General features: G+C 45.0%; 1 protein-coding gene across 6 annotated transcripts; it reads right to left on the reverse strand.

The window, feature by feature from the left end:
- Positions 1 to 1,273: 1,273 nt before the first annotated feature.
- On the reverse strand, positions 1,274 to 239,229 carry sdk2b (sidekick cell adhesion molecule 2b). 6 transcript variants are annotated; one of them, XM_035144858.2, is made up of 46 exons: positions 238,308 to 239,229; positions 76,706 to 76,865; positions 64,712 to 64,818; positions 62,146 to 62,293; positions 52,747 to 52,880; positions 49,789 to 49,900; positions 48,990 to 49,180; positions 47,757 to 47,840; positions 47,466 to 47,660; positions 45,744 to 45,860; positions 45,243 to 45,410; positions 44,741 to 44,843; positions 41,514 to 41,690; positions 40,365 to 40,501; positions 39,536 to 39,683; positions 37,997 to 38,137; positions 37,062 to 37,243; positions 36,193 to 36,308; positions 34,875 to 35,070; positions 34,339 to 34,437; positions 32,516 to 32,707; positions 30,467 to 30,588; positions 30,210 to 30,319; positions 28,887 to 29,037; positions 28,539 to 28,776; positions 27,415 to 27,530; positions 27,089 to 27,278; positions 26,528 to 26,626; positions 25,785 to 25,979; positions 25,086 to 25,287; positions 24,655 to 24,758; positions 23,744 to 23,814; positions 22,179 to 22,311; positions 21,672 to 21,728; positions 20,691 to 20,792; positions 20,342 to 20,457; positions 19,746 to 19,932; positions 18,208 to 18,345; positions 17,625 to 17,786; positions 17,419 to 17,544; positions 15,977 to 16,141; positions 15,730 to 15,870; positions 14,063 to 14,222; positions 9,139 to 9,268; positions 4,032 to 4,088; positions 1,274 to 3,504 (listed from the first exon to the last, which is right to left on the reverse strand). In XM_035144858.2, the coding sequence occupies exons 1-46, from the start codon at positions 238,393 to 238,395 to the stop codon at positions 3,022 to 3,024; spliced, it is 6,750 nt and encodes a 2,249-aa protein (XP_035000749.2). In that variant the 5' UTR covers positions 238,396 to 239,229; the 3' UTR covers positions 1,274 to 3,021. The 6 variants fall into 6 exon arrangements, with proteins under 6 accessions (XP_035000749.2, XP_035000748.2, XP_035000747.2 ...); XM_035144857.2 differs by having other exon boundaries at positions 14,063 to 14,201; positions 17,625 to 17,834; XM_035144856.2 differs by having other exon boundaries at positions 17,625 to 17,834.
- Between the last annotated feature and the right edge of the window lie 49,129 nt (positions 239,230 to 288,358).

Here is a 288,358-nt window from a genome sequence, read left to right on the forward strand (position 1 = left end):
AACAGTACATTAGGACACCGCTCAGGGAACACCCCCCCCCCTCTCAAATTAGTATCCTTTCTCCAACTGCCTGTATATCCTCTTCAAATCCCCAAACCTCCCTCAGTGAAGCCCACAAATGAGGCAATTAAATTCAGGGTTTCAGATTCCTTTGAACTACACCTTCTGTCTGAATCCTTTAATATTCCAACTGAGGGTCCTCAAAGCTCAGGGCTATTTAGTACCTCGGCCTCCCCTTTTAACCGGGACCACCAGCTCGCTCTTTTCTCTGTCATTCATTTTCCAGGGGGGGAGACAGAAAGGAGGACGTGGGGAAATGAACATTTCAGCAAATGAAACACCTCCTGTCAGTGAGTCTTCTGTCGAAGGGAGATTTCCCATGTGTTTTCACGAAAAAGGGGATTAGCGCTCTGGACACGCTCGTTCCAATTCCCTGTTCCATCCTATCCCTTCTAATCTCTTCTTCTTCTTATGCATATGTGTTTAGTGCCTTAGCCCTGGATCGAGTTGACTGTGATCCAATTAGCATCTAACACCATCTGACATTGTGCATGTGCTCCCGTCGAGCAATTATGTGTCTGTCAGCGCAGCTAAGTTTTTTACAAATATATTTCCGACATATTACCTATGCCCCAAATACACACAGGCATCACTTAATGCGCAGTCCGCGGGGCTTAAAGAGCCGACGAAGGCCGTTCAGCCAAATGAAGAGCGACTGATTTAATGAGTTGTGGTTATCTGAGAGCGAAGAGGAAGAGGAGGAAGTCAGGAGGGGGCATTTGTAGCCAGATAACAGGATTGCCACAGCATCTGATCCAATTTATCGCAGCCCTGAGAATCACTTGGTTAGGTGGAATTTCATCAAGTAATTAGGCGTCAGTAGATCTTCGCTCTATGCTCACACGAAACATTTTATACACAGGACGCTGCTGGTTGTGAGGTCTCACATTTGTGCATGTTTTCCTTTGATATTTGTGTCACCATGTTAATAATAAAGTGCTTTTTTTCTGCCATTTGATTGATTCATTTCAGGTTCGGCCTTCGTGGACCCAGCTCTCAGGATCGGGACTGAAAATGAGAAGACTATGGTTTAAGGTGGAGGCCATGTCGAGCTGGGCTGTGGAATAAAAGTAGCAATAGGATCTTCTGTATTTCTGAATGACTAGGATATAAATAAATACACAGACTGTATTTTCAGACTTGCGTCAACAGTATGATGATTTGAATTCCCCCCCCACCCTCGCACAGTTTGCCATTGAGCGTCAGAAAGAGCTAACATTGAAAAATAATTTATTTTCAGAAATGTACTGTGATCATATATTCATTCAGATTCTGCATGATAAGCGTTTGTTGCGTACAATGAAATCACCCCACAGAGAGAAAAATAAAAAATAAGCAGATGAATTTTTACTTCCTTTTTTTTTTTTAAACAATGGAAACTAGGAACACACACCACTGAGTCTTCACTATAGCGGTACGAGCACGCGTGGCAGGCGGCTGGACGGTGCCAAGCCTCCGTGGCGTCACTCCAGGCAGGTTTACAGTTGCTGCAGGACAAAGTCTTTACAACCAGACACGGTGAATGATCTGTCATCACACACACTCACACACACACACACGCACACACACTCATTAGCATTTGGGACGGCACAGCCACACCTGAATAGTACAGAGCAGTTGATTACACAAAAAGGGGAAAGAGGTGACATCATCTCTCGGTAGTGATCCGTGACAGACGAGAGTTCGACCAGCCGGGGGGTGGGGGGGGACAGGAAACAGGAAACATCCTCTTTGTTTCTCGTCAGAATCCCTCTGCTAACAGTTGAGCAGGACCAGCAACAGCGCCCACATGTAACAGTCCCATTCTGCTGCAGATAGTTTTGGACATTTCAAAGCATTCTCAGTAGACGTGTGCAGAATGAGACAGACTGTGTGTGTTTATACGAGAGCCAGCAAAGGGTGCAGAAAAACAAACCTATGGGTTGTGTATGCAAACGAATTTCACGGCCCACATCTGTCCGGATTAAAAGATGGCTCTCGTGGCGCGAGGCCAGCCATCACGATGCCACAGTCCGGGGCACCGTGAGCATTTTCAGGTGCCAGATATCATAAATAAGTATTTCTCTATCAAGGCATCTTTGATTCACTGTAATACACTCACAAAAAAAAGACTTAAAAAGACTAAATCACTTCAACAGATATACACTCATTTCATATATCCGCAGGACCTTTCAGGCACAGCAGTCACATTCGACCCGCCACGGCCGAATGGTGTCCTACTTTTCTACGTATGTGTGCTAAAGGCCAGAGAGCCGTTTCCATGGAGATTGCGTCTCCGATGTCCACTTTAAACTCTTCCAGCCAACACGTTAAAATATGTTTGATTTGGCATTAATCCCACATCCACGTCCGCCCTTTCTTTCTTCTTCTTTATTTTTTGTTTTTACATCCAGGCCTTCCAAACAAACGTTTGTCCTTTCGTTTCACGAACATGGCTCCTCCTTCATCATCAGTCTCCATCAATGCATACTCAGCATCGGCATGATTTTGTCTTCTAGGTACATTTACTATATATATGTATATTTATATGCATGTGTGTTCAGAGATTCTTGTGGCTTTGTACATAATCAGACACATGACCATTTGAATGTGCTCCAACAAAAGTAACAAAAGAGTAGGAAATAAATGTAAGAAAAAGTCATGCAAATAGTTCAACTAGCCAAATAAAAGTGAATTAGTCGTCGCAGAGAGTATTTTTATCAACCGGTGAAAGAAATCGAAGTCTACATTAGCACACGAACACTCATCAGACAGAAGAAGTGCTAAAGGTCAAGGTCTCATAGTGTTGATCCAGGCTGAGTAAGAAAACGTAACATATGAAAAAGAGAAGCAATGAAAACAAGGAAAGACAGAAGACTTGATCGGGTTGACTGCGCATTAGGCAATGCAATGTTCTCCTTCAACACAAGTTGGGTAGATATTTCCAGAAATTTTCTTGTCCCTTTCAGCATTTTTTTTTTTTTACACAAAGGAGGAGAAGCCGGCAATTGGGGCCCGCGATCCCGGTGCTAGACTGCTCGGGGGCCTGTAGAGGGTGCTTTGCTGGCTGGGGGGGTTGGAGCTCTGCTGGGAGGGGGTGGGAGTCCGGCTACCTTTGGGCCTAAACAGGCTGCCTTGGCCCTGGGGCTGGCACTGGGGCTGGCCCTGGGGCTGACCTTGGGGCTGACCCTGGGGCTGACCCTGGGGCTGGCCCTGGGCCTGCTGGGGCTGGGGGCTGGGTGAACTGAGCTGGGGCGGCAGCGGCGGTAGAGGAGGCAGCGGGGGCGGGGCGCAGTGGTCCGGGTCGCCCGACTCAGACTCGGTGTAGCTGTAGGCCTGCGCCCGGGATATGCCCTTCTGCTGGCGGCGCCAAGAGTTGTAGTAGGTGGGGTCGCTGATGTAGTGGTTGACGAAGGAGTGGGTCTTCTGTCGGTTGGGGTCCACCTCGTACTCGCTGTCGCTGCCCTGTGAGAGACAGCAGAAGAGGAAACATTGATTTGTGGACTTGGAGCAGGGAAGATGCTGCAGTGTTTCCATGGAGAGCAGTTAGAAATGCTGAGGCTCTAAATGTAAATGAACATGAAGTTATTGAATTATTGTGAGCAAATTCATTAAGTCACACAATCGTCCCTGTCTGAGCAACACACACACATGCACACGCACATTTACAACACGGCACAAAAACATCACATGAGAACATGACATGGACGTCAAGAATGGTCAAAGCATGATTACGGAAGGAATGACTTGTTACTGAAGCGTGCACTGAAAACCATTGACACAGGATGACACAGGTCAGTTTTATCTTTCAGTCGCCGGACTTAACACACGTTCATCTCTGAATCTCACCACGTGTTGTACAGCACAGTGCACCACAGAAAAATAAACCTATCATGGGAATCTCAGGGAGAGGGTTGAATAGGGACCAGCGGTAGGAACCGGTCGCCTATCAGGCTACAGACATTCAAAGCAGGCAGCCACAGGAACCTCACCAAATGCAGTGGAAGTGTATGTAGGCCAACTGTCCCATATGAAAACACCAGCGCCTCCTATGGGTGAACAAAACAATGGGTTTTACAGTACATCACCATAACAGAGTGGTTAAAATGGCCCAGTCATGATGATGATGATAAAAAAAACATAAATATGTATACAGATATGTGTTTAGATCCTTTTTTGGCATTCCACGTGGATACTGCGCTAATAATAGATTTAGGAAACACAGAATTGATTTGGATGAACTCACTGAGTAGGAAGAGGATCTATTTCCTAGGTTTTAAGTCATGTGCAAAAGAGATGATAATAATTCTCAGCACATTCCCGTCACTGACCCTGCACCTCGCTGCAGGCTGAGTGAGAAACACTGAAGTAAACCTGTTCCTTTTACATTGCTGAGATGACACTGATGATTGGGTTCTTTGTTCCTCATATGTTCCATCTTCTCATAAAGCAACTTGGCCGCTGCTGCTGCTGCTGGAGTGAAGAATGCGCTCCAGTACTCAGAGCTTTTGCTGCATGGCACATATGTGACACATATGGCGGGAGTCTCCGATTTCCCTCTGACTCAACATGGTTCTCGTCTCCAGATGACAAACCCCTACACAAAGGCTTTTCTTTATTTTTGTAACATGTCAGCCGGGTTTATAAAGGTCCAAACTGAAAATGCTTGGGTTGAATTAGAAGGGGGAACGGTCGTGCTTTTTGATCCTCTCCTGATTCTAAACAAAGGAAAGTGACCCCCCCCCCCACCACACACACACACACACACACACACTCACATGCACATCCCACCCCCTTCATTCCCTAAAATTATCAAAGGCAGACATCGTGCACAGCAATATTTACCCTCAACATCCTGAAATCAATTCGGAAGAACGTATTTTCTTTTGAGATTTGTTTATACACTGTTGTTCGACTCAATAAGGAAATCGGAGTTTGAGACGCATCACCGGTTGTGTGTGTGCTTGTGTCCGTTTGTAATATTGTTTCCCGGTTGTAAACACCTGAGGCCAACTAGTGTTGAAAAGCATTCCAATCATGCCGGTGTGTTTAGCAACACAACAACAGCACAACAAGATCCATTCACATCGGACCGACAAGACACACTGAGCCACTTCAAGTGGTATTACCTCACTCAGGAAGAATTAACACTGCATTGAGAGATGAAACACCACTCTAATTGTGAGTGTGTGTGAGTGTGAGTGTGTGTGTGTATGTGTGTGTGTGAGGTGTGGTAGTGGCACAGATGAAGTGTTGACACAATGGATTGCGTCCTACTCCTGTGCTGTCGCTGCTTGGCCGTGAAGTGTGAGCAACAGATGTTCTGAGGCTTCAAATGTTCCAGATACAAGTGCACACCACTCTGCAATCTGCCCTCCTTTTGCTTTGGTTTCATCATCAGACTTAAACAGAAATATCTCAAGGATGCAACTGAGGAACCCTGAGTGGAGATGCTCAAAGATCTGCCTCCAGGGGGACATGGCAGGTGAAGTGGCTCCTTACTTAAACTCATTACAAGCTAATTACTGGAGCAGCATTCTGTAAGAGAACCAGGCTTCGGGCATGAAATGCAGCTTCGCACCTCGGCCTCCAGGGAGCCACCATGTTGTTTATGTGAGACAGACATATGCCAGCCTGCCAGTGTCAATTATTAAACATTTTTCCATCATTATGATGTTAAATTAAGCAGAGAAATCCATCTAATTAACTGGTGAAACCTCTTGACAGTCATTTATTTTGTCATTAGCATAATGCAGTTGCCCCCGTGCTCCTGTTTACAGTCGCACACATCACAAGATAAAGAAACAATGTGAGTGACAATAAAAACAGGAGGAGAATGGAGGCGTATCAAAATGACTATTCAGAGATGAATTGGTCATTATGAGGCAAATCGGCAGATGTTCAGACAATCTATCTCGAGGAACTTTGACCTTTGACCTCGACATCTGCTGTCATCGTAGATGGCGTTGAAGATTGTTTTTTCTTCTTTTCCAATTATGCTCGAATTAGTTTGATTAAGCTCCTTTAAAATTCACCGACTGTTCAAACGCCTTGTGAATAAATTAGAATTTCCCTTTCCCGTGGTTTATATAACAGCACAAGACTGACACAACAATCTCCTCGCTCGCAGCGCTCCCATCCCCCTCCCTCCCCCCCCAAAACACTGATGCATAACCCAATACCACAGAGTGGGTCAGTCCTTTGTCCTATAGTTATGGATTATTTCAACGTGGAGGGGGTTGTCTATGTCACTCTCATTGATGAAGTGAACACAGCAGGGGTTCCCGGGGGAGAGAGACAATAACAGTGTATGTGGGGTTGGACGGTCGGGGGGTGGGGGTGGGGGAGATTAAAAAGTCCAGACATTCTCAGTAAACACACATTTGTTTGTTTTTAGATTTATTTCCCTGCGGATGAGAAATAGGAATGGGGGCGGTGTGTGTTTGGCTGCGTCGAGGCGGCGCTACAGACCTCCTTAGCAACTCCAATCCCCTACTGCAACCATAATGTACACATGTTGATCCATCAGAGCAGTTGTAATCAAAGGGATTTGGGCTTTTGATCGTCTCAGGCTGGATGACTCACTTTTAAAAGAGACGGAAGCATATGTATATTTTCTGGGTTTTCTCCTTTAATGTGTCATCTGTCTGTAGTTTGAGTTTGAGTCTAGTTTTCATCTTTCCTTTTTTCGCCGCCACCCTGAAGTCTACACAAGTCATTAAACTAGGATGAATAAAATCTAATTTACTTGGCTTCATGATGCTCCTTTATTTTTGGATTATGACATCAGCCTGTCACGAGAGACAATCCGAACATCACAGACAATACTCTGAGTTGAACCCCGGCCAAAAAAAGCAACGGCAGCCCAGACAGAAACAGAAAGAGAGAGAGAGAGAGAGAGAGAGAGAGAGAGAGAGAGAGAGAGAGAGAGAGATGGTGGAAGAAAGAAAAAAAGAAAGCGTGTGAGGGAGAGCATTTTCATTTCTCTCCCACGGAATCAGAGCAGAGAAAACCATAATCTACAATCCATCTCTGACACAGATCACACATGATGTGATCATCTGTCTTCGGCCCTAAATGAAACAAAGACATCGTCACGGAGACAACCTTAGGAAATTAGAAAGCCTTCACACTAAAGGGGAAAAATACACGTCAATAGGCCTCGACCTGCAGGGGAGTGGAGCAGTAATGGTGCTGCCGAAGTCAATGTTAGTTTCCTCCAAATCCCCTCTTGAGGAGCACAATAGTCAACTTATACCTGCTGGTGGAGGCCCCGGGGATTAAAGAGGACAGACGGCACAATGTCATACTGATAGCTCCGAGTTATCCGCTCAATAAAACTTCAAAGAACATTCCAGGATTTTTCCAAAGCACCATTGGGTGCTGATACGGTGGCCTGTCAGGGGCACGGCAGCGGAGCCCTGGCATAACAGGCAGCACTTTGTGTTATTTTTTTCATCCCATCAAAGCTAACGTCAGGCCCTTGGATGTGCGGCGTGGCAGCGAGGCAGGCGTCGTCAGGGGGCGGTCACTGCATTAGGGCCGTGTTTGACAATGCACAAGTGCGAATGGTAGATACGCCAGGCAGCCGATGACATGTCGAAATGCTTCATTTGAGGGGGTTGTTATCGCGCCGCGAAAGGTCCTGTCCGTAGCGATTCATTGTAGAGAGATTTTCATTTGATCTGGAAATGGGATTTAGGTCTTCGATAAGTTCAGGTGGGGAGAGATGTCTGGCTGCGTGCGGCGTTCACACCAGGGACGTATTTGATGTTCCCCGAGAAAATGTGGGAACTTCCCAGAGGTAAGGATTCCTACATGAAAGGAAACACTGAAGGAAGAGAATTCAGGACAACTTCCCGCCCCCCCGATGCTTTTCATGTGACACGGGGGCCGCAAGATGGTTTCACCTCAAACAGCAGAGAGCCGGGGGGGGCGGGAGGCGACGTAAACAAAAAACAGAAACAACATCGAGGGAAGAAACATTTCAGATCACAGCACAAGGGGGGTAAAAAGGAAAAAACCCACAGAAACAAAAACATAAAAGTTAAATCAGACTTCATGGTGGGTGGCACGCAGACTGATCGATGGAGGAAAACAAGAGAGACACACAATTGATCAATTACACTCACTCAGAGGGCAAAAGTAGTTTGACTCAGCACATAACAAACACAAGTTAGGCCTTTCTAGTAATGGCTGTTATTTATCTTTCAGGCCTGATCATAAATTTATTTAATTATATAAAGATGGAACGACATGGCAGCTCACCAAAAAGTGAAGCCAAATCATCTCGACCGCCCCCTGGTGGCTGGCTGCAGTATGGGTCACACTGATGTATGTTCCAGAACAAATTTTTCCTGGAAGTTTAGTTTGAATCAGTTATTCAGAATTGATAACCGTGACTGACTTGTGAAAAGATGGCAGCGTCCATATTCGGCATATTTTGGCTTCATTTTTATACAACAGAAGGAAGTGGAGATGCATCGCCCATCTTTACACAGTCTATGACAGCGTCCTCTCATAACTACAATATATATTTGTTGCTAGTCGCGATGCTAATGAGGGTAAAAAGCCAATAAAGTGTCCTAGTGGAACTGAGTCTGACCTTACTTACTGACGATCCAGGAGGAAAGCTGGATAAGCTGCCTGGACGGAGCGGCGACTTCCCTGAGCTCTAAAGTAAATTCTGCACGGTTTGCCTGCCCTCAGCCTCTTACATAACAAGTGCTGTGGCTGAGCGCAGTGGCCGGGAGCTCAGGTGGATGTTTGCAGAGCAACATGGTCTAGAAACTGCTTTGCCACCAGTGAGTCATTAATCTCTCATCTCTCCGCGTGCAGCACTGTGGCCGTACCGCACGACCTCTGCGGGTCGAATGCATTCAGGTGGATGACAAAGGGGAAACCACGTGGACAGTATGGACGGGCACAAAACACCGCACAGCTGACAATGCAAAGCTGAATTCCTGAGGAATTCAAGGTGATGGCTGTGTGCACACAGAGACGGTACAAACACTTACAACAGACACACACAACGCAGACACACCGTGGACAGTTTAACACACAGAGGCCAGGTACAGGAGAGTGTTGTCACTACTGCACCTGTGAGTCAGAGATTTCAGAGGGTTTTTCAGTCAGGCTGCTGCTCTCTGCAGGGATCAGGTCATTGTACTTTGTGCTGACGTCTTCGTCCGAGTAGTGAAGACTGCCTGGACTGGGCCTGGGAGGAGACCTGGGGAAAGGACAGAGGAGGTGAGAATAATTCTGTTGGTTGTTGTTGTTCTTCACCAAAGACGTTCGCACACCCGCCTAATGTTTTGGCATTTCATGGAAGCCATAGAAGATGAGGTAATTTAAAGGAAAATTACAGTTTATTAGAACTTATTTTCATAGTTTTTGACATAATTCCTATTGGTGATAATAACAGGGAGCTGGTCAGGCGTGTGTCATGGCAGCACCCGAGTATTTAAGCTTAAAAATATCATGGATATCCTGTGACACCAAAACACATCATTCCAATCTTCAAATGATTCTTTTATATCACTATGATAAACAAAGTGCATACTGTGCAGACACATAAGTGAAACTACTGTCGTGCAAACCTCCAACATCCCAGTCAGACTATGCACATCCAAGTCTTCAACCAAATCTGTAAAATTATGAAGACTCTGGCACAAAGCTTGTGGAGTGATCATAGAATTTAAGGCAGCTCCCACAAACATGTCGTTGCTGTGGACGAACGCTATCAGATGTTGTTCCTGCCACATCAGACTGAGCTGTATTGATGTTGTCTTTCTCCTGAATCTCAGTAATTACCTCGCTGAGTACAATTCTATCACAACAAACAGGATCGATGGCCAAAATTACCTCAATTGTCATGATTCTCTTTTTAAAAACCCCTCGGGCCGTCTTTCATCGAATTCAGATACTACAATGAAGCAGATTGTGATTAAAATAAACAGGTAACTATGCAACAACTCTGCTTCTGTAACGCGCGGGAGACTGAACAGCGAGCGCTTCCTCTCAGGTTCACATGTATCACTGTCTGTGCGTGTGGGAGTGCAGCTTGATGAGAATCATGGGACACTCATGAGATGGCTGCCTGCTCTCAGTCTCCGCTGGAACGAATAATTCCCCCGATTCACTCCTCACTGTGGGCTGTGGAATGTCAAACCACTGGGCCCTTGTGACTAAATTATAAATTGAACTGTTGCAGTGCTCAAGGGGTCATTACACAAATGTGCAGCCTGCAGGCTTTTCCCCCCCGGCAAATGTTATCCGAGCCAACGTGAGCGATGGCGAGGATTTAAACTGTCAGTGGCGTGCTGCGACGACCAAATGTGTCATCCAGGTGTAGGTTTGAAGAGTGCAAGCGGTGGGACTGAGCGGGAGGGAGGATGTTGGGCAGCAGCGGGCGGTGAGGATGGGGTCGAGGAGAGGTGTTGAGTGGAAGTGAAAGCTGAGAGGAAGAAGGAATGAGGAAAAAGCGAGGGCAGACTATAATAGGAATTACCAGGGAAAAAAACAATTCCTAAAATGGCGCGTTCTGGTGCGGGGTTTTCTCTGAGTAAATACGAGAGTGGGAAAAAAACAAAAAATCTCTCGCAGCCTAAGCTCCTTCGTACTTTCCAGTGTCCCCGCTCCTGCTAAACAAACACCCATCTGTTTCTGCTGATTGGTGCTGGTTTGGCCGAGACTACTGGGACATGCTGACTCCTGTTGACTTTCCAGGCCGCGGTGTCGGGCCGACAGCCCGTGCCAGCGCAGCGGCTGCTGCAGAGCACACACAGCCGCTGTGCACATCGAAACCACATTTGCATAAGTATTTTTTCCGAATAAACATATTGTGAAAGCATTTCAGAAATGTTGCGGGTAAATCCGAGCAATGTTCACGAGGGGCGATGCTTTGGTGGACAAAATGGAAAACTCCGCAGGGAAATCACAAACCAAGCTGTAATTCAATTACCCCCGATGAGTTATATTAAACCAGATTAGAGTTAATTAATTTGAGTGGTACGTGCACAACAGAGAGACACTTAAATGCAAGCGACACATGTTCCTACTACAGCTCATTTGAGTGATATCTCTCGAGTGTGTGCGAGCTCTGTGCAATGATCCGAGTTTTGTTGTCAGGTTTCAAGTCTTTTCTGGTAAAGAATGGACGACTGAAGAAGACTTAAAATTCCTCTGTGCAGAAATTCCCAGGAGTTCTTTCCACCGCAGCCTTTAAATGACATGAATTTGTCAGCGGTTCTCCTGGCGAGTCCCCCTCATGACACTGGCAAACAAAGAGCACACGAGAGGAGACGGCGCTGTGAATTGTTATAAACTGAATTGTTCAGAAACATGGAGGAAGCTCGGCCCACTTTCAGACGTTCTCCTTGACCCTCGTGCGCCGTCAAAATATCGAGTGAGGTGTAAATTATTTATCAGCTCTCGCACTCGCATCGAGAAGAGTCCTCTTAATCCTCTCGCAGCAAAACTCAGTCAGCAGCATGTCGGGTAAGAAATGAGAGCCACGGGGTGAAATCAAATCTGCCCCCGTTCTTTACTCATTATCAAGCTCTCCTCTCGCTGCCGTTTGCCTGTAGGGACTCATTAACATGTCTGAAGTGTTCAAGAGCTTTGTCACTCAAGAGTGTTTAAAACCATGTTAATCTACGCCGAGTTACTTCACCGAGACCCTTTTAAAATGCAAACTGGTGTGTCAAAGTAGGTTTTGAAAACATCTGAAAGAGAAAGATACAAAGCCACACAGGAGCGATGCTGTTAATCCTGCCCTCTGTATCATACCAGCGTTTTAAACATTGATCTCCAGCAGGAGCCTCAGGCCCCAAACACATTTGCACTCATGTGATTGATTCCAAGAAGAAGTGTATGTGTTCTCAGAGGCCAAGTTCAGGCCTGGTTTTAGAATCTATCCCGAGGACAGTTCTAAATTCGTAATTAGAATGCATCCAGCATGCATCTCCAGTAACTGCTCGGGATCGGATCTCACTTCCTCGCTCGATATGCAAATATATGAGAGAATTCCCCAGGATCCTGTAAAGTTTTTACTCATTTGGATTAAAAAGTTAATCAACATATGGCAGTTTATATTGTGTATGGATAATTTAATGTCTGGGGGCTGAGAAGTGTAAAAAAAAAACTGTAGCAGGTCCTTCAGTGTGGCCCAGGACACAGTTACGTTCACACAAATGGGACCACATGCGTCCCAGACCACCTCCCAATGTGGTCTGCGTGACGTGAGTGATGTAGGTGGGTGTGCAGTATCCTCCAGCTCTCAGTCAGGCTCCACCCCCCCGCTCCTCCAAATATGGTTACTTCTGGTTTTGAAAACCAAGATGGCGCTGGACAAAATGCCAAACAGGAGGCTTCAAAACATGAACTGCCACGTGTGCTAGTTTCAGGATCTGTTCATCAGAGGCGTATGTGAAGCGTTACCATTGCACTTCTTTGGGCCATTTGCTTTACTGGGCTACAAAAGGCATATTGACAGTTTAAATAGTCACTGATTAAGTTGTCACTCACAGAAAGTGAACTGCACCGACGACCCTGCGATGTCGATCGGATTCCCTCCCGTGCACGTCGGCCCTCGTGTTAAACTCTGAGCAAACGATCTCCACATGGAGGAAATCTCCATCCAAAATCAACCCGTAAACTGCATTAGCTGTCTGACACAGCTCTGAATTACAATGACTACAGTGGGATTAAGAGACTGTTTGATTTCTGATCCCGGTACCAGGCAGAGGACTCCATCCTGTCTTTGGTGTTCTGAGACCGGAGATCAAGATGCGGCATTAATCTATAATCGGCGGCTCAGGTGTTGGGATCTGAGCTCCGGCGCTGCGGGCTGAGTTGAAAGAGCGGATTCCGAAAGTACATCTGTACATTCTTTCACTCCCACCACCTTCTCCCCCTCCCCCTTCAAGCTGGAGACATAATGGGAAGCTGCCCTGGAAGCTCCTCAAAGACCCCGGACCTGCTTTGATCTGTCCTCAAGGTCACACTCACATGCACGAATGCAGACACACAAACAAACGGATCATATCCTCGCACACAAACCCCGAATGAACTCAGTAGAGCACACACCTCAACAACAGTCCCCTTATGAAACAACGATTAAAATCGAGATTTAGTCCCGTAAACATCCCTGACTTGTTTCATCAAGATCCAGGAATTCTTCCCTGAGAAATAAACAAACAAAAAAACGCCCTATCTCCTAATGCTAAAGACAGCGATGAAAGATTCCTGGATCCGCAGCAAAATTCAAAGGCTTCTTCCTTAACCCACATCTCATCTTTCCACCAAGTTTCATGGTGATCCGTCAAGCAGTTTTTGCGCAATCCTGCAAACAGACAAGCAAACACAAGAAAACACAACCTCCTCGGTGGAGGTAACACTGTTCTTTTCATAATACGGACACGCAGACTCGTGCACGTACACCCACACAGAGAGGAGGATCATTCCTTTCAGAGAGACATCAGAGTGCACCTGTCACACATCCAACCGCAGAACGATATGATATCCATATGAAATATAGTCGCTGCTGACAAACCTTTCAACTGTCTTCAACAACATGACCGCAGCTGTCCCCGAATCCACATCTCAGCCATAAAAACAGCTTCTAAAAAAGCAAAGTGTCGAGTCTGATCCAAAATTGGATGTGTCCCTGCAGCGCCCCGAGCACAGGTGTCGGTAAACCAGGCCGCGGTCTCAGCGTGTCCTACGGCTACGGATTCACTGAAATGCAGACGCTCATTAAAAGAAAATCTGCCGTGAGTCTGTTTATAAGCTGCTTTTTTTAAATAGCAGGAAGAGTGGACTCGATTCCTTTTTGTCTGCAGGAGGAGGATGTTTTCTTTCTTTTTCTAGATAGCTGAAAATATTTTCAGGCAAGAGGAAGAGTTTCCATGGATAATTCAACTCTTTCACCACATGGTTATTTAATTTAGACTTGTAAAATCAAGCCTCTACTTTAAAAGCCGTCTGCACTTTCTGTGCAGTCAGTGGGCGGACCGCTGACCTGGTGTAGACGCCGTTCTTCCGGCAGAAGGAGTTTTTCACGGAGAGCCGCCGGTTGTTGAGCTCCAGAGCCGGGAACCGTCCCTCGTCCAGGCTGACCATGTCTCCGTGGGTCAGGGCGTTGCAGTTGGAGTTGTTTCCTGGACAAACGTAGAGAGACACTGTGTGACCACAGGTCGGACGGACACAGTGCGGTTAGTGCGTGGATGAATGGAAGTGATCGGTGACACAGCCAGTGAGCGAGTTAGTCAACAAAAAGGGATGGAAAATAGACAAATTAATAAATTGTAATGTTTTCCTTTAAATAATAATAATTATTAGACTTTTAAAAAGGTCAAACAAGTCCAGATTATCCTGCAAGAACTTTATGGTTTAAAGCAATTGTTCATTATTTTGGGAAATATGCTTCTTTTCTCACAAAATATGTAGCTTAGCTTAGCATAACCACTGGAAACGGGGTGTTAATTATTGAGTCTTAAGCTGGTTTTAAGTCGTGAACTCCATTCATAATCTTCGTCGGCATCTTAGCACCTCTTCTTCCTCATGAGATATCGTATTCTTTTGTTATGAGTCATCAAAACGCCCACTTGCTCGCTGTGCTTTTTCCAGACATTTTCCTTCTGTTTTCTCACATGAGCTCACTGGGACATTTTACTTTACTGGAAAATGACAGGAGCACCTGATATTCTCACACACGCCCCCCCCTTCCCAGTCTTTGTTAGCAGAGTAAACCAGGTGCTGCCTGTAGCTTTATTTCAACACGCAGATGAGAGAATGGTATCGACTTGGCAAGAAAGCAAATAATCTCATTTCTCAAAACGTTGAACTGCTGCGTTTAAGTCTGACTCAAGTCTCCAGCCTTACAGCTTTGTTTAGATTATTGGTAAAAATGACTTCAATGTATGCAAACTCATAGAAAAGCATGTACAAAATGATAAACAAGTATAAACACTGTCTGTGGATCACACATGTAAATGGTGCAGAGCTTTCCATGCAGCAGGAGAACAGTGTGTGCCATGTTACAGGTTAGAAAATCCTTCAGTGATCCTGAGAGTTTCTGGGGTCCAGGACCTCCGTGGTTGCTGCAGGGCTACTTGAGGTCAATGGGTGGTTATGCAAATACCCAGAAAAGTAAAAACCACTGGGTAGGTCCAGTGGCCCTGGCCAGATTCCTGGAGGGGGATATGGAGGCTTTGAGAGCGTCTTTGTGTTGGAGTGAGAAGGAACCTCTTGTTTTTTCTGTCAGTCAGAAAGATGGGCAGTGACCCGCAGGGACCCCCCTGCCTGGCAGCTGAACAGCTATTACAGAAGTGCTGAGCAAAGGGAAATACCCACTGATGTCAGAGCTGCACTGAATGGACAAGTATGCCCCCTGCTCCCGCTTCCCTACGTCGCTCCCGCTCTGACTCGTTCTTCTCCTGCCACTCGGCCAATAATTAGTTTTATTCAGAATCAGAACATACCCCTTCTCAAAAAACAGCTCAAGTTCACTTCTCCTGTATTTAATAACTGCAAATAACCAAAGTGTAATTTAAAAGTGTTTCTGTTTTCTAAGAAAAAGTAAACTTTTCAGATTCTTGGCCCCGTCTGGCATCAGTTTAAAAGTAAGGCAGAATCCTTCTGTGATTGTTAATCGCTCCATTTAATCGTGAAATTGTGTGCACTCACCGGATTCAGACTTTTTGGCGTACTTCTTGCTCTGGCCCCTGATAATGAGGATGAAGACCAGCAGCAGGATGAAGATGAGCCCCACCAGCGCCACCACCACCAGGAACCACCACTCCTCGTAGAACGGCGCCACTTTCTGGGCTGGGTAAAACAAACAAGGGGAGGTTTTTCAATTTGCTGTTTTATTGAAAACATCTGCTTGTGTTTCTGTGATGTCTGAATCGACAGAATATTCACAAAAGCTCACCGGATATGGAAGGAGAGGGCAGACTTGGAGATCCATAGCCATAGTCGTTCACTCCGATTACCCGGAAGTCATAACTGACCCCTTGCTTTAGGATGTCCATGTTGAACGTGTGCAACGTCGCCTCCTTGGGGATGTCCTTGATTAAGATATCCCACAATCCCTCATCTGTGAATCGTAATTCAGGGTCAGAGGAGACTACGGAAGTCGCAAAAACATTTAAACAATGCCATTATATCTTTATTAACAGGTTGTTTGTTTGATGCAAGGCTCCGGTCTGCTTGGCAGCTCCCAGGGGTAATTCATAATTCCCACAAATATAACACAATCCATCAATTTCACTGCTCCCGTAAAATTTACAGCCACCAAATCTACATCATAAATAGTGGTGTGGCCATATTTCAAACTAAGCAATGTTAGATGGCTTCCTGCTCGCTTTGGAAATCCTGTCTGAGACCATTTATTACACATCGCTGCTTGTAAACATCAATGTGAGTTTGACTCTTTTAATGGGGCGCGCAAACATAAACAAGCGGCAGAGTTCATCAGTCATGTTGTTGAACTCTGGCAAAAGTTAGAAAAGCTGATGTAATTTGATCCGAGGACAAAAACAAGTCATCAATTTATACGAGACTGCAGAGAGTTACGACGCTTGGCATATGCATCGGAGGAGATGAGGGGGAATGGGTGTGTGGGGCTGGTTTAACCATATTCACTGTCACCTGGACTTCAATATCACCAAACAATCCTGACTAACGCTCCTTAAATATAGAATTAAGTACCCCCCTTTCAGTTTTCACCCAAAAGTCCTGGAACACATCCTCCCCTGTGAGCCGCCTACCCATCCATCTCCCCCTTAACCCTGCCCAAGGGTGTCAATCACAATTGAAACCGGATGCCAATTTGCTCAACTGCAACACCTCGATCGATAACCCGTTAAAAAACCAGGGACGTAGACACCGAGGCAGCAGATGTTGACACCGAAGCATCGAAAGGCTTATTTATGCTCGTGGTTATTCGGAAACGGAAAGGAGCCTTCTGTCACTGCTCTTTGTTTGCTTCCTCGGTATATGTGCAGAAACTGGGCATTACCATAGGAAGTCGTGGGGGGGCAGGTTAGCCAATAGTTCAAGCGAGACAATCATAAGACACAAGGAAAAATTTCAACAAACATTCATGTATTTAATGGCTTCACAGACCACAACGCGTTAAGGAAATGGCTGCTTTTGCTTTTCTTTCACGAGGTACGTGATCACAAACTTCTCCACAAAACTCTAGACTCTATGCTGCCCTCTAGTGGATGTATTGCTTACAAACCTTTCCAACCATGCCAACAACCATGACGGTAGCATTGTTTGAATCGGATGTATCTACAAATGTATGCTTGTGACAATAAACTCTTGAATCGTGATGGCCTGATGTCCTTACGCAGACGAGGCACATACCTGAAGGTCTGGCCTCGATGACGTAGCGTGAGATGGGAGTACGTCCCGGGTCCCCGCTGGTCCAGTGGATGGTCAGGGCTGAACCATAGCGTGTGATGAAGGGCTCTCCAGGCGGCCCAGGGGCTCCTGAGGAAGAATAATCAAGCGTTTGAGTAAAGCATTTAAAACCAGTAATTACAAATATTTCAAGTTTCTAGTGCCGCTACCTTCTCCGGGGCCTGTGGTGATGTTGGCCTCCACCTCTGGCCCGTAGATGAAGGTCTTGGCCCGGATGCGGAAGTTGTACGTGATGCCATCGGCCAGGTCCCTGAGCTTCAACCAGAGGGGCCCGCTCCCCTTCACATCCACCGTCACTGTCTTACTGACGCCTGGGGGGGAGGGGGAGTGAAGACAGTCGGCACAGGCCACTGAAGACTCTAGACAAACACAGCACATTTAGAGCAGGTCTTACACGGGCCGGGGCAATGTGGGAACACACTCGAGAGACACACAGACACACACAGACACACAGTAATGGAATTAGTAGAGGGAAACATGTTTGCATTTTGTAGACACGTATTATTTTTGATGATAGTAGAAGACGTGTAAGTTTGCGATGACATATGAGCCGTTTAGGTCAAGGTGATAAATGCACACCACAAGATTTCAAATTGATCTAAACAAGTCAAATCCTGCACTAACATTAATTTATAATCTTTATAGATCTTGTAGTGTGCATGTAGCTTTTTTTTTTTAATAGAAGCAAGCAGCCACTTTAAGCAGAGTTGTTATGGTTGAGAGGGAGCTTACCATCTACAGGTGTGCAGGGTTCGTAGATCAGGCGGTAGCCCTCGATGATGCCGTTAGGGAAGGTCGGATCGCCCCAGGAGACGTTGACCGAGGTGGTGGTCAGCTCACTGAAGTGAATGAAGCTGGGAGCACTGGGAGCTGGAAGACACAGAGGTCAAAGGTCAATAAAGTAGGTTAAGGGGAGTTGGAGGTTTTCCAGGATCTTCATTGGAGGCCATCGGAGAGCCTGTAGAGAGCCTGGAATAAAGATTAGCCACGATTCAAGGATTTGACAAAGAGTTCGGATCACAGGCGCATATTTGTGAGTTAGCGTCCTACTACAATAGACAGACATTCGGGATCCGAGCTGAGAAAATCAGTCCAAACATCTGTACCACACATCTGTGCTGCTGCTCTTATTTCCTATTTTTACAGCAGATGTTTATTTTTGTGTTTAGCAAACTTGAAAGGAGTTTTACTTTCCCCTCAGCAGAGTCTGTATCGGCACTTTGAAACGGCTCCTGCTGTCACTTTGCTGGCGCGGCAGCGTTCTAACTCAGGGATATTGGCTGAGATCGGTTGAGAGCAGTGAGTGTCCTCGTTCACCGGTTGAACCGCCTTGATTAGGTCAACGCCACAATTTTTCTACACTGCATATACAGGTTAAAAGGCTAAACGGCACATAAAAATACTATCTGACCCAGGTCATTCTAATTCACAATCACAATGGCCATTCTCAGCCTCCGGGGCCCATTACACTTGACTGAGCTTGTGACACCGCTGTGCTCAGAACACTGTTTGCCCTGTTGTGTTTAAACTTGTCGAGCAGGAGTTGAGACGCTCGCAAAAGACAATGTCTCTTTGTTTCCTCAAAAGATGGGATAGCTGTTTCCATAGCCCCCCCCCTCCCCCTTCCTGCTTGTCATCTGCCTCCTCCTCTCACGACCCTAACCCTCGAGGGGAAACCGAGACTCTGCAAACACCTTCCTTGTCTTGCTTTCTACTCGTCTGAGATGAAGAGCAAACTTGCACCAGAAAGAAGGAAAGAGAGAAAGAAAGATCAATGCATAAGGGAAACGTTGGATTGGTGGTGTGTGTAGACGGAGCACGTCTCGAGACAGAGCGCTTGCTCACTGAATTTTGATGCCGTCTACTTTTCAGACAAAACAGGAGATTCAGCGAACGGGTTCAGAGTGGGTTGGCTGATTAGGAACTTATGCTCAGTGTGTGGTTGCGCTAACAGCGTTTGGCACGCTGACAGCAACGATTAGCATCATCCAAAGTCTTTCCTCATGGTTGACTCATCCACTTTGAGAAAAAAAACTCTCCAAACTAACATCAGCACAGAAATATGACAAATGAACGAACACGGCTGTTTGTGCTCTGATTTATCTGCTTTAGTCGTGTCGTGCTGTCGCCTCATTTGTTTTTAGCTTGTCTCAATCTTCTCAGTGCCTCTCCATCATATGTACATTCACAACTATCTGCCTCTGCCGTTGAACTCATTCACGGTGAGCAAATATGGTGCATGCTTGTCGGGATCCAGCGGTTTGATCTACCTGCTTGCTGAGTGCGTCCCCTGGTTGGCGCGCTGCGGGGTCCGTCCCCAGCTGCATTGAAGGGGGCTACGCTCATCATGTAGGTGGTGTAACCCGTCAGGTTCTTCAGTTTCACTCCTCCCTCCGGCATGAACAGAGTCCGCAGCCGCTCCGTCTCATTCTTGCGCTGGAACTCCCAAAAGTAAACCTACGTGGGATAACAGAGGCATAACTAAACATCAACGTATGCCCACAGACGCTGCTTCTGCTTTTATAAAAACCCAGTCCCGTTTCAAACTCCCTCAAGGGGGGGAGCGCAATTTCATTTTATTCCCTATAAATGTTTTCGTGAGCAGCGGAGGAAAGATTTCATTGAGAGCCCCTGTGGAAAACAGCGTTAGCTAAAGCAGCAGAAATGTGCATTTAATGGTGATTACCATCAAATGCACGCGCTCTCTTGTGAACCACAAACACATTAAAATATTTATATAATGATAAAAGCAGAGCACAATATTCTTGCTTATTAAGAAGCGAGTGTATAAAATGTGTTTCTCCCGGGCCCAATAAGACATTTGGAAATGTTTGCTGGAGATTTAAATGAAAACTGTTGACGGGACCTTGTAGCCCTGGATGTCTCCGTTCTGTGCGTCCACAGGTGGAGGGTCCCACGTCACGTCCAGCTGGGTGGCTGTCGCGGACTGAATGGCCACATTCTGGGGCGGGGCTGTAGGCACTGTCAACACACACGCACACGGATAGCGTCACGACATGAAGCAAAAATAAAACCTGGACTCAGTCACAGAAAAAGCTCTGGGATCTAAGAAAGACAAATTGCTTCTGAAATCTTAGCCTGAGATAATATAAACCCCGCAGGTTGCCAATAGCAACAGCTGTATGGAAACGTCTCATCCACTTGTGTCGAGGGGGGGGTCAAACAGTTTTTGTGTTGACAGGAAGTGTACATACCTGCTTCTCCCACAAACACCTCCTGCGGTGGGCTGGTTGGCCCCTCGCCCACAGCGTTGTATACACTCATGCGTATCTCATAGCGCTTGTGTTTACTCAACTCTGCAGAGGGAAACAAAAAGGGATGCAAAGTTAGAAATTAGGTTTTTACAGCAACTTATGGATTGTGCTTTTTAAACGTTTAATTTCACAACCAATGGGGAGGTCGGTCACCTTCCTCCAGGAAGCACAAACATTCAGAGAAGCTGTTTTCAGACTGAAACTGAAAGATAGACGGGTCTGGACATTTTCTGGAGTTTGCTTTTCACATCTCAGGAGGTCAGATGTGTTCACAGCAACAGGAACATGTTTTTGTTTAAAGCACTTTGGCCTCGATTTTCCAGTTTTGCTTCGTTCACATTTTAGAAACACCATCAACGTGCCTAATTGCTCCATTTTGCTAAGGGCCTGTCAGGAACAACTCTGGAGAACATCCGGAGCAACCCCTCCTGATTTCTGGACTTTCAGGAAAATGTCACAAACAAGGACGTGGACACTGCTGCAGGAGAGTGAACACTGAGTTTCTCGTGTTGGGAAAAAGCTTTGGGGGATTTCTACTCCAAATATGCAGGGACATCGCAATTATGTGGCTGTAGACAAAGTTAGGTATGTGCAGCCATCTGCTTTTGTAGTGCTCATCCAAATAAGCAGATTTGTGCGAACCAAGGAGTGCGCTGGGCTCGGAAGGCTCGTTAAGTCAGTGTCCAAGAATGTCTGTGTACAAAGTGCCTCCATTGGCCTCGGGAGAAGTGTTTGTACCGAGGAAATATGAATATATGCAGCCAAATGTTCCGTGCTCCGTACGCTGCCTTTCCCCGCATCATTATCCAAAGCTGCAGAGCGCTTGAGACATATGGTGAAATTCAAAGAAAGAAAGATTTTCTTAAAAGCTAATGAGTGTGTGGGAGTGTGAGAGAGAGAGAGAGAGATAACAACACTCACTGTCCAACTCGTACTGGATCAGGGTTGAATCACTCAGATTCCGGATACTGTAGGGGGCTGCGGTGGAGAGGTAGAGATAGAAAGCAATGAAAATAAAAAAAAGTAGTGGACACAGTGTTCTAATATTCTCATTGTCGAGACGGGCATCGCTACTGTCGACAAAACCCACATAATCTCAGTGATGGCAGCTCTGAGCGAGCCCCTGAATGACTCCGTGATTGTGAAATTACAGGCTAAGTTGCACAGCGCTGTACAAACAGAGAGACTCCTGAGTAAACGTAATAATAGCCTGCTGCTGATAGCCGCTGATCACACACTGGGAAGTATCAGATCCAGCGGGGGAGATGTCTGGACACAGAATAAAGGCCTTTTGTGAAAGTTTATCCTCTGACGGGAATAAAGTCATATACCGCACATTTAGAAATTAAGTCAAGGTACCGACAGTCGTTCCTGAATGTAAATGTTAAAGCAGACATTAACAGTGCGAGCGGTGGAGTTGTTCCTCACCGGTGAGCTCCGCCCAGCTGGACATGCTGCTGATGGCGTGGACTGAGTAACTCCGCAGGCGGTCGTACAGCAGCTCACGATAGCGAATCCGAAAGCCCAGTAGGATCCCGTTGATCTTCTCCTCAGAGGGGCGCTGTGACGGGGGAAAGAGTCACAGGAAGTAGTTATGTTGTGTTTCCACCTCTTCTCTCCGTTTGTTTGTACGACAGAAGTTTAAACCACTGGATCGATTACGGCGAAACTTGGTGGAAGGATGCAGTACGAGATTTATCACAGATTATAATAATAATTCATGGGTCCCGATGATAGAAATCAGGCACATTTAGGGAACTGATACGAGTGTTCAATTTGATATCGCCTCTACTGAGTGACAATGCAGTTCAGTCTTGCTTCTATCAGATGAGATCTATTATCTTTCCTCTGATTTGGAGAATGTCATCCATCCTTTATCTCATCTCCCTTTTTCACTATTGCAAGTCCTTGTATTCAGGCTTGAGGCCAAAAAAGCCCTTTCACGCCTTCTGCTCGTACAGACATTCAGCTGCTCCGCTTCTGACGAACACAAGGAGACCAGATTACATCAGCCTGGTCTCAGCCTCACTTCACTGGTCACCATTTATTTTAAGAATTGATTTTACTGATTACTTTTAAAGCACTTCATGGCTTATCTCCGTGCTACGTTGCTGAATGGATCCTCCCCTTACGGAGGCAGCCTCGTTCAGATCCTCGACCACAGATCTGCTGGTTATCCCAGGGTCGCGCTTCAAGAACAAAAGGTGAACGAGCTCAGGAACTCACCGCCTGAGAATCGGAGGCTTAGAGAATCAGTGACTTTTAAAATCACTTCTTAAAACACATATTTTTATTAAAGGTTATCATTTGGCGTCTATCTTCACGATGGGATTCCAATTTTATGGAGTTTATTGTTTTCATCCTGTTTCACACTTTTCAAAACAAAGTTACAAAGAGCTTTACAAATTAATCGTATTAATATTATTATCATTATTATAATGTAGATCCCTGTAGAACTGATCTCCAGCAATAGCCTCTTAACACAGCGTGTGACCCTTAACGAGGTCTTAAGCTGTAAATTTTCACCTTAACAGACATTTTACTGTTTGTGTGTCTTCGTTGTAAAGCTCCACTTCATTACCCTGCGTCTCCTAATGTGTCATCACTGAAGAGACTTACTGTAATTGAAACAAAAATAAAATAAAGCTCCAGCGAGAGTGAGCTCATCCTCAGGTGAGTAGCACAGAGAAATCCCCCCCCGGTGGAACATGAGAGAGCAGGCCCCGGGGGAGAAGAGAGAGAGAGAGAGAGAGAGAGAGAGAGAGAGAGAGCAAGCGCCTCTCTATCCTTATAAACTCTACAAGTGTTCTCAAAGTAAAACTGTGGCTGGGAGCCTCCTGTTTTCCTCTTTACGACCTGTTAATTCAGGTGAGCGTGTGGGAGAGGGTGTTTTTTATTAGAGAGAGTAGTCAGGCACAGCCCTCTGCACGGCCACGCTCTCTCATTAGCGGCCCCCTTTCTGGGACCAAGAACCCCCCACTGTCTGCACTCACCTGCCAGCGGATCAGCACTGACGTCGTCGTGTGCGGCGTCACGGAGAGGATGGCCGGCGGTTCGTCGGGCGCTGAAGCGACAAAGAGGAAGAGGAATGAGCCAAGTTGACCCGAAAAAACGTGCACAATTCAAGATGCTTTGTCCGTGGGTGTGCAGTGGCCTTCACGGGGCGTCAACACACAACGCCACGCTCACGTGACGAGTCACAAAACAGCAGCTGGAAAGATCAGTGGAGCGAAAGTTTCTTTAGTCGGTGAGAGCGACTCTGGTGCAAACATTGCCAAGGTTTTACCGCTGCCCTCTTGTCTTGCGGTGACTGCAGATGGTGCGTGGCTCTGCCAGCAGTGTCTGTAGCTCAACAGGGGGTAAGTCATGCAGACAACACACTGTTCCCTTCACAACACAGAACAAAGACAAACCTTTGGCTCTTTCTTTTTTTTTACATGAGTGTTGATATTGAAGCTATTAATAAAGATTTAATATAAACATAACTGTGTCCTGTATATTTGAGAGACATATTTAATTTGTTTAAGTCATAGTTTGACATTTTGGGTTCGACAGTGAAACAAATCACTTCCTATAAAACCAGAACCATAACTTTTACACTTGGCAGATTAAACAATGATAAGTGAGTTTTAAAGGCGCTGGTAGGTGGATGTTTTTCTTCGTATGGAGCCAAGTTTAAATCTTTATCCTGAGCTAAGGCTGTGATATTCTGGCTTTTAACTTTGTAGAACTTTTAAAAACACAAAAATGACATAACATGAAAAAGCATCGTATGTTTTCTTCCTTCAGATCTAATTCTGATCAATTAATCTAATAAGCAAATCTCCTAAAATGTCAATATAGTCATATATGATCAGACATTTACATTATGAATAAAGACGTCCTCTCATGATGTCACTCTTACCGTCCTGCAGAGTCGTGATGGCTTCACTCTCCTCGCTGTACTCGCTGTCTCCAATGTCATTGGTGGCTTTCACTCTGAACTGGTAGGACGTAAAGGGCTTCAGCCTTCGGGTCGGAGACACAGGACAAGGACATTAATTGTGATCGACCATCAAAAGAGAAAGTATTTGGCAAATTCAAACTGAAACCTGACTAATTGTTTATTTTCTAAACGGAACCAAATACACATTTTTAAAGTAAGGATATTGTTGGCCGAGCGATTACAGTATTAAAGTGAATGCATGTGTCCTGTGAGAAGAGAGATTGTTGTTTTTATTTATTATCCACCTCCTCATCTCAAGAGAACAAACACAAATCCATTCAGTGTAATGAGTGGGATGGGAATGAACCCGAGGCTGTGACTGGGAGCCGTTGGCTGATCGCCGTCTCTACCTGGACACGATGTAGGAGGAGGCCTCGTGGTTGACGGAGGCAGAGTGGACGGTCCAGTTGCTCTCAGGAAGCTCTCGAAGCTGCACTGTGTAGTAACGCACGGGGGACAGGCCGTCGCTGCCTGGCTCCCACGACAACAACACCTGACGGGCCTGGACGTCCTTCTGGGGAACCATGGGAAGGCTGGTGGGCTGCGGTCGGGCTGGGAGGGACGGACAGACAGACAGAGGCACGCAAAGAGACGTTGGACGAGAGACGTGGCAAGTTCATGCTGCAAGGATGGAAAAGAATGAGAGAAACAGCTGTGGCTCCCGTGGAACGGTTGCTGAAAGATATGCACTTTTTGCTTATTGCCCTCCGCTCGCATTTGCATTTGCTATGTCGCACAGACGAGGACATAAATAAGTGCAAATCTGACGAATGAAAAGTAGCCGAGGAACGATAGCTGCAGAGTAAACAATCGCCAGCGCGCCTGGAGGGAAGCAGATGGACTGATTTGCGTCCCACAAACACCCAAAGGGCAGAAAACACATCTGCGCACTGGACTGTTAACTGGAAATGAACTAAGCACAATGGAGACGTGGCACATTACAGTGATCACACACCTGTATCTGCTCTGAGAAGCTTTATTTTGATGTATAATCAATCCAAGTCTTAAATCTTTTATTCAAATGCTAATTTAATTGGAGTTGTGTTTACCTCTCTTCTCCGTGGTGACCACCAGCGCCTCGGCCGCCTCGCCCCAGCCCTTCCTCGTCTGCGCCGTGATGCGGAACACGTAGATGGACTCCGGCTTGAGGTTGGTCACCGTGTACTGGCGAGCGCTCGGGCTCAGCACGTCCACTGTGGCCGTGTTGGTGTTGGTGGAGTTGAGGTGGTACGTGATCTGGTACGCTGGAGAGAAGAATCAAACAAATCTCATCGGAGGAAGTCGCTCGGCGGTTAATTAAATCTCGGGCTGAAAAATTTATTTTAGGAATTTGAAGCGTTCATTGTTTGTGCAGGGGTTTTTTTTCTCCTAACAATTAGATGAAGCGCAAACTGAGCAACAAGCAGCTTTGTCTTTCAGCATCTGTTCCTTTGTGCCTCTGTCATATTATGCAATTTAAAATACATGATCTGACGGATGAATAATTAATCAAACGCTCACACGGAAATCCCCTATTAGCTAACAACAGAATCCAACTCCCTTTACAGCAGCGGTGGAAAATAACAAGATTTGATTTCCCTCAACTAATAATGTCAAGTCCATCAAGTTGGAGGCGAAAAAACACACATAACAAAAAAGTATTTAGCAGTTGAGAGTCATCAGGAGTGACAGCTGTGGGCCTGATGAGCCATTAAGTCTAAATAAAGTAAAACTACGTGTGCAGTGTTTCAAAGGAACCGCAGAATTTGAGACTTGATCCGAGAAATGTAGGAGGATTTTCTGTTTTACTAACCCAGTATGATGCCGTTGGGCTGCGAGGGGGACTGCCAGATGAGCCGGACTGAGGTGGTCCGCACTTCAGGGAACAGGATACCCACCGGAGGTCCTGGGACTGCAGGGAAGCAGAAAAACAACATATTCAATACGACTCAAGATTTCATGATTCCAATGTAGTGAGAAGAAGATTCCCAAAGATCACCACGAAAACAAATATGTACTTTTCCTAAGAGCCATGACTTTGTTAAAGGAAACATTCTGCTCATATTCAGGTTCATAATTTTAATTTGTGTTTAAAGATTTACAAGCTTTTCTGTTCAGAAAACACATTTCCTCAAACTGTCCAATGCTGCAGCTCCTCAATAATTCACTGCCGACTTTGGGCTTTGCAGCTTTGCAAACTTTTTATATTCACAAAGAAAAGAAAGAACTGACTAAGTATCACGTCTCCTCTAATGTTTTCAGACAAGAAAAACTAACCACATTTCATATCACAGGAGAAATTACTTCAACACCCCCGCTGTCAAGTGTATTCACGTTTCAATAACAATCGTAGCGATAATATTGTTTCACCCACCGTCGTCCAAAGTCCTCTCCAGGATGGGCGGCGAGCTGGGCCGTCCGTCTCCGATCCGCGTGAAGGCCTGGACCTGGATCTCATAGAGCACGTACTTCCCCAGACCGGTGAGCTGGACGCTGTGCGTGGCGTTCCCCTCCACGGTCCAGAAGTGGACGGCACTGTCAGAGTCCTTCTCCTTGTACACCACCTGATCCGGGGGAGATACAGAGAATTAAAACGTGACCCTGCAGCTTTGTATACGGCCTGAAATAGCTCACATCTCTAAAAAACAACTAACTGCTTAGTAAATAAATAATAAGTGATGATAAAAGGCACAAACCGACCTTGTAGCCCAGGATGAGGCCGTTCCTGTCCGGTTCAGGGACCTCGAACCAGCGCACCAGGATGCTGCTGGAGGTGGTGGCGAAGGCCGACACGTTGGTGGGTCCACAGGACGGGACTGCGAGACAAAGACAGCGGAGAGGAACATTACGCCTGAATGGTCCATTGTTTGCCATACATTCTAGAAAAATTAATTTGCCACGCTCCCTCTGTGTGCGTGTGTGTGTTCACTGTGTGCACGTGGGTGTGCGACAGAAAAGGCTGGTTTGAGCGATCTGCTACGCTTGTATCACTTGTGTGTGCACGTATATAGCCTTTGATTTCCTGGTCTACCCCTCCAGGGCTGCAGAGGGAAAACAGAAAAGGGCCTTTTCTCCAGCTTGGCACTCATCCCTGGACATAATGCGCTGATTCCTAAGAATTTGCCTGAGCGAGTGGAAAAAAGAAAGGAGAGAGCGCAGGAATTCCACATTCAAGTCCATGTGTTCTCAATTTCCTCAGACGGCTTCCATTCCTCGCTCTACCCAGAGTCTGGTGCGGACGGAGGCTGAGACAGAAGCGGGCGGCGAGGAGGAAGACTTCAGGAGGACATGTGAGTGGGAAACAGTCTGCGCACAAACAAACTCAGCATACGGCAAAGTGTAAACCGTGAATCTGCTCGTTACTACTCTCATCCACAGAGACTAATAATGTATATACTCCACACAGACTTGGCATAAACGTAGAGTTAGAAAAGTATTCAAGGTTTTCATTTATATTTAATCCAGTTTTAGAGCAACGCTGTGCCTCTTATAGCAGCTTCAGAATGAGTTTGTGTTTGAGTTTCATTCCCACTTCCTCAGTCTGAACGTCTGTTCTGTGTCACTTTGGTGAGTGGGTTGAAGAGTAAAGCTGAAGTGTAGATCAGTTAAAAAAGACTTAAAAACCAGAGTTTATCTTCAATATTCAGCAGGAAACATTTAAAATATGAAGAATTCTAAATAGAGTTTGGTGGATCAGAACTTTTCTGTGCATAAAAAACACTTAAGTGCTCAAACACGTGGGAGCTATGTCTTATTCGTGAACTTATAGTGTTGCTATTTTTCATTTGATCGATTATCTGATCAGAAAAAACAGACTGACTCACCAGACTCTCTGGTTCTGCCTTTGACCGGCTGGCTCCAGGGTCCCATCCCGATGCCGTTGACGACCTGGACCCTGACCTCGTACTCCGTCCACTCCTCCAGGTCCTCGATGGTGAACTCTCTCTCCAGGCGATCGGCGATGATGTGGATCAGCGCTCGGCCCAGTGAGCCCGCCCGCGAGTACTGAACTCTGTAGCCCACCTGCTCCGCGTTCCCGTTGTATTCCCATTCAGGTAAAGGCTGCGCAGACGAACAGGGACAGGAGATGAGGATTCAAGTGTTTTTATGATGCGACGATTCAGAGATGCGACGGATGATGAATACGTGAGAAGAATCAAAGTGGTATTTACCATCCATCGCAGCCAGAGGCTGGTCTCGCTCGCGGTGCGCAGGGTGACGTTGGCAGGGGCCATGTCAGGAGGAGCCGGCAGCGTCTGGATCCTTCTGGAGGGCTGACTGGGAGGACTGGTTCCCACTATGTTCACCTGACGCATTCGGAACCTGGTGTTTGGAGTTTAACATTATTAAAATGCACCTTCTGGAAAAAGGATAGTTTACTGTGAACTGAAATCACGGCTCAGAATGACCCAGCGGCTTCGAGTGGGCATCCTCGTACGTGAGGCTTATTGCATATGAAGCGAGATCACAGCACTGAATATCAATATGAATATGCTGAGTAGAGAGCTTGTTATTCAAAAAAGAAAAATCATCCGGTGTGAATGTTTACCTCCGCCTTAATGTAAAGTGGCAGCGCTGGTGCGCGAATGATGAGAACTATAGCGGTTGAGGGTCTTTGGGGATCGACTCTGTGAAATGTTAATTGGTTACGTTGATTGCGATCATGGAAAACTGGCAGGCTGCACGGAGATAAAGATCTCGCGCACACTGGGAAATTATTTAAAAATCACACTAACCCCCGACAAGCTGGTATCCAGAAATCCAGAAAACAGAAAATAGGATAAGCTCCTGGGATGTGCAGAAATTAGCAGAGGCAGTGGAGTGTGTATCCACCTTCTACCTGTTGTTTGTCACAATGTGCACGTGTTTCATTTTCAGGTTTTCCAGTAGTGGAAAAGAATTTACTGTAAAATCACGTCTGACAAGATTATTCTTAACAATAATAATGTTCTGTGAAAGCAGAACTAAGCTGCATGTGTCTTTTTTCTGTTTTTGTGTGAACTATCTGTTGCTGTGGTACTTATTGACTTGATTTCACTTCATTTGGAGGGTGACTGCTGTGAAAACTGACGAAATCTAGCTTCACACTAATGTTTTCATTTTAAAATAGTGTTTTAAACAAAAACTGAAATTCAGGTGAGCGTTTTTAACTCCGTCCATTTATGTACAGACAGGAGGCAGGTTGTCTACTCTGCAGCTTAGTTGCAGAAAATGCTCAGAAAGTAAAATACTAAGATCAGGGATTTCTTCTCTTGGAGCAACAACGAAGTGAAACTGTTGAAATAAAGTGTTGTAATTTGTTATCCGTGTTGCGTTTACTGCTGGAAGTTGAGTCGTGATGGATCAGACCCAGTCAGGAAGTGAATGTGTCTCCGTTTATCCCGTCGAGACTAAAGTGCAACCACAGAGTTTTAAAACTAAAACTATCAGCATTTTAAAAGCCAGACGGTTTTAAACCATTAGTGTGGACGTGGCCCCGGTTCCCAGTCGTCTACCTGTAGAAGGTGTACGGGTTGAGTCCCGGCACTTCTAAGGAGCGGGCCTCGGGTTCGTTGGACACCTGGTGGACCATCACCCAGTCCTCGTTCTCCCCGACCACACCGACCTGAGACAACACAGGAAACATGACGGATTGGATTCAGCAGCGAGCAGAAGAAACACTCATCTAAAACGGAATCAATCAAATCCATAAATCATATTTGTCTCGATGTTTTGAATCCAAAAACATGATGATGGATTGAATCCGTCTCACCTGAGCCTCCACCTGCCACCGGGAAATGGAAGTCTTGCCGTCATACCCAGGCTTGAACTGCAGGGTGACGGAGCGTGGGCCGATGTTGGAAATTGCCATGTTGGTGGGAGGGCCAGGAAGCTCTGAGAGGAACAAGTTCAACAAAGAGAGAGAAAGAGAAATGACGGAAGGAACAAAACAAATCATACTTCTATAAGCCTCTTTCTGTTTTGCTGCCTTGGGGAAGGGCTTTGCTTGATGGAAAAAAATCCATCTACAGCAGCACCCCCTTGTGGCGGCACAGATACTGCAAACAGACTTAATTCCCCTCCCTGGTGTGACTCCCAACTTCAGCCGAGACGGCAAAAAAAAAAAGAAGCAGATTAGATTTGCAAAATGTGCTTACACTCAGTACACAGGCGGAGACAATGTCATGAATGTCAATTACACTGCAGTTATCTGGAGATACGATTCAATCTGATATCCTACTGTTTACACTTGAGCTGAGTAAACAATAAGAGAAACGCATCGCTCCCCCCCCCCCTGCAAAACCCTGGAGGAGGAACAAATCTGAAAATGGGGGATTCAAAGAACAGCAGGAGGGCGATTTTGTGTCGTTGTCTGTTTGTGTGTGTGTGTGTGTTTGTTGTGTTGTTTTTTTGTGCGTCAAGGCAGGTAAGTGCCACCGCAATGAATAATTAATTCTTCATCTTTTCCCCCCCCTCGTAATGCTTCCCTTGAGATAAACACTACACCAACCACAACACCAAACCCCCCCCCTTGTTCCAAAGCCCAATAGAGTTCACATTAATCCTGGTTGAAGACATTAACGTCAGAAAAACCGTGACCTATTGGAGAGTGGACAGAGGCCTAATATTAAAAAGATACAATCGCTCCTGAGGGGGACGCTAAGCAATTTTTTTCCCAAGACTGCTTAACGTGGATTTTGACGCTAATGAAATGCAGATCGTACACATTGTGGTGAAATTAACCGCCTCTAAATCATTTGCGTGACCGATCGTCGAGGTGGCTTTCAGCCGCGTCGTTACGGTACAGACGCGGGCACATCAGCGTTTGGCCAACACGTGCACACGCGGTGGGATTAATCACTGTTGTGGGGGGGGGGACTGTAAGTGCCGCTCTCAGATTAACAGCCTGTCATTTCACAGCTTTTCACAGAGATCCGGGCTCTGGTAATTGACGTGGGCATTGTATTTCTCGTTTTTGCAAATATGAAATCATTAAACACTGTAATTGTACCGTAATGCTCTCCTGGGACCTCTCATTCTGTGGATGTACGTATTAGATGGGGGTGTTCCTTTTGTCCCTGTCCCAGATGAAAGGGAGCGGGGTCTGATTTCATTGTGTCTGGCGCCAGACGACACAGAGCGTTCACCAGGTTCAGTGTGAAACAGTAAATACGCCGGAAGGGGGAGGTTCAGCAGACGTTCCCCCGGCTATTAAACATGAAAAAAAAAAAGCTCACATAACAAATTAGAGATGTGAAGTTTAAAAAGAGTGAATTTATGAGGCAGAAGTTTGGGAAACGGAGGATCCAGTACTTCTGGAGCTTCGCCCTGCGAGGAATTAAAAAGGCAGCAGAGCTTGATGCTCTTTTGATTTGATGTTTAGGAATTCAAATATTGATTTCAACTCTATGGAGGTGCAACACTTTATCTGTGTATGAAAAATACAGACAGGAATCAAAACGGTTGTTTCTCCCATGCAAAGTGCTGTGAGCGTCACAGAACTCCTTTTTCATTTCAAGGTGGAGGCAAATGTCTCTTAATCTGGACAAGGGACTGCGTGGCGTTACATTTCTAAGGGCTCAGTGAGAAAATGATTATATGTTAAATATAATATATTTGGGTGGAATTTGGTCGTTAAGTTATTGGAAACATTTCGGATAATACAAATAAACAAGTCAACACAATATATAACGTAGAACTGGTCGTTTTTAAACATTTTAGTGAAGAATTGCTTCTATAAAAAGTGTGTTTTTTGTATCGTCTGTTGCTTTTACAATGTTACGATGCCTTTTCACTTCATGTTTGCTGTGGGGTCACTGACCTGGCGGGACGCCGGAGGAGATGGTGGAGGACGACAGCTGACCCTGGCCCTTGGACGTCATGCCGGCCACCTCGATGGTGTAGGTGGTGAGCGCGGTGAGTCCGGTCACCCTGTACTCCAAGGTGACATTGGGCAGGTAGTGGGTGACCCTGGTGTTGGTTCGGTTGAACTCCTCCCACGATATGCGGTAACCTGCGAGGAGAGAGAGAGACGGAGGAAACAAACAATTCAACAGCGGTTTTTACCAGCGTAGCGTCTCTCGCTCTCACATGCTACAGGGCGAGCTAACAGAAATATTAAATAAACTTCATCAAAAATTGAATATAGCAAATTAAATCAGCCTGTGATTATACCTCCCTGCACACACATCCTCCCGCCCACTCCCTTCCCCACACACACACACACACACACACACACAAACACACACACACAAACACACACACACACACACACAGACACACACATCCTCACCCTCTCAAAGTTAATGCAATTTGCTCCTTGGCCAGCAGCTCTTTTCATGTGATTGCATAAGGCATTAGGCCGCACTTCTTGCCAAATCAATAATTTCACATGGCATGCCAGTGTTTGTCTCCTGGGAATTAGCGGCACATTAAAATGTTTTTTTTTTTTTTTTACAATATGCTGCTAAATCCCAGCCTCGGTAAACACTTGAATATTAATGTCACTACTGAGCATTTTCTTTTCTCCCTTAACTCTTTAAGTTTGTGCCGAACGAAGTAAAAGACGTAACGCCGGCTCAGGAGAAAGATCATTAACGAGGACGTTTTGCATTTACATCCCCGGACTGCATGGTGAGAGAAAATATTTATGTGTGTGATTTTACAAATGTTCTTGCTTTAGTTTATTTCACCGAACAGGAATCACAGATATAATCTATGCAGAGATTTGATCCTTAAGTAAAAAGAAAGCTGATTTATGGCCCAAACTCAAAATTGAGACCAAAAACTACAAGCGAAGGGTTTTTATAAGAAGCAGAATCAAAACGTCTCTTTGGTTAATCGTCTCCCTGAGGAGGTTCGGATGGGACAACCATACAATGGTTTAAGGGTCGTCTACTCCGCCCCTCACTCTACTTACCTCAGCTAAGACTTGTTATGTTTTAAGAAAAGGAGATTTTTTTGTGGCGGATCTATCGTGCAGAGCTCGGGGGAAAAGGACACGGCCGCACAGCTGCGACTGTAGATCTGCTGCTTTCGAAGCTCATGTGGTCTCTGTGTCTGCAGCTACATGACCCAAATAAACAACAAATAATAAAGAGCAACTGTCCCACGTGAACCCACCTGTGGGGATATTGTGGGGAAGGGGGAATCACTGAATGGGGTCAAGCAGCTGCTCAAAAAGCTAATTACAACAAATTTTTGTGATTGGTCTCTTTGTGAACCAGCACCACTGGGCACCAACTGCTTTTCCTCACCGTCCCTGCGTTCAACCGTTTGGAACGGGCTGTTTTTGCTCGGTCCGTGGTGATGACGGCTGCTGCCTTCTTTTACAGACACCGTCAAAAGTGACCCTGAGCTGCAGCAGGAACTCGAACCCTGACGCCTCGCCACCGCTGCTGCACAAGGAGCTGTTCGCCTGTTTATTCAAAGTTCTGTAAAGCTTGACGCAGAACTGGAGAATCAGTTGTCGTTGTGATGTGGTCTACTTAGTTTGTTCAAAGTTTATTAATAGTGAACGTGTCCCAATTCGACGCTGCACTTCCTCGGGGCCCTTAACTAACTCACACATGTCAGGTTTCAATAGGATGAACAGTTCTCAAGATGTCCCAGCAGAGATTTCTAGAATCAAAAAGAGGGATTTACCTGTGAGGACGCCATTCTTCTCCACGGGCACGCTCCAGCTGACTTTGAGCGACGTGTCCAGGATCTCAGTGAAACTCAGGTGACCCACGGCGCCGGGAGCTGGATGAGGGGGGGGGGGGCAAATAAGAATAATGAGAGAGGCCAACGGGCAAACTGATCCACTTAACATGGAGCCGGAGCCCGTTGCTGATCAGCGGGGATATTGGACTTGGCTCCAAACCCGGCGACAGAATTTGCATTTCAAATGTGTTTACGGACGAAATCGGCAAAACAAAGTAATTGCTAAAAAACTGCCAAGTGATGACAAGTTCAGGAAAATTAAGAGTTTTTAAAGCCTAACTAATAAAGTCTAAGGGACCTAATTCCCAATTACAACGATCCTGTCTGGATGCAGAAGAGACTCATTCATTAGCACTTCTCTATAATTTTGTTCTGCATGAATAATAAATCTTGCCCGAAGGATGTGTTTCTGGGAGACGCTCGTGTCCCCTCGCCGCCACGGGACAGGGAACACAGCGGAAGGAGAAGTCACTCACTGTCCTCGTGTGTCCTCGCGGCTTTGGGCGGGCTGCGGGGGCCGTCGCCGGGCGTGGTGAAGCACAGCGCCGACGTGAAATACTCTGTGAACTTCTTCAGACCCGTCATGTACCCCACGTGGACGCTGTCCTGGAAGTTCGGTCGCACTGTTACCATGGAAACGTGCTCGTCTCTGCCGGGCTCCCATGCCAGCAACTAAACCAGACAAACAAAAGAAAAAAAAAAGAAAATTACCCAGACAGTCAGAAATAGAGCAGCTAATCGTTTTATTTTTTTTCCTGTAATGATTCTCACACATTTGTTCTCGCAGTGCTAATAGTTGTGTCTCCCTCCGGTCGGCCCGAGTCACTCGGAGGAGTTATTTGGCGTCGCGGTTCTCTCAGATTTATTGAGGAGGGCGCCCCGAAGAGGTTTTGACTTGGAGGAAATGGATGCGAGAGGAAGCGAGCGTCACGGCTCGAGAGAGGAATGATGGCGTCCTATTATGCATGTTGATTGCGGCGCGTACAGCACATACAAATGGGACCTGGATCGACCAATTAGGTGCTTAGGTAATTAGTCCCCGTGGCATTTTTTTTCTTCTATTGGGTTCGTTTCCAGGTTCCAGAGAAGCGAGGGAGCTTCCAGGGAAGCAAAGAGCTGCTGAGAGGATGTCAGAGAGATGGATGTTTGACTCTCTGCCGCTCTCTCGCTCTCTTTCACTCTTTTTTCTCCATTAAATTCTTCCTTGTGCCGTAGTTTCGATCACCTTTCACTTTCTTTTTCCTCACAGCCGCTTAATTCTCTCCCTGGAGGAAAAGCTGGTATTTAAGATTCAGATTCGGTTTGCACAGTGACTCCCGCCCCGGACCCACCCTCTGCTGAGTAAGGCCTGTGGAGCGCCATTGAACACACAGACAAAAAGAGAGAGGGGGGGAAAAAACCTCGATGATATAAGTACGTCTCACTAGAGGCGGTGGGAGAATAGAACCACCCTATGGATGTGGCTTTATGATTCCCCTGCAGGCTACATTTGTTTCGGGGGGGAAGTGTACACAAGAGACAGCGAGATGGACTACGTTCAAGAGCCCGTGACAAAATAATGAAGACATTCATCATTACTCGCACACGACTTCACAATAAAACATGTGAAAAATGGCTGCGACGATAAAGAGAATGACCTCCGACTGACAAATGGAAGAACGGAGTCCATCGTTCACAATGGCACCAAATATCTTTCGCCCCCTCGGCTCTCCGCCGCCTCGCGCTACAACACGCCGTGTGATTCGACAAGTTCGCCTCTGACAGTTCCGTCAATGGCGGGTGATGGCTACTGACCTTGTAGCCCTGGTTGATGCCGTTGATGAACTGGGGGTTGGGGGCCATCCACGTGAAGCGGATGGTCGTGGAGTTGACCGGCTCGGCCTGCACGTTACCGGGGGCGATGGTGGGCACTGGGATGGACAGAAGAAAAACAAAACCCCAGAGGTGTGAGAGGCTGGTAGAAGTCTGCGGGCGTCTGTTTTGATGTCAGTATTGATCGCTGCTGCACAGGTCAGAGCAGAGGCTGCCATCGCTCTCTTTCTGATGACACCTGATGCCAGCGACACCGTGCAGGACTGTGTGAGCGGCGTATTGGATCTGAGGAGGGTGTCACACCTTTGTGTGGCCCTTTACAAAGACAGGTTAAAAGGTAAATGGCTCTTAGCAGAAGATTTCAGCTAAAGACGCATGAAGCTGGAGGCTCACGAGCAGGTTTTTGTTGCTGCAGGGTATCGTATTTCAGTCATATCACCTCCACCTAGATTGTTTCCACCCCTGTTTGTTTGTTGGTTGGCTTGTCTGTTTGATTACACCCAAAAATTACCATAAAACTTATACTTTTTATGTGGTACGGGTCAGGAAAGATCCCACAGAATTCTAACTTTCTTTAACATTGCAAGCTTGACATTTTCACTGATTTCCCAGGGAATAATAAATGAATTTAGGGAACTCGTATCTATAAGTGTGTGCAAGTTGGTGCAGCTTGATTGAACTTAAGTGGGATATAGGGCCTTGGGGGGGTTATGTGCTTTAGCTGGAGCCGTTCTAGCTGAGTGTTTTCCTCTTTAAAGACAGGCGTATAACTTCAACACATATAAACGCAGAGTTATCAAGAAAACAGTCTGAAGATCAGCTGATATTTGATCAACAACACTGACACTCACCTCCCTGCAGGGTCCACTCTGTGACCTTGTGGCTGAAAATGCCCAAACCTGCCCCGTTGTAGGCGGCCACCTCGATCTCGTAGTTGGTCCAGATGATGAGGTCCTCCAGCAGCAGGTTGGTCACGTCCGGGCTGGTGATGTTTTTGATCTGGTAGTCCACGGGCAGCCCAGTGAGACGGTACCTGACACACACACCAGCACACAAAGCAGAGTTTCAGACAGAGAGAGAGAGAGAGAGAGAGACCTGCAGTACCCTGCATCTCCTGCTGGGGGGAGACAAAGCATCAGCAAAAGAGGAAAGCAATTAAAAGCCCCTGACAGCAGCGACTGTTGTCTGGAGAACACCTGCTGTTTCATTTGGTTGGAATAAATAAAGGACTCACAGAAAAACCAAACTAATTACGTGTTTACATGATTTACAGTCAGTCTGGCATATTGCTGACTCCCTCCATCGGAGTCAATAAAGTTTTTGAAGTCAAACCAGTCATTACAAATTTTAGTTTTCTGTCAAACTAAATGATTTTTAATTGCAGCGGTGTTAAGTGACACTGTCGGGGGTTCTGCAGCGAAACATACTGTGTTTGATTTAAAGATAATTAACTAGGACTTGGGTGTATTGTGTGTGTGTGTGTGTGTGTGTGTGTGTGTGTGTGTGTGTTGTGTGTTGTGTGTGTGTGTGTGTGTGTGTGTGTGTGTCTGTGTTGTGTTGTGTAGATGTTAATGTTGTCTTTAATGTCCGTTCATGTGTGAAGTGCAAATACAAGTTTTCAAGGTCAAAAGCAACAACCCATCAATCAAGAATTAACAGATTTTCTCTAATATATTTACATTTTTCTACTTGTAAAGACCAGAGCGCCTCCTTTTGATTCATGATGAGCAAAACTGAATGTGTAAATATGTGACTTGAAGGTAAACAGTAGGAACTGGGATCTCACCGGACGGTGTATCCCCTGAGGATGCCGTTCTGGTGGCTCTCTGGCGGAGGCTGCCACTGGATCATGATGGACTGGTTGGTCCGACCACTGGCGATGACATTCTGAGGGGGAGCACTGGGGGACTCCTCTGGCAGAGCCACACTGCAACACACACACACAGAGACACACACGCATGCACACACAGAACATTTACTTTCAGCTCAATTAAAGGTAAACATCTGGATCATTTCAGTTGAAGGACAAATCCTTTTTCTATCTCAAATGTTTCTAACTCTGATGTCTGGACATTTTTCCATGAAATTTTTTCCGGAGGGGCTTTGTGTGAGAAATCACAGCAAGCGAGCGGACGTGTTGATGACATTTCTAACACATGACGGACACAAAACTCTAAGAATACAAATATCTCGGGATGAAGAAGAGGAGCCACACACGCAGAGGAAGACGTCAACTTGGAAAGACTAATTCACACCTCGCCTCGTGGCCCCCTGCTGCTCTACGCAGACGCCACCCGTCGCCTGAACGTATCTGACATCATTCTGTTGTTGTGAGCGCGTCTGACCCACACAATCCCCTGCTGTGTTCTTCCTACGTGAAAAGCAAACCTCCAGAAAAGGTCCTGACCCAATTATCCAGATGTTTTCCACAGTTCACATGTGAAAACAGCCTTAGTGTTTAATTTCCTTTCATTAAAAGCCTCCGACTGTTCCTTGTTCACCAGTTTGCTCCTTAGAACATGTGAAACGCTCACATACACCAGTCAGCCATTGCTGGTATTACCGTTATGGCTCATCAGTGTATATTTAACCTCATGTAACACCCCGAGTGTCTTGGGAGAAGATGCATGGTGATGGGAGTGACATCACCACCACCGCTCTGCCCCCCCCCCTCACAACCCACAGACAGACGACGTTTCCAAGGCGGGAACGTCTCTCCTCACTTTTCTGTCTAAAAACGAGACACTGACACCGAACGCCATCGTCGCGCCGCAGATTCCAGATTAACGGCACGACGTTATCTAAAATCACCGGGGCTGGTTCGATCCGGTATGAAGAAGCAGAGGCGGCTCAATGATATGTTTCTCTTCTCAACAGCAATATCACAGGATCGCGGTGTAAGAGGGGGCTCGAGCTGGTGGAGGAGGGTGTGAGGCCAAACCTGATCTCACCTCCAACCTAAATCCCCCCTGCGGCTCTCAGAATGTGTCAGCCAACGGGTGTGTGTGTGTGTGTGTGTGAAAGTGTGTTTACATGCGACTGCGCGTGTTTGTGTGTGTGTGTATCCGCTTTGGCAGGCTTACATGCACATCCCTCTTCACTGACTCTTGACTGAAGGGATCAGTCAAAGCGGCTGTCTAGGAAACGGATTTCACCAACACAATGAGCGACTGCGAGGTTGTTTTTCAGGTGATTCTATTTTTCACCGTCGGCTTTCTCCCGGCAAACAACGAGCTTGTGAATCGAGGGGGTTGGTGACTGGATGAGAAGCTGCTGCCCTCGGGTGAACGCAGAGGGTGAATTCTCTATCTGTCTTTTAGCTCACCGCTCTGTCTCCTTGCTGAACTGCCCCTTCCCCACGTCATTAACGGCGCAGAGGCGGAACTGATAGGAGCGTGCGGGGATCAAACCATTGACCGTCACCACCACGGACTCTGGCTCGATATTGGCCAGCAGGATGGCCCAGGGAGCATCTGGGAGGGGGGGAAAGAAAACAGAAAATGTAATTTTACACCTTGCTCTACACGTGGACAGATATTGTTCATCGCTATGCTAACTATTCACCTCCTCGCCACTGAGAATATTTTTAATAAAAGAGAGGAGTCAAACATTTCGAGTAATTTCACAAATATTCAGGAGGGATTTTCACTTTCATGCCTGCAATCGTTTTGTCATGGAAGGTCACATTTTAAAATTCAGATTCATTAAAAAAAGACTCTTAAGAATAAATTGAAGTATGAGAACAAAGTGCTGCATTTATTCTGCAGAGCATGTTGAACAAACCTGTTACATGTGGAGCCGTCCAAACTATTACTAATTATTATTATTATTAATTATTATTATTATTAATTATTATTATTATTAATTATTATTATTACCTACAACTACGAGGTTTGAACCAATCTCTCTGTTTCTTGAGAAACTACGAAACCTCTTTTAACATCAGGCGCTACCCGCACACTTTTCAACGTCGTCATACTTATGATCACGTGGTGCTGATGATCCAAGCGACTCTGGAAATATCACAACTTTGTTCTCGAAATCTCTGCTTTATTTTTCCTTTAAACAGCCGAGCTCCCTGTTTTATTCTAAATATCTTGAAGGCGTGTCAACAGGACGCACCGCACGGATGGATGAGTAGAAGAAAGACTTACTGTTCTCAGAAACCTCCAGGATGTAGCGTATGAGGGGACTGTTGCCGTCAAAAGGTTTGGCCCAATCCAGGTCGATGGCTCTTTTCTCCGACTTGCTCAGCCGAGCTGTGGGGTTCTCCGGGGCATGGGGCAGCTGCCTGCAGAGGAACAGCATGACAACCCCGAATAAATAAAACAATCTCCTCTTCCCCGGCGAATCCTCCGCTGGGCCGCAGAGTTCCAGGGCGTTTTGTTCCTCTGTCCTGAACATCTCATGCATGAATCCGAAGTCAAGCTTAATGTTTCATAACGTCAGAGAGATCGGTTGGATAGGTGACGAAAATGTGGCGAGACAGGACGGCAGAGACGGACACGCGGGCAAACAAAACGAGCCGCACGTCACCACAGGGAGGGAACGGGCCGAACGGCACAAGGAGACGGACAGGAGGAAAATGCACGGTGACGTGAACGGATGAGGCCGAAGCCGGGGATGGTTAATTCATTCAGCCATAAATTCAGATAAGCACGGACAGATTGATAGATATCAGTCAGTCCAACAGAAAGTTAGTCTCATTCATATTAGATTCACCCTCTGCCGCAGTGAGTCACTGTGTGCACAAGAACAACAGTCGCAGGGAAAGTTTCGGAGAAAGAGAGGATTTGAGATGACAAAAAAAACAAAAACACAGTGTTTGTATGAGCACAAGAGTGTGTGTGTGTGTGTGTGTGTGTGTGTGTGTGTGTGTGTGTGTGTGTGTGTGTGTGTGTGTGTGTGTGTGTGTGTAGCGTCACTGGAAGACCGAGGAGATGGTCCCTCGGGGGTTGGGAGTGTGTCGGGTGAGAATGAGGACAGCGGAGGTGATGAGGAACAGGCATCATTTAAGTGGAAATGAGTCAGAGGTGTCAATAAGAGCAGAGAAAGGCTGGTGGTGGTGGTGGCAGCGCATCCGTGTCTGACTCCTCGTGTGTGTGTGTGTGTGTGTGTGTGTGTGTGCGCCCGAGTGTGTACACGTGTCTGTGTGTCTGCGTACACACTGTCAAGCTCCAGGGAACATGTTGCTGCTTGTGTCTTTGCACTGGAGAATATTGGGGAAACAAGAGTGTGAGGAGAGGGCGATGAGGGCGAGCTGGCAGGGAGAGAGGGGGAGAGAGGGGAGAGAGGGGGGTTACCTGACGCGGAGGTGAGCGCTCCGGGAGTCGTTGCCGCCGACGGAGGTGACTCTGCACGTGTACGTGCCGATGTCACCGGACCAGGTCTGGGAGATGTGCAGGGTGCCGTCTGCCTCCAGGCGCATGCGAGGGATGGACTGGACGTTGATGACCACGCCCTCTTTGTCCCAGATGTGCCTGGAACACAAAGTTATCAGTCAGCTGAGATGACGGTATCATCATCATCATCCTCATCATCATCATCATCATCATCATCCTTATCCTACGTACACCTGTGACCAGCACCCATTGGACAGTACTGGCTGTCAATCAAAAGAAATCCACATAAACTAGAGAGTGAGACTCCTGGAGTCGCCCTCTGCTGGTCGGTCAAGAGAATACAGCTATCAGGCATTTCCACATTGGCTTCACTTTTCGGACCCGGTGTCTACGTCCATCTGGATCTACAGTCTATTACTCACTATACAACACTACTCACCATTTCCACCCGACAGATTTTGAAAAGGACAAAACCAAAACACTTTCAAAACTCCCACAGTTTTCCAAAAGCCTTTAACGGAAATGATCTGAAAACTTCGTCCCTAGAAGAATCCCGATCAATATCATTTCTTGCCATAATTTCCATTTCCCTCGCTTCGACGCGAGAGGTGGTGAGAAGTGTCGTCATGGTCGATTGTTATAATGAACAGAAACGTGAAAATATAACCCAGGAGGATAAATAGAGATTTCTTGTCAGTATAAAAAAACAACAGAAGAGGCTTTCGATGCTGCCGGACCAAAAAGTCAACTGAAAAAACACAAAGCAACACAAACACACAGAGATTTGCTCCAGGCAGCATGAAATGAGGATTTGCACAAACGCTGCGAGATGAAAACTTGTCCTGAAGCCTGAGAGTAACTTTAACCTTTTTTTTTTAAACAGATAGGATAAGTACCCCGATCTTTTTTTGGGTCAGTGAATGCGAACGTCTTAAGTAATTGATAATAACGTCATGGCTCAAAAACACATTCTGAAATATTAATTCAGTCTCCTGCTGGAGCCGTGACACGCACACGTGCATGTGCGGCTTTTCGACGGGCGAGGTTAACTGTTGTCGACAGCACAGACACGAATAAACGTCGTCTGTGCTCAGGTTTGCGTCGTCCTTTTGTTCCGCCGCAGTCTGAGAGGAATGTTATTAATGAGGTATTTCATCTCTCTCCTTCTCCGTGTCTTCAGACTCGCCACCAGAGCCGCCACCACGCGCATATCATAGCGGCAGACGGCTGCATATCAAACGCCGGATTCACACTCATCAAAACTTCACAGCCCCCCCGAACGTAGCTTCAGATGTAGCCTTTCTCTTTTGAGTAGAAAGTGACAGAACGGTCTATTGATCGCTAGTGATGTCGAATCCGAGCTCGGGAGCTCAGTGAGACGTCGGGTTGTGGTGGTTGTGTGTCGCTCTGCTCTGGGCGCCAGCTGGAAGGCGGAGCTTGAAGGAAACTGTTAAGTTTTCAGAACGAACACGTGTTTGAGTTTCGCACAAAACCGCATTTCTGTCCATGTTTGCGTGCATTTGGTGGAAATCTTAACTTTCCCATTCGGGGGAACTAGAGCATAGCAACATGGAATATGACACAAACAGGGAAATAATAAAAACTTAGTGGTAGCAAATGACCAGTCAACAAACAAAGATGGATATTCTTGCATTTACAGAAATCTGTGTTTGTCTGTATGTGACTCATATGTCTCATTAAATGTTCGTCTTATCGGCTTCACACTTGGCATGTGGGTAACCCTAAGAAGTGCAGGGTTGAATTTGGTGATTGAACAGTCGACCAGCGTTCTGCAGCAGAGGCGGCTGAGACTCATCAATGCAAATGACCTCACGACAACTGATTCTCCAGTTCGGGGGGGCGAAGCTTCAAGGTTGTGGACTCACAGCTGGGCCTAATTTGCCGCCGCTCAATTACCACTTTTACAGTTTCAGAAGGAAAAGTGCCACCAGCATCACCACAGGCCAAACAAACAGCTCGTTACAAACAGGCAGGTTTACTGCGCTGGTGGACAACAACACTTCTAACACAATCAACAATGGATGGAGCCTCACGATGACGGATTCATGAGCCGAGTGCAGCCTCCATCAAAGTTCATCTCATAGTTTCCTTCCCGTCCCAACTTGTATGTGTTATTTCACATTCAATCATTTATTTCTTAACATTGATGTCCAACCAAATCCAGACGTGTCCATGTCTGCAGGGTCAGGCTCCCACACACGTGAGTGAACCTCAGGTCTTTTTGATCAGGGCTGAATCTACTACATCTGCCTCCCCCTGACTTTTACATCTTTTTGATCTGTGGACATCGCGGTTATCTTTTAAGGGAAAACGCTGGCAAAGATTCTGGATTTTTTCTATTACCCACAAAAATCCTATGAATAGATCAAAACAGCGCATGAATGTATCCTAGAAACACGTTTTTGTCTGCGTAGCCAAAGCCAGAGATAGCTTATTCCCCTGGTGCCACGGAGCTTCATTGTTATTCAAAAGAACATAATTTACACACACTGTCCTGCTGCCCTAAATAGTCAATAGTCCCTAATAAGTGCACTATTTATACTATCCTGGGTAACATCTGCTAAAAACTACAGCGCCCAGCTATTTTAAGGATGAATTTTAGAATAAAATATGCTGAGAGATGGATCACATGCTGTCAGTTTGGGTCTTTTTACACTACAATAACACTTTACTTTGAAAAGCAGCTAAATTCTTACTTGGACTTTCCTTTGTTTCCTCTTTTCTTACGACTAGACTCGATGAATTGTTTTCATTTTGTCTGTCCACTGGACAGAGGAGGCGGTGGGTGAGAGGAGAGAACTCATTAAACCTGGTGTGGATCTGAATAAATGGGCAAATCCCCGAATGCAGCGTGTTCCCCGTAGAAGTCATTAAACGTATGGCGCTAGCGGGGGTGCACAGATTCTGAGTGACAGATAAACTCAGACTCAAGAGTGAAAGACAAGTTCTCGCCTGAAAGAGAGAAGTGCAAACGGAGCAAAACAACAAGTTACGAGATCTCTTACGTTTTATGAGAAGTGTAAAAAAGTTATTGTGGTTCATCATGAAACTGTAGAAACAGATTCAGAATATTGCAGGCAGCCACAACTTGTCTTTTATTGTGAAGCACTTGCAATAAATACCTATGTTTTACAACTTGTTTATTTGATTCTTGTGTGTTTCTTTACCTGACAGTTACACTGGGGTCATGTGTCACTCCACACGTCATGACGGCTTTAGTTCCTTTGATGACACTCTGGTCCTGTGGGGGGGTGGTAATTCGGGTGCGAGCTGTGGAGAAAAAAAAAAAATAAAGAGAGTGAGAGACGAGCAGAGAGAAATACAAAAATATTGTCCCTGAGAAGAACAATACCAGGGAGGAAGGAAAAGAAAGTATTTCAGAAAAACTCATTTCAGTTGAAATGACATGCTGCTGTTTTGTATTTTGTTCCTCGATGGCTCCTCGCAGAGAAACAGCCCGATGAAGAAGCTGCACAGACGAGTGCCTCTGTATCTTAAGGAATTGAGTGCAGCTTTATTATTATACAGCACAGCCTTGTTTCTCAACCCTTCGCTAAACAGACTCTCAATAAAAAAAAAACCTCCACTGTTTAACTCTCTGCGTTTGACAGGATGTGAAGGATTGTTTGGGCATTTGCGGCACATCCGTCTGATTCCCTGCACGCTCACCCCAGACCACGAGGTCCGCGGACGCCTCGTCGATGCCCCTGGAGTTGCTCGCCATGCAGGTGTAGGTCCCGGCGTCTGAGATGTGCGAGGGGGAGATGAGGAGGCTGCCCGACTCCAGCAGGGTGAACCGGGGCAGCTGCACCGAGCCGCTGGCCAACACGCGCTCACCTTTAAGAGCGTGAATAGGCAGAGGAAGAAAGAGAGACGGATGAGAAAAGGAGATAAGTTAACGGAGGGAGACAGAAGGGAGGGAGGAGGAGAATAAAATCAGGCATTCAGGGACAGAAAGAGAGCGGAAGGCGGATTGTGAGGAAAAACAAGGACAGTGTTTCCTTGATCTGCTATTGGGATGCAAACATGAAAAGCCTGGCGCTGAGTAAATCCTGGTAAAGGAATCCAATCAGGCTTTATTTGTTAAGCCACGGCAAACTATAGCCCCATGTGTAATAGATAACAGACATCATAATCCCCGTGGCGTGTGTGCATGTGTGGAGCTGGGACCTTTCTGCCAGGTGATAGCCGGCCTCGGAGCGCCTGAGGTCTCGCAGTGCAGGATGACTGACATGCCGTCGATCACCGTGCTGTCGGAGGGTCCGGCTGTGATATTCGGGGCGATGCCTGGGGGGGGGGAACAAACACACGTGGAAGAAAAGAGCTCAGCACAGTAACCGGGAGAAGGTAAGAGGGTTATAGAGATGAGAGAATAACTGTCTCTGGCAAAACACCACTTCAAACGCGGTTGTTGTAAGCGGCAGCCTCCTGCACCCCAGCGTTTAGTCGATGCTTTGTCCCGCTAATTCTTTACGGATTGACACAGCCTTCACCTCGGTGCCAATAACTGTCGGCTACCGCTCTATTTTTTTTCTATTTCTGCACCCACAGCGATAGTGGGTGTGGGGAGCGGTGGAGGGAAACCGTCTGAGGGGAGGAGCGCAGGCAGACAGAGAGGAGGCAATATGTAGATAAGTAAAATCCCTATCTGTGATATGCAATAAATCAAAGCTTTTATAGGATGACAGAAAACTGCATCGCGTCACCCCGGAGGAGAAGAGTGAGGAGGAGGGAGTTTGTCACAGGAGCAGTTGTTGATCTCAGGACAGAGGGAGGAGGACAGAGGGAGAAGTGGGGATGTTAATGTTTGCAGGGAAAAGGGAGATGATAAGATTAGATGGGGGAGAAGGGGAGAAGGGGGGGGGGACGGTGTCAGGGAGAGACGGAGAGAGAGGTAGACGTGGGAAGGCGGGTGAGTAAGCGGGAGAGAATATCATGAATTCTGATAACGTGGCGCGGTGCGGAGAGAAGGCAACTGAGACAAAGTGAAGAAAATTAGATGTCAGGACGTCGTCAAACAGACGAACAGCCAGAGTTAAATCACCGGTGATTGTAACACCGGGACACGTGATCAGAGAGAATCCAGTCGTTTAGGTGAGAGGCTGAAACGTGGCTTTAATGCTTTGGTATTAAAAGTCTTTTCTGAGCTAATGTAAACTGGCTCTGGCCTAAATGTCAGTTTATATAAAGATTATTCTTCTAATAGCTAAAACATATTATAAATGTATTTGTATTACTCAAGACATAACAGGAAATATGTTCCACAAAAAACCTTTGACCTTTCCTATTAGACATTTGTGATAAAATCTGATTTTGGCGCACAAATTGTGTTTTGTAGTGAGGTCACTGTGACCTTGACCCTTGACCTCTGACCACCACATTCATGTCAGGTCATCCTCGAGTCTACGAGAGAGGTTACGCCAAACGTGACGTCACATGCGACCTTGCTTTGTGACATTTGACCACGAATCCGTTCACCCTTGATTCCGAGTCAAAGTTTTCTGCCAAATTTTAAAGAAATTCCCTTATCTTAAGAAAATCAGGTTTTGTAACAATGACCTTGACCTTTGACGACTGGAATCTAATCAAATTTGAAATGGTTGCTTTATGATTTTCCTGAAATATCATATTTTTAAGGTCAAAAACATGTTTTGTGAGGTCGCAGTGACCTTGACCTTGAATCCAGCTGAACCTTTGCACCACATAAATGGAAATTTCCTCACAGCGTTCCTGAGATATCACATAATCATGAGAATGAGACTAAACTAAAAACACTTTTTACACTTTTCTGTTTAAAAAAAAAAAAAGGTGTAAAAACCAAACAACACATTGCTCTTTGATATGATCGTCTGTGGGGAATCGTTTAACAACGAGCTCCTGTTGAAGACTCACTGGTAACAGCCAGGTACGTGTTGGTCTGAACTTCTCCTGCCATATTCCTGGCGAAGCACTGGAACATCCCCGTGTCGTCGGGCAGGAGGCCGTTGACCTGCAGGCTGCCTCCCACCAGCACCCGGTACCGGGGCGTCTTCACCGGGTCGATGGGCAGAGCATCCTTGTACCACACGATGTCCGGCTGCGGCACTCCTGCAGAGAGAGGGTTGATTCAGGATTAAATCACTTAACATTCATTTTCTTTAATTAAAATGCTCCGACAAGCACAAGTAGAGACACGACACGCACCCCGCGCCTGGCAGGGAATGTCCACCACCTTCTCCATCTCGGCCGTAATGTGCTTCTCTGGCTCTTTGATAAACTGCGGTGGCTCTGAGGGACGAAAAGGGAAAGTAAGAGGAATAAAGTGATGGAATAAGAAACAAACATCACAAATATGCAGTTTAAATCAAGTTCATTAAAAAAGTGACAGATCTTAAAACAATCACTGACAAAAAGGCTCACAGTTTAAATAGAAAAGCTGCAGATTCATCATATATATATATATATATATATATATATATATACGCGACAGAGAGAATGTGATTATACAGTCTGATTAAAGAAATGAGTCAGCGGTGATGTGTAATGGTTTTAACTTTGCTCGCGGTGAGAGGAGAAGCCGGAGCCGCGGCGAGGGAAAAGTTCACCGCACCTCGTGCTTTCAATCACATCACCACCTTGAAAACATCAAAGTGTTTCAGGGGGAAGGAATGAAAGTGACTCAAGCGATGCTATTAAACAGTTTCTTGAGGCCGGCCGCGAGCTCGCTCCCTTTTAAATCACTTACGCCCCGCACACACTCACCTCTGCCAGATTCATACAGTGAAGACGGGTAATTTGTTTATGTCAATTTCACATCAGCTCTTTTGTTTGAACTGAAAAACGCCTAAATGCCACGTTTGCTCCGGCACGTGCGCTGAAAGTTGAAGGTGTTTATTTTCCTTGACGTTTTCACATTTTGCCGATATGAAAGCACATATTTCCTCTCTGCTCTGAGAGAAAGAGAGAAAACTAAAAAAAACGTGTGAACCTTTCAAGGTGAAATGCGGCGAAGGAAAACAAGCATTGAGGAATTGTGCTCCAAATTTCAAGAACTAGCAAAAGACTGTACAACACTTCAGAAAAGGCACAAAACACTGAGGGTGGAAACATCACAACAACAAAGAATGTGAAAAGAATAACGACTCTTAGCTTCAAGCATCAAGGCTCAATTTGATTTCTAAGCACATTTATCACAGTTTTCAAAAATAATAGAGAAACAACTTAAAGAGCACCTGCGACGTATTGTCTGAATAAATACGCATTTAATTACGACGCGGACACGAATGCCTGTAAATGCTGCTTTTGTCCTCCGAGAAAAGAAGAAGCGATTCGTACCCAAAGTGGTTACAAGTGTAACAAGAAGATATTGTCATTTTACACAATGTGCGAGTCCTGCTGAGGAAGAAAAAAGGCACGTTTAAAAGTTACACTTCTCACCTTGTACATGCAGATAAGCCCCAGCGCTGACTGACGGCACGCTGCTGCTGCGGAGGACGGCCTCGCACTCGTAGAAGCCGGAGTCGCTCACCACGGGGCTGAGGACGGTCAGCCTGCGGTTGAAGTCGCTCAAGCCGGCGCTCACCAGCACGCCGTTCTTACGCCAAGAGATACTCATCTTGATAAGAGGCCTAGGGAGGGAGGGGGCGGGGATAAAAAGTAGAGCATCAGATCTGTTCTCATCACGCTGCACCCGTGAGAATCTGCTTTTTTCCCCCGATTGCTTGATGATAAAAACGATTCTGGTTCCGCAACGCTGGTCCAAATTTGATTTCTCTCGCAACGTGAAACATTTCCATCAATTTGTTTCATCTGCTGGAGCGGCGGGCGCGGGAATACTTGGGGGGGAAAAAAATCTCTGTCTACTGGGCTGAGATGCTGTTTCCAGTTCAAACTGACTCCTTCATGAATCAAGGGATGATTGTTGGAAGAGTCGCTTTTGTTGCTGCATGTTTTCCGAGATAGAGAAATAACTTCGAAAATAAGAGAAAGTTTAATGGAACCAGCCGCAATTATCTTTCAATACTGGAGGAACGTTTTAGTTATCGTGCAAAAGGAAAAGATTTGAGTTTTTAATTCTGACAGCATTTGTGATGTCTTTTATTTTCCACAAATTTTGAAATGTACTCGTTTTAAAGGGTCAAACACACAAACAGCACACACGGCACATGTTCTCTCACTCGTGGTATCGAGCCGTGACCCTTCAACAAACTGGAGAATGCAGCTCCTGGGTGTTTACCTGGCGTTGGCCACGCACTCCATCGTGACCTCCGAGGTGCCTGTGACCACACTCGTGTTCCTGGGTGGGATGATGATGGTGGGGGCGATGGGGTCGGCTGGACCTCCCACATCTAGACAAAGAGACAGACACACACACACACACACACACGGAGAGGGTAAGCAAAGAGCAATGATCCTGATCGACAGACGGAGCTTTTCACCTCCTTTTGGACAGAGGTGTCTTATATATATATTCTCTTCCAGCCAGTGCACCGTGTGGGTGTTCATCGACGTGAAATATTGAAACTGACCAGTGCACACCACGGTCTCCGAGTTCTGACAGAGAGACGGACTGGATGAGACGAGCCGGTGCACTGACTGTGTGTAACAAGATGTCCACTGGAGAACCACAGACGGACAAAGTAAAACACAGTCTGACCAACACAGAGCTGAAGGGGGAGTGCGTGCACAGACACACACACGTTAAATGTGTAAAGAAACCTCTGCAAACTAGTTTATGTCTGTGTGTGTGTGTGTGTGTGTTGTGAGCATCAGGGACGGATGTCACCCAATGTTAGTGTGAGCACAGTGTGTGTGTGTGTGTGTGTGTGTGTGTGTGTGTGTGTGTGTGTGCATGTTTGATGCTGCTCGAGATGTGTCATGTCTGCGATAAACTCACACTGATCCGTCAATCCCATCACGCCCTGGGAGTGCGCTCGTGGCTGCACATGTCAGATGTAGCTACAGGGGCTGTCATGGCTCAATCTTACCAATCTTGAGTCATTAGATTCCGTGTACACAGCTGCCACGTTTGCAGCCACACACACACACAAACACACAAACACACACACACACAGACACACACATGATTCAAGGTTTGACGGTTCGTCGTGGGGATAGAACTGACTGAGTATATACTCGACTGAGCCGCTGTGCAGTTAAAGGAACAGTTCAGTGGTTTTGTGTGTCATGTCATGAGAATAACAATGTCACTCTCGTGGGTGGGTGTGTGTTTGTATGTGTGTATGTGTGTGTGTGTGTGTGCATATGCATGGGATGTACGGAAAACCATAGACCGTGTATAAAGATGGACGACATGACAGCTCCCAAAAAGGGTCTAGATCACCCCCTGGTGGCCGGCTGCAGTCAAAAACCCAGCCTCCTCAAGTGTTAATTTCCCCTGTACTTTGATGATATTAAAATGGGATGAAACGGGCGGGACCTTGACTCCAGGGCTACATCCCCCCCGATCGCTACTGTGCAGACTTTAGCATCATCGGCACAAGATGGCTGCGTATACGTCCAGAATATTTGGCTTATTTTCTTGATAGTAAGAGGAAGGTTTTAAATACGGTACAGAAAAACAGTGAGACAAGACGTCGGGGAGCAAACTGTTCCTGCCAGGCGTCCTGATGTTCCACCGTTAAATGGTACCAGCCATTCCTTTAAATCAAGTTAGGATCGGAGGCTCAAACACTCAGTCAGTCACAAAACAGACAAATCTCGATCCTTACTGAAGTTCATATATCTGAGATCCTAAACTTTTCTTTTCCCCGAGTTTGGAAAGTGTAACAGGAAACACCGCTCTCGTTAGACTTCTCCCTGTCCGTCGCTCTTGCCAAGTCTTGAGCAAGTGCTGCCGGAGCCAGGGGAGCTCATGGGAAATGCAGTGTCAGAGGCGTCACTGAAGGAACAGCTGCTGTAGCAGATACTGACAGATACACGCGCGCACGCAGTAAAAAGCAGGCGCTCGTCAGTCGAACCCACACACACACACACACACGCGCGCACACAGGCTATGTGGCTGTGTTTATGTGTGAATATGTGGACCATGTGTGGAATGTTCATGTAAATGCATGGCATGATTCCATGAGCCGAGAGACCTCCCACCGGGCTCTCTATATAACCTGAACCTGTGAGAGTGTGTGTGTGTGTGTGTGTGTGTGTGTGTGTGTGTGTGTGTGTGTGTGTTCCCGCACTAGTATAATCAACTCTGCCACTCTTCTCCATATGTGCCACAGGCTATTTCTGCTCCCTTGTGTTGTCAACTGTAATATCTTACCCTCACCCTCCTTATTCACTCCCATACTGAACTCCGGTCTACCATGTCATAAGATGCTGTCTGTCAGGTTTCCTCTTATATTTCACTCCGCTGAGCTGAAGCCAACCGAATTGGTTTTGATTTGTGTATCTTGTGTTTTTTTTGTTGTTGTTGTTGGGAGCCGCGGCTGCTGGTGAATATTAAGAACTACTTGGCAGCAGTACAGTCTGTCTGAGCCCCTGTCCCTGCAGCTTCTCCTTCCTCTGTTTGTGTGTGTGTGTGTGTGTGTGTCTCTGTGGGTGTGTGTGTGTGTGTGTGCCTGCAACACAACAGTGTGTGAATATGGCTGCAGACACAATTCAGTGGTGCAATGAAATTAAATTACTGATCATAAAGACTCGGCTTCTGAGACGTCCCACAGTGGGAGAAGAAGCACTGCATTCAAAATGTTACTTTTGTGAAGTACGAAAAGTAAAATGATCCCAAGTTGCATATTATGTAATGTATCTTTAACTACTGCTCTACTGTAATAGAGTACTTCAATACATGAGGTGCAATTTGATAGTAATATTTCTATACTTCGACTTAAGTAACAGTGTGAGTGCAGAATTTCACTCGGAGTATTTTTGCAGCGTGGTATTGATACTTTCACGTAAAACACTTCTGTGGAGAAAAGCTTAATAGCCAAGATTAATCCACTTGTAATTTGAAGTTATAATTTTTAATTTAGGTAATTTTAACTATTGTAAAAACTGATGGGATTCTACAAAATGTGAATTTTGGATGTGAATTCTGAATCAGCCAAATAACTTGTATATAGGGAGCTGATGATCAATGAAATGGTTGTCAAATTTAACGTAAGAAGTAATGATTCAAGGCTGCATAACCATAATCGGTAGTTTGCAGTATATATTAATACAGTACTTGGTTACTCACTCTCTACGGACAAGGTGATGGGCTGGCTGGTCTTGTTCTCTCCGTTCTTGTCGTTCACGGCCTGGACGTAGTAGCGCCCGGCGTCCGGGGCAACCGTGGACAGGATGACCAGCGTGTTGTCCAGAGTAATGGCGCTGCGGAGGAGACAAGCACAAGACGAGGAGAGAGAGTTAAAAGAAAGGTTTTAACACATGGAGACGATAAGGAACAGGAGGAGTAAAATAGGTGAAGACATTTTCTTTGGCACTTTCCAGGATGAAGAAGTTCAGGGAAAGCTCGTCAGGTATTTCCAATCTCCAGTTGTGTTACCTAATTAGTGCTAAATCCAGTCGGTGTCACACTTGATCCAACGGCTGAAAAGGGCATCAAACATTTTAATTACACTGTTCAAGCAGCATTAGGTATATCGATTTACAATGTGTGTAAACAATTTGTTGCTGCTGACTGAGCAAGGCCGAAATATTGACAATCTCCGAGGTTCATACTTGTCCTCGTGGTCCAAATCTGAAATATGACCGCACTCGCATTATAACGCGGAGCTTTTAATTGGCTGTTTGTAGCGCCGCGCTTCCCGTGGCCGGCGCTCTGGCAGACGACCGCTTCTGGCAGGAAACAATGGCGTCTTCCTTGTTGGCTGCTGCAGCGACGCCTGAATGAATAAACACCGATCAATGTTTCAGCAGGTGTCCTATAGGGGCTGATACCCTCCTCCCCCCCCACCCCCCACCCCCGGCACCTGATGTTAAGGCCCCCCCCCCGACTTTGTTTACAATCAATATTTTATTATGATCTGTTCCTGTTCAACAATCTGGACGTGGATAGTGCATTCGAACTGTGTGCCTCCCTCCACGTATATCTTTTCCTCGGGCTCTATCCGTCCATCTCACCCCCCCCCCTTCATCCTCTCTCCCTCCGTCCCAGCAGCTGCTCAATGTGCTCATGTGCCGGAGTAAATATTTTGTCATCCCCGTGAAAAAGCATCATGCATTTTTTGTTTTTGGCTCATCACATTTATGAAGACACTCGTAAAACTGAAGATAGGGCAACAAAACGATATCAATAATTACTGGAATATAGTTTTTTACGAATAATAGTAACAAACAGCCAATTCTGTATATATAGCGATAGTGAGAAGGGTGAAGTCAAAACTGATTGACCTCAGATTGATAAAAATGTTTTCTGCTGTTTATCAAGTGAAGTGAAGCAAAACCTTCACTCTGGAGAAACCTCTTTAAACCTAACAGAAATTTTAATAATGACATTTACTGAGATAAACACTATATACACTGATATGAAAGGTTTTATCTTGATATAATTATTGTCCGCGTCATAAACCGATGCATATTTCTGATATTTGTGACACGGCTGATGTCACAGAACCACGGGGGGGAAGCTTCATCTTTGAGAAAAAACGGTTCAAACGGCTCCGGCTCCCCGTGCACGCCGTGACATTTCAGCTTGATTTTCTCTGACATTCTCTGTGAAAGTTCCCGGAGCTATTGGCGGCGCGCAAACCTAAAATAACAGCAATTTTACTAATCAATAGCAAACACAAAACCTCCATCCCCTGCACAGCATATTCAGGCCTGGTGAAATTAATGGGCTCTTCAATAGCTGCACCGACTGTGACCCATCATACACATTTAAACCTTGTCCTTGATACGTGGCTGATGATCTCATCTCTTTCTTCTCCTCCTCCTCCTCCTCCTCCTCCGATCTGACCCACTCCACTACTCCATCCTGACCTTCATCTCATCAGTGGGAGGTTTAATACCTGCTGTGCCTTATCAAGAGAGCAGGAGAGCCGACGAGGAAGTGAGAAGACGGGATCCAAATAGGGAAAGAAACAGGATTGCTCACCAGCTTATATATAGAAAATAATAATGCACACGTCTAAAATAAACCTTCTCACCTCTAATTGTCGCCGCGGAGAGACGTGTGGAAAAATGATTCAACACAGAGTGCTGTGTATACTGCGCATAGCTACCTGTGCCGTTAGCACTCACAGTACGATGACTTATGAGAATCCTTCCTGGGAATGATTGATTTTCAAATATCTGAAAGCGGCCCCAGTCACTCGGCTCATTTGGGATTCCCTTGTGGGAGCTGGGACTGAGAACAGTCTTCCTAAAGGGGCTGGCAGGCCTCAATGGCTGCAGCTTATGATCTGCGGTAAATATTTAATGCTAGCTCGCTGGAGCGGTGACATCTGGGACGCACGGCCATGAATTATGGATCCCTTCAGGGACGTGGGCACAACGGAAGTGTCCAAAGTGCAGAGTGAATCCCAGGTGATGTCCCGGGACCTTTTTTGCGAAAAACGGGGACACAATCCAGAACTTCTTTTACCTGCTTTGTCGGCTTCAGTCTGGTGCTGCTAAACTCCAGGAAATTAGAGGAAGGACTTGACAGTGACCTTTTGGGAGACGACCCACTCTCTGTGGTTAAGCCAAGCACCGAATGAGGTAATTTAACAGGTTATTCTTTTTCTGTATCCTTCTTGTGTAACACCCGCTCTCAGTAAACCCCGACCAAACACATGCAGAACTAAGTTTTGCCGAATTTTTCACCAGCATCCACAGAAAGTCCTGATTTCATCAATGTTTCTGAGAGTAAGAGGTTTTTTTTTTTTCGCTGCAAGTTGATTTTAATGTGGCTCCCCGCCGAGCATTCTCTCCCCCTCAGCTTGTAATCAGGGCTGCTACAGTGGGGGTCACAAAAAAAAAAACGTTGTTACGCAGCGTGTTCAGCAGATCTAACACCTCCCCGCGCTCGCCAGGCCTCAGGGATCAAAGACCACATGATGAAGGAAGAAATTAAAAAGTAAGCCAATTACCCAGAATGGCTCTGCCTGTACACCGAGGGAGCGGGGAATCAGGAGAGAGGAGAATTCGGTTAGGAGAAGAAATGGAATTGTTCGGTTTACCTTGCTCAAGTAATTTCTTGTTTTTCGGCGTGTCGCGTGTTCTTATCTGTCTCATTCTGTGTGAACGCACCTCGGTCATCCTCAATCAACTCGCCGCTCTCTCTGAGGCTCTGTGAGCAGCTGTCGGCGGCGCGCTCGTGACGACGGGATTCATCAAACCACAGGAGTGAGGGAATCCGCAGGAATCAGATATGTGTGAACATGCCCCTGTCTGGTGTTTTATGTTTATTCCCGTGTCTTTGAACACATCCTCTTTTTATTCCAACTCAATTTCCTTTTCCATTATGATCCCCCCCCCCCCTGCGGTCCACAGGAGAGCCCGACAGGCTGGACAGCTGCTCAGAAACATCTCGGGCCAACTGTGCAGCTTTAACTCGCAACCCCAGATTTTCCGCTCGCAGCAAAGAATCAGCGTTCGGTCTCACACGGAATCATGTTTAACACCGAGAGCGTGTTTCCAAAGACCGGCAGCCTCCTAACGATCCAGTAGCACTTTCATCACTAATGAAGATGAGGGTTTACGTTTGATTGAAACCGAGACATCGACGTTTAAATGTTTCATTTGCCACAGGATGCTTCCTCTTCTCTGGTTTTCATTATTGCTAATAAATTACATGACAGTAAAAATTAGAAAACCAATAATCTAGGGTCGCTCTCTTTAATTAGACTCACATCGTCCCTGGACTCTTCGCTCAACACGAGAGGAAGCATATGTTTGTGTCTCGTATAACCGCAGTGTGTACGTTATCGTGTCAATCCAGTTCTGACTCAAGTGCACAGGCCTGTTCTAACTAGCACACTCGGGAGTACTTTGGCATCTGTAGTGGCTGTCCCCCTCTGCCGGGCCGTGAGGGGCCTAACCTCGCTCCACAGCCTCAGACCTCCATTACCTGCAGACAAATGGCGCTGGTTCGGCTGATGGTCTCCCCCCGGGAGGAAGAGAGAGGGGTCTGTGGGATCAAGCGGCTCACATGGCTGGCTAAGGTATGAGGCAAGGCACCGGCCGGCAGACAGATGACGGCGAAAAAGAAAGCCGGAGAGAGAAAAGACGAGTGAGAACAAGCGGCGGGCTGCATGCCTTACTGCTCAATAGACCTGTGATGAAAACGCCACAGCTCCTGGGGATGGAGAGATGGAGGAGTGAGAGAGATGAGGAGAGGTGAGGCAGTGTTGCTCCTGAAAACAGCCACTTGTTTTCTCACCGGGGGCATGAACTAGAGGTTCGTGGCTCGCTGTTCGTTTTCTGCCTCCCCCCCGTTGCTCTTGGTCAGTTGGAGTGTTCAGAAAAACCAACCTCGGTTAAGAAAAATAAATAAATAAAGAAAAGATTATTCCAAGTACGAGGTGAAACGCTGACTTCTAAATGAACTCGAGGCCGTTTCAGGATCAGCCGTGATCTACATTTACGTGTGTTCACCACATCAAACATTAAAGGCCAGTGAATCATCTGGCTCAACGAAATCCTCAAAAACAATTAAACATTATCAGTCAATGACATTTTAATTGCCCCATTTTGTGTGCAACTGTGTGCTGGATTTGATTCCTCTGTTTGTAACAGTGATGCCAGACAGCAGACGGTCCTGTCTGCTTTCTGTTTTGTTTCCTGTTTATCACATTGTATAAAAACCTTAATAAACCTAATAATTAAAACTCTAAGGCAACTCCGGTCTGAGAAACTCATTATTTCAAATCTCATGATAAATTTCCACGACAGGCAAAGTAAACATTAAAAGCCATTAGTCATTAAAGACCACTGCGTCGTTAGAGCTGCCTCTCTTTTCGCTTTTGACCTGCACATTGTCCGATTCCTGACTAATGGCGGCGGCAGTTGGACGCAGGGAAATGCAGACGAAGGGCTTGGGCTATTCGCTGGCGCTTGTGACTAATGGGGAATCCATAGCAGACTGACAGAGCCCGCGAATCACAGGCAGGGGCCATTAATTGATCAGTAGCTACAGCAGATTACTCAAGGCAATTACAATGGGTGTGTGTCAGGGACTGTCCTCCCACCGACTCCGGCAGGTCAGGCCCCTCTGTGTTCTGTCTTAAAAGACACCTCGACAAGGTTGTTTTCTGTGTAAAGCAGATAAATCCATGCCCCACTTGTCAATGGCAAGTTTCCGGGGGGAGAAAAGCAGGTAGTGGGCGGCCGGTTGTGGTCAGAGGTGAAATAGTGAGAGGGCCGCCCTATGAATTCCCGTTTAATGTGTTTACTGCAGGGCCTCTGATTATACACCACATTAAGTCTCCGAAAATAACACAACAAATCACGCCAGTCGAGCCAAAAGCATTCCCATTCAATAAAGGCAGAATAATGACTTTTAGAGTTAAATAAGTAGGTTTGTCCTCCTGTTGTCCGCCTCTGTATCCCAACGCAGCCCAGGTTGAACAGATCCGTCGTCAGGGAGCTACACCGACGCCTCGCTAAACATTTTAGCCGCTCAGCCACAATTTCTTGAACCTAGACAGAGAACAGGAGGAGCACCATCACAGAGGAGCACGGCAACAAGTGAATCCGCAAGTTTATGGGTGAGAGAGAGCGCCAGAGTCTTTGCCGGCGCCAAGAGCAGCAGCTGCCGAGGTCCACATGGCAAAGAGAAAGAACGTGAGACGCTGCCTTGCCAAAGGGCGGCAGGGAAGCAAAAATAATATTACAGCTTTTACCAGCATCCAGGGTCCTGGTGGTGTGTTGTGTTCACACTCTCCTTTACACATTTCACTGACCCTGAGAGAAAAGTTCCCCTTGGAAAAATAAATAAATTCCAGAACTTTGCAAGTTGATGAAATTCTGGATTTGTTAACGCCAGAGTTTATCAAATCGTTTCTTTATTTTTTTCAAAGAATTCAGCCAAAATGCGGCTTCAGTTTTTCAAATGGGACAATTTAAAGACAAATACTTGAAGTTTTATATAAGAGTCTGTTTCCAGGTGTATTTAAAGGCTTTGATTGAAATGCAGATGTCGGCATATCCTCACTCTGACAGAACCAACGTGCTGATGTTCAGCAGTTTTAACATTTTGTGTGTTTGCAAACTAACATCTGCTCATTTGCGCTGAAACAAACTACTGATGCTGACATCAGTAGTTTTGCAGGTGTTTGGTCATAAACAAAGTGAAAGATTCAAATTGCGACTTGTCGAATGTGCGGATCAGTAATAACGGATCAGTCCATTTCTATTTAAACGATTTTCCTTTGGTAAATGGATCCGATTTGGATTTGAATGAATTCTATCTAACCCTTATAAACCCCAGGGTTTTTGGTAAATGTATACGTTGGGATGTATTTGCAGAGAGAGTCAAAACAATCAGTTGCATCCTGCTGTGATTGACCGTTCTACTGCAAAAATATCAAACAACGCCACCCACTCCCCCCGCACTACAGCATGATGCAATTTAGAGAAGCAACCCCCGTGATTTTGACAATCGAATGTAATCACAATGCACCAAAAGCGATGCAGTTGAAGTACAACATCCTGCAGAGCAAGTGTGAACTTTACAAGTGATTACCACAGTTATTCTGGGTCTGGCTGGGGTTTTTTTTCCCTCCTCTTCTCTGTTGCCAAGCTGCGATAAAGCTGCTCACGGAGAAGCAGCCAGACGAACCCCCGGAGAGCCAGAAAATTAAAGTTATGACACCTGAGACGGGATCAGGAGAGCAGATGACGAGTGGAGGCCGAGGGGGGGGGGAGGAAAGGAAGTGAAGAGCCCAGAAGGTAAGAGAGATCATTCCTTCCTCCTCCTCATTCCACTTTGTGACTTGGTCCACGGTGGAGCACTGTCGACACACACACACACACACACACCTTCCAGATGGGATTAACAGTCCTTCAGTGACTATAACCGTTATGCACAGAGGCCTGGGCGATGATGTTTAGAGAGACGACACAGCTGGAGCTGACTCTGGAGAGCACTAGTCCTTGGAAAGAGGCTTCATCAAGGTAAAAAATAAACTTTGTGTGGTTCGGCAACCACCTCCCCCACCCCACCCCCCCCCACACCCCCACCCCACCCCACCCCCACCAGTGAGACTTTGATGCCCCAACAGAGTCAACGCTAGTGGCACGAATCAAATTCAATTAAATGATTTTCAATGAAAAAAAAGAAAGAGGAGAAAAGAAAAAAGGCCGTCTGTTATCAACGGCGCTCATTTGCACAGAGTGACCTTGGTTGTGAGAACAGAAAATTTGCATGTTCGGAGCTGGAGGGGTGGGAAGCAAGGAGGGAAAGACACAACGCACACCGCAGTGGGTGAACGACAACAGACACAAAGAGGAGAGAGAGAGAGAGAGAGAGAGAGAGAGAGAGAGATGAAATGAATGAGAAGACGAACGAGAGGAGGCTGAATGTGAGGTTGAAAGAGTTTTTGACGGGAAAAAAACCATCAACAAACTGGAACCATTCGTCAAAATTTTCACAACGGTAACCTCAGCTCGTGTGCGAGTTTCGAGACGTCGCCCTTTGTGTTAAACGACTTCTCAAACTTAATCCACGTAAAAAAAATAAATAAAATCGAAGTGACCCCGGCCGACTCGCGGCCATCAGCTCCTCAGCGTCTCAGCCGGTCTCGTCTCATTGTCATTCTAGGTCAGGGTGTGATTACTGATGATGAGGAGCTGATAAGGAAGATTCACTCTGACCGAGGGCGAGGTCACCAAATGCAGATGTGGTGAGATAGGGGGGGGGGGCGAAGCCTTTTTAACACACCTACAGGCAGATACACACACAAGACGTGTTTCCAACACAAAGACGGAAAAGAATCGTGTGATTAAAAACCCCCAAAAAACCCTGCGCACCTGCTCAATGAAGGACATGAATGGAAGAAGCATTATCAGCCTGAATGCAGAAATACTGTCACATAATATTAGTTACAAAATGAAAAATTTATACTTTTTTTTGGGGGGGCTACATTAGCTGCTGCCGGCATTACACACTTCCAAATGGGCCATCAGTGGCAGATTTGCATTGTGGGTAATTTAGGCAGGAGGCACCACGTTTAGACGAAGAGGAGGAATGTGTAGAATAAAAAAAAAAAAGATATCTCTGTTTTATTAAAACCTTTTAACACAAATAAGTTCTGATATCTTGGATAACGTCAACCTCGAAATAAGCAGTAATCCAGTTAAGATACGAGGAATCCTTCGACCTTAGTTGCATCATTATTCTATCTATCGGATCTAAGCTGCTGTGTTCAGGGTAAGAATAAGTTAAAGTTTAAAAGGATATTTCATAATTCAATGCCATTTGATGAATGAGCTAAGACGATAGAATAATTAAGAAGATGTTAAAGTGGTTCTGAGAATAAATGTGTTCACAGCTCAGGTACGATATGTGTTCGTAGGTTTTGATAGCGTTGCTTGGTGGGTTTCTCTCCTCATGCTTCTCCCTTTACTATTCCTCTTCTGTGAAGGGCACCACACGTGTAAACAACCAATTAATCACAAGATAACGTCCTATTGGAGTTTTCACATCATGCCGCGACATTGACATACGTCGGTTATCTACTGCTTGATGATACGTGCCCACGTTGACTGGAGTCCTAATCAGACTAGCTGCTCTGACATGTTCTTCTATTGGCCACTCGTGAAAACATCAATTGAAATAATATCTTATTCAGAAAAAGGTCAAGAGTCGGGACGATGCCGTGCGTGGAAACATGGTCAGAGTTAAAGGAGTGCGATGCTAAATCGATGTGGTATTCGTTTAACAATATACAAGCCTGAATATATCGATGAAATGTTTCCTTGTTTCTACAACTGGAGCAAATCAGAAGGAGCAGCTCTCTGTTTACACCAATCCCATTTCAGGACGTATGCAGCTGCAGTGGTCACTGGCCTTATCGGTGCTCTGATGGCGTTGTGCAAACACCAATCGCTGCCGGCTGGCGAATACTGATAGCTGACCTCAGAAAACACTGCCTTTAGCTTTTTTTGGGGGCCGTTTCTGTGTCTTTATTTGATAGGGAGAGTGACGACACTGTAGGAGAATGACATGCGGTAAATTGTTCAAACAGCCGGGAGTCGGACCGGGAGCAAGAAGTTGAACTGCTGCTCGGGACGTTTGTGTCCATGTGGTATTTGCCCGAAGCTACCGGCTAACGTTTGATGCCAAAATGAAGACAGACAGCGAGAAGGGAACATTGAAGAAAGAGACAGAGACACAGATGAGCTGAGGTGAAATGACTCGCTTTTGGTTTTTCTCTTGAAATGAAAATGAGGAACAGAGGTGGCGATTCCATTTCACACAATGTCAAAGCTGCTTTGGTCTCGGAACCTTGATCTGCAGAAGAAAAACCCAAACTCCTTTACCTCAAAACGCGGCGAGATGAATGACGCACGACAGGTAGGATCAGACGCTCTCCAACCAAAGCGTTTTCGATGTCCTCAGAGAGCAAACCACCATCAAGTGTTTGCCAGAATCAAACACGAGTAAATTCTCCAAAAGGACAAAACACAAAAGTAAGGAAAAGCGACTTACATGCGGCTGCTGGGTGGGATCTTGCGCCCGTCTCTGAACCAGGTGACTTGTGGCTGGGGGAAGCTGCGGATGCGTGGTGCCATGACGACGGCGCCCTCTCCCTGAGACACCGACTGGGCGCGTTCACCTTCCTCAAAGCTGCCCATGACTGCAGGAAGACAAACAAACAGCACACACACACACACATGAACAGAAAACCAGAGAGTAGGAAAAAAGGAAAAGGCTGCAAAGAAGAGTCACAGTCACAATGCCCCTGTCGTTCTGTCAGGAGTCTGACTTCAGGTGCCCAGCCGAGCTTTTGCCATCTGCTTTTTCGTCTGCCATCTTACATGGAGCTGCTTTGATGGACAGCACGGTGTTGTTGCCATGGTTTCCACAGTACATCAAGAAAAGGCAAGAGGGAACTAAGACGTAATGACTCACAGAGGGACACAGGCGGGACACAGGATTGACTCATATTCATACTCTGGATCCTCTCGTGTGGACGTATCGAGGGCAATCAATCTCGATCACGCTCTAAATGTGTGCATCGCTCGCCACAGTGGACGACCAGTGCTGCTGCTATTCCATCTTTTCCCATTACAATGTGTAACAGAGGGTTTTTATTCCTCGCCTGCTTCATTATATCTTGAAAGCTGAGAAAACTGCTGCGGTGATATCCCCCCCAACTCTCTTCTCTCTGCCTGTTTGTAAAATAAATGTAAGTTTTTTGCTTCCCTTCACGTCGATTCCGGCTTCAGATCTCAGCCGTGCAGTTCTCAGATTCACTCGTACAGGGCTGACGCTGACTGTGAACCGTTTGGAGACGGCGGTAACGAGGAGACTTTAGTTTTTTTTTTTCATCGAACGCCGTCGCAAAAAAAAGGGAAAGCGCAGACACGGAGGCTGAGACACCTTGAGATTGTGTTTTTAGCTCCTTGAGAGAGCGATTTTCAATTCAGCGGGAACAACGAAGCAAAAAAAAAAAGTGCTGAAATCATTTCACCATTACATGAAACACTCAATTAGGTTTCTAACGCAGTTAAGAAATAATATCTTTGAAACACGCAGAGATCAAGGTATGGGGCTTTGACCGAGAGTTGGTGGAGTGGTTGTGCATCGATAGCAATCTTCTCTCTCTACCTCATCCTCTCCCTCTCTCTCTCTCTTTCAAAGAGAATAAAAAAAAGGTAATCTGGCTTTGCGGTGCGGCTGTGGTGCTTAGCTCAAATGAAAATCTGGGAGGTGTGCAAATCCCCTGACTTTGATCTGCAGTTTCGGCGATGTGATGTCCTCCTCCCCTTCCCTAATCTCTAATGCCTCGGCATGTTTCCCTTTCTCCGAGGTGTGTCCTCCGCAAACCTAATTGTGATGCCTCAATGGCGCGGCTCCCGAAAGAGAACTGCCCATCTTTCCCTTTCTATCTTCCATCCTCCCCCCGTCTGTCTCGTCCGGTTCTTCTGCAGGTGTCCTTAGTTCTCCTTCCTCAGCCGTCCGCATCCCTTCACGAGCGACCGATGAGGGGGACGAAGAGGAGTATGGAAATGGGAAGAGGTGGGAATACAGAGAGACAGATTACCAGTGGGGTGGGAGCCACGAAGTTAATGGAAAAACAGTGGTGGCCAGACTGCAAACAACGGCACACAGAACAGAAAGTGTGATGGAAGCAACAAAGAGACGGAGGAGAGAGAGAACAAGCAGAGGGAAGAAGTTTGGCCTCCACGACAGTGTGTTTGCCCAAATACTAAAGAAGTGGAGCAGGGGGGGGACTGTTTAAATCCTCCCTGTCTCCCTCCCATCACTTTCTCTCTCACGCCTGGTTGGCTGCATTGTTCAGTCAGGTACAGCCGCGTGTCACATCCACTCACATGTCGTTGGAACAAGGGGGTAACCAATGAACCTGGCACACCCAGGGAAAGCAGGATAATGGGCGTAGGATGGTTGGGGGGGGTGGGGGGGTAGGTACGTGGTGGCGGCGGCGGATTCGATGTGACAACACTCCAGACACCTCTGCGGCGCATCTGTAATAGCTCGTTAACAAGACGGGGGAGCTAAACGGCCTGAAACCGGCACTGGAAATTTTCCCGAACACGCGGCGCATCTGAGCTCCACTTTCGGCCCGAAACGACAGATGTTGTTGACAAAAGAGAGGAGAAGAGAGAGAGAAAGAGAGAGAGAGAGAGAGAGGGGATGGAATAAGCGACGGCCCAGCAAAGTTAGAAACAACCACGGCAACAATATCAATCTAATGAGAATGCTGAGTGGAACAGCTGTCCACGTTGATAACACCTCGAATGAGATGCAGGTAGATCTTTCACCCCGGCAGCATCTGTCCCTCCCTTGTCAGTCCTTGATACAAAGGCAACCAAACAGAGTGTGGGCATACTGAGTACTCTGCACACACACACACACACACACACACACACACACACACACACACACACACACACACAACACACACACACACACACACACACACACACACACACACACACACACACACACACACTCTCTCTTTACCCATCCATTCATTCCTCCAGTCGGTCCATTCGTCTGCGCTTCACCTGCCTCCCGTGTGGATACTTACAGGCCACCTGTACTTCTGTGCGCCGCTGCAGAAGGGCCCCGACCCGGTTCCTGACGATGCAGCGGTAGAAGCCGGCGTGCGAGCGGTCCAGTGAGGGGATGAGGTACCTTTAATAAGCACACACACACACACACAGATGAGAATCATGTTCAATCACAACAAACAGGCAAACTAATTGAGGGGGCACTTATGCGAGCAGCACTTGCAGATGTGTGTGTGCGCGCACTTCGACGTCTGAGCACACGCACAAACTTAAGAACATCTAATAGAGGAACAAGGGCACAGAGGACGTCGGAGCTTAGCTGTTGTTTATTCCACTGATAATGATGCTCGAGAGGCTAACCCAGCTACTACAGCGAAGCTCTCCCCCAAGACACACACACACCGACAGACACACACAAACTTATGTAGACACGCACAGACAACAAACATGTTTAAAATGTCCTCTATGCAAACACACACACAAACACACACAGTCCCCTGGGACAAAGGTCGAAGCCGTTCGTCTCCAGCAGTTCACACTCTCCCCGTGACCTTGATTCCAGTGGCCAGCTGTGGACGGCAGTACCGCCTCCCTGCCATTTGGAGGCAGCGTTACATATAGTTTATGAGGCTGCTGTGCGTCAGGACCGACTTGATGTATGCAGCATCTTCAGCCACATCTGGTGACAACAGCTGATGCCAAGAAGATAAGTGGCAAGAGAGAATGGTACAAATGCTCATTTATTTAGCGAATGCTCCAATAACCCCTGTAATTAAAACTTGTCTTGCAACTGAGAAATTCCATTAAAAACAATACTTGTTTTAAAGAGATTTGAACATGTAATTAAAAATGTACTTAGGCAGAGTTTGAAGGAAACAGCCTAATAGATAAATAACCATCAAACGCAGTTATCATTGGTCTTGTTAACATCTATATCATTGAGAAATAACTACATCACACATAGACTTCACAAAATATACATGCCGCCCATAAAAACTCTTTTACAACACAACAGGAGTTGTGACCCAGCCGAAACCTTGTTAAAATGATATTCTGTCTTTTTAATGTGCAAACATTTAAAAGACTCATATTAGTAAATCTTAAAACTGTGACATTGAAATTCTTTTAGATGTGGTTCAAATTTCCTTTTCTCAAAGTGTAAAACTAGGAATATCTTCGAGGAGGATCCTTCAACAGGTGTTTTTTGCCGCCTTGTGTGTCACATTGAGATCACAAAGACACACAAAAGACACAGTCGGCTGCTACAGGAGAGAGACGCAGGTGCCGTGATGATTTTAAGAGGACATTCAAAACGACACATCACACAAACTAGTTTCTCTCGAAGGATCTGAACCTGTGTGTGACAGCTTGTGGATTCCACTGATAGACGGCTACGAACAACCAGTCGGTTAAACTCAAAGGAGACTCCTATAGATGCTGTTGTTAGGGCTCGGTGTTTGTTGGAGTGTGTGCTTCAGTATCTCTTATACACCAGGGCGCCACTGTAAAACACGACCTCATTGCACCAGGACACGTCGTTGATTCTGTGTCATTCATTCCAGCGAGTCCCGGCTGCACGCCAGCCACCGACAGCGCTCCAATAACCAATAAATGGCGGCGCAGGGGGAAATACACGGAGCCGCCAATTATTACAGCGGCTGCACAAGCGGCCTCTAATGACATGTTAGACGGCAACATGCACAAGTTGTGAATCAGCCTACGCCGAGAGTTGTTTAATTCAAGCCACTAGCACGACTCGTTCTCTTGTCACAATACATACTTCTTGTGGGAGGTGAAACAGTTGCCACGAGGAGTGTGCTTCGCCATCTTCGCTGTCACATTACGGGCACGTTATGTGCTGAGGAGCGTTTAGCGCTCTGCCAGGCACGATGTCTGAGTGTAACCCTCAGCGCTGGGATGCACTGGTTTCTACAGTAACCGCAGCTTGTTTGAAAAAGTTGTTTTGTGACACGACCTTTGGTTTAAAGAGGGTTTTTTTTATGTGTGTGTGTGTGTGTGTGCAGAGGAATGAAAGAGAGGGGAAAAAAAGAGAGCAATTGCAGGATTCAGAGGAGCTTTCAACGTGCTGTTTGAGAGAACGGGCAAAAAATAAAGCAAAAATTGAGAACTAGGCAGCCTCATAACAAATGTTCCCTCTGAAATACGCAGTGATAGTAGTATATGATGCTGTGTAAAACACTGCTCCCCTTGACAGCTCTGCAGTTCACTACAAATGTATGAAAACAGGTTTAAAAAGGAGCCGGCACACACACTTTCGCACACCGCCGAAGGGTAAAGAGAAGAAGAAGCAAAAGGGGAAATGATATTTTTCTATGACTGAGTAAAATTAGCTAACCAAACACATATTTTACAGAGTGAAACCTAATACGAAAATCTAAATATTTTAACAAACCTGTCCACAGAGAAGCAGGAGTCCCTTTGAAGTGCTCGTGATTTTGATGAAGTTAACAGAAATCCTGCTTTTAAGTAGGAGCAGTCATCTACATGCCCTCGGGGAAGTGCAGAGTAATGCTACGCCAGTTTTTATATATTTTATACGCATACAAATACATGGATATTCTGTGATTTGGTGTTTTTGAAGGTGGTATTACACAGTGTCACCACTCAATACCCATTAATAATCATTAAACCATTCACTTACCCCCCGTGCTCTGTAGGGAAACATTCACATTTGTTGTTTGACTCAGTTTAGGTTTTTCTTGCCACATTTCCACATGGGAGACTATTCACTCCCCCTTTGGTTTGCTTTGCCACTCACATCAAAAGGAGACATCAATCTGTACCTTGCTGGTTGTCTGGCTCCAGACCTCTGAGGCACCAAATAAATCCTGCCCCCTAATGACCAAAGAGATTTCTTGTCCCTACAGGAGTGTGACAGCAGCCAGTGTGCTAAGGTTTCCTCATTATAACACATGGTTAAGAGCTCCTAGTGTGGACTTTGTCTCTCTCTCTCGATACAACATCACGTAACTTCCTGCTTCTTTTACTAAAACTAGCTAGTAAACGGTTTGGAATATCCCACATGCACATGACGTATTCGCTCATTCTTTTACAGGGAAGTCTCGAAAACAGAGATTTAAGTCATTGGATGCGTCTGGTGTACTCGTTACCTTATAGGTACAGTGAACTCTTAGAGTCCTGTCTGCCTGCTGAGGATGGTAAAAACTTGTTGGATGCTTTACCAGGTGTTCCCGAGGGTCAGCCCGACTTCGACAAATGAGTCAAATCGACACAAGAAGCATTTCGAATAATAGCAAAACTGTTATTTAGAGATCGTTTATGTTTTGTGCAAAAAACATTTTCACGTCATTATGAAACTTTGATGGGAAAAACAATTACACCACAGCGTTCTGAAGAAGTGATTTTAAATTGGCATTTACAGAATAAATAAGGTGGCATTGCCTCGTATATAGTGCCCCTCCGATGCTTTTGATTGATGTCTGCTTCCTTCCACTCTCCAATCAGAGATATAAATATGTGTGAGGTTAGGAATAAGGATTTGAACCATCTACTGTCAATAACCAAATTTGTGTGAGTCAAGTCCTGGGCAGCTGATTAACAGAGATAGGAGCTCTTGAGCGAGTATATTTCTGATACTCGTTGAGAAAAGGAAATTGCTTCTACTTACTGGGCAAGATATGTTTCTTGTAACTGACTGGTTGATGCAAAGCAGAGCAAAATAAGCCTCTGTCCTGCTCAGAACATGGGTTTGAATGTAACATCAGGCTCCACGATTTAAGTAAAACGAAACAGGGACTCAGTCTGATTATAGCATCAGTGTAAAAGACCTGTATTTTGTCTTTAAAGTTGCTTCTTCGAAAGCAGCTAACTAATGGTGCCACAATAACAAACGGCCGGGTGCGTCAGATGACTGCTAATATCTATAACAAAAAAAAATGAAGCGGTATCAAACCTCATTAGCAGCAACTTGGACCCCAAAGGACTTAATGAGTTTTAGCCCAAAGTCTGTTAAGGCTTAATCAACTAATCAGGAGGCTCCATTAATGATGTGTGACTCCTTTCATATGTTTCCATCAAGTAAATTAATACAATTACGTATATGTGTTATGCAGAGATGGAAAGGAGACGAGGTGAAGACACGATGAGGCGAGGGAAGGGAGTGGCGGCGACGTAGGAATGCTGGTCACATCGGAGCCCGGGTGACTCGGACTTTAATCGAGACGTAGGCGCCAGGTGGAGTCGGTGCTTAAAGTTTAACCTGGCTGAGGCCTGGGGAGAATTCACCCCGAGCCAGAATCTTCAGGGTGACTTTGGACACTATCCTCTCTCTCTCGCTGTCTCCCTCTTTTGCTCTGTCCCTTATATAATGAATACAATTAACCTTTGCGGAGCTGCACGTCGGCAGCAGGTTGGGGGGAGTCAGCAGGGGGCTCGCCGTGTTGGACAGAGATTGATTGATGTTCCTGTGGTCAGCGCACTCCGTCAGATCCCCTTTAATTAGCCCCACTCAGGAGAAATGATTAGATGGAGGAGTGGCAGGGAGATGGATAGGGGGACGTGAAGGAAGACGGACCGGGTATGAAGTGGGTTGGAGAGGGATCAAAGCACAGGGAGTGGAAATGATGGAAGGGACGGAGGAAAGAGGGAGGGAACGATGATAGGGGCGGACGGGGATGATCGGCAAAACTATAATCCTTGATTGAAGACGGCAGCGGTGCACTTTATCGTGAGTGTCTCTATAATAACATCATACCTGTGGCCAAGGTTGGCTCCAATAACATCTTACTTAAATTGCCTGTTATACAGCGGAAATCACGTCGTAATTCTACCCTGACTGCATGGTCGTAAATCATGAAGCATTATAAAGCATCGTAAAACTGACACACGAGATGCGTTTACTTTCAATTTTAAGGATTTTTCCCGCGGCAAATAGTTTGAAACCTGATCTCAAAGCTCACCTCGCCACGCAACACAAATTTTAAGGCTCCTAACGAAGGCAGACACGTACCACGGCGTGTCACGGCTCACTTGTAATGACGCCGTTGTTCCCCCGTGTTATTGTTTGGGCGTTTGTGAAAAGGTCATCGCCCTCTTTTAACGGTTTGATGTCCCTTTACTTTTGTTAATGAGTACACCCGTGGCATTGTGCTACACTTGTAATACATCCGGCGCCGGATAAACAAAAGCAACAGCGGTGGCAAATGATTACGTCCGACAGCCCAATTACTTTTTTTTTTTTATTTTATGGATGGTGATGGATTGATGTGTGTAATTACTGTAATAGGACGATGTGTATTATCGCGACTTGGAATATCCATCACGCAAAGCAACGAGCCAAGTGAAACGCCACAGTGTGACAAATACATCGACGGGGGGAAAGAATAAATCCAACGTACACGTTTCCAGATTCTTCACTGGACTAAAGGCGACGTCTGTGAAAGCCTCTCTTCATTTGTCAGGGAGAATCAATAATGCGCTATTTAATTTGACAAGGGCGTCATTTGAAAGTGTATTGAATCCCATGTTGTGATGTCGTCTGAGCTCTGCAAGATGGGAGTCTTCACTCCGATCTTGTTCTGTCTTGCTCTTAATACCCACCACATACAACACATGACAGGTAATGGGGACTTCTGGCTTTAGCTACTGGAAATCAATAGTGAGAAATTCGTCCACAGGCCAACAGGGACGGCCCCCGCATTTGTTTTGTGAGGATGAAAACAGACGGACAGACAATTTACACCAACCGCTGCCAACTGTATGTTGTCAATCCGTTTCATATATATATCGATTGGTCTGCTTTGTTATTGTGTTCTCTCTGCACTTTGCCAGCTACGACTCCTGCAGAAAGACATTGGCCCCGGAGCTGCACAGACAGAAGTGACGAGTCTCCGATGGCCACTAGTTGTTCAGTGATGCATGTTCACACACGGCTTTATACAAGCTGACCGAAGACACAGTCACAGACGTCTGTTGTATCAATACGTGCCAAACAAAAGTCTGTGCATCTGCATTGGATAAAAGCCCTGAGCAGTTGATACAGCACTTTGCCACTGCAGCCACTTACTGCACAGCTGGGTATCGAACATCTACACGCTGCCTGCTCACGCATTCTAAGTTAAAGATAAAGTTAGTTTGTTTTTAGATTTTTTTGCCCCACAGCCATTGTTGTACAGAAATCTATAAACTGTCTCTATAGACACTCCCCTGAAGACGGTTCTTCTTCCTTTAAAACTTCACAATACATGGTGGCATTATTTTTGACGCATGACAAAATGCGATTTCTGTTGGACTGTTGGAAAACGAGCACTTTGTTTCTCAAGCTTCACGTCACAAATTACAAGGTTTAACCAAGAACATCTTTCCCAAACCTTTATAACCTTTAAACGTTTAGACCCAGTCTGTATTGTTTGGATTACTAGAAGACAGGACACTGTGTTGTGTTGTTGCCACCGATTAAAACAAATGGAAATGATGTATGTGTGTTGTGCTTTATTTGCTATGCACGACTATGTTTAAAGAATCAGAAAGGTGATGTTTTTAGTGATTCAATATCAATCGTAATGAATTAATTAATACATTTCTGGGCGTTGCAGATATTGTATTGGCTCCCGAACAGAATTTCTTTAGAACAAGAGGCAGCAAAAGCAGTTTGATGTTGGAAACCAGGCACCAACTGTGTTTTGTGAGCGTTTTCTTTATTGAATCAGCCGATGATCAGCCAGATTCGGGTCTGAATGACTTCATTGAACTCTATTTCGTGCTCTAATTCCACGTCCCAGATGATCACTAATCAGAGGCCTGCGAAGACTTAAGAATTCACTACAGCACTGCTCCATCCATCCTGCAACCCAGGTGATGTATTAAATTCATTGCATGACGCAACACCAGCAGCCTTTCCTTTCCTTTTTGGAGCACTGTGCGGGGGTCTGTGTGAATCAGGGAGAATCCTGCAGACGCTAACACTCCTGCAAGAACCCTGTGAATGTAGGTCAGCGCTAAACGTTTGGGAACCTGAGCAGCACGTTTCTATCGTATCGTGACTCCAGACAAAACTGTAAACAAAAAGTCACGAGCATCATAGTTCAAGGAAACGTAATGTGCCCTTTTAAACGTGACATCTTCAAGTATTAATGGTGTTGTAGGGAAAGTGTTTTAATGACATCAAACGACCTTGTGACTCAACAGAAGTTGTTCACGACGCTGGTTGTGGATCGTTAGAAAAGCAGCCGTACGTGGAAGAGACTCATCCATGCAAACACGTGAACACACACATGTGCATAATAAACCGTCTCTTTCTCTCTCGCTTGCGCTTTCTGACTCACTCACTCACTCCACTCCACCGTAGAAAACAAGAAGTGAACGATGGCAGAGAGTGTGTGTGTGTGGGGGGGGGGGTAGAGAGAAGGTTAAAAAAATCTATTGTATCTGGGGGCTGCGGAGGAGAATGCCAGAAAGATAGAGAATGGACATTTTTAGTTACAGATAGGAATCCATTAAGGTCATCCAGAGAAAGAGAGAGAGAGAGAGCTAGCGAGAGGGAGTGAGAGAAAGAGAGAGAGCGAGAGAGAGAGAGAGAGAGAGAGAGAGAGAGAGAGAGAGAGAGAGAGAGAGAGAGAGAGAGGTGCTGCCTGGCTGCCTCTGTCCGATAGACCCAAGTGCAAGAGAGTTGTCTGCCTGTAATCGTACGTCAGCGCTACTCTTTCGAATATTGCTAATCTCTTTAGAGCTAATGCGGTGACTACATGGCGAGCAACTAATAATCAGCTCATCCTCTGTTGCCTGCAGATCATAAACTCTGTTATCTTTAAATCTACAAATCTCTTCTTTTTTCCTAGCACGTTATTGAGCATGAATATATAACCTGGTAGGTTTTTCAAGGACACGCTCATTTCATCCAGTAGAAGGACTCTAGGTTTAGAGTGGTTTATTTTTTAATTTAATACTTTTATTCACAGCCTCCTCGCGGGTCCTTGAACAGTAGAAATTACATGCGCTATAGATTAATTAGACGAGGGGTGTCACAAACAGAATATAATGTCTGGATTTAACTAAACAATGTGTGAGAGAAAGTGAGCAGCAGCAGCAGCAGGAAGAGCAATGCGTGGATTTGTGAGGTTGAACAGGATGATGCCAATCTGAATCTACAGGGAGGATTGAACATGGGAAATCTGGATTAAAGTAAGTGAATGAGAATTTGAAGATCAAAATCTTATGCAATGCTTAAATCCTCATCCCATTTCTTTCCCATGCATTCAACTTGACCCTGTTGATATCCCCACACACAGACAGGACAACTTCCTTACTCCCTTGTGGGTACGCACATCACTGTGGATGGTAAAAACTTTACGGATTATAAGCAAGCATGCTGCAAAAAAGGAATTTATGAGAGATTATGGCCGTCACAGTATTTAATGGGAAACACTGCATTGACGTGGCTCGGAGCTTCCTCCTAGTTTGTCGTTCAGGATTGTTTATGACAGATTAGTGTTCATGACGGCTGACTGACAATAAAGTTTTTGTTTTCGACGTAATTTGGTTTCTACTCTTGCCGAGATTATGTGGCAATAGTTGGAAGCGATTAACAGAACACCAGAATACCACACACACACACACACACACACACACACACACACACACACACACACACACACACACACACACACACACACACACACACACACACACATCTACAGCTACTCTCCCGTGTTCCTCCTTCATCTCCATCTAGTTAGAACGCCGAGCTCGCCATCTCCTCCCTCCGGACTTGCAGTAATATCGTACTGAACTCGTGTTAATTTGTTCAGAGCCACCATGAAATTATATCTGTTGAAAAAAAACAACCTACATGGATGCTCGGCGGTGCTTCACGTACGACCGGATTAAACCAGACAGGATGAACAAAGAGGAGAGTGTGAAGAAACACGCACCTGTCGATTGCATGTTTTTTCTCTGCACAACTGTCACACTTCACAGAGAGCAGTCATTACTGGAGGGAGCCCTGTGACACTCCATTATGCCAGCTGTCAAAATGTATATCTCATTTTCTCTTTCTTTTTCTGTCCTGATTGTCAGACGCAGAGACGACCACGAGAGCTCTTCTTTTTCATTCTGATTGCCCCGTAGAGGGAAACTAATTTTCACTCCTCAAAATAATTTGACAACAACAAGGGACGGAGATGATAAGTCAATCAGAATGAGCTCGTGACGCCGGCGCTGTCACGTCGTCTCCATGACGTTCGGGGAGTGACTGCTGATTAGATCACGTCCACTTTGGTGTTTTTTTTTATTTTCCTGCCTTTGTGAAGTCCTCTTTTGACTTTTGGGGAAAAAAGTTTGTCCCCCACAGGTAAAAAAAGAAACCGAGGCTGCACTCCAGCTTCCCCCGGCCAAGAAGTTGACAAACAAAAATAACTCTTGAGGTTTGATTAATAATTAACTCGGCTAATGTGCAGCAGCATAAAGTCTGGGAGCGTGCCATGTAATTGCCCCTGAGTTTTTGTTCTCGTCATGTGACTGGAAGCTGCGGTGCTGCGTTGTGTATTTATAGCTCCACCGATCTCCACATTGTCTGCAGGATAATGCTGCGGCCGAGGGGCTCGACAATCCTCAATTGTGTCAGATGCAATCTTCCATCTTAATGAAGTTGAATTTTAATTTGCAGATAAATCTTTTTTAAATTATTATTTGTGAACAAAGAGAGCAGGAGGCCGGGGTCGAACGGTGTGTGACGGCGTGTGTGACGGCGTGTGTGTGCGAGGCCGCTCGGCGCCCAGATGGTTCGTACAGGAGGTGATGTTGCTTTAATCTGACAGCAGTCAATGCTGAGCCTGTTCTCTCCCTAGAGTGGCAGAACCCACAGCCCATCACTGAGACTGGGCCGCTGCCTTACCTCCACTGAGAGAGAGAGAGAGAGAGAGAGAGAGAGAGAGAGAGAGAGAATAGAGTTGAATAGTGATGCCTGCTCATGCACATACCTTGAAGTATTGATCGGTTGCCAGAGGACACAAGGTCAAGTCGCATGGTGTCAATATTTAAAACAGCGCTCAGCACTGGGGACCTCTACCATAACCTCATTAATATGAGGGGCTGCTCTGCGCAAATCTCTGCTGGCACCGAGAAAGGCAGAGTGCAAGAGTGAGGGAGACTGTAGACTCACACAAACAACACACACACACACACACACACACACACACACACACACACACACACACAGACACACACAGACACACACAGGGAAAGTCTGATCTGATGTTAATTGGGATTTGAGCGGTACTGTTATCGTCCTTGTTTGTTTATGTCTCTGTTTGCAGGAGGGGTTTCACGACTAAGGATTCCCTGACTTCACTTCATTCCGGCCAATGTGAAAATAATTCTTTAAGAAAACTACTGTCTCAATCCGGGTGAGGTCACGGTGGGTTGACACTCGGTTATTGACGGAGCACAAAGTCAGGATTAAAAAATCTATATGTTGCACCATGCATGGGTTGAGACAAGCTAACCTGTCAACAGCCAAAGCAAAACAAATGCGCTGCACTGACTTTACACAACATGAACCAAAATAGCTTTAAAGTTGAACAATAGTCAAAGATCAATATACTGTTAAAGTTGCTCATAAAAGACTGTTGTTAAACACTCCAGCTGCTGCATGATCAATACTGCCTGAATAAATGTGTTGTATTATACACACATTGTCTGTTGTGCACCGTGGGAATCCTTGTCACTTTAATAATTTTTGGGGAAACTATCCTGCACAGACTACACGCAGAGAAAGAGAGAATACTAGGTAGCCTGGTGCCTGACTACTTGTTTAATCACCCGTTCTATCACTCACCCTGTAATAAAGTCAAAGGGGCCCCGAGGCTATAACACACACTGTTATTCTCAAGTACAGTCCGTTCTGATCAATTGTTCCAGCATCTGTGTGTCACTTCTGCCCTTCCTCACTTGGCTCTGATCTTATCTGCCTCCAGAGATTGTCAGAAGAAAGGCTGCGCTCCATCAACGAGGCCGATATTGCTCGTACGATGGCCCTCTGTTGTTTTCACACACACACACACACACACACACACACTCTTCCTCACACATGAACACAAACAGTTCAGCTAAGATCAGCAAAGTGTGCGTCGAGGAACTTTCTCTCGATCCTCCAGAGCTTCATTTACACCTCTGTCTACACACACACACGCACAGAAACACTCGGTGCAGACTTCGCTGCTCCCCGAGATAACGGCAATGTTTGCCACTTGATTAGGATCTTCCAGTTACCATTAAAGACGGTTTATCTCCTGCTCTAACCCGCATTCACGGCTTTCGCCCGCTCGCTGCCTCCCCAGAGAGAATGATGGAGGTCACAGAGCCACCAGGGGAAAGGTGGAGGCAGAGAAAAAGCAAAACAGCAGGAGCCATTTCTTTATTTCATAAGCTGCTACATAATGGCACTGCTGTGGTGCTAAATAAAATACACGGATAAAATACTACCGAGAGCAGGAACTACAGAATTGGCAAAGGTGAAAAACGGATTTGTGCTTTAATTTTACACGTCTCGGATTTTATCAAAACACATCATCATCCAATATGATGCAAGGAAATCTGGTTACAAATGCTCGATCTGTCCCTGAGTCATGGTGTGAGGGTAAAACTGACCTTTGAGCTTTTAGATATAAAATATTATCACTTTATCTAATTAGAGGTTTGTTGGAAAATCAGTTTTTGGTGCGGTTGCAGATTTGGTGCCGATTTAATCTTTGTTGACACTGCAACAAATCACATTTCTCCAGATATTTCATTAATTTATAAGAATAAAATGCACAGATCCTATTTTTAGGACAATATTTTATGACAAATCATCTCGGATATCACACCACCTTCTTTTCTCTTCCATAAGAACCTGTCATGTGTTGGACTGTTCCGGCCTTGGCAAACACGCGCTCTACTTTTGGTTTAGTTATCGATCAGTCTTTCATTCAGCAACACATCACATCCCTCTCTTTCTTTGCCGCCCTGCACACAGTCATTCAGCTTGAATTCACCTGTACTCCAGTGAGAAGCGAGTTAACTCCGTGCTGTTGTGGATCCATTTGAACTCCAGTGGCCAGCTGCCCTCGGCCATGCAGGTCAGCACCAGCCTGTTGCGTTCCAGATGGAGCTGACTACGCACCGGCTCCGTCTTGAAGTAGGGAGGCACGTCATCTGTGAAGAACAAACAACAGGGTTTGAAATTGAGGATTTATGCAGTTTCCCCCCCCCCCATAAGACTTTGCTGTTGAACCAACGACAAATACCTCAAAAGCACACCTACTCCTAAATCCCACACACATCCGTTAACCCGCAGGCAAGAAGAAGAGCAAATGAAAACACAGACAAAAGAATGACGGGGGGAAATAAAGTGTGAGATTTTGGGATAAGAGAGAAAAAAAGCAAATTTACTTCATGTGAACCCAAACTTTAACGAGCAAACGTTGAACTCCTGAAAAGCTTTGTGACGGGAGGCGACCGTGGTTAATGGTTACATCTCTCTGATGGCAGCAGAGCAGATTGGTCAGATGCTGCGATCGTATCTGAGACAGAGCAAACTCCGGTGTATTTGTTTACCGCCGACGTGTAAACACCAAGCAGCCACACTCCAGATGGAAAACCCCATCTGAACGTGTCCCGGTCGGAGCTACCGAATCTCACGAGTGCCGGGTGATCTCGTCTGGGAGTGTCAGGGAATGTCTGGCTGACAGAGGAAGAGGAAGCAGAGGCGTCAAGTCATGAAGGATGAGTCCTGCATCCCCCTGCTCTGTGTATTTATGTGTCAGTAACTCACTGGCACGGCGTGGCACTCTCCTCCCAGCCAGACAGAGCTGACAGGGGAGAGGCGAAGACGACGAGGAGGAGGAGGAGGAGGAGGAGGAGGAGGAGGCATGAAATCCTTTCATCATTCGTTCGCCTCCACGCCGTCGTTCGCTCGCTTAGTGTTTCTGGAACACGCTCCGCAGAGTGTGAAGTAACGGATTGAAGACCAGGGACAACGTCTCCACAGGGTAACGCACACGGCGAACGTGCCACCAGACCCGCTTTGAGCTTTATATCTCAATCAAGGCGCCTGGAACGCAAAACTGTCAAGGTCCCTCACGCTTCCAATATCTCAGCCTTGATAAATGATGCAAAGATGGAGAGCTTACTTGATGATCATTGTAAATATAGAACACATTAATTGGATGGTTGGACAATATAATTATCAAATTGACTGATAATCAGGCATTGAAATTAAACTGTCAAAATGATCTATAGTGCTGATATTTAGTTCTTCCATTTCGGCTCAACAAATCCACTGGAGGTAGACAGAGAGGAGGAGGGAAGAAGGGGGGATGAGAGTAGAACAGAGAGCAAGAGAACAAATATGATATTTAAGGATTGAAGGTAAAGTATAATGGGCCCACATTACTGTCTTGTAGCTATATCCAGGAACTAGTTTTTAAAATTTGTAAGAAGAAATATTTTTGCATTTACAAATTCCAAGGTGACAAATCGCAGAGAGACGATACGATGAAGATTTTTTAAGAGACAAAGACACTCACAGTTTGCAAAAACAGTTGTTCACAGTTCAAAAGTGAATGACACATCTCAACAAGTCGAGAATAAATATTCATAAGTTCCAGCACCTCCGTGATGCATATTTATGAACTTGGCTGGCTTCTGACTTTTGTTAACCTGAGCCCAGCGTCAGGCTGGGCCGCACGGATAAATATTTATAACCAAATATAAAAAGACAGAGGAGACTCAGCGAAGCGCCAAAGCACCAGCGAAGTATTGATCCGTCAGATTCAAGTATCTCGTGTCTTCAAGTTCAAACTCGTGCTGCTTGTGATCCTGACTGTTCTGTCTTAACCAGTCTGACATGAAAGCTGCTTTCAGACGAGCACAAGAGTCCGGACATTTTACCAAATCTTTCCGGAGGGACTGTTTTGGAGAATGCAAATGTCCGAGTCAGCTGCTCCGGACATTTTCTGGAACTTTTCCCTGCCAGCCCCCCCGAGTAAAATGTCCGGGAAAATGTCAGAGTGAGAATACGGCAGGAAAATGCACGTGTGAATTCACAAGTGGGCGTATTGATGAGGTCTCTGACACATGACAGATGCAAAAATAGACAAATACAAATATCTTAGGGTGAAAACAAGGAGCCGTACGACTTAGAAGATGCCGACAAAGATGTTTTCTTGGAAAGACGGTGAGATTTAATAGATTTTGGTGAAAAGGACCGATATCGAAACTCTCAAAACAAGTTACAGAGTCCAGAAGAGACTCGGTCTTAACTCATACATCGTATGCTGCCTCCTTCATCTTCTACCCAGACACCAACACTTGGCTGAAAAATTTGGAAAATGACTCTGTTGTCATGAATGTGTCTGACCCAGATAATCTCCTGCTGTTTTCTTCATAAAAAGGCAAAATGTCTGAACCCAATTTTTCGGGCCATTTTCTCAAGTTTATGCCTGAAAACAACTGAAGAAAGCCTCCAACAGCAAAAGCACAAACAGACATATAATAGAATAGAAATTCACACTGAAGTGAAGTCTGTTCAGCGCCAAACAACAAATACACAATGATACAGAAGGAGAAGCACAAGTTCGGTGAAGTGAAATAAGAGGAGAACAGGGGGAAAGTGATATATGAGAGAGCGGCATGGCGGATACGGAGCTTAACAGATGCAAACGGGAGATAAAATGTAAAATAGATACTGAGCTGCCTTAAAGAGTTGGAGTTCCTGGACGTCTCCCAAAGCAATGTGGGTTAATGCGTTGCCTGGAAATAGATAGGCTGCAAAATGGAGGGAGATTGAGATGTTCAATAGTGATTCGAGATGGCCGGGACTAATTGTTCCCTGGCGATGTGCGCTTTGCTTTTATCTGCGATGGGGAGATAAAAGAGAATGAGGTGGGAAGCAGAAGACGAGGGAGGCACAGGGGGAAGAAGAGGAAGGAGACAGGCGGCGATGGGAGGGGAAGAGGGGATGTGCCAAATAATAAAAAAATAAAAAAATGCAAGCGTGCATATGGTCTCACCCCCACACAGGCGCTCGTTCACCCGCAGGAAGGTGCGAGGCCAAAGACAACATTGATCACTGATGAGTATCTGCAGCAGTGCCTCTCATTAGGAAGTCCATGAGAGCTCATCAGTGGTATCTAGCCGTGGAATCAGCACACGCAGTGGGAAACAAACACCATCGGCACATGTGCTGACTTAAGGGCTCAGGGCCGCGGCTTCTAATTAATTTCACGGGCGACCCGTATGTCAATTATCCCACCGTTAATCAATTAATCATACGGTCAGAAAATAAGGGCCCTGCGAAAATAATGCAACTGATAAACAAGTTCAGATGGAGCTAGGAGCTACGTGCTGAAGAGTTATTCCTACATTTGCATTTTCCTTTGACAGATTTCTTTAAAGTTGGTTGAAAATATATTTATTCTTTGCTCTTACATGACACAACACAACACAACGGGGCCGAGACACAGATAATCCTTTCTGTGAAATGAGATTCTGAAACTTTATTTCAGTCACAGAGGAAGGAGGTTATGTTTTTACACCTTTTTGGTTGTTTGTCAGGAGGATTTCACAAAATATACGGAATCTGAACAAAGTTTCCCTCGAAGAATTGATGGATCTTGACGAAAAACATCGGGAACATGCAACTCGTCGTGGATCCCAATAAATACGGGGGGGCTGGGCTTTTATTCAGCTGCTGCGCGGTGACAAATGGGACTAGAAACCTGAGATAATGTGAATTCAGCGGAGAATCGACAGTTTATACGAATCTTTATTAGTTTCAGAACTGCATCCAAACAAACATGACGTATTTAGTGCAGGATTTAAGTGGCCTGCTTGGCCTTGGCAGAGGAATACGCTGCTGATACCACTCTCTTACTTTCACAGTTTATATCTGTCCCAATCATAAAAAAAGTAGTAGTTGAAACTTTGCTGAGGCCAAAGTGCTTTTAGATATAAATTCAATTGAGTGTTAACTTAACTACGGGAGCTCAAATGCACCCACAGACCCAAACCGACTTCAGCCTCATCGGAAATGCAGACGTCTTCTTCTTCCCGTGCAACACGGTGCAATTATTATGTGATAGAGGCTCCTCATTTGCATACAGCACAGCTCACGACAGCGGACGCTCCCCGAAGACGCAGCCCAGGTTGACTCAAAGCTGGGACACATGTGTGTGTGTCTGTGTGTGTGTGTACATGCGGGTTAGTGTGTCAGACGGACTCTCACAGCCCAGTCTGCAGCACACAGTCAATTAAATCAGCTTCCTCATTAATGAGAACAGTGCCAGGTACAATTTCCTGCCCCGAGGTGGGAATGTATAATTGAGAAGAACTTGAAGAGATTCATTTTGAAAATAACAAGAGCTATAGCATGCGAGACAATTCTCTTTATTTCCCCCCACAAACCATAAGCTCAATATAAGAACAACCCTTTTTAATTCTCCTTACCAGAATCGGTCTGTAGGCTTCTCTGGGCTAACGTTTGAAAAAGTACACAAAACAAGATTAATACTAAAAGAACACAAGTCGAAAATAGAGGCTCGATTTCCACTTGGCCTTTCGCTGCGTGTCTTCCTTCATTGTCTCGACCACTTTTCATGCTCTTACTTTCCAATCAATAAAGGTAACCCCCAGACAATATCTAAAAGGAAAACGGCTAAACTGAAACATTAACAATCATCTCTACATTATATTATGTTGTTGTTTTCCAAGTTCAGGTTTCACTTCACGTCATTTCACGACAATCTGTCCACAATCTCGTCGAAAGCTGGTTTTCTGCTGCACTCACACTGAATAAAAACCACTTTGAGCTCAGGGTGATATGCGTTGGACGTGTTGAATTAATCTTGTTTGTTCGATCCCTTCCACATCTCGTCCACTGTCTGTGAAATGTCCTCTTGCAATTTCCAGAAAAAAGGGCCTGTTTATACTGAACCTTCTCCGTGTCTGGGAGAGTTCGCTCGGCTCAGCGGCGTCGACACCTTTCAGGAGCTTCAGAGACTCGGGTTCGGAACACACCGCCGAGCTCTCACAGAGAAGTCGGGCTGTCGCTGCACACGGGGGCTACTTCTGTTCCCAGAAGGCCGCGGTGCTGCAGCGGCAGCCATGAGTAGCAACCTCCCTTCCTACCTCAATCCTCAGGGGCCCGGTGCTCCCGGACACGGCATACATATTTCAGCTGCTGCCTGGGGGCCCCAACACACACACACACACACACACACACACACACACACACACACACACACACACACACACACACACCAACGTACTCGCTGCTGTTGATAGTCACAGCCAACTCACGATTAATTACTAATGTGTAATGAACGTGTGTGAGGGTGCAGATGAGTGTTTATGTGTGTGTGCCGACGCCTGCATGTGTGCGGATGGTCCATTCGTGTGTGTGTCACTCTTTGATGGCAGGTGTGCGGATGTGTGTGTGTTTGTGATGCTGATGAGGATTGAGGTTTGCTGGTGGTCTAACCGAGCTGCTAATGGTCCCGCTGGGTGTGAAAATCTGCTCTGCTGTCTGTCTTTATTTAGCACACACTGTGGTGTGGCCCTCCCTGTGTGTGTGTGTGTGTGTGTGTGTGTGTCAAGATTTACCAGTGTATGAATGTCAGCACAGAACTGCAGATTTGTGTGTATATGTCTTGTGGGTGAGAAAGTTGTTTGAGAGTGTGTGTGTGTGTGTGAATGATATTTTACTCATCCCTTGGAGACACTCAAACCAAGGCCAGCTGCTGATTTCTACTTGCCTCTGTCCATACACACACACACTCACACACTCGCAGACACACACAGTTGTCTCTATATAGTTGTGAGGACACTCATTGGCATAATGCATTCCCTTGTAACCATCATAACTAACCCAAACCTAACCTATCCTTAATTCTAACCCTAAAACAAGTCTTAACCCTCAAACACCACTTTGAATTTGTGAGGACCATCCAAAATGTCCTCACAATGATGGTATTGAACCATAGTTAGCCCTCACACACACACACACAGTATATGGCAGATGGATTATACCGAAGCAATCAGTTCTTCACTCCACTGTTCACTCACACACACACAAACACACACACTTCCATACATACATGTGCACAAACACACAAATTTCGCCCGGGCTCACAGCTGTTAGCACGTCTGCAGAATATTACTGTCGGCTCTTTTTGTTCCATTCGTGGCTCAGAGACGCCTTCCTCCTCCTCCTCCTCCTCCTCCTCCTCCTGCTCGCCTGTAGCACTGCATTTCCCATGAGACCACGCTGCCGGCCACTAATCTCCACTCTCGCTGCTCTGCTCTCCTCTCACGGCATCACTTCGGCTGGCAGTCCTCCAGCACTGCGGGTCCAGAGACCCCTGCACTGTCCGGGAGACCCGGCCAAGGACAAGTTCATCATCAGCCGTGTTTATTTACCCATTTGTCATGTTCTATTTATTCATCTTACAAAATTGAGGTCGGCAATCTGGACACATCTAGCATACATTAGATTTTATGTTGCCGTGGCGTTAATTCTTCATTCATTCTAGTCGTTCCAGGAGGGAGGTTCTCGAACCTGGCAGCCGGGACCCTAGAGTGGTCACAAGATAAATCAGAGGGATTGAATACCGCTTCAAATGTGATTTGATTCCCCCACCTACACTTCTTTAATCTTTACTTTTCCCTTTTTTAAAACATGAGATGTGTTTATGTCAACACTGTCTGAAGAATAAGAGGAGGAGAAATTACCCCTGAGAAATCTGCAGAGCGATGAGGTGTTGGAAGTACTTTGCTTTGAAGCGATGACAAGCTGGAAAGTTGGGGGGGGGAACCACAGAGGAATATCGAATGACTCGTCAGTAAAACAATACACCATGAATCAACGGGAACAGCGGAGAGAGCTAAACTAATTTGGCACAGGATGCAAAATCTGATTTCATATAGAATCAGAAGTTTGAAATCTCAACAATCACGCACACGCCTCTGCTCTCCACTGTTCCCATCGCTCGACTGTGGGGATAAGATATCGGTGTCTGGTCGCGATCAATCAGCTACCGGTGAAACATTAAAAGTGTCTACCTCTTTAAACAGCCCGGGCAAAGAGGGACGGCAGCCGTAAATCTATGAGCTAACCTTTAGCCGCGAAAGGCTAAGCTCTCAGCTTGCATGCTTGCTTTTATCACTTAGCCCACAGCGATCCGCCAATAATGACTTGCAAAGCCAGACTAAGCAGCTAACGCATTGAAACAGATCGCCGCGAAGAGAAGAGGAAAAGTTTGAGCACACAGGTGCAGGGAAGGAAAAACGACAAATTAAAGAAAAATACACAGGCCACTACTCTCTTGATACTTTTATGTGCAACTGCTTGTTTCCTTCACGTGCACATTGTGGGTGTTTACGTGCGTGTTTGCTTTGCTCGGATAGCAGCCGGCTTTAATTTCCCTCAAGATCCAGAGAGAAAAATCTCCTCAGTGGTCGAGCGTTGAGCACAGCGCACTGAGCGTATTATGCTATTATGTTTATGGAGGCAAATCAATTCCTGTATTATGGGACACCATAAAGCAGAGGAGCTTCTTGTGTGTCAGGATCATATGGCGGAGAACGCTGCGTGAAACGTCCCGGCAGATAACCTTGGCCACGCTCCACCGACGTCCTTGTGCACTAAAAACAGGCAGGGTTTAAATCCACTCCTTTCTAAACTCAATGTACTGGAGGATTTTATATGAATTTCTGTCGGGAGGTTTTTGTTACATGGGTAAAGTAAAGAGTTATCGAGTCATTTTTTTAAAAACGGTAATAGCAAAAAGATGGATTCAAGGGGTTACTGTGCGAGTTTTTTTTCCCAGACAGAGCACGAGCTGTGTGTGAGGAAATAAGTGCAGTCAGAAGAAATAAATGACCACACACACACACACACACACACACACACACACACACACACACACACACACACACACACACACACAGACACACACACACACGACAGTACTGTATGCATCAGTGACCCGACGAACCCGAGGCTTAGGGATGGGTTGTGTCTGCAGTCCACCCCTGGCCTGTTGAAAAATTAACACCGTGGAACAATGTTCTTCAGCGCTCAATAATGTATGGGCGGGTTACAGCAGGGGAATCATAGACAGGAAGAGAAAAGAGGAGTCGGCTCTATCGCATCGCTCACTTCCTCTGTCGACTGCAACGGGTGGAAAGATGGGACATGCACGCAGTTACACACTCAGGCCGATTCCACGCGCACACACACATACATGGGAGGTGTTAGTTGAACTTCACAATGTGTGCACTCCTGATTATCAAGCCACGGAAACCAGGGGTAACCATATATGGAGGAGCAGGGGGTGGGGCCTGACGGACACCGCACGCCCACCTACACCTGTGACCTGCACCCATTGGACGGCACATTCGCATAATTTACTAAATGAACACTCGAAGACTTCCGTAAAATGTCTGAATTTCAACCTCTCCAGGAAGTTCCCCCGCCTCTCGCTCCAGTATCACCTGGAATTGTCTCCGTCTCCCCCAAACGACCTCCAAAGAATAAGCAGAAGTTAAAGTCTGAAAGCAGCTTGAGTCCTTTAAAAAAAAAAGTTCAGTTTGTCTTTTGTGTTTCTTATACCGTACGTTTCCTTTTCCTATATTTAAGTTCCATTGAAATAAACAGACAGCTCAAGACTGTGCTATTTGAAGGACAAACAAAACACAACACCACAACGCAAACGAGGAAACGACAAGACGGGCGTTGGCGGCTGCAGGTCCAGCTAATGTGTGACTCACAGCACTGGGGATCTGCCAGTTTTTTTCTTCTGTGTTGAGACTGAAACTAACATTTAGACGCCACAACACAACACAAACAGCAGGTGTATGGAGTAAATAATCATGAAACAATGTTCCCTCCGACGTAACATTGACCGAAAACCACCTCGAACTTTTGTCCGTCGTTATCACAGGAAGCTTCAATGGAGTGAACTGCAGCTGTTTGACGATAATATTGTGTTGTCCTTGAATGTTGTGAACACAACGCAGACTGTGCTCGCTATGCAAATGAGTTAGTAAAACCGCGTGTGAAGACTTTTGTTTTTGTCAAACTGTTTCCAAGGTCAAGGATGAACTTTCACATCCGAGCGTTTTTCAAGCAATCTCACGGGCACGGACGCGTAAACACACGTTTTTTTTTAAATTCCATTTATTATCAGCAGAGAGAAAAAAGAAGTTACAGAGCGGAACTCGACGCCGTTTAAAAATCTCCTCGAGCTCATTGATCTGGACAACATGACTTCATTTAAAAGAGTCATTCGCTTTAAAAGAGAAATTTGGGGGATAATTTTCTAAATTGCCACTTAGCGGAGATGATTAGTGGAGGTCAATGCGCGGAGAGCGTTTGATAGCTGAGGTAGCTCGAAGGAGAGGACATTATCCTGCACCGCTCCCCATTCAACACTCGCTCTCTGTGGAGTACGGCAGGAACAATTCCACTTCATGGCCTTGTTAGGAGGCTTTTAATGCACCGGAATGAGCTTTTTAGTCCGTCTTTGTTATTTCCACACACAAGCTGCTGGTTGGATGGAAAGCACAAAGCAGATGACTCAGTTATCGGCATTTTAAAATGAATTTCTTGTGGAGAATGTATTTTTTTCTTTGTCTGTTCTTTACCTTCAGTGGAATATTTCCTCTTTAGGGTCTAATATGACATTGCTATTAAATTCACCCTTGATGGTAAATTTCATTAATCAATGTGTGTGTGTGTGTGTGTTTTGCGTGCATAAATGTGTATTTGCACATATCCATCCTTGTACAGTAATGCATGTTTGAGTGCAGAAACTAGTGAATGTTTTTTTCCTGCACACACACACACACACACACACACACACACACACACACACACACACAGTATGCCGCTGAGATCTTGACAAAGTCTCCAACAAACAGAGCTGCATGCACACACACGTCGCCGACCTCATCCATCTCATCCCTGTCTCTGTTCGCGGATCATCGCCTGACGTTCGCACTGAGACAGAGACATATAAAAACAAGGAGACCCCCGGATCCCTTAGTGACAAACATGCACACACACACAGACTGTAAGTGCACCCCCCCCCACACACACACACACACCTCCCTGGGATAAATGTGATCATTGCTCTGTCCCCTTTGTACTCACCTAATGAAGGGCATGTCTAAATAAAGCCAGGGGAATGGATGGGGCTGGTTTCCCTGCTCAGCAAGCCAATTAGCTCCTTCCTACCTTCTGTCATACATTTTTATTTGACCTCCTGCCGTGTTCTCTCACAGTAATCACGGTTGGTTTACCCCCTGCGTTCCTTCCCCCCTCTGATTTGCCTCCCCTCAAAACCTATATATGAGCGTTAGGGGAGGCAGCAGCAGTATAAGGGGACAAGTGTACAAAGTCACGTTTAGCTTTCTGTTATTTTCATCTTATAGAGGCTGTTTGTTTTTCCATTAATAGCAGAGGGGGGTCAGAACCTCGGATCAACGGCATGCGCTTAGATGTTGGCACAAAAGCTCTGCTGTGGTCTTTCATCCTCCTGCAGAGGTCAATGTTTGTTCCCTTTGTGCCGGCGTCTTTGCACCATAAGTCCACACAGAAGAAAAAGCCGGCTGCATGCCACTATTCACTGGGACCATAATCTGTCATTAATGAGCTTTCAATTTAGGTTTTATTTGTGATCAGGCCACAGTTTATTGTGCTGGTGCGCCGAGGTCACGGGAAGCAATGAGGAAAAAAGTGGATGAAGCATGAAAGAGGCGGATGAGAAGAACAAAGTGGGATGGAGGAGTCGGGCGATTATGAGGCTGGGGGTACAAAAACATTCTCTCAACGCTAAACTGCATAATAAAGTCCAAGGATTAGGTTATGGGGCAAAACAAGGGTTTTATTTACATCACTGCACACAGAGACTCTTAAGCCACCAGCCTCATCGGATGAGTATTAGAACTGGGATGTGTTGTTGTGCAGAGGCGAACGCGGTTTCTATGCTGTTTCCAGTGCCAACGACAAAAAGTCAAATTACTCAACTTCTTCTTCTTTGTTGTTTTGACACAATATTCTCGAGATCCCCCCACTTTCCAGGAATGAAGCCATAATATCCCACAGTTTCAGCTGCCAATCATGATGTGATACCTCGTTGTTACCGCTTCAAATTAAACCCAAACTTACTGGGAAACAACGGTGATACCAACTACCTGAAGGGAAGGAAACCATCTTTGAGAAAAATGTACTTGAGGTGTTCTTTGACTGTTAATCCGATCCATGTCCCATCCACTAGCATGGAGGAGGCAGGATTTATAACCTCGTCGGCAGCCAGCCAGATTTATGCTCCACCATTCCAAACGAAGGCACGCACGTGCTAGTTTGCAGGTTTTATATTTTAATCTTTGAGATTTCCCTCTGTTGAAATAAGCCGTATGGCAAAACTGTTTTCAAGTGTTTATCCAGACGGAGGCCGCTATCAGAAACAACAAGAAGATCTCTACAATGCACAGTGACAAAATTGGCATACATGACAAAGCTGGTTGGAAATCTGTCAGTTTGCAAACAAGGACGATCTGTACTCCTGGGTTTTTAGCTGCGGTTAGATTTTCACTTTTCAATGCCCCGGAGAGCACAGGGTCAATCGAGTGGAGACGGATGGTGCATGACAAACATCTGAACAAAGTCAGAACGCTTTACTGTACCCGAAACTTAGATTTACGAGGTCCACAAGAGGTTGTCGGCTGATAACGTTTATTCACTCGCAGCCTTGAGAGATTTGTTTAAGGTGAAAAGTTTAAACTTTATTTACTTCCCGTAGAAATTGGATTGAAAAGGGTCGCAAGTTTTCTCCAGACTTAATTGCTGTTTGTGGAAACTAATCTGATACGAGCTGTTTCTGGGTTAAAAAAAGATTAATATTCTGAACAGTAAATATAAAGCTACCAAGTTGTGTCTCGTTGTTTAACAACTTCATAGTAACAACAAAGTTCCAGGAAATCGTTGTTCCCTTCCAACAAATCCAACTCCCCTTGAAACAAAGTTATTTATGTCTTGTTAATTAGTGGGAGACATATTGGAAGACATATTGCAATACTTCTGAACAGTGCCAGGCTGCCCCCCCCCCCCGCCGCCATTTGCAGCCTTTGTGCTAAAATAAGCTAGCTTCATATTTAACTTATAGGAAGTCATGCATATTTATCCAAAACATATAATTAGCAGTTAGCATGTCTATTCAATACCAATCCCTGGAGCCACATAGAATAAAGATGGATTTGGAGCCAGGGTCTCGGGGGGCGGGGCTTCCGATACACCCGCTTGACCAATCACAAGTCATTCTCAGCTGTCAATCATGATGCTTCTCTCAGTCGTTATAGCATCAAATAACTAATTAAAAGCAAACGTCAGAAACATTAACGTTTGAACAAACATCAGTGTAACAAGAACTACCTAAAAGGACAGACACCGACATTTAATCTGATCCATGTCCCCTCCAATAACATGGAGGATGTGGGATTTATGACCCATAATGCATTCAGCCGCCAGGTGTCAATCTAAATGCTCTAGTTTCACTTTTGTTCTCACGATTTGAGAAACAGCCACAGAGAAGTGGCTCCTCTTCAGTTTACCAAATCATTTTCTCTCCCTGCATTTGCTCCGGCCCCCCCTGCCAAATCTCTGCGGTGCCATTACTGCACCTCTCAGGTGACGGACAGCTTCTTCAAATGGAAGTGTATTGGCTGCGTCGTGACTGACAGGTTTTCCCTCCCACCTCTGTAAGCTTGTCATCCATTGTGTGATGAGCATCTGTCCAAAAGTGGACACTCAAATCTCACACTCGGCCTCTCCACCCGCTCTCCGCGAGCTGCTCTCCTCCACCGCTTTAAAGGATGGAAAAAAACAAAACTTTTTTTCCATTCAATTTATGTAAGAACCACTCCAGTTTACGGCGCCTGTTTTCCATCACTCGGTGTGATGTCCCGGCAGAGCAGGCCTGCCAATCATATGCTGGCCTGAGCCCAAATGTTATATTGGCTGCTTCTCCATCTATATGATTTCTTCCTTGCATTCTTCAAACCATTAATCTCGTTTAAATCACAAAATCAATTGAGCTTTTCCTTTTAAAATTCATGCCTTTATATTCAAATACTTTCGAGTGCACATTTGTCTGCAGGCAATAAACTCGGCCCTGAAAGAAAAAACTAAAAACAATGTACGATTTATCAGGATCCTAATCTGCCTTAAGCTTATAAAGCCGCAGAATTCTCCCCCGTCGTCCTTTGAGGGTTAATGCCCATCAGTGAGAGAAATGAGAAAAAGATTTCATATCATCTGGAGCACATGTGTGCGTTTACGGTCGGGTGTAAAGCTGTTGCTGCACCAGTTTAGCTGCGCGGCACGGAGAAAATGAGTTTGCCCTTTTGCTCTGTATCTGTGCCATATAGTGGTATCCAATTCATACAGGAGTAAAAGAGCTGAAGATAAAGTCAATGCTGGAGGCCATTTTGGGCACCACAGCGCGGCTTGAACAGACCGACTGAGTGGGAACCGCTGAATCATAATGTCTGGATATCTGTGGAAAAGCCTTGAGTTGGAATTCTAACTCGCACATAGGCCGATTCGTTCCCCAGCCCCTATATTACGACTACAATTGACGGAAAAGTCTGCGTAAGGACAGATGCCACGGTGAAATTAATTGCGGTTGTTGCAGGAGGTTATGAGTTACAGACGGCACGTGTCAAAATCCTCACTTCCCCCCCCGAAGCTGCAGCGTGCGCACACACCAGTGGAACTTTTTATTCCTGATGGCCTCAGCAGACGCAGCAGCAGCAGCAGCAGCCCGGTGATGAATGGGCGGTGGAACTGCACGCCGCATTCAGACAAGTCCTGCAAACCTCTCTGCCTAATGACACTGCAGGGAAGGCTGAGGTTGGACCATCCATCACGGCGCTCGCGCTCATCACTGTCGATGGGAAGCTCACACCCTCGCCACGCTGCCTCACCTGTCCTTTACCCATTCTAAACCCATTCTCCATTTTCTTTTGTCGGTGACCCGCCGCCCTCGCTCTTACGTCGTCCCTCCATTTGTTAGCTTTTTTCTTCTCCGCCCCTTCTCGACAGCTATCCTTCATTTTAGCGCCACATTCAACTCACCTTTCGCTCTCATTCCCTTTATGCTCCTTCAATCTAGACATAGAGTTAGTCCTTCTGGATGTGAAGCACCTAATGTCTGCAAATTCCATTTTTCTTACAGCTTGGTTTTTATTTTTGAAGCTATGACCATTGGTTGTGTTGGTTGTGACAGATGTTTTCTTATGTTCATCGCTATTAATGCAGAATGTGAGAAGCATCAGCAGTCAGATGATCATAGAGGTTATAACAACTTTATATTAAGATGATAAGATAAAACAGCTCCCCCCAGAAGATATGCCCCCTGGTGGCTGACTGCAGTGTAGTTAAAAAAACACGCCTCCTCCGTGTTTGTGGATGGGACATGGGCCAAAAAAAACAGACAAAGAACTAGTCAAATAAATTTATCTCAAAGATTTCTATTATTTGAGGTATTTGTTAAGACACTGATGTAAGTCCAAGTGCTCAATTTTCATTATTTGATGTTATAAAAATGGGGTTTAATGTCATTATTGCCTTAATCTCTGGATAGTAGGAGGAGGTGGAGACGTGTCGTCCATCTTATCTGTCACTTATTAGAGGTAAAAGTGAAAATGACAGCACCTGTAGTCTCAGTAATAATCCCTCATTGCCCAGGAAATATATTTATACAAGTAAGTTGGCTAAAGCCGTCCTGAGAAGTTGACCTATAAACTTTCAGATATGTTTAGAACGGACAGTTTGCTTAGTAATTTTACGCTCGACCTTCATAATTCTATCCAAACAAATCTGACTGGAAAGGAGGATTGATGACAACCTCTTCGCTGTTTTTTCCTTCTGTGTTTGTTATCCATCTTTCTCTCAATTGCTTTGTCGTTAACCTTTTCAACTCCTCCTCTGTAGCTGCAGTTGGGGGTTGGTGTCCTGCACCGTTATGTGTCCGGTGCCGTCTTCAGTTTAAAAAACGTGGCACGACGCGTTTCAGGTGACACATGGGCGCTGAGAGATGGAGGGTGTGGCCTGACGTCGACGACACGCAGGAGGAAGGTAACGAAGGAAGAAGAGGAGAGATGCAGAAGTGCAGTTTAATTGTGCTCCCTCGCTTCCTTGTCACCGCTGAAGGTCAAAGTCGTCCCTCACCTTGTCACCAGCAGCGCCGCCATGACAGATGAAGCACCTGTGATTGACAACCTATCAGCTGTCTTTTTACGACCTCATGCGTGCCAGATCTCACAGGTGCACATGCACGGACGTACACTGTATACAACATGTTGCACAAAAGGCATATACGCATGTGCATACACAATCTGCACAACATTCAATCTATTTATACCGTGACCTCTTTACAATGAAATCCAACAAGGTGAAGATTCACAATCATTCACGTGATCAGATACATGAAAACGACTTTGAGTGCGACAAGTATAAATCCTGCACCGCTGGTTGTATCACGTGAAATTTGTTTGGAACCTCTAGGATTGTATGACTACTCGACTTTCTCGCCCCAGAACTTTAAACTGATGCTGAGGACCAAAACTCCCATGATCCCACGCTGCTTCACGACATCTCCAAAAAGCCTTTTTGTTATTGTTTAGATTGAGAGACCCCCTGGCTATTGTAAACTATTAGCATATTTCTGATGTGTATTTGGCCTTCAAGGTTCCGAGGCCAATTAAAAAAAAGACCAAGTCGTTCCCCTCTAATTCAAAACGCTCTTACAGACGAGCTCTCTCTTCCTGCCTGCGCGCTGCCACAATTAGCCTTAGCCTGTCCTATTTTTACCTGCTCCATCAGGATTCTTTTATAATGCAGATCAGAGCCAACAAACAACGTCCTGTGATGCATTGTCCCGGGAAGACGAGCGTTGTCATTGTAAGAAGAAGGGGCAGAATGGCCTGTGCCAAGCTGGGCTGAGATGAAGGGGCTGAGGTCCTTCAAAAGCAAGACACAAGAAGCCGCTTCGCCGTTTTCCATTCATGTCCCAAACGGAGGTCACACAATGCAGCCACCTCGGCTCTGCTCCTTTGCTCCTCTCCTCTCCTCTCCTCTCGCCGCCTCTTTCACGCCGTCACTTTGTTCTTTTTTATTTTTTATTTTGCAGCCAACTCCCCGCATCCATCTTCATGTTTTTTCAAACTCACTTAGAGCCGGAGAGCAGGAGTGTCTCCGCCTAAGAGGATGTTTAATACATGTAGCATCATTGCCAAAAAAGATGGGGAATTAAGTGGGTTTTTGAAGTGTTACAGTTTTTTGGAGAAGAAGGGATGGAAACAGAGTGGAATAAAACATCAGCCGTGAGAGTGTGTGTGGCGTTTCAGCGAGGGCTCGTCCTCCTCTCTTTGAATTTATCTCTCGGAGGAGAACAATGTCACAGCCGTGTTTTGATTGGAGGGTTTCGGATGTGGGAGAACGAGTGTGTGCGTGTGTGTGTGTGTGTGTTGTGACAGCACATCTTCCGCAGGTGTGACGAGGAATGTGAAATTGTATATTTACACTGATACAAATGAGAGGAGGCACTTTTGGAGTCAATGTGAATGAATGTCTGCAGCTGCAGGGAGGCGCAGGCACAAGCGGGGAGGAAGTGTCCATTACTCATCGCAGGTCTACGAGGAGGAGGAGGAGGAACCGTGGAATCCTCATAAAACTAAATTACTACACAAGAGGTGATCCTCAACTTTTCTATATCACACTTTATTCTTTCCTTTTCCTTCTGCTGTTTTTGCGAGGATCAAAAATAATGAATCAATTCAAATTCAAATATAAAACAAAACTGCAAATGCACATCATGGGATATTGAGGGATGTTTTTTTGTTGTTGGTTATTGTGGAGAAAGCCGTGTCTATGACTAGTTTGCATTCAAGCAGAGCATTTCTAAGTATCAGTAGCATTTCTGTTCTTTTAATTGCATGTTTGCTCTTTGGCTCAAGCTCATATCTCATTCCAGTCACTCATCCTCATGCTATACACTCTGCCTCTTGGGCAATCGCGTGGAGGGTTCAGCATATTGAGGGGCTACCGCGAGCCAGTAAATAGGGAGCGGAGGCTCATTATAAAAACCGTGCACAAGGGGAGATGTACGCACATCCAGTCATACATCCAGGCCAGAGGAAAGACAGAAAAATGCAGATTGGGCTCAATGGGAAGATAAATAAATACATGAATGCATGAATCGAGCAGAGAAAACACTGGAACAATCTCACAGTAGCTTTGTAATGAATATTTATTGATTCTTTTCGTATTTGTAACATCTTAATTCTTGTATTTGTGCTCTATCGCTGTGTGATCTTCATGCAGCGGTTAATTGTCGCCTACTCTTCATTTCTTTTTCATTTTGAACTTGCAAAGCACCTTGTGCGGGTGTTTTGAACGGTGCCACAATAATACAGTTTATTTTAATTAATATTATCTTTAGCATTATGAGAATGTTTTTGAAAATGTCTTTTTCAGATCTAGTGAATATGGCATAATAAATTCCAGTAAGAGATTAAAGTTTGTCTTTAGGTGCACCAGACTGTGTGAAGTACCAGCAGGGGGCGCTCACTATCAGTTCACTGTTAGCTTGACCTATCTACCTACTTTACGTTGTTGTAATGTGATGTGACTTTTCCATACGCAGCAACAACAGCGTGTGCAATGAGGTAATGTCAGACGGATATCAGCCTGAGCAGATGTATTGATTTGATGGCAGTGATTTACTAGTCCAGCTCTTGTTGGAAACAGTTTTATCTTCTATCAGAAATGACCTGACCCCTCGATGATCCATGGCCACCGCCTGACTGAGCAGATTAAGAAACCAGATACACTTTGCCGGCAAAATATACCACAGATGGGACATTATGCTGTTTTAACATAATAGACAGACCTTTGTTTTGGGACGTGGATCATAAATCCAGACCATATGTGGATTGGATCTTCTCTTTGCACAATGAGATTGAAAACAGAGCTCGTACATAAGCATGAGTGGGTTAAGAGTGGCACACGTGCACACTCTGGTAAACTCTCAACAATGTACTTTACTTATTTCATCCACTCCAGGTCCCGGTACTCTGCGACATCAGCAAGTCAAATCAGCAGGCAACCAGGACCGAGAAGCTGCACATGCAAGCAAAGCCACATTTGCAGCTACACTTGTGAGAACAACACATCAACACTTATTGTTTCAGTGACTCTAAAAAAGCAATTTTTCAAATTACCGTTGAGCAAATAATGTAAAACACAATACAACAAAAACAATAAATGCAGCAATACGATGACAGCTTTAACGGTAACCTTGATTTGCGGTGTGTGTGTTCAGTTGTGTGTGTGTGCATGTGTGTGGCATTTAATGATAATGCAGCCGATCATAACGAGAGAGGCAGCTCCTGAATGGAAGCCCCCGGTCTCACACTGCTCAAGGTCATTAGAGCTAATGCCACGGTTTTTGCCATCTGCTGAGATTGTTTACACTTGCCTAGATAATTAGCTTCTAATTAGCGGTGGATGGTGGGGACTGTATGCTGTTTCTGCTCGTGTGCAAGCACGTTTGCATGTGTGTGCGCGTGTGTGTTTAAAAGATGGTGTGTAGCCTCTGTGTGTTTGTTTCTGCTAAATGCATGACTTCTATTAAGAGAGGCAGGTCGAGCAATTAAGGATCTGCCAGCAAGATGGAGAGACAGGCGTTTGAACGATAGGGCATTAAGCTGCAGTGTTACAGTGTTATACTGACCAACATTTGACACTAACCATTTGTGTGTCCGATGTACAAATACACGTGTAAAAAACAAGCGTTGCCTGATCAGGGAAGCTTTTTCACTTTCTTTAACATTCTGAGATTTGTACATTTTTGACATTTTCATTGATTTCTCAGATTAGAGAAATCAGAGTGTGTGCAATTAGGTGTAGATCCAAATAAACATCTGGATCTAGTGAATTTAAATGCTGTTTTGTAACAGGACGTAGGTAAGCGCTCTACTAGCTGACAGTCTAGTTTCGCTTGTAATGCAAACTTCTATTAAGTTGTTTTACTCAATTACTTAATAAGTAGATGTCAAAACTTATTTCAGGGGCAGATTCTGCTCATTAAAAAACGCACCATGAGTTCATCTCCATTGTACAACTATCTGTGTTATGCTCAATGCCACAAAAGAGTAAGTTGTGTGTTTGTGATTTGGGGGTGATGATCTAATGGTTTTTCCGCCTCACCATCTGTGAACGTGTCCCCTGTGGAAGCACAATATTTTGCAGCAAGACCACAAACATATTGCTCGTTGTACTTAGTGAAGCTGTGATGCGGCGGCTTTGAGGAAAAAAAACACAGTCCAGCCCCCGAGAGACGCAATTTACACACTGTGAGATCTCAGCAATTTCTGTTCAATAACTTGCCCTCCTTCTTCCGCCTCTTTGTTCTTCTCTTTCAGTCGGTACCGAGAGAGAACACAGATTCTAATCACTTGATGAGATTACATCTCGTCCCCATGTGTTTGTAACAGAGCATGTGGTTTCTCCTATAATCTCTGCGAGCCTCTATAGTAAAGCAGATGTTGTGGAGGGACATGGCCCTAATCCAGTGATATACAATAATCCACGACTCCTCTGAATGGTATCACAAAGGATATTATGTTTCCTGGTTCAGCAGCTGTGACGTGATGAGAGAGTGGTGAAGGGGACGGATAACGGCTGCAGACAATGACAACAATTTCAGTGTAGACGCAAATCAAGATTGTACTTTTTAAAAAAAACGAATTCAGATTTATAGGAAACACTTTGAGAGGAGGTCAGAGGTCATTTTTGCGTAGTAGACTCAACCAGCTGTGCACTGAGCCAACAAACCTCAAAACCAATCGGTGAGAAGCTTTAATTTTACAAACGGAGGAACGAGGAGGGGAATCAGACCCCGGAAGCTTCCTCGCTGTTTGCCGTTGCATCTGAAGTGAGGAAAGGAGCCGTATGAAAAGTGGAGGACGGGTGGTGTTTGCTTCCTTTTCTATCAGATCCAGAAACAAAAAAAGCTTGTTCTGCTCTGTTAAGCAACTTGAGTCGAGACCATTGTGAGTCTGTTGTGTAGCATGTTGTCATCTCCACTTCAGTGAGAGCGCTCGTCCATCCTTCCTCCCGATGTTGGGGAGATTGATCTCGACAGTGTCAGATTTGCTTCAATCGACCAAACTGGAGATGTAAACTTGCGGGCGAAAAAAGTGCGAGTGAAGACCAAATCAAATGTTTGTCTTTGTCTCCATCTCCATGACAAACTGCCCACTTCCCTTCATCCCCACAGCTGCCTCCTGTCTGCTGGTGTTTACTGTACCAACATGATGCAAACCTATTCCTAGCAGCTCGATAAAAACCCAGCAGAACACAGCACCACGTGGCGCCGGTACGCCGCGGAAGAGGGAGTCGATTCCACTGTAATCACTCATCGTGGGTAATGGTGTTTATCATCCGCCAAGTATGAATCTCTGGCAGATGGCAGACGATAATTTACCCTCTCTATTGTTGGTAAGAGGCTTAAAAACACTGAACAATGCAACAATACAACAAATCTTTCTTCCTTCCAATTCATCTGCTGAGAGGAAGGAAAAAAAAAAAAGGAGAAGTGCATGATTATTTTAAGAATATGGAGACATGTCTTACAAAGATAATATTCTTATTCAAAAACATAATAGTCCAAGGCAGAGTGCGTCGCTTCACTCAAATGTTTTCACGAGGAGTTGAGAGTGAAATCTTGCCCGGGGTCCAGTGGAGGCCCGGAGCAGCGCTGGGCACGATACAAAGACGGCGCTGGCCTCCTGTGGACGAGGACTTTGGAGCAGATCAATACTTCTGTTCAAAAGATTATTGTTCGAAAATAAACCGTCCAGCGGTTCGCTGGCTTCCCTCCTCCATCGCTCTCCACCTCGGCCTCATCTACTTGTTCACCTCAGAAAAAATCCTTGTTTTTTTCGCGGCTCGGCATCGCTACGACTACGTTGCAACGAGGAATGTCTCTGCTCTCGTCGGGGCCAGTCGGCGCTCGAGTGGAGTTATTGTATTGAGATGTGATGAAGGTCGAACTCCTCTGATGCTCACCGGGATTCATTAGCACACCCACGGCTCGGGGGCATCTACTCTCGACTAGACATTCTCCTCAGACCTTCTCTCACTCCACGCCTCCTTATCTGTTCTTTTAACTTTGGTCTTTGTGTTTCACATGTCCAAGAAACACTTTTTTTTTTCGGAGGAAAGATTGTAAAGACGAGGAGCAAAGTTGTGTAAGTGTCTTTTTACTGTTTGGGCAACGAGCAGAATACAAGAGCCTCGGTTACGTAAAGCTGAAATGATTTTACAATGTTAACTTCTAGTCATTATTATTTGAAATGCCAAAGGAATTAGAGGCGAAAAAAGTTTCACTTTGAAGAAACTTTTGTAGTTTGGAATCTGTGTTCTCTCAGTTTTCAGACTAAAAACATGGTTAGTGTCACATCTAAGTGTTTTACAAATGAAAACCTCTGAGTGGTGGTTGACATGGCAGAGACACAGGGACACGATGTAAATGAACGTTTGGAAATACTTTCTTTTTCACTCTTCCACCTGCCGGAGCTGATTCTGTCAGTTGAAGCTGTCAGTTCTTCTCACGGGGAGATCGAACCCACGCACCAGACGTTCAGGGTGAGGAGTGGGAACGAAGGAGGAAACATTCTCCATATTCACACTCACTCAACCATCAAAACCCATTTTAATGCTGCTGTTTTAAGGTTAAAAAGAGTCTCAACCAGACACATCACAACATGTTCAACTATTCCTTTTAAAAAACAAGATCCAACTTGAAGAACATTGGGTAAAAAGCCAGTTTATGACTCAAAGTTGTTTCAGTTTTTGCATTAATCAGTATCAGCCAGTAATAGAATAGAGATTTTACTGAGTCATATTTATAAATTAAAATATTCTGACTCCTGACTCCGGGCCACCGAACTGCACGGTTTTAACTCCGCTGGTTTCACTGTGAGAAAAGTTCTCATCAGTCTCACTAAATGAAACATCAGGGTGACACAGCAGAACTAATCCCCCTGTGTTTAAAAGTCCACAATTACACCAAACTCACTATCCAATTATGCTGAGACAGGACACTTAGGCACCAGCACCAAGACACAGGGAGAAGAGTAAAGGAAGAGAAAAGGCTTTAACTGTGCTTTTAGATAACTCCGTGCATTTCAAGGTGCAGGGACACAAAGCGGAAGAGGAAGAAAGAGGAGAATGGCTAAATGAGAGAGAAAGAGAGAGGGGGGGGGAGTAATTATGAATGCCAGGGACAAAACGGTAATTTAATAAGACCCCGCGTCACGGAAAATGTGCTGCCTTTGTGGAACATGCTCAGAACGTGTAGATCAATAGTTTCCCCAAGCCAAAATAATAACAATGATAATCATTTTAATGGGCCCAGTTACACTGACGCCCAATGGGAAGCTTCTAATGGTCGTTAACCCTTTTTAACAGAATTAATCAGGCAGAGACTCTAAAAATAGAGCATGTGTTATTAGTATGTGTTGAGAAGCATTGTCTCTTCTCATCCGTCACCCGCAGATAAGTGAAAGGAGGAAGTGAGGAATAAACGTATGAATTATGTGTCTCATCTCCAAGTTGGGGCGGGGGGGGGGGGCAGAGGGAGAGGTCAGGGTCTTTGACGCGGAGCAGAACCAAGTCGGCGAGGAAGAAATGCTAATGGCCTAGGTGATGCTTGTAGGAGGAAAAGTAGCATTAATACCCATTTAATGGACTGTGGCAGAGCTCGGGCTGACGAACTGCGAGAGGATACCAGGAGTGTGTGTGTGTGTGTGTGTGTGTGTGTGTGTGTGTGAGTGTGTGTGTGTGTCTGTGTGTGCTTTGTGTAAGACGTCGGAGGCTTAAGGTTTAGGGGTTCTGTGGAGAGCCATTGTGTGTTAGTTTAAGCCTCAGATTTAACCTCGCTGTACAGGGAGCAAGATCAGCTATTACTGTCAGCAAAGTTATTACAGCTACATGCCAGTTGTGGGATTACTCTCCTTGTGATTCTGTGTGTGTGTGTCTGTGTGTGTCTGTGTGTGTGAGAGAACGTGCGTGAAGGATATCGGTGAGTTTACATTGTGCAAAAGCAGATGTGGCAGTATATTATGCACTGTTTGTGTGCAAGTGCCAGTTTGTTACGTGTGTATACATTCTGGTCCGCGTGTCGGAACACACACGCCTTGCACGCGGCGTCTGGCTGACCTGTCGCCGCGCAGCCGTTTGCAGACGCGCGGCGACGTTGTGATGGATGAAGGGGTGAGAAAGTTGAAGTTTAAAAAACAAACAATCTGAGATTAGCTATGAGAAAATGTGTAGTTTAAATCCACCTCCACAGAAATGGACGTTAATGTACTGTAATATATGCAGCATTAGCCAGAAATTAGCTTTCAGCCACCGGGTTCAGACGGAGCGTGAGGATTTCATGGAGGTGAAATGGAATCCATGTATTTACGGAGCATATAAGCTCGAGGATTCGGATTCAGACTTGACACTTTGCCACGTGTATTAACCAACTCTGGGTTTTTACATGAGGAAACACGACGGAGCTGCGTTTTTTAGATTTCTACAGCTTCCGTGCAGTTATTGTTTTAAAGGAAGGGGTTTCCTTTCCTTTGTTGATCTTGGAATGGACAACGCAGACGCAGGAATCAAACCAGCGACCGTCTGGTTAGCGGATGGACCTGTCTACTTCTTTAGCCACAGGAACCCAATGGAAATTACTATGTTTTAATATTTTAGGTGCAGTTAAATCATGAAATCCTTAAATAGCCTGCACCAATGCCACACGTGCGGTAGCAGTGGCTTGGAGCCTACACAAATAAATATGAGAAACTGAATTCCACCACGTCCATATGTCCTTTACTTCGTCTCCTGTGCACGTGTGTTCATGTGGATGTGTTCAGCTTGTGCTTCAAAACTTTACTGTAAAGTAAAAGTTTGACAAAGTTGTTCTTACGCTCCGGCGGTATTCTGCATCATTAATTTTTCATTAGTATTGAATCTGTGCATCCCTGCTGGAAACTAGACATGTACGTGGTTGTTAATTTCTTTCGCCAAGTAAGTTTATACTCATGTTTTATTAAAAATTCAATTCATAGCATTGTGGTTTTTGTGATTGTGTCGTTAGCCGCATCACAACCCGAAACGCAGATCCACGGTGGTGAGTGTTATTTACAGGTTAGAAAAGTGGCCTCTGTGTTCGCTGCCCTGTCCCTGAATAGATGAGCCGTATTACTGACACACCTACTGACCCAGACTACTTCCTTCACAGACTCACGGACACAGATCACCCGCCCACTCGCTTCCCTCAAATACTCTGCTTCTCCTCGGAAGAAAAACACAACAGATCTGCCCCACCTGCTTCTCGCTGGCATCTCTCTCTGCCTCTGTCCCTGTCTCTTATCTGCGGATGTCTCGTCTCCGGCGGCCCGCCTGACTCTTTTCAAGGCTCTTATTGTCTGAGCTGCTCCGTTAGCTCACGCTGTCCGTCTGGGGGTTCTCCAGATGACACAGGGAAACAAAATATGTCCGTGTATAGTGTGTCTGTGTGTGTTATGTGAATATTTAGACAACCTACACATCCCCAGTTAAAACAGCCGACCAAAACAGAGTGTTTCCAGATGGAGACTCTGTAAACCACGGTGGCCCATCCCTTCAACCACAACCTCTAGCACACACACACACACACACACACACACACACACACACACACACACACACACACGGCCCTGCTGGGGCATACCATATCTCACTCTCCCGCTATGTTTATCTCCTGTGACAACTTTCTAGGCCAGAGTATTGTTTCACTGTTTATCTGAACCCCAGGCTCCGAAAAAAACCAGCAGCACTATGATTCAGACTTTCTGCTCCCTTTTATAGACTGCGGGTATGAATTCAGAGGGAAGGCGGTTTGGAGAGGAATGAAGAGAGAGAGGGAGAGGGAGGGAGGCAGCACGCTAAGATACCAGTGTCTTGTTCAAGGTCTGTCCAAGGGCTCATCACTCACAACTCATCAGAGCCTGGCAGGCATTGATCACACCGGATAAAGTGGTTCCGCAAATGTTTATCAGGCTCCCGAAAAAATCCTCTATAGAGGCAATTTTAACGGTCAGATCGTCCTTTAATTGCAGCTAAATCGCCGAAATCAAGAAACTTACTTTGAGGAATCATTCACGTCTCCTTCACAAACTTGCTGAGAGTTTTATAGAAGGACGTTTATACCACTTTCATTTCAGTTTTATCAATATGAAGCTGATACCAGTATTTAGCAGCAAGGACAGTAAATAAAGATGGACGACAGGATAGCTTTAAAAAGGACAATATGGTTTTTCATTTAAAACGATAAAAACAGAGTGAAGCTTCGTGATTGACAGCTGAGACATTTATCGGCGGGACCTGGATTCCACCGCCTCACTCACCACATCGCGGCTCCACAGACTCCGGCTCCTAATGATGTCAAAAGCTCGTGTTAACACGGGACATTGTAGCTTTTGCTCGATTTTTGTGCAGCTGAGTAAATGAAGACACGTCACCCATCTTTAGATACAGTCTATTTTTTAGCACACAGACATGAGAGGGCTATAAATCTTGTCAATTAAATCTTTTACTTTTTTAGAAAGTTTGCCCAGAACACAACACTGAGCTGTTCCTTTAACCCCGGGAGCATCTAGTTGTGCAGATAGTCTCAGTTTCATGTGCTAATGTTTTGAGATCTTTGAACTGCTAAAATATTGAAAATGTATAAAATATATATATATATATCTGAGAAACAGCCGTTTGTCTTTGCTGTGGTTTGTCCACTGAGCTTTCGCACACAATATTTCTCATAAGAAAAAAAATGTCCACTGTGCTGGTCGGGGACATTGCTTGAGTTTTTCAATGGTAATATTTCAAATAAACGTTCCTTCACCTCCACTGCATTGTGATAGAGGCAATAAAAAAAACCGAGACATGAGGAAAATAAAACTACCTTAATGGCCGATGCCACTAGAGGGCTACAGCAAACTTCTTAACTTTAGAAATGTCTTTTTTTTATATTCTCCACTCCCACTATATGTTTATTTGTTCCTTTTCTTTCTCTCCTTCTCCTCTATCCCGTGTCATTTTCTCTTCTTTCTTGACCTCCTTCTCTCTTCCCCTCTCTCCCACATGGCCTCATTGTGGTCGGTAGATTCTATGGTGCAGCCCCTTTGGAATCTCGGTGCTGTGCCAAGGACAACCCATCGAGAGAAACCCCCGTAAACAAGGACAAACCGCTGCACACAGGCCACTGGAAATAAGCATGTCACCCAACACGCCAGCACTTCTCGTCCCCACAGCCTTTTTTTTTTTTTAAAGAACGACAATGACGTGTATTAAATTGTGCTGTGACAACTTAAGTCGCACACATGGTGAAAGAAATGTGAATAATTAAACAAGAACGACGCGAAAATCTGAAGATGAGAGACAACAGAGAACCACTTACTGTTCTTGGGGAGCTCTGATAGGCTTAGAGCCCATTTCACTCTGTTTCCCTTCGACAAAGCGGATGTCCTGAAAATCCGCCCCCACCCTCCACTCACTCCACACCGTCCACGGACCCGAGCTCAAAGCCCTGGCGCTGACTTAGAACCCATCAGAAACACCACACATTCTTTTTAATCCCCTTCTCCTTCGGCTTTGCTGCTCCTTTGTGCAACTCAGAACATGCGAGTGCATTAACTTCTGGCTCAGGCTGCCCGAGTTTTGGCTATTTACTCCGTCCAATAGGCCAACACATAACAGAGATGGCTTCCATTTGTAAAACCGTTTCTCTTTTTTTTTTTTTATAGTAAAGCCAATTTTGTTACAAGTTTCTGTTTCCGTTCCTTCGCAGACACAGATTCTGCTCGGGGAGATAACACTGAACCAATAGGCTCAGCGAGCTTAGAGAAAATTCAATACACGGGCGATGCCTTACAGATCTGCCACCAGTTCTGGCTGGAAAACGGCGCCGTGCCGGGGTGGACTTCTATCATTCTGTTCACTCATCCTGCGGGGCATTGTGATTCATTTCCCACGTTAAAACCTCCGACAGCTATCTCGGTATATACATCACCAAATGAGAAAGGATTCATAAAGCTGCCGTTTCCCTTTGGCTGGAGGCGAAGAGTTTTTTGGCAGGTGAAGCAGCAGGTACTTTGATCGATAGGAGGCGAAACACACGGGGGAACAAAACAAGATGTGAGGGCGCCCTGCTGGGTATTTAGGAAACATTTGGAGAATTTTAACTGAAACTAGAACGACTCAGGTCTCTGACCTGGACAGGGATGGCTGGTGGAAGCTAAACTGTAAATGCACTGCACTTAAATAGCGCTTTTCCACTGTTAATGACCACTTAAAGGGCCTTAAACCACCGGTCACATCCGTCCATTCACACACACATTTGCACATCACTACTGTACTTCTATTTTTAGCACTCTCCCTATCACTCATTCGCACAGGGACGGCCATCAGAGCCAATCTGGGGCTCAGTGTCTTTCCCAAGGACAACTTGACATGTAGCCTGGCGGAGCGAGAGATCAAACACCGACCTTCCGAATTAGTGGACGGCCCGCTCCATCTCCTGAGCCCACACCTTCTCAAGGAGCTCAAGGCTTTGAGTGTGGAAAAGGGCATGCAGATACATTATGGATACGAGTGTAAAGAGGTCAACAACCTTGAGGAAGTTTGATTTTTAAAACAATATTTATAACCCCTGTGGTCAGTTCACGCAGTTCGTCTCTGCCTGTGTGTCTGATCGTCGGCCTTCAAAGGCTTTTACATGCAAAACATCACCCTGCCCCTTTTAAAGACCAACACAAAGGGAGGATTTGAGTTCGGACTGTAAAACGAGTTTAAATCCTTTGACACTTGGGAATGTGTGCAGACACTCTGAGTGAGAGAATCAGAGAGGGAGAGGGGAAATGTAAAAATTGCAAAAACATATAAATTTAAAAAAGCTGACCTCTCCTCTGATAGCGTGGGCCAGCGTCCTCACAGTTCAACGCCGCTGAAGCTTCGGCAAAGCCCGAAATAAAAAGGTTGGAAATGCAGCCACAGCTCAAGAACCCGTGTCCTCGCTCCTCTTCCCATTTGGCCCCATGAATATGCATGTGAATAATCTTTGCTGTAATATCACAGGCCTTTGCACCTTCTCCAAACACCGGGGAGTGCCTGAGGTGTTACTGTCAAATTAACACACTAGGATAAGAGGCTAAATGAAAATACAGGAAAAATGCCTGAGGGAGATTTGCCCGGCTTAGTGTTGTGTCTAATCGACGCTGTTAGAACTCCGCTCTCTAAACTCTGGAGGAGTTGTCGTTGTGGGTTCTTGTGCCGGATCAAACTTTCCTTTTTTTTCCCGGATGAACACTCCAGCTGAATCCCAATAATGAGGTTTTTATCAGGTGATTTACTTGCAATCCAATGGCATGACCACACGTTAGACGCAACCTTGATATGTGACGAATCCACTTGTCTCGCAGACGTTGGTGTTGTTTTCACGCTGCCGCGTAGCTGATAAATGTGCAGGAGATCACACAGTGTCAAATAAATGGGATGGGACGGATTTACCTGTGAGGTACGTCGGCTTCCACCTGTTTAATCACATCTCGTCATCTGCAAGAGGTAAATAATTCTGCTCCAGGCTGATATTTACATTTCACAAATCCGCGCGTCTCTAATCCTGCCTCTGGTTTCGACGGGGGTCAGATTCACGTTATCTCACACCGAATCGTTTCCATACGCAGGATGAGGCCGAGGCAGAGGGGTATCCTGAGCGGGGTTTTTTGCAGCAGCAGCAGCAGCAAATGGCCTCTGAGCTTCAGGCTTGCCCAAAACACTTAAGACCTTTATTACAGGCACTTAACCATAGGGCCCCGTCAGTGTTGGCGATAGGCTCTAAGTCACAGATAATGGGCAGACATAGACACACAAGAAAGCACACACACACACACACACACACACACACACACACACACACACACACACACACACACACACACATTATGGTATCATCATCTGTTCTCAGTCAGCAGTGTAAAGCTACCACAGTGTTTGACCCAGAAAGACTGTAGTGTCTATCAAATGGGCTTCTGTGTCTGAATACAGAAGAGTGTGGGTTTGTGTTGACTGTGTGTGTCTGTTTGTGTCTTGCCCGACTCCTTAACAAGCGGTGCATCGCTGCTATAGTTTCCGCGTCACTGTGCACAGTAACTAAACGTATGTAAAGTATTAGCGCACGCATTAATAGCTCCAAAGAGGAAGCAAGTGTGTTTGTGTGTTGCGGGCCGCATGCATGCATGTGTGTGTGTGTTTGTGTGCATGTCTGCGGGCTGATTTAATTTCGTATTGCTATTTTCCAGCGGTTGCACGGGACAATTAGCATTCCAGTCTGTTCCCCTGGTCTCCTATGAGATGTCTCCTCATTTGAAGATGAAACATCCCCTTAAGCTTGTGTGAGTGTCAGGGAGACAGTGAGAGAGAGAGAGAGGGTGGAGAGACACTCGGTCTAAGCAGGAAGGACGAGCTAGGCGAGCTGGATGTGCAGTATTCCTCCACAGTCGAGGCTTTGAAGCGCAACGTTAACCTCAGCCCTGACCTCCATGTAAAAATGCGGCTTTTGATTCTCAATCTACAGCGAGGGACAGGAGATAGTAAAGGTACGAGGCAGCGACAGGTTTTGTCTGTATAAAAATATATATATAAATATATATATGACACTGAGACAATGGTGGAGAACACCACGCAGGTACAAGAAATGCAAATGTGTTCCGAATGCAAATTGCACACACTTCAATACATAAGGGTACACACTCAAGGTTCATAGAAACACACAGACACTTGCACCGCACACCCGCATCGACCCTTTCTCCCATGAGTCATCCACTGCACTCTCATTCATCAATATTAGCACTCCGAGCACACACACACACACACACTACACACACACACACACAGGTTTGAGCAGCTATCCTTATAAGGACTTCGCATTGACTTCCATTCATTGGGGACAGTCGATAACCGAAACCTCATCCCTAACCTCAACCATGACCAATTCATTCCTAACCCTAACCTCAACCAAACCACAGCTCACATCTTAACCAGGACCTCAGAAATTAAGTTTAGCCTCATCAGGATCGAGTGTCGGTCCCCATGAGGTCTGCTGGTCCTGGCAAGGTCATGTGGAAAGGGTCCTTAAAAGATAATAAGAACATGTACAGACACACACACAGAGGCTCGCTCTACTGTCCCTGTGGGGACACTTATTGACCTAATACATTCGCCAGCCACTTACCCTTAACTGCTCAACCTTAACCATAGCAACTAAAGATTAAACCTAATTGTAATCTGAGCCCTAAACTGTCTGCGGGAACCTTGAATTGTGTCCCCACAGTGATACGAGAACACCTGAGGGAGGCTTCCATTCAGGTCCAGGTGCTCACAGGCATATAAAACAAGCCTTTTCCAAGCGAAAGGTGCAACATGCGCTCACGTGCACACTCACACACACACACTTGCTGTAGCGTCACCTCACGATTACTCTGCAGATTCCTCTACGTCAGCCCAGTGCGGGCTGAAGGAGGATATTAGAGGAGCAAAGGACACGGAGCTGCTCGGCTCTTTCTTACCAAACAGTTGACTTTCTAAGCATCTGGCACAAGCGTCTCGAGCTGTTTTGTTTTTTTTTTCCCGATGCAGCTGAACTGATGTGCAAGAGTTTGATTATTTTTCTCCAAGACGATCTCATTTGCTCATTTAATTTTCTCCTTTTCGTCAGCAACTTGTTATTTATTTCCTCCGCTCCATTATCCCCTTCCTTTTCACTTACATCAGTCTGTCTCACTTGATCCCCTCTCCCTCTTTTTACTACCCCCACCACTCCCATCTTCATATCTTCCTTTTCTCTCAGTGCCGCTCTTTCCGTTTCTCTATATTCTACGAGCTTATCCTCCAGTTTCTGATAAAAAAGTAATAAGGGTTCTAATGGCTTCAATTTCCTTCCCTCTCGTCTCCTGGCAATCCACTGTGTATTGAATTCTTGAAGATAGCCATTGTTGTTTCTAAAACAAAGGGGCGAATGTGTGTGTGTGTGCTTCACAGGACGGTCGTGACCATATTCCAGATATAAATGTGTGTGTGTGCAGCAGCCTGTGTTTGGAAAGCGAGGCCCAGCCTTTGCTTTCCCCCGTCGTGTGTATGTGTGCATGCTTTCAGCGATTGTATATTTATGTGTGCAACTTCTCCCCTGTGATTCCACCCCACCACTTAAAGCCAGGGGTTTAATTGAACAGTGGAAGAGGTTGGCTGCTCCTGGCTTCAGTGGTAGTACACTACCCCCCACTCCCCTCGGTCCACGCTAGGGGCCTGCCTGGGGCTATAAAACTTTCACTAAAGCAATCCCATGCACACTCTGGCCCTCGCGAACACAATGCAAGTCTTGATATGTGTGCATCTGCGCGTGAGGGAAGACGAGAGAAAGGAAATCACTGAAGGTCAGAGTCCTTCTCCTCATCTCCTCTTTCCCTCCTTCCAAGCACCATAGATCCACTTTTAATCTCCCTCTGATCTCAGACCCCCGTGTAAAGAGACCCAATTTAGGCCGGGGCTTTGGTTCTATTGTACTCCATTACTCAGACAATGGCTTGTGCCACCGCACAGGATGAATGGCTCTCATAAATACTGCATCTGAAAAGGGATGCATTCACAAGCACCTACATATATGGTCGGAATATATTGTGCAAACACAGCCTCATAAAATGCATGTCTGCTCATCCAAAATTAGTTTTTTAACAGCCTTGTTCTAGGTTGACAACATACTTCTTCTAATGTTCTATGCGTTATTTCAGATGATTGCTTATATTTTTAATGAAGGATTGTTGTCATATTATGTATGAATGATATGATTCCTTCCTTAGGGTTGATGGACAACTACTGAGAATCAAAGAATGTGCGTAAAAGAAAAGTGAGTGAGACCGAAACAGACAAATTCAGTGTTAGATAGAAGGTCACTCCGAGTGCGTCTCTCCGCCAAGGCTAATGTCCTCTCTCGCCACGTCAAAGCAGTTTCACATTAATTATCTGGACAGCGGTGGCTGTTTTATAATGAACCTTTTATTTTTGCTGCATTGCATAGCTGTGTGCGGTGTTATTGCAGCGTGGCCACTCGTGCTATCGTCCATCAAGATTTTACCGTCCACGCAGACACTCACAACTCATAGTTTCAGCTGCCGTTGTGCGCTCTCTCTCTCTCTCTCTCTCTCTCTCATGCGGGAACTTATATTTCACTCTTGTGCGAACCCGTCAGTCAGAATCTGTTGCACATTAAAGTGATGCTACTTTGCGTGAACCTCCGACGCCGCCATTGGCTGAATGAATTCTATGGGAATCGCTGTAGAAAAAATTTAATGGGTTCCTTTCTAAGCCATACTGCATGTTTCTCTGTTGTCGTGGCGACCTGTAATTGTGAGCAGCAACATATTAATGTTTCTACAGTTGACGATACCTCAATGTCAAGCCTGTTATCGGCCTTCTTTCTTATTTCTGGTATTTCTAATGAGAAATAAAGTGCATACAAAACAAGTGGACAGATTCCTGCCTCTATTCATCATGGAGTGCATCTTCGATGTGCCCGCACATGGTTCAATGTCGTGTTTACTCAAATTAGATTTTTCCTGAGAAAATAAATTGGGAGTCAAATGTTTCTTATCTGGATATTTCAGAAAAATAACGCCGTCAAAATGAGTGTGAGATGGATGTCACCTGCTCAGAACACTGAGCGACCCCTGTCCTCGTTTCTTTTTTAATACCCATCTGAGCACACTCCCAGGTGAGATAGCCCTCGAACAAATCATCTTCCCTCGCCTCTCCGCCTCCCTCCCTCCCTCCCTCTCCATTCTGTCAACTATATTCTGAAAATGAGCTGAGAGTGAGTGGGAAGACAGGAAAGGGGGACTGCGAGTCGGAGAAAGGGAGAGAGAGAGAGAGAGATGGGCAGAGGTGAGACATTAATAGTGACAGGGCAGAGCTATTGAGAGCCTCGCGCCGAATCCCTCTGCCGCTCTCAGAAGGTGCAGGGACCAGGTAATGAGTTGATGGTGACATCTCGGCATGGAGGTACTGTAAAGAGGTAGATAAAGGGCTAAAGCTTATAGAATGTGACTTTTGGGGGGGTGAGACGCATTATTCTGATGGGGTTGGGTCGAGAGGCCTCTAAAAGCCTCAGGTTCCAGCTCAGATCTCACTACCATCAGTCCCTTGACTAAGCTAGTAGGGGTTTGTCTGGATAAGTGGACCTGACAACCCCCAACAATGAGGTTCTCCCCACAGACACACCACTCCGCCATTTACTTCAGCCGAGGCTACGTCTGCGGGGATTTGTCTTTTTCCATTTGCTTCCTATAGGTTCTCGTGTCTATGTGTGTCACCATTAGGGCAGCAGAGAACCTGGCTTTTTACCAGAGGATCATGCCATTTGTTTTGTATTCCAGTATTTCAACCCAAAAAATAGGCGAAGAACAAAATGATCCCCCTGCATCGCTGCTCACATGAACACATGGCGATCCGACAGGTAGAGACATTGGAAATAACAGCACATCCTCCCATATGTCACCTGGCAGCGGAAAATGATACAACTATCAGCAAAGCAGACATTTGATCCACCAGGAGCTTATGTGCATCAGGATATACAGCATCTCCTCAGCACATCTGAGGCAGCTCTTACTTTCATGTGGTATACATCAGATTGCTGGGATGCTCCCCCCCCCCACGTGAAAGCCCAGGGTAGAGCATTAGTGGCAATGATAAGATACAGTTCGCTGTATTGTACACATGTCAGCCTGCAAGTACAATCCCAACATATCACATATCTAAAAGTTGCATTGCAGGTGAGATGCAGGAGACAGTATGTGTTATGGATTTCACAGGAGAACCTACACACACGTTTCTTTTGAACCAGGAAACAATAAGACAAACCAGTTGACAAAACAATTGCAAGGTGCATTTAGTTGCTGTTGTGCGGCTGTCAGGTGGATCACAGAGATGATGGATTTTGCCAAGTTGTGCTGAAACTGTTGATGTCTTTTTTTCTTTTCTTTTCATTACTTTCTGTCGAGAACTTTTCATCCATTGTGGCTCAAAAGTTGAGGATGTTCTGTCAACGGCGGTTTCCGAGGTGGAGACTGAATCTGAGGCTCTGTGTTAAAGCATTTAATGAATACACTTGTTTATTTATGTATTTACTTTTTTAAAAGAGGACAGTTTAAAAGGGATTAATGAACACAAATATATGTAAATCTACCCAAATCAGATAAAAGGCTCCTTTTCATCAGCCGTCACTTTTCCTGCTAATTAGACTAGTGCAGGGAAATTGGGTGAAGCCGAGGAATTAACATCCCGTCCACACTAATATTTTGAAAAACAAACTTCTCCCTGTGCTTTTGGGCCTCGTCCACACGCAGACCACATTTCAAATCAATAAAACTTTAATGAAGGCCTTCCAGTAAGACCTATGACATCACAGCTCGCTTCCCGCATTGGCTATTGTGTAACGAGCATGTGCCACAAACAACAACTATGGCGGCTATAAACTGGTTTCTCTACATCTGGTTAGCACAGATTTGGTTTGCAGCTAAATTTATCCCCACTGCACCACATTACCGACATTCACAGGCGCCACTATTACTGGAAACACTGTGCACTTCTCTGGTATTTGCTGGGTTGTTGTTGTAGAGTGTATCGCCACCTACTGGCCGGACATGCTTGTGTGAGCGGTTTGAGTTGTTTGAGAAGGTCGTGTGGACGATATCATGTATATGGAGCATGTATGGAATATAGACCAACCCCCTCCCCGGCTTCCTCCATGCAAACTGCCTGCAGGATTCTAATCAGCTCATGAAATAAACAGCATTTGAGCAAAAAAAAAAACTGGAATTGAAGAGAAGCCAAAACTTGACTTTGACATTTCTTCAATTCTCAAAAAACGCAGTTCTATTTGGCATTTGTGCTTTTAGGCCGTTGAAAATACAGCAGAATTGTAAATGTCACATCTGATAAATGATGAAATCTATCTGCGAGGTTGACGACAGCCCCTGGTCGGGCGACTCTCCTCGCCGCTGAACATAAATAAGCTTTATATGCAATGTCTCAACATAACAGAGACGTATGTTTGAAGGCCAGAAAGCCATCGCTGTAACAGATAGATGAACCCCCATTACACTAAAAGGGCCCGAGTACACGTCGCATCCGTATTACAGTGAATGCAGCTGAAGAAATAAACAGCAGCAGTGTGTTTAATGGAAGAGGCCCACAGTTGTCACGGCATCGCAGTTTAAGGAGGCGTTCGAGAAAACCACACGTGGAATATAGAGCTCCTAATGTGAGACGCGCAGACAGTTGGTAATTTATTTATGCACCCCCGATCGTATGGTGATGGAGAGACTCACAGAGGCCCAGACTTCTTCCTTTTGTTCGCCGCAGCAACTGTGCCTTTAAAGACCTGCCAGCTTTTAATGCTGCTGCTGTCAACGCCGTTGCTTGCCGGGTGTGATAACGTGCACAAAAGGGGGAGAGGAATGTTTTCCCTTCTCCCAACGTTCGCTTATTTTTTTTTTTGAGTTTATTACCCAATGATGCTTATGGAAGCCACTCAGAATCACTTTCAGAAACGGAGTCACACAGCGGAGCAATTATGCAGATATGTGGTCGAGGACTCAGCTCGGTCCAGAGGAAATGCAGCTGGGGTAAATCAGCTTTTTATCTAATCTGCAACCCTGCTGGGGAGCCAGGTTTCTCATTCACGTGACATCTAAGAAACAGGGTTACGACTGTAAGCCGACAGTAACCAGATTACTGACGATAAGCACATGTAAATGGGCCTTCACTGATACCCTGAAATCAATTTCACCTCAATCTGCTGTTCTGTGTGTTCGCTCTGAGTTTCACAGTGGATGGCCTCTCACGATCAAACAGCACCAAAGGCTCCACAACATTACAGCCCAGTGGTTGCATGCTGCCGCCGACCAGTGCTGATTCCATCTCTAAAATCAAATCAGTTTATCAACAGGTCAAACTCTGGACAAATTCCAGAGAGACAGACTTGAGATATCATTTTCCAGAGGTCAAAAACATGTTTGTGACCTTGACCTCTGACTACCAAAATCGTATCCATTGATCTGTGAGTATAAATTAATATTTGTGCCAAATTTGAAAGGATTGTCTCCAGGCGTTTTTTAAGATAACGCAATCACAAGGCCCAAAAAATGAAAAAAAGGTTTGTGAGGTCGCAGTGACCTTGACCTTCGACCTCCAAAATCTGATGAGTTCATCTGTGAGTCCAAGTGAACGTTTAAAGTAAAGTTGAATAGATTCCCTGAAGGTGTTATTGAGATATTGTTTTCAGGAGAACGGGACGGACGGATGGATGGACAACATGAAAACATAACGCCTCTGGCTGTAATGAAATGATAAAAAAAGAAGGGGAGAAAAGATTCGGCCAACACCCCCTCTCTCTTTCCCTCCTTTCCTGGTTGCCAGGCGGCGTGCTGAGCTGGCGAAGCTACAGAGCGAGCAGTGCAGCAACAGGGAGAGACAATGAAAAGACAGGTGGAGTTCGGCGGGCCCCAAATGGCGCGTTGGCCTCAGGCGATGGATCGGCAAATGTTTTTCACCACGTGTATTATTTATCATCTACCTTTATGAATGTGAGCTCTTATCCAGAGATGGCGAAGAAGAGGAGAATAACGAAGACCAAATGCCTCCACACTGAATATCATATAAACTCAATCTTCTGGATTTTTTTATCAGTGGACAAGAGGCAACATACTGTCAAAAGTACGTATTGCTCGTGTGTGTGTGTGAAACTTTTATTGATTTATTCTGACAGAGGAGTGTTTTTCCTATTTCCCCCAAAAATATATTCAGCAGTGCAGATGCAGTGTGGTGAACCTGGAGGAGATGGAAGGTTCGGTAACTGAATAAATGTGGTGCAGCGTTCTGTCAAAGGTGCAGGAACATCCGAGGGAAAACATATTCGTCTGGCTGCTAATTTCTGAGGTGATATAAACAAAAGTTGGGTTTTTGAGAAGTTTCCGGATGTTGTCGTGCCGCCACAAAACCAGCGTTCCGACATAAAAACACATTACAATAAATACTTTCTTCTCCATCCTCCGTGCTGTAAACACCACGGACTTATGCAGCTGCTGCAGAATGCAGCGTTGCCTGAATTGCAGCGCTGCTTGAATTGCAAGTGAGGGACCCAAAATAGGTCACAGCCAGCCTCTTTATGTGGGATCCAGGATAACAAGAGCCAGCATTTTCTCCAGTTATTGTGTCCACAGAATGTGAATGAAAAAAATCCTGCACACGTTTATTTTTGCCAGCCGTCAATGAACAATTCATGCAAAAAATTGAATGCGGTAAATCCGCCAGACTCGGGCTTTGGCAGGGAATTCCCATTGAATTTCCAAACAAAAATGCTATATTGTCATGTCATGGAAGGGATTGGGGAGAATGTGGCGACTCTGCGTACAAGATGGGTCCCGTATGGAGACAAGCAGGGATGAATGATTGAATAAAGTTGCTAATAATGCACAGAAAAACCCTGCATTGGCTCGACAATGGGAAGTGCAGGCTCGTACATGGCTTTGTTTGTACCCCGCACCTTGAACTGAACTGTTTCCTCTTCACACTTGCTGTAATACAGAAATTACATGAGCCGGCACGCTTCACCGATGCCCTCTTCCTTCCCGACTCTGTGCCTGAGAAGACAAGTTCACACTTCCTCCATCTGTCTCCAACTGTCTTGCCCATTGTTGCTGTGAGGGTAAAGGTGAACAATGGGCATCGCAGGAACACAGGACGCCTCCTCTAACTTATGTCCTCCCCTCTCGCCTCCTTCCTCTCTACCTATAGGCCGATCGATGCGCCACAGTGGGGAGAGCCGTGGAAGTTTGGATCGATCTCCCTGCTGCTGGGTGACGGAAATGATGGAGGGAGAGCCGGAGACACGACGTGCGGCGAGAAAGAGACGGAGAGAGTCGGGGAAAGTAAAAGTGAGATTGAGTCAGGCTGCAAAGTGAATGTAAAGAAGACGAAGAGGAGATGATTCAGAAGTCAATATTTCAAATGATGGTCGGCAAAATATAGTTTAATTAATACTGGATGACACCCAAATGTAGGTGAGTGAGGATATAAATATAAAATAATAATCGGTGCAGATTGTGATCGTACTGTTGAAACAGCCGCCGTCCGAGAGGCTGCACCTGAAAACACATCGACCGTAACAAGTCGTTTTTATCCCATAATCAGCCTTAAAGACGTGTTTATCCTCAAATTGCTCCATTTGCCATTTAGCCCATTGGCAGATTTGTTGGTGCTTGTTGAAAAGTATAAAAATGTTACGACTCAATAAAAGACGAAATGATTATGTGAAGACAAGATGGAGAATAGAGATAAATGCCGATTTTATTGCAGTGAATCTAAGCCTAATATGACAGTGGCACAGGGGAAAGCTTTTGATTCGGCTCTACAGTACAGTCGTATTAGGCCACATCTCTTTACATATCTCACTTTACATATTGTACATTAATGTTTCTTCAGTGAAGGATTTACTTTCATTTTCCGTTGGACAAAGGAAACACAGAGGACAGACTGTGTTTTATTGGAATCGGTATACAATCTGTATACTCCCTGTCTTGTTAGGGCCTTTAACAAGGCTAATTATGAGTTTATATCTTCTAAATGTTGTTTAATAACAAGCTCAGAATGTGTATTTCTTTCTCCTCGAAACAACCCATGACAGCCACTGGTCTGTGGATATGTCTCGGCCATTGTTCAGGTCAGACTCGTTCACAACTACAGGAAACTGCTGGAACATGGGATTAGGATGCAAGAGGCAGGACCTTTTGTTGAAATGTCCAGGACTTCACTCTAACCTCATAACAAGGCAGGGGAAGAACTGCTGAAACTGAATTTTTTTCCTCCGACCATCATTTTGAAGTCTATAATAAAAACATTAGGTATTAAATTGTAATGTTCTGCTTCTCCACCGACTAAACCACCTCCAGCTCTGACTGAAACAGGACTAATGCTCGTCTCTGCAGGTCAGGTCCGCTGGTTCAGTCTACTTGACTCCCGAGTTCCACAGAAAACCTTATCGATCTGCTTGGCTGAGTCAGCTGCACAGCAAAATTACATTGCACTAGTTTGTCCGAACCCGCCCTCTAAAGTTTGCTAACAGCCTGGATGAAGTAACTTCCCTCACAGCAGAGACGCCAGAGAAGAAAGAAAACTGAAAAAAAAAAGGCAAGTGGGGGAGATTGTGTTTTTTTTGCCTGCTGCGACTGATCTTCAAATCCGCTCCTCCTCGATTTCCTCCGCCTTTGGTTTTACTCATTTTATTGGCATTAGGACTAAAAGCATACACAGTCAAGGATAACGGAATCAAACACAGAATCAACATCAGAAACCTGACGGAAAAGAAAAGAGTGAATCGCGGCTGCTTCTCGAGGCAAGCCTCCGGAGACACATGAGCCCGGCAGCTGCAGAACGGATCTGTGCGAGAATTAAAACAAAAATTAATCAAAAGGGACATGAAAGTGTCCTCTTCTAACCCGCTCTCTCTGTCACTCGGTGCCTTTCTCTCTTCCAACAACAGAGGGAGAGTCTGGCTTTCAGAGCCCTGATTCAAGTCAGGAGTAGGAACCAGAAAGAGATTGCCATGATCGGGGCCCACAATGAAACCACATGAGGGCTGCTAACGCTGAGGAGAATAGACTGGCTGCTCAGAAAGGAGAACCATTAGTTGCCCTTCTTGTCCGAACCAGCAGCTTTGAGGAGACAGCTTGACGACAGACGGAAAAAAAGTTATGTTCAGTGCTGCTTCTCAAATTCGAATCCGGTACCCAGAGCGACAAATGGCACTCGAGCCAACAAGTAAAATGTCAGAAAGATGCTCGTGTTTACCTCTGCGCCCGTGGAAATTGGCTGCATCTTAAATTTATGTCGTCCCAGGCCATCAAGAAGCAAATCTAATGTTCCTGCTGGCTTTCTTGCTGATGTGATTTTGCTCTCGGAGCAGGGGTACTTCCTGGCATGTTCAAAATGGAATAGAAATTGATAAATGCCATTTAGAGCCTCGCTGTTTTCTGCGGGCTGCGTCTCTGTCTCTCAGATGGTTTGATAAGTCGGGATACAGCCGGTAATCAGATACAAACAGTGTGTTGCAACACGATATGCTGACTGGATCAGATTAAATCAATGAGTCTGACACATCCGGGGGAATTAAACGTTCGGCCACACAAACAGTCTGAAAACGGTAAGTTTAACTAGTAGAGTTGACGGTTCGTATTGATTTAGCTCCATCTGTTATCTGTATATAACGATTGACAACACGCAATCTTCCCAAAAGTGAAGCCAAGTGTTAATTTTTCAAGTAAGTTTGGTTTTAATTAATTATTTGATGCTATAAAAACAGGGTGAAATGTCATGATTGCATGTTTCGCCTACGGTGCAGATTTAACTCTCATCCTTGGCACAAGATGGCAGCAATCAAATCTTAATTTCTGTTTGGTAGGAAGAAGCGGAGACACAGACACAGAATACTAGTCTGTTTCTATTAGCATTAGCTAGATATGCATGTTAAAACACCCATGCATAGAAAGCAACAACAAAAAAGTATTTTCCCCATTTTTACACCTCGTCTTGCGGCAGCTTAAAGTGAACTTTTATTTCTTTTCGACTCGAGTACAATGAAAATGAATGGACCTTTGTGTGTGGCGTGCACAGGACTTAAAAACCAAATGTCAGAACGATGTTTTCCTGCTCTGCCTTCCCCTCTTTCATCTTCCTCCTCTTTTCCCATCTTTATATGCACAGTTTCTCCATTCCTGTGGGTGTGTGTGTGTCCCTGTGTCTCCATGCCTCTTCCTGTCTCGTTCTCAGGACACGCAGATGACACGGGGCTTGGACAGACAAAGTGATTCCACAGCGCCGAGGTCTGCCGGGGAGAGATAGCTTAGACACGGCGTCAGTGCTGTTTGCAAGATGCCGGCTGCAGAGGGAAGGGAAAGACCTGAGCCGGAGCGAGTGAGGAAAGAAAGAGACACAGGTGAGGGGGAGAGGCAGGTGGAAGAAGAACTGGCAGGAGGAACCATGTGATGGAACCAATGTTTAAATGCACGCTGAGTTCTCGTATAGAGCACTTGCTTAATGAGACTCGGAGGAGAAGATAGTTTTTTTAATGTACTTTGTTTTATCCCTTTTTTCCGTGAACACCTCCATTAAATCCTTGAGGAAGTTTGCTGGCTCCGGCTGAATGAGACGCACCCCTTGAAGAAAATCTGTGCTGACCCACTTCCCTCAGTGTGTCAGTTATCACACATGCACGTATACTTGTCACACACACACACACACACACACACACACACACACTCTACACTATAGCACCTTCAAGCCCTACACTTCAGCTAAAAATAGGTATACACACCGAGGCTCGGTTCCCTGAGACTTTCCAGCTCTCAGATAACAACGTGCAGGATATAGGTTGGCCCATATTGATCCAGGACGACGCCTCCGCCTCAGGTTTCATCCGTTTACACACTCATCCGTTCATTCAGCATCTCTCCAGCGTGGAGCAGGAACGTTTCTGACGTGCGCTGCAGATACAGTCGATGAGACGAGGAGGACAGACCTCCGTCCAGCTGTCACACATGTCATCTTTCTGTCTCTGTGGTGGTATGTGTGTTATGTGTCCGCGAGTGTCAGTGACTGACTGACAACTACTGACAATCCTCCTCGGGTTACGGCCCACTGGGATCCCCCACGTTCGCAAAGCAAGTGTGATGGAAAAGTTTGACATGCATTATTTATGGCAGTGTGTGGTTTAACAGATGTTTAGTGTGATCAAATCATCAGCGACGTCTTTTCAATCACTTTGTAAAACTCATCTTTATAGACTTGCTTTCATGGGATGTTTTTTAATTTGTTTTTATCATTTTTCTTTTCACCTTTTATTTAATTTATTGTCATATTATTGCCTTTATGTGTTTCACGTGACATAGCTCAATATTTATTCTGTTAATTTGAACGCTACCTTGTTTCCGACCACCTAAACGTGGTTGTCTGCCCCCTTATATTTTATTATTATTATTATTTGTGTATTTAGGACACTGAGGATTTGATGGGGACATGTGTAAAAAAATTAAACTAATTATTTCAAAAAAAACAGTTGTAGCCCTACAAAGAAAAATGTAAAAAAAGGAGGAGATGACATAACTCTCATAATATTAAAGCAAGCATGGAATCAAAAGACAAACACTGAAAAAATAAATAAAAAAGACATCACACCAGCAGCAGTAGCTCGCAAAAAATAGAGGAATAGAAATCACTGAAAGCAGAACAAAGGGCTCCCGCTCCTCTGTTGTACCTCTGGACGTGGGTGGCTTTCGTTCTGGACGGCCGTGGTGTACTTGAGAGAGTCTGCCGCTATCCCTTCAGATGGAGGGGGATGCATCAGTAACAGGCATCAGAAGGGCCGTCTATGGATTTTACTACACCACCACACAGCTGTTACTGTCCGTGTGTGTGTGTGTGTGTTTGTTTGGGTGTTTGGGTGAGACAGAAAGAGAGAGAGAGACAAAGGGGGGGGGAGAGAGTCGGCGCAAAAGAGTCGACACGGGGACTTGGACATGGCACCGTCGCCCGATGCCAACTGGCCCCGTCATCTCCAAGTCATTACCAGATGGATTCACACACGCACGGACCTCACACACACGTGGGTTGACACAGTGGAAGCACCGGTGCCATACCTAAAAGGCATCCAGCGCCACAAACAGACACACACTCGTGCACGCGCACCTTGAAACATCCGACGCACATTGACAGATCGGCGCAGTGGTACAACCAGCACTATCCCTGTAATTCAACCAGCTCAGCAGACACATGCATGCCATCACACAATGCTGCGGCTGCGTCTGGCCCCGGGTGTGAAGCGGCGTGGTTTTGGGTGTCACCTGACCGGCAAATCAAAGTCGGACACACACACCAGCGCGGCACGTCTGGGCCACTGATGGAATGGAGCTCTAATCTACCAGGACGGCGGGAGCGCGGTTGCCCACTGTTAAATCCCTCTACTTCTACCACCGCCTGCCTGCTGCTGTGGCACAGTGACCCCTGGCCCAGTTGTTCCGGCACTATTGATGAATGAGGGGGCTGCAGTACATGAGTCACATAAGACAAGAGGAACGTGCTGGTGTGTGTTGCGCACGTGTGTGGGAGGAAGCTGAAACAACTGAAAACATGTGCATGTCGGAGTGTCTTTGTCTGTACCAATACATCCAGACTGTATTAACAAGAGCATAACGCCTATAGAGACGCACATGTTTTATTATAGAGCAGAATGAAAAGGTAAACTCTGTGGATTTGTGGCAACAGCCTAAATATTTGTGATTTCTAGACGACAACATTCAATCACTTTCTTGTCGTTGTACTGATTTTATTTTCTGCAGCTGTGCTAAAAAATTGGATGAGAAGTTTCTCATTTCTGAATTTAGGAGGTTTTCTTGTTTTCGATATCTTTTATTTAAAAAGACAAACGCAAATGTTTGTGGGTGAATTTTTCCTTGAATATTTTTCAATAAATGCCGTCCACTTAGCTCCGCCGGCAGCCAGGTTTCTTGGAAGTAAACAACATTATATTCACCTTTCTGAATTCAGAGTTCGACGAATGTGGAAACAACAGATCAAGTGCAACAGGTGGAGAAACACGAGCAGTCTGACAGGGTTTACTTCATTTTTTGATTTGTACCTGATTTTCTATGCAACGGAAGATTTCACAAATATTTCAGATGTTCTCACTTTAATGTCAAAGGCATTTCGATTTAAAATAAAGTGGTGACTCAGTAATCTGACTGTCAGACTGTACATATTTCTTCCCCCCTTGCACTGGTTTTAGTGATGATGCGTGATTTACATGATTTACTATGATTTAAATCACTGCACCTCATTCCTGTCTCTCTTCGAAGCCAGGGAGGAAGCGCTTCACTGACACTGTGTCTTTTATTTCAGAGAACAAACTTGAGAAAGGGTGCAGATCTGTTTGCAGCAGCTCGTCGTTAAACGTCACATCATCTGCACATGGAACCGCTCTTTCACGGTCATGTTTGAAAAGCAGAGGGCAAAGCAAACGGACGCGATTATTGACTATTGCTGTTTTCCAACTGCGGACAACAAACACAGTTTGTGGAAGCAGCAGAGTTTACATATTGACACACACGCGGTTGTTTGTGTGTCACTTGACCTTGTGGTCAAGCTGAGCTCAAAGGCCAACTGGAACTTCAAAGATCGAACACAGCTCAAGCTCCGGAAAGACTCATTTGGGGCCGTGTCAATAAGCGCAGATGCTAAATACATCCACAGTTCGTGAAGGGCCACGGCACAGGGCACATTATCACTGGTTGTGTTACACGAGGCAGAGGCATCAATTCTTTTCTTGCTCAGGCTTCACACTTCACGGCGCTTCTTGAATGTGCATCAAACACCAACACCTCGTTTTAATCTACAATCTGGGCCTCAAAGCTAATATTCCCAATGCATGCATTTTATCTGGGGCCTTTGAACCCACACTGATGGAAGGAACAGCCGTCATCATCGGATTCTTAAATTTCCTCGTCTGTAGCTGCAGTTTACACTGAGTGGGATAAAAGCACAAATCTGTTTCAACCCCTTTAGTCTACTCTGACATATCGCGCAAAAATCCCCATGGCTGACGAGCACACGTATCCCCGTGGTTACAAAATGATCTTAATTATGTAGGGAGGTTTCTTCTCTGACAGTTACCATGTGCAGCAGATAGATTGTGTAAACGTAGCAGCGGTTCAAAGTGTCACCAATCACCGTAGTCGGAGCACGTTGCGTTTGCTTTGCATCACGAATGAACGTTCCCTGGTTTTTTGGAGAAAAGCCGAGCGAGATCCTCTTTGTTTTGTTTTTTTGTTTCAAACGCACAAAAAACAGGAGAGGTGTGGAAACCCGCTTAGCGAGGCCGGGGCCCGGATTGGGAGCAGTTGCTGTGGTGCATCTGTAAAGCCCTTTGAGACTCTGACTGTGATACTGTGCTATACGAATAAACCCAAAACAAGCATATACACCATATATACACCATCTGTGTGTGGTATGTATGTCCGGTGAAGTCTGCTTGAGCCTGGCCTGGTGTATATTCAAAGCCAGTGGCCCGGGTCTGGCAGCACACGGCTTCAGGACTTGTCTGAATGTCTGATGACACAGGCAGCTGGTCCCTGCAGACCCGCGGGCACTGGGCAGCCCTGTGTATTATGTGTCGGTGTGTCTGCAAATGCCAGCAGCTGTTCTCCTCCCCCTCACAGACACACCTGTACAGAAATATGAAGTCCAGGTTGGAGCTGGCATCTGGCACATTAATACCTTTTTTTGACCCCCCACACACTCTCTGTACCCCAGTCAGCACACGACTGCAGCCCGAGAAACATTTGTCTTCAAAGCGTCTTCGAACGACCACCGGGCTAAACTTAATCAAAGACATCGCGGACAATAAAGGAACAATAAACCAGCAGTCGGTTCGGCTTTCAACCGGCGCGTAGATCCCACTTTGCCCACAGGTTTACAGCACGCCGCTTCACAACTCAGCGATTTTTCAAAGTAATATCTCTGCTTTGCGTCGCACCTCCTCCTCCTCCTCCTCCAGTGAAGCAGATGATGCTGCGACTGTGGACCAATCCATCCAACTCTGGAATATCTTCGGCTATTGACGTCTGTGTTTAAGTTGAAACACGGGCTGCGCTTGCTGGCTGCAAGTTAATTAGTGGGTTAAGTGGAAGCACGGGGTCCCTGAGCAGCTACTCCGTTGAAAAGGTCCCTTGTCTTTGCATGTGTCTACTGTTTAAAGATACAAAAAAAGGCCACCTCGCACTTTGGATACATGCTTCAATGTGTGGCTTCAGTTTGCTTTAATTATCCTTGAGATGTGTCTAGAACTTGACTGTAGTCCAACCAGGGTTCCCTGGATTGACTGGACATAGTTTAGAAAGGTACACACTGCACGTCAGGACAAAAACCAAGCCATTAAATCCAAGGAACTCTCTGAAGACCTCTGTGATACAATTCTGACAAGGCACCGATCAGGGCAAGGTTATAACACAATTTCTAAAGCTGTGGGTGTTCCCAGAAACACGGTGGCCGTAATATTTGTAGAATGAAATAAGTTTGGAACCACCAGAACTTTTTCTAGAGGTGGTAGCCCAGCCAAACTTGGACAAGAAGGGCCTTCATGGTGCAGAGAGATGACTAAGAAACCCACGGTCACGATACTGGAGTTTGAGAAGTCCTCTGCGGAGACGGAGGAACCAGGAGCAGCCTTTTTTCAGCAGTACTCCATCAATCAGGTCTGTGAGGTAGAGAGGCTAAACGGAAGTCACTAGAGCTTACTCGCAGTCTGCCAAACAGCATTTAAAGGATCCTGGGAGCATGATGTTCTGGTCCGATAAGATAAAACTGAGCTCTTTGGGCAGAACTCCAAACACTGTGTATCTGGTGAACACTGGGTACTGCGAAAGAGACGAGTCAGAACGGAGGAAAGAAGGAAAACAGACAAACACTGAGGGGTCCTTGAAGGAAACTCTTTTTCATTTAGCCATTTTACTAATGATTGGCACTAAGTACACTTTGTAATTTGTTAACGCTCTACTGAGCTGTTTCCAATCTTTTGATTTTCTTCATTCACAAACAACTACAGATTTAATCTCGTGTTTTTATCCACATGATGAACATGGCTCTACGGAGAGAAATTGTATTGGTCTCACGCTTTGGTCTCCACACATTTATCTCAACAAATATCATGTATGTTTTGATCAAATTTGGTATATTTGGATATTTGTGTTCCCCACATGATGACTTTGCTGGTCCCACGACTCTGAATCTAACTCCATCTCACAATTCCCAGTACCTTGGTTTATGACCAACAACCTGCAAAACCAATTACAGTTTTATAGTTTTAGCTGTAGTTTGTATTTAGTGCTAAATAGCAAATGTTGACATGCTAAGGATTTGTGCTATGTTGGTTGATTGAACTCTGTAAATGCCAAAGACCGAGAAGTTGAGTGACACAGTAAAGGAGAGAGAGCAAAACCTGAGAAGCATAATGAAGCCATTTTAAAGCATCACTCTGCACTTCTCTCAAAGTTGAAACAAAGGAGGGGAACTGGACTTCAGAATGAAAACAGGGATTTCAGTGACAGTATCTTCTCGGTGCTGGAGCTCGCCCAGACTGATCCATCTTTTACAATGGTGTTGATAACAGCTAAGATGAAGTGTAAGAAAGTGGGAGCGCAGAGGGACCGTGGGAGGGAGGACACAGGAGGCTGCAGGAGGAGGAGGAGGAGGAGGACGTAGAGTGCGAGGAAATGAAGGTTTGAGTGGATGAGAAAAAGAGAGAGCCCCGCTTATTCCTTCCACTCGGTACTTTGCCGAGCTCGGACAGAGTCCAAGGTTGTAGTGAACCTTAAGTGCATTCGAAAAGTGTGTCCCTGCAGGGAGACCTGTAGGTGTCCAAACCAAAAGTGGCCATACATTAGGGGCTCTCTTTGTTATCCCTTCTCTTTCCCACTCCCTCCCTCTCTCGCTTTCTCTCCAACACACACATACACACAGGAACACACACACACACACCCGCGCCCCCCCATCGCGGCTGCTGCCAGTAAGACTTTTGCTTCGTCAGTAAACAGTTGACCGTCCTTGTCAGTGAAATGTTTATGTAGCTGGCCGTAGTCCTGGTGAAGCTGGCAGAGGGAGCTGGCTCCGCAGATAAGACTACAGATGAAAGAGGAACGCGATGATAAATAATGACACGAATCCACCAAAGAATAATTACAGGGAGAGAAACAAGAGAGAACGTGGGATATTTAAAGTCACCACAGGGGAGATTAGCAAAGTGTGTGTGTTTTTTTAAGACTCGTGGCCGCTCGCCATCGGACGAGACTGATACGCATCTGGGTCTAACTGCTGCTCAGACTGCATCTCGCCGGGACAAAACAGCCGAATGAGCCAGTGCACATGCTGCAAGGTCAACGCACTGTGGAGGCATTTTCGGATGACACTGCAGAAAAACAGGAATATATTTTTCCCACCAACACGTCCGCACGTAAACAATCAGAGCAGTTATTCTTATCTTCAGAGGGTGTCTCGCTCATGCTCCGATGTCCCTGTTATTGGTTTTTGTGACTTTGCATTGAAATCCATCAATTAGACACCTTCCTTCCCCTTTTTTCTCTGTTTGTTGCTCTGTCGGGCAGATTAGACCCGTCCTGGTATTATCTGAGATGATGAGGTGACGACAGGGACAAATGTCCCCCCCAATGTCACTAATCACTCCACCTACTCTGGCCTTGTCCACGATCATGTGGATATTTTGTGTTTGAGAAGCAACAAAAATGGTGGCTATATACCGATTTCTCTATATCTGTTTAATTACTTCTGCAGGTAAATTTAGAATTACTGCACCACATTATTACCTTGACCACAGCACTCTTTGGTATTTAATGGATCTTCGATGTGGACTGTATCGCCCCCTACTGGCCCCGGCGTGTCCTTTTTTTCAGTGTTTGTATGTTATGTGTTCTCGTCTGGATGGAAATAAAAGGTCGTGTGGATGAAGATTCCTCTACAATCGATGGCTTATTCTTTAGTTCTTGTGCATCTTAGATTTTACAGACAAAACAACATGTTGAGGAGAAGGAGGGAGAACATCCAAGTGGAGTGTCCAAATAAATGAAAGCTTAAATCTCTCATTTTTATTGCAGTCCGTACTTGTGGAGGTTCATTGAAAAGTTACCAGAGAGAAACACGTCTGTCGTGATATTGCCCAGAGAGAGTAATCCAGAAGTTCCCCAAATCTCCTTATTATTACGACTGCAGCCCGGATTTCATTTCCCACTCAGCAGCTTGTATTTATGGTCTCTACAATAAATTAAAAAAAGAGACTTGCTCCATCCTTTATCTCCCGTATCTTCCTTCTTGGCTTTCCAACACCTGTAATACTTCCTCGCTCCCTCCCACACGTTTCTCAGACTCGGCCTGCTTCCCGCTGGAAAGCCGATCTGTCTGAGTCTTTGCTCCAGGTTGTGAGTGTTGCAAATCCATTACATCAGATAAAAGAGGGGACAGAAATCTGATGCTGCTTTAGATCCCTGTGGGGTTGACAGAGACGAACAGATGAGAAGTGGGGGGATTACGCCACTCTCTCCTTATTAAGTCCCCACAGAAGGAGGTCCGGTGCAGCCATATGTCTTGTCATCAACTCTTATTGTAATCTGATTGAAAACTGGTGGGATAAGGGATAGTGTGGTGGTGGGGGGTGCTCTACTATCCCAATCCCATAGAACAACAAGTCCAAATACAAAATAGCACTAGAGAGGTGGCAGGGAGCCAGGTTGGTGGTAAGCCTTACATTTGTCAGGCTCCACAGTGAGCAAAAGGCCAGTCAGCCAACTAATAATCCCCCCATTTGAATAATGGCTGTTATTCTATTTCACTCCCAGCTTCTCTCCATTTATACCGGCTATAATTTCCTCTCTTATCTATGGCTGAGCTCCCACAACTTATGAGAGTTCATTCTGCATCTCTCCGCAGACCCATTGAATGCTGAGTGAGAGCAATCGTACATGATTTCCTCGCTTTCGCTTCCAACACCTTCCAGCCATTCCTCTACTGTCTCTCTCTCTGTGGCTGCTTCCAGACACGTGTGCTCATCTGGACATTTTCCTGAAATTAACCAGAACTTTTCCCGGCAAGCTCCGTAGTAAAATGTCCAGAGAATGAAATATCCAAGTGAACCCGTGGATGAATCTTCTAACGTGACACGAAGAAGACGCCAACAAAGATTTCAACTTTAAGCTTTGGCTAAATAAAAATGCTCTTATGCGTCATGTCCTGCTTCCTGCAAGCTCTTTTCCTGTTGTTATGAATGGATCTGACCCAGACAATCTCCTACTGTGTTCTTCATATCTGACGGGCAAACTCCCAGGAAATACCCAGACCTCAATTTTCCGCACATTTTCCAGAGTCCATGTATGAAGATGTCTTTTCTCTCTTCGTCCCAGTCCCTCCCTCCTCTTCTGCAGGGTGTCCTCCTGAACGCTGAGCCGTGTACCCTCCCGACAGAAGCCACCTTCACACATCTATACTCCTTGTGACAGCAGACATTTAAGGTGGTGGGCACCGAGACGAAACGATGCAAGTAGTCAGGCAACATTACCCTTTTCTCCATTTCCTTTTCGCTTGCACAACAGAATCCCCGATGTAAAGTGCTTGGACAGACAGAGGAGGAGGATGAGGAGGAGGAGAAGTAGCGAGGGGGAGAAAATAAATAGTACACAGCAGAAGATACAGTATCTCCTGTTGTAAAAGTGTAAACCATGGCATGGTGGATGCAAACAGAAGCCTGCCACCGGAGGATAAAACGCAAAGTTCATCTGCTGCAATTATGATAACGACAACTGCACAGACCCCGAGCATGTGACAGGGGCTCTCAGAAACACTTCCAAGACATGCTGTGGTAATGGGATTTGAGCGGCTCTGCACTGGAGCTATGCTTACAACTTGGAACAGGGTGTAACTCTCTTCACAGGTTTTGGAGAGGAGCACGAGTAATCTGCCTTTATTTTCCCTCCTGGGAAGTAACAAGCCAAACAAAGTCGTACTCGGTAGCTCGCTGGAGTCACGGCTTCGTCCTCTCTACCTACTTGACGACAAAGGGTTGGGGGGAATAAGAAAAGTTTCCAGTGGTCCTATACTTGCCTCATCCAGCACAGTTTCTTTCCTTGCCCCAATGTTTAACCCCAATTCTACCAACTGCACATTGCTAATGAGGCTACTGGTCCATTAACAGATGAAGTAAAACAGCAAAAACCTCTTTAAAAAACTGTTATAGCACATAACTGACCATAAAAACGACAACTTGTAATTTGTAAATTCCCTTTCGTGCATGAATTAAATAAACAAGATGTTAATTATTGAGATTTTGACGGCGGCATATCAAGCTTTTTTTCTATGTTTCTTGCCTCTAGCGTCTTTTATTGTTTTTTTACGTGAATTTAAAAGTTACACAAAGTTAAAAAAGCCCAAAGAAAGCTCCCGATCATCCTGAGGCCCCTCGTCTATAGTCTGGCCCAGACTTCTGCACCATTGTGAGGTGGCTGGCAGCTTGTCGGGCCCTAACAAATTGAGGTAAAGCAAAAGCAGAGGCGAACATTTCCTAGAAGCACTGGAGGTGGTTGGCCAATCTCAACAGAGTGCCCCAGCTGGCCAATCAGAGCAGACTGGGCTTTACTGGGAGGGAGGCCTTTAATAGACAGGAGCGAAAACCAAGTGTTTCAGACAGAGGCTGAAAAGAGGAGCTGCAGCAATGGACAATATGAGGAAAGTAAATAACCTCAATTAAAATGATCAACTTAAATATGAGTAAGTCTCCTTTAAAGGCCTCGAAGGGTTTGATCACAGTCTATCTGACTTTTGATTCCATTTTTTTTCTCTTCTGCGAATGTTGAACCCGTCTTTGAATAATCTCGTATTTTTCATTTACAATATATTTTATTACAGCCCTGTGTGGCGGCTACACCACCACGACTCCCTGACAGCGAGGCAAAGCACTCATTACAAGGACTATAATTTAAGAGTGTTTGATCTAAATATTTTTAGTACAGGCAGTATCACCTCTACTTCGGTGTATACTCTGGCTCCTAATAGTCTCTAATCTTGGCTTCCATTCCTGAGTGCGTTCGACTCTGCTGGAAGTCTCACACATCACTGTCAAATGTGGCCGCTGCCTTCCATATATAGCTCCCTGGGTCAGAGGAGGACACATCACGGTGACGCGCTTCTCCTCGCCAGCCCTGTTGTTTGCCAAAGCTGTGTCTCAACAGTTAGAGAGGAAGTTACAGAAAAATCTAATTGTCTGACCGGCCGACTATTCTTAGACGGGGGGGTTAATTGAGACAAAAGCTGAAGTGCGATTGAGTTCATTAAACTAAACTTTCTTCTCCCCTGTCTCTTCTTGTCAGAGATAAAATGATATCTGCCTTCCCGTTCTCCCCTTTATCCGTCTGAATCACTCGCTTCTCCCTCCTAACAATTATTCGTCGGAGCTGACACAAAGGTTACCGAGACATTAGGAAAGCGGAGCCAGCATTGATGTTCATTAACTTGCTGCAGACAAATGATGCTGCTCGGGGAACCACAGAGCGAAGTCACCGTGGGAGCAGCGGGGTTTGTTAACATTTTGTGACTGCCGCTGAACGCATCCCGCTGGCCTGCGTCCCAGTCGACGAGACCTTCAGCGGAGCAAAAACTCAGGATCCCAAAAAAAAGCATGTGGGTACATCAGACAGATTGAGATCAAGCCTAAGTGTTATTGTCTTTGGTGGCCAAGCAGCGCGGCAACTGAACCTCTAATTCCGGCGATGTCACACTCCGCCTGTTCCAGTGGATGCACACGACAGCTTCTCTCCTCCTTCCACATTTCATTTATCTATAAAGCTTTTATTTGTTGATTTTAACCGTATTCATTAGTTTGATTGTTCTATATTCAGCATAGATCACATTTCTAGGTGTAATAGGCCTGTGAAAATGGCTGCTTGCAGTGAGCTAACAGAAATGTATTGTTTTTTTTTATTTTACAACCCACAACTGCAGAGAGGCAGCCAAAAACTGGAAATTTGTTGTTTACCAGACAGCAAAAGCTACAGCAACGACTCTATAAAGCACTAGAGACCAAAACAGAGGATGAAAGCACCAGAATCCAAATGAAGTTGTTGCTCCTTCCAATTTGGACGTGCAAAAAGGCAACATGGTCGTGTGAAAAGAGCCGAGGAGACGGTTTTCATGTGAACAAAAGGCTTCTGATCCGCACTAAGAGGGAGCGCACTAGAGAATGTTGTTTGACATATGCGTGTCCTGCCGGCATCACCTACGTGGGCTGTGACGACCCGTACTTCACATGGATCGCTGTGTACAGACGAGACCCTGACGTCGCTCTGTTGACAATTTGGCAAGGAGCAGTGTTTTGTTGCTACTGCAATATCATTGTGGTATAACCACCAGCATCACCAGCTCTCAGGCGCAGTACCCACTAGTGGAAATGCACCAAATGAACGTCCTTGTATTTCAAATGTTATATCATCGAAGGTGAGGACTCAAAGAAATCCTGCAGCTGCTTCCTCTTCTTTCTCGTCTTGTGTTGTTTAAATCCGTCTCAACTACATGAAATTGGTCTAAATTAGGGTGTGTTGGTCCGGACCCTGGTCTGAGGCCCCTCTTATACCTGCTGACTGCATCAAAATGTAAACTTTATGAAAAAAATATACATTTTGGAAAGTATTGAACATCAAGATTGGAAGTGCACTACATAATAAAGTGAGAGAGGAGTATCGGCGTGCTCGTCTCCTCTCAGGTGTAAAGGTACCGTTATGGCACTGTGAGGTTCTTGGGATAAATGTGCAGTAAAAGACCTGTCACTTCCCAGTATTTGCATTTGTGCTGAAGTTTGCAGACTCCTGGGCCTGGTATTTCATCAGCATCATGCACTGGCTGCTTTTTATGTGAATTATTGAATTTATTTTTTCTCCCCTACATGTGAATAAGAGTCATGCGAGCTGACTCAGCAAATGAACCTGAAGGATGTGGACCCCGGTTTGATTGAGGTCTTTCAGGAGGGGAAAGGAGAAAAAGTAAAAATAAAAGCGTATTTGTCTGTAGTGAGTGAGATGCAAACTGAGACCGGACGAGGCAGAGGTCAAACGCTCCGATAACACTTTACTATTTAGGTGCTGGAATGCCGCTGGTTCTATTTGCAAAGCAGCAACTCGTTATCATTCCAGTCATTCGTCAGCCGGTGTGTGTGTGGGTGTGTGTGTGTATTCTTGCAGATGTGAGAAGTATCAACAATACAGGCAGGAACAAACTGGAATCTGACATTACCTATATAAAAATATAGATGTTGCAACAAGTACCAACGGTTTAAGTGAATCAGTCCAGCAATTAAAGAAATCAGAGAAATAACCAAATGTGTTTATTACCTGTGTGTGTCCATCAACGAGGAGCAGCAGCAGGAAGAGAGAGAAAGAAAAAAACACATTAGAATAATCAGATTTCAGATTATATTACTTTTGATATCAAGGGTGGAAATCGTCTTAATTTTTGCACATCTTATTTCCCTGGCTCCTCTCATTTCAAGGTGGTGAGTCCCTCTCAAAACTAGTTAATTTCTTTCTTACAAGGACTTCAAACAGCGATGAATGCTCCCTTTAAAGAACTGTCTATTCATCAGGCACGGGGACATCAGGGTTCACCTCACTTCCACTTTAATACCTGCAATTATTCACTTAGAGGAGGTATCATGAATATCTAATTGACGAAAACATCTTCCGTTCCAAAACAAAGTAAAAACAAAACACAGCAGCAAAACAGAAATCTGATTCCATCAAGCGTTTCATCTCAGTGTGAGTCCAGTGTGGGTTTTCCCCGTGTGACACTGGGAGACTGGCAAGAAAACAACGTTTGTTTGAAACTTCGCAGTCAGCTCGATTGAGAATCGTCATTTTAAAGTTAGAAAAATTAAAAAATAAACAGTCTGCAAAGTCTCCGGAGCTGGAAACGATCCGGGGCTGCAGGGACGAGCTCAACTGGCTTCAACTTCGCCAGGATTTGGCACCGAGACACGGAGCCTGACAACATGGCTGCGGATGTGATGAAAATAAAGTATGAAGATCACACGCTTCATTATATCGTCCCTGCAGCTTTGAGCTAAAAACAAAAAAAACAAAATTAAACTGTAGATGATTTACCTCTGATATATATATATATAAATATTGGTTACCCCTGACAACCTGTGTGCTCTTAGATGTATGAATGTGAACGTGTGATTGGCAATAACCTGTCATGTAAAGCTTGAGTGGCCCTCAAGACTGGAAAAGCTCTATATAAATACAGACTATTTATGTTAGCGTGGCATTAATAATAATAATAATATTAATAATGTGAGTGCCACAGCACCGTGTACTCTGTTGAAAATCTCTCGACACATTCCGTGCCTAGTAACGAAGCACACTTGGTTCCATTGAAGAGGAAGAGCTGTGCTTTGTCTGCAGGTTTCACAGCTTAGCAGACCTTGAAATGGAAGACGCTAATATTCCAACAGCCGCCCACTGAGGTTTAACCATCATGTGGCAAGTGCAACAGTTCGGAGAAACCACACACTGAGGCGACATCCTACTCCCTTTCTGTGAAAATGACATTTTCAAGCTGAAAAGTTCTCCGTCCGTGCAGGTGTTTGGGCTCCAGATGTGTTTTATTCCCTGTCCATACTAACACATCTGGAAATGAAGGTGTTAATGCATGTCCCCCTGGATACGGAAAATTATTGCAGATTGCTCAAATAAATAGCTAATTTCCTACACATGGAAGCTGTTGCAATGCTGTAAAATGCAGAATTGAACTAATCCATGTTGCGTTCTACTCTGGCAGCCGAGGCTTATGCAGATTGTTTTCTTCCAGATGTGGGTCATGTGCACGTCTGTTTCTGGAGTCGCGTGGACACTATTTGTATCTGAAGCATGGACGTAGCGTATGACTACTCGAGATCTTTCCAATCATTGTTCCCTGCAACAAAATAAATCACTGAGGTAGAAAATCTCGGTCGGCGATTCTTCTCTCCCTCTGCATTTATCTCCGTCTCCTCGTGACCCTTTCCCTCCCCGTCCCTCCTCATCTCGCTCCATCGCGGTGTCGCAGATTAGCCAGATAATCACCGATCTCTTCACATCCCCACAAAAAAGTTCATCTAACTCCTTTACAGGGCGTCACTCCGCCGCCACATTTGTCTCGCGGCCCCGCATTGTGGAAAATGGCTGAAAATTGGCTTCCCCGGGTCGAGCTGTCCCCTCCATAGATCACGGAGATGTCCTCCAGATAGCCGGCCCACATCCACTGCCAAGGCAGCGAGCTTAAATCACTTTCCCTGATAGCTCTCTTTCTCTCCCGGGGCTATCAGATCAAACTCCTTGTACGCTGGCAACACCCCCGACTATCTGAGCACGCAGGAGTACATTCTTCAGGCGTGAATATCCTAAACCCCATCAACAGAAACTTTACCAACATTGTGTTAGGATTACTTAAATTGGTTTCAGCCTCTCGGATGTAAAAAAGCTCATATTTTTCTTTTTAAAAAATGGACATGTTGCCGTGGGCAACCTGGGGAAATGATGTTGACTACTTTTCACTCTTTTCTTTGTGGACGTTGGAATAAAAGAGGAATAATAGCAACCTTGGGGTCGTCTGCTGGGGGGGGACTGCGATGTTCTGTCTTGTCTTTCTTATCTGCCCTTGCTACTTCTGTTTCCTGTCCTGTACACTGACTTTTACACACACACACACACACACACACACACACACACACACACACACACACACACACACTTTTTCCAGTCATCATTATCTTCCCAGCCCTCCAACTTGCAGGTGCTGTGAATTATCTCTGGAGCAGCTCTAGATGAGGTGGTCGCCTCTCTCTCTCTCTCTCTCTCTCTCTCTCTCTCTCTCTCTCTGCTGTCCTGACTCTTTTCACCGACCAACTTGTGTGTGTGTATTTGTGCAAGCATCTGTATTTGTAGGTGTGTGTGTGTCTGTGTGTCTGTCCAGCCTGTGCAGCCGCGAGGGACTGATGTAGCAGCTCTCCACCGACTGATAACAAGCCAATCTAGCACAACGCACAGAAAGACAGAGGAAAAGAGAGAGGGTGGGGGAAACAGAGGACATGAAAGGAGACTGACAAGAATAGAAGGACAGGAAAGAGATAACTGTAAGGGGAACAATTGACATCAGTCACATGGCGTCTCTTCTGACTTCTCTTTTCCCTCTCCGCTCCCTGAGAGTCTAACAGTGTGACAGGACGGAGGACTGACCCTTGTCTATTCCGCTTGTCTGATTCCTCCCTGCGACTGTTAAGCTCCATCAATGTCCAATTTTATTTTTGCCTCTCTCCTTTTCTCCCTTTGAATTCTCTCTCCCCCCCAGCTTCCCTCTGAAGGACAATTGGTCTCATTCAATACGAGGTACTGGAGGCAAATCAAACTTTCCCTGCATAAGAGGTTGAGGGGGAATTGAAATCGACTGGCACTCGATGTCAGAATGCCAATCGGGGATCGGTGTCATACTGTACGGGAAATGAAAGCCGCTTCACCGAGGGGAACAACTTCGCTCGACTCTCAGGACGGATACGCTCGTGTTCGCTGAGATTGAAAAACACGCTTGCGAGAACAAACGCTCGCATGGATGCGTGAAAAAAACAGGCACACAAACGTATCCGGTGCAGCAACAACCGCGGGGTTAAACACAACGTGACTTCGGGAGCGTGGCCCTTCAGATGACACACCACGTGAACTGTGACTGTGTTTGCTGACGTGCAGAACGGAGTGGTGGGCGCTGGTGTAATTGACCGGTTAGAGCCACTGAGGGAAGTTAATTGAGGCGTTCCCTCTTGTGAAGGTGGGGGAGTTTCAATTAATGCTGTGAAGGTTGCCGCCAGAGACACAGCCACGGGAACACCGAGTCCATGAAAGGTGTAATTAACGCCGGCATTCAGGTGCAACTCATGGGCTGCAGCTTCTAACAGACTCCATTACACCGAATGGCCACAAAGACAAGGTGAGACAAGGTCTATATGTTGTAGATATGTGGTAAATGTTTGTGAGACCATCAGGACAAAGCCACAGGATGTAGATGCTTTCAGAGCTTTACTTTGATAATGACCTGAGCTGAACACTCGTCAAAGAACGGATTTGTCGTCTTGTTAAATCCAGAACCCAGTAAATGTTGGTGTGGATCCAGATCAGGTGGCGAATGCTTTTTCCATTTTCCTTAATTTCTCAAAGAATTATTCACGGCATCCAGTGTTGAGGGGACTGATTTCTCTAAATCTACAAGTGCGTACAACTGGATTCTTTTTAAGGGACTTTGGGGTTTTCCTGTACTTGGTGTATATTACTTTGTTTTATGGATTTCAGCTATTGTGGCATCAGTGGAGGACATTTCCTGCAAAGATAAATTGGTAGACAGAGGTCAATCCCCACAATATCTGTTTTCTACTCAAGCTCAGTCTATTTCTTGCAGCCAGTGCTCGCGCAGCAGTGCACAACAAACCTGCAACAAGTGGCGGCGTGAGTAAAGATTCTCCCTGTGGCCGGCTATAAAGGAGCCAAAGGTTTCCCTCCACCAAGAAATAACTACATTTCACACATTAAGTGACTTGTCCCCTATAAAGAGTTATGTATTTACAATTCCCTTTTTATGGGCCAGGGTTCGGTGGGAAATGTGGCCTCAAAGACGAGGGGGGGGGTCATTGGCACCTCAGACTTCTATTGCTAGTGGATGACGAGACAGAGCCGCTGCTGTCTGATGTCTGTCCGGAGCAAAATGGCTCCCTGAAGGTAAAAGCACTTACGGGGGGGGGAGGACAATTAGGCTGTGTTTTATAGCGCCATCCCATGGTGAGGCTGCGCGGCCCTGGACCAGATTTACGCTGCCGAGGGAGTCAAAGCAAAGCTGAATCTATACGACGGCTGAGGGAGGTAATGAAACGGCGGCTCCATGAGAGACACAAATCCACACGGTGTAGGTATTCCCAAGTGTTCCAGTCTGAATCAAAGGCTGCTGTCTGGCAGCCGCGGCTCACAACACTGACAGCCCCACTAAAGATTCTCACAAGCTGTAGCTGCTGGAAAATCTGAAAACATCTGACAGAAAAAGCTGAAGGGGAACAGGGAGAAGTATTCAACACGGAGATGGATGGACTCATTTTGTGGGAGACTTGATAGAAGATACGAAATATAAAATTAGACGTTGCGCTTAACTGTGTGGGCTTGGAAATAGCAATTAAACACGGTGAGGGGAAAAAGGAAACCCACACGAGGAAGGACTGTGTACTTCAATTCTGTCAGTTCTCGAGGGAACAAATGAACATCTGTCTGTGTTTGTGTGTGTCTGTCTGTGTGTGTGTGTGGTTGTTTGTCTCAAAAGCAGAGACTATGATAATATTCCAATATTTCCTCCCGTTACACATATAACTGCAGTTAAACGCCCCAAGTAACAACCTTCAGTGTAATAATTACTACATATAGTGGAGAGGCTGAGATACTGATTGCATTCATGCACTGAAAAATTCTAATTTGTTTACCAGATTAACTTTATTCAAAATAAAGTAAACAACTTATTTTCACACACTTCATCGGAATCATTTGAAAAACTCTGCGTGTACCACAAGATGAGAGAAATCCAGGTAGCTTCAGGTTCTTAAACACCCGGAATAAAAGCCTCAAGACTCTTACAGTCATTCCTGAGCTACTTCTGATGGAGAGTAGAGGCGGTGGCATGGTTAGAAGGAGAAATGGGGAAGAAAGGGAAGAGGAGTTGAAGGAGAGTGAAGCCGTGAAGAAGACGAGAAGCCGAACCGCTCTGCTTTTGAAATCCTTCCTTTCAGGTTGCAGCAGAGGATGTTTGAGCACATTAAAATGTTTGAGCTCCTGGAGAAAAACATGGTCTTTTTTTTTTTTTTTTTTAGGACTTGTTATGATGCTCTTGAATTCCTGCCAAGCCACAGAAATGTGAGGGAACCGGGGGAAAGCGGGGGGTGGGCCGGAGTCAGGACGATGGCCGATAAGCTTTTTGACAAGATCACTGACTGGAAAAGAAAAGGAAGCACAGACGGGGAGGAGAAAGTCATGGGAATTTTTCTGAAGCCAAAAATACGATAACTGTCAAATCCGAAAATGTCATCGGTGACATGAAAGCGGGGCGAGTCATCTTAGGATAAAGACGGTAAGAAGAGCCTGACGTATAGATACAGACTAAAGAATCACTTATAAAATAAAGAACCAGGGCCCAACAGTTCCCTTATGAAAACACATTTAAATTCACAAGATATTTATTTGGAATCTGCACCAAATTGTACAAACTCATAAATATCCGTCCGTTAAACATCTTTTTCATCACGTCCCATTTATTAATCTCTGAGAAATAAATTAAATGTTGAAAAGCTTTTTAAAAATATCCTGGATCCGTACCCTGATCCTGATCCCCACCGAAGTTTAACAGGTTCTTTCCTGATTCCGCATTCTTCCACCTAATTTCGTGGTAATTCATCAAGTAGATTTTGCATCTTCCTGGTAACAAACAAACAAAAAACTAATAATCTGGATTTGTATTCAGATAATTCGTACAGTTTTACAGTCACAGGGATACAAATAATCAGGAACATAATTTTTTTTAAACAAACAGAGTTAAATCAACGCTAATAGTCTTTGCAACTTAACGCAGGACACGTCGCCCACCACCCTGTGACGGAGTGACACACTTAACCAGTAAAGGGAGTGGCCCTGGAAGCTGTGCTCTATATTCCCAGTCCCTCATCGATTTTCTAACTCTAATACGCCATTTGGTTGAACAGGCTGCAGTAACGTGAGCCAGGGACACGCTCCACCAGCCAGTCCCCCATCCACCACCAGTAATGACTGCAATTTTGCAGTTTTCAAATACTGGCCCCGGGTGAACGGGTGGGGGGGGGGGATAGGAATGGATCCCGGTATTGATGGACCGGGCTAATGACTGTGTCAGTGTGTCACAGTCATCCCTCGTGAAAGTTTTGACAACACGGAACCCTAGAAATGAAGTTTGAGAGCCTCTCCTCCAGGGACCAGATATCAGGGCTTCAGAGGCAGCCTGTGATGCTATAATAGGTCAATAGTAATCTGATAGAGGAGGCGGGGGTGGGGGGTGGGGGGGTAGGGAGATGCTGTTGTAGTTCAAAGATGCACACATCACTGGATACAGACAGACACTCTGCGTCTGTCACTCATCTGTGCAGATGGAGCCGCGGCCGGGATGAGTATCTACAATAAGCGATGACTGCTCTGTCCTCGGAGAGAAGGAAGGAGATTTTAAAAAAAGAAGTGGAGGCAGGAAAACGTTTAGATAGATGTCGAACTTATATTCCGACAACTTCCGAGTGTCGCACGATAAAAAGAACAACACGCGGTCGACCAAACGCAGTCGGGAGGTGGAGACACAATTAATTCTCGGTTCAAGTGCGCTTGAATTTTTTCCCGGGATTCATTCATTGTGAATTTAATTATATTTCACAAGAGATAAAAATCCTCTGTTCACTCCTGTCGTTCCCCCACACTTCGCCATGTGTACCCAATTCTGTGTGCACGGACTGCATCTAATATTTGAAGTTATTATGAATAATTTCATATACTTTTTGAGCGGTGGAGGGTTGCCTGGTCTGGAAGGGCCAGCGGAACTGATTGGAAATTTGTATTATCATCTTCATCACTGGCCAGCGGACGGAGCTGGACAGTGGAGGCTCTCAGACGGGAAGTTACAAATGAGAATGACCACCAAAAAACGAATAAAAAGAGAGATAATGCCCGATACAGAGACAGCATGAAGATAAAGAAGAAGGTAAAATGGGCTTAACTTGTGTCAACTTTGCGCTGGAATTCAAATCAAATGAATTTGAATTATTAAACTTGGGATATTAAAAAAGCCTTTTTAATTAAACATACCCTCAAGCGCTCTTCTTCTCAGGAGGGGATGGGGGAGGCAACGATACCAAGGCTACATCAATGCTACTACGTTTTAATATTAAAACACCAACCGTTCACACTACTCAGGAGTTCTCTAGCACCCCAAACTGAGAAGTTATGAAACTTTGTTGGCCTCTAAGCTCAAACTAAGGTGGATTGTTTTAGTTTCCAAACCCCATTTTAAAATTTAAATATATTCCTATGGATGTAACTTAACACCTGCCTGGTGAAACCTGCAGGCTCTGCTCGTCTTCCAGCCACTCGTCCCTATTTATTCCTGAAAGATGTGACCTCCCTCTTCGCCCTTTGCCCTCGTAGGTGTCAGTGTGGACATCAGTCAGTGTAGGCAGCCCTACACCGACAGATCCCGACCTCAGGGTGCATCTAATAACTAATAATCCCTCAATAACCGCAGGCTTAACATTGATTTCCACTCAGTATTCAAATGCATGTTTCATCTGACCGGTGACCCTCCGTGTCCCAAGTCATAGCCTGGTCCCGGAGCTGGGAATTTCATGAATTGTGAGCGAGGGCTGTGGGTTTATTTATTGTAAATCCCCCTCCGGTCTGAAAGCTGACCTTTGCTGGTGTTGGATGCCTGAGGCAGAATATGGAGTCGTTAGGGCTCCACGAGATGGGGAGGACAGCTAGATAGGGTTTTTTTTTTTTTAAATGCTGTTTTCACTCTGGGTTTGAACCAGAGTTCTTCTTCTAACGCTGATCGAACATTTGCACCGTTGTTCCAAATCTTAGTCCACTCGCATTATACTTTCATTAACTAAGTGCAGCCTTTTTAATACCAGTGCGAGGAAACTGGATGTGACATAAGCTGGGGGAAAAAAACCGGAGAACGCTGTGCAGCTCAGCAGAGCTATACGTGAACAGCTCTGGCTGGAAAGATGTAAGAGGAAGTGCTCCTTAGAGAAAACAGAGAAAAAACCGGTTCGCTCGAATGCAAGTCGCACAACCTTCATGCTCAGTTTGTCAAACAATGCTCTGTTGTCTCAGTAGAACGTTAGGAGCATTCTGTTCTGCTTTTACATTGTCTTATCCTGGACTTGCTTGTGTTTCATTTCATGGGATTGCATCAATTAATATTCTGTTATTTTGTACAGCATTGTGTTTCGGGCCGTTGCAGTGCGTTGCGTGCCGACCGTGTCCCCGTGTTGTGTAGTGCTGCTGCTGCTAGGCCTTCAACGGTATTCTGCATTGTCTGGCTCTTTTTGTTTTCGGTCATGTTTTTGTGTCGCACAGCAGAGAGTTTCATTACATATTGTCGCATTGTGTTGTCGCCGAGCAGGTGTGTGAAGGCCTGAAGGATTACACTCATCCTCAGAGGAGGTGCCAGAAGTGGGCCTCCAGGACACAGGGCTTTGTGCTAATCTGGTTACACAACAACTCTATTGTTTGTCACCAAGTCGTTCGGCCGGCGAGCTTGAAGAGGTATTAGTGACATCATCGGCAAGCTGTCCACTGTCCACAGGATCGTGGAAAGTAAATTCTAATTTAGTCATAACGAGGCAATGATGGATGGATGGACAGTTACGAGATGGAGGGATGAACTGAGGGGACGGATGGATAGACAGACACACTAACACACACACACATGCACACACGTCATACCCCTTGGACGAACACATACAGCTCCATCCACCAGTCACTAATTAATTGGATGAAAAAGCAAGGCATATTGATTTTCCAATGACACGGACACAGGGTTTCAAGATCACAGCGCTGTGTGAGTGTGTGTACTCAGCTTGTGTGTGTGTGTGTGTGTGCATGTGTGTGTGTGTGTGTTTGTTTGTGTATGCAGAGTGGTGTGTACAGTAGACGTCATGTGTGTTATCTGGGACAACCACCCTACTTGCCCATGTTTGGACTCTTGGAAAGCAGGCCTCTCGGGTGCAGCGTGTGTCATGTCCATAAATTGACACACACACTCAAACACACACACACACACACATGCTGCCTGTCGTACAAAGCAGACTGTTCCACTTTGAACGCTGAAGTGGTGGGGAGGTCTAGCCGTTGAGGTATTTTAATGAGGTTCCATGACGTCTGTTTTAAAACTGGCTCCCTCTTATCACTCTTTGTCAAAGACGTGATGTGGGACCAAATAAAAGTCCATCACGCTAATCAGAGTCATGCGTGCCACTCAAACATCCCTACGCAAACAGTCTGGCTCTAATCATATTTGTACGCTACAGTTTGTAATTGAAGAAAAAACAAGCCTGTCTCATTTTGGGAAATGGAGGATGATCTCATTGTGACTGAAACCGTCCTCAGCAGAGGGTTGGGACTAGTAATGATTGTCCACTGCATGTGTAACTGTAAAGATGGACGACATGGCGGCTTCCCAAAAGTTGTTGGACACCACTAGTGGCTGGCGACAGTTATAGGTAATAAACCCCGCCTCCTCCTAGTTGATGATGGGACAAGGACCACAAATGTGTGCACCCCCACCAAATTGGGCTGTGCTGGAAGTTTTGTGATGCAGTGGCTACATCTGGCCACATGACGAAGCGGATAAAAGTTTCCCGACTTCCCGTCTTGAAAGGTTTAGCAGAGTCATGAGTCACCGACCAACAACCTATGTTGTAATGGGCTTGAGGACATGTGTCCAGGTTCCAGGAAACAGCTCATTAAAATCCTATGTTGGTAAAAAAAAACCTTTCTGCTTTGAAGAAGCATGTGATAAATGGAACAGATCCGATACAGACAGAACCAGTGTGGCTGTAAATACACGATTTCTTTTCACAATGGAAGCTTTGCTGCAAACCAGACTGGGTCACACGTGTCTTTATTCTTTCTAAATACCCCTTTGTGAGTTTAAACTCCCTGGGTGAAGGCATCATCACACTGCCTCTGCACTGTACGTGAACGATAAAGAAATGTATATCACTGGCTGGCTGTGTGGCGGTGTTCGGTGTTTGCCAGTGGGCTTTTGAACAAGTCTCCGGAGAAGTGGTGCGAGGTTAAGCAGGGAGAAAAGCAACAGAGGACACGGAGATAGTGAGAGAGAGAGAGAGAGAGAGAGAGGGAAAGCGGACTTGTGGCTGGCTGTGAGACACAAAGCCCTTAATTACACTGTGCAGGCATCACAGGAATAGCAGTGCGCCCGGCTGTAATGGGATCCAGATGAGGGAATTATACAATTTCCTGACAAAATGGCTTCAAGATGGGGGGGCAGCGCTACCGTCCTGACGTCTAATAGAGCCAATGGGAATCAAAGCACTTCTGATTGCAGGGGGGCCTGGGTGGGGGAGTAGTGTGTTAATGTGTGTGTGTGTGTGTGTCTGTGCACTACAGTATCCATGTTGAAGTGCTCAGGGTGAGACTGAGCAACTTGAGAAATATATGTAATTGCATTTTTTATGACTAATATCACACTTACAATTTGAAATTGTTGTTTTCTTTTAAAATAACTTCCGGCCTGTATCCGTGCAGAACAGTGTCTTAGTATGTGTTCACCTCTCAGGGCTATTTTTTCAAACTAGAGTGGAAAACTTGTTTATAACTCATATTACCACATACCACAGAATGACTTGACATAGAACAACGACATTTAAAAGTGTTGTTTGTGGTTTTGGGGATTTTTTGCCAACGCCTACACATACGACCAATTACCAGTAATACTGACAAACTACTTAAAAATGCCGTCTAACAACTCACTTAAATTTCTCCCTGCGGAAATATCATGCTACTGTTGACAGCCGTGCACTGCAGATTAAACTAGCATTACCTTCACATGAGCTGCTCGAAATAATCACAAGTATGATGGGCTTTAGAGTTTAACTTGGGGGGTTGGGATTCTGACAACTGCTCTCTATTAACCACCGATCTGTCATTTACGCTTCCTCACTAACAAGCTAGCTGTGCACAGTCTGTATCTTTTACACATTAAGACGATACAGAGCTTCTGCTTCTCTCTAAAGAGTATTCAGTGAGCCTGAGTATTAAAGAACCAGTGTGTAGGATTTAGCGCCATCTAGGGGTAAAGGTGCAGATTGCAACCAATGCGAATTGTTGCTTATTTCACCCTCCGTTTCCAATCGTGGGCGAATCCACGGTGGATTTCATGTAACATCAAAATGCTAAAGGTCCTCGTGGAGGATTTTGTGTGAATTCCTACAGACTGAACCTTTTAATACTTTTTCGTTTAATTTGATTAAACAAGGACAATTCAAAAAAACATTAATTTTAAAAATGAGAAAAGGTGATTTATGCCAGATTGAGCTATCAGCTAATTTCCATCCGAAGTCCTTGGGCAGGTACACACAGTAACTCTAAAAACACACCAAACACAAAAAGCATTAATTTTCACACAACACCATCGAAGTGATGTAACGACAGATAAAATAGATTTTCTATGGATATTGGACTTTGATCCGAGGAAATGAGGCAGGTGAGCTGACACGAGTGAACCGCAAACGAGAGGAAAGAGAAGGAGCAATAACCTGGTAGGTGTTAGAGTGGCAACGACAGCCTCACACGGCTCCATTGTTTTCTCCACCGCTGCCATCTCTCACCACCTCCGTCAATCTTTCATTGAATCAAATTCCCGAACCAGCTTTCTCTCTTTTCACTCGTACCCATATTGTTCCTCCTACTCTCGCCTCCCCTCCCTGCTTTTGTATTGTCCGTAACATGTTTTGTCAGGTGACATTTACAGTGAGAAACACGGAGGCCACTGAACCACAGTTCCCGTCTGAAATCAAGCCGATTTTTTGGTAAATGAATCACACTTTTAAAAGAAGGACATCTTTTTCATGTGCAGCACTCGCACTCTCTTCCATCCCTCCCCGGTTCTGTGTGAGTGATGAGAATAAACAGTGGGACTGAAGGGAGAGGAGAAACACACACGAGGGACTATTTTCTCTACAAAGTTTCACTCTTTCAAACTCCTTTTTCTGTTTCTCCTTCCCCCGTACGGGTACACACCTTCTCCCTCGACATTTTGTTCTAGCTTTTGTTCTCCACCAATCTTTCCAGAAACGGTCTCTTGATGGTGTTGAAAGAAGTACTGTGGCATCTTTTCTTTTTAGATGACGGACAAGGAATAAACGTGAATGGTTTCAAGATACTGTATTTGGACGCACACGTGTTTAAGTACATGCGTGAATGGGGTTCAAGTACAGAAGGTGTCGGAGGTAGAAACAGAACAAAAACACGAAAACGCAAAAACAAAGACCGAAAGGTGTGTGTAAGAAGAAAAGAGAGAAAGAAAGAGAGAGAGGGTGTGAGTGGGGGGGGGGGCTGACTGGTATTAAATAAGTGATAAATATTCAACAGGAGGCACTCAGGCGCTCAGGAGACACCTTGACAGCCCAAACAAATACTTAGTGAGCGCACTCTAGCAACATGTACCAGAATACACAGCAGTCCCCAGTCGGTTTTACTGACAGCAGACAACAGGCAGAATGAGGCTGGGGGGGGACGTAGGTGATGAAAAATAAGGATGTGGTGGTCGACGGGGGCCGAGATGGGAGGAGGAGGTGGAGACTGCAGCTGCTACACTGGGAATGAATTGTTTTGTACAGGTTGACAATCCTCTGTATTCTCTTCCGGTCGTCCTCTGCCCCCTAGCATGTCTTTTTTCCTTCATTTCTCTTCCCCCCCCCCCATCAAATCTGTGGCAATCATGCCTCAATTCATCTCTCGCCATCTCGGCCCTGTAGCACAGAAAAGTTCCCAAAAGCAAAAAAAAAATCCTGACCCTCCGGCAACCCTTTCCTGAGGGGCCATCCATCAGCTGGCCGGCCCCAGACGGATTGAGGGTGGGGACGGGGGCGGATAACAAACTGGAAGGAGGGATGGAGGACTTTTTTTCGCGGGTTAGGTCTGGAGGTCAGCGCGGTGAGGCCAGTTGGGAGAGGAGAAATGAGGTAATATGTTGGAGTTGGGTTGAAAAATGGCCGTGTCACTCCACTGGAATGGCCTCTGCGCCTCACTGGTGACCAGTGGGTTATTCACGTTGCATAACAACCACGTGCAAAATGCTGCAGACATTTTTACAGATATACGTAAATAAGTCCATAAAGTGAAGGAACCGTTTTGCACATCGACAGTGTCAAGATTACAACACGTCATTCTTAAAATCCGGACTTATTCAAGCCTTCGATCACAGTTGGTTTCCCAGACAGTGCGAGACGAGGACACAGAGGAAGACGGACACCGGGAAGGAAACGTGTCTACGTGTCACCGCTGATGTGTCGACACAAGACCTGAATGGAAACTCGCCTGCAAAACACTACACAAGCGCAAAAGGTTTTTGTGTCTCGACTACATGTCCGAGCTGCGCTGTAGCATAACAACAACGTGATTGAGATTCTGAGCGACAGATATCCTCAAGGTGGAACAGTTAACAGGATGTATTGGTATAAATCATTTCGGGGGAAATTGAGAAAGCATCTCAGTGTGCAGCACGCACAATGAAATCCGTCCAAGGATCCTTCTGAATGGAGGAGCCGCTGCAGGAAACTCTTTTTGGGTAGAAAATTCAAATTGTATTGACGACAAATCTGCTTCCAATTCCTCATAATGTGAAAAGAGTGTTTATGAGTGACAGGAAGTCAAAGCTCCCTGCTTTAAGTCTGAGTTATGTCGGCCCACATGTCCACACACCCCGAGTCTGACCACCGAAAACTACCCCGCTCTCCTTTTCCATTCACAGACCTCGTCTTTGGTCCTAAAATGGTACATTAACATTTGGAACACATCCACACATCATCCATTAACCAATCCCCCCCCACTCCCCCCCCCGCCTCCCGCGCCCCTCCCAGCACGCTCGTCCCCTTTCCAAATCATTAATAGTATGTAAATCCCATCATCGCCGTCCCTCGCCGTGTCTTTCAACAGATGTTGACAGGCTCCACATTTTATAGGTCAGCAGCCGAACACCAGCGCTGGTTAAAAAGGGTGAGCTCAAAGGCCGCTGGGAAGAAGGGAGTGACAGGGGGAGAGATGAGACGACAAACAGAGGAGCGGGGAGGGGTGACTGGTTTCCTCTGATGTCACCGGAGCCCCACAGAGTCCGCACTCTTTTCCACAAACCTTTCAAACTGTACGTCAGTGACAGCGACAGCGGCGGCGAGCAACACATTCGTCATACTGTTCGCAGACTGCTTTTAGAAGTCCTCTGAGACTACCTCTGCTGGCTACATGTTGAGAGAGAGGGAGCGGGGAACTGGCACTTCTGGCTGCCCAGCAACTAACGCAGGAGACGGGGCGGGAGAGAGGGAGCCAGAGAGAGAGAGAGAGAGAGAGTGGACGGATGGAAATTCAGGCATCTCGCCATGCAGACAGAGAAATGGGGACAGGATGGAACAATCAGAATGAAAGAGGACGGCGCTAATTAATTTTTGAAGAGTCTTCGTGGGAGAAACCTGCCCGGAACCGTAGTTTAGCAGCAACTCCCCAAATCCCCTGGTTTTGGGGCAGAAGTCTAATATCTTGGAAATGGTGCAGCCTTTCAAGTGAAGCTCCTCTGAGTGCAGGGCCCAGAGCTCTGTTACTCTCACTGAGTAAATCCTGCAGCAGTCTCAGGTCCTCGGGAACACTGTGCACTTGTGAGGTCTGCTGACGAGAGACAATGTGCTCAGGAGTACCTCCACACTGCACTTAATAAACCTCTTTATTCTACTTTAATAAGCCTTTGCACATGAACTCTGTCAACTTTGCAGAAATGAATAGGTGATTGAAAAGGAAATTGTTTCGCTGAGATACATTGTTAACTGGATGTTTTACTGCTCTCCACGTTGGAAAGGTACGACGGAGGGCTGAAGGGGAAATAAATGGGAGATTTTGAGAATTAAGTTGCAATCTCGCAAGAAGAAAGTAATGAGAAAAAAGTCTACGAGGATAAGTTGTAACTTTATTAGAATAATATAGAAGGGGAAAATTGTAATTTTACAAAAACACTTCATAAATTTGCTGAATATCTCCTGATATTTGGTCCTTTTCTGATAATAATGTGACTTTGTTCCCATTGAATTGCAATTATATTCTTGAATGATATATTTTCTTGTTAAAATTACTACTTATTCTCACAATGTCCTTATTCCTTTTTCTTCAATATGGCCCGAATACAGCGGTGAACAAATATAAATGTGAATTAGAAAAAGGAAAATCTTGCAGGGGCAACAAATGAAACTGGGTCAGCTGTGGATAGCCCAATTACTTATTATATATTTTCCGTGTCTGATTATTTTTGTGTTTTAATATTTGACATCATTCATATTGTAATCCTGAGCCTTTATCTGGCAACACAATACATCAAGGGCGACGGACTGGATGAGAACAGTCATAGGAAAGTGTGCGTTTCAGCAGTAACTGATGGCTGCAATTAATGTCGGAGCGCGAGCATAGATCAGAGACAAAACTACCTGACTAATGGTGCAGAGTTTCATTCTGACCCATCCGTGACTCACTTCTGCTCAACCGAATGCAGCCATTAGCTGTTGGTTAATTTCTTCCTGTAATAACACGCTTCTTGATAAGTTGAGGTGTACAGGGCCCCGCTCATCATATCGTGTTATTATCTTTTTTTGTTTCCACTACAACACGCGTGCACAAGGGGCGGGCGAGATGGAGAGACAGGGACAGGAGCCAGAGAGGAGGGGGGGGGGGGGGGTGTCGCCATTAAGCGTAAATCAATCACACACAGGAAGCAATTCAGCCTGGCACAGGTAGGGAGGAAATTGGAGGAAGGCTGGCAAACCACGCACTCAGACACACACACACACACACACACACATAAATGCACAGGAACACAAGCGTGCGCGTACGAGTCTCGGTGAGGCTGACAGGAAATTGGACAGTCAGGAAGTAGCCGTGAGTACTGGGCGGAGATTGTTGTGACACGGGAGTTTTCCTCCATTATGTCTGTCACTTTAAATAGCCACGAGAAATTGGTTTCTTCTCACAAAGTAGCGTTATCGGTTGGAACGAGGCCTGAGCAGCGTCTGTACTTCAGAGTAATTCTCTCTGATCTCCGCCTGACAGCTGACGCCGTCGGGCTGAAGCCACTCGTGTTGCTTCGAGTTCAGCAGTTGTTCTTGTTGTTGTTTTTTTAGGGGGAAGCTTTTAATCAGGGATTGTGCGGAGCGGCGATGAGGAGCAGCTGCTCCCAGAAGCACTTTTTTACTCTTGTAAAAAACCCACTACTTCTTCATTATTCCTCTGCATGTTCTGAATGTTCCCTCTGACGGAATCAGTTAAGTGTCCTGGAAAATTTCAGCGACACAATGGATTTCTGTTGCTCAGCTGCTGTTGCTATGTAAAGACGTCAACAAGAGGTGCGAGACTGAGGTGTGACAGAGTCATCAACACTTCACCGCTGCGGCCGGGAATAAAACAACACTGTTACTAAATTTATAGATGCAGCATCCACGAGAAACTGCAAGGTAACTGCTGTCGAGTTCCAACACTGTCATCTTTAAGTAGCTCAAACTCAGAGCTCAGAACCGCCTGTGAACTCTGGATCGTTCTGTTACATCTCGTCAGTCTCTGATTTCTTATCTATTTACAGTCAAGTAGAAGATTCATACATTTCCAGAATATTAGTAAATATTTTGCAGCGCAGACGAGCGGAGCAACATCAAATCGGTTCATTTCCAATGCAGAAATGTTGGAAAAACATTCAAACTAATTGCGTGTTTTAGAAATTTGTTAGAGCGTGATCTTTGGAAAGATCAAACAGTCTGACTCGCATGGGGAAAAGTAAATTATAATTAAACTCTTCAGCACCTTTCACAAAAAGCTTCATCAGTCTGGTTGTATTTGTCAATTTAACTGCGCTGCAAGTCACACTCACTGGAAGGGGAGTTGTGTGTGCAGTGTGTGCATCTTTATTCAGTTACGAGTTGTGATGATGACCCCAACTTCCAGGGAGTCGACCTTCTTTCCAATAACCTCCACCTCTCACCTCCTCAGGAAATGCTGACCAATCACAGCGCAGACTGACACCCTGCTGACAAATCACTGACACACACTCACAGACACACACACACACACACACACACTTATGCAAATGCAGACGAACCCCGTGTGTGGCTTGATGCGGTTAGGTTGTCAGGTGTCTGTAACTCCGGCGAGGTCACCGGCATTAACTGTTACGAGTGGCGGGCTCGTCCGTGTGCATTAAACCCGCAAGCCGTGTTGCTTTTATGTGCATCTGAGGTCAGGTCCATTTCCGTGCTTGTTAACTGCCGGGTTGCGGTTTCGGAGGCATAAATATTTCAGCGTCTGGTGGTGAGATAATCACTCTGATTAAATGGCTGACATGGCACAAGGCTGCGTGGACCGGGAGACGATAACTGGAAGTGAGGTGGAAACGGGAAAGGGGAGAGGAGAGGAAGTGAAGACGGGGCAAATAAAAACACAAAGATGAGTAATTCAATTCAAATTTTTTGATTCTCAATGTCAACTGGAAGATTTATTCCAATAAAAATACACAGGCAAAGTTAGGAGATCGGTTCAATGACCTCTCAGGCAGACACTGCACTGATGAATGCAAATCTACAGTACGGAGCCGGATGTGGCAGAGAGTAAAAAGCTCTAACCTTCACTTATTGAGAGCATAATGAAATGAAAGCGTAAGCAACCACTGGAGTATTATCATTAACCGACCAGAGTTTGGTTTGACATGGATGTTAAAGTGCAGTGTGGGTGTGCGGTCTGACGTCGACATCTGGGCGTTGGTGTAAAATGTCAAAAACGGAGTCGACTACCTTGTTATTCCTGTGTCAGAAAGTGACGCTGGACAAGCTGGTTGATCTTCAGACGCCTTTTTAACCTTTTCCAAGAGAAGGTTTACTCGCAGGTGCGTCATGAAACACTTCCATACATGGCTGAAAATGCCAGCTGTCCATTTAAAAAGAGAGAAAAAGGGCAGAAACTGTACAGATATTTGCATTTTCTTGAGACGCAGGATTAGACAGTGGGCAAGAAATCTGCGGTTTTCACATTTTTATTTCTGGGAGGAAGAAAAGCTTTGGGCTTCTGTCTTTAGTCTGTGGCAGTGACAGGAAGCTTCAGTCCGGCCGCGGCTGCTCGGGGGCCGTGCTGGTAAATACTCTCTTCAGCGAGATGATGAATTTCAAACTGCCCCAGGGACGTTGCACTACACTGGGTGTGGGCTTGACCTTAGGTGTATCTGGGAAGAATATGTGGGGGTGATACATAATAATTACAACTCAAAATTAGCCTCTGAATTAATCAACTTTATCTTCATCTGTCCGGCGTGCGTCTGCCGCCGTGTCGTGACGCGAGAGCCTTCTGAGGAGACCATCTATCATCAGAACCCTGCAAGAATAATTTCCCCTCAGCCCGAGCGAGCGAGTCCCACAGGTCTGTACTAACAGGAAAACCACAAGAGACCATTCTCATTACACCCATTCTTATTTTCTCATTTTCTGCCTCACATTAATCGACTTGATTAAAAGATAAGAGAAGGTTGATTAATTATTAATAGGCTCCCATCTCTTCCTTCAGGTTCCATCGTACTATAATGATTTTTTTTTTTTTTTTCCACTCTCCTTGCTCCTCTCATCTTTGATTTAGTGCATCGTTGGCCGCCATATGCAAATACACGGACACACACTCGCACACATGCACAATTTAATAAGAAGCCAATTACAGAAACACTTTCAAGCTGCTCTTTTTTAACATCCACGTCCTCCGTCTACGGTGCGAAACCCAGAAAACAAGAAAAACAAAGCCGGTTAAATTGATTGTCTGTCTCGTCTGGCAGCACTCAGTCAGAGAAGCTAATAATTCTGTGTTCAACATGAACCTGCTCCTGGCCTGGTTCTACTGGGAACATGATTCATGAATTCTTACTGATCCCCTGGGAAAATTGGGTTTTGTTTCACTTGCTTCAGTCAATAACAGAAATACATGCAGACCAAGATACTTAGAATAAATAGGGATATAAAACATAGGTAGGAGGTTGTAAAAACGTGTGCATTAGAATACAATATAGTTGTATTATTAAAGTAAGAGTAGGATATTCAACACAGGTGCATGGATTCATGAACCCTCTGGCTTTTAAATTGCTTAGGTGACTTACATGAGACATATTCTGCTCATATTCAAGTTCATAATTGTAATGAATGTTCTTATTTACAGAAATATCTCGGACTCTGTGTTTAGGAGCCGTAGACTTTGGGCTAGTGAACTTTGCAGACTTTTTTGCAATCACAAAAAAACCTAAACAACACCCCAGTGGAAAGAAAAACTAAAAAACCAAGATATGTCTCCTTCAATATAAACATTAACATGCACTGTGCACACAAAACAATACACACTGAAGGCCAGTTTTCCAATCGTATTTTACAGCAGTACTGAAAACCAGCATAAGACCCTTGCAGAATCCCCACAGGACCACAGCATGATACAGTGCCGTTCTTCTCTTCCCACACACCACCTGCCATTACTCTCCCACCTGCTGCCACCACCCCGGGAACAAGAAATCCATTCGGTTTCCACGTATCACTCTCCAACCTCTCACAAGCCGTACACGACAATCTGAGTGTGCACTGCATTCAAGTGAAATGGAGAGTAAGAATAAAAAAAGCTCCCTGGCATCCACAGAGTAAATAGACATATAATTAGCAAAACATAGCTTGTAAGGAGAAAAAGAAAAGCACAGATTATGCATTTCTCACACCGAGACAAAGCAACTGGCTTTCTCTCACATGACAAGCCCCACTGGTGTGAGGCTGAGTTTGCAGCGTAATTGGAGAAAAAAGGCGAAGCTCGACAATAAGAGGCTACCACTGGAATCTTAAGCTTCTCATGTTGTGCAGAAACGGGAACCACGGCACCTTTGTTCTTGTATCACACGCCGAGGTGATGACAGGAATTGTGCGTTCCCCGGAGTTCAACAGGCCGACAGTCGTGGCGAGGGTGAAGCGCGCCGGCGTCGAAGGGTTTACCAAAACGTGATGGTTCCCAGCCGCTTCTCTCTAGCTGGAGCCTCAGACTAATCACCCATCAATATCAGCCTGACAGCAAAACATGTAAGATAACATAACCCTGTGGCTCTTACTGCATAAAAAAGTCAATATCCTTGGGTGAAATGTTTCAGGTGGAGTTATTCTGAACACAAAGTTTACATTACCTCACTGATGCAATAATGTTGAGGAGAAAGCCAACAAGGGCAGGGGACAGAGGAATTGTAATGCAGTCCCGTGAAGGCAGCGCATCTCGCTGAAACGTCAGAAAAAGGCCTCCTCCACCTCCTCTCTGCAAATATGCACACTCCACAATCCATCTCTGCTCACTCTGCCCCCCCCCCCAAAGGACATAATCTCTGCTATATGGGAAAGAACCCATACATAATAAACATTCACAGGAGCTTCTTTGTTTGCAGCCGGGGCCTTTGGACTTTCTGACAGAATGCTTGAGGAAGTGAGCGCACGCTGGGCGTACTGCGTACACTCGTCTTTGTTGCAGCAGCGGTAGAGAGAAATGGAAGAGGAGGATGGGGGATAAAGGTGTGATGTAGCAATTCATCTTTGCATGAATCAATCATCGAACGACTACCACGGTGCGGGTGTCGACTAATTGTGTGCACGGTGTACAGTGGTTTGAAATTGCTGCGGCGCCCCCTTTAAATGCAACCGCCACAATAGCCCGGCGCTTTAAAAGTTAATTCAGAGCAAATCACAAAGGCATATAAAAGAAAAAAAAGACGCAACATATATAGAAATCGTTGAATTATAAAACTTGAATCAGTTCATCCTATGCAGCAGCCTGGAAAATTAGAACGCTCTGTATTATGTGCACCTCGAAACCTAAAGTGGCAAATCGGGTGTTGCCACATGCTGCTGGGTTTTCACCATATATCACCGTGCATGTCATTGAAAGTGAAGGCAGGGCCCTCGGCATGAAGGGATGAATTACTGCGCCGTGCCTTTAATAGACTCTGCTGGTGACTATGCTAACAGTTACACCTCTATGCGGCCCTACCACTGAGACAGCGGATATGAGAGGCATGAAATGTCACCGCTGGGACAAACAGAGCCAGAAAGACAAAGTGCCGTGTTTTAATAAATCCGAGCGCACGGCCTGCAGAACGTGGAGAAGGTGGATTTAGGGTCTAAAGAAAAGGTCGCACTGGGGTCGTGGTTCAAAAGGGTCGTCGGCGACTTGATCTCTTGATTAATCTCAGGTTGTGCTTTGAATGAAACGTGCCATAAACGTGCCTGTGTGTGTTTGTTCACTGGTTAGTTCCATTGTGAGCAAGATTTCACACAAACAACTTAATGGAAGGATGCAGTGTTGAAGAACCAATTACAGTTTGGTGCGGAACTGGGTCAATTAAAGAATTTACGAGATTTTTAAACAATTTTATGCGATTTTTTTAAGAATTTCACCAGTATTCATGGATCATGATTAAAAAAAATCAGGCCCCACTTAAGGAATTGATTGGAATTTGGTGCAGCTTGATTGGATTTAAGGAGGCCGTTGGGCCACATTCTAGTTTATTGCCATGATTTATCAAATAATAAGCGTTTGTCATTACGACTGCTCGTCCCAGAGTGTGCACGCACTGTGTACTTTCTGTTTGTAGGTGCATATTATTATCTTAATCCCTTAAAATGACCTCAGACCAGGTTTCACACAAGAGCTTCCCACAGCCTCAAACTAGAACCTGCACCTTGTTTTCTGACCAGCAGGCCAACGGAAGCTCAGATGGATGAAAGCATTATGTATTTTTCAAACAGCACTGGCGCTGGACCAGAAAATGACACCTTGCATTCCCTAAAGAAAAGATTCCATCGAGGCTTTGATATGATCCTGGCCTGTACGGAGCACCTGTCTGATATCTGTTTCAAATTCTGTGGAGCAGTGCTGGTGATACTTCCATGAGGAAATTCAAGGATCAGACCAACGGAGGAACAAAAATATCGAGGCCATGGCCCTGTCTCTTCTTTTCATCCTTCAACCGACCGACACCTACCGAATCGATCCATGACAACCAGCAGACAGACCTAAAGCAACTGGGAGAAGTGGACACCGAATAAAATCCCACAACGTTAACCAACGCGGGCCCTGTCGGTAAAATGGAGCAGCTTTGTGTGGGAGGACTGAGGCTGGAAAACCGGATGACAATGGACAACATGCCGCTCTTTCGACTTAATAAAAAGTTAAAGAGGCCAGTGAATTATACATGACTATATGGGAAGACATCAGCCTGCACACCCGTAAAATTGTCAGCTGTGTATTAACGATTCCCTTTGTTGAACTCCGTCCCGACAGACGCCAACCGCCGCTGCAGCCGTCTGCGTTCGCTCTGCGGCGCGTCTTCAAACACGCGCTCACGCGGGAGGTTATCGCGCTCCTTCATTTACCGTTCTCCAAAAATAAGCTCAACGAAAAAGGAAACAGGGAGGACGCCGACGATGGCAACTGCAGCTCTTCGGCGAGCGCTCCATCCGCGATACGGATTGCGTAGTCAAATATGTATATTGCTTCCTCTAAGATTGAAGAGCAGCACTGTGTGTTCCAGTGAACTATAAATTCCAGGCGAACACGGTATCAGGCAGTTTAGGGGGTTATTAATATTTACTCTGCATACATGACATCTTGCTCCATGACTTTAAGCACACTCTTTTCATATATTCATCATGTGTAAGCGAGGATTTAAAAAAAACCAACAGGGTAGCAGTTGTCGTCTTCTCCAACGTCCTCTACTGGTTTCCATTACTTCCCATTGTCAAGTTGTTATTCACGTTAAATGTGCCATGAGCTGGAGCGGGGCACACGCGGGGGACGAGGGGACACGAGGTGCAGGCTCGGAGACCCGGGGACGGTGTATGTGTGAAAAGCGAGGCCTGGTCTGTGAGGACGACACGGCCACAGAGGTAATTAGATACTTAGATGTCATGTTAAACAAGCTCCCTCTCTCTCCTCCGCTTGTTCTGTCTCTGTCAGCTCCCAGCGCCTCTCAGACGGGTGGTACCACACATTTTAGACCCTTTGACAAATAGTTACAGAGAGTTAAGTTATACCAATCTGATCTGCACCGGGGAAATAGTCCAAGGCCGTGATATTAAAAAAGATTAAATGTATAGAAATATAAATTATGCAGGAATCGCAGGCAAACTGGTGATTTTGACCCACATCTGGGTTTGTGTTGAAAAGTGATTTTAAAATCCACACGGCGTCCGAACAAATTCTGCTCAAGATCAAATTCGAGTCAAACCTGTCAGACTGTATTAGAAGCCAAAGTGTGGCGAGGGCAGCCGGTAATGGGCACATCTTCATTCAGGGCTTCAGTCACGTACTCTCTCCACAAACGTTGTCTGGGAGCAGAGTTTTGTCCGATTTTTCTCTGCCTTGTTTCTCTTTTGAGACTTGCCATCATCGAACATGGCGGGAGTCCGCCTGGCACATGGCTCCGTCTAATGCGTTTCTACAGTAATCACATTAGGGGAGATGTTTCCCAAAACCGGTATGAGGCAGAAGATCCGATGGGTAAAAAAAAACCTGCTGAACCAGCAGCGTTAAAGCTTCCAGCGACCGTATCTTTCCAAGGTCACTGCAAATATATAATTTATTGATCTCCATGTAAAAACCAGGGACTTGTTTAAAGGGCTGATATCTATGATTGTGTGAAATCTGGTGCAGCTTGATTGAATTGAATGGGGCTGTTGGGCCTTGGAGGAATTTAGATAGAGTTTCATACGCGGGACTGTTGCACCCTTCGAGTTTCAAATCTCACTGTAATTAGAATTTCCATTTTCTTGCGACTAGAAGTTCTGGTTTCACTTTGGCTCGCTGGTCTATGTGTCTCTGTGCCGAACAGTAAATCTGTGGTATTGAAGTCAAATGCATGAGTAAAAATCTATTTCTCTCTGATGGACCTGTGTATTCACTACCTAATCGAATGGATATATATATACTTTCCCTTGATGCCTTCTCAAGGAGACTTTTTAATGCTACATTACCATACTTAGTTCCCACAGTGACGATAGCTTACTCGTCCCCTCGGCTCCTAATTATAGACACTCCAGTACATATTCAACGGATTCCCGGTTGATTATAGAGCGTCGTCGCCCTCCTCCGCTACAGTATCATCAATAATGATCACAATTTGCAGAGTATATTTTTGCATCGCTGCGTAGATATTTAATTCGTTATGTCCAATCAATTAACTTGTCAGATTAGACGTCTGAAAATTGGAAAAAAAAACGAGGTTCCATTCCACAGTGGTGGATGTGAGCGCACACAAATGATCAGCCCGTGTCTGTCGCTCTCGTACAATCCTCTGCACAGGCTGTGAGTCATTTTTCCCAGCCTCGGGGAAGGGTGTAATTGAAGCCTGGTGAAAGATAATGTAATTTGGAATAGATCATAAATAATGAATAGTCAGGACCCAACTAAAGTATATGGGAGGAAATATTATCTGGTATTTTAACTGTAGGCTGGATAAATGATAAAGTGGATCTATCACAAGTTAATGCTGCTGTCTAGCCACTGGGCAAGAGGAGTTAAAAAAGAAGCCAACGAGTGGTGTGGTGTGAAACCAGGGGAAGAGCGAAAACATCCAAACTCGGTGACATTCAGGAGTTTAAAACGTCCCCGACGGGGAAAACAAACACCCACATCGTTCACTCTGGGGCTTTTTGACCCAAGCGACCAGACGAGACAACTCCATAAAGCAAAAGAGCCGACGCGACAGTTCACACCTCCACACACACTCCCGCTGTGTCTGATGGAACCTGCTAGTCACCGTCTCCCCCACGTCAATCCCCGGCTCGGGCTCATACATCAAACTCACACGGCACTCCGTTAGCCGCCGTCGCTTTCACATCCCCGAGGTCGCCCCGGACACAGATGAGATTCTGGGATAACAATGGCTGCAGGGGTGGGCCGGGGTCAACGATGACTGACTGCGGGGTTTAGGCCCTGTGACGGGGTCAGGCCCCCGTGTCTGACCCCCACTATCACCAGCGCTCCCTCCACTCTTTTCTTCCCACAGCGTGCCCCGTGGTCCCCTCTGCTTAAGCTGATGGATGGGGGTGTGCGGGGGGAGAAATCGAGCGGGGCATCGTTGATTTCTATTGTTTTGACAGTGATCCCTGTTGGCCATCACTCAGCAAAGAAACTCCCATCATCTCCCTCTCCCCTGGCTCCCGTTGCCCTCTTAATCTGCTCTTGTCCTGCACCCTTCATCCAGCAAGAGTCTATTGTTTTACTCCCGTCTCCCTTTTCGAGGGTCCGTCTGCATCTGGCGGATTTGCACACTTGTCCACCCACAGCGGAGACGCCTGGCAGCCCAGAGTCTCTTAACCTCAGTCCCCAGTCCCTCTTTCAAAGAAAAAAGACCAGGGACGGCGGATTCCGGACACATTTTTGGCAATGGGTAATTTTCTGTATTTCAGGCGCTGGCGGACAGCGGGGCCTTGTTCCAGACCACTTAAGAGCACGAAGGAGCAGAGGAATTTAACCGAGGCATTTATCCGAAACTCTGCTGTATCGAGCAAATCCTAAAATAAATGAAGGATTCATTGAAATGTAAGTGATCCATCCTGATTCATTAGACGCACAAGGACAAAATGAGCTCAGAAGGAATCAACTGTACTTTGCTGAAATGGGCCAGAAAAACGAATTTGCGAAGAGTTGATAACTTTCCACTGTGGCCGGAAAAAAACAGCAAACAAGAGGGTGAGAGTGTGAATTCCCCTCGTTTTCCAAATAACGAGCGGCTGAGTCCATATTGTTGTGGACACAGACAGAGTCCGGCTTGTGTCCTCTAAAACTCAACCGGCCCCTTTTGTTGGTAACAATGCCGCCTGGTGCCCGGCCAGTTTGTGCCCTGCAAAATGCCACCATTTGTCCTGAGTTGACAGATTCCAGACACGGGGTGAAAACAAGTTTTTAAAAAAAAAGAAAAAGGAAAAAGCGAAACGCGCCCACTGGCCCGGCTCGGCCCGGCTCGGCCTGGTTTGCTTTAACATCCTCGACCTCCATCACACAGCACTGACGACCATCTGTGGTTTGATCATTCAGGGAGGAAGGGGTGGGGGGGGCTGCTGAAAGAGCTCAGTCATCCAGCAATGACAAGCAATGTTCCTCTGCTCTCATCCATCCTGCCTGGCACTGGATAAAATGCACACACACACACACAGACACACACACACACACACGTATATAACAGTATATAGTCCACCTGTCAGTATTATCACTGACCAGCCCATTGATTTGCTAACTGTGATCATGCTCAGGTGACCAAAACATACCGGACTCAGCTGATCGGCCTCAACCCGACAGCGATGAGCGTTTATGGACTGTGTCTATATGATTTGCATATTTTCCCATTAAGGCATCAGCACCTTTTAAAGGGCCAGCGCTTATTTTTTTGTTGGTCCCTTAACTATAGAAGTGAACTGAATGAACAGATACAAACGTTTACCAGTAGATTTCCATGACCTTTCCATGACTTTGAGGCAAATCTTCATGAAGTGTTTGTGTTAACTCGTAAAACACTGATAAAAATTAGTTTCTAACTTCACCGCACTATATTTCAAATAAAACAACGAGAAGCCGTGAGGTTCATTTATGGACGAATAAAGAATCGGGTTGAACAATAATCATTTTTTGGTGTAAAACTGTGATCGTAGACGTGTTAAGTGGTATATAAAAATACTGATGTTAGATGGAAGAAAATAATGTCAACAAATACTTTCCTCTCCTCCTCCCTCCCTCCCCCCCATGTCCTTAAACTCTCCAAATGATTGCCTCGTATCTGCAATCAGCAGCAACGCGTGAGACAGAATCAAGTGTTTACTCCCCATTTCTCAACTTCACACATACAAACGCACACTAACACACACACACGCACTTTGCTCTCTCATCCTTTTCCTTTTTCTCAAACAGATTTATTTACATTTCTCTCTCTCATACAGCAGCTTGTTTACATCTGTTTCTCCTTACTCGATCTCTTTTTCCTCAGTTCCTCTCTCTCTCTCACACACACACACACATATTTACACACCACTGTGTTCGCTCACTGATCCCTCTTTGAAAACCACTTAATTAGAAAAGCCTGCGAGGCTCACATGTCCTCCCCCCGCCCCATCGCAATCACCTCGTTTTTGTTTTTTTTGTTTTACCCCGATCCTCTTTCTAAACTGCATCCTCTGTATTTCTTATCTTCTGTCTATCCGTGCTCCACCTGGCTAATAACGCAGCGAGATAAGAAGCAGCGGCAAAAACAACGCAACAGCTGTAAGGACATTCATATTCATCCCAGTATTAATATAAGGAGGTAGGGCAAACGGGTGGGGGACAGGTTACTGAGTGCAGGACACCGGGGGGGAAGGGACGTCTGGATGAGAAAGTGGCGGCGGCGTCCACGTAGTCGGTGGCACAATGCATTTTTAATTAAGGGAGACAAATGTGAAGAGAGTCACTGTGGTTCACGAAGATGAGGAGGAATGAGGAAGAGGACGCGTCGCTGCTCATTAGCAACAGGTCTGATTCTCTAAAGGGAATTTAGCAGCGCCCACATATCGCTGCCCATCACCGACTGGAGGATGTGAACCCCCGTCTTTTTCGTGACATCGCTTTAGGCAATCTGTCACCCGCCCAGTGCCTTGATGTCTTCTGACTAAGTCACTGACAAAAAAGAAGTGAGGGATAGAATAAAAAATTTTAAAAAACTGCGCATGGACATTTTTTAAATAAAAGATGCAAGCAGACAGCAGACTTGTGTTTTCCCAGATTCGCTGCGGCCGCGGACAAACTGCAGGAAACTTTTCCAACCATAACAGACGTGGACCCAAACTCACTGAGACTCGCTCCTCTGAACTTCTGTGAGCTCATGGAAAGGAACTTCGGGTGCAAACCACACGCCGCCACTTCCCTCCCGTCTTTTGTCTCTATTTGGATGTGACCTGGAGTGTACTGTTGTTAAATCTTCTCCTCAGACACACACATATAAACACACACAGCTCTAAGGGGGGGGGGTTGACTATAAAGTCAGTTCGTTTTTAGATACACACCCCGACCTACTTACCCTGACAGCCGCGAGTGGTGTTGCATGCCTGGCCCGGAAAACTGTGGCGGTATTGATATGCTATTTATAATTTCTTTTTTGCATAAATTACATTAGTCAAAATGGGAAAGAGGAGAAATGGGAGAAGGGGCAGAGGCAACCTAGTTTGTGCCGAGCCGGTCTTACTGGATTTGTTTTTGCCCTGTCGCGGTTTTTCATTAAGACCTGGGATCCGGGCCAACAAAGGTGAACGGGGCATTGTGCAAGAAATTTAGTTTTTCGTGTACTGGCAAAGCCCACGTCAACAAGTGTCACCAGGACGACAAGGCTTTTACCACAGGCAGAGAGGGAGAGCACTTATACTGGGAGAGTGAAACACTGCAGCCCACACGCTGCTAATTGGCTTAGCGTTTGAAGTGGACGGGGCCTGATTGGGCGGATAAAGGTGTTCGCTCCCCGACCCGGTGGCTTAGCCTCTATTCGAAAGGCAAACAACAGAGAGCGGGACTCTGTTCATGTCTGGAGCTTTGACGACGAAAAACAACATAATTCACTGGTGGGGGGAAAAAAAGAGACAGACCACAAAATAGCTGGAGCTTTGTTCGCTATCTGGTGTGAACCCTCCTCGTTTATGTTCCGCTGCTGTAGATATTATTAACCGTGCACAAATCTAATATTACTCTTTTGTGAATTGGATGATTTCTATGCCATCAACATTTCCTGCAAAAACTACCCACCTCAACAAATTTGTCTAACAGCCAGGAGAGTTATATATGAGCACACGTCATTGATGTTGCAGCATGACAGGAGTTTTGCCAGTCCTGCTATAAAGCATGTTTGAAATTGATGCTTTCATCAGACCTTGACCAAGTCTGTGATCTACTCGCACTGAGAGCGATGGGATATAAAATTCAATGTACTGTGTGTCATCAAAATGCCTTTTTAAAAAACTTCCCTTCTTAACTTCCTGAACCTAAGCTTGGTTCAAACCCAAATAAAAAAAAAAAAGAAAAATGGGTCACATTATACTTTGATTTGGTTCCCAAATAACAGAAGAAAGTTTTCTCGGCTTCCACGCCAAACTTCCAACTCCGGTTTCAAACTTCTGACATTTTTAGAGCCCCGGCTGTGCCCTACTGGTCTCAGCACTAAACCAGTCAGAAATGTTAACTTTTTTCATTTTGACTCCAGTTCTTTCTTAAAACAGCAAATGTGCCCTCGCCACAAAAACACAGCTGTGCACATGCCAAAGTACCGAAACGGAGCTCGGCGGCTTCCAGGGCCCGAACCAGGAAACCAATTCACTTATCAGCTCCCTGCATCAACCACTGAATTACAGGAAACGTCTGCCAAATGCATCTAAACCCTGATCACTCTCGCTCTTCCCAACCTTTCAGCTCCGCACGCAGCCTGAAGGGAATTGGATAGAGAGAAAATGGAAGAAAAAAAAAAGGCACCAAAAAAAACCCCCAGTCGGCATCCATTTATAGTTTGTACGGGAAAGAGCGCTGATTACTGCGATAGGATGAAACATTTATTGAGATTCATTCCGCTGATTTATTTGTGTCAAGTTGAGCCACTGATGGAGAGGAGTCGGATTGGAAGTGGCAGCCTGTTTCCATTCTTTTCTTTATTTAGTTTTTCATTTTCTAAGCGACAGAAGCAAACACACACACGGCCGCCGCTGGTCATCATTGCCAGGTTCAATAAAGCAATCGTTGCTGAAAAATGGCAAAACTTTCATTTCATCCTGTACCTCTGCATTGCAATGCCACGGGGGGGGGGGCATGTTAGGGCGCAGAGATTTAATCAAGGCAATGGCGAGTCTGAGTTTCATCCTAATCAGAGCTGAGAGGGTTATTACACCCATGCAGTGTTTGCCTAACAGTGCAGCGCCGTATATCCCACTCCATCATTCCACATCAAATGCCACCTCCTCACGTGTGGCTTTTTTTTTTGCAGGAGGACAGTCAGGGGGGTGGGGGGTTGGTTAAAAAGTCCACCTTGGGGTCACCAATCATGTGGAGGACTTGTACATAACTCTGTCACTTCCTGACACCTCCCCCGTCAAATGGGAGAGGAATGGCAGGCATAAATCGCCGCCAGAGGCCGCCCAATCAATGGGCTGCCCAACTGACTGACGTGCCATTCGTCATAAGAGGCCTGCTCGCTTTCCCGTACCTGCTGAAGTCGTGGTTATTTCCTGTATTTCATCCTCCGCGCGGAGCTCTCGTCTCCCGAAAGAGGCTAAAGGTCTAAAGAGGTTCAATTATAGCCGGAATAGACTCTACTCCGCTGTGGGACTAGTTCCTGTTGACTCATGTTGACTTAATTCATAATAAATGCACTGTTTCTGAAAATGATGCTCCGGCTCCTGCAGGGGCCCGTAGCTACCGGACAAAGTCATTATGCAGAGCTACTGATTTATTTGCCCTGACCGTGTGCCTTAGCTCTGGTGGCAACACGCTCTCTGGCTCTGGCAGCACGTAGCGTTAGTCGACAGTCAACACGACAAGAAAAAGCCAAAAACTAAACTGTTGAAAATGTATTTCACGCAGTAGGATTCTGATACCCGGAAGTTTTCAGGAGAGACACAATTAAAAGCTTTATTCTCGCCGGGTTTGGGAGCAGTGGCTCGAAACATTACTTTGCTCTGAAAAGCCGACAAAATACTAATACTTTCATTTATTAGATGGGTGATTATCTGCAGCCTCAATATGGGAATAGAGATTTGACACTTCGGGTGGGTCCCGCCTCTTTCTCTCCAGCCTTCACCAGTCATCGTTAGACGAGTAAATATCAATTAAGAAACATAAAAGAGTTGTTAATTATGTCAAACACCATTAGCGCGGTCGGACTAACCTCAGGGTGAATAGGAGGGGCATCGGTTTGACTACAGAGACTTTTCTTTTTTCCCTTTTCGAGTGGTCAAAGAGGAACTTCATAATCGCTTCCACTTTTAGTGGGTTGCGTAAGTTAAATGCTCGGCACATTCCACCAGTTTAATCTATTAATGCAGCTTAATAATTGATACACTGCCTCTTTGGCCTTGGTCTTGGCCCGCAATCAATTAGTCATTTTAATGAGTGGGCCAAGGAGCCAGACGAGAGGGTTTTCGCTGTGAACTTTAGAGAAGCAGAAGCTCAAGACAAAACTTAATTAGGAGTCATGAATTAATTTTGACCCTAAACACACTCCAGGGGGAAGCTGCAAACTCCTTATTACTACCTCCACCAAGGAGGTAGTTTTTGTACGTGGTTTGTTTGTTGGTTTTTCTTAGGTTCTTCTTGTATCATTAGGACGAGGCACGGTCCAGCGAAGAACACATTAAGTTATCGCACTCTCTATTTTTCTATTACCGGAGCGAGACAGACATGTGTAGGAGTGTCTGGTCTTGGCAGAGGCACGCGCTCCTCAAAGTGCAGTTTCAGTTCTGAATCCTTGACATGACAACTCGTCTTCTCCGCTATGTGACCTCTCAGCCGAAAGGACAAGGATCCTCCTCGTTGTGATTTGCAACAGGAAGCACTAATGGATCTCTGATAATCAGCGGCTGGAACGTGCGGCCTAATCCCCTCAGGAGATTTGCCTGACGAATGCATCAACCCAAATGTCAGCCATATTGTTTGAGCTGCCGGTGGCAAACACGGAAGAGTGCAAATGATCCGCTGATTCTTCGGAGATGGGTGCGACCAAACAAACATTAATTACTCATAAGCTGATTCTTGACTACATTCTCACTCCTTATTTACTGCGTTTCTCCGGCTGCCTCGTCAACTTACTGAAAGGTTAATGGAGAACGGAGAGATATGAAGGGCCGCCCGAGCCTCCTGCCATCCCACTGATACGCCCCGTGTTTGCATGTTTGCATGTGTCACTGTGTGTGTGTGTGTGTGTGTGTGTGTGTGTGTGTGTGTGTGTGTGTGTGCATCTCGTCAGGTGGCTGCAACAGACGCGGGTGTGCCTGCCATTTCTTAATTATTGATAATGAAGCCCACTGAGACTGCAGCGAGAGATGAAGAGGAAATGGCGAACTGATGCAGTCAGACATCAAAACAACACAAAGTCATGATGGTGCCGTAATGAGAACAATTACACCAGTATACCCTCGACAGCCACAACAGTACAACTCATTCTGCCATTTTAGGAGAGCCTCTCTCTGTGTGATCATCCTCGCTCTGTCCCAGACATGGTTTTTATCATCAGCTCTACCCGGAACCCTTCATCATCACCAAAGCTCGCACATCTAAAACCTATATTCATCCGTGTTTTCTCCTCTGCTGGTTTTACAAAACCCAACAAGCAGTGCCATCCTAGTGGAGGACATAAATAATTCTGACAAAAGCCGAGGGTGTGATGAGCACAAACTCACAAACAGCAAAGAGGGATGTGTAAAGACACACAACGCCCTCGGTGCCACATCAAACAATCCCTGTGACCTTCCCGTCCCTGGGGGGAGACGGTTTTACATCCCAACACTCGTTAAATCCCCCGAGGTTTAGGGCCATGATAAAGCAAACAAATGGCTCGTAATCACAGTGGTAATAAGCTGAGGGGGGGTCATTAGAGATACTATTCCTCCCATATGGAATAGCTCATCAAGAGCCGGAGATTCTTCTCTTATTGTGCCGGAGTGACTTATTGTCTCTGGCAGTGCAGCGGCAGATTGTCCTTGCCTGCGTGGGAGGGGGGGGGGGACTTATCCTCAAAGACTGCCCCCCCCCACCACATCAACTCATCTTGTTTGCAAGGCTTTACCAAAGCCCTGCACTGCACTGACTCATGGCTAAATGCGAGTCTCTGTGATCGACCTCAGGCCTGTAACTTTCATTTCCACTCACAGCAACATCAGGAAAAAGACGGAGCGAAGGATTACAGAGCCGGCGCTCGGTCTCGACCTCGTGGCACGGCCATGGAACAGAAGTCTGACACGTTCGCCAGGCCAAGATTAGAATAAGCTAAAGATAATAAGTAGGTATTCGGGCTGTCACTATTTATTTGAAATACAAACTTTCATTTGATTGTAGGGGGATGGTTTGACCTATTTCATGCCATCTTGACCTATTATTAAGTGAGTCGGTTTGCGGTGATTTGCTAAGAAAATGGAGGACTTAGGAAGCAAAACCCAAACCCAACGAGACCCAACAAGTCGGGCCAGGTTCAGCCGGGAAAACCTAAAAACCTTTAGGTCTCTGGTTGGGTCACTACTCGGTCAGGGCTCCTGCCGGGTCGGACAGAGAAACGTGGCCCAAGTCACAAAACACTTTGGGTTTCAACACCATAGACGAACAGAGATAAGGCTGTTTGTCGACTCTGTGCAAAGCCTTCGAATAAATTTGACTGAATCAAGTGTCACGTCAAATTCAGTAAGCACTCTGACACCCTAAAATCGAGAATTTAATTTAGACTGATAGAGCAAAGCATTTTTCTGTGATCACCAGTGAAAGCCGCTGTCAATGCGGTGATTAAGTAGTTTAGAGAGAGTAGTGGAAACAGATAAATCAACAATGCATCTAATCACTGCACTGAAGCAGCTGTTTAAGTTAACAAAAAGCATTATCTTTTCATTTAAGAGCCGTCATCCCGGTGCAGGAAACACATAAACCTAAACCGTGGGAATTCCAGAGCGTATTGGGAGACATAAAAAAAGAGGCGCAGCAGAATTTCCGCATCTGATTGATATAATAAATGAAAAATCTTTCTCCATAAACTCAATCACCATGTTTCCTACAATGTTTGCAGCTGAAACTGATTAAATATTCAAGTAGACATCCTAAGCGTTCGAGCCAAAGATTTTTTATTTCTCAATCTCCCCGAGCTGCCATAGCATGAGCGTTAACCAGCAAAACCCCGGGAGAGGAGCACAACAACAGTTATCTGTAGACGTTTACAATATTCGGGAATATTCCTCCGTTTACTTTGAAATGTGCCACGAGGCTGTTTACTTACTTCCAATGTAAGGGTTTTGCTAATTGCTTTCTTAAAGTAATTATCCAAAGAGGTCTTAGTAAGTCCCCAAAGCCACTTGTAAATTTCTTCTCAAGCATCACAATACACAAAATGCATGCATAATAATAATAATAAAAAAAGGACTCTTACCTTTATTTGCAGCCATTTAGAGGGAATAGCACCGGAGGGGGGGAGAGAGAGAGAAATAAGATTAGAATAAGCACAGTGGTGAATTAACAAACCTGAATCTAATGTTTTGCTCTTCACAGTTAAACCCAGAATTAAATACATTACAGCGCAATGAAACAGATACAAGCATTAATGGAGTTTGGTCCATGTCCCATCCGCTGACATGGAGGAGGCGGGGTTTATGACCTACACTGCTGCCATATGATTTGGCTTCGTCATGTCGTCCATCTTTATTTACAGGCTTTGTAAACATATGTGATACCATGAAACCATGTTTAAACCTACAAACGAATCTGCTATAATGGCATTAAATAACATGATGGCATTTGATATGATGGTGGATGGCAGCAGCCTTTAGTGCATCGAGTCTCACGCAGGTTTCAAAGTACACATCAACATTGGCAGGCGGCAGACGCAGCACTTATTGCACGATGTCTGGAAGCAACGTAACAGTGTGGAGCAGCAATGACCAACGCTGGAACACAGCGGGCATTCGCAAAAATCACCGTAGCACTTGTAGGGAGCCGCAGCGGTTAATACAGTATTAACCAAGGGAGCAGGAGCAGCAAGAGAAAGTGGGCATGATGGAAAATTTTATTAAATCACATTATGGCCTTGAATATGTGTGTGGCCTGTACGTGACCCCTTTGTGTGATTGCAGCACCGTAAATCAAAAGCTCCACAGAGTGCGGGTGGATTAAAAGCATGTGCATATGTGCGATATTGTGTCAATCTTCCTTATGGAACACATTAAGAACATAACGTGTGCAAATCAAAGGGCGGCATCTGTAAGGGGACAAAAGAAAGAAAGGTTGTCGTGCTGGATATTTTAGCATGTGAGGTTTTTAACGGGCTGCAGGGGGCTGCGGAGTTCCTTTTGACTGACGTGTTCCAAACAACTCTTCAGACTTATGGTTCCATTATAGCTCCATTAGCTCGGAGGGGGGGAAGAGGGTGTGGGATGATAATTGAAGATGAGAAAGAAGCAGGAGAGGGGGAGAGAGAGAGAGAGCTGGAGAACGATGAGCCGAGGATCATACAAAGAGGAGGGAGGGGGGGGGGGGAAATGGTTCTTTCATCTTGTTCGGCTTTCAAGACGAGTCATGCTCTGGAAAACTGAAGAACAAGCCCGGCCCATTCTTCACAACCATCATCACGTATGGATCGAGAGCCCGTCAACAAAAAGGCAAGTGGAAGCTTGAGAGTGTGTGTGGGGGGGGGAATAGGGAGATGTGAGGGAAAATATAGGTGATGGGCGGGAAGAGGAGAAACAGGAGGGAGGAGCACATCTGTAAAACTCGGAGATGATGCATAATCAGAATCTGAAGGGTCTGAATAAGGATTTTTTTTTTCAATTTCCACATCTCTCATCTCCGTTCACATGCACCGACGAATGATTTCAGATATTTTGCAAACCCTCCAACAAACCTGAGCTGCATTAGCCCCAATTTATTCCCACATTTCATAAAATGTCAAGTTCTCACAAATTATCCTACGTTACATTTTCAAAGAAAAAAGTCTTCGGCGGGTTAATTCTTTCGGACACGTTTGGTTTTCTCTCGTTGAAATAAACTCCAACTTTCTCTTTCTTCTTCCAACACCTTACTTTCCTTGTTCCTTATGCATAATGCATATGCGCCGCCGTTTTTTAATTCACACTGTCAGCCAGAGTGATTGCATTGCATTAGGCCGGCCATGCAGATAATAAGGAAACAACCCTGCTAAGAGAAGCCCCAACAACATTAAGTTAACTTCTATGAATTACCCGCGTCTCGTTTCACCCATTGAACGCGGGGGCGCAATTTCAGTATTTCATCCGAGCGCTGTCATCCCCGGTCAGTCCTGAAGCACCGGTCTATCAGAGAGTAATTGGAGCAGCTCGGGCCGTAAAGCAGGCCTCCACTTAGCTCGGTTTCTCTGTTAAAGCTCGGCCGGTGAAGCACTAACAGTTCCCCTCATGGTGGCAATCCAGCTTTATTGATCCCATCATTCCTGTTTTTATTAAGGCTGCGCATGTCTAACATTTCCAACTACTTCTCCACCAAAAGCCGTACTTCACTGCCCCCACTCACAGAAAAGCTTTGTGATTGCTCTTTTTCTGACCCGATATATAAAAGCCACCTGGCTCTTTGGAAACAAGCGATGAGCTCTGGATATAAACCGCCGCTTTCATTCTACCAACTCAGGTTGCTTGACATTAGGGGTCACAGAGACCTTGCAAAGTCTTGGTTTCACGTTAAGTGCAGATCTTTTTGGGGGTGGGGGAATGAAGTGTGGTTCACCATGTTTTTCTTGAGTTTTTGGGGCTGGTGTCAAACTAAAGATGGCCTCGGGGGCCCGGACGCCGAGCTGAGCTTAGAAACGACCGGCCTCAAAGAGCAGTCACACACTGCTGGGTTCCTCTAGCCACATAAAATGCCTCAAAATGGCTCCTGTGATTTTATGCACATGGTCAAAAAGAAAAAAATGGATAAAAGAGACACTTTGGACGGCCTATTCAAAGTATCACCGGGACTGAGTGAGTGCAAATGGTTTCTTTCACCGACTTTGTGTGTGTGAATGTGTCACAGTGACCCACAGTTCTTACAAGTCGAGGAAGTTCAGGAAGAAAAACAGTCAGGGAGTCAATCACACCGAGCAAATACCACGAGGACGAGCTCACACACCCAACTCGTTTTTTAAATCAAATACAGTTAAGTCGCTGGAACAGTCGAACAGAAGATATTTAACATCTTTAAAGTTTAAAACCTATATATTTTAAGTATCTTACTCAGACATTCAATTTTCATCTCACAGTGTTTTAATCCGTACTTTCATTTAATTGTTTTTATAGCGTTTAAAATCTATTTTATGGAATCTCATTGTCATGTTTATATTTTTCATCTTATTCTTTGAACTTCACCAAATTGTGTGAAACGTGCCGAACAAAAACAGTTGGATCAATTGATTCTAGCTTCATGACACATAAGCAACATTTACATTTTTCTTTATGCTTTTGAACCGGAGCGAGCGCATTTCAATGAACGCTCTTCTCTCTCTGTGTAATCACCTCGTTATGTGATTAAAGCCTGGTGCATCTCAGCGATTTGCTTCTCTTAACCGGATTGTAGAGCAACTTCTAAAGAGTTGAGCTCCTCACCCTCGTGGTCAACCCCTCCGCTTGTTGTTGCCAGACTTAAGTTATTCTGGTTTGGCAAGTTTTCGATAAAAAAAAAAAGAAAACACACAGGCCGAGCAGCCAGACTCTCCAGCCTCTTCACATCCTTATATAATCTGCATCGGTGCTGAGGGCCCCCCCCCGTTGGCCTCCAGTTCTGATCCAGATACCCGGTCTTGATTGGAAAACAAGGCTGAAATGTGTCAGCGTGACCTAGGTTAGAAGAAAGTCTGACTAATGATATGCAAACACACCAACATCTGCATGAACCTCGGGAACTTGTTCGACCCAATATCCATAAATGTGTCATCAATTATTCATGTCTGAACACCTACCGCGGAGCATTCACAAGCACTATTTATGAGAAAATTATGCATTTCAAGTGAACATCTGTTTATGGGCACAGCTTGTGTAGGGGATACCACGTGTGTGTGTGTGTGTGTGTGTGTGTGTGTGTGTGTGTGTGTGTGTGTGTGTGTGTGTGTGTGTGTGTGTGTTTGTCCACACAAGGAGGGGAGAGTCTCAACACACATTTGAGTCAAAAGCTGTGTGGGTTTCATGAACCATTTGTGCGTGCATTCATCAGCTCATTTCCAATTACCATGTATTTTGTCGGTGGGCAAACAGGCACCTGCACACAAAGTCACGCACTCTCCCACTATTAACTCCGCCTGATGGGCCGCTCTGCCACCTTCCTTTATTTCCATCTCAGGACTTCCAAGGGCTATTATTGCCTTTGCCTCGCCGTCACCGGGGACACCAGCATCTCTCAATTATAAAATCATTCAAGGGCAATTAATCCCGCTATAAAGAGAATAGGCAGATGATACAGTATAGAGAGAGAGAGAGAGAAAGGAGGAGAAGAAGAGGAGGCAGTGCAGAGGTAGGGGATGAAGAGGGGGAGCAGAAAGGAAGGTGATTTGGAAGGAACAAAGCCACGAGATTAATGTGGGTTTTAAGCACACTTTGGTCAATTCGATTCTTCCTTTACGCCTCACGTGACTGCGAATGGGGTTGACGAGACGGTGCGGGATGTGGGACTTTCCTTGATGCCGATGCATTCAAAGATGGCTTCGTTACTGTTCTCTGCTTGATGGCCAATTGCAGCTTTCGATGTGACACCTTCCTCTCCTCGGTTAACTCCAAACTCAAACGGCTTTAAGAGCGACTGTCAAATTGCCGTACCAATACAGAGACATTTTGAAACATTTGATGAGCTACTACAATGTTGAAGCAAGAGAGTTCCCTGACCTCATTCAGAAACATCCTCATAATCCTCGTAAAAACCAGCGCTACACACTGTAAGGTTTTTAAATGAGCCTTCACCAGGCCAGACTTTCCTCAGATTTTTGTTAACTAAGTGTCAGACGTTCACAGGCGGATCACCCATCCGAATCAAGATGTAACAGTTCGAGATGAAAGCCCCCCGTTGAGTCTTTTTGATTCGGGTTCCAGCGAAAACCCGCAATGAGACTGTGATTTGAAGGAAGCCCTCGTTCTGTCCTGAAAGAACACTCCAAAAGAAGAACCAGTTTCTTTCTGTCCACAAATCGTGTCCAATATCATCAAAACGTGCACTGTCTCAGTACATTGTAATAATTTGCCGTCATACAGCCGTTGCTTACAAAGTTATAAGACCTCGAAAGTCTCGCTTGGGTCTGAGAGTTCTGTACAAAGCAACCGCTAAAATAAAGAGATCTGTTATTTCTTGCAATGCTCATTCTGAACAGGCCTGTTTATCAGTCAACAGAACCCAGAAGCAAAGAGCTGTTCACCTGTTCATTAACAGTTATGTGAAATTCGAGAACCCAAAACTGGGTCATTGCTGTTGCCAGAAACACGTCCATATTGAACGTAGCGCTTTTTACAAATCTTTCCAAATCCGACACTGCTTTTCCTTCAGCCTTTGACAACACACAGGCAAAATGTGAAGGTGATAAGATGAACACTTTTAGATCTTCAGTGCACGTTTGGATATAGCTGATCAATCTAATCCTGCTCAAGAGGTTTGGCAGGTTTGACAATTTGTACTGCGTTCCTAACCTACCTGCACATCTTTTTTAAGTCTGTACACAATCAACGACACAAAGGTTGGATGTAACTACATTGGCATCCAAAAGATCCAATGCTACAGCGATGTGTGATCCCTGTGAGGATACAGCCTGTAAATCCGTCCCTTTAAAATAAACCAGATTTTTAATCATAACAATGATTACATTGGCATTTCCTTCAGTGATTAAAGTAGCTGCTGTTTGAACAGTACGACGTATTTAATATTGCTTTCTCTGACATTTTCTGCACTGATTAGCTGCTGCGTGTGGATAATTGTTATTTAGCATTATCTCCTCTCCTCTATGTAATTAGTATTGTGTGTAATTAATACCTCACATATTTATCACTTCAGATCCACCATAATTTATTCCTGATCCTCTGAACTGTCTGCCTTAACTTAAGTAACATTTAATTAATTGTCTTACATCTGGTCCCCCGATGCTAAGAGGTGCTGAAGCCTACACACAACAAACTAATGGAGTTTTCTCGTTACCTGAATGATGAGGTGTTCAGATATATATATCACTATATATACTAAAATATTGAAAATGTGATTATCTTTAAAAAAAATTGAAAATATAAAGACATTAAAGGAGAAGAAAGTAAGAGATTCAACTAAATTACACACACAGACACAGAAACGAATGCAGTAATACATCCACTGCCAACGGCCAGTACACAGCACTCCAATTACACAGGGAGGAACCTTGATGAAGCACATGAGGAGGAACATGGGATTAAAGATGAACACAGCTTGTCATCCTGAATCCTGCACACAAAGAAGTGAAACACTACAAAAGCACATTCCTTCAGTCCGTCTGTGTGGGTGTGTCTGCGTGTGTGTTTATGCGTGTGTGTTTATGCGTGCTACAATAAGTGCTGCTCCAACAAGATGTCTACTTTCCTATTCTGCAGCAGGCGGAGGGAGTTAAAAAAAAGAAAGAAACTCTGCTTCCGTCCTAATAGAGCGGGCGTACAGTTAGCAAGTTAAAACAATTACATCTGTGGGCCGGCACTGGACCATGAGCTGCACAACAGCAGCTATACGCAGGGAGACTTCAGTGAGAAAGAGCTGCCTCATTAATGCATATGGGGGGGGGAGATGAGAGGGAGAAGAACGCAGTGTAATCAAGCTCGAGCTCATTCAGCTGAAAGCGTCTAAGACTTTATACGCAGCCACAGCTGGCTCCTGCAGTACAAGCAGAGACGCCCGGATCAGCTGTGATGGAGTGTGTGCGTCTGTGCATCTTCCCTGCATGTGTGTGTGTGTGTGTGTGTGCGTGTCTCTGCATGTGCTCTCCTGAGCACAAATATACGCCGAATCAATTCAAATTAGGTCACCTCCTCACTCAGTCTAATGTTCCATAAAAGATGTAAGAGGCCCCATCCGTATCGCTGTCTGTTTCTGACATTACTTATCTCTAGGTGTCTGCCGCAGCCTCTCTCAGGCGATACAGGCCATTTCTACGGCAAACTTAATGGACTGTTACATAAGCCACCTAAAGCCCGTCCTGCCATTCGTGACACTGAGTGTGAGAAGTGGCTCTGAGAGGAGGAATTTTAAGGGGAAGAAGCCGGTAGGAAATTACAAGCCCCTAAAAGGGTCCTAATCTGGTGTCCCTCCCACTGGCGATGGGCTGTGAGCGAACGGGTCAAATCAAACCGTCTCCCCGGCTCGTAGTGGGACACCAGTGAGTGGCTGGTTAAACTGCCTCTGGCAAGAGGGAGAGGACAGGTAGAGAAGAGAACACTCTGTTATACATGAACTCACATAATCCTCAAACATTTCCCATTTTCTTTCACTACTGGGCAAATGTTTGAAAACGTGTTTTTTTCCCAATAAAGTTTTTCTTTTAAAAGATTCATGAAATCTTGTTGCACAACTTCCCACAAACATGTTGTTTAGTTATTAATTGCTTTGCTTTCACCTTCTTAAAGATTGGAGACTGCGGTGGTTAAAATGAAGCCGTGTGAGGCCGCGCTATTTTCTTCTGATGTTTTCGGTCCTTTCTCTTTCTTTTTTCATTCTGATACCAATACACAGCTCCACTCCCTGAGGTATACTTTCCTCTGATTGCATCAGGAGGTGCAGTTTGTCCCAACAATGCATTTGTGCAGAGGAGAGCCCAACTGAATTATAGCTTGGCCGAAAATATTGAGCCATTTGAGCGTTTCGCAGACACAGAACTAATAATGCAGATAAGTTGTGGATTTGTTTTATATATTTGGTTGTATTTGTGTTTTCTTTTAGTTTATAGTTATTTATCATAAATTTAGGGTTTAACAGTAACATGTTAAGACTCCAAAACATTTCTTTGTTATAGGAAAATTTAAATGATATTGGCTGATAAAGAAATTTCAGGGATTCGTTTACCTTCATTGTTACAGGAAACCTATTAGTTAACTGATATTTTTACTCCCTGTGAAAAGACCTGTTATCTACTGAATTGACGTGGTTGTTCAGTATTTTGTAACCTAAACTTTTTCAACGTGGGCAGTTTATCAACCAACTTTGTACCATTAAGGTAAATTTACTGCTGTAACAAAAATGGAAAACTGGGGGTGTTCGAAAAATGTATGAGCAGCTGTTTATAGTTTTAAACGTTGATTTTAGGCTGCATCCAGAATGAAGAAAGTTCGGAAAGGTGAACAAGTAAAGATGCAGGAAATGAAAACAGCGGAAAAGAATGAAATAACTTAAACACACTAAAAGACTAATGACATGAATACTGTGCAGAAAACAGACGTGGGCAGATTGAAAAGGTAGCTTCCAGATGCATGGGCTGCGAAAGGTTGCTGGTTCAAACACTTGAAAACTCTTCAAAGAAGTGGCCAGTGGGTTTAAGTTGTGTGTGGGTTAAGCCAACTATCGACAGAAACCACTCAGCCTCCCTTGCGAGCTTTGCCTGACTTGCAAAGTGGAAGAACCTGAGTTGAACTCCGGTTTCTTTTCTCCCACGGTATCTCTTCCTTTCACGCCGCGGCACAGAGAGTCCCAGCGGGTGGACCGGCACACGCATCTGAACCTGAGCGAAAGACGAGCGAGGTGATGGGTTGAGATAACGCCCCTATGGGGAGGGATCCTGTGTAGTGTGTGAGGCGGCTGTCATCCGTGAGTTCAAGACATCAAACATGCATGTCAACTCCCGCGTCAAAGAAAAGCCAAATAAAGACCGAGGAGGTGACGGCAGTAAGCGTGTGGAATATAAACAACGGCGTGCGGTTGAACATGAAAGAGAGAAGGCTGCATCTTAATTTAGAAGCATAAACACCCACCTACTGTACATCAGCACTGGCTGGTTACTGTATCTCACAGCGGTTAATGAGAATCCTCACGTGGAAGTAGGTCACCTGCATCATGCTCATCAGTGCACGAATAATTAAAGCCCTGTCATTTGCACAGATACGAGGGGATGTTAGAAACTTCCGTGTTGTGTCGTTACACATTCGAGAAATCAACATCGTTCCCAAACTCACAGATGTAAAAAAAAAAATCATACAAAGGCCAAACCAAGGTGAGGAAGTTTTGAATGAGACTCACTGCAGTTTGTTTTAACACGTTTGTATTTGCTTCTATTTATACACACTGTACATGTGCAATTACTGCATTATTACTGTTGCTACTGATACAGCTACTTGTAAAATCACAGAATTATTCATCGGGAAAATTACATGTTCAAAGACCGACACATATAAGATGCAGACAATTACATGTGTCAACACATTTGCCCACACGCACACACACACACACACACAAAAACACAACATCAGGCAAAAAACGGAAAATGGCAGAATAATTATGTTTTCTCAGAATATTATTTTCACCGTAACACATAAGTTAACTTGTTTGAAACTTGTTGAAAGAAGTGTGTGTTAAAAGGAAGGGTGGTTTTAATGACACACACTATGTGGCTTCATTAAGTTTGACTCCTATTATGAACTAAGAAAAGGAAACTGCCAGGTCTTCAGATGTGAACCATCCTCGTGTAGCTTCACACCTTCGGCACCACATACAACCAACCAACAGTGACTCCTCAATCTATAGATAAAGGCCTTGAGTATTATAAGAATTCCCGTTGGTATTTCAAATAGAGAAAGAGGAAGAATCTGTACGTTGCTGAAGTTAATCACAAAAAAACCTTCAATCAAGACGGAGTCGTCGATAAAAATTCCTCGAAAAACAACTCGAGGTGAATGTTGGAGGGCGACGGCTTCTTCTGAGCCGCTGACTTTCTGATGTGTGGATTCAATACAACTGTGAACACGTATTGGGTAAACACTTTAGCCTGCTGGTTTGGAACAAACCACCCAACACTTCAAGTTGACTGAGCACCCTGCACCGCACTCACACTCACAGACCTGGAAGCTGCCCAGCTCAGCCATCTGTTGGCTGTCTGATCTGCTGGCTACCGAGCGGCTCCACCGCAGGAGCAGTTGGGGGTTAAGTGCCTTGCTCAAGGGCACCTCAAGGTGGTCGAGCGGGGGCCTGGGATCCTTCTGACCACGACTCCGCGGCGTGCTCGAGATTAAGTACGGGGCTGATCCATAATTTAGCCTTTGCAGGAGGCACTTGACCCTCACAGCTGTACGCGTTACCTCACGCAGAGAAATGTTTTCACTGGGAAAAGCCACATTAGCCTCTGAGCAGGAAATAATAGGACGGGAAACGGGTCCATGCATGAGGAAATGTGCATATAATGAAAAATGTGTACAGCCTTTTTGTATCATATTTGCATAAGATTTTTTCCAGTATGTGTATTTCTGTGTATGTGCGGATGGTTGTGAGGCGTGTTTAATTAAATTTCACACGCAGTGAAGTGTCGGATTGAGAAGTGCCCCTCTCCCCTCGCTCTTACGCACAGACACACACACACACACACAATCAAGGCACTGGTAACGGGAAGCAGACGAGATGTGATTTGAGTGGGTGGGAACAGACACTCCTGATAAGTGAATGCCTTGTTTTTAATTGCCAGCCTGGAGTCACGGCGGCACACGGCGAGGCCAGTGCTACGACTTACGCATGTGAGAGAAGCTTAACCATCGATTGCACATTGTTGTGCAGACGGACGCCCATTACTCACGGCTGCAGGAAGGTGGAGGATGGAGACAAAGGGAGAAGAGAAGGGTGTCACTGGTTTTTGACACCTCGGGGCTACTGTACACACAAGGGTGCTCAGATGAAACCATGCAAAACCACCAGAGTCCATCAGAAACACACTCACACATGAACGCGGAGCGCCGAACCTCCAGATGCCTCGGGGGCCAAAGAGTCGCGTGTCGGCCGTGGCTGTGGAGTGGGTGACAGGCTGTGACATTGTCCTGTCACACAGCGATGCCCCAGGATTCGATGGCGGAGCAACAATGGGGCTTTTCAGCCCGGGACCCGTCCCTCTCGATAGAAAGAGCAGCGGAGGAGCCACAACACACGAAAACGTCTGACGTATATTTAGCTCATTCTTTTTGGGTTTTTTTTTTTTATTATTTTGGAAAATAGCGTCTGTTTGTGTGAAAACAAGTCAATCATGCGACATATGGGTTTCAGGGAGACTTGGGTAGCAGCTCATTTGTGTTTCGTGTCCCTTTCACTTATTAGAGGAATTTGCTGAGCTACCAGTGACAGGAGGACGCCGTTGACTGTGTGTTTTGCAGAAACTAAAATAAACACAACATATGGTTACGGGACATAAATGCGAGTGAAAACCAGATCACTTCTTAAAGATGGGTTATTATTTCGACGGCATGGTGGTGCTGTGGTTATTTTCGCCTCACAGCACGACGGTTCCCAGTGTGAATCCCAGCTTGGCCGGGGGCCCGTCCTCAAACTACCGATTTTCTGCTGATCTCTGATCTGCAGTTACAGCATTTGCGGGGTGTGCATACGGACAATGAGCTACTTTAAATTCCACCTTTTCTTACAGTGAAGAGGTAAATTCTCCTGATGGAGCAGCATGACTAAAGAAATAAAAGAAACTGGAGACAGAATCAGACCAAAAACCTTGAATCTCACGTTGGATTTTTGAAAATTAAAAAGATCTACTTCAGCGTAACTTCTGTCCCAACGTGGCCTTCGTCAATCTCGCCCCCAACACTTGAAATAAGCATAGATCAAGGTAATTTAGAAATCAGAGACACGAGAGGAATTTTCGGTGGAATAGAAACTGGAGGTTGACTCATCGTCGATGGCTTCGTCCTGCCCAGTCATGACAAGCAGAAACACGAAGGCCCTGGAATCTAACACAAAGACAATGACAAATATAATATAAATGGACATTTCGGTTACTCCCACACAGCACGTGTCTCATTTAATAACACATCGTGGTCTGAGGTCTTGAAAAGACAGAAGTAACTTCTCTGCATGTTTCATCTTCTGCATAATGAAATAAGTAAAAAGAAAACATTTTAAAACTCCTGAGATGAAGTAAGACTTAACGTTCTATGATTTTTTTCTGGCACAGATACATTTTTAAATTAAAACTGAAAGCAGCAGGTCTCTTTATGAACTCCATCAGGAGAGAGCAGCGTTACCAATAACACCAAACACAGCAGCAGTGGGAATATGTGCTGCGACGTACATCATCTCTCTCTCTCTGTGTGTGTGTGTGTGTTTTGTTGTGTGTGGTTAAGAGAACCGCGGCGGTATTACGCACACGTCTACGCACAACGGAGACCCCCCAAGGCCCCACATCGCAGGTACCGTACTGTAAGTAAATAAGCCAGGTCCCCTTGTGTGCGTGTCGTGCGAGATTGCGTGCGTGTTTGTGTATTCCTTCAGGTGCGCCCTCTGTGCCACCGTGACGTCTCCGGAGTGAACTGTTTTTTTGTGTCTCCTTCACAAGAGACGTGTCTTTGTGTTTATGTCTGGCAGAGGAAAAACTGAGCTTGTGTGTGTGTGCGTGTGAGAGCTGCCTCATACATGTTTGATTGGAGGATTTGGTCTTCTCTCCATAAACAAGGCTCCCTCAGTCTGAGCAGGGCAGCGTATTTGAGCATGCAAAGGTAAGCCGGCGAAATCGCCTGATCAACATTCATACTGCAAACACACAGGCCACAGACTCTCTGCATCTTTCGTTTCCTTTCCTTTTGCTTATACCTTTCCTTATTTCCTTTCCATTTTCATTCCTTCTTATGTTTCCTTTTCATCCCCTGTTTCCTTTCCTTTCCCTCTTTCATTTCCCTATTTCTTTCTTTACCAATCCTTTCCTTTCCGTCCCTATCCTTTCCTTGTTTCCTTTGCATTCCCTGCTCCCTTTACTTTCCCTTCCTTTCCCTTTCTTTCCTTTCCCTGTTTCCTTTCCTTCTCGTTCCCTGTTTTATTTCTGTTCCTCATCCTTATTTTGTCAATCATTTCCTTTCCCTGCTTTCTCTGTTTCCTTTCCTTCCCGTTTCTTTTCCTTTCCTCAGTTTAATTCGGCTCAGTTCAAGCCATTTCAATCCAACTGAATTGTTTCATCCCTAGCCGCCCCCCCCCCTCTCTCTCTTCCTATGTTATTTTGTTCTATTGTCATCTTTCATCCTCCTCTCTCCACTCATCTCCTCTGTTCTGCTCTTCTCGTTTTAACTCGCCTCTATTCAAGTCTTTTCACTTCAATTCTTTTCATTCTCTGCTTCTATTTCTCCTCCCCGTTAAGCTCCATTATCATATTTCCTCCTCCTCCTCTTCCTCTCTTCTTCCTCTTCCTCTCCCTTGTGATCCCGTTCGTCTGCTGCCACACATGTAATATTCATGGCAGGCCATTAAAGAAACACACACACACACACACCAGGCTAAAACAGACCTCGCTCAGACAAGCATGAAATAAGCAATCCTGAATACAAAACAATAATCCGCAGGAAAATCAGCGGGCGTCTCACTCGTTTGATTTCCCGCCACCTAGCTGATCGCTCACGCCGCTCGTCACCAGCGACTCGCTCCGTTCTGTTCCAGACCGATTTTCAGTTTAAGGCGTTTTGTCGTGTCGTGAAAAGCAGACAGCAGGAGCAGGGATGTCAGTGGAAGAAGCTCCTTAGTCGACTCCCCTTAAATGAAGTGACACTTTCAACTTGGGGGCCCTGTAAGTACGAGCGGCTTAATGTCACACTATGTTACCATTGTAACTTTTGAAGGCAGCGCAGGGGAGGAGAACCAGGAGACCAGACATCGACTGTCATTTAGTCGCAGGCAGGAGACATGAGGAAGAGGTAATTAGTGGGAAGCAGTTTAAAAAGTTGGGTGAGCAGTGGCTGGAGAGGGAGAAGTATAATAGCAGTGGGAGAAAGAGCAGGAGGGGAAAGAACGAAGGAAAGTGACAGGGAGACGTAATGAGTGAAGAGGAGGCTGAGGAGAGGAAATGAAAGCTCAGAAGAACGAGAGCGAAAAGGAGCTAAAATGAAAGTTATAACTCCGGTCATATTCTTACAGATGTGAAACCGCCACCGTTCGTAATTGGTAAAATTCAACTCATCAAAGTAGCTGCTTACGTCTGGGAGCACAGCGACAGGTTGTAAATAAGTAAATCGTTTATTCCGATTATCTGAAACCGCCACATTTAAAAGGTAGATCTGAAATTAAATTGCACTTGAAAAGTTGCCTGTAACCACACAGTAACTTTGGATGTCCTACTTCTTGTGTTCCTTCTCCAGTCTGACGTCTTTTTGATGATGTTTCTAAATATTCAAATTCAAGTTATGAAAATTAAAAGTCATGAAATCACTAAGGTCATTAGGACTCATTCTTTGGGCAACAAGGAAATTTGACTGCCGGCCAAACAAAGTTTAATATCGATCGGTCCAACAGTCTTAGTTGAACGATGGCAGCTTCTTTTCTGGATAGCGGGAGGAAGCCGGAGACGCATCGTCCATCTTTATATATAAAGTCCACAGTCTGGATTAAGGCGATAGGTTGAGTGACTGAACAACTCTGCCGCCACTGGGGTCGCGCAGCATGGCTCCGAGTGAGACACATGCAGGTTGTAATAAACCTGAATTTCTCTTTAAGCAGGAGAGGAAAATGGAACACAAAGAGGCGGAGGAAGAGGAGAGTGGCCGGGGACATTGAAGGGCATCCAGCCCTTTAGTTAGCGGGAGGCTGTGAGGTGAAGTGTGAGTGATGCCGGGGCCTGGTATGTGGTCCCTCTTGAGAACAGCGGGGCAGACAGAAGTCCAATCCCAGCAGCTAGTATTATGGCAGCTTGATATTGTTTTGGCTTTGAGAGCTGAAGTGTCATCCTACACAGCGCTAAACTTTACCGACACAACAGCAGCACGCGCCTGTATGTGTGTGTGTGTGTGTGTGTATCTGATAGCGCACCTTGCCAGCATCTCCAGCAGTCAGAACCTGGGGGAGGCCCTGTCACGCCTTTCACAAGCCTGGCAACTCACGCCGCCATTGTTAGCATATGGTTGTGTGCTAAGTGAGTTGTCTTTTTGCCTCATCAAACATTCACAATTACAAACACAATGAAACCTTGGCCCTGGTTGGTGTTCATGTTTAATTGATGATCCACTCTCCTCGGTTCTCACCCGGCCTCTCCTCGTCTTTTCATGCTTTCTGCTCTTGTATTTCAGGGGCCAGATTCAGAGAGTGTTTTACGGTCACATGGACGATTGTATTTCGAGATGAACTCTTGTGGAAAAAAACATACATTTTGTCTTAAAAGCCTCAAAATTGTAAGTTGACATTGAATTTGACATGAAACTTGGGAGGTGGAATTTGAAGCCTGGGTGATTGTGAGAAAGGGAGAATCAAGGTGCATTAAGGCTGAGGAGGTAGAGTGGCAATCACAGGGTTGGTGGTTCAATGCCTGGCAGCTCTAGTCCACATGTTAGTGTCCTTGGGAAAGAAACTGCCCTGAATTGCCCCTGACATCATATGAATACATAGGTGAATGTAATTTACAGTGTACTTTAAAGTACTTTGAGTGGATGAAAAGACTAGAAAAGCTTTATACAAATACAGTCCATCTACCAATTACCATTTTTATGGAAGTAGTTGTGCCGATTGACCTCCCTGTGACAAGAGGTATTGACGAATCGTTTTAGCTTTAAAATTAGCCTCAAGTCTGTTAAACATTACGGCTCTTTCAGAGGAATCTAAAGTCAATAAGACCTAATCAAGACGAGTGTTTAAGGAGCCCATTGTCAGCTGTCTCCCTCCTAAACTGTCACTGTGTTCGATTGACCTAAACTCGGATTATCTGCAGACTTTCTCCACCTGGCCCCCCCGAGTATAAAGTCAGCAGAAAGTCTGCAGAATCCAATGTGAGAACAGCAGGGGATCTGGATTCAGTGGGGGGGGTTTATGACACTGACGAAGACTGTGAGAGTTTGTGGTGATAAGAGCCGATGACGGTGTATATGTACTGCGAACCAAATCTCTGCAGCTGAACTTCTACGTTACTTTCTGCCCCTGCCTGCTGCACCAGGCTGCACCAGCCCTCGCCTGAATAATGCGGAGATTTGTCGCCGAATGCGTCTGAGCAGAGAACCCCCGCCGGTTGTGCATGTCTGGAAGCGGCTTTACTGACTTTTACAACATATACGGCGTCAAATGCGAGATTATTGTGGGCGAAGTTGGTGCAACTTGGTTCTAAACTTTCTTTAAAGAGCCACCAGCTTTGTGACACCGCCGTTGAATAACCTGCTGTAGTTAGTATAACAGATGCAATGTGTGTCCACAGAACTGCAGCATCAAAAAACAGGGAGATGTGTTTGTCAACTAGAATAAATATCTATATTTCACTCAACACACAGCTGGGCGTCACTCGGTGCAGGGCACACGGTCTGACTTATTACACCGGCTCACAACATGTCGGCTTTGAATACGTGGCCGATGTGGATGCGGCCACATTATCCGCGCCTCCTGCTGCTGTGTTGTTAGGACGGATTCACCGACACCGACTGGTCCACTGTCAATTTATCACTGTGGTCATAATGTCACCCATATACTAACAGGGTCAAACTGGTCGTTTCCCTGAGCTGGTAAATTGTCTCTGTTCCTTGATAAAAAGTTACTCAAAACCGTTTTTTTCTGCATACATCGTAAGAGGAAACTTTACTCCCGAGGTTTCATTGCCATGAGGGAAAAAACTCCTAGTGCAAAGATTAAATACTAAGATGCGAAAATACAACCGCGGACGTTTGGCTCCGTTGATCATCTATTTGTTCCGTCTCTACCTTCCAGCCCGTTGTCCACGGTGATAACAGCCCAATCAACTAGTCACAAACACCTTTTGCCCGCGCGCACACGTACGTGAAGGGGGGTCCCCGGGTCACAATGGCACTTTCATGTGTCTTGTTTTTATGAGAACAAAGTCCAGAATGCATACAATGCTGTTTCATCGCTTCCTCTGTGTTTCTCTTTGTCCTCCTCCCTGTGATGAACACACACGACAACTGACACACGGTGAAAAGCAGGTGGTTTCAGCTCCTTTACTCAGCATGAATCCCTCTTTTGTTGCGCGCCGCGACGAAGGTGAAAAGGAAATAAAAGAAGAAGAGGAAGAATAAAGCCGTAACGAGGAAACCTCAGAGAAAAGGCTCTTAAGGTTGAAGTAATGAGTCTAACAACTGGCAGCTAAAAGCAGCACGTAGAGGCTTAACGGGCAAAAGATAATTTCAGATAAGCCAGCGATGCCGACGTGAGTCACAATGAGAACATGGGATAAGTTGCTGCACTGAATTAGCAACTGGAAGCACTCTTCCATGTTTTATCACCAACCAGTCCAACTTCTACAGAGAGAACCAGGTGGGAGATACTATTTTTTTGGGGATGATGCAACCAGAAAATCCTCATTTATCCAATTGCTTTGATCCAATTTGGAAATCCTCAGCTACCCGCATCTGCATAAAACAATTATCTATCGGTCAGCGGGCCTCGACGAATGAGCGACTATCATTTTCAGCTCTGCATGACAAATTTCCCCCTGAAAACACATCTGGTTTTTCTCACTTCAACGATCATGAAAATATCTTTACAACCCAAAACATTACCCAGAGCTCATGATCAGAGAAGACCGGATAATAGATCAACTGGTAAATTGCAGAAATGCTTTTGGCAACAACCTGGAACCTGCTCGTTTGAAAAGTTTTTTAAATTAGCACAGTCAAGATTAATGTGCTGGGAGATTTGCCCTTTTGTATCTTCACTCATTTTGCCAGCGTTCGACGATCAAAAACTGGCAATATGATGTTTTATCAATAGCGTGCAGTCATATGTGACAGCTTGACAGATTGTATCTGAGCGAGGGCTGATAGCAGTAATTTAGTCCGGCGTTAGGGCCTCACCGGAATACGTGAGAACCCTCCGAGTCGGACTTGACCACATAATGATAGGCATCTTTTCTTTTTTTTGGGGCTTCAGGAGTTAACATTCTCGGGACGTTCGCTGCCCCTGAAATTGGCTGCGTTCTCCGCCGCTGACATGAGGTCCAAGGAAAAGGTTAGGGATTAAATTACATTCAAAATATTTCTTGATTTTTATCAATCAATATTTCATTAGTCGATGTTTCAGTCTTCTGGCTGATTAGATTCTCCGGGTGCCCTTTCCCCTCGGAATGTATTTAACGTCTTAGCAGGGATCAGTTTGGAGACACAAGAGTAAAAAGGGGTGAAATTAAATGCGATAAAATGTAGAAATCCACAAGCAAACATTCCTGTCTATTCATTTAGACATGTTTTATCATACGTCTTTGTCTTACTTTCCTCTTACACACACACACAGACACACACACTTTGCCTTTGTGCTGAAGGCTACAGCCCGTAATCAGATTTTAGCATCAACAGGATTAAACCTGAGCAGAGGTTTTCCTTGTGCAGAGATAGGGAATGAAAACTGTCTATTATACCGCAGACAAGCATATGGCAAACACACACATAAGATAGCAGGAGTGACATACTCTATCAAATCGAATAATCCCAGCAAATGATATCAAGCAATCGTAGATCAGAACAATACATCTTTCTCTTCCGCCCGCAACAAAAGAGGGCGACCCCATCTCGGCGGGGAAAAAAGAGGGACGTACACAGTTATGTTTGCCTCCTCATCAGATAGGTCTCGATGCCTGTGGGGATGAAGCGAACCATCTGCGGACATTCATTCAGGCGGTGTGATGGACGGACACCCGTCGGATCAGGACCCCAGAGGGAAGAGGCAGTGGATAGACAGAATGGAGAGGCTGCAAAATTTTGTTTCCTTCAGGGCGAAGGGGTTATGAGTTGGGGGTGGAAGGGCGCCAAATCAGATAGCAACACATCAAAACTAGCCTCAGGGAGCGACACAGACATGACATGGAGGCTTTGGCAAAACAAAAAGCACACTTATACAGACCCACACATACACACACACACACAACACACACAATCTTTCTTGTTTTATGTATCGCAATGGTGCAAAACTGGCACGAGCGATGCAATTTCCTTTCTCTCCTCTCACACACATGCACGCCCACGCACTGAGAAATGCCCCGACACATCAAATTTCTTCAACCTCCTCTCGCCACGCTCCAGTCAGAAATCACATTACCTGCGCCGGCCCAGTCCGCCACGAGCACAGTGCAGCGGCTGGATCCACCTTGTCAAACCCAGTGAGAACACTATCACACCAGCTCCTCAGCACTGTTTGGAGGCTGCTCGGGAGAACAATCAGGAAAACGCATGGGATACCGTGTCCAACTTCTCCTCTTAGGTAACGATGGTAACGAGCTAGTTTGAAAAGAACGGCGAGGTGAAGGTAGGAGTTCGGGAATGAGGGAATGAGAGGAGGATGAGTACGGTATTCGATCATTAGTGAAGGGAGATAGGCCTGCGGGGCGGCCATGGTGGTGGTGGCAGCGTTACAATTGGCAGCTAAAATCCTTCATTTAGAGTGACACTCATTAGTCTGCCCTATAATCTGCCTCCTACGTGGACGAGAGGATGAAGAGCGAGGTGGAGAACAGGCTCTATTAATTGTAGGCTGCGATAAAGCTGCTAAATAACGCTAATTAACGAGTATTTGCTCAGTTTTTCTGTTTTATTTCGCTGCTAATTGAGGATCTTTGGGTTTTTAAAAGATATCAACACTTTTGGTTTAATAACAGTGAGCATACTTTTCTATTTTCACCTCCACCAAGGAGGTTATGACAGCGTTTGTTTGGTTTTTTGTTTGTTAGTTAGCAGGATTACGCAAAAAACTACGGGATGGATTACCGACCCTTGATGGAAGGATGTGTTAAAGGTCAGCGAAGAACCCGTTGAACTTTTGGTGCTGACCTGGATCCAGGAATTTTGTTTCACTATCTTATAACATTGCAAGAAAGGGTGTGTTTTTTAGCATCTTTGTTGATTTCCTACTGTTCTGCCTCGGAAGAGGTTTGCACTCTGACTTCCTTTCTAGTCTGAAACTACATCATAAAAACATGTGTCACACTCATGCATGTGAAGACCTTTGAATACACACATAATTCAATCATGATCACGCGTGACTTGGGTTTTTATTCTTTGTTCCACCTCTCTGAGAAAGGCACAGCGGCACGTAGCTGCTCCAACCAAGTTGGCACAGCATCTGACTTTTCTATGATCATTTTTAGTCTTTAATTAGGGTTAATTAGTCTCTCAGCGGGTCCGTCCATTTGTCTCTCTCCATGGGAGGTTATTCTGCAGCCACTCAGAAGAATAGGGCTAAAACCTGACATGCTGAGCGGAGGAGAAGTGGTGACAAGTTCTCCGGGTTTTCACGTGTGGGCGTGTGCTCGAATTATTGGCGTATTTCCTCGCGTGCAGGCGAGTGAGAATACACTCGCACGTAGTCGTACACATAAAACGCGGACTGTCATTCACAAATTGCCACAGAGCAGTTTCGTCAATAACACACCACTCAAGGGAGACACAGACGGTTTTAACGCTCAGTGCCTCTCCAACTAATTAGGGTATCACTGGAGTAGCTGCGGTTCCTGTCACTTTCGGGACTACCTATGAATTTGCAAGCGTAACGGATGGTTCCCCACCACTGTTCTTTGCAGGTGCGAAGAAATCAAAGTCTCTAAATTGACGTGGAATTCTTTGCTTTACACCGACAGTGAGTTTCCCTACAGAAAAACAATAAAAAGGAGTGAATCCCTGCTCACTTTGGGCGAGAGGCAAGGCACATCCTGCACAACTCGCCAGCACATCCCACGGTTGCTCCTCCATTTTCTGGACCTATTCCTGCCGAGTAAAATGTCTGCAACATGTCAGGGTAAGCTCATGTACAGCAGGAAACTACCTGGAAGATTAATAGTGAATGATTGAGCATTTCGACAACTCAAAACTGGCATAAGAAAAATATTTCTGGGTTAAAAAGAGGTGTTAGAATATGCAGACAAAGATGCGATTTGAGGCTGTATATAAAACACTGTGTCTTCCGCAGCAGGAGTACATCATGTCCTTGTACATCAGGTTTTTTTTAAATATGTGAACTATTACAGACACAAACAACTCACGCTCACATTCACACCTACGTGCAAATGTTATAGTCTCCAATTAACCTAAGCTGCATGTCTTTGGACTGGGAGAGGAGTCAACCCACAGGGAGAACATTCAAACTCCACACAGAGAGACGCAGGTCAGGTTTTATATGCAGCATATTTTTCTTTCCATCTGTGTCTTATGTCTGCTTCAGGTGTTTATCAGGAGCCACTGTCGACTGAGTGGACCCTGCGCTTCAGACTCAACATTTAACTGAACAATATTGTCGTTTTACATGTGGCATGAGAGGAAAACATGGAAATCAAGAGCTGTTTGAGGTGGAATGATATGATATGATATGATATGTTAATTTGCTTAATGATTTAGCCTAAGGAAAAACAGACACCAATACAAAGAGAACCGTAATAGGAACTCCATTTTACCCTGCATACATTTGGTACATTATTGCCTCCAGGCAAAAGACCCCACAAGGATTTCAGCCTTTTAGCATATGGATTAAAAAAAATAGAAAATAAAACACACCACACCGGGGGAGCCGCAGGAAAACACCCTTCTGGGAGAATCTCTTTCTTCAACTTTAATTGCTATGAATTAATTGGTAAAACATTTTTTTTGTCCCTGACAAAACTGGTCCTGTTTCATTAACAGCTTCATTAATAAAAGATGACGTTTCTTGTCTTTAATTAGAATTAGCGAAGGGGGAATTGAGTGAAAGGGGGAGAGAGAGAGAGAGAGAGAGAGAGAGAGAGAGAGAGAGAGAGAGAGAGAGATTCAGAGATGAATATAATAGGGCACAGAAAGGTTTCCAGGGCAAGAAATTAAATGAAAGGGACGTGACATGAGGGACGTAAGGATAAGAAAGAAAGTAAGAAAGACCAAAATCACTACAGCTGCCAATCATTCACAGCCCCGGGGGGTTTTAGGTAAATTGCAGTAATTAGGCTCATCATTTTCCACGTATTGTGTAACATGAATCGATTGATCAATCTATTAATCTCTGTTTCCCACATTAACAGACTCGTGGATACCACAGGGATTAAACCATAAACTAAAGGTGACATGGGGGTGGAAGGTTAATGTACTTAAGCTAGCTAGCCATGTCTGTTCCAACTGGGGAAGCACATCCCAACACAACACCACACTGCAAATAGAGCCAATAGTGTCTAAGTTTACTTTAGGCTGGGTTAACTAACCTGTACAGATCTCGATTCACATACAAATACACTGAAAACATTCCCCATCGAACAGCTTACTATCGCATTTAGCATCATACGTTTCTGGGTACGTTTTTATATTGTTTCGGAAAGAAAGTGAATTCACTGCCACCTACAGACATAACAAGGACACGACATGAGACGAAGAACCCCGAGCAACAAATCCTGACGAGGGATGTGCTACCGAGGATTTATATTTTCATCCTCCATCTTAAACATGGCATCTCTTTAATCAAATTGACGATAATCTGTTGTGGCAAATGCGGAGAACGATCCCTGTCATGCTAATATCACCCTGAAATATTCATGGGAAGTTGTTCTCATGCAGAAAAGAAGCAGCTCACGTGGGTTGTGTTGAATTCGTTAAATGTGACGTGTGGTGTAACTGCGGTCGACAGCTTTTGGCAACGAGAAGAGATAAGACTTCAACCAGTTGCCTTGCCGCTAACACTGTGAACAATAAAGTCACATCTCATTGTGTACTCCAGCAGATACACACACACACACGTTATACAACCTTTCCGCTGTGTTGCCAGGAGAAGAAAAGAAACTTTTAATTGAGTCATGATAAAAGCCGTCTTTTTGTCTTCCTCACCCTCTCTTTTATTTCCGTCTTCCCTTCAGAGTGTTCAGCGCCCGTCTGGCTAACTGAAGATAAGTGCACGCAGCGTCATACTGAACTTGAAGTGGAGAGATACTCATAATCAGTTAAAAAGCTAAAAGTCAGTGCAGCTTCTGCCATGAGCCTGCGAGGTGCACGTCATCAAACCATTAAAAGTCAACAAAGCACAAAAATGGAAAATCTATGCAGATTTTATAAACCTGCAACTTGACCCGAGAAGTTACATCCCTCACCGATTGATTAATTCCTTCACAGAGGGAAAAGTCTAATCTTTTGAAAACAGGAGCGGAAAGCTGTTCATTCATACCACACACGAAAATCTGAATCTGAAGAATCAACATTCCCTTGTTCTTTTTTTTACCAAACTAACAAAGATAAAACGTTGAAATTGGACAATTTTGGGGAAATCACAGTTCCAATGCAAAGTAAAGTAACTTCAGGTATAATGAGGTTTGGTCAGTTGGTCGATGTCAATAAATATCAGGGTCAAGCTGAGAGCCGACTTTCAAGTTCAAGACTTTTTGACATAGATCTCTTTCTAGTTGTAGGGATACATTTTTCCCACAATTAAATGATATATTTTTTTAAATAAAAGCCACATTTCGTTCCTGAGAACACTTTGGACATTGCATGTAAACTTGCCAATAATTATTTGCAGTATATCAATATAATCACATTATAACTGTCATTCTTGATTGTTTATCATAGAAATGAACTAAAATCTAATATATTCTACTTAAACCTTCATGTATTCCATTCTCACCATTCTGAATACCATAAATAAAATTAATGAATTTCACATGTGTCCTTGTCAGTGTTAAAAGTTGTCTGGATTTCAGCAAAACTAATCTAAAGCGAGCAAAATAAGAGAACTTGTGGAATGATAGAATGCAATAAATAATGCAAAATTATTCAAAAAATAACTGTGGTGAACAAGATTCACACATTACCATGACTGAACATTACAATACTCAGCTGCAAGTGTGGAGCGTTGCCCGTGCACAGCGTACGAGGCAGGAGGGTGTATAAATATTTCATCGGGTACCTTGTTACCGGGGTCAGAGAACATCTCTGTTAAATGCTACTTTGATGTTATGTATTTATGTTCTTTTTTGTTGGGAAGAAGAAGAAGAGGAAGAAGAAGAAGAGGAAGAAGAGGAAGAAGGGAGAAAGGGAACGGCTAAAGATGCTTCTCTGGCATATACGGTATGTGTGTACGTGAAGTGTTGCTCGTGCTTTTGTACGCACGCGAGGGTGATGCCTGCGTATGCATCACTGGCTTTGTTCATCCTCCATCCTCTCCACGTTGAGTCCATCAGGGAGGGAACTTGTTGACCTCGCAACTCCCGGAGAACAATGAGCGAATGCCGGCTGTATGCTAAACAATCTGCAGGAGTGTGGCTTTCTCTCTCTCTGCGTGTGTGTATGTGTGTGTGTTAGAGAGAGAATGAATTGTGTTTGTAATGCCTGCAGGCTGAGAACGTGCACACACACACACACACAGACACACAACTGAAGTGACTTGTGCTTGACAGTTTTCTGTGTTTTTTATCCCGAGTTTAAATACGCAACCTAATTTGTGATTTGTACCCAGCGTGAGTTTTGTCACTAATATTCCTTGATGCTGTATTTTGATATTTTCAGTTATCTGCTGTGTGTGTGTGTGTGTGTGTGTGTGTGTGTGTGTGTGTGTGTGTCTGTGTGTGTGTGTGTGTCTGCCTGTCATCACACTCGTCCGTCTCCTCCATTATCTACAGAAATACCAGCAGGTGTCTTGGCTCGGAGTTTTTTCTCCACTGCTTCTCTTTTCCCTAATGCTTTGCTCTATATTTATGAAGGCTCTAAATATGGCAATAAAAAAACATATAGGCTGGAAAACGGTTATGGATCCCCCGTGGTAGAGTTGCTATGTTTCTTTTTACGGCACAAACACATAATGATGTGTGAGGTGGAGGCAATTAGGGACGGATGGAGGACTGAACATGTCTGAGAGAGATGAGGAGAAAAGCAGGGATTTCAAAATTCACACACACACACACACACACACCAGCAGACACACACACACCAGCAGACACACACCCAGGCCAGCACATAAGAATGCACAGGCACATGCACCAGACACAGCCGCTGTTAAGGCCATTAGCGTGATTCAGACGTGCCCTGTGGGAACTGGCATGAGTCAACCCCAGGAGTAGGGTTTCTGTTGGTCCGCCGAGTCAAAGTCTCTTGCTTTGCCACGTCTGATAAAAGCATTTGACACAGCAGATATTTCTTGCATGTGTTCAGAGTCCTGTGCTGCTGTACGCACGGGGACAAAAAAAGAAAAAGAAAAGCTGCTTTCATGTGACAGGAGAAAAAGAAAAGTTAAACTAGCGATCCACAGGAGACTGTGTTTTCTTTCTTTATAAATGGGATATAGTGATACAGAGACAATTAGAGCTGCAGTCTCCCATGCGACTGGTTGATTGGTTGAAATGATGCTATGATTTCAGTCACTTTGAATTTCCTTTGAGTGACGAAAGCACTAGAGACAAGTGATGGAGGAAAAAACGAGATAAAAAAGTACTTTTCTAAGTAAGTACTTTATTTAAAAATTTACTTAAAAGTGTTAAAAGTAAAAGTACTTGCTGAGTGTAGCTTATTCCTTAATGCAACAGTCTACAGTGATGCTGCTGCTGTGGGAGGCGGGGTCTAATGTGACCTGCCCGCTCTGATTGGATCAGAGGATCAATTCTACTCTCATTGGTTATTTTTTTAAATATAGAAAACGCTGCATTGTAAAAAATGTTGTGGCGTAGAAAGTACAGATATTTGCTGATATATGTAGTAGAGTAAAAGTAGAAATTCCCTTAAAACCAATGTGCTTAAGTAGAGAACAGAAACAGTACCAATGTAAATGCACTTTGTTAGATTCCACCACTGCTAGAGACACTGTGAATGTATAAAAAGACGCCAGACACACAGAGATCCTGTAAAACTCACTGAGAATCTGCTGTCATGGGCAATAACACCCGTCTAATGTATCATAATTAGGTTCAGCAGGTTAAACAATCACCTCCTGAAACAAGGGAACCAGTGAGATCCTCTGTGCCACAGTTCTCTCGGCTCAACGAGGCGGCCAAAGGTCCCATTTAGTAATGAGACGGCGGCCTCAGCTATTGTCAACCCCCCCCCGTCTCCCTTTTCTCTCGCTCCTTTCCCTTTCCTATAAACACAGCAGCAATGTCAAGTGATGCAGATAACTGCAAAGACTGGAAATGCAAACAAAAGGCAGAAGTCCAGATTAACTGAGGGACCCGATAAGGACGTCACAGAGGCTGCAGCAGATGAGATGTCTCTTTTGACACGGGAGCGTTGCTGCAATTATTGTTTTAAGCCCAGAATTAGCGAGTCAAACACAGCGCTCAATGGAGTGAGACAGGGCTGCATACCAGGGATGGCTGCATGCACACAATGATCTGAGAGGGAAATACATGCTACTATAATGACACAAGCAATCAATCAAGCGTGGGTTTTTATTATTACCCACATATAATGGCCTCACACAGCCCATAAAGTTGGTTTCAAATGAGCTCCCACTGGTTTCAGTCGTATTCAAGGACACGTTTGCACGGCTGCAGGCGGGCCAAAGATTCCCTCTGCATGCGAGTGCACACAAACACACGCAGGGGTTCGGAGCAAACGGCTTCGTTCGGTGATGTGCGAACACATAGGAGGCCTGCGACACGTTCCTTTGTGTGTCTGAGCACTTGTGTAAATCTGTCAGCGCGCGCCTGTGTCCTGCCACCACGCTTCTGCTTTCACCGTCTACCAGCCGCCTGGACCAGGGTAGTAACTGGGATCTTTAATCACACACCCACAGTCCCTGGCAAATTACTTCCCGCTGACTGGAATTGATAAACCAATAGGCACAACAATGGGGAAGCTGAAGACGTTGGTCCAGCAGGGACACCTGGGGGGGATAAAGTAAATGTAGTTAGGAAAACGTAACTAATTTATCACGTCGAGGTGCCGACGATACGACCAATTCTGAGTCAGTATCAGCGTCAATTATGATGTTTCGCCCTGTTTTTGTAGCATCAAACCATCACGTAAGTAATAAGGACTCCAACAGTCCCCGCTTAAATTTAAATAAAACATTCACACACTCATAAGTACCATGAATACGGTATTTTCATCAAGATCCATGAATTCATATCTGGGAAATCAGTGAAAATGTCAAAAAAACATCCTGTCTCACAATGTTAAAGATGATCCATATCCACACCTGGAATTTTTGCAGTAATATTGCTTAAAAACAAACAGAAATACAAACGGACAACGGGTAAAAACATAACCTCTCAGGCGGAGGTGATCAAAACCAAAGTTGCTGGAAAGATTAGCATCTAGGAACTAAAGAAAATGAGAAAAAAGTATTTTAAGTTTTTCTTTGTTCTAGGAGGTTTATAACCCAGGCTTCAGCCAGCCACCAGGGGGCCACCAAGCCAATGTGGCTTCGCTTTTGGGAATGCGTGCCGTCGGCCATCTTTAATTACGTGTTACTCGGACGGAGGTTTAAAAGATGATCTGCAACACAAGTCGCTGCAGCAGCTGCATGACCGTTCCGACATGAACGACCTCGGCCCTGTGTGTGTGAGTGGAGACTGCAAACAAGAGTCTCGAGGATTGATCCTAATACACTAATGATGCTGCAGCTGTCACGGACTTATCACTCTTCATTCGCCGATGCTCTTTCCACTGCTGCATGCAGACATCTCTCACGCTCCTCTGATCTCTCCTCAGACCTCCCCCCCCCGCCTCCCTTCCTCTGGTTTTCCACGGCCCTCATTTATTTTGACACATTCCACTTGGTTTCTTTCCTTTTTCCTTTCGCCACATACAGGTAACCTTGGCCTTTCATTCCTTTTTTCTCTCTTGAGGCCAGAACACGGACTTGCTCCTTTAATGAGCCTGTGGAGTATTTTAACATCATTTCTCTCGTACAACCAGTAAATTACTGTTGTCTTTATCTGTAGCAGCGCAGCAACACAATATTCCTCCACTCTATTTTTCTAAAATGACATGTTTGCACACCTGCTGCTTTAAACATCCATCCCCCATTTCCCCCCATCACCCCCCATCCCTCCGCTTTCTTCCAGAAGTTGCCCACGCCAGTTTCACACAGAGGCAGTAGACGTCTCCCAACATCCAACTGTTTCCCACAGCCAAGTATTCCACGCTCCTGCCGGAGTCCAATTTGTCTGGTGGCGCCTGGAGCCGGCGTGGTGTCATGTGCCTTGGCTCGCTGGATGTCGTGTAAGAACATGGGAAGGCGGCGTGTGCGACGAGCAAACGGATGGCGTCCTCCTGTAGCGAGGTGTTCTCGGCTTTGATTCTCGGTGGCAGATGTTGAGTGACACGTTTGGGAAGAAAGCCTGAGGAAACAATATCTCTGCGACGCGCGGCACATCACTGGCAGCTGACTTTGACGTGCTGCGTGACGTTTTTGTTCAGGAGAGCGGCTGATGTTAAATCTGGTGCACGGTTTCCTTTAGATTTGTCCCAATGCATTAAGTTCATTTACTATAACAATGAGACAGGAGAGAGAGAAACCTCTACATTTCATCTCCAGCGAAGCCGAGCAGTGAGGAAGAGCAATGTAAACAGAACAAAGAGCAATTTAAGAGTTCTGATTGGAATAATGGAGGATTACAACTGTTCAAGTACTGTTAGCCCGATAGCAAAATGGTTCATTCACTAATCTATGTTGCACATAAAACATTGCTTGCATGTCATAATGTGGCCACAGATCATTAAGGCATTTTTTTGGCTGGGATGCCGAATTGATTAATTAAGCAAGTCAAGCCAATTAGGGGGGTGGCCCGTCAACCCACGACATGAATTTAAAACAATATGGATTTATAGTTTGTTGATCCTGCAGCTCTTAATGTACATCTTTTATTATGGTGAGGATACAATATGATGTCAATTGTGCCTTTAAACATCTTGTTGTAGACACGTTATTCAAAATTCATACGTACATTTACAACATTAATATTCTAAGTGCTAAAAAACCTTTTGCATGTTTTGCAGTAATGAAAAATGTCATGATTACCATCACGGGTGCTGACTGATTATGAATTGATCCTTAATGCTGTGATCGATCTGCACATGTGAACAAACAGCTTGGACGTGATGGTAAAAGTTCACGTAACCAGTCTGAACATTGTGTTTGCAGCATTAATAAGTACGATACACACATTTTCTGAGATTTCACTGTCACGTTTGCTAACCGTTTACTTTTTGAGTCCTTGGTCACGTCTGTCTGCAAGATGCTTTGACAAGTTGCACGTGTCGGGGGCCTCGGTCTGCGTAGCTTAAAAAAAAATTCCACATTTCACTTCACGTCTGTCTTGGTTTGTTTTTCCACCGACAAGCTGTGGATGGTCGACAGGAGCACTCGTATTTGTAGCGCTGCCTCTCAATTTGTCGCTTTCATGTTGAGTGGTAGCAGAGTGCAGGAAGTGGACAGAGTGGAAGTGGAGTGCTCCACACACACACACACACACATTGCACAATCAGATCTTATTAAACTTAACTCTCACTGTCATTCGGTTCTCGTAAAACGAGGTGTATTGTGTTTTCTTTCCAATATCAGTTTAATGTGCAACGCTGCTGCCGAGGATATCAATAATGCACAACAGCAAAGAATTGGGGTTTCCAGTTGTCTCCTCGGTTGTTTTCCGAATGAAATATTTAACTCTGCATACATACAGCACATGAAAGTATAAACCCCTGGCTGGTTTTCAATCTGTCTACAAGGACAAAAGGGAAGTTGTTGTTGCTGGTTATTCAGGTCAAAATTACCCCACAAAACGTTGAAACTTCCTCGGCACATTTCTCCATTAATTGTGATCTGAGACATGAAATTCTCATCAGCCCAAATCACCTTGAAAAGGATCTGTGACGGGGCGGCGAGACGATTTGCGGCGGAACGATCCAAATGGAGACGGACTGATTCCCCCCAAGAGTAATAAAAATAAAATTAGCACCATCCACAAATACTTAAGACCCAAGTTCCCCTGGAAAAAAACAGCACATAGGCAGGATTGAAAAAGTCACATTATGAAATAAGGGAAGTGGTTGAGAAAAGTAGTTCATTAAATAGGACTTGACAAAGACGTTCCCTTCAGTCATAAATACAGACCCAGGGGGTACAACAATGGATGTTTGGATGTTAGGTAAAGCTGCCAGAGGATCAGATTTTATTGCATTGCGTGTGTGTGTTTGTGTGTTTGTGTGTGTGTATTGTTGTCGATGTTGTCGGGGACGTAGCCAGAAAACCAAATACAGGATAATCTCAACTGATCATTATTCAGACAAATAAAACAAAGGTGCATCCCAAAGCTAATACACATTTTTGAAAGCCAGAAATATTCGAAACAATAACATGCTGTGCTGGCACATTAATCTTTGGAAATACACAACGGGAAAAACGCAAAGAAAAATAACACAAAATCACGATCCTCACAATTTCTGCAGAGGATGAAGAGAACATATTTGAAAACCCATGATTTACCGAATAGGGACAGACGAGGAAATATAATGTTGGGTCCTCTGTGAAAAGCAAAATTAATTTTAGCCACCAAAGATTTGATTTCCAATTTCACTGCTATGAATGTAATGAAATAAGGAGCTAAACCAAATAGGACATTCTCTGACATTTGTGGTGGGCAAACACCCCCCCACAGCAGGGCTAATGTGAAGCAGACAGACCAACGCAGAATCCTTTACACAGTGACAGAATAAACTGAGTCTGTACTTCATTAGTGTGGACTTCATGCTGTGAACAATTCCTCAAAAAGTGCTTCAACCAATAGGAAAATGAAGAATTATGGTTGTTGGAGGCGAGCAGGAAGTTCCCCTGGCAGTCCTGCGGAGTACTGGACCAAAGTATTTGGCACTCGCCCCGGCCATAATCCGACATATCGGGCAGGACTGCACGCCGGGTCCGCGCTCCCAATTCCCAGTCAATTTGATATATTAAACAATTATTGAATATGCCACCAAACAAAACTCAATGACACAAAGAGCTGTGTAAATCTCTGGCTGCTTCCCCTAAATTATGCACGATTCTCATGAATTATTCATGAAGAGGAAAGCGGGAGAGGAGGAAGATGACGGCAAATGAGAAAGAAATGAAGAGTCGAACATAAAACAATGGCCCGTAAATGAAATAAAATTAAAATAAATGCTCCGTAAAAAAAGGCTGCGGTTTGGTGGTACCTTGTGAACTTGGCAAATCAGAACGAGTCAGTCAATTCAAATTAAATCGGCTGTCATTCATGGATGAATAGATGCTTATTATCACGATAACATTACGGTGACGGGCTCGCATGCGTGACGGATCAGCAGTCGGTGCAGTGTTACAGCGTGATAATGTGATTGGCAAACAAAAAGTAAAGGAGAGGATGTGTTGGTGTGTGAGAATCTGCATGTGTGTGTCAGCGGGGGACTTGTAGGGAAGCAGTCGGGGTCCAGGTCACTTTTCCACAATGTCTTCCCTCTATATAGCAAATTACACGGGCCTGGAAGTAATCCCGAGATCAGCACTGTAATCTCAGGTTTTATCGCTGAATTCCTGAATTCAATCTGCATGACTGTAGCAAATGAACAGGTCAAACCCCAAGAGGCAGGTCTGTCGTGGAGAAGCCCTGCATGTCTGCTGACGTCCTAATTTAACTCAGCGGCTCAGATATTGCAAAAACACAACAGAAGATCAATGCATCGTTGCTCTGTCCAGGTTTGAAAGTTGGTTCATCAACAGACTGGGTTTTATTGCACGGCGTAATTAATTGATTTGGCAAAGCGGGCGCTCCGGGCAGCGTAGGTTAGCTGAGCTGTCACTGGCCACCTGCCTCACTAGCAGCAATGTTTTACATATAGATTGAATTACCTATAACAGTTGTGCCCTATGTAAAAAGACCATTATGCTAATGCTGTGTAACAATGCCCATCCGGCCTGGCAAGGCTGAGGCTCGGTGGTGACACGAGAACCTTAACTCAAATACTCTCTTGTAAATGCTCGCATAAATATTCTTGTTCAAGGGAGCAAAAAAACTCAAAGGAATAAATCTTGAATTAGAATTGCATCACATGAAGGGTCCTCTCTGACACCCGGCACAAAGAAGCGCCAAACATGGCACAAGGGTTCAAATATGAAAAAAAAAAAATGCACTTGAGCTTTCACTGTCTCCGAAGAGAAGTTTTCTCTCTTCACAACCCAGTAAAACTACCGACATTCACCAAGGTCTAACTTTACCTGGCTTATAGAGGGAATGGGAATGGGACTCTAATTGGCTTGTTACATGTTATATCTAAGACACACAAATGACTAACTATTAGTCTAAGTACTACAATTTTGAACCATACACCTGATCCAGACACGTTCTTTTTTCCCCACTGTTAAAAAACTCCCTAAATGCACTCGACCAATTAAATTAAGACCATCCACTTAGCTCGTTAAACTAGAGACGTAAATATCAAAAGGTGAGTCTGTTTAAAATCTGAAAACATCGTTGCCACTCCATCTTACGTATATTTCAAACCTTGTCTAAATAATGAACGGGCCCCAAAACCAAGGCCTGGAAAACATTCTGTTCAAATTCTGTTTAATATTTATTTAGACTTTGATATTGCTCCATATATCTAAAGCCACACAAAAGTGCCCTATGTGGGGAACCATGTTTGGGCATTAATATATTGATGAGTATTGTTCCTAGCCTCATTAATCTTTGTGGAATGGAAGTTTTTAATATGCCAAAACCATAAAAAAGGCTTGTACAGCAAGTCGTTTCATTTTACAAGGCTCTTGATTTTGTAAAAATAGAGCAAATGCCACAAAAGAAAAAGACACCTACAAGCCTGAACAAACGTTTAAGGGTTCAGTCAAAGTGAAAACATGTTTATGTTCTCTAACAAAGTTTGGGCGACTTAAGGGATGATAATTAGATATGATAAGATATTAATGACTTTCTTGATAAGGTAATTAAAAAAATGTCCAAGGGCTGAAAAATATAAAAGAAACTGAAATTAAACAACAACATTGTACAGGACTTAGTTATGGAACCAAGCCTGAGACGGTGCTTGTACCACTTTCCTGGATTCTGTCTGACGTGACACGGGACGACCTCAACATACCCTTGAGAAAAAAAAAATACAGCGAGACGGAATCCAGACATGCAGACTTAACTTCGACCACGGGTTCCACACGGAGATGAGATCATGACGGGGGGAACACAGGGGACCCCCGGGACAGAACAGGTGCAAAACACAAGGACAGAGGACAGCTGCATGAGTGGAACTAATGAAGAATGTGTTCTGTATGACACAGTGAAGTGGAGAGTGTGTGTGTGGGGGGGTGAAGAAAGGAATATGGAGAATGAACGCGGAATGAGTGGAAGATTAGCTCAAGCAGAGAAGGTGAGACAGAAGTTGAAAAAAATATCCCTGTTCTGTTCAGAGGGGTCAAAAGGTGTCGCATTATAATTCCAGGAGCAAAGAGTGAGCGAGGGAGCGATGCTGTGTGCGTGCTGTGCAATTTAAATGTCGTGGTCATCCAGTTTCAGCCGGCCGAGAGGACACAAAGGAGCAGAACCGCTGTATTTGAGTTGAAGGAAGAAAAGGGGAAAGGGCGGTCATTAGCTGAATGCCAGGTCTCGGCTAATGAAAGAAGAACTAGAGCAAAGAGTAGAGCACTGGGGAGCTGAGCTAGCTTTTGCCGAAGCATTTCTGGGAGCAAGGTTCCGACGCGTTTCCCGCCACTTGTTATTCTGGTCTGATTGGAGCGGTCTGAAGCACCGAGCATTGTGCCGAGGTTGGTGTTGCACAAAGGAGATGCCTGTGTCACTGGGGGATCAGGTTGCAAGACTATCTCTGGCCTCTTTCACAGGCTAAATTCCTCGAGCCGGGCTAATTTAAAGCACATCTGTTGCTCTTGTTCCTACCGCACGGCACTTCTTTAACAGCTTCCACCCTTGCACCCTTTACTCCCATCATGTCCTTCTCCTCAACCTTCCTCTTCGAATATCTTCTCGTGTTGATGATCCATCTGTGGTCGACCATTTGCCAGTTTTTCCCAAAGTTTGTTCATGTGTTTGTGGCCAAAAACTCATTTAAACATTCTACCATCTACCCAGTGCAACGTTGACCCTAAAAGTAAAAGTTAGTGGGGAGACGACTGAAGCTTTCCCTGATTTTTGTTTTGCTTCTGGTCTTTAATGTTTTGCCAAACAGATTGACCAAGGATGCCAAAAAAAACCATTCCTCAGTAAAACACGCCAAAACCTTAATGTGCCATCCTTAGAAATGATCTTCTTATTCTTACACACATAAAAACACGACCATTAAACAGGACACAAGCAAAGTTTTGCTTCCCTGCAGGATTACAATGTTCCCATTCCGTGAAGATTCCCCCGTCCTGCTATTGGCAACAGCAAATCTACTTATCGCATTGTGCATAAATTCAAAGGGTTGATGCTGAAAAGTAAACCGAGACACCCAGGTTCAAAGCTGCCTGGGCTTATTAGCAGGCCAGAGCCCTGCATGTGTGTGGTGGGTGAGTAATTACTGTAATGTCTCTAATTGCACACTTGTAAACCTGCGTTCCCTTTAACAGTGACCCTGTCAACCAGATAGAGAATGTGCTGCATGTTCTTACCTCTACCTCTCCTTTTCTCTCTTTAATGTGAAAGGTTTGATAAATAGAAATACTAAAGTATGGTGTCTGGAAAGCACTTAAGTGTTCTCTCTGTTTAACGAGGCCGAGAACAAACTTACACAACACGAGGGTCACGATTTCTCCCACACGCTCTGCGCGGGTGGTCACTTTACAGAGTCTTGCAGGAGGATATAGGTTTAAGTGGATTATAAACGGTAATTATCCTTGTTCAAAGATGGTAACTTCAATCAATTATATACTGCAAGCACATTAGGGCAGCAAGAATTATGGTAAACACATTTGTTAAATCGCCCCAGTTAAATAACACACACACACACACACACACACACACACAAACACACGTTGTGGAAGTGCAGCATGAAATACTGATCTTAGTATTACTTCAAAATAGAAATACATTTATAAGTGTCTATTATAATCTGCATGATCAATCATTGGTCCAGTCGGTATCTGTCTGTCCTCGGTGGATCCTTCACAGAGCAAGAATTTTTGCATTTATACTTATTTATCCTACAGGAGAATTAACCCAAGTGAAAGGTCTATGTGTAATTTCACAGTGACCTCATGAACTCTGGGACTCCCTGGTCAAAGTCAGGTCAGCAGGCCTCAGCCGGTGGAATTGATTTGTTTGGGACCAGAGTAGCAACATTCCTGTTCGGTCACACGGTGTTAAAGCAAGCAAAGGTACGTCAGAAATCACTAATCAAAGGTCTGGGCCGAGCTTCTGAGAGCTGACCACATGAAACGTGCATTGAGCAGCACATGTGACCGACGGGACGAGAATCAATCAGAGAGAAAGAGGAGCTACGTGTAAAACTCGAGTAGTGAACTCCTAATGAAACACAGTTTGGTGACACTTCAATTAGCGCGACTGCTTGTGCAAGGAGCGACATTTCTGCCAATTTGTCAAGTACTTTTTTTGCAACTTTTCATGCACGACGTTTGGGATAAAAACAATAAACCTCATTCTCACCCATGTCAGTGCTGGAGGAACAGTTTGCAACTGCAATTGGAGCCTAAGAAAAATGTCTACATGTTTTACCTCAACTATAAATTAGTCAAATGGATCAAAACTGTTTCCAACCCCTCTCGGTGGATCAGAGGCTTCTTCTTGAAGTGGATAACAAAGCCTTAAAAGAGCTGTGGAAATGCTCAAACAGCCCCCACGACAGCTTTCTTGATTGATTTTTCATTTGTCCCAGATACTTCATTTCACTCCTTTCTAAGTCTTTAAATGATTAAACAATATTTTTCTCTCTGTATTTCCTTTTGCGTCTTGATTTTCTTCAACTTTTTGCGTGTTTACGCAGCTTAAGCAGGGAGATGACAGCGAGGGACAGCTCGCACAAAAACTATGTTGTCCCATTTTTTTTTTTGTCTGATAAAATGTTTTAATTTAACTTCCCTCATCAGAAAACCGTCAGGGTGATAAATATACGTGGCTTGCTCGACACAGAGTAATTTACATGAGGATATTAATAGATTCATCATCGACGCTTAAACACATCAATTATGAAAGGCCTGTAACCTGAGAAAAGTAAAACAGAGCCCCATTGAAATGTTGATGAGAAAAATAATTGCTCCAAGTACAGCTGAGGCAAAACAAACACCCTGAATAATGAAATCAAATTGTGTAGAAATAAATATGCTTATTTATGGACATAATGTTTCATAAGCACTCAGGAGTAATTAGTAGCTGCTTTCTAGTGTTTTGATTAATCAGTGTACATTGGGGAATTCATATTTTATCAGAGACATGTTGTGTTTGCACAACTGCCTCAGTGATTGCTATTGACAGTTCAATATTTTATGACTGTCACACTAGTGTAACCAGACCAAACGATACTGCGAGAGGGTCTAATCATGCCGTATAAATCTCAAACTGTTTCTGACTGTTATTTAATATTGTAAATTATATCTTGCTATCGCTGAAAATTGCTCGGCTTTGTCTGTCCATCGGCGATGCAATTCGTGGGTTTAACGAACCAATTATGACAGTCAGCAGAAAGTCGGTGGAGGCTGATTCATATCTCCACCCAAGACAGTGAGGACTTCAAGATCACCGCTTTCACTCGAGCAGATCTCACTGCCGAGGCAGCAGTAACACAAAGATTTACATTTCAAAAGCAGGGCTCTTCAAACCATGTTTAACCTTGAGCCCCTAAAAAAAGCAATCCAGGCTAGAATCCGACTTCGCCGTTTCCCCATGAAATACGGGCGTCGAGTTAAGGAGGGATTTCAACCGCATTCCGCACAGTAAATTAATACACTGAGGGAGCACCTGAATAAATCTGGCAAAGAACAGCCTTGCGAGTGGAGAAGCTGCTTGAGGGATTAGTTATGTTTGAAGAGAAAACACAAATGTACCGAAAAGGAAACATCTGAGTCAGAGACCGTGACCTCCACAACATGGATGGGCCACGGCCCCAGTGGTGTAGGAGAGATGTTTGGGCCATGTGGTGCCAGCAGGGCTCTGGGTCCTTGGGGAGGGCCGCTTGGCCTTGGGCCCGGGGGGAAAACCTTCATCAATGGTATCAGGTGACAGAAGTCAGAGGGGGTGAGGGGGGGTGGAGAGAAGCCACAAGAGGAACAGAGGAACAGCAGAATGGAGGAATGTGTGATTGGTTTAGTGTGAAATATCTGTTGTGGGTATGATGGAATGACATATATGCCTCTGATGGTGGTTAAGGGTCTGGAATGCTTAGCCTGAGTCACGCAGACTATGAGTAAAATGAGAAGGCAATTGTTACTGCGATTATGGGATCACCAGGGGGGGGTTGACAGATCAGACACATAAGAGCCACAACATCGCCCCAGCTGTTGCGACGGGAATAGGCTGTGGATGACGAGCACAGGCTGCTCTGGGCCCCAAGGTGGCCTCCCACAGGGCACCACACCACCCCCAGTCCATCCGTCCCGTCTCAATACCCAGTTGGCACTTGATGCCACATGAGGCCTGATGTTGATTCTCATGAAGTGGGCCAGTGAGGTCCCCGGAGGACCGCTGCACAAAACCGATTCATGTGTGTCTGCTTCACCCGAACTACGGACACAACCCCCGCGTGAGTGCCCTCTACTACACTACTGTACCCGGGTGTTTCAATGGAGAGGGTTACTGCTTGCTTGTCATACTGTTCGACAGGCGACCTACTTAGGAAGAGGACAGCACAGGAAAAGTGGATTTTTTTTCGAATAAGCTGAGGATATAGAATTCTGAATCAAATGTGTGACCAAGTTGCCACGGAAATTGTGCCTCGGCGGGAAAGATTATATGGGAGAAGGGAAGCGAAAAAGAATAGAGAGGCAGAGAAAAAAATAGGTAACCTATCACGGAAGTGGCACGGAAAAAATAATACATTGAGAATAAGTGATTTCTGTCTCGTGTAAATTCCAGGTGACGGGAGCTCATTTGGTTCCCTGGAGCCCATGAATTCATAATGCCTCTCACGCACACCTCGAGATGTCAAGAGTGTGAGGGGAAAATAACTGAGCCAATTTCAGCCAATACCACCCTCCTGCAGACACAGCCTCTATCTCTACCTAGTCCTCTCTCACATACATGCAACACAACCACCACTCTCTGCCAATTCCTATTTCTCCCCTCAAAAAAACATAAAAAATAAAAACGCCTGAAGTCGGCATACCCTTTAATCCGCACTTGGAACACGATGGCGTTTACATGTCAAGTTAGAAGGGACGTTTAGCTGCGCTGCCATAGAGAGAGTCGACACACTGCCTCTCACCAGTTTATAAAAGGTGTCTTCTCTGTCGGGTGCTGTGTGCACGCCTGTCTTCAGACGGCTTTCACTGGCAAAGGCCCCCAGAGACAGATGAGGCAAAAAAAGAAGATGGAGCCCCAAAGTTCACATGTCAACCAATTTCTAGGATAAGCATGCTGCGAGAAAACCTACTTAATTCTCTTTTTGCATCATCAATCTCTCCGACTTCTTTTTCAATGTGTGTGATGTTTCTTTTTTTGGGGGGCCTTTTCCCTGTCACTTTCATGTGTGCCCTTCATCTTTCTCTCTCCCTTTCTCCTTATTCCCCCCCGATGCTCCCGGATTCATGACCAGCTCGTACAACTCTGCGTTGAGTACGTGGGAGGACATTTTGCATGTGGTTGTGTGCAGTTGTTTCCCTTCTTTCAGATTAAGTGAAAGGAAGTAATTGGTGAGAGATGAGAGGGGGTGTGTGCATGCATGTGCATACAGTAAGTATGTTTATACTCATCAGCCCAAAGAGTCTTGTGTCTGCGGGGATGTGCTCTAACCTCTCTACCACTCCCTTCAACACAGCCTTGCAAATGTGGCTGTCACTCCTGATCTACTTCCAGCAAAGGGGGGAGCTTGCTTTTTTCTGATATGCTCTTGTGCTTAAATTCCTCCCTTTAAACACTTCCTTTGACCGAGCAGTCACAAAAACAGAGCCAGCAAAGTGCAGCGGGGGCATCTGGGGTCACTCCAAGGCTTCCGTCGAGGCGTGTTGTAAAAACACAAGCTGCAGGGGGTCTGATGCAAAGCTGTTTGATATTCAACCGGGTGAATCTTAATATTTCAACATCTAGGTTATGAGATATGAATGTCACGGAACATGGTGAGGGGGTTTTTAAATAATTGTGTGTTTCTTACATGTTAAACTCGTGTTTAACATGTAGAAATCAGTAGCAGTGAGAGTTTACACAAGAGAAAGTCCTGCAGCTGGAAGCACGCTCCATCCTTCTTTCTGCCCACTGTGTGCTAGCAGGGTGGGCCACACCCCGTCCAGCGCCAGACAGTCAGTCTGCCCCGACTCTGTGGTCGAGCTGCCTGACTATATATGGAGATGAAATAGCAGGGTTGAGCTTTCGCCCCCTTGTAAGGCCTTCAGGGCCGAGGCCTCAAAACCAGCTGGAACCTTAAAACAGCTTGTAAAAAGCCACTTCCTCAGAGCCAAAATAATTATAGTCCAGAACAACGCAACACTGCAAAGTGAATGAAAAACCAGGAGGTTTTCTTCTATACTTAGCAGCCGACACATTCGCAGCTTTCTTCTCCTCGCCGACTTTTTCACGTCATTTATAATTTATAATAGAGATACTAGCTTTCATTTACAACCTGAAAAGACTCCTCGTATTATTCCCTCAAAATCACATCTCTACTATGAAAGAGAGAGAGTCCAGTAAAGGGGCTCTGTGTTATTGGGTATTATTGAACTAATCGGCAGATCAGCCGCGTCAGCATATGCATTCAGTTCCTTAAATCAGTTTACAATGATGAATGGCCCTCATTTAGCCCCGCAGCTGTTCTTGTGCTGAGTGCTGTCCCAGTGTTTGCATTTGTCTCCGTCTCTGCAGTTAGAGGGTTGTTTTTTTTACCAGGTTAGTGGACAGATGATCTTGCCACAGGCTGTGGGGGGGGGGGAGAGACAAAAGGGCGAAGGGAAGGCAAAAAACGTTGCATACACACAAAAACAACTTTCTGCTTTATGGAGAATGAGAAGTAAGTGCTCTTGAAAAAGTCATGCCAGCGGGCCACTTGTAGCCTGTAAAAGAATAATGCACGGGCCAGGGGTGGTTTGGCAACATCGGGTGGAGGGAAAAGAAATATGTGTGGCCTGAAGGTTGCACCGGCGAACAGAGCTTAACTGCCTTCACAGCAACCGATCTAGTGAGTCACCATTATGTCAGTGTGCGCCGGGGAAAAGCTTAAAGTTAAAAGCCAGAGTAAGAGCCCGATCTTGCCGGAGATTTCAGAGACATTACATTAATGAGTTGGAAATTCCAAATGACAAAGCACAGGCAAAGAAAACTTGTGCACGGGATTGAACCGTGTCGGCACCTCGGCCAGTTCTAACGCAAAGTGTTCCGATGCTTATCGCCAGGCGTTTTGTTGTAATCGTGCTGCAGTCAGCTGTTTCTCGCTGCTGTTTATCCATCAATAATAAGGGGCTCAGCAGCTGCAATCACAGACACTCTGATTGTGTTGTTTTGTGAAATACAAGGGGTCTTTGTTGGTTGGATCAGGTTGAATCACATCAGGGATTGTCATAAAAGCCTTTGACATCTGGACTGGTGGCAGTGGGCTTTTTGTCTGTGCCTCCAATTTGAGTAATGGGCTCTCACGCTGTTCCAAAAACACAGAGCAGCACAGTCCACAGTGTGGCAGAGGACGAGCTGCAGTCAGCACCAAACCAAGAGGCTCATTCTCTTCAATATGCAGCCAGAAACAAAAGATTCACCTTGTTAAGAAGCTGCTTTTTAAAATAAATTATTAGTATATCACGCTAATTGAATCTCTGAGGTCATAATTAGATAAATGCATGAGGTGGGGCCACCCTGACAGAGTAAAGGCTAAAGATGCTGAATGAATGTCAAATTAATGTGGAGAGCACTGACTGTTTGTTACTTTGTATCTTACAGCAGACTTGTAATAACAGTAACAGCCCAAAATACTTTCATCAAAGCACAAATCATGAGGCTAGTGAATGCTAGGGTGTGTTTACTGGATTGTAAACACACCCTGTGAAGAGAAAAAGACCAGGAGCTGGGGGGCATTGGGTGTCCCTTAGCGTGTGTGAAAGCTTCACTCAGGTGCACATACACACTTCATTATAAAATGAAACTGGAGCATGTGCAAGAGGAAACCGAGGAGGATCTGTGATCAATGGAGCCACTTAGCGTGTAATTGATGAAGGTACACTTGGTCTCACTCTCTTTCACTCAATCTATAGCACTCTTGTTTTCCATTTACAATGACCACCTCTCCCACTCAAGACAGGAAAACAGTCCGGCGTCCACACACCTCCGTCAAACACTGTCACAGTGAGACGCAGTCACATTTGCAGTCAGGTCCACTCGTCCTCATTCCAGCTTGATGCTCAGTCGGGCATCGCTGCGGCTGCTGGGGTGTAAACTGTCCCCTCACCGCCGACTGAGGCAGAGTCACTAATTGAAAGGTATTGCTTAATGCTGCATATGGTTTGGCACTCACAAGCCGGAAATATCTCCTCCATGCACTCCCATCTCATGTCAAGCCAACAAGACTGCTGGGGGGGTCCAGCGATTAATTGATGTAATGGATCAGCACCACAAACACACAGCTATATTGACCTTCAGTTAACTTTGCAGGAAAATCACTTTCAAAATCGTGTTAGATAAACTTAGAAACATATTTTCAGACAAGCTGGAATAAGACACTGTCTTATTGTTGCTGAGAGGTCTTAGCTCCTGGACAGAAATAACAATTTCGGAGGGATAACGGCTTCATTCAAGTGCTGACTCGTTTCCTACAAATGTTTTCATGCCACTTAAAAAACAGAAAAGACAATACTGGAGAAATTCGAGACCTCACACATCTGCCGGGCCTGTCAAATCATGTTTCCCATTGTGATATCATTTGGAGCAGACATGTATTATACAGCTGCCCCACAGGCTCTGTCGCCAGAAACAGAATCGTTGTGGTACTCTATGATGCACAAAGACTTCCCTCAATAATACTTTGTATTGCTGTTTCTTCCTCTCGACCCTCTATCCTCCGAATACCACGTTACACTTTCTGTTTCTTACAGGATTAAAATACGATATTGCCCAATCTTCAGTGCAATAATCTTGTTTGTATTCTAATTAAACAGTATTGAGCTCGCAGACCATTACCGAGGCCCAACACCTCCCCTGCCACTTGCTCAGTCCACCCGGAGCAATCCAGACCTGCCTGCCCTAAAAATGTAACCCCACCCCCACTCCCACACCCCGTCTTTAATGCATCTCATACTGTGTGTACAAATCTTGCCAACCACTGGGACGCCACAGCAGGAGCCCGGTGTAGTTTGTGAGGAGGGGCGCGACCTTTCTCCGAGCTCTAACAGCTCGACTTTATTGATCTCCCTTGCATCCGATGCGTCTTAAGCTGCAGCAGATATCCAGTCACTGCCGCATGATGTTATCCCAGCGTCCCTCTGCGACTTAATTTTAATGCGTGCATGCACATACAGGTGTTTCTGCTTCGCCGCATCGTAACTGACGTGTGACAGACAGAGTACAGGTGCTGCTTTCAATCTGTCCACGTCACATTCATGGGGACCATAACCCGCCTGCATTCTCCAGAACAGCAGGTTTCACTTAATTGATTGATGGCTTTTTACCAAATAAAGGGTTAGAAACAGATGTTAAGATTTTCCATGTGGTAGAAATATCAATCATTCACCGTGACACTGGAGCCAAAACACCGGTTCTAACCATAGCAACAGTGCTGCAGGAGAGACGAGATGCACCATGTTAACATGACATGAACTTCTGATGGAGGAAGAAAGCCAGGGAGCTTCCTGATTGGGTAAGAGGACCCTCATCCATTAACAAACATGTGCTCCAATTCATGATGCATCTTTTGACTTGTGAAGGGGGAATTCTGGAGTGCAAAGCTCTACGGGAGCAGATTGCATCATCCAGAATTTGGCTATTCAAAATTCAAGAACCAGTGTTTGAAGCATTTTTGATGGAGGCATTTTTGATCGGGTTTCACAATTGAAGGTTTGAAAAATGATGTGTTTCGTGTTCTGGCAGCTTTTCGAGTGGCCCTGTGAGTTTTTTTTCTGAAAAATTTAAGCTCATTATTGACAACCATCCATCCCAGTGCCACTGTGTACACAAATGATGAAATGTCTTTTGAGTCCGGGCAATTCCACCGAGACACATTTGTCAGTGTGAACGACATCAGAGGGTCCCCCACACAAAGAGAGGTGCTTGGAGTGTGTGTATTTCACCGTACCTTTTCAACTGTGAGGATAAATGTAACTTTTGAAATGTAAAGATATTTTGGCCACTTCTTCAAAAGGCTGTGTTAGTGTAAAGATGTGGTTTAGGCTTGAGGTGAGGCAGGTGGTTAAAGTGAGTGTTAGCGACTATAGTTAGGATTAGGAGACAGGATACTGGGAGCAGTGAATGCATTATATTATTGACCAATGTCAGCGTTGCATAGTGTAAGCCTGATTGCGAAACTTCCCTCTGTCAGACTTCATCAATCTGGCTCATTTCCACTGTGGTTTTCAGTCAATAATAAAGCTAATGCGAGAGCTTGTTGTTGTGATGTGCTTGCGGGTCCGTGAGCAGAATCAAACTGCAACAGAAACGTCATATCCCATGACCATCACACAGATTTACCAGTGACAGGCGAGTCAATTCGGCTCCCTTTTCAATGACCACTTTCCTGAAACTAGTTGATGTCCAGGTAACTTTCTAGAGAGGAAACAAAATGGAATACAAAAAAAACAAAAGGTGACGGCTTCATGCGGAGGTTGCCAATATTGCTTTTACTGTGAAAACTAAGCTTTGGCGATAAAGCAGTTACAGCAACTAGAAAGGCTACTGGGAGAGCGCAGACCTCCGGCAAGGCAGATTGGCCACTTTATCACCGTCTTGCAATTTGAGATCAGATTCATAAACCACGTGGACGGAGAAGTTCTGCAAAGTGCTCACTTTCAAAAGCAGGAAATACAGCCATTCTGATATAGGAATATTTGTTGCCGTAGAGTAGAGAGAAATCTGAATCGTAAGCGGAGTCAAACCAAATTCCCATTCTCGTCCAGCCTGAGAGTCAACGAGTCCTCGTGCACGGTTCTGAACTCCAAATTGTCCAATCGGTGTTTGAGAGTGTGTAATAAAGACGACGTGTGTGAATGCGTGCACAAAATGGCGAATGTGACTGAAAGTGTAAAGCGCTTCGAGTGGTTGTTAAAACTACAAGCGTGCTGCATAAATCTGCTCCATTTACCATTAAATCCTAACTTTAGAAAAAGGCAGACAGGGAGGACTACATCCATATAATTGACCCTGAAATGGAGCTGAAACACGGTGGACAGTTTTATTTAGAGCTGCGTAGAGTGGCACACTCACACAAAACTCGCTTTTTTCGCTCACGCCGTTGAAGCATCAGGACTTTTCAATACCTTAAATACCTTAAATGCCAGAAACAGACATTCGGTGCATGGTCCTTGGCAATAACTCCATTAACAGGAAAAGGAAATGAAGTAGCAGGGAAAGCGTGCAAATCCGAATGAAAAGGGCTCTGCAGAAATGTGGAGCGTGGATATTTCCCTCGCACAACTGTGCTGCAAGGCCACCTCAAGGATCAGAGGACACACCCCCTTGAAATTAAACATGGGAGTGCTTGATGTTTTCCTCACATCTGTCCACTCCATATGGAAGTCAGAGGTCTCTGCGGAAACGGCGAGAAGTGGAACACGACTCTGCCTCGGTTTGCAGAAAGACGTGATGGAGAGGGGAAGGAGTTCAACCCTTTTAGATTACGGGTCTACACGCAGTTGTTTTAGACGTATACCTTCTGCATTTAGCTTGACAGGATGGTGTAAACAACACAAGTTTTCAGAGTTTAAAACTGGTGAGATTGAGCTTCCAGAGTTTGCTAAAAAAAACTCCCTAATCCCTTGCGATTCCACCTATTCTTCCTAGTATACCTCTACTGCTCTCTCTCCTCTACGTCTCAATCTCTTTCTCACAAGTTATCAGCTTACACAAAGACAGCCAGACCAGTGACCCCCGACCTCTGGCATTGACTGCTTAAACCCTGGGGGGGTTTTCTCTCTTTATTAACTGCTCCGGGAAGGACAGGACTTGCACATGCGGGGTCAAACTGCTGAGGAGCAAATGAGCACATCTTCAGTTCGTCCTCACCCTGCATCTTAATGCAGCACTGCACGTGTGTCGGAGCCAAAAGAGGATCTCTCCATCGTCACATCACATGGTTGAACAGATTTGTAGCACCGGCACCTGCTACCCGACTGGAGGTGTGTTATCTGGCTAAGAAGGGAAGATGGGAAAACAGCCTAATGAATTCTGCGCAGTGAGTCCCCTTGAGTTAGAAAGCCAGAACAGAGCAGAATGCACAGCAGGGTGTTGGCTGGAGTGTGATACGAAGAAGGGGGAGTGAGAAAAAGATGAAGGAAGGAAGAGAGAGGCCTGTGGGATCGGAGGAACCTTCGGGGTTGACTGTGGGCCCATCTTTAATTGGCAGGCCAGTGCGCGCCTGGATGACCACCAAGCAGGACTAGCTGAGATGACCAGAGGGCAGAGTGGGCACGCCACCACATGGCACTAGTTTCCACCCACAACCGTCGTCCTAGCCCTTCCTGAGTCTTCCCACAATCCCACAGGCAATTCCATCTGCTCCTGTTGTTCCTCTGCTCTCATTAAGAAGGGCTGGCTGGGGCAGCAGCGCGGCAAAATACACCCAGACAGGACAGGTGCCAAGCCCTGCAAATATGCCATACACTGCAATGCATCTCATTGACCCAGTAGGGTATTGTCCACGTCCAAATAAGCCTCAGGTTACAGTAGCTATCATCATAGACGAGATAGACTCAGCCCCCCCGTCTGATTCCAACTCTAACAAGGCCATGAGGTATCAATATGACATTTTTGAAAATATGTTTTATGACATAAAAGACGCAGAGTTTCATTTCATCCTTTTTTTTTTATTATTTAATGCTTCGGTATAAAATGAATATGTTTTTCATTGTACTATAGTGCAATAGTGTGCTAAACCTTCAAAAGGCTTTTGACAAAGAAGCCAGTGTTCTCAAGCAAAATGAACCTTGAAGGCAGTTAAAATAAATAGAGTGGCTGTTACTGGCGTCGTCCAAACAAAACAGAACAAAAAAAAAAAAGAAGAAACTTCCCACTTCTCTCCCCGCGCTGTGTGCCGAGTGGATGTGTACATTCCCCAGCCACAAACACAGCTCTTTGGGGCCAGGGCTTGGTGACCGTCTATTATCATCTGTTTATTTAACTCCAGGGGAAGCAGACAAAACAGGACGTCTCCGGATTTGACATTTAAAAAAAAAAAACACACTGAAGATCCGATGTCTCAAATCCAAATGACATTTTTCTCCACCACTGTTTCGCCGCTTAATCCAAAGCCGAGGTGAAGACATGGAAACTAACAGCTGTCGGAGCTCAAGAGTGGTGATGTGCATGTGATGTTGCTGAGAGGAAGATTCAGGGTGGGCTACAATTTTATAGAGTAGGTTATACGACTTGTATCATGACAACGTTAACAACATGTCTTGTATGATAGTAAAGTTGGGGTTGGTGAGATATCTTTGTCTTTATTGAGCAATAATTCCGTATAAAACATTCAGCATGATGTGAAGAAAACTTCCTCCAGGCTCGGTTTCCAGCCTTGGGAAAACCTGGCCTGTTGCAGGAGTCTTTGACCAATCAGAGGGCAGTTCAGAGAGAGAAAGCGCTCCTATTGGCTGTGCCGGGAAGCAGCTCGTCCCTGAATGGTTGCAACATTGGTAACTGCCGCCTAAAAGGAACTACTGAGAAAAACTGTCTCAAACAAAGTTGATAGATGAGACTCAACAATCATATTTCTATCAATCCCACCAACTGCAGCTTTAATTGGACAAGATGCATTTAAACCCATGTGATTCTAAATATGCGAGTCAATATTGTAATATACCAAGATGATAATAATGCTGTGTTATTTAATTGCATCCCCCCGTCTGTCCCCCCTTGAAGAAAGGCCTGCTGGATCTCATCTTTTCCTTATTGATGTCACGGCTCAATTAATATTTACACTGCATCTGTCTCGTCTGCTTTTCTGATGACTTCTCTTGTCTCTCTCTGATTTCTTGTCACAACTGTTGGCTGACAGACCAAACTTTTGTCAGTAGTGGCCGGGCAAAAGATAGTTTTTTACGATGTTAATGTTGCATTTACTGACAGAAATGTCTGCAGGCCTTTTGAGTGCCTGACAGGTAGACAGTACTGAGACTAATTAAAACCCCTAAAACTTGAAGGCGCCATAATAAAACACTATATTCAAACAAAAGGTGGTGACAGCTTTAGAACTCCATCAGCGAGTCTGAGCTGGGGCCGCATAATTATTTGATTGTTTCTCGTGAGGAGATTTGTGTTTCTTTTATTCTCCCTACTGGTTTTGCATTTGTTAAATGCATCTAAGACAAATGGCTCTGCTTCGCTGGGCTCCTTCTCATGAATGAATAACAATGTTAATCAGTAAGGGCTTTGTTCTTCTGCACTGCATGCCGAACAAGTGTAGTTAGCTCACCTGACCCCGCTTTCAACTTGACACAATACCAGCCCTAATTCTTTCGGCTGCGGACACGTTCTCCATTCAAATGAATTTACCCCGACTCCGATGACACACCCCAGATCCGGGGGTTAAACAAACACAGTGCGGGGATTGTACAAACCTCTCTCTTGAGCAAAGCGGCTTCTCAGGGTCACTTCTAACCAACACTGCTAATATCGGCGGCCGGGAAACAAAAGGGATTTGAAGGAATCTTCACTGGGGCATGACAGCGAGAGGAGAGCTTAAGTTTGACTGGGGCGAAGAGGCGTGAATTAAAACAGCAGATCCTCATCCCTCGTGTAGTTTTGACTCATCTCTTGTTTCAATTAGCCGACGGGGGTCCGGCCGACAATATCTCTGTAAATCCACAAAATCTCACCACTTCACCCCAGTTGTTCGAAGAGCAAAGAATTGATTAATGGGAATTCTCCACTTCTACTACAACTGTCCAACTTAATCTCGCACACGCCACTTGCTCATATTCGTTGTCTTTCAGAGGCCCAAAACGTTTGCATGTCTATGAGTCTGCAATGGTTTCCTGTTGGGTCGTCCACGTGGACAAGGCAGGGCATGTATGTGTAGCAAGTGCACCGACCGCAAATACTAGTGGTGTACGTGTTCTGCAACTGCCGTGGTGAACGTACCGTAGCTGTCTATAAGGAGGTTGTGTCGGCTGTCGTTTGATTTCTGTGGACAGCTACTTGGGACAGATTCTTCTTCGTCTACTTGTCCGATCCAAATCCTCATGGCTGTTATTTCTTTATAAGCTGCGGAGTCGAGGCTTGGTCAAGGTTACAAAAGTCTGAACGCCAAAGGACAACAGCGTGAGCTTTACTCCAGATATACTCTACGGTCGACAGGTTGTGTTTCGCACAGCTGTGCCACCGAAGCTAAACTCTCGCACCTACCAACTACTTTAGATAAAGACACGGAGTTAATCACATTTCGGAATCAAGGAACACCAGATGTTTCTTCCTTAAACGGCAACTTTCCATACCGCAGCGTGCGTATATATGCTTACATGCCAGCTTCCTTGTTATACACCAGGCGTGAGGGAATGCATCATTTAAACATTCCACCACAGAGCCACGGGTGATGCTGTCTATGTCTAGCCTGAGGGCGCTGAGACAAGTGCTCATACAATTTTCACTCCTGTAAGACAGATGAGGACCACATGGGCCAAACACGAGCAACTTCTGTAGACGCCCCTACGGTAGAGCAGCGTGTTGGATTTGTCCTAGTATGATCTGAATATAACTCAGGTTCCTTTTAACTGGGGGGGGGGGATCATCGTGAACGCAGAAGAGAGGAGGAAAAACACAGGAAAAAGCAAACCTGAAGAGTCCATGGGGGAGAGGAGGAATTGAGAGGAGAAGAAAAACAAGATAACAGATAAGGGAGAGAGGAGAACGGGAGGATGATGGAGACGGAAAGAAAAATACGCCCGTGGCAGGAAGAAGAAACCGAACCAGCTCATTACTGACCGATGCACATAGAGGGAAGGAGATGGGGGAAATAAAAAGTTGAAAACACACTGCAGCACAATGAGGAAAAGATGGAAAGGGGGAATATGCTGGATTTTGGTGTATTTACACAAAAGCATATCGTCGTTATGCCGATTACATCACAGTGGACATCAGCGTATTTTGGAGAGTGGTGTCGTATAGGCAGTCCCTGGGTCAGCTGAGCACGGTCTGTTAGAAGAGTCTGAAGGGTCTCTAATGAGCTGCATAGCCTCAGAGTAGCAAACAGGCTGTTGAATAGCACAACAGACAAGAAAATGAAAGAAGAGACGTCATGCAAACACACACACACACACGCACACAATGCTCCCTGTCTTTACATTTTCTCCCAGCCCAGAGAAGATGGAATGCATTCACGTTTTTTTTAAGTTTTCCTGAGTCTGGCTTCCATCTTTTGTCCCTTTTGTCTCACAAACATGTTCCTCGTATGCTCCCTCTTTTTCTCCGTATCTGCCCATCTTCCTCCGTCCTCTTATCTTCCCCCTGTCCTCGCTCGAACATAACAAGCTCACCGACTCCTACTCTGTGTACCAGCACTGTCCCTTTTTTTTTTTTTTTACGGGGTGACAAATTAGCCCAGTAGAGAACCATGCCTGCCACCGGCGAGCAGTGAACAACAAGCCCTCCTGAGTGGAAAAATACAGGGTAAGGAGCCCGTCACCGCCACTGCTTTCCATACTGCCTCCCCCCGTCGCCCCTGCCTAAGAAGGCTGCCCACTGCTTGCACATGGCTAATGCCCAGCAAGCACGGCCACGGTGCAATGAGCCACAGCTTAACACCATCTCAGATACTGACAGTGTGATTGCAGCTCAGGAAATGGAGCAGAATGGTGACTAGCGAAGCCAAAACGACAAGTCAACAGGCCTGAGAGTGGGCGATCGCCGGGTAACGACACGCTAATGTATTCTGTTGGTTTACAAGTTAATGCAAGAAGCGGGAATTTGAGTAAATCCAGAAAATTGCATTCTTTGGCTGGAAAGGCGTCTGGGAAAAAAAGCTCCTTTCACATTGGACAAAATCCCATTATCATCCACTACCAATTGACTTTTGTCTTCAGTGTGAATGGGTTCAATTGGCTTCACTTCCGGGTCAAATCACTCTGAAGACGTCTTGAGTAGTTATGGGCTCAGAGCAGCAGTGATGTTACATTGAACACTGTACAACCTTTAGCCAAACAGACATAACTCACAGTGTATCAATCAAATTATCTACGTTTAACGTAAGAATGTGTAGCAGAGATGCGATACGTTTACGTTCCAATCGAAACTTTCACTTCCCTAAGATAAGTGACCCAGCGGTGCCTCTACCCGTGATCCCACCATCGATAAAAAGGTCAACAGGGTCACTAATACACAAAGCCAGGCTTGTGAAGGATTACGCACACAACTGTGAACGACCCAGTGACCAACATCCACTTTCTCAACATCCTCAGGACATCGACATACGGTCGTAACAAATTAAATTCCAGACAAGTACACAATCAAGGGTCTTTAGTATTTTCATGCTGGTTTTGACCGACCCCAGCCCAGTCAATGTTAAACCACTGCCAACATTCACTTCCAATGCAGGAGGTACTGCGTTCGAAGGTTGTGGAGGTCGATGTGGTGAACATGTGTGTAGCACATCTGACCGAAAACAGAGTTTGGGTTCCTGTCAAAGACTTCGCACCTTTACCATAAGCACAGATGTTACAGAGAGCAAAATGGTCCAATATCAACAACATCAGCTATGAATTCTTGTCTGGCGACAGGGTTGTAAACCCAGTTTCCACGGTGGATTCAGACAGTTGGTTCGTCAGTCAAACAGTCCAGGGAATAAATCAGCCCGTCCTGCGACTCCCATCATCATTCCTTGGTTTTGAGACGTAGCACAGCTGAAGCAACCACAGATTTAACTCCCTGCCTTTCCCTGCAAAGCATTTTCCTTCATAAATCAATTTCCTCGGGCCGTGTTTGAGGGCGGAGGGCATGGCAATAATCTTCTGCTCGGTGTCATGCCATCAGCTCCTGCCTCTTTCCTGCTCCTCCAGTTAATACATTGCAATCCAGCTATGAAAACCAAATAGTGATGAGTGCGCAAAAATCCATTTCATGAAGTCCTGATGGGAAGAAAAACAGCCCGAAGGGAAGGAGGAGGGAAATGTATTGTAGGAAAGGAGGCGCCACGGTAATCCACATTTTAATGGTGAAATCTTAATTATGGAGAAATGGGGCTACCCCATGGGGCAAAGGGGCCATCATCAGGGCGATAAAATAACAGGGATGTTGTGGAAATTCATGTAAATACACATACATGAGTACAAACGGCACGCCTGCCTTTATAATAGATGTCAGATCAAACACGCTCAGTAGTCGTACCACATGGCCGGGCTCAAGGAAGAATGAATTAGGCCCTGGAGCCATTAGTCATGTATGACCCAGCCAGGCGTAATCAGAGGCTAATTCAACAGAGATACCACCACCGAGGCTGAAGCCCGGACCCTCATTAATCACTACAGCATCAGCCACAGCGTCGGGCCGTGGCTTCAGTCCTTATTAAATGGCCCCCGACGTTAACTTCCGCGGTTTGTGGCCGAGCTGCGGCGCTGCGAGTCGGCCGAAGATCACAAACCCGAGCGGTCAGCACAACAAACCGCGGTGAGTAAAGCAAATGGAGGCCGCGTGACTATTACTGCGCACAAAACGCTCTCAATTAATTTCATTTTGAAAAAAGCACAAACCAGCTTAAGGGTTCAAAATCAGGCGTCAAGTAATCCGCCGCAGCGAGAATCTCACTCCCACCCTCAGATAAGGAATTAGCTAAATATAGGGACTAAAGGATTGTCTTGGGAATACACTCGCTCACTGAATTCATTATGCAGAGAAGATGTCATTGACACAGATTTCAGGAATTTGGGGGGGGATTGTATTTGTCATGTCGTGGGCCGTAATACAGAGAAACAGCAGCGTGAATACATTTGTTTCTGGGATGCAGACGCTCCTAATTCTTATCATGTGGGAAATTATGAATTGATCCCATGGGCGGCTCTCTCCCCTGTTTCCTGTCATCTACTCTACTGTCTACAATAGAAGGACGATAATGCCCAACACTTAATGAATAATATATTATAATAAATAATAAATACTGCTGTAGCAGCTCAGGATATATCTGTGACCGGCAGTGAATTCAGTGGCATTATCCAACTTTATCTTTTCTGGTAATTGTTTTTTTTTTTTTTATGTTATATAGAGTATTCTTGCACTGCTTTGGAGACTTAATTATATTTTTCTTCACTGGAATCTCCATAATATTTAAGGAACTCACTGATTTCTTCATCCCCCCCCCAGGCTTTAGTTTTTACAGTTTATTTTGGCAGCTCGATCTGTTAGTCCAAAGTAAAACAGAGCTGATTTAGGTAACACACAGGTGGTAATACTTATTTTCCCTCCAGGCGCTTTCTCGTTTTCGCAAGTGTCTCTGTGCCTTGAGAAAATCGGCGAAAACGGCAATTTTTCTTTGATCGAGTTGCAACATTTCTCGTCTCCGATGCCTCGGGGCCCATCTGCGTCTGCTCACCTGCGTTCGGCGACTTTCCATCGAATTTCGTTGGCGTCGCTCGACTTCTACATTTTGCTTTGTGCTGTATAATTCAACCGAGGGGCAGCACTTGTCATAGTTGCTATGGAGTGAATTAGAGCAGGTTTTCACTCACTCTGAACAGAGGCCGATCGGAAAGTGGAAAATAGAAAAACCTGGAGTGGCCTGAAGCAGAGTGATTACTGAATGATTTGAGCGTGGAGCGGAAATTGCTGCTGTTCCACTCTGCTAATGTGTACGTGTGTGTGTGTGTCTGTGTGCGTGCGTGTGTGTGTGTGTGTGTGTGTGTGTCTTCCAATTCAGCACATAAAACAACTGTTACTGGTTCAGCTCGGAGCTCCCAATCGTTTGAGTGCCTCTCAGGTGCTGGTCCTTCTTACAAGTCCGGGGGTTGGCAATTATGCTCAGAACCAGTTTTTTAAAAGTCCATTTATAGCTCTGTTCTTTGAGCACTGAGGCATTTTGACTGTTGCAGTCAAAGTACAGTTGTGCCCGTACGGATTTCTGTGATATCTTATTTAAATTTTGGGGAATAAAATAGCTTGTTTGAAGCCTGGATGATGTCTTCATTCCATACCTTTGGTCTGAATAATGGGGCTTTGCAGTCGTGCAGCCCATTCTTCTTCAAAAGATTTGTGAAACAATGAGGGAAAAGGTCAATTTTAATTAGGAGTATTAAGGCCTTATACTCTCTATGCAGGTATATAGTTAATTTGTTCATTTTTGAAAAGGTTAATAAAGGTTAGACATGTGCATATATATATCCTCATAGCCGCAGAAGTACTACATTACATGCGTACATCTCTCTACCCACACATCATATGCACGGACGTGCAAAACACATGCACACAGACCCGCCGCATACCTGGAAGCATAAATCCCACCCACCGAGCGCAGTGACACACACGTGCCAGTTTTCTTTCTGAATATAAAACCAGCTTCCTTTTACACGAGATGTAGAAAAAGGGAGTCATTAGTTTGACATCGCAGAGAAATGATGGTTCCGCAGAATGAAAGCCCGGGTGGAGGTCTACAGAGAATGAGATGTGAGGAGGAAAAGAGTGGAATCAGACGAAGGGGCCGCGGTGCCGTGAGGCAGGGGTGGGGGGGGGGGGTGTGAGAGGAGAGCGATAAAAGATGACGCACTCAATCAGTCTCCGCTCTGAGAGGCCTCTCATTAACTATTCCCATGATAATGACAGCAGTGAAGGAGCGACCCGCACTCTGTTATTAGAGACGAGGTTCCTCCTCTCTTTGCTTCTGCTCACTTCACTTTCTCTCAAGAGAACTTCATATATATTCCTCAGGTTTTTTTAATTTCTCTCTCATTTCAAGGGGAAGGCCACCTCGAGCTGGTGTTTTTTCCCTCCCACGGGTTACTTATTGTCTGAGGACAGCGCCGACAGAAACCTGCAGCCCCCCTTCAGGAGACACACGCCTTCAGATGCCATTCACGTCCTGCAAATATTGTTTATTCTTCTTTAAAGAATGCGCATACTGTAAGCACCCTTCATCTTAAAGGCCTTGCAAGTGGACGCACGACATTCCGCCTCGCTCCCCGCCTCCACTCTGTATGCAGTCTACTCTCATCACAAAACCTCACTCTGATAAGCACTGACACAGAGGAAGATAGACTGTGAGGCATGGTCACTCCTGTCTCGCAGAGGAGATGTCAAAAGAAAGGCAGTGGATGTCCTGTCATCTGAAAAGAGGTTATTCATTCAACGCAGCAGAAAGTCGTACTTCTGCACCGAAAAAACCCCAGAACTTATCACAGCTTTCTGAAATGTGGTTCAAAAGACTGACGTCGGTCTTCGATGGGCACAGAAGTAACTCAGGGAGCAGATGTAAAACTTAAAGGGGGATAATCAGGGAGGTTTCAGCAGATTATGTTAGAAACTTTTTTGTTAAATGTACAATATGAATGGCAATGATTAATCGTGATCCATTACGAGTGACCGATAGAACCAGTGGATGGATAAAACAGCCGACTGGCTAACTGGCTGACAGTCTGGTTTTCCTTCGTCATGCATCGTTAGACCTATAAGTTCCCTTATTTTTGCTGTGGCCATGATTTTATAACCCGTCTGTTTTATTTTGCTGGCCTAGTAAAGCACTTTGATAACTTAGATTTTCAAAAAAGTGCTCAATTAATAAAGTTATTAAAAAGTTAGAGCAAAAACAGATGAAGCCACGGGTAAAGGAAATATGACGCAATTTAAAGTCGACCAACATGAAACGTTACCTTGAATAAAATTGGAGTATGTTCATTCTGGATAATGTAAATACACAAGTCAACAAAATATATAACATCGACCTCTTTTGGACTTTTTACTGAAGGTCTGTTACGTATTATATATATAAAACTTTCATTGTAGAAAAACACTCCTCGTATCCTGAACCAGGACAATTGGCAAAGTCCATGTTTCTGATGTCGGTCCTTACAACCTGGTTGAATTTCATAGCAACACAATGTCACTGTCAATGTGGAAAAGTTGTAAACGAGGCCTGACACCACAACGTTGAGCCATTTCTCTACAATCAGTGGAATCCTCAATGCAGACGAGGCTTTTGATGCACCGCTCAATACTCTTTGTAACTTGTTCTCTTTTCTTAGCCCCGACTGCAGAGCAGAAACCGTACAAGTGCGGAGAGCTCTAATTTCCTCGAGCTTCCGGAAACACATGTAGCTACTATGGCGTGTGCATTGATCTCGTACAGTAAGTACTAAAGCTGCTGGGAGAGTAATTTCATGCCAGGTAGGCTCCCTCTCCTCGACTCTTTGCTCACCCCTGACTGAATAACCAGACCCGGAGGGCTTCTTCACAGCAGGTGCTCGGTTAGCGCCGTGCGCCCCCTTCCAACGCCTACTTGCCCACCCACCCCTCCTGCCTCATCACCCCTCCCCCTCCTCATATCACAGCCAGCACACAGGAAGCCGGGTTCCCCTCAGCATTAAGACACAACTCTGTGTTACAGCTCTATTAGCTAACTAATCTGAGAGAACTTTATTTTATTAGCCCCTTAAGACTGCTGCCAAGGCCCTTTTCATCCTTTATGGATCCAGTAACTGTGCAGGCTCCGTCTCCTTGCCCCCCTCTTCCTCCTGTCTCTCTCAATCTTTCAATCCCTCCATCTTGCATGCTTGCTCGCCCCTTCTTGCACAGCTCAGTTATGTGGTACTCGCAGGGTTGCGGCAAATGTGCATCGCAGACACATGCAGGCGGGAGGAACTGCACACAACTCCGATGATGAGTGAAAAGGTTGAAAAACACACACACAGCAGGGACCTTAAGTTTCCAGCAGAATTGACCTCGAGTAGCAGTTTATACATTAAGCTGTGGACTAACAGGAGTCTTTCTACCCAACCACCCAACAGCAACACACACTGAGGTGAGGATCTGAGACGGAGAGGCACCGCAAGGCATGACGGGTTCTGCAAGTTCGGACCATCCCATCTCACATCTTCCATCAGCATTCAAAACATACAAAGAAACGTTAAGATCTACAGCAGACATCAAGAGGACATATTCTGTAAAGTAAGTTTACGCTACACAAAAAGCAAGGGGAGGACATCTGCCGCATTGTGCCGTGCATTATGTACATTCAGGGTTCCTTGTATACGAACCTGTACAGACACGCAAACAGATGGTTGTGGTGAGCGAGAAGCAACACGAACCGATTCCCTGTCAAAGCACAACACTCCCAGTATGTATTTATATTTCCAAAAATCTGGAGAGCACCTGTGCCGCAGACAGAAAGTGTAGACATCACTGTTGGTTTGACGAGCAAAAGGCGAGGAATGAAATAAACTCGCTGTGTTCATTATAATGAAGGGATGCAGCGTGATGCACAGAAAACAGTACGGCTCTTTTAAGGCTCATCTATGCCGCCTCAAGTGATATGTCCGTTTCAAACGATGTAACCGCCGCTGCCCACATGCTTCCATGCCTCTTTTTTTTACACTGGCATGGTTGTTAAGAAATACATCCACGATACATACATCCACATCTGCATCCGAAAGCTTTAAGACGACATACACAAATACAGACAAAATTATGTTTTTTATCATATTTTTAAAAAAGGGACAGCGTACATTAATTGACATGTAGACATGCTGGTAGACACGTGAAGCATGCAAGTAAAAAAAAAACACATACACGCTGAGGCAAAACCCAGAGAATACAGCAGTAAGTAAAAAATAAGACAATTAAAAGGAGGAAGAGCCGGTTTTAAGAGTGTCGGTTTGGCTGCAGAGTTTTGTGGCACATTCACTGTTTATTCTGGCCTCTAATGAAAGTAGTTGATTATAATTAAAAGATCAAATCGCAGCGAGCTCGTCCTTTCAGCGGCGCAGAAACAGCAGCGGAGGTACAGCTTTGATTGTGCAGGTGGTTTGAAACCTCTGCTCCTGTGTGCTCCACGTGTTTTTTCCATCATAGTTCTTTTCCATTATCCGAGCTGCTGTGTATGACTGCACTGGTGTGAGGCTTTGGTGGAGGAAGATCAGAGCAAAAGAGAAGTGACATCAAACACGGGGGCAGCTCCCTCATGCACTGCGCCGGAGGGGAGATTGGACGTCTTGCTCAATATGGAAGGGGCTGATGGCGGGGCGGCCCTGGGCCCCGTGCCAGAGGAGGGCGAGGTGGGTGGTGTCTACGTGCACACGAGAGAGACAGTGCCACTGTCACTCAAACATGAAAAGGAAAAAAGACACGGAGAAGAAGGCACACATGCTGCGTCCATGGCAGAAACTAATAATGCCATCTGAGATAGACTAATGATATTGGAGGGCAGAGCGGGCTTTGATCTCGCCTCTCTGCCTCCTCGAAGCTAAAAGCTCGTAGCAAAGAAAGACCATGAGAAGACAGAAAGAAGAGTTGCCATCTCCAAAAGGAAGAAAAAGATGGACGTGAAACAGCAAAGCCTTCAGGCTAAAAAATAAAAAACAACAGTCTTTGTTGCTGTACATGCGGAGGTTATAATGGACAGTTGACAGCCCACCGCTCTCACAGCTGCTCCTCCAGCCCGGGCTGAACAACAGGGCGGGATGCGTCCGCAGACGCCGCTGCAGCCCGACAGGTTGCAGTGCGTCCGTCCGGTCTGTCAGTCCAGCTGCTGTAGCTGCTTGCTCCAGCCCCCCCCACCCGCTCTGCCTCCTCGCGTAACAGACCGAGACGGGTACTTTCTGATCACGGCTGTCAATCAAATTTCAAAGACTCCTCTGTGATAACGGGGGGAAAGAAAAATGTCAGTCAGTCAAGAAGAGAACAGTGCGGAACGTCCCATAAGAGCTCTGTTAGTACAACATCAAACAGCCTGTTTGTGTTTGTCAGCCGGCGCATCATCGCAGCGAACCACCGCGTCTTCTGACGTGACGCCGTCTTCCAGCCGAGCGAGCGCGTTTGACTTGACTGATCGTGACGGAGCGCGGGTACAGATCTATTCTGGAGGATCTGACGAGGCCGGGTGGGTCAAAAGATCACGGCCCGTGTGTGTCAGCGCCTGATGGGCAAAGAAGCAGCTGCAGGAGCCAGTGAATGACTGAGTGTGAGGAACTATCTGACCAGGAAACCCGTGAACAAAGAGGCTGTAGAGTACAGCTTGTTTAGTACAACACTTCCTCTGCTGTTGAGCCAAACATTTACCGACAGCAATATTTAAGAAAAGGCCAAATAAGGAATATTTACAGATAGAAGAAAGAATGAATCCTTCTGTAAGGTCATCTCTGGACAGGTTTGTTTGCAGGAAACTGAGCACTTTTGATTTTCTTATTTGATCCATTACTAATCCACTCACATAAAGGAGACGGAGTCAATGATCTATACAATCAAAAACCCTGTGGCTTCACTTTTTTTTTTGTCCTGACATCCGTCTTTGTAAACAGTCTATAATTAATGCAGGCAGAAATAGAAACGATGCAGAGGTTGTGAGGAGCTTTTAGATCAGGGGAAAACGTTTTTTCAACCAGCTGATGACAGAGTGAGTGGACTCATGTCAGATTGTGACTCATTCATTACGTCGATAGGGTTCAACTGTCTGTGAACGCGAGCGGGCGAAGAAAGACGCTGCGACTCCGCAGCGAGACGACAAGCAGGGGAAAAACATCAAAGGTACCAGCTGCTTTGATTGGTTGCTGCAGTATCACACTTCATTTACAATCGATTTTGTTTTATTTGTACGAAGGCATAATCCTTTTTAGTGAACCCCTGCTGTTCTTTTTTTAGAAACGGTGTAGTTCCCGACCCCGGAATCCGCTGTGTGCATCTGTGCGGTTTCTTGTGCCAAGCGCAGGGTACGTGGTGCATGTGCGGGGGCGGAGAGGTGCAAACAGGTGGTGGTTCATTCAAATGAGGCAGCACACAGCCAGGCGAGGGTATTTTTGGTGGAAGGTGCGTTTAGGTTCCGTTTCTGGTGCGACGTCAGTCTGCTGCCACTTCGGTGATTTTATTAACCAGAGCAAATTGAAAACCTCGAGCGAATGAGCAGCAGAAACACAGAGCTGCAGCTTTGTGCTTGTTGTTGGGACAATTCAAGTTAGAATCTTCAAAAAGCTATGTTGCCACCAAGGACTTATTATTTTGAAGTCAATTATTATATGATTCAAACGTGACGATAACGTAAAAAAGGTTAAGCAGCTCGAACTTGAAACATCAAGTCTTGTAAGACACGTAAGCAAACTGTCGACATGTCACTATTATGAACTTAACATCCAGAGAGGACGAGACGTTTTAATATATTTAATTTGCACACTTGTCTCAATCGTCTTTTATTCATAGTTTGTCATCTTTTTTATTTAGTCTCTTGTTATTGGCTTATCCGTTGTTCTATTATATTTAGTACTTTACTAATTTACCAATTGTGGATCAATAAAGTGCATCTCTCTCTCTCTCTCTCTCTCTCTCTCTCTCTATCTATTTAATTCAGCCAAATAATTTGCACCTTAGAGTTTGTCGTCTCGCATTTGAACAGAAAAGTTTCGGTTATTTTAAATACATAAAATATAAATGATATTTCAGCAAGTAGGACATTTATGTAACAAACCCGACACTGTGCTAAACATCGGTTTTCTCATCTTCTGGTGAGTAAAATGGTTAAGAAAAATATATTTATATATCCCAAACAGTCGGATTGTAAAGCTCACCAAAATCTAACAAATGAAAAGAAGCGTCCCACCAGGCGGCTTGAGTCGCACACTTTGAGCTTCAGTGCCGACTCAACGAAACGGCTCTTTTCTGCGTAGCTCGGTTTTCTCAGTCGCTGTAAGTGTTTGTCTCTTTTCCTGCTCTGTGAAGACGGCTGCATCTTCATGCAATCATTTCCTGGATCCCACAGGAGAAAGAAAGAAACAGATGGGGAATGAAACTGTGCTGCTTGTCAGTGCTGCAGCTCCATGGGGGTTTGTGAGTATATCATGCATCACTCTGCCTTTGTGTGTGTGTGTGTGTTTGTTTGTTTGTTTGTTTGTTTTTTTCAGATAGTGTTTACAAGAATAAGCCCCACGGCATAAAATACTATTTTACATGCAGCAGTGTGTGTCTGTGCACAGGTGAGTGAGAGAGCCGTGAGGGACTGACGATCAGCAAACCTGTGCGTAGGTTGTGTTGTGTTGTGCGGCTTCCAGAAGGGATGAGAGAGGAAGTAATTGGCCGTCATAGGAAACCTTTTCTTCTCCTTCTTCTCCACCTTTTATTTGACTGTATTTTAGCGAACGAAGCGAACGAAGTGTGTTTCCACCGTTTGTACCTTTGATGTACAGGTGACTAATTCCATTGACTTCTGAGATCCTGCCTCGTGTCCTAATGAAAGAGCTTCCTGTGCTAATGGCTTATATTCCGGTGACAGGCTTTCATTAGAGCCCGACTGATGTGGATTTGTGAGAGCTGATGCTGATGCTAATATTAGGGAGAACGAAATGTATGATACTGATGTGTCAAATATCATATATTGATTTGATATAGACACAATAAGAAATGGCAATGATTCCATTAATGATGTAATTGAGGCTTGATATTTTAAAGTTTAACCATAACTTTATTATAAGTACAAAAGTAGAAAATACACGATACAGCCAAATGTGTTTGAGATTGAGCAACAGACAAATTCACAATTAGATGCTGGAAACGTCTTTTGTTGGTGGAGGTGTGTTTTATTTTGAAAGAACAGCACAGCCAGACATGTCTGTGTTGTTTTCTTTTCTTTTACCCGCAGCTTTAAGGCAATTTGCTGGGAATAAAGTGGGTTTTGTTTTGTTGGTTTTAAGGTTTGGTGCCACCTGTAGATCTCGCCTCCGTCCCTCACCTGCCTCCCTTCTCTGTTGTGTTTAACTGCCGAACACAGAGCTTGTAACCTCTACTTGTCGGTTCACTAAACAATAAAGCAGCTTTGTTTGCCTGACCACATCGGCCGCTGTTGCTTCCCCTTATTCCGAGAGACAGCTACAGGGTTGTAACAAGATTGGGGGCTTGTGCGGACTGAAAAGTCCTTTTCCAGTCGGCTCTTGGTGTGATCGATCGCTAATCGGAGGGTTGGCGGTTCGATTCCCAGCTCCTCAGCTCCTCCAGCCCACAAGTCGAAGTGTCCTTGAACAAGACGCTGAACCCCAAATTGCCCCTGATGGCTGTGGTAGCAGCGTGTGGATGGATAACTAATGGAAATCCACTATATATAGAAGCATTTACTATTTACAATTCCTGGAACATACAGCACGTCGATGAATCCCCCTGTAGCTTGCATTGTGTCAATTATTCTATCTGCTATAAACCGTCAGTAACCACCAACGCTATTTATTACCTCGGAGCATTAGACTGAAGTATAGATAGAATCCATGAAAGTTTTAAATCTAAATCTGTAGTAAGAGCTCATAACATCGCCAGGGAATGGAGGCTGGTTATGGATTTTCATCGACTAAGGCTGTGATTTAGTCAAGACTTGTGTGTTTTTAACAAAAAGTAAAGAGATACAGCCGCTACGGTAACAAATCAAGTTTGAACAAGTTTGAAATGACGATCAAATATTTTTTCTTTCAAATATTTAAAAGACCAAGCGGGATTTTACAATGTGACCATATAAATGCCATAATAGGAGTCGGTTACTGAAGCGTGTGGAGTGTGGAGCTGCGTACAAAGCTCATAACTTGTGAAAGAGTCAAAAACAAAACCACGACAACTACGGTTTTGATAAATCAAGCGATAAACACCAGGTTGAAAAGGTTTCCACCTGCAGTTCGGTTTCCAGCGACACCCACAGCTCCAGAGTTCTGTCATTTCCCTGAGAGGTCTGAAGACTTCTCGCCAGACAGGGAGGGAAATTGAGAGAAAAGTCAGCGGCGCTCTCCGATCCACCGGGCTGTCCGCACCTCTTTCATTTGAATGGCGTTAAAAAGGTGGGAGCCCATTTCACCAGACAGCTGAGCCCGCCTGAAAAACAGCCACACAAATTCGAGCCGTGGCGTTGAGTGAAGTGCTTCTGGCAGCTGAGCCTCCAAACCACTCGCCCCCTCTAACTGTCACATAATGGCCGCGGTGATGTACCGCACTGCCCTGGGCTCGATTGCTACCTATTGCTTGACAGTAAGAATTGGTCCTCTCCTCCTACCAGAGAAATAAATGGCGGGTCATCTTTACAAGCACCTCGCTTATTGACGACCACTCGACCCTTAAATCTTATTGCTCCGTAAACACGATATACGGAGGGAAAAATGAAGAGTGCGACAAAATAAGAGGTGGGGGGCGTGTAGGAGAAACCCCCCCCCTTTGAACACAGCAATTAATCAATTAGTCGGAGTGAATCAATAGCCCCCCCTCCCCCTCCGCCTCCGCGCGGCTTGGCAGGCTGACAGCACTCAGGTGTAATTAAAATTGTAACTATTGACAAATCAAGATGGATGGAGCACTTCCTGTCCTTTCCCGCTCAACTCTTACCTCGTGAGTGATTATCTTTCTGCGACTCGTACACATCGGGGGTGGAAATGCAAAGGTGCACGAGTTTGAGTATCGCATCAAGGTTTGTATGCACGCTAGCCTGGTGTACGTTAGCGATTGGTGTGCCTGAGTTGACGTCGAGCAGAAGTAACGCTGCGGGTTCAACGCCCTGCGTCCAAAACATCCATCTCACTCTGTCATTCCCCATTATCACGGAGTCATTATCAGTAAGTCGATTGTTCAGGGTGTTAAGGGACTTGGTCGTGCGTGAAGTGCGTCCGAGCAAACGATAATCAAGACGTTAACCCAGCAGATCTACATTTGGGGAATGTGCTCAAGCGTAAAGTGCGAAGAAAAGCATTGGAAATGTGGCGTTCTTCCGTAATGAGACATGTTCCTCCACCTCTGAGTCACAGTCGGGATTTCACTGAGCAGGTGTTAACAGATTTTAAGTGTCTGTGCAGTATCGTACAACCGGTCAGTCTTCGGGTATTATAAATATCCGACACTTCCACATGGTTCAAATAAAGCCTTTTGATTACCCTCCAGTTGACTGGTGCCGCTGCCATCACCTTGTTTCTTTTCCTTTCCTTCCGCCTCGCCAGCTGCCTGCGTGTCGCTCTCCTCACATGAGAGTGTTTGTGAAATACATCTGCTAACAAGAAGAATCATCTGAACAGTGCTTGGTGTGTACATGGTGTTTGGCAGGATTCAAAAGGAACTCTTCAAAAGCAATATCATAGGCGTCCATGATCAATGTGAGAAATAGCAACACAGAACATTCTTCTTTTTTAAATTTTTTTATTTCCAGAGATGTGAGAGACGTTTTTCTATTGAGGGAACCGTTCCTTAAATCTCTGGAGACTGGTCCCTGAGCATCAAAAAAAAAATTGTGTGTGTGTGTGAGAGGAGGGGGGCAAAGAATATGTTTCAGAAATTGAAATGAGAGTTTTTCAAAGCGGTGCCAGGGACAAGTCATTTATTGTATTGTTGAAAGAGGAGGAAATATTGGCCTCGCACGGTTGATTCAATGAGGAGACATCCCATCATTACATTCTCCCATTTGTAGCTCTCAATCAGTGCGAAGTTCATTCTTCTGCTAATTACACAGAAAACAGAATATCAAACAACGGCCGAGAGAGGGATGTATCATTTATTACACTCATCTTCAGCAGCGGCTCCGGGAGAAGACAAAAACAAGCAGTAATTGTCAGTTCTATGAAAAATTCAAACATGCGCTGTCTACTCGACAGACGAGTGCAGAGAACTGAATTCTTATCAGTGTTCAATGCAGTGGCCTCCTCTACGCCTGTTATCCCTCAGCTGCTTTAAAACAGGCAGCGAGGTCCAGACATCTTCCTGAAATGTACAAATGTCCGAGACAGTTATTCTGGATTCTTTCCTATCAGCCTCCTCGTATAATATCCAGAAAACACCACGTCCTGCCTCGTGCCTGCTCCAGAAATCTCCTACTGGGCTTTTCAAATTCACAACAAACTCCATAAAATGTGTCGAATCCATATTCCACAGACAGTTTTTTGGAGCTTGTGTCTGAAAGCGCCTCTGGTAAATCTTTACCGTCTTTATAAATATTAATTTCATTGTGCCTCCACTGTACCAGACAGTTAATCATCCAAACAGGAAAGAGGCTGTGCTCCTACTTTTCTACTTTTTGTACAAGTTCAGGCTGCTACGAGATGTGTCCTGACTTTATTACGAGGTGTTTGAAAACAAGATGCATCGGATGTCGGAACAGCTGTGACGAGTTATGCTGGTATTTTCATAGAATATTATTTTCTGTAGTCCATCTTCAACGGGAATAATCTTGTCTAGTTGCTCCTCTGAGATTAGTTTCAACATTTGGTTTTGTCTGCACATGCAACAAATTGATAGAGTGCATGAACATGAAGGGCTGGAAGATGAAGCTAAAGGAGGCTGCGTATTTAAACGATTTCTTCAGACATCGCTCTTGATGCCACTGCCTTACCTTTGGGGATTAGAGAGACAGCCTCCTGTATCGAAAATGTTACTGCACTGCCATGCATAAACATATTCAAATGTCATTAGACGATTGAATCTAAAACGTAGCCTCTGAAAATAGAAAGCCCATTAAAATCCAAATGAATAAACATACTCATTCCTTCTCGTAACAGCAAGGTTATCCTCTGAATGCATCTGGAAGCTGGGAGCGGAAAAAATTCCCATGTTTTAATAGTTCTCTTCATTCCGTGTTATTATTATGTAAAGCATAAAAATGTGTTCTCTCATCAAATCAAAGCACCCCACAAATCAAAGTTAAGGCAATTACAATCTTATTCCACCCTTTCAAATGGCAACAGCTGTTTCCCTTGGTCAAAATTGCAGCGTAATTGCACACGGTAGCATATGGTTATGGCTGATTAATCCAACTGGGGGTGAAGGCCCCATTATTCCTGCATAGGACGGGTAAATAGGCAGCGGATCCAAGAGCTGGATAGATGGGTAATGGGATACCGGGAAAAAAAAAACGGGAATGGGCCTTTGAGGAGACGTCTGTTAAAGATGGCATGCTTGTCAGGATCGATCAGGACCTTCTACCATCCCCGACTGAAGCCATTAAATTGATTTGCTTGTCATCCGGCTTTTTCCAAATGACACCAAATTGGCAATAGTGGAATCAAACTCTGCAGAAACGTGGAGCAGTTTAGGCTGTATCCATTTTCATTCACAAAGTATATAGCTCTCGGCGTTTTTAAAATCATACGTCCCTTTGCAAATTCCGTGAAACGGGAGTTGCAGGTTTTTTTTCCTCGTCCTTCCTTTGTTCGTGCAGCACTGCAGGGAAATCGTTACAGCCCCTCGGGGAGCCCAGTGTGTGGTAGCATGTCAGGGACGTGACAGTACCGAGAGGACTGCTCGCCGGCCTGCGGGCTTTGACTGGCCATCATTCATTCACAGACACACACACACACACACACACACACACACACACAGTTAAACATGCATAACCAAATTCACAGTTCAGCAGCAGACGCACACACTCACACAAAACACCTCCCCCGGGGGAAAAGCAATTACAGGGTTCAGAGGTGGTTTCCCAAGCCCCCGAGCCAAAGTGAGTGCATTTCTATTATAAACATACGCGGATCCCCGTGAGTGAGTCAGGTTTTCGGGGGGGCCCTCCTGAAGCTAGTGTCACTCTGAGGTCCACGCTCATTCTCATCCAGCCAGACGGGGATGAGGCCGGTAAACAAGCTTTAACCGTGGCTCCCCCCTGTCTGTCGCCCTCCCGCATGCATAATGGCCCTCTTAAAGAGCGGGGGAAAAGTTCAAGTCCATAATCACATCCGTACCGCCGGCTTATTATTTTTCAGAGGTCACTTCGGAGCCCACTTTGAAGGACATGTGCTTGCTATCAGCCACCGAGCAGCCGAATCTGATGCGTGGCATAAAAGTGTGGAGGGCCTTCAGATGCTGAGAGCGACGGGAACCATAGGAAACACAGGATACGCTTTTACCACAGTGATATTAAAGCAAGGTGGAATGCCCTACTTTAAATCCTTCAATTCAGTCTCAGCACTAAAACCTGGTTCGGGGGCAAAGTTTCATTGCTATGACTCACACAGACTCGATGGAAAAGGAGCAGCAGCTTCAAAAGAAACACGTCGCCGCGCTCTTACTGAAAAGAACCCGGCACAATACACATGCGAGCTATCAGTGTTCTCCCTCCTGTACTTCAAACGGTAAATACTACCACCTGTAAATAAAAGGTGGGACCTCTGCCTTTCCAAACACGTCTCTTCAAACCGTACCCGTGAGCGAACGACCTGCTGCACATGTAAACAGGCTCTCGCGAAACCCCCTTGATTCAGCACGCCACACAAACGGAGGGAACGCATCCTGAGCAAATACTCGTGCTTCCTCCAGTCCGCAGCGGAATGATCAAAAGAATTGTTTAAAACTATGTCAGAGAAAAAAAACAAAGAGTCGACACTACGAGCGCAATCCACTTCAGTCAGAGCCCCAATTAGGAACAGGGGATATTTGGCTGTACAATGATAATAAGCCCGACTGTACTATAGCCTAAAAGGAGACAAGTGCACCCTCTGTGCGAGGATTGTTTTCAGGCCCACAGGTCACTCAACACAGACCCTTGTCTATCTCAGCCTATAATGACAATTCCCAGCATGCCCGGGTGGCCTCTTCCCTTCCCAGTCCGCCCAGTAGTGTGGACAGAACCCCAATTAATAGCCATGCAAAGATAAATAGGGCAGCCCTGGCGAAGACTACGCAGACTCCTTTGTATCTTGTCTGACAGCAGGCAGGATGACAGGAGCTGCAAAAAAGACTATTTGTGAAAAAGAGGCTGCTGCAGCTTCGCCTCGCTCGTTCTGGTAAAAGTGTCGGTGCTGCCCGACGCTAAGAGGAGAGAAGAAATTGTTCAATCCGTTTTTTTTTTTCCTCTGTTAAATCCAATCCAATAGTCGTTTCTTTTTTTCCCCCGAGCATTACATAACTGGTGTTTAAAAGAGCAGAACTGGTTGAAATTTTTTAAGGATTAAAGTTCCTCAAATGTTTTGCATGAGATGAGAGAGAGAGAGAGAGAGAAATCACCAAAAAAAAATAGAGCATGCCAATGAGGGAATTTGGAAATGCAGTCACTGTGAAATGGCATTGATTAAGCCACACCATTGTCACCTGGAAGCACCCTCAGAGGAGCCACTCAGCGCTGGTGGCACCATTTTTATGTCATCTCACCCCCGAGTTCAACTGACCATATCTCCGCCCTGCTGCGGCAAAGTATTAAAGCTTGAGTGGGATTTTTTGAGTTTTAGATGCACAAAATCCTGCAAAAAGAATGAATATCCTGCAACAGGAACCTTTCAGCATATTAGATGGAGTGTTTGTGTGTCTGCCTGATGCACGCTGTTGTGGCACGGAGACATCTTAGTTTTGTTTTTGTCGGCCTGGAGCCGGGTTGGGTGATATGCACACGAGTTCACACACGTGTTGATGACACTGTGTTTGTGTGTCAGTGTGACGGTGAAACAAAGATGTGTGACACACAAATTAACACTATAGCAGCTGATTATCGTTACAAAATGTTCACTGCTGGTACAAAACCTCGATAATGTTCCTAAACAATAAGCTATTTTGAATACCAACCTCATACATTACACATAATGATGCTTCAGCTTTGGTTTTACAGCTCCTTGGGATTTTCATGCATTCAAAACAGTTTCATAACATGAGCATCTTGGTAAATTTTTACACTCGAAGAAGTTTTAAAACATAAGAAAATGAACCTATTTACCACAACTTGAATTTTTCTGTTAATATATCATAAATAAAAAACTGGAAGGGTTCTCAGTGGAGTGCAGACCTCCTCCTCCTCCTCTTCCTCCTCCTCCTCCTCCTCCCCCCCCTCCTCCTCCTCGCCAAGGCCAAACAATCGTAAATGTCTGTTTTCTGTCTTATATTACAAAAATGAGTCTTCAGCACATGACATATCCTGCCAGGACCCACAATAATCAAAAAGGGCACCTCTGATAGATGATAGTGAAAAGTTTATATTTGGGGTTTGAGTTTTACTCCAGAAAAACCAAAAACTCTCTAATTTGGCGAATTTGTTGCAAATATCAGGAAACAGTATTGATCCAATACACTGAACGTCTCAGTGTGTAGAAGAGACTGGGATCCCTCTAATAAGTGTAAGGAAGCATAAAGTTTCCTAACTTAAACTTTAATAAATAAGTACCTTTATATGAATTTTCTCTCTATATATATATAAATGTATTATCCTGTAGTAGTAGTAGTAGTAATAGTACTCATAATGCTAACCCTTTGTTTTCCGCTCCCTCTTTGCTGCTGCAAAATGAGATTTACTCTTACTCCTGTTGTTTTTTCAGGTTTACTGAGAGAATTGGTTTGATTTCATTAATTATTACTACAATGCTTTCGCCTATGATCAAACACTATGGTGCAACTGGCTGTAATGGTGGTAATGGTTAGTGAAGATGACGTTTAAATCACCAGGTTTCACAGATGCAGCGTTTCAGAGAACATAAAGGCAGCTGCTGCTCTCCAAGTGGAGCGGTGCATACGTTAAGGTCTCTTCAGGGGGTTTCTGTGGGAAGGGGAGGTGGTGGGGGGGGTACAACCTGGAGGAGGAGTGTGAAAACTGCTGAGCTGTTTATAGCCATTAATAGCTGAGAAATTTACTGGTGGGGTGTTTTAAATCCCTTCCAATCATCCTGCGGGTTCGCCAGGGGCCGCGACTGCACTAAATAAAGTGTAGTAAAAGAGCTGAGTCCATGTGCTTGCATATTTGTGTCTCGAAAATAAGTTTGTCGCTCAGGACCTGCCCGTGTCACCACTGTCATAAAGATGTGCATCAGTTCTTTGACGCAGTCGCTCTCTCCCATGTGAGTCGCGTTCCTTTACGATGCATTTAATGTAGATCACGCTCGTCCTTTCATTTTAACTTTCAAAGCGTCCACGCGTGTAGAGAGGAAACACAAACACTTGCAGGGTGCGACACTGTGAAACAACCTTAACCTCTGCAATTGACTGGAAATGTGAAGCGGGGCCCGGGTCAATAAGATCTGGAAGTTCTTTCCAGACAGAAAAAACAAACAACACAAACGCTCTTTCAGTTGCGCCTCTCCCTCTCCTGGACCTGCCACGGCTGGAGACATTGGGTGGGAAGTTTAGTTTTATTGAACATGGCACAGTGAAACTCTCTGCGTCCCTCTGAGAAATCTATCGGTGGACTTTGACCACGAGCTTTCTCGCTAACCCAGAATACTAAGAGCGATACGGCGTGACCTTTTGCCAAAGTGCCGGCCGCAGGGAAGTTGGACAGCCTCAGTTTTTGTTCATTTTTTTTTTTTGCAAATGGTTTCACGGAGCACAGCTGCTACAAGGCAACAGAGAAACCTGCTCTGTCCATTAAGATGAGTGACAAATCAGGGCATTTGTAGTCTGCAGATATTCTCTCAAGTCCACTGTCTCCATGAATCACTCACAGTCCAATCTCAATCAGCTGCTTTTCTCTGTGGCTTCCTTCACTCCGGCTCCGGCCAAATCCATCACGTCAATTTCAAATGATCCTAAAGAGAACACTTGTGCCTGCAGATGAATGCGAGTGAGTCATATCAAGAGACCGGAGGTGGCTTTGAAGGACAACAGGAATAGGATCAATAATCCTGTGTTACTGATTCAGAAGAAATGTCCCTTTTGTGGAGGTTTGTGGAGGTGGAACAACGGGGAAATAATCAGTAAAAATAGGGGGAAAGCCACGTGACGCCACCTCAGCTTGGAGAGCTGCAATCTTCAATCAGCTCTGAACAGGAGCTTTTACTGTGAACTTGTCAAATGTTACAATTTTCTCAAACTGTACGTCCATTTCTCCCTAATTCTCCATTTTAGCCAATACAGATGTTTTAAGATTAACATGTGCATATAATTTAAATCCCTCATAGGCCAGTCTCACCTGATTTGTAAAAGGTGCTGTTTAAATCCTCTAAACACATCAATGCAACACAATAAAACTTCACAACTCTGGAAAATTGTACCTTCCAAAGAGCATGTGAATTGCACAGCGCTGCCTCATATCTGCCCTCTGCGTCACACCACCGTGGGATCGGCTGTCCTCCGGGTTTCAACTATACAAACACAACGTGCACGTGCCCACACATGCACAAACAGGATGGCTCGATGGCACAACAGAAGCAGAAACCTCTGAAATCGCAACGGTCTAAAGTTGCATCTGCATCTTCCCTGAAAATCTCCCTGAAACGTCTGTTTCTACTATTATCATCATCGTTTGGCCTATTTCGTTTGCCTCTGATGAGAATGCGTCGAATTTTTAAATTATTCCAGAGGCACAGTCAAGAGGTTCTCCTCAAGTGCATGCATGTCATTGCAGACATACAAACTCAATCCAATCTCCTGACGGACTTAAAATGGAGATGACACCCTTGACTTCTATTACTGTGTCAAGGTCCACGTCCAGTGCGGCGAGCTAAAAACAGACCGCCACTCTTGAGCCGCTCTCTCCCAACATGTTGTGCGGCCTCGGCCAGACAACAGCATGAAATAGCTGATTCCCACGTGTCCCTGCAGACCCCCCCCCCACACACACACACACACACACTCTGTCAGAAGCGTCCTTACGGATGTTAATCTGAGTGCTACGCCTCTGTCAGAGTGAAGTCCTCAACTCCCTCTAAAGCTGCTAAAGTTGAGCTGTAGCCAGTCAAGCTAATCTGCAGACGTTGAGTGATGCCGAAGTATTTATGCCAAACATGACATTCCAATAAAGTCCTCCCCCACCGCTCCCAGCTCCAAAATAGACGTGTTAGAACTGACAAAAGCAGCAGGCATGCCCAGCATTGTCTCGGCATGACCTCGGTAAATGAATGGAAGCGAACAGTGGGACAGGCCAGACTGCTCCTATAACTGTCACTTTGGGCAAAAATATTTGGGGAGAGATCAGAGAATGTCCTGGTGTTTTAGTGTGAATCAAGAGGGAACCACAAGTGTACGTGTGTGCGAGTTAACAAACATCTCAAGTGCTTTAGAGTTTCAGGTACTTTGATATGTTTCTTTTTTTTCATGCTGCACCAAACGAGGAGCGACAACATGTGAAACTACAGAACTGAAGACGATGTCTCTGTGCTTAGCAGAGGCCGCTCTGGTCCGATGAAGGCCGTTCTCCTGTCATTAAAAAGCCGTTACAGTAGACTGGTCATTAAAATGTGGCGAGCAACGGTCTGACATGTCCATCCGGAGGCACGCTACTCGCCTCATCGTGTTTTTTAATCATCGGACGGAAAGAGAGCAGCCATCACTGGGGTCACTTTCAACGAGCCGCACTCACAAACGGTCTGAAGAGAGTGCAATTAAATCCTACATTCTCTGACCCGGGAGCGGCGATGGAACGAAATCTGAGGGCCACCGAGTGACCGGGATTCAACTTCCACACATGCACAGTCCCATGTGTGCATATCGCTGCTTTGTGCACCCACGCACATCCCAAACAAGACAACCGCCGAAGCTCTCTACCAGGCCACTGCTGTGCATAATGGCTCCTCATTTAACTTGGTTGGTTAAATAAGCGTTCAGGAGGAAAGTGAGGGCGCTGGAACCAGGCTCCCAGACAGAGGAGGGAGAGATACAGTTACAGCGATGGGCTAGGACAATGTCAGGAGTCTTAATCCCGGGGACATTTGAGTTATCAATCTCCTGTAAATGTCAGGCACCAGGATGTGCCCTCATGAATGATGGATATCTGCCTTGTTTGTTTTTTTCATCTTCTCTACATTGTATTATTGAGTGAGCGCCACCGAGGGCTTAGAGTCTATCTTGAGAGGTAATACTCCCTCCTTACTGTGGCATCAATACCTGAATCCCAATTACCCGAGAAGAGAGAGAGAGGGAGGGAGACAGAGAGAGCAGCAGCAGCAGAGGAAAGCAAAGAGCGGGATTCTTTGGTTTCTCTGACCAAACGTGTCGCTGGTCAAGTTCCAGAACCATTAAAAGAACGTGACTGGGCTTAATCTGGAGGTTTTCACAGTTCAAAATGTCAAAGACGAGCAAATAAGTGGCAGAGAGAAGAGGACAAGCTTCCATCAAGAGCATCATTTCTTCAATTATTGTCCATAGACAGCTGGCTGATGATCCCATCCCCCTGCAGCACACACAGTGTGGCCTGAGTATTACAGCAGTATAGACTCCCTGCTGGAAACCAGTGAAACACTCCAGGTCTCCACAGGAACATCACTGGGGGACTATTGCGCACAGAACCTGAGTCCTGGCTCAGTGTGGACTCCTCACTCAGTCCCTGCTAACTACACTTCACTGTTGCTCGTGCACTGGGGGGGAAAACCCGGCTGCATAATTCTCCCAGAACCAATTAATTCCCAACATTTTAATTCTCCACGCGGGCATGAATTGCCGCATATCAATATGTACATGTTTATTTGCGCCGCTTGTTTGGTGCGTAAAGTTTAATTTCCGGGGGGAGATGCTTGATGATCTAATTAGTATTCATTAATCGGCTTAACCTTTTTTTAAACAGCTGGGCTTCTAATGACACGTTCGATGCATATGTCGATGCCAGTGGTTTCTAAAAGGAAAGGGAACAGCTGGAAAATATCGAGTTCTTCCTCAATAAACTTCATTAAAAACCCAGAGCCACGTGATATACGAGGCTGCAGAGATCACAGGCGGAGACTTAATAAAAGTTCAGGTGGAGGAAATAGAGTGAGCACCACGACGTGCGGCCCTGATGGGAAAAGCACAGGCTATACGAGCAAAAGGCAAAAGAGAAATGAACACATCCAACGTGTCGAGGGGAAGTTTCACACAGCAGTGGGCCCCGTGTGGACCCGGTGTGGACCCGGTGTGGCTCTTACCTTGTGCTTGCGTAAAGTGGACGAGGAAGGAAAGGGATAAAATCCATGTGGCGCGCCGGATCGATCCGCTCCACGGGTCCTCAAACATGGTTCCAAACCGCGCAGGGTGGACAACAAGTGCCCGGTGAGCCTGAGGCACGCTGCCGCTGATGTGCCCCCGAGTTCCCGTGTGGCTCCGCCGCCGAACCGCCTCCTGCTGGGTCTCTCTTGTCCGGGGGGGGGGGGACCTGCCACTCACGCCGGGCAGAGCGCACCGACCTCAGAGCGCAAAAGGAAAAAATGAAATAAAACAAGCGAGCCTCACGCGAGCAGACAGATTTCAAACTCTGTGTTTGCTCAACGGCACTCCAGTTCCACGAGCTCCACGAGACATGGGGGTATTTTCCTCCAAGTGCGGGGAGCAGCGTGAGGGGGGGGTTTCTGAACGCAGCTCAGGCAGATGAATCCAGGCTAAGTCCAAACCCAGGCTCCGGTCTCTCGGTGCACCTGTAAGACGACGAGCGGCTCCTCATACTTTTCCATCGACTCTTCCTCCTGCGTCCTTGAGATGCTGCGTTTTTCCTCCTGCTCCTCCTCCTCCTCCTCCTCCTCTTCTTCAAACTTCAGCCTCCCTGTCGCTGGCTGCGTTGCGCGCGGCCACAGACTTTTATTTTTCCTCGAATCCTTGTTGGAAGAAGGAGCTCCAACGGATCCGCTGCACGCGCACACACACTCACACACGCATCCACACACCCCCCCTTGTTACCCAGTAAAGTTCCTCTCTGCGCCGCGCGCTGTCAAGGTCGGGGATCCAGTTGGACAGGGGCACCGGGGGAGAAGTTCCGCGGCTCGGGGAGCAGAGGATGGGGGGGAACCTGCGCGCAGTCGCACCGTCACGGTCGGAGCGGAGCCCGGGCTGCCGGTGTGCGTCGGATGAGGACGAGTCCCGGGTTCTTTATGAGGAAACATGACGAGACGGTGCACCGGCAGCGCAGCGCAGGTTGCCACCGTGCGGCCATGCGCAAAAACGCACTCCCCCCCCTCCTCTTCCACTACACTCCACCAAGCCGCAGGTTTAAAGGAGAGGATTTATTGTTGCTTTCCACATCACAAAAAGGTGGAATGAATATTGTCCTTTTGTTAAAATGATTTACTGGACACGTGCTCTGCTCGTTGAGCCAAGGTTTGGAGCGGGGGAGCCAGAGGAGAAATCGTTGCAATAGCTGTTTCTGTGGGGATTTATAATGTGTCTGAGTTCATTGACCTTCTGGTACTTTTTTATCCCCTGTGGCATCATTATTGGGATTTATATTTTGGCTGCATTATAATACTTCCAGGAATGATAGACCCCAGAGGCTTTTTCTCTCCAGTTGAGGCTGTGGTTGTGTTTGGAGGTGCATGAAACAGACAGGGGGAGAGAGAGGCAGAAATGGCTTTGCTTAGTCTTCACACAGCCAGGAGTAAAGCGGCTGCATGTTATCTTGTATGTGTGTGAGAAGAAGAGAGGAGGAGGAGGAGGAGAGGGTGAGAAATGGATGAGTGGAGGACAGACGGAGGAAGAGCACAGAGGATGAGAGGAGGGGTGGGGTGATAGAGAGTGACTGAGCAAATACTGTTTCCAAAATGACAGTATCAGTAAAGCAGGGGCCGAGGGAGAGAATGGGAGAGCATGACTGAGCAAATGTTCCTGTCTGGAAGATGACAGCGCCTTCGCCAGAAGAAAGCAGGAGTGCTTAATGTCTGTAATGTGCTTTTTTTTTCCGTGCAGACGGCGAGTCCCATCTAAGCCACCACAGGGCAGCGGGGAAATAATGCACCACGGTAATAGCTTCTGTTGTTTCTCAGCGTGATTTCAAGCCTCCTGTTGGCTTTTCCCTCCACTTCTTATCCAACCCCCACCCCAAAAAAACACAAAAAGGAGATACCTTCAACAAAAGTAAATAATGGCAGAGTTAACATCGGGGGAAAAACCAAGATGGAGTGCATCCTCAGCCTCCCCCTCCCAGTGCAGCTCGGGGACCTGATTATGATTTTCCACAGTACTTACTCGGCCTGAACTCAGCAAAAAGGGTAATTTAGAAAATCCCTGGACACAGTATTTCTTTGCGTCCTGCACACAAGTGGTAGAGATGTTTGTTTGTGTGCTGTGATGGTGCCGGCGCCGCCAGGTGTTAAGTCACGGTGATGTTGAGCAATGGCTGTAGCTGTGTTCACAGGTGCTACGGCCGCTCGCTGCAAGCTGCATCCACTTAAGTCAGAGACGCACTCTTTCTCTCTCTGGCCCTAGAATCAACCACATAACTGGTGATAATGACCGGCTATTTGCGGCACGCTGCAATTATTCCCGAGCTATTCAGACTTTTGCCCTGAGGATCCAAATTAACACCAGTACCTGAGCTGGACACCTAACTTTACCTGGGGGGGACAAAACACCACCGTAGCAAGTTTTATCCACTCGAACTTCAAATGATGTCGATTATTTCCCAGTTTTTCTCAGTTTCCCTGGCAGACGCTGTTTTCTGCTCTTTTCTGCATGAATTTAAAAGCTGTAATTGCAGGTATGGACATTTTAAGAGTCGTTTAATACATTTCCATTTGAGAAAGCAGTGGAAATCAATGGCTGCCTGAATTTGGCAGTAAATGGTTTACCAAGGGTTAAATAAAATATCGTGATTAAGACATTACTCTGAATGAGACCCTGTCAAGTAAACAGCATTTTCTAATTACCTGAGCAAGGTCATAGTCAGTTGAATGAGGATGTGGTGGATTCTGAGCTCAGTCTCATTAAGTAGACATGTCTTATTCATATTATAATGTCCGACTGGAGGTTTCACAGCATTTTGTGACCTGGGTTTGAGTGTAAACAAGATGGTAGGCACGCGTCACGTGTTTGAGTTATGGGAGAAATTCAAGCTCTATGTGTTTTAAGGGCAATTTAAACATATTCACTCATTGCTTCATATTAGATATTAAAGCCAATTTATCCCATTTCTGCTGCTAAAAACCTCTTCTTGCCTTTCTCACTATTTCCTGATCCACCTTCCAACGCAGCATGATTCTCATTCAATGCTCTCCTGCAGCCCTGACAACAAAATCCAGCTTTCATGTCATGTCTATCGACAAAGTGAAAGAGACACTCGGCGGTAAAACTCCCGCTGCATCTTCCGAGGCCTTGAGAGGAGCGACGTAGAGGAAGAGGAGGGAGGAAGGGGAGGAGGCATCTTTGAACAACAAAGGGCATCAGTGTTTGAAATCATGGCAGACACGCTCAGACCAAAGCACCAATCAACAGCTCAGACCTTCACCCCACCTGCTCGGGAGGATTTTACCTGAGATCAAGTGGGATACACAAAATCCACACAGACAAACAAACACTGGCGATAGCCCGCGAAAGGAAAATGATATCAGACAAATTGCCCGTTGGTCGCGCCGGATGGAAAGACACAGGTCAGAACTCGGAGAGGAAGATCGGCCTTCAGGGGAAGAATCTTGAGTGCTTTGGAGAGATCTGTGAAATCCGCCATCTCCTCACAAACACAAGCATCGCTCTGATGTACTGATGCACAGCTGACCCCCAGCGATAACTTGAGGGAAACACTGGATGCATTAAGCTCCTATGATAAATTACTTCAGGGCAGCGTGGGCTTGATCTCCTTGAAAAAGACGAAGACGAGGCAGGTCCGGTAATTTGATGAAGGGGCTCGCCGCTATTTATCAAACATTTCTCACACCATTAACATTTCTCTGTCAATTAGTGTCCATTTAAGTAGAGGCATCGGAGGAACATGGATCTTCTTAAACCAAAATGAATGCTCCAACCTCTCCTCCACCGCCCTGACCGATCTCACTGGAGGTTTAATGAATCGGAACGAGCGGGGGATAATGGGAACGGGAGCTCGGTGGGAGGCCGATGGGGTGATGAGCGTTGCTTATTACCTCCAAGGCCAATTACAATAAAGATCTGTCATAGTCTCTGTCTGGTAGAGGGAGAGTCGTGGTCTCCCGGGTGCGCTGACCAGTCAACACGGAGCACAGCCTCATTTAGAAGGATCTCTGTGCGGCGTTCATTCGCGAGGTCGGATCAGTTTCCTGCAGGGGGAGCAACCACGCCTCCACCTCCTTTTCTCCTCGTTTTTCATCATCAAAAATTAAACTGAGGGTTTGATGTTTTTGCAAAAGAGACAGGAAATAATAATCCTGCAATCCTGAAGTGGATGGTAAAAACCCAAATATGCATGAATGTCTAATTACTGTTGTGTTTAATAGCATAATCACCAAGTTAATGGCATCCTGGGCGCAGCATGCTAAACAGCTAACCCGGGTGCTTTGAGGAATGTTGTCTTTGGGGCAGTGTCCCCAAAGTCGAGGCGCTTCACCGACACATTCACAGCATGCAGGATAAATGGCACTGAATTTGTTTCTTAGAAAAAAGAAAAATGACATTTAAAACCCCCCTGATAGACAGTCTAATTTATGTGAGGAATCTTTAATCATAGGTATTTTTGGCAGATGGAGATGAGTAAAAGAAAAACCCAACTTTATTCATCAAAGGGAGACAGATCAGTAAGCGGAGAGAGGAGAGAGGAGCAGAACTTGTTTGTGGAAGTGAGACAGATGGTCAAAATCAAAGAAATATGTTAAGAGGACCCACGCCAACCTTGGCCAAGGAAGGGAGTAAAAGTGGAGAGGCTAGGTGTAGGAGTTCGTAGAGAGAAATGAAGTGCTAAATAAAAAAAAAACGTTTTCAGGAAGCGAAGTGGTTTGATATGTGAGCAGCACGAGTAACAGGGGAAGTGCACCGACAACACATGTGCTTGTTTTTGTTTTTTGATTTGCTTATGAATCCATTTCAGCAGCTCCACTCAGAATATCCCATTTCCCTCGCTCGACGCACACTTAAGCTAAAACGCCCCAATGTTATTTTTCCCATGAAGCGGAGGGTATTGATATAATCGTGCAGCACCTGAGTGCCGCGATTGCGTCTGACTGCATCACCTCCTCACATGCGCACCTCGCTGCCCCTCCTCACACATTCAAGAGGCTGTGAAGGTTCAAGCAACATAAACCCAGTTTATCTTCAAGCAAAGATACAAATTAAACTACGAAATACGATGCAGGCGGTTTTTAATAGCGATTAAGTAGATTAGGCAAAATCCTGTTCTGCGGATTATTCAGAGAAAAGTGGACAGTGATGAATCAACAGGTGGAACCAGGGTGAGATCAATAAATCATGTGTTCAATCCTCCTCCACGTTAGCAGATGGGACATGGGCCAAACCAAACTACACATCAAGTACTTTTTTCTGAATGATGCCTTCTGTCCTTGGAGGTAATTTCTATCACGCTGATGTTTTTCTGGTACATTTGGTTTTAATCACTTTTAAAAGGATTGAGCACTAGTATAAGCGGGACGTCGCTACTGTGGCTCCATAATTGCTACTGCACAGACTCTGACTCCGAATAACGTGGCAATATTTTTGACTATGTCATACATGAAAATATACATTATTTGACATTTGTAAGCAGCCATGCACACGTAAGTAAGAAAGTCATCATGAGTTTAAACACGTGTGTCCGACTAAAATATGTGAAACAGTTGAAAGACTTGGTCCTTTTCCCCCAATAATCTGGAAGCTTGTTCTCATGTACAACTATATTTAGTTTTAGATGAGCCAGTTCTTGTTTTTCTGGTTTTCTCCCAGGAGAATATAACCTCAGTGTTTTCTGTTGCAGGAGCCTCAGCTTCCGAATCAGAGCCATGTTTTATGTTTTCACGTTGGAGCGCAGTGATTTACTTTCCAGCCTGTGGCAGCACTTTAATGACTATTAGAGACAAGCTGACACATTGTGTGCTGAAGATACATGCGTGACACATCTTACTGGGATTGGCTCATTTCGCTTGTTCAGGGTCACACTTCTCTACCTGGTCGGCTTCACCATGAGCCTTTACAGTCTGTCGTTAAATGAGCCTCACCGCATTGATTCTCACAGAAAAACCGGAGCATTAGAAATGTGAAGGCATGAGCTGTAATAGATTCTATTGTACAATAAAGGCATTGCTTGGAAATCTACCTGCTCTGACCGTGGCTTAAGGCAATTCAAATGAATGTAAATTGATCGCAAGCAGACGATCCTCTCTGCACGGCTCAGGCTTACTTGAATATGCAAAGGTTTTCACCAAAGGGTTTGAATAAATAATGTATGTACAGCATGTACAGATGCACACACCAGCATGTACTGTACAGACGAAGGAGGAAAAAGCAGAAACACACCCGTGACTGACGGATTGCTCGGGTCACATTGGTGCAGCTGCCATATAGTTTGAGAATCCTTCTTCACCTTTATTACTGGCTGGGGAAAATGAACATAAAGCCACGTCAAGCTGAAATAGAGCATCATTCTTTTTGTCCTGATTGAATTCTGGGCCGTAAGCCCGTCTGACAGATCTGAACTGTCACGCTGTGTGGCCCAGACATTCTGCCTGGAACCTGCTCTGTGATGAAGGGATGCCACCATCTGGAATGACAAGAATCACTGACACCCTCCAAGTCAGTTCTGCCGTAGCCCGTATTTGCAAGGAACAACACCTCATGCCTTTAGTTTACAACACGTATGAAGATAGATACATTACATCTGCAAAGAACACGTGTCAGACATAAATAACCACGCGGACACACTCACCCTCCGTTGGGTTCATTTCTTGGGGGAACGTTGGATCAAACATCCTTCAATGCAGAGCGGTAATTGGTGCAAACGTTAAACCTTGGGCACATACATCAAATGCAGCATTGATGTTCCTCCGCCCACTGATTCTCGTTCAGGTCAATGTGTGTGTGTCACTGGGCCCGGAGCCAGAAAACGGCGTTCGCTGCCCAGCTCGCCGCTAAACAACGGCAAGACGCACGCTGTCGCTGAAGTGTCCCGCGGGAGGTCAGGTACATGTCAAGCACGTTGCTGCCGGCCAGATGTGACCAAAGCTTTCTCGAGTACGCATTTCACATCGCAGTTTGTTTATTAGAAGGTTGAACATAATGAGATATTATTTCCGTTCCGTCTTTATGTGCCTGCTCATCACTCGAGCCTGTCCACGTGGGCGGTGTGAGTCCACGCACACAGGCCGCACAAACATTATTCAACGTGTGCCAGCGTGTGCACGTCGATAAGCAACGAATACCTTTTCAAAAAGATCCTCAGACCTGTTCCTTTCATATTTGAATGGCTTATGTGTGTGTGTGGGGGGGGTTCTTCTTCTGTGCACCTCACAGGAGATAATAACACTCTGTCAGGAAGTGGAGGAGCGAGGACACATGATGGATTCAGTGCTGGACTTCTTCTGTGCCAAGCAAGTGAGCTAGTCGCCACCTTTTACCATTAAAACCTTAATTACGTGTCTTTTGAATGCACGGTGCATTAATACACGTGACCCCCCCCCCATGTCAGTCAGTTTGGAGTTCTATGTGGATCCAGTCCTTGACCCTTCTGCCCGTATTCTTCTCCAGCCCATAGACTGCTGATGATTATCGACACAGTTTCTCCTTTATCTGGTATAATTCAGCTAAAATATTACTTTTGAAGGAGCCACCGTGCACAATGTAACTTACAGGGGCTTCAAATTTCAAGTCTAGCAAGTTGGAAACAGCTTGTATAACCCTGGTCAGATAAATTATTGATAAAAAATTAAAAAATCAGACAATTGTGGTCTGGAAAATGAGGCTAATTTTCTCCAGCGCCCGGAAGAATCATTGAGGGAGACTGGAGACGTAATTTTCACACAATCTTGAGAGAGTCCAGTGAACTTTGTCCAAGGAATCTTTTCTTTCTTAACAATTACAGGTATATGCGAACAATCGTAAAAATCCCGACGTTCTATTCTCAGCATGGATGACTCATCACCGTTATATACATATAACGATGCCGTGACGTGGAAAGGATTCTAAACAGTTGACTCTGAATGTTTGAAACACTAGGAGACAAACATAAAGAGATGTTTTTATGAATTTATACAAATGCCTCTATACAAAAGTGTTGAGTACCTGTGTAGTCTGACTCACTCCACCTCCCCCTGTGCATCTTTTCACCGGTACCTTACACAATGAGTGCAGTTGCAATTTTCCCATTCTGCACGGCCCCATGTGTCCGTGTATTGTCATCGCACTGACGCAGAGCTACAGGAGGCAGTCAGGATTCTGACTTGAGGGCGGGAAAATATTATTTCCTCCCGCCGAGGACGGAGGGTAGATGTGGCTCATGATGCCAATGTGCAGATGTCACCCTCCTGGGGACAGCCACAAATTGCTGTGGCGTCAGCGCTGACAGTTTGAATGTCATGGACATGCGGGACCTTTCACGTGCTGAAGGTTCCTCTGTGGCTCATATCTGCAGCTCCTCTGCAGCCTCTCGCGTCGAGCTGGACCAGGCTTCAAAGGGCTGGTTGTTGTGGGGCCCCCATAGAACAGCTGTCAGCCTGACGCAACGCATCCTCACCACTCAGGACATGTTGGAGAACCGCCACAGGAACCAGTAAATCCAGTGTCAGTATCTCACAAGGCTCAGAGGGCAGATGATCGTCAGCTCTGGTGCCACAAACGGCACATCTGTGCTCACACACTCGATGTGAAGTGTGATAGAGCTCAGGTCTCATATATAAAAAGATTTCTAGAGGCATAACCATAATAGAAATAGAAAACTGTCTTTTCCTCTATTGAAATTATTGAAGTAGCTAAATACATAAAAAAAACTCAAATCCAGGTAATCAAGCTGCAAGCAGGGAGGAATTATAGTAAAGCAACTTATGAAAAGTACATTTTCAAAGGTTTTCCCGTCAGCTTTGATCGGAATAGCGATGTCACATGACATTTGCAGGATGAACACCACATAAACAGGTAAAGCGAGAGTGGAAACAGTTCCAATCACAACAGTGGGAACCAGCTGGCCAATCAGAGCAGACTGGGCTTCATCAGGAGGAGGCGCCTTAAAGAGACAGGAGCTAAATCCAAGAGTTCCAGACAGAGGTTGAAAAGAGGAGCTGCAGCGATGGACAAGTGAGGAAAGTGATGCGTTTTCTGAACATTAGAGCATGAACACCCTTTCAAGTAGTTGCCCAAATTTAATATTTTGAACCTGAACATGCCATATTTTGTCATGATTAAGTATGCAAAATACAGATATGATGAATAAGCGAGTTAGTATCTGATGTGTGTCCCCGTGTAGCACAGAGCAGCAGATAACCCACTATCGACCTGTGCAAGGAGATAAAAAAAACAACAACAAAATGAATGTTCTGTGCAGGAAAAGTTCTGACATGTGCCGAATCCGAGAGAGAAGACAGATGAGAAAAACAGGAAGGGCATCTGACATCATTTCAAAAATAACACATCAATAATAACAGCATGTTGATTACAGCAAGACGAATTACAGAGGAATAAGCAAATATCCTGTTGAAGTCACGTCTCGGGTTTATGTTTAGAACTGATTTATTCCTTTAGTGTTTTGTGTTATTTGTGATTATGTGTACACATGATGAGGTGTGTGTTTGCACACACTGTAAACTGTCAGTCATGTATGCAAACAGTTTCCTGTGATTCTGGGATGTCTCTCACACCTTTGCATTTCCACTTTGAAGTGGCAGCATGAATTATTTAGCAGGGATCCAGTGAATTAGGGTCTCCTGAATAAAACGTTAGCCTATTAAAATATTACCCTATCAGACCTCGGCGGGGTTGCGGAGCATGTGTGTCACGGTGTGTGGGCTGCATCTCTGAACACAGTGTTCGGTGTCAATACAGACTATTGTAGGAATGTGGCTTTATTTTCCATGCAGGCACCGAAGCTCCTATAAATATAGCAAACATTGAAGATTGATTGAGGAGAATTTCTTTATGCACTGAAAACATACGCAAAAGAATAATATTGAAGAGCAACGAGAACACAGTGACATTGCAGCTTGGCAGCAATCACACAATTACACGCTTGGTCGGAAACATGATAACCACAGGCTGGGCATCAGTGCACCATGATATACTGTAGTGTTCTAATGCAACTTGGCAAAACATGTTTGTTATCGTCTCAATCACGGTGATGGATCGCCTCCACTAAGCGAATTAGACGTGTCGGAAGTCATTTTGTAGCCCGGCAGGTACGGCACAACCGATTTAAAGATATCGTACACTGCAATGTGATAAACGTGATCGCGCTCATGCATGCAAAATGAAGAAGAAGAAGAAGAAGAAGAAGAAGAAGAAGAAGAAGAAGAAGAAGAAGAAGAAGAAGAAGAAGAAGAAGAAGAAGAAGAAGAAGAAGATAACAAAAAAAAGAAGAGGATAACATTTCTGATATGCTGGAATGAACCTGTAAGGAGCGAGGCTTTCAGCAGGAGTTGGCATGGCAGCCACGTAAAAGACGTGTGAGTGACAAGACCTCGATTTGACTTTTCAACACGAGGAAGAACTTTAGAAAATCGCCTCTGCTTTAAGGCCAGACGGGGGGGCGGGCGGATCTATTTGAAGAAAAAGCAAACATCCACGGATAGAAGAACTCTACCTTTCAATTCGAGGGAGATTTTCATCATCCTCTCCTCCGGCTCGACTGTGACTGATGAGAGATCCGATGTTCTCCGTCAAGTTTACCTCTTACTTCTTGCTGTCATCTCCTCCTCCTGCACCGCACCGGTATTTCTTTCTGGCAGTTACATCGTGCTCACTGAGTTTTGTCCTCACACCTGTTGAGGATCAAATCTTTACTTCACGAGAGGGTTTCAGAGTGTGTTCTCTCCGTTCTTCTTATTCTAATCTTGATTTGTTCATCCTGCTGCAGAGACAATTGCCCCAAAAATATACATATGTAAAAAAGGCCTTGTTAAAGGTGCTCAAAGTCAATCTCACGACTGTGGGAGGGGCATTTGTCAACATCATCCAACTGAACTTTTCCCTTGGATATTAAAAAATATCAGTTTCTGCTCCATGAGAGAAAGAAAGAAACATGAAGTTCTTTAGTTTAACCAAATCTATGAGTACTCTCCAGATGTCTCCATTTGCGGGAGAGTAAGGGTTTGTTGATTTTATGCATCAGAGCAAAGTCAATATTCAAGCTATTGCCAATACTTTTGATGGACTCCTACACTATTTATTTGAGCCTTAAGATGTTTTCTTTATTCTGTTGTGTGGACGAGAACTAACTGTAAAACGTGTCCCAATAAAAGTGTTGAATCCCATAACCGTCAAGACGTAGCGGGGCCTCACACAGAAAATCTTAAACACCCTGCTCCAAGATTTGTCTTTTGATGAAATATGCAAATGTCTCATTGGAAAACGGATTTCGCTGTAACGTTTCCAATAAGGAAGACATCAGCTCTGATTCATTCTTGCGAGGATTACGGTTAGTCATATCCACGCCCACGCATTTAAAAAACCTCGCAGTCCCCGTATCTGCATGTCTGTCCATCAGTCTTACTTAAAGAAAGCACAAAGAGTATAAGGAATCTAAGAAAGAGAGAGAGAGAGAGAGAGAGAGGGAGGCACGAGTCCTTGATCTCCCCGGGATTGGAACACCCTAATTGACATGTATGGGCGCCTGAGTGTACGCACCAGCCCCCTTTATCCACACAAAGCCCCTCATTAAGAGCCGGTTCGACAGCGGGCCCGGTGCCGAGGTGAACGCTGGCTCGAAGCGCCGGGCCTGGCATCCACATGCAGGTGCAGAGCCGCCTGCTTTAATTGACACGAGGAGAAGAAAAGGCTCCGTGCTGTGCATGACATACCCGCCTTCTCTCCAACTCCCCTCCCCGCGCTCTCCCTTTCTGATCTGACTTAACCAGGTTCTGGGTCCATCTGACAACACATCAGCTCCACTTCTCTGTTCCAGCACTCGGCTCCAACTTTCTAGCCCATTTGCAAAAAAAAAAAATGTCTCTCCTCCTCGCCGCGCCGTCTGTGCGGTTGAGACGTTTCGATGAAAGTAGGACAAACAGTAATCCGTCTTACTGTTTGTCCTCAGAAAATTAAGTCCATAAAGTAATTCTGCATATGTGGAGTTGGAGCGGTTGGTCCTGGAAGTGTTTTTCCTTTTTTATTTTGCAATTTTAATAGTAGCCTCTGTGGTTCTCACCATAGTAACAGTCGTCTCTATATTATTATACGATTCACGACTCACATAACTGCATTTTAAGCTGATTGGATGTTTCATATATAAATGTATCCTGGGAACTCAATTATAAAATTATTTTCCCGTTGCAGTTGCTCATGTTTTATGCTGCCGATTCAACACTTTATATCCGTCTAATATTTTTGAAAACTTCTAACTACCTGTCAGCTCCTCTCACTTTATATAATTCACATTATACACTGGCATAAAAGAGCCAGGCCTGTCGATAGCTCATAACAACCTGCTTTACTCCAGAGAGAAAACTTAATGAGGACGACAGATAAACAATTAGGAGAAATATCGATCTTTGATGCCTCCATGAAATAAATGTCTTTTTTCAGCATCACACAGAAAGGTTTTTTGGTTTATTGTTGCTCCAATGTTGTCACAGCTTCATGAAATCCAGAGAGTGGTCGGGAACAAAACGTGTAATTAATTAAATATATTCTCTTTATTTGCTGACAGCGATGAAAAGGACAGTGTTCAGATCCGAGTGATTTCTCTTTTCTTTTCTTTTTTTCGCTCCCTCTGCTGGGATCAGTGATTCGACATGTTGGTCCACTTTACCTCCATCTCTTGATTCATTTCAATAATGCATGAATTTAGTAGAAATCATTTCAGGCAAAGAGCTTTTCAATGATGGATGGAGTGCTGAGCCTTTCTGTTTGTTTGTTTTTTTTTCATATTGACAGGAAAATGCACCTTCTGAGACAAGTGTTGATAAAATGTCTCTATTTCAACTCTAAACAAGCATCTGTTACAGCCTGAGTGTGCATTTCTGAGGACTGAATGAAAGATAAAGGAAGGTGTGAGCTTTAAGGAACTGGGAGATGTTGTTTCCAGGGGTGTTCTGTTTCTGGTGCAGTATGTTCTTCTTCACACTCTCAGGCTTTTGTTCCAGTTCCAGGCGTTTTTTTATTTTAGTTTTCAAGAGAATATGGCAGCAGCTGCATGAAATAAAAACCTAGTCTGTGTGCAACTGTGATGATGATGATCATTTATTCAATAAAGTATCAATGCAACTTGTGCATAAGTCGATAAACTTGCTCCTATTGTGCAAATATGAAGCAAAAATATCCCGAATACGAATTAACGGCGCCATTTTGTGCTTTTGACATCATTTGGAGCCATCACATAACACTTGAACATATATTAGTTTGATACGAACTTAAACCTGAAAACGACAGAAACAATCTTTGAGCATGTGTCCCATCCACGACCATGGAGGAGGCACAGTTTATGCTCGGTGCAATTATCGCTAAAATCACAACTAGTTTGATGTGTTTTCTTCTCTAATCATTATTGCTGCGATAAACATGCGGTGAGATGTGTTGTCAACAGCAGTAAATGTGTGTTTTATCTGCGTGTGGGTGAGCAACAGTTTTCCGGGCCCCCAGGTGTTAATGAGTGGGAGGATGACAGCCTCCTGTAAAAATACCAACCGATTTGTTTTTGATAATGGTGGCATTTCTCCAAACCTTAATTTCAAATCATTTTTTTCTCCCCTCTGATCTGCTTTCACTATAAATTTGTGCTTTTATTTTACTTTTAGGGGGAAGCAGAGAGAAATCTGAGTCACTCACTTTCCATTTCGTTCCTCGTTAATTCTGAAGCGTTGGCTGCATCGGCAAAAACACCCAAAATATATGTTATGTAAACTATGTTTTTTTTCTTTCTCTGCACCTCTGTCTCGCTGACATTAAATGATGGGCATCATTTGTTCTTTCTGCAGCTGAACAATTGTAGGAAAGATTCTTCTTCTTTCAACCCTGATCTGGTGACGGCCTCCGTTTGCTCCCCCCACAGTTAGTAGATGGTAAACTGTGGCTGCACGTGGTCGGGAACAACGCTCCGACAGGCTGTTGCATTCAAACCGTGATTGATTGCAACTAACGGGGCCCAAAGTTTGACGAGAGAACATTTCAGGCCAGGAGCCTGCGCCGCTGCCACGAGGCAGGTTGAGTCCACGGATTCGTGCTGCTCATGTCAGATTCTGATCCCACCATCTGCATGACTCAGCAGAAAAACAACACAACATGTTTCCAGGCTTCAAAAGTCCAGATCTCTGTTCTTGGCTGACGAGACGGGAACCGTTGTGTGTACGTTGCTGTAGCCCGTGTGCCCCGAGGTTGTGTTATCCATTCTGAGAGTCCTGTCCTGCTCACCACCGATGGACAGACTGGTTATCTGAGTAACCCTAGCCTTTCTGTCTGCATGAACCAGTCCGGCTATTTTCTGTTTTTCGTTCTGAGAAAATTCTGGACATTGTTTTAAAAGATCCCAAGAAATCAGCTCCAACAACGTAGTCAAAGTATCTCTACAAACATATTCTACATGCAAATAGAATCTGAAGGGTCGAGGAGGACTGGGCCCGGAAACTTTCTGGTTTTGAACAACGTTGACCAAAGTGCAATCGGCTTTTCAATGTATCCGCAGCTAACTGTTAATAGGAATTAGCCAAAATGTCGTCTGGGCCTGAAACACTTTTAAAAAGTATCGCTGTTCGTGTTTTGTGTGGAAATAACGTTCGACTCTAAACTGTGCGAGGTTCACGGGAGATATTGGCTCCAAGACAAAGACGAGTCAAAGTCACTGAGATCACATCTTCCCCATCGTGATGTTTGATGTGATTTTATGTTTCGCTGCCAACTAAAACGGACAAAGGCCAAAACTCTCTTCTAACAAGTTGACGGTAACAGATTAGTTGTATCGTTGGAGTTTGGTTGAATTTGACTCCACTGTGATGTGTTATTTATCTCGTTTCGCACAGTCGACGACCCTTCGTAAAAAGAAACTGTGTCTTTTCATTGCATGATTCAAGACGCCCGCTGCACAGACTGATTATCCAGTATTCATTGAATTTGTATGAACAGAATGAATATGCAACGAAAAACACTTCTGCCAGACTGGCGTATAAATGACTGTATGCATAAGTGTGTATGTGTGTCCGTGGGCGTGTGTTCTGAAGTTTAGTTTTTTTTTCCGAAGGTCAGCATAAACTTTTCAATGGATGCTAATTAATTCATCAGCATCGAACTTGTGCCCGGCACTGTGTCTTGAGCTATTAGAAAACAAACTGTGCTTTCCTCTGACAAATTGTCTGTAATTTCTCGTTGATCTGATGTGTTATGAAAAGGTGTTGACGGGGAAAACAGATGACGAATCCATAGGTTTTTTGTGACCCTGATGATTTCTGCTGCAGTTAACTCCAGTCTTCACTTTTTTTAAACGATGGGAATTACCTGAAGAGACTGTAACTCAGTTATATTATTGTATCTATAGAATGTATAGAATAGGGGAAAAAAAGGTGACAAGGAGAGTAGAAAAATTTTAATTTGTGTTTCCAGTTATTTCAGTATGAATCAAATGCTCATTACAAAACCTGCAGATCACTTTCTGACAAATTACAACAACATTCTTATCCAACATCCCATTATTCATCTACGGATGAATGCACACACACACAAGAATCAATTGCCCACCTATAAATAAATAGTATGTCTTACTTCGGAGCTTGTTCGCTATACGGCTGCAAGAGACAGTATAGAAAAAGGTCAGTTTTGGGGTCACAGCAGTGAAAGAGGCAACGCACGGCAGATCTATGGTTTATGAACTTCACCGAACTCTACAGCTGAGGAATGAAAGTGGAAAAACCCACACGGAGTCAAAGAGTCCAGGTCGGCCTCCGTGATCTCTGTCGTCCATGCTGCACTTTTGCAGGAGGGATGAAACTTCCCAAAAGACATTACACTATTTTGTGCAACACTAATTAGAGACTAAGAGCTGCAATAATTAGTCAGGCAATCAGTTAATCAGCTGAAACTATGCATACCCCTTCACTTTATTGTGATTTATGGACCAGTCTAACCTCAGTGACACAATGGCAACGTGAAAACATGTTTTAATAAATCTTGCTAAACGCTAGTGTTGCACCTTTAAACAGACAGGACTCCGTTTTCTGTTTTGGCAACTTTACTCTTTCCCAAATAACAATTTTCTAGTAAATATACTGGGGGCCGACCCTCAGTATATATGAGGGTCGGCCATAGGAAATATTTAAATGATAAATAATCATAAGTGCATCAGGGACACAGCTCATCAGGAGCTAAGCTAACAGGAAACAACAGGAAACTAATGTTTCAAAGTAAGTGTAAAACCCCAGAAGCTCCTTTTCTCCCTTCACACCACAGCTTTTTCAATCAACAGCAGTTTAGTGGGAACACGATGTGTAAATCCAGAGCCAGTAAATTAATGTCGGTAAATCACATTAGATCATTTTTGGTCGCTCGTGTCTCAGGCGTATTTGTTTTTCATCTCGTGGCCACTGCAGCACATTTAAAATGACACGGCGCTCAGTGGAGTTGATGGGCGATAACTTTGTCACACCTCTTGAGCTGTTTGTTGCCTTTGGTCTATTATTTATTCTGATTAGCTCGCGTCGTAAAAAGCTGCTGCCGAACACGGTGGAATAAATTGCGTTCCGTGAAAGTAATTTATCCACAGTCATTGCGAGGTTCATTGTCATTGTCACATTTCCCATTATAATCCACTGTTGCCGTCAAACCCATTGTCAGTTAACACCCGTGGTTCCCTCTATCCAGCTGTCAATCTCCGAATGGATTTATTAGATTTAGAGACAGTTCTAATTATCCGATATTCAATAAATGTACAGTATTGGAAAGAGCCACATGGATTTCTACAAGGCAATCACAGACACTGCACCTCAGGACTTCATGCTGGGTTTTCTGCATTAAGATGGAACTCATGCACGGTGAGATGGATGGACTGTAGCTGTCACATTGCTCGTCCCCTCAAGGCTGCAATCAGGAGTGTATTGTCCAAAAATCAGGTTTAACGGCGAAAGAAAGAAGATCTACTGAGAAAAGTAGTAGAGATACAGTTAGAGAGCAAGATGCTAAAACTGTGAAGGGAAAGATGGGAGAAGGAGGGATTTCCCTGAGCTGTACAAAACAGGACCAAAAACTTCCACATGGAGGAAACTAATAAAAAACACCAGTGGAACAGATGTGGCGTCTTCTCTGACTTTCCGGTTTTCTGCTCCTGCTGCCTGTCCCTCGGTTGGATCTTCCTGGACATGGCTTCCTGATTTTATATTCTCGCCTGCCAATCTGTCCACGCACCTGCACATCTCCTCATCAACACCTTCACCCTCCTGCTGTGCAGGAAGCGGTTCATTCATCAAATCTCTGCCAGGACGACGTTCTCCATCGTGGTAGAAATGATTGGCCGACTGCTCTGCTTTTCTGAAGACCCCCTTTTGAATGTTCTGTCACCTGCCTGCCTGATTATTAATCACCGTGTTTTTGCCATTGATCATCAACCTGACCGCTCAGTCATCTCTTATTACAACTCTTCCTTCGCCAGCTTTTTATTATTTGTTGCCTTTTTTATCCTTATATCTACCTTCACATCAAACTTGATCCCACAGTCCATAAGGAGCCATAGTTTGAAACCACTCTACACAATTCTCGAGTGCGACAGCTAGCCAAACATTTTGAGAATGAGACTCAAAATGATGAGATTAAGTATCACAAGAGAAGGATTTGGGGGGGGGACCTTGGAAAGTCCTGCTCACTTTGACTAAAGTCTCCGGCAGGTTATACGGGACCATGCAGGAACAAGAAGGCCAAACGAACCCTTATAAATCACCCGACCATGTCTTAAAATATGGACAGAGCTTCATCTCAAGTTATAACAACGAACAAACAATATCTATTCTTTTCTGTATTATTCAAACATTCACAATATAGTTTGGAAAAAGACGTGAACTCCTGAGCAAATAGAGTCAAGGTGCGGTGCAGCAGGACGATGAACCCTGAACATGAAAGTAAATCTACTACAGAATGGCATCAAACTGAATCCACCTTTTGGAGAAGCCCAGAATCTAGAGCCTCATTCCATAGAGCTGCTCTGGAAAGACCTCAGACAGACGCTCACACCAGACGCTCACAAGAAGATCACTGAGCTGCAGCAGAAAAAAATGATCTGAAATTCCTGCTGCACTCGATGAATGGTGAAACATATTTGGTCTTGACACTGCACAAGGCACCGGAGATACAATGAAAGAGGGAGACATTTATTAAAAACTCTGGTATGAGTTGGAAAATCAAGAGCAATAATCTCGTGCTCTGTGTTCTTTGATGTACGTTTAGCAAAGGGAATTTAATGATGCAGAATTCCGATGAGCAGGTCATCGGCGAGGGTCACACACTGTGTGCTAATGTGGGATCAGTGTGGGGGATGGACGCACTTCAGACAACAACAAGTTGCCGTTGTCCTGATTTTACCGCGTAGAATAAATACTATGATAATCAGCGGCTCCTTTTCACAGTAATTCTCTCGTTCTCCTTCCTTTCTCTCATGAGTCGATACTGATTTAAATAGTTTTTGGTCGCTGTTTGGACAAGGAGTTAATTTTAACTCGATAAATCTGGATATTCGAGCCTGTGCCTATATGCGTAATATTTTATTAATCGATCCCAAGTTTCTAACCTCAGACATAATCACCAGTAGCTGTCAAGTACTTGTGCTGAGGCAAAAAGTACAACGCCTGAAGTTTAGTGGTAAAGAGGCATAAAGTAACTTTTAATGAGAATATTCAACCAACGCACAGTAACAGTGAGAACAGTTAAAAACATTTCTCTCAGTTACTCAAAGTCTATTTGGACAAGAACAAACAATTTCTTATATATTCACTTTACTTTACTTTATCTGTCTGTTAAATGTCTGTTACAACAAATGTTTCTATTTAACTTTTGCTTTTTGTCTCAATAGGCATCGTAAACTAAAAAAATACATGTGGTTTTACAATAATATTATAATATTACTACAAGACACAGGCCTATATGAGCCATGTTGTTACAGATGCTTTTCAATCTCTATATTTCAATGTGAGGCAGGAAAAAAATCGACCAATATGAAGTGAAGCAGACTTTTAATTAGATAAAGTTATTGTATGAAATTGGAACTTTTGAAAACTAATTTATTATACATATTTTTATGGTTGCAACTGCCAGAGTTTGTCTGTTAGCTCGACACACTGACCTTGACACATGCTAATCAGAGCGGCCAGCAGTACAAATATATAAATTCATAGAAAAATATGTTTTATTAATTCATATCAAAGGTCAGAGCTGTATGATAACAGTACACATTATAATTTAAAAAAAACTACTTTCATACCTCCAATCAAGTTTTGTGCAAATTTCTGATTGGAGAAAAAAGACTTCCTGTCCCCTGTCTCATGAATATAATTAATACTAGTACTTTTCCGTCACTGGCTTTCCTTACCTCAGCTGCTCTTCTTGCAAAGCCTCATTTTCAGTTCCCTCCTATCCTCCTCCTCCTCCTCCTCCTCCTCCTCCTTCTTTAAGTTACACCTCATTATCCTGTGCTGTTTGTTATCTCCCCCTCCTCGACGGTTCCCTCTCATTTACTCAACCTGAAGTCTGTGTCTCACCCCCTCTGGCTGACCCCTGCACCTTTTTCGCTATGCGGTCATACTTGGCATCCACTCAGCGAGCGTCTCCTCACCTCGGCTGCATAAGAGCGAGGGCAGGGGCTGGGACGGGATGCATTATACATGAATTACAGGCTGGCAGACAGCACAGCACATGGCACCCATTTCACTGTGATGAGCCTGGGAGAGTTCTATTAATTCCACTAAAGCACGCGTGGAGTAGACGGCGCAGAGAAGAGAGATGAGACGCTGCTGAAGAGCCGTGGGGCAGAACATTTGAGGAATTAGGGGCGAGGGCGAGCAGAGAGGGAGGCATGTTTGTTAAAATATTCAGCAACGTAGAAATAGCTGCGGAGGACGAGTGCACGAGTTTTGTGTGTGTGAGCGGCTGCATTGGTGCATGCATATGTATTTTGGAATTGCTCGCTGTTTTCCGTTTAAATCTTTTTTTACCTGTGCTTGTTTTTGTGTTTGCAACGTGCGTGCTTCCTCGTGAGTGCTGTGTGTTTGTGTGCATGTGCGAGAGGGTGATGGGAAATTGGGTGTGAGGGTCCAAGCACATCCTGCATAATGTGAATCTCAAGTGGCCAACTGAGGTTCTAGTCACGTCTCCGTTGGCGTCACGGCCAGGGTGCACACACACACACACACACACACACATAGCTCTCTGAAACAAGACACAGCACAGCGCACTTGTGTTTTCAGAAAACGAGGTTCGAACACGTACACACACACATGGTTTACAATGTGTAGATAAAACATCAAGGTCTTCAAGGTCGTGGGATAAATGATAGATTGCCGAGTCTGTGTTGGGTCCCGGAGATGATTTCTTCAGCAAAACGGGATCAAGTGAAGCCCAGAGTTAGTCTCGGCACTCCCAGTGTATAGATAAAAACAGAATCAGACATTCATGAGCATCTTTAGGCAGGAGGATGGGGCTGTTAAGTGGTGGTTACAATGCCACGCCTCGTCCCTCAGTGTTTTTTGGACGCACAAACACAAACACACACACATGCACAAACACACTCGCCCCCCATTCCATCTTCGCTCTGTCACTGCTGTGCTCGCCTGAATCCCGATGCTATTGATCTGAAGCATTCCCTGATAGCTCCTCCACGGCCGCTGTCACAGACTCTCCACGTTGGCCACGGACAGTAAAACTAACAGCAATTGATTCCCTCCCTCCTATCAGTGAGACATTTTATTTACTGGAACATAGCCACTTTGTGCTTTTGTTGTTGTATTTACTGGGCATGGCGACAGAAATAAATCCGTCTAAGTGATAACTATTGGGTGAGCGTGATGAAAGGGGAGGCGGGGGAGGAGGGGACTCACGGGGGCCACAGCAGCATACGGCTCAAATTGAATGTTTTTTTTAATAAATATGCTTTTATTTCTGTTTCCAAAAACTTCTCAGTTTGCCATCTGTTTAGCGTGAGTGTCATTCGGTTCAATCCAAACGAAGCTCGTCGAAATGAGGACGATTTCAGAAGCTTGGTTTTGTCATAAACGATCAACGCTGGACGTGATCACGCTGCGCAAAGATGCAGAACACAACGTGAAACGGCTCAGAACGGAGACACAAACCGCAACACAACACCGTCACGTCGCCGCTGGTGCAGATCGGGAGGACGAGCGGGGAGGTGGAGGACATCACATGCACATCATGTGAAACGGTGAGGACTCAGTGAACACCAGAAAGAGAAGCGCCTGTGAGCACCGGACCAGAACCACAGCGTCCACAAGGGTTCAGATGCATAAAAGACCATGTACACGCCAAACTGCAAACTGACAATGGGCAGAAACAGGGATTCAACGACGCTAGCGTATCGCAGCGCCGAGACATAGAGACAAACAACCATTCACACTCACATCCTCGTATAATTAAGGCTCTCTCATATTTTATAGCAGTATGCGTGAGGAGAATGTGGGTGGTGTGGTGGTGCAGTGGTCAGCGTGTTTTCCCGGCTCATGGGTGGGTGTGTTAACATGGAGGAGGCGGGGTTCATGATCTTTAATGTAGCCAGTCAATCCAGAGCTGTCTTTATATACAGTCCATGGTTTCTCCAGGTATTTGGAATTATTATTCACACAGCTGTGAATCTTCAATACTAAATATGTTTGATTATCAACTGGGGGGGCCCCAATGATTCCGCGGGAGGTTTACGAACGGCCCTGTAACCCCTGACACCAGGTGATCTGGGCCATTCAACATCAACAGTGATTATCCTGCTTCAACAAGTGCACATATCTACTGTGGATTCGTTACAGAGAGGTCTACAGACTGGTGGAGCGACTGGAAGCACTGGTGCACACACAGGTGAAAGTGTGTCTCTGTTTTTTTTTATGACTAAGAGGAAGTTAGAGGAGATGGAATTTCAGTTTGTGAGATGTACATTTAGTTAAAGCTCAGAAGCTCTGAATGAATCATTTTCGCTTTCACATTTCATCGCCTTCCCTTTCTTTCTGCCGATCACTTCACACTGAACACATTGCTGCGGAGGCAAAAGGACACGATATCTATTCTTAGGGCCTGAAGAAGAACCCTGAGAAGCTGACATTATAAAAGGTGCATTTAAACCCAGCCAAGGTGCATTAAGCAACAAGGAGCATTTCCATCGACAGACTAAAGGTCAATAAAGGGACATCAAGTGGATCCAATGTGCCTCCCACTCTTTTGCCATGGCGGTCACAGACGAAGACAAAGTGTGGTGCCAGCTATCATCGCACACCCACCACAGATCGGTTGCTAAAGATCAATGTGAACTACTCCCACTCGCTCCATGAAAAGTCCATAAAGGTGACGTACTGCTGCTGCTGCTCGTCAAGTCTTTAGAAATAAAATTATATAATTAATCCCAACCCCACCCCCCCCCCAAAAAAAACCCACACAAGGTACGAGGAAGAGGAAAAATCATTTTGGCTGACATTATTCTTTAGGGGGATTTTTTTTATTGCCTTGCACACAATCTGAAATCCAACACACACGTTAAATATAAAACTCTAAAACCCATCCTGTTGCTGTCTGAGATATTGATGTTTGTGCCTCGGAAATGGAAGAGAAGTGAACTTCCTTCTCCTGATCCTAACTTTTTCCTAAAACACCCTTTCCTCTGTGTTTTTTGGACACCGAGGGTCCGAGTCTCCTGCATCACAGTGAAACCTACAGGTCCACAGCTGTCACTCAAACTCTCAGGGCCGCAGTGGACGGTGGCCATTCCTCTGTGAATAAGCATCTTCCAGCTGCGTGGGGGGGTGGGGGGGCCTGGTGAATTTATACAGTATGAGGAGTGTCTGCCAAGCCTCAGCTTCAGAGGGGCTCCAAGCCAGTGGACCATTACGTTTATCTGCATCACGGATGTAGTTTCTGAGTGAAGAATATAACAGACAGAGCGCGAGGGGAGATAAAGGTAACAATGGAGATGAGGGACGAGATGGAGAGTGAAGAATAAGGGAATTGGGCAAAAAGGGAGAGAAGGGCACCGGCGGAGGAAACGTTCAGATCCTTCAATGTAGAAGAAGTACAGATACTGCAATTAAAAAATTACAAGATCCTTCATGAAAAGATAGATAGATAGATAGATAGATAGATAGATAGATAGATAGATAGATAGATAGATAGATAGATAGATAGATAGATAGATAGATAGATAGATAGATAGATAGATAGATAGATAGATGGATAGATGGATAGATAGAAGGATAGATAGATAGATAAAAGGATAGAAGGATAGATAGATAGATAGAAGGATAGATAGATAGATAGATAGAAGGATAGATAGATAGATAAAAGGATAGATGGATAGATAGAAGGATAGATAGATAGATAGATAGAAGGATAGATAGATAGATAAAAGGATAGATAGATAGATAGAAGGATAGATAGAAGGATAGATAGATAGATAAAAGGATAGATAGATAGATAGAAGGATAGATAGATAGATAAAAGGATAGAAGGATAGATAGAAGGATAGATAGATAGATAGAAGGATAGATAGATAGATAAAAGGATAGATAGATAGATAGAAGGATAGATAGAAGGATAAATAGATAGATAAAAGGATAGAAGGATAGATAGAAGGATAGATAGATAGATAAAAGGATAGATAGATAGATAGAAGGATAGATAGATAGATAAAAGGATAGAAGGATAGATAGATAGATAAAGGATAGATAGATAGATAGATAGATAGATAGATATTTAGGACAACACTCTTCCTTTTTTTTCTCTTTTCTCTTCCTCTTTCCTCCTCTTGCCCGACTTAGACGCTAGGCGTGAATTATGCAAATGTGCAAAGCGTCGGCCGGACTCCTGACAAGGCTTCAACTTTGCAGCGAATTTACATTCACAAAAAACCTTTACAACACACTAGATGAAAGAAAAACAGAAAAAAAAGCATAAATATATCTCCTTTAAAGTAAAACTTTCATCCCTTTGAATGATGCATCATAACATATGAAACAAGTATGATAAATACACTATCATTGGTGTGTAAGAGGTTACTGTAGCTGCAGGCAGAGCCAGCTTGAACTGTACAGTTTCATATAAATCTGTGAATGAGATTAAACTCTCTGCAATTTGTTGGATTTGAGGTGAGATATTGGATCATTTGAACACAATTTTTAATGTTTAGAGGTAAAAAATCACTCTCACTCAGCTTTAAACATCCGTCAGTCGTCTGAAGTGTGACACCGACTTCACACTGCTTCTATGAGGTGTCAGAATCCGATTGGAAAACACTTACACCTTTTACAATGTGTTGTGTTTAAACAGCTTCTCATTTTATCCAGTGTGAGTAAAATCACCTTAAAAGTAACTTACACTGTCAAATAAATGTAGTGGAGGTAGAACGTAAAACATTTACCTCTGTGTGTGGACTGGAAATATAAAGTGGCATGAAGTAAAAGTACAGAAAATTTACAATAATACAATAATCGAGTAAATGTATTTGGTTTCTTTCCAGGACCGAAGAAAGAGAAAGAAAAAGACGAGATGATTTATGAGAAGTGGAATAAGAAGCAGCAGAGACAGACGGAGAATTGGCCAAAAAACTGTCAGTCAGACTTCTGTTTTTATAACAAGTATTTTTTAGATGTGCACTTAGCAGCTCCTGAAAACAAAGTTTGGGCTCATAGCCGTCGCTATTCATCAACCACAAGTGCTTCTGTACCCGACAGTGGAGGGAACTCATTCATGAACTCAGTTCCAATTCATTTCTTTTGCAAGGTCAATTCATTATTCTTTTAATTTACATTTTTTTTAAATCTTTTATTCCCTTGTGTTCTCCACATTCCATCCTTTATTGTTTTTTAACGTTAATTATAATAAAAGGGTTGGAGACATCACATCTGAATCTCTGATTATGTTCATTTAATGTGGTGCGATTAGCAGCGTGTTTCCAGCTCCGTCACATGTGAAACTACATTATTCTTTGCCGTTTGTTTAAATGACAGGAAACAGGTGATTATAGAACTTGTCTGCACCCAACTTCAGGAATAGAGGAAGCATCATATCAGGATTTGGAGCCTTCTATTGGAGCTTTTTTTCAGCCATAACCAACTTGGAGGAGACCCCGAGGTACAGAACTCGCTGCAGGGACTACATCTCCCACGTGGCCTGGGGAAGCCTCGGGACATCCCAGGAGGAGATGGAAGCTGTAGCTGCCTCTGCAACCCGATCATGAATTAGTGAAAGAAACTGGACGGATGGATGCGTCCCCCAACTTTAGGATTGAACAGGGCCGTGACTTTCATACTTTTAACAACGTGTGCGACAGCAAATCGCTGAGACGTCAAGTCCGTCATCGTCTGAAGACACAAACATCAACAGAAGCAGCGGGGGAGCGGAGAACGTGAATGGAAACATCGGCTAAGTAGATAATGTAGCTGCTTACACTACAAGACATTTGATAAATAACACGGAGGCTCGGACTGAAAATATTCTAGAATCAAGATCTATGAAAGTGAAATTGTAGATAATCACAGCTTTGCGTGTTTGAGCCATGCAGCTCATTACACACAGCATGTGGTTACCAGGCACCAAGGCAAAACAGTAATAAGAGGCATTAAGGGAAATGTTTAAATATAGAGTTAATGAGTTAAAGTGAATGTCTTGTTTTCTCCTAATCAACCGCAGTGTTAGTATGAGGAGGGATATTTCTGTCATATACATGTCAAACATTAACTTTCAACTCTATCTATTAAAATCTCTTTCTCTGGAAGAGCTGGAAGATGCTAAACTAATGTGTTGAGCTGCGTAAAACTCACGCAGTCAGGTGATAACAGCAGCAGGGGCTCAGCAACAGGGTGGACAACACAGGCCATTGCCCTGAAGGGAGCCCACCAGTGTGGGAACCCACTTAAATTCTATGATCGACAGTTCAGGAGAAAACAACGACACCTTGGTCACAAACTCCCTAAAAGAAGATATAAATATGTGTGTATGATGGTGGTGGAGGTTTTACTATGAAACTTTACTGATATCCCCGCCTCCTCCATGTTAGTGGATGGGACAAGGACTAGACTAAGAATCGGATTAGGCCACAAGTCAAATAAATTGATTTTAATTAATTATGTGATGATAAAATTGGGGGTGAAACATCACGATTGAAGGACTCACGACATGTTGAGCTCATGTTTCAGCGGGACCTTGATACCGTGGCTCCAATATTTTGGTTTCATTTCTGGATCATACACAGTCCACAGTGTGCACAGTATCCACTTTGTTTATAAAATTGCTCCTTAAAGAATTAATTGAAAATAAAAGCGATTTGGTTTGGTATCATGTGTTTCAATGCAGCCCCCAGGCCCTTGGGCCCCCAAAGTCCCTTGGAAAGCTGCTGACACACGTTCACATGGAATCCATTACCGATTATCTAAAATATTAATTTATAGCCCCTTTAACTATGTGTTTCACCACCTAACACGCTGCCCATACTCTCCCTCACACCGTACACAAACACATTCTCCTTCTGAAGCACTTTTGCAAACCCCGTCTCATTAATCACTGCTGCCGGTGTCTGTGACAGCTGGGATACAGAGGGTCTCTGACAGTGGCTCACCTCTTCTCACCCCCTGCTCCTCAGGAATAAAAATATTCCTCCAATCTGATTTACTGTCTCCCGGCAGCACACGCTCCAAACTGTCGAACTCACTGCCTAACCTCCTGCTATTCTTGAAGTTTCCCCCCCTGACTTTTGTCTTTGACACTTCTCTCCGTGTGGCTCAGGCCCAATCAAGGCAAACACGTGGCGTGGACGTCAAAACGGTGGAATTAGTTGGACAGAGGTTGCACTGATTAGACTTCTGAGTGTTTTTCTGAATATATATTACTCCTCTCCCCTGAAAGTGGGACTTCAAATAGGTAATCAGTTCATTTTATGCTTAAAATAATAGGGAGAAAAGTGTAGATTTAACTGAATTATGTTCCATCAAGCAATATGAAATAAGTCTGCGTATCATTCTTTCTCTTTTCCTTTCTTCTGTGTCCCTCGTCACTCGAAATCCTTGCTGCTGATAAAAGTATAACTGTCTCAGATCATATCATGGTTTCTCTGAATTACTGTAATTGGCATAAAGTGATGTGAGATTTAACACGATGGAGGAAGTGCAAAGTACTAACATCACACTATAAATAATACTTTGCTTCACGTTCTGCCATGAAAATGTGAAGTAAAGATATGTAAGGATAATAAAAGTGATTCAAGTTAAAGTAATCAATGCATGAACACGTCCCCTTTGGTTTTATTCTATTAAAGGCTGTGTTGTATAATGAGATCATTATCATTCATGCATTAAAGTAAGAGCAGGATTTTAACGTTAGTTACTGGAGGTTGGGCTCTATTGAGCATCCAACGACGCAACTAGTGATTCTTTTCACAATGATATAATCAGCTGGTTATTTGATCCATTGATGGGGGGTGTATAGAGGGGGTGTAGCTCAGTGTCAACGCGGTGTTCAACTTTAAATCCCACTGTGTGGAGCAACGTGCACTTTTGAGTGGAGCTGAAGTCAAAGCGTTGGCAGCCTTGCACCACCCTCAAGGTAAATGGATTCGGAGGAACTGTGGAAGTTTCTGCCGAACTTACAAAGAAACGTAATTTCCCTCGTAAAGCACACGGAACGATAACCTTCCACTTTAATATCTTCGGTCACGGCCCCTCTATTAGTATTAAAATTCAGGCTAAAACATCAAAAAAATAAATAAGGAATAAAAAGATTGAGGATTGGGGGGTGTTTACAAAAGATTCTGTTTATCTGTAATATTCGAGCTCAATTCATATTTTTGAGTTTGTGAAAAATACGACACTAGGAAGAAGAAGATATTCAGAAGTAATAGTGTGAAGCTGAAGAACAGGAGGGGGGGGGTTGGATAATATCCCATTGCCCCACATTCTCTACGTTTTTGTCCTCGAGCAAACCTCATCTTTGTTTTTACAGGTTTTTTTCTTTTTGCATAAGTGAAACAAAATGCTTTTATTAATGGCGCATAATGATCTTCTTCATTAACATGTCGTCCTGCCCCTCAGTGAAGACATTATGCAGAAGGTTATCGTTAATTAGATGTTTTTGATGCAGGGCACTGTTGACTTCATCCACCTGTGGACGTCTTCTGGCTGCAGGTGTAACTACTTATATCTGTGCATGGGAATAATGAGCCATAATGTGTTATTAAAACGTAAAACAGTTAACTTTGGCCACCAGGGGCCTCTCAATCGTCTGATGACGTCGTGAAGCAGCGTTGAATCATGGGAGATGTCGCCGACTGGCTAACTGGTGTTTTTCCCTTCGTCATATGTCGTTCGAGACAGTAAAAAAAAACATTTTGGATAATGTCATAATTTCATGCTAGTGACAAACCTATTCGAGGATTTTATGGAACCGTTTTTTGGAGGAAAAACTTATTCGAATTCCTGGAATCTAACCTTCATTTTGTCGGAGAAATCTTTTTTAATCTGTTCTTTCTCTGTTTCTTCGTGACAAATTTCACCTGATGTGTCACAGGTGCCTTCTCTCTGGGCCACGTGTCTGTGCCTCTGTGTCAGTGACCGTCACCTCCACCTCTGTGCGTGAATATAAAATATTCTGACGGCTTCAACCTCTCCTCTCCGACTCCTCTTCTGACTCCACGACTTTGCTGCTGCTTGTCAAACATGACGGAGTAATTTGCAACCTCACTGTGCTTCAGGGGTCGATTTCTTTCACTGAGTCATCACTTATTGTGTGTTTTACTTTACTTTCCTTTACTAGTGTACATTTTATATATATTTCATAAGCTCTCTCTTGCATCCCAAACATCCTCTGACGATTGGTTTATCGCCTCTGCCAAGGAGGTCATGTCTTCATTGCTGTTTTTCCGTCAGCAGGATTGTTTAAAAAGTACTGAACCGATTTTCTTCAAACTTGGTGGAGGGATGGGACGTGGGCCAAGAGAGGATGCATTACATTTTGGCGTGGATGTGAACCAAGATACGGATTAGGGAATTCTTTTATCATTTCCTGTAACATCGCGAGACGTTTTTTTGACAATGTCCCTATTTTCCCAGGGAATAATTCATGGTATCGTGATGAGAACATATTTAAGAGATTGATATCTATGAGTGGGTCCAGATTCCTGCAGCTTTACTGAATGTAAGGTGTCTGACGGGCCCTGGCAGCGATATGAGTTCTCAGTGACTTTGTAGTTTGTTGTTGTCGACTCATTTTGAAACTTTATTTTATGGTTCACAACCTGAAGCCGAAAACTGAAAAATGTTGTTGCAGATAGAGCGAAAAAAACAAGGCATGAGCTCGGGGTGACTTTGTTTAACCTGCTGGCTTCAGTGAGCATCAGTGCAGCCGGCACAGGCCTCCACACCATGGGAACCCTTGTTCCTGTTCTGCCTGTTCACCCAGTCGTCCATGAACATCAGCAGCAGCAGCAGCAGGAGGCCCGGAGCTGCACGCTGCTCTCCAGACCTGAGGTGGGGCACAGGAGTAGGTTCTTGTTTTAGGACTAAAAGAAGTGAACTGTAGATCACATTTTAAATCATTGGGATTACTTTATTTAAACTTTTTAAGGGACATGCATATATCCTGATCACAGACTGAACATGAAGATGGACTCCTCTTCCTCCCACTGCACAGAAATAATGTTAAAACATCTTGGACACGAAAACCATTCGGAGTCCAGGGAGTTGTCCTCGGAGGTTAGAGCCACAGACTCGCCGCCATTTTTGAATTGAGTTGAAGGAAGGAACACTGAAGACGTCTTTCTTTTCTTTTCTTTGTTGTAGTTCTTCAAGAAAAAGTTATTCCTCTTCAACTTCAATCAGCTCCAACTCCAACACGATCCGCTTGGTTACATTTGCCATTGATCTGAACTAAACAGAGACGCCAGAGAATTTGATCAAGACACTCAACACCAGCATAGAAACTACAAATAACTAATTAAAAACTAATTAGCTGGAAAAATTAAATATTTAGGATACACCATTGTGATAGGAACTACCCAGGTGAGGCAGAGCATCACAATGTGCTGACCTCATACTTAAAGCACCGTTTAGACCCATTCCTGTCCCACCTGTGCCAACTTCACCGCAGACAGAACTACGAGAAGCTAAAAGGGTTTAATACCCACATTATGTAAACAGGGGCTAAGCGGCAGGTGGTCCAACATCGGATATCGAATGACAAAGCCACCACATGCAGTGGCTGTTATGTACTGGTGATCCAGTATCAGCTGACAGGGAACAGAGCTAATGGCTGTACAAGCAGATGACCTCTATCAAGGTTATGTGCAGTAATGGATCTTCCAGGTGCACAGATTATGACCAGAGCTTTCCTGTTCCTCAGGAGAGAGACAGAGAGAAGACAGGAATAGAAAAGAGAGAAAGATAAGCAGACAGGAATGCTGGGATTTCTCTTACTTTGCCCTTCCTCCCCCTCACTTCCATCCACCTCTTCCTCTGAGCTCTATGTCTTTATTCCTTAACCCGGTCCTCACCCTGAGCGTTGTGCAATCAAGACGTGTCTGAGGTCTGTTGTTCCATACGTTCACCTGGCTGCCGCTCGCTCAGGATGAGACGTGGTGTCGCGAGGTGAGGACGCTCCAGCTGGAGGAACGGGGATAGGAAGGAGACGAGCAGCGAGCAGCGAGCGCTCGTCATTTATTCATCCCCGCCATCGTTCCACTGTTACACGAAACACAAAACAACGGTGAGACCTGGAGCGCCGGCACAAAGGTTATTAAAAGCATGGAAAGCTTTGCCCCTGAGGCGAGGAGTAAACACGGGGGTTAAATAATGGATGACAGCGAGGAACATGACAGAGTCAATTCCTTCTTTTGAGCGGCACTCAGTCAGACGTTTCACTGTCAGCCAAATAGTTTCTGAAGACACCGATACGAGCGTTTTCACAGACGACGGCAAAGGGCGGGGGCGGCAGGCAGGCAGGGGCTGCTTCGACTGTCTGAAACGCCTGCTTCCATTTTGTGTCATCCACCCCTTGTAGTTCCCGGCTGCTGGGAGGATACTAACACGGTTGCTTTAGCGAACATGTCACTATCTACCAATTATTCCACTCACCCCTGCGGTTAAGCCTCAGGTGCTATTTACTTTTTTAAGAGATTCCCCTCCTGCCTGCAGTGAACCTCGTAAAAGCACCTTGTAAATTCAGCCAATTAAGTTGTGTTTTGCTCCTCTGCCAACCGGTCCCACCGGCACGAGTTATCACGTACACAACACATAAACATATTATTTTATTCACCTACACATCCCGATACATCACGACCTGGGTCCCACTAATTTATAGATCAGACATCTCACAATCCCCTGCCACCGCCTTCTAACAGGGGCAGAGTTTATGGGTGTTAGTAAGAGCAACTTTTTAAACTTAGCCATATAGTGAACATCTATGTATGACAGCCAGTAAACAGGAGGATTCAAGGTGCAGATCGACATCACACAACACATGTAGACTTTAAATAACAATATTTAATGGGCTGTACAAAGACTTGTGTGAAACTGCACCAAATTCCACATATTTATATTTGTCACTTAAACATATATAAGATTTCTTTCATCAAGATCCATGAATTGTTTCCTGGGAAATTGGTAAAAAATGGCAAAAACAAAAAAGAAATGTTTAAAGTTTTCTTTTCTGACCTTTACCACATCCTTTCCTTTACGCTTCGTTGTAATCCGCACAATATAGGTGTTGTGCAGCGCTGATACCGAAAACAGACAAACAAACAGACGCCAGGTTTGAGGAGCACATTCTGGCAGGGCAGCGGTGATGGAGCCGCTCGTTAAACACTGCAGTCAGGTGGAGATTAAGTGAAGCGTAACAGGTGCACGCGGAGGAGTGTTGGCAGGACGACACGTGTTCAGAGGTGAAATCCGCAGCCGGCAGCAAACACTCACAGGGAAGAGACGTCGAGACGGGGACGAGACAAAACACCCAAACACACAAGGAATCAGGGAAATGTCCCGAGAACCAGATTAAAGTTCACATTTCTAACACTTGGAGAGTTTGATGCCCCGGAAACATAACAAACATTCATGTGCATCTGTTCAGTAGAGCATCAAATTAACAAGAAAAAGACTTTTGAAAATTTGTTTTTCAACCGAAGCAGATCCAGTATTTAAAAAATAGGGACAGTTAGTTATTTGTGTGTGAATAATACGTCACATGTACTCATCTTTAAATTGTGTAGGTTAGCAGACAGATATGGAGAAATCTGCTTTGTCTGATCCAAATAGTGTTTGAGTGACTGAGAGAAATGCAAATCCCATCGAGACAAATGTCGAAACAACATAAATCCTCCCATGTGTTTAAAACATCCCCAAAAAAACTAAAACTACATATTAAAAAAATATTCGACAGCCGTATTCACACCTTCCTCTGTTCGCTCTCTTTGGATTTATACATCTCATGGTTTGAAAACTGAATCATCACAGTTGATTACAGTGTGAAAGCTCTTGCACTCACTTCATTTGAGTCGCATACGTATGAACATTAGCATGATAAAGTGTGAGCCGACACTTGGACACTCAGTTCACTGCCGACACTCGGCTGGAGAAGAAATGCTGCACCTACTGCCGAGGGTCTATCATGACTCATAGTAATATTACTGATAGATTGCATGAGTGCCGGTGCTCAGTTATTCTGGTTGTACGGAAGCTGTGTTGTCAGTGAATCTATTGAACTTCTAGTTTTAAACATTGTGGGTTTTTCTTTGGTCTCCTTTTGCTGAGGAGGTTTGTGTTTTTAGTGGCGTTTGTCTGTGTGTTTGTAGGATAACGCAAAAATTACACAACCGATTTTCTGGAAACTTTTGGAGCAGATTCGAGTCCAGGAACCTCAAGAAATAATGCAGAGATCTTAATGGAAAAAAATTATTCACATGCAGAGTACTAATATCTGTGAAAATGTATTATTATCTCGTATATGTATTGGATCTTAATTCCATCTATATCCAATCTGGTGATAAAGTGGCCAATCAGTATCGGTGAAGGTAAACGCTCCGTGTTGTTTACAATAAAACTTTCACTTTAATGTTTCCGGGGATAATTCCGACTGTTCGACATGCCTACAAGACAAACTCAATGATTTTCCTGATAAAGTATTGTGTTATCTACAGAGCTCATTCATTCCCGTTTTAATCTGAAACACAAACAACACAACTGCGCGCTGGAGACAATGCAGTAGTTTGGACCCAGAAGACGCCTGCGGTTCCCGTCCTCTCGGGCAATCAGGCTCTCGTCTCGCTGAAGCTCCACAGGACGATGTTTCCCCAAAGGCTGCTGTGAATTACTCATAATAAGCCAGTCAATTAGGGGCGGAATCCATAAAGCGCCTTTTCTCTCTCTGGTCTCACGCTGAAGATCAGCTTCTGTCTGTATCCTCCTCTCGCTCCCGTTTGCTGCACACCAGCACGTTATTATTAGGCGCCACTGGGAGCGTTAATTGCGCTCATTGGGAGAGAGGCCGGCAGTCTTTTCCAAGCTTTTGAAGTCGCTCGTTCTCTCCAACAATGGATTTTTAATGATCGACCCCCCTCCACTGCCCCCTTATAATGGGAGAGCTGATGGAAGCAACAAATCAAGTGTGCATCTTACAAAGAAAACTGAAAGTAGACGAATTAATCAAACGAGTGGATGCTGCTGTAATACTGCGGAACATGTCAAAATAAATAAAACGTTTTTATTATTTTTATTGATTCACATTTTTTTTACATTTCATCTTTTGTGCTTTTCGTCTCAGTTTGTTTTTTCTTTCCTGTTTAGTTTGTTTTAACCATCAATGGTTGTTAGTAATTTTATTGAAACGTACTAAAATGTCCTGAACATTTTGATTGATTGATTGATTGTTGGTTGATTGGTTTGAGATGGTTGGTTAGTTGATTGGTTGATTGATCACAGAAAAACAACAAATAATTCAGATACTTAACACATTGTACTGTACATTCCTGTTTGGGCCTGGAATAACAGTCATTTTACCTGAGAAAAATAAATAATAAACATGAAATACACATGAAAAATATCATTACAATAAGGAAAAAAGAATTACATATACTATATCGTATGCTAATCATCTGCATGACATCGTATTGCTTGTTTTTCACAGTATTCTCTCCGTGTCAGCATCACTTCCACCACCTTACACACACGTGATACCTATTCAGCAGCCTGACCTTCACTTCCTTCAATAATTACACTGATTGTGCTGCTCTAACTGTCTTTGCCCTGAGGAGACCATTAAAGCTCATTTCTCAGCAAACCAAACAGCGCATGGATGCATGCATCAATTAGCCTTAGAAGTGGCCCTGAAATAAAAAAAACAACCCAAATGTTTCAGAGCGCAGGGGCTGGTGTGCGTGTGTTATTGGTAACATGACTCCAGGCCACGTAAATCATTGAGATAATTAGCAGGGGGAGTTACGACCCAAAATAAAGTCCAATCAATGCCCCCATCCAGTAACAGGGACCAGGATTCTGCACAATTATAAAAGGGGTTTTGATTGTGACACATTTTTAAGGAGTCATAGCGTGATTTTCATAATGTTCTTTTAAAAAAGGGGCATGATGGTGAACAAAAACGTCCATATGGATGAGAAGAAATACTGCAATAAACCCCTAATCTGATTTTATATGGTACTAATATAAATTCACTGCCTGTAACGACTGTACCTATGATATGAGAACACCTACAAAAGGATTATTAATAAAAATTAAAAAAAAAGGGAACAGGCTGATCTGCAGTATCGACTAAAGTCAACAGTGGAATCTTTCACTATACGACTTCTTGTTCTACCACAAATTTTCCGACACATTTTAAAACCTATAAAAAGGTAATTGCGCAGTGCCACCAATTTCCCCTTCAAATTTATGGTGCGTCTCAACGGAAGACAGAATGTGCAGTGATAAAATCTGATATACAGTAGAGATACAAACAGGTGTAGGTAATTCTCACATTCCTCTCACTCACAGGCGACGCCTCTGGTGTGTTCAATCTGGGTTTTCTCCTCTAGGATTGTGAGAAGCATTCATTTACATTCATTGTGATCTTATTTGGCCTTTAAAGGAAACAGTTGCCAAGGAAATAACACAAAAAGGTATTTTCAGTTCATCTATATCGTGCACTCACAACCATGTGGTGCCATTGGAGCAACAGTGTCTATTCATGAGAATCATGTGTTTTACTTACTAATGGCTGCAGGAACATTTTCCAGATTCCAGCTCCGGCATCACCGGCTGTCAAACTGTATGGGCTGACAAAAGACTGCAGACGGGGGGGCAGTGAGAGGACGACAGGGGCGACTGCAGTCGGTGTAATGCCGAAGTTCATGTGTTCCATTGATGCTGTATACATAACGTATATATCATAGGATCCCTCACGTACACTGGGTATGTGCGTGCTGGTGTCAAGGAAGCAAATCATCTACCTTGCAGTCGGTTGCTTGGATACAGAAAATACTGCGAACGAGAAGCAGCAGCGGTGAGAAGTGAGACGAGGGATTTGTTTTCCTGGACCGTGACGCGGTGGAGCTGTAGGTTTTCACAAAGTTTGAGCTCCACCGCTGGTGGTGAAGTCAAGCAATCAGGAAGTTTCATTTCCAAACGCCCCCATTCCTGTCTCCTCAGTTTTAGGAGGTCAAAAAAGGTTTGGACAGCCAGCGTGAACATAGCAAAAGTGGTAAAACCAAAACATTGTGGATGTAGCCTGAATGCACTGAAAGAAAATCCCCCCCCCCCCTTCAGCAGATCAGACCACAACCTGGTGCTTCTCACTCCCACCTACACACACACCAGGGCCGAGGAGATGGTTGTGGACTGCAGGAGAACCACGGACTGGGTTTGAATTCTCAGAGGGAAGGAAGCTTGTGTTTTTGAATGTGTGCAGTAAGACGCAGCAGAGCTAGTAGAGTCAGAACCAGTGACACCAACACACAGAACAAACTGGGTTCTTGCTTCTCTGCAGCACTTGAGGAGAGACGGAAGTTGCGTAAACTGTTCCTCGCATCCCCTCCACCACCTGCTGCTCACACAGCGCTGCACTAGCACACAGTGGATTATAGTACATTATATTTCCATCTAGTTCCGATGCTTCACATTTAATTGTATGGTTTTGTCATCTCGAGTCTCTTTATGCCCTTTTCCTGCTCCAGTGTGCATGTTCTCCACTCACTCAGTCCTTTGACCGAACACTTAATCTGACACCCTTGAAAGACGGCACACTTGCTCTCGCTGTCATAAAAAAAGTCTCATTCCGCGGTGTTCACGACATGAAAGGAGACGTTCTATGTATATTCTCGGTGAAGAGCCAAATGTCTGCCGTCTGTCGACATGCATATCGGTGTTCGCTGTACTTAATCCAGTGAAAGCTTTAACATCGCTCTGTGTGCGAATGCAAGGACGAGACTCGCGACCCGATGAAACCAAGAGGCTTCACCTCCATTCATCAGCTGTAATAAAACACATAAACCAGTGTGAATGGCCCAGTTATGTAAGATTCGACATTTGATGTGAACATGAAGGTTGTTTTTTCTTCAGACGCTGTGGGGGAGGAAGTGTGTTTACAGATGTTTCACAGAGCTGACGTGGGAAATAACATAAAGGTCGTACACGTAGAATATTCAACTCCATCTCTTAAAACTACTGATACTTTAATACTTTGACTATAATACTTGATGATTAAGATTTGTTATCGAGTCACGTGAAGACAAATATACGGGAAAATCACTGTAAACATATTTAATTTGTTTCCTTTAATAATGTCCAACTAAAGTTTGATTACATAAGATTTTTATTGTTTAGTTCTGGCAACTTGAAGTACAGGAAAGATTTGTTCCCCTTTTCTAAAGAAAAAAGAAGAGGCAACTCTTATTATGAGACCAGACCTACACAGACGAGGTTCTCCAGTTTCAATATAATATAAAAATTGTACACAAGACTCATCCAACATCTGTACAATATACGAATGTCCTGGTTTGGACAAAAAAAAAGAAAGTATAAATGTATCTTAAGGGAATAGGGTTCTTTTAGTTGAGCTGAAATGCTGAGTCATCACTCGTGCTCCCTTCCTACTGTTCTTCTTCACAGTCTGTGTCCATGGGAATCCTCATTTGTCCGAGCTCCCGTCTGATCTGCCGTCTCTCAGGACTCAGGCTACTCATCTGCTGCTCTGTGTGTGTGACTGTGAGTGTAAAATGCAATTTCTCAGCTCCTGGTTGAGGTTTGGGGTGAGAAGTGAAGTGTGGTTAGGTGGAGGTTAGGCCTGAGTTGGTCGTAGTTAAGGTTCTCAGAAAGGTTTTAGTTAGATTGTACAGAAAGAATGGAAGTGGAAACCTATGTGTGTGTGTGTGTGTGTGTGTGTGTGTGTGTGTGTGTGTGTGTGTGTGTGTGTGTGTGTGTGTGTGTGTACCAAACCTCCTTTGTGGACACATTTCACAGTTGTTATCCGCATTTTGAAAAAGATAATTTATGGGTTTGGGGTTAGAGTTTCCTGGAAATGATTAGAAGTCTAGGTATCATCCCCACAAATGACCAAAGTAAGCATGTTTGTGTGTGTGTGTGTGTGTGTGAGGCAGAGAAATACATAAGGTATAGTATCGGATGTATGCATGTGTATGTGCACTTTATGGAAGCAGAAGGAGCCAGGGAGGTGAAGTGGGGACCCAGGGGAGACCACCGTGGGAGAAAAGGAGGTGGTAGGAGGACAGGCCGAGGAAAAGTAAGATTAATGATGCTTGGGAGAAACCAGTCCTCCTAAGGCCTGGACTTTGAAGACAGCGGGAGTTAGTTACTGGATCTGCAGCACGGATTTGTTTCTGCAGCTTCCCATTAGAAAAAAAGGAAACATCCAAGGAAGGGAGGACAGAATCTGCTCACTTCTGATAAACACACAACAAGACCCAAGTCAGCAGAAGTGCTTCAGGTGGAGCGACTGACCCCCGACGGTGCATTTCTCTGACTGTCTGCCAACCTCGGACGGATCAGAGGAGACGTTTTGTCAGGTTTTATGAACTTCTCACTGGTCCCCGTGCTGCTCATACATCACACTTTGGTGCAGAGGAGACTCGTTCTCCCAGGATTCTCGAGTCCGCGTGATGCCGCACACCGATCAGTCTGGAGGCCAGCGTACTCAAACTGCAGGCCACGGCGCTAACTTTATTTCACAGAGCTTTTTATCCATCACAATCAGATGAGAAGCCACAACAGCAGCCGGGACACACGGGGAATATCAAATAAAACAGAGAATGTATTGTGTTAAGGGGGTAAACATTTTACCGGGCTGATAATATTGAGCCGGCACAAGATTCCTGCACGACCCGGCCAAGTGCAAACCCAGAGCGGTGATAGCATCTAAATCGTACACTCCCATAAATCCCAGAGATAAGTTTGTGTCACACATCTCGGTGTGTCCACATTAAAGTCTTACTCAACACTGTGGTGGTGGTGGTGGTGGTGTGGGGGGGGGACACCAGCCACAGATAGACAGATATATGGACCAGATAACAGGAGTCGACAGTCGGCCATTAGAGAGAGTGGTTGAGAAAACAAGCTGATAACTGGTTATTGTGTTACATGATGTGGAGTTTATTGAAGTTGTGGAGGAGGCTTCACACTCCAATCTTTCCTGTTAAGGAACTGTTTGAAAGCTACCTCTCCCCCCCCGGCTGTGTGGTCACCACCATCAGCAGCCGCCGCCGCCGCCGCCGCCGCTAAACTAGTTTATGACGGCAATTTATCACCTTTGTCATCACCTCCTTAAAGCAAATTTTAGTTGATTATCTTTTTGATTTAATAAGCAAAGGCCCAGCGATTAGTTCTCCCGGTGCAACAGAGGGGATTTACATTTTTTTAAATGAATCAAGGACTTTGAGCGATGGACTGAGGAAAAAACATATGATCAAGACGAGGGGAAATATCTTCATCATGGAATTAAGTGTCTTTAGTCTCAGACCGAGGTAGCTGTCATTTTCGCGTCCACTTCCGTCGATCTGAACGCCCATGGGCTCATATTCATATTTCTCCTTTGCATGTTCTTAATTTTATTTTGGCATATGACTTGAAAATGTTTCCACGCTCCAATGTTCAAAACATACATCACTTTCCATGTGTGTCCATCGCTGCAGCTCCTCTTTTCAGCCTCTGTCTGAAACTCTTGGTTTTAGCTCCTGTCTCTTTACCTCCATAAAATGAGGTGGTTAGTTGTGTTGCCTTAATTCGCTTGTATCCAACAAAACCTGGTCTCTGCAGCGAAGGTAGAATTATTCACTCTGTTATATATTTTAATGTTTGATTCAGTTTTACGTGAAAATGAATTTGCTGACAATCTGGTGTAGAAATAGTTGCTGGCTTCATCTCCGTATTGTGACCTTAAGGTGTCCACAAATAAATAAGTCTTCCTATATCGCAATTAAAAATGCGGAGAGCTCCATCTGCTACTTTGGCCACATTCCTTAAAACCCGGCGATTGCCATTGACTGACCGCAGCACCGGTTGCGCTGTGTTTTGGACGGAGCCACTGGAGGAGCAGGGAAGGAACAGATGGTCCTGAGGGATTTAGAGACGGAGAGAGAGAGACGTGTTGATTGATCTACGATATGTTATAAGTTTGTGTTTGTAATAGTTTCAGTGTCGGTATCCGGCCTCTTGACTTAGAGTGGAAACTAGAAAATATAACGAAAACAACAAGTTTAATGTGCGAATAAGAAGGGAGGTTCCTGTGAGTGCAGAGGGAACAGATCCCCGCTGCTTTCAGACGGCTGCACTCAGCACAGTAAAGGAAAGGGTTTGATATAGATCACCTGTCGATTCACTGTCCTGGTTTAGAAGAGGAGCTGATGATTTTAGATTTTTCTACGTCCAAATAAATCCACCAAAATACTCTGGAACACACAGACACATATTTAAAGATGGACGACATAGTCTGGTTTGGTTATTTGACACTATAAATTGTGGTGAAATGTCATGATTGACAGCTGAGCGTGACTCAGGCAGGACCTTGTTCCAGTGGCTCCGTCCCCAGATCACTACGGCGCAGACTCTGGCTCCAAATGACGTCATTGTCGTAAGACGGCCGAGTATCCCGGGTATTTCGGCTTCGTTTCTGGATCGTGGGAGCAAGTGGAGAAGAACTTGCCCTGAACATCTGACCTGCTCTTGGCGTGTGGACGGCAGATTATGCAAAGTGACACTAATGCTTCACCAGGTTCAGCGGTTAGTCACCAAAACACCAAACTTCTCCACCTCAGGAAATGGCTTAAACTCTAATCTTCAAGATCTCCATCAAAGCTTAACGTGTTAACTTCTCAAATGCCAGGTAATGCCAGCTGAGCGGTTTGTTTACTCGTTGGTAAATGGACAAATTCAGGGCTCTTAAAGTCCTCAGTCTCTGCCGGGACGTGATTTAAAACTTTCAGACAGAGCCACGCAGAGTTCTGTTTAGAGGGCAGCTGGGGTCACAGAGTGCTGACTGCCGGGGGAGGAAACCCGAGCGTGGCCCCATGCGCCGTTGGATGTCAGGCCTGAGTCAATTCCAGACTCCTGGTGGTGCGGTGGAGGAGTAATGAGCACCAGGCGGAAACACGGGGCACTTAATGGGATTACACGAGGAGACGTTAATCTAGGGAGAACAGGTGGGGAATTAAACACGATCAGAGGGTTTGCAGCGAGGAGGATGGAAGAGGAGCGGGAGAGAAAGGACCACAGAAAGTCACCGGATAAAAACCTGATTACACTACAGAGTTGCTCTTTATCATTTTCTGCTCTTATGGCTCCATAATTTAAAGACTGACTCAAATTGTGTTTTTATGCAAGAAAGAAATACATTTGCTTGAAATGCCGAACTAAACATTTATAAAAATGGCCTATTTTACGTCTCTGAGGAAACAGACAGTGTGTGTGTATAAAGCTAGAGGAGTGAAAGGAACCCTCTGATAATCAGCCAACCTCAGAGGACAGCGATGCCTCATATGAATGAAACAACAATCAAATTACTGGCTACTAGTTTGTTTTGTTGCTGGCTTTATTAAATCCCTCACTAAGAATCTCCATTTTGTAATTTAGCTACTAAAGCCGCAAACTGATCCAGATATCTGGATTTCTCCAAAGCACATTCACACGCTGTGACCTCGCCTGCGAAGGTGTACGACATCTTAATTGGTTTAGAACACAATCAGCCACACAAGAGCTAAATGTATTAGGATGAAGGTCTGTGCAGGCATCAAGAAAAGTGGTTTTAATTAAAGATATATTGAATGGAGCCTATTCAAGTAATGTTTTATAATGTGTTTTATTTACAAAATGTTTTAATTGACATGGGAATAAAATAAATCTGTTTGCAATATTCCATGTTTTTGTCCTTTCTGACAGAACGTCCTCCTGCGTAGTAGTTACACACACACACACAGGAAGAGACACATATAAACACAGAAAAGGTTTTTAAAATGGTCCGATACTAAACTGTGTCAATCAATATGTCTATAGAGGTTTTTTGACATTGCACTTTTAGGCAGATAAAGAAAAATTGAAACAGCAGCAAAGGTCCCAATGTCCTCACCTTTAAATCCCAAGTACATTTGAAACTCTGAAACCTTCTGATCTGTTGTTTTTCGGCTGCAGCAGGAAGCTGCTTTCAACCCAAAAAACTGTATTAATCTCACTGAAGGCTGCAGCACCAGGCCGGCGCCCAACTGACATAGAAAGTTACAGAATAAAGCAGCCGAAGAACCAGATATTCTTCTCAGGAGTTGCTGGATAAGATATCAGTCTTAAAAAGGAAAGTTACTTTTCAAGTGGTCAGACAGACATTGATTTATCTGCCGGATGATGTGTGAATAGGCAACTGTTTGGTTCGCCATAACAACTCGATTCAGCTTGTTTTCCGATTCCCTCACGTGGCCAAAAAAGTAAAACCCAACGTACATTTCTGAGAAGTAAACTTTAAACTTTTTCGCACCAAGTAGCTTTATGCACCGTAATATGTAAACAGGTTGATTTGTGTGGACACGGACCCCAGCAGGCTGAATACTTGACCAGACAGAGTCCACACGGCCGAGCAGAAGGAGCCACTGCAGGCGGCAGACAGTCAAAGGGCAGACAGGTGGTCCAAACATGCAGGTAACAGATAACACGCAGGCAGGCAGGAACTGGCTGGACCGCTAACTCACAAAGGGGAAGCGCGGACAATCTGGCAAGCGAGTGACTGAAAGCTGCACACGCTCGGGCTGATTGCGGAATGAGGAGCAGTTGGACAGACAAGAGCCTTCGAGCTTCGCTGACTGTAAAGCTAACGGGAACGAGGCGAGCTTTAAAGGGATAGTTCGCCAAATGCCCGAGACGTTATCCTCGCGCACAAGCTCTCGTGCGTGCAAACGGGAACGCGGCTCCGTGCTGAGGCTATCAGAGGATATACAGGCTAAATAACATGGTGTAAAATACGCTGTTTTAAATCGAATTTAAATGTCCGGGCTTACGGACACCAGAGGATCAGTGTGGAGGCATTTTCTGTCTTTTTTCTGTTGGTTTTTTTACGTTTGAAGAAGGAGTCCCCACTTACTTCAATTGTATTATATTTGGCTGCAACGTTGTTTACCCCTGAAACTCCTGAAGTGTTTTTAGGACTCAAACACTTCACCCCCACCCTCCATCGGCATCGTGGTGAGTATAGATAATTACTGAATTTTCATTTTTCTGTGAACTATCCCTTTAAGTGTGTTGATCCCCTTTAAGTTCCATATTATCCGGCATTTTCCACATTTTCTCCCTGGAAGAAGTTGAAAACAGAACAGAAACAGACATTGTTGCCATACCTGAATTCAGCCCGCGGGTTCGAGCGTTATTTATTTCCAGAGCAGTAAAAAAAAGGCACAGCAGGCGCAGAGATAGATGGTTTGAAATTGGCAACAGATTCCCCATTAAACAAAGTCCCAGTCCAGTCACAGAGCAGCCAGTGAGTAATGGCCTGGTCAGCAGCCCTCAGTGCCCCGACTGCCGCCCAGACTCGTGTGTTAGAGGAGGAAAAACTGCACCAACTAATTTTTAATCAGAGATCCCGTCAGATCCCCCGCTGGGATTTTAGATAACATGTCGGCGTTTCAGAATCGGAGGTGTGCTGCTGCTCCAGTTCTCATCTTGATTGCCCCCTGGTGGCTGGCTGCAGTATGAGCACTTACTAACCGTTGTGGGTGACAGAGCTGGGGGAGTGGAGGGGATGCGTGGGGGGGTTGCATGTGTTTAGGGAGGTTTAAATTGGCCTGATGTCTATGAATATATTCTCTCTGCACTGGTAATGACATCATTGTCGCAGGATTATCACTTTGCACGATGCATTGTGGGAAAAAACACTGAGTCCACTATAAAGGGTATAAAAAAACTTCACTTAACATTCAGACACCGCTACAAAATGGCCGACTCACTATATATTACCATTGTCTTGCAGGATGGCAGAGTTCATATTCAATATATTTTGGTTTCATTTCTGGAGAGTGGGAATAGGAGACGTGTCGTCCAGCTTAATATTCACTCTATGTACCTTCTACCTTTTATACAGCAGGATGGAATAAAGGGGGAATATTCCCACCCTGTACAGACTGTATAAATGTGTGTGCTCGTGTGTCTGTTTGTGTGTCTGTCTGTGAGTCTCCTGTGCCGGGGGGAGTCACAAGTCCTCTGTAAAGAAATAAACTCCGACTTAAGAGGTGGAATGAAGAAATAAATAAACAAACGGGCGGAACAAGCGGCGTGTTTGGGGAATTCGAGCGCTCCCTCCCAATCTCTCCACACAATCATCCACTTAACCCAACCAGGCCAACGAATGAGCAGAGACGGCGCAGCAACAAACACATACACGCAGTCATGTGCAGACCCACAAGTACAGAGAATCATCCTCCCACGTGCACACAGCGAACCGTACTGACAAATGACTACACAGGGAAAACCAGGGTACTATCAGGCAAGCTTAAATGTACGACCTTTAAGGCTAAGTCTGGCATTATTTCATGCTTTTATTACTATTAGCAGTTTCCCTGAAGAGACTGAAACCCACAGTGTATCTGTCTTACTAACAAGTGTTGTCAACAGCTGCCTTTGCAGCCTCAGTCTCTATGCATCACAGTGGATGTTGCAGGTCGGGCACATATCAGAACACTGTGGCTTGTCTCCTCGCCGACACACAAAAAATGTGACATTAATCGGTATCGGCATTAACTGCTGAGCAGAGGTCCGGAGAGCAGACTTTACAGATGTCGCAAAGAGAGCAACGAGGTTTCGAGAGCGTGTGAACGTCATGTCCAATGTCAACAGCAATTTAAAACAATGTCCAAACCCTAGTATGTACGGTGAGAGACACTGAGGACATCATCTCGCTGTATTTGCCGGCGTCGATGTAATGTAGAGTCAGACGGTTTTCGGCCCCTTTATCTCTTTGCACATCTGCTCAGTCGGACGTAATGCAGACTCTGTACCTGGGAGCTGGCGGGATAAAGTCAGTTTAATGTCCGGTTCAACTGCTTCTGACATGTGCACTCACACATACAGCTCCTCCTAATGTCTAGAGAAAGGGTTGCAGTGCAGGCGTGTGTCTCTCAGCCTCCGTCTGCGTGGCAAACTGCTGCTCCCGTCTCTCTGCCGACCACTGAACCGAGCAGGGCTGGAAAAGGCACCGTGACTCTCACCATGATTATATTATACATCTCTGCAATCCTCAAAGCAGTGAGACGTCTGGTGGTGTAGCCATACAGGAAGTTGTAGTTTTATTTGTCCAGGTTTTGAGACGTTCGGCGATGACATTTCTCCGGCACCAGATATGTTGTCTGTGAGGGAGGAGGCAAGGTTTATGACTTCTACTGCAGCCAGCCACCAGGGGGCAATCAAGATGATTTGGCTTCACTTTTTGGGGGCTGTCATGGCATCCATCTTTATGTACAGTCTTTGGTTCAGGTATGTTTTGGATTACAATAAGGACGTTATTAAAGTTGCTTCCTACATTAAGAATTATTTCTCTCTCCTCTTTGTCACCTGCACAGGATTCAGGTCGTGGCAGAAATCTAAAGCTCAGATAACACAAAACCTGAGATAATAAATTCTAAATGATCCACATGGCTACCACGAGAGCTACATGTGACAGCTAGCTCCGTCCTTCTGCCTTCCTTTGGTTCGCCTGTTATTTCTCTAAGCAGGAGCCAGGGTTGGCGGTTGGCTGCTCCTGAGACATGAGGACGTCTTTGGATAATAAAGACTTGCTCCACTAGGTTGGTCCCTTTCTCCTGAGAGGCAGCCCCCCCGCTTCCTGACATATTTTTGCCAAGTTTGAAAGGATTCTCTTGAGGCGTTAAGATAACTCATGGATTTGTAAAGTAGCATCTTGACCTTTGACCTCAAATTCTAATCAGGTCATCCTTGAGTCCAAGTGAATGTTTGTGCCAGATGTCTTAGGGGTGTTCTTCATGTGTTACATTCACAGGAACATAAGCTCACTGTGGCCTTGACCTTTGACAACTAAAATCTGATCAGTTCAAACTTTAGTCCAAATGAACATTTATAACAAATTTGAAGAAAGTCCCTCAGGGTGTTTCTGAGCTGTTGTGTTCACAAGACCCAAAATGTGTGTTGTAAAGTCACATAGACCTTGACCTTTGACCTTCAACCACCAAAATCCAATCAGTTCATCCTTGCATCCAACGGAAAGTTTCTACTAAATTGTCAGGAAATTCCCTGAAAGCGTTCCTGACATATCGTGTTCAAAACAATAGAACGGACTGAAAACATGATGCATGCGGCCACTGGCTGTCGTGTAAAGTAGCTTCTGGTTCATAGGATCAAATTAGTTTGTTTAAGTCTCAACCTAAAACGATAAACATTGTCTCGCGGTTGTGAAATCCACCCTGAGGTTTTTCAGCAAAGTGCAAATATCACATTTTATCACTTAAATATTTGAAAGTGTTTCACCTCTTTTAAAAGGGGGTTGACTTTCCAAATGTCAGGCAGGTTTAAACCCACGGAAATAAATAAGGCAGCACGGACACCTGGATTGAGGAGGAATTTGAGCTGTGTGAAGACAAAGCCTCTTATTTGGCAGCTTTTTTCTTTTTTTCCTCGTGGCATCTCTGTGGTTGCACTCGCACCCCGACCGCCGCCACAGCCTCCGACTGCAAACTGAGCACAAGCATCCAGGCAGCTGAGGCCGGGATTAGTCTCTGATTCTTTGGAGGCATTGAAATGAACCAAGCAGACACTAATCCCCCTCTTTCGCTGCATCTCACCACAACCTCTGAGGGAAAAGAGAGGCAGAGGAACACAGAGAGAGAGAGAGAGAGAGAGAGAGAGAGAGAGAGAGAGAGAGAGAGAGAGAGAGAGAGAGAGAGAGAGAGGAGGAGGGGGGAACTTTAATGAACTGGAACAGAAGAGAAGAAGCAGTATGAGCCGAATGTGTTAAGTACGGTTAAGGGTGCAGTGACATCAACCCGATCCATGCACCCAGGCATCAGGAGGGCCAAAAGAAAGAAGAGCTGCAAGAGGGGGGGGGGGAAGAAATTGTCACTATTAAGTCCAAAATAAAAAAAGGTTGAGACCGATTTGTAAAGGGCAGCATTTACAAATCACCCGTTGCACTCCAGTCCTAGATTGAGGGATTAGTTTGTGTTACTTCGACAGCTTTTGGGCAACACAACCCTCAGAGACTGATTTGTCCAAAAGGAAGAAAAACCTCTCTCCCCTCCGCTCCTTCTCATCCATTCACTTTCTCATCTCGCCTCTTCTTGTTCTACACTGCTCTGTCTCTCTCGCTCCTCTCTCACACTCACACACACACACAGCCTGTGGTCTTTGAACATAAAATAGTTATTTGTAAGCACCACGTATTGCGAGTTCCTTATTGGTTTGCAGTTGCCTTCATTATTTTCTCGCTGCGCTCAGCATAATTCTCGCCACTGGAAAAAAAGAAAACGGGGAGCGCGCGGCTGCTGTTGAGCGAGAGAGCAAATAACGGGGGAAAAGGAATAAGTCAAAATGCCCACAAAAAAACCACGTCTGACAAATACTTGATCTGAGCGCGGGAGAAGAGAGGGAGGGAGGGAGGGAGCGAGAGAGAGAGGGAGCGAGAGAGAGAGGGAGGGAGCGAGAGAGGGAGGGAGGGAGGAGAGAGGGAGGGAGGGCCAGGCGCTTCTGCTACGTAACCGTGCTTCATCATTACACAGCAACAGTGAATTTTAAATCTGTCTGCAGCTCGACTTCGCTCATTTCTCTTCCCCACGCCTCTCGTACCGATGTATTGTGATTCATAACGCGCCTTTTTATTACTCAGGTGCATTCCTCTCAAATTTAATGCCGACCCCGTGTCTTATTTATCGAGGAGGTGAAAGATATAAAGGTACAGCGTATAAAAATGGCTCCATGATGGCTCCTTTTGCTGACAAGGCTATTGGCACTTGTTTGATGTTATTTGTTTTTTAAGTGACTGATTTACCGACGCGCCTCGCTCTCTGGAGGCCTCGTCGCCCGCCGTCGCTAACTCGCTCCGCTCCGCCATCCCCGAGGAAGAGTGTGGGATCTTCCGGAGTCTTTTCGCGGCCGCTGTGTTTTCATGTCGCATGTTCTGTTAACCACTGTTTAACATGAATCCTGCTGCTTCCTCGTTATTGGACTCCTCTGTGCGTCGAGCAACGCGCCGCGAAAAGCCTCATGATCCGAACCCCAATTCCAACCTTAATCCCGCTGATATCCAATACTTCACGAGACAGGCTGAACAACAAAGGGGAGAAACAATGTCAGAGATGGAATGATCACGAAAGCAACGCGGGGAGGAGGAGGAGGAGGAGGAAAAAAAAGGGGCTAAAACGTTAATAGGCTGAAAGGTTTTCTGGCAGGAACTATATAGTGTTTAGATTAAGCCTGTGGTGCAATCAACGTTCAAGGACAGTGGAGTTTTTTTTAGTGATGAAGGTGTCACGAGGAGTCACCATGAGATGTAGTGATTCCACCTGCCAGCTACAGCCAGACAATGGGCAAAAATACGATACAGCGTTTAGCTAAAGGGAGCCGAGCCAGACCTTGGAGGAGGGTGTGATCAATCTTCCCCCGGCAGCACAGAGGATGGAGGAGAAAACAAACACTGTAGCCTGGCACACAGTGTTGGGCAAGTCACAGAAAAGTTAGTTCCCCTTTTTCCCCTTTGTGGCTGATGAGGAACCCACACACACACATATAAAAAATACAGTATATATATATATATATATATAGAATATATTATGACATAATAAATTGATGACAGGAAATGCATTTTTATAGATCCAACGAAACCTGGGACATTTCTCACTGGGTCTTGATTCGTTACAAAGCTAAAAAAGTCTGCTCATGAAAAAGCAGCTTGTTGAATCATACCCATTGTGATGAGACCGTCGGACAGGCTCCATTACACGAGGCGACCGCTGATCCCATCCAGGCACCATTGTGATGTCTTTACCCATGAGGAGGAGGAGGAGGAGGAGGAGAGGAGGAGGAGGAGGAGGAGGAGGAGGAGGAGGAGGAGGAGGAGGAAGAGGCGGTGGGAGAGAGGGTTGGTCCTCCACTTAGGTCCAGTCTATTTCAACAACCTCTGGATGGATTGTTGAAATTCAATTCTGACAAACAATTCCCTTTTATCTCCTTTGAACTGTGCAATTCAAATATATCTTAATATCTTTCCATAAGCAAACCTCCTTTTTACATTGGATAGATATTGTTTTCATTGTTGCTCTTTTTGTGTGTTTCCCTGCTGGTGACAACATGTTGAAGTTGGGCTGAATAATAATAACTTTGATCCATGACTTTTCATCTAACGCCATCATCAGGTCACAACTTTATTCGTCCAAATACCTAAAGCCTCTGCTTTACCTAAATTTCCCTTTGGATCAATAAAGAATCTATCTATCTATCTATCTATCTATCTATCTATCTATCTATCTATCCATCTATCCATCTATCCATCTATCTATCTATCTATCCATCTATATCTATCTATCTTCTTATCTATCTATCTATCTATCTATCTATCCATCTATCTGTCTATCTATCCCACCTAGCCCCCTGCTGTGCCTCAGTCTATTGAATCCGACCTCTCCACTGACACAGCAGCAGAATCCACACAAAGAGTCGTGGCAACAAAGCACAGGGTCATCTGGCAGGAAAGAGCCTCGTGCCACAAAACAACACAAATTATATTTGGCACGTTGCTGCATCGACTCAGCAAATATGTGCCAGCTCACATTCCTGGTAGAATTCTTTGGTAGTTTTGTGAAGCCGGCCCCTCCACAGGTCTCTGTCAGCACTTCTGTCCTGCTGCACCTGTCATCATCCTGCTATCGCAATCGTCTTTTTCCAGGATGGAGCGACAGCGCCCCCTGCAACAGTGTCGGGGGGGGGGGAGAACTCATTTAGGTTGAATATTTGCATGTGGGAAGGTGAGCAGCATGTAGGTTGCTAGCTCTGAGGTTTTTTTCCTGGAGCAAAAGGGGATTTTGCAAATGGTAGCGGGCCAGAAGCAGATGAGGAGGAGAATGCTGCCTAAAATACCCAACGGAGCCCAATGGCAGGATTATACCCACAATGCTTTGTAGCGGTAATCCTGCATTTCTACCTTTTTACCTCGTGCCTGTCACGAGGACAGAGATACAGTGATTTCCACAGTCCAGACGTGTTCAATCGTTAAACGTTACTCAGATTTCTAAGCCGCTGTGCAGCCTTTCACATCCGGGAAAGAAGTCGTGTTACTGGACCATCCTGGAAAGAATTCTTTATCTCACTGGAACCAGAAGCAGCAGAAACCAGTTGTTTTTTGGTCCAAAACAAAAAAGCACAGTTTCGCAGAGCTCATTGCACGGTTGTGGATTCTTAGTCATGTTTCTTCTTTCTTTTATTTCTTTCCTAGTAATGATCTCACAGCCCCTCCGACCCCTCTGGGAATCCCAATCCAGAGGTTTTTGAACCCGAGC

The sequence above is a fragment of the Hippoglossus stenolepis genome, chromosome 21, assembly GCF_022539355.2.
Source record: "Hippoglossus stenolepis isolate QCI-W04-F060 chromosome 21, HSTE1.2, whole genome shotgun sequence".
NCBI classification, from domain to species: domain Eukaryota; kingdom Metazoa; phylum Chordata; class Actinopteri; order Pleuronectiformes; family Pleuronectidae; genus Hippoglossus; species Hippoglossus stenolepis.

Coding starts and splice junctions, on each gene's coding strand:
- sdk2b (XM_035144856.2), bottom strand. CDS start 238,395: ATGTTTGAGGACCCGTGGAGCGGATCGATCCGGCGCGCCACATGGATT. Junction 64,819..76,705: donor CGCTTCTCACTGGAGTACAG/GTGAATTCAAGC, acceptor TGCTTATTAAAG/GTACCTCATCCCCTCACTGG. Junction 21,729..22,178: donor CAGCTGGGCGGAGCTCACCG/GTGAGGAACAAC, acceptor TCTCCACCGCAG/CCCCCTACAGTATCCGGAAT.